Source organism: Antedon bifida, chromosome 4, assembly GCF_963402885.1.
Source record: "Antedon bifida chromosome 4, ecAntBifi1.1, whole genome shotgun sequence".
Taxonomy (NCBI): Eukaryota; Metazoa; Echinodermata; class Crinoidea; order Comatulida; family Antedonidae; genus Antedon; species Antedon bifida.
In genome coordinates this window covers 8147021-8370530 of record NC_136229.1, presented here as the reverse complement: position 1 = coordinate 8370530, position 223510 = coordinate 8147021, and the positions used below count along the sequence as shown (strand labels likewise).

At 33.3% G+C, this 223510-nt stretch overlaps 12 protein-coding genes, 1 long non-coding RNA gene and 1 pseudogene across 20 annotated transcripts; 7 read left to right on the top strand and 7 right to left on the bottom strand.

Annotated features, from left to right (window-relative positions):
- The first annotated feature begins 29744 nt into the window (after positions 1–29744).
- On the top strand, positions 29745–30401 carry LOC144839151 (uncharacterized). The gene has a single exon (XM_078694464.1). The coding sequence runs from the start codon at positions 29745–29747 to the stop codon at positions 30399–30401; it is 657 nt and encodes a 218-aa protein (XP_078550590.1).
- Positions 30402–54179: 23778 nt separating this feature from the next.
- Positions 54180–73714, bottom strand: LOC144839672 (DNA-directed RNA polymerase I subunit RPA2-like). Its single transcript, XM_078695126.1, has 27 exons — positions 73667–73714; positions 72290–72399; positions 71282–71419; positions 70450–70524; positions 69779–69898; positions 68052–68192; positions 67433–67531; positions 66822–66917; positions 66309–66385; positions 65542–65742; positions 64911–65028; positions 64360–64447; positions 64149–64255; positions 63850–63985; positions 63334–63407; positions 62724–62930; positions 62035–62232; positions 61684–61791; positions 60958–61134; positions 59236–59377; positions 59034–59130; positions 58548–58689; positions 58247–58403; positions 57596–57721; positions 57302–57429; positions 56120–56284; positions 54180–55320 (listed from the first exon to the last, which is right to left on the bottom strand). The coding sequence occupies exons 2-27, from the start codon at positions 72380–72382 to the stop codon at positions 55114–55116; spliced, it is 3417 nt and encodes a 1138-aa protein (XP_078551252.1). The 5' UTR covers positions 72383–72399; positions 73667–73714; the 3' UTR covers positions 54180–55113.
- Positions 73715–75332: 1618 nt separating this feature from the next.
- On the bottom strand, positions 75333–77987 carry LOC144841512 (cytochrome c-like). 3 transcript variants are annotated; one of them, XM_078697869.1, is made up of 3 exons: positions 77902–77987; positions 76659–76872; positions 75333–76038 (listed from the first exon to the last, which is right to left on the bottom strand). In XM_078697869.1, the coding sequence occupies exons 2-3, from the start codon at positions 76858–76860 to the stop codon at positions 75890–75892; spliced, it is 351 nt and encodes a 116-aa protein (XP_078553995.1). In that variant the 5' UTR covers positions 76861–76872; positions 77902–77987; the 3' UTR covers positions 75333–75889. The 3 variants fall into 3 exon arrangements, with proteins under 3 accessions (XP_078553995.1, XP_078553996.1, XP_078553997.1); XM_078697870.1 differs by having other exon boundaries at positions 77898–77941; XM_078697871.1 differs by lacking the exon at positions 77902–77987 and adding an exon at positions 77646–77750.
- Positions 77988–92405: 14418 nt separating this feature from the next.
- On the bottom strand, positions 92406–94250 carry LOC144841167 (uncharacterized). The gene is made up of 3 exons (XR_013611996.1): positions 94053–94250; positions 93131–93439; positions 92406–92556 (listed from the first exon to the last, which is right to left on the bottom strand). It is a non-coding gene; the product is annotated as an uncharacterized LOC144841167 (long non-coding RNA).
- A 1020-nt stretch (positions 94251–95270) lies between these two features.
- LOC144839913 (methylmalonyl-CoA mutase, mitochondrial-like) lies at positions 95271–106466 on the top strand. Of its 3 annotated transcripts, none has more exons than XM_078695492.1 (19): positions 95271–95363; positions 95852–95918; positions 96363–96494; positions 96694–96825; positions 97243–97349; positions 97735–97813; positions 98069–98173; positions 98586–98720; positions 99051–99168; positions 99601–99812; positions 100453–100629; positions 100982–101065; positions 101242–101347; positions 101636–101778; positions 101956–102030; positions 102535–102687; positions 103344–103484; positions 104908–105035; positions 105568–106466. In XM_078695492.1, exons 2-19 carry the CDS (start codon positions 95868–95870, stop codon positions 105731–105733), a joined length of 2244 nt encoding a protein of 747 aa, XP_078551618.1. In that variant the 5' UTR covers positions 95271–95363; positions 95852–95867; the 3' UTR covers positions 105734–106466. The 3 variants fall into 3 exon arrangements, with proteins under 3 accessions (XP_078551618.1, XP_078551619.1, XP_078551617.1); XM_078695493.1 differs by having other exon boundaries at positions 95285–95363; positions 95835–95918; positions 96369–96494; XM_078695491.1 differs by having other exon boundaries at positions 95285–95363; positions 95835–95918.
- A 788-nt stretch (positions 106467–107254) lies between these two features.
- Positions 107255–109448, top strand: LOC144839997 (histamine N-methyltransferase A-like). Its single transcript, XM_078695609.1, has 3 exons — positions 107255–107467; positions 108185–108499; positions 108870–109448. Exons 1-3 carry the CDS (start codon positions 107278–107280, stop codon positions 109226–109228), a joined length of 864 nt encoding a protein of 287 aa, XP_078551735.1. The 5' UTR covers positions 107255–107277; the 3' UTR covers positions 109229–109448.
- Positions 109449–114223: 4775 nt separating this feature from the next.
- Positions 114224–120897, top strand: LOC144840503 (potassium/sodium hyperpolarization-activated cyclic nucleotide-gated channel 2-like). Its single transcript, XM_078696331.1, has 12 exons — positions 114224–114348; positions 114647–114878; positions 115232–115418; positions 116107–116270; positions 116642–116717; positions 116816–116965; positions 117437–117655; positions 118094–118240; positions 119368–119608; positions 119916–120011; positions 120261–120350; positions 120737–120897. The coding sequence occupies exons 1-12, from the start codon at positions 114267–114269 to the stop codon at positions 120745–120747; spliced, it is 1695 nt and encodes a 564-aa protein (XP_078552457.1). The 5' UTR covers positions 114224–114266; the 3' UTR covers positions 120748–120897.
- Positions 120812–124727, bottom strand: LOC144840506 (mitochondrial ribosome and complex I assembly factor AltMIEF1-like). Its single transcript, XM_078696333.1, has 4 exons — positions 124595–124727; positions 124020–124197; positions 123124–123193; positions 120812–121719 (listed from the first exon to the last, which is right to left on the bottom strand). The coding sequence occupies exons 1-3, from the start codon at positions 124612–124614 to the stop codon at positions 123149–123151; spliced, it is 243 nt and encodes an 80-aa protein (XP_078552459.1). The 5' UTR covers positions 124615–124727; the 3' UTR covers positions 120812–121719; positions 123124–123148.
- Positions 124728–125072: 345 nt separating this feature from the next.
- Positions 125073–173903, top strand: LOC144840500 (ras-associated and pleckstrin homology domains-containing protein 1-like). Of its 4 annotated transcripts, none has more exons than XR_013611929.1 (16): positions 125073–125080; positions 145752–145890; positions 148972–149077; positions 150992–151030; positions 156746–157278; positions 158546–158695; positions 159500–159659; positions 160508–160632; positions 160898–161116; positions 161615–161725; positions 162359–162457; positions 162643–162790; positions 162913–163025; positions 163598–163639; positions 163886–168987; positions 169372–173903. XR_013611929.1 is itself a non-coding variant. In XM_078696328.1 (16 exons), coding segments are annotated over exons 1-16 (2145 nt in total). In that variant the 5' UTR covers positions 125073–125078; the 3' UTR covers positions 169378–173903. The 4 variants fall into 4 exon arrangements, 3 of the variants coding, with proteins under 3 accessions (XP_078552454.1, XP_078552452.1, XP_078552453.1); XM_078696328.1 differs by having other exon boundaries at positions 163886–164038; XM_078696326.1 differs by lacking the exon at positions 169372–173903 and having other exon boundaries at positions 163886–169333.
- On the bottom strand, positions 133353–135167 carry LOC144840946 (uncharacterized; annotated as a pseudogene).
- Positions 135166–145693, bottom strand: LOC144840945 (uncharacterized). Its single transcript, XM_078697044.1, is given in 4 exon segments — positions 135166–135334; positions 135408–135749; positions 135795–135968; positions 145599–145693. Coding segments are annotated over 4 exon segments (780 nt in total).
- An 826-nt stretch (positions 173904–174729) lies between the features above and the next one.
- Positions 174730–179915, bottom strand: LOC144840505 (26S proteasome regulatory subunit 8). The gene is made up of 11 exons (XM_078696332.1): positions 179832–179915; positions 179160–179228; positions 178916–178985; positions 178345–178442; positions 177957–178082; positions 177277–177438; positions 176998–177161; positions 176554–176707; positions 176004–176213; positions 175381–175467; positions 174730–174981 (listed from the first exon to the last, which is right to left on the bottom strand). Exons 1-11 carry the CDS (start codon positions 179844–179846, stop codon positions 174928–174930), a joined length of 1209 nt encoding a protein of 402 aa, XP_078552458.1. The 5' UTR covers positions 179847–179915; the 3' UTR covers positions 174730–174927.
- A 121-nt stretch (positions 179916–180036) lies between these two features.
- On the top strand, positions 180037–185255 carry LOC144840502 (chondroitin sulfate synthase 2-like). The gene is made up of 3 exons (XM_078696330.1): positions 180037–180855; positions 181553–181698; positions 182498–185255. Exons 1-3 carry the CDS (start codon positions 180141–180143, stop codon positions 183941–183943), a joined length of 2307 nt encoding a protein of 768 aa, XP_078552456.1. The 5' UTR covers positions 180037–180140; the 3' UTR covers positions 183944–185255.
- Positions 185256–185496: 241 nt separating this feature from the next.
- Positions 185497–217461, top strand: LOC144840501 (ATP-binding cassette sub-family B member 6-like). The gene is made up of 20 exons (XM_078696329.1): positions 185497–185637; positions 189817–190463; positions 196144–196330; positions 201304–201405; positions 201769–201871; positions 203387–203476; positions 204248–204369; positions 204885–204994; positions 205674–205739; positions 206220–206345; positions 206767–206843; positions 207569–207632; positions 208002–208087; positions 208593–208650; positions 208957–209061; positions 211054–211127; positions 211505–211605; positions 211761–211873; positions 213966–214129; positions 215506–217461. Exons 2-20 carry the CDS (start codon positions 189825–189827, stop codon positions 215630–215632), a joined length of 2514 nt encoding a protein of 837 aa, XP_078552455.1. The 5' UTR covers positions 185497–185637; positions 189817–189824; the 3' UTR covers positions 215633–217461.
- The last annotated feature ends 6049 nt before the right edge of the window (positions 217462–223510 follow it).

Below are 223510 nucleotides of genomic sequence, written 5' to 3'. Positions count from 1 at the left end.
CGCGTGCGAAGTGATGCAAATATCAAGATTGGACACCGACGTTAAAATAATAATAATAGGATGGATTCAAGGAAAATATAACATTATACAGTCATACGCTTTGAATGACACATTACATTTTGATATTGTAATTAAAGGTTACAAGCAGGGAAACGGTATGCTTTTTTATTGTATTTCAGAACAAAGAGTGTTTAATAGTTACTTTTTTTTAAATACCTGTTACACAAAGATCATAAAAGTTTACCCTACTATATTACTAGTGGAAATCAAGTCTATGCACAGATACGTCGCTGGTGAACATTGTTTTATATGTCAAGGTACATGTGGATCTGATATTAAGGAAAATTACTACTGGAGTTTAAATGAACAACTACACGATGGATATAATGACCATGAGAAATGCTTCAAGAATTTATCAGCTGGTGATTACGTGGTCAAGTGTCTGGTGGTGAGTACTCAAAACATGTCTAAAGAGATAGCGTTCACTGTCCATAATGTATTGCCAACTGAAACAAGTAACAGTAAAGAAGATTATTACAAATTACTAACTATAATAATGACGTCAACAACAGTCAGCCTATTGGTAGTCGTTTTGATTATCATCTATTCAAACAGTCAAAAATTGCCATGTCAATTTCAACATTTAACCTCGGGAAATCAACAAACAGAACACGACGACATCAATATTAAAGACAGCGAAGAACCTTCCAATATTAAAAAGCAATCAGAAGAGGTAGACATATTTAGTATAAAAGATGCTGACGAGAAAGCTTCAACAAGCAAACAATTGGAAGTAGTGAGACCTACGAAAGCGTGTGTAATGTTTAAATCTATGAACACCGATAGAAATGTAGAACAAGATGAAGACGAATATTATACCATTATAGATGATGACATTTCACCTCACATACCCACCCGAAAAGTCTTAACAAATGAATGTTTTGGCAATTTCACTAATGCATCTAAAAAACAAGCGATTGACCAAAACCAGAGGATGCAGTTCAAGATGGAATCTGAAAGAAGCGAATTTAACCAGAAACTAGAAGACACAGTAGATGACTACATGCAGCAGGTTGAAACAACACAGATATACAGGAATAGAATGTACAGTACCAGTGTTGACGGCTACTTAGATCTTAAGTGAGAATACAGAACAACTGAACAATAATATGCATTTTATTAATTATTCGATGAATTACTGTTTACAATGAAATTAAACGCCTGTTAAATGTTTTTAATCTATTAGTATAACTATCTAGCTTATAACTTTATTTTGTTCCCAACAGTTCAAATGAAATAAACACTATTCTTGAGTTTCTTAATAATATGTCTTACTTAATATGATTACTATTCTTAGGTATATGTGCTCTTCGTTAAATTTCTATTTAAATTGAAGATTTAGTTCAAATACCTCTCTTAGATTTATATAACCAATCTAATAAATCATTTTTTTTCATTATAAAAAACTTAATTAAAAAGTTGATGTAATGCATTTTACTCGCATTGGTATAATTTACCATATAATTTTGGCAAGCGGCCTTATAAAATGTGTTATTCTTAACTAATTTACTACTACGACTATAAAATAAGTCACCCAGTTAATCCTTTTTTTTGTATTTAATCGTATTTTAATTATTATTATTATTTTCATATCTCTTTTTCTTTATGCAATATGTGTGGGTATACGTACCTCTAGGCTGCTTTTGCAAACAATGTGTGTACTGGTTCCGTTGTTATTTTTCAATGGAAGAAATAGAAAAAGGCATTTTAAATGACCAAAAAGAAAATCACTAAAGTAAATCCAAGTAGTATATACATGGTATTTAATTTTAAAAAGAAGCAAGTAACATATATTAAGATATCTTTAATTCATTCTTTAATTATATTTCTCTTATATGTAGTAACTAATTATTACTAAATTAGTGAATATTATTGCTACTACTAAATATTCGTTTGCAGTATTATCTCAACATTTTAAATTTCTACTCTGTGGTATTCATTTTGTTATTTTGTTATTTTTTAGTTATCGTTGAAATGTAAATAATGTAACAACATATAAAGAGTGTGAAGAATTTTGACAGAAAGGGAAGCAAAGTATTTGTATATTTGGAATTCAGTTTTGATAAAAACAAATATGAATACAATATAATATCATAAAGTAATATCAGGAAATATTTTACGTTATCTCGTGATAACCACACGTACAAACAATTTAATTCCGAGATGTTACATATTATGACTTATCACGGCCGCAAATTGCCTATTTTTACATAAATTTGCAAAACAATACTATATTCGGTAATTAATACGCCTACTATAAAATGACTATTAGTTTTCAACATAATTTCGTTTTTTCAGCAACAAATTAATTTGTATTGCAGGAATATGAAACCATTACCATTATTATTGTCAAATATTTTAATTATAATATTTTCTATTATAATAAAAACCTAAATATTTCTGTAACATTAGAAAAACAATTTTTTTTTCTCTTTTTGAAACTGTATTTTATGATATAGCTACTTAATAAATGTCAAAACACTTTATTTCCAATGTACTTTTCCAATTTATTTATTGTGGGTTAACAATGATAAAAACATAAAATAATATAACACGATGATGACGATACAGTTAATCACCTGTCATTAGCGGTCTCTTCATATAACGGATACAGTACTCATCAATCTAATCAGTGAATTTAGTAAACCTTGAACACCTCCGGTCAGAGAAATCGGATTATGATGATGATGATGATAATGATTATGATTAAGTCATTAAGACTATGGCGATGACGATGACCACTATGATATATGCTTCTTCATAAGGTTATGTTTTAATTAATCAGATCATTGAATAAAAAAATTAATTGCGCATGACAACAGTTTGTCCTTATTTAAATCCAATTTTCACAGAACTTTTACAGGTTAATCGGTTTATTGTTTTTCATGAAAATTCAATTCTTACTTTTGCAACAACATATCAATTGTATTATTTCTTCGAATAACCAGTGGTTTTTGGTTGTTGTTGTTTCCGAATTGATTGATAATGATTTATTATTTATAACAAATCGTATCATTCCTGGAACTCTTTATTTAACATATTCTCTTCAATCAAACAATTTAGGCTAGGCAATCTAGCTAAACAAACAGCCCAACCCATCTGTTTTGAATTTGCATATCATCAGAGTGTGTTACAGAGGTCTGAAATGTTGATCTCGTCATAATGTGACCAGGTAAAAAGAAAAATCTCTCTTTGAAATTGTTTTCACTCGAAATGCCAGATTGCTTATACTAAGTAAATACTAACTATTACTGTTACTAAAACTCCATTTTCCATTTGCTCCCTGTGTTCATAGGTGGGTATCTTCCCTAATGATAAAACAAGACAGTAATAATAATAATAACAAGATACTGTTAATACGGTCATTTCAACAAAGGTAAAGAATGGTAATAATGAAGATAGATAATAAAAAGATGATTATGATAATTAAGACGGTGAAAATAACAAAAAGTAATGATAATGATGTTGATTGATTATGATTGATGAATATGAAACCTTACTAATTCATTTGGTAAACTGAATCAGTTCTTTTGAGTTACGAAAAAAGATTTAAATGAAATCTGACCAAATTAAATGTATACTCGTTAAATAGATTCGTCTAAAATATTGTTATGCTTCAATTATTTTATTTTCTAAAAGTAAGCCTACGTGGCTTTTGTTCAATAGAGCATACTATACATTATTAATTACAATACAATAATTTTAAATACTTCCCTGTTTGGCGAAATTTTGCAGTTAGATTTAACAATTCGGTTGGGTTATATCAGGGAATATCCACTGTTATTATTGATAAACATTATTCAACACCGAACTGATTGAATAAAATAAAAATGCTGTATCTTATGCTGGTCAGTTTGATCATTGCCAGAAGTGCTAAGGCAGACAAGAAGGTTGATTTTGATTCTCGCTATGAAACGGATAATTATGTTCAGTTTCAGGCTGTGAAAGTTATGCAAATAGATAACAACATATGTAATGTACAACACAAAGCTCATTTAACAGCTAAGTCGTCAGAAAATGCCAACTGTCACTACTTCCTATCTTACAATGGAATGGAGGACGGAATATGCGCATGCCAAAGTCACGACCATCAACAGCGTCTGATCCCGTCAGGGAATATCAAACTGAATAAGACATTTGTTTATCATAATGACTGGAGAATTTCTTGTGACAATTTAGTTGATTACATCTTTGAACACGAACAAATTGTAATTCCATGCAAGGTAAAAAAAAAAACCACAAGACTGGACAATAAAACAAGAAAACTAATAATTGGGTGGATCCAAGGAAACTATGCCATTTCACAGTCGCTTTATCTGAATGACACGGTACATTATTTTGACCAAACAATTATAGGATACAAGCAAGGAGACGGTATATTCTTTTATTGTACTTCAATAGAACAAAAGGTTGATCATAAAAATTTTGAAAATTATTGCTACACAATGAATATAAGAGTTTACGGTGTGGAAATCACGGATTTGAACATTGATGGGGAACATTGCTTTAAATGTAAGCTTAGAGGTGGATCTGGTCGCAAGAATTACTACTGGTCTTTGAATGGAAAATTGCAACCAGAGTCGGGTTACGACGGTGAGGATGGCAACGAAAAATGCTTTAAGGATTTCGTAACTGGACTGAACGTTGCTAAATGTCTGGTGAGTACTCGTGAGTATTCTGATGTGATAGAATTTCGTGTTAACAATACATTGCCAGTCGACACTAGAGAAGACCTTTACAAATTACCAACCATAATACTGGCGTCAACAACAGTCATCCTTTTGATAGTGGTGGCTATTCTCATCGGTCTACTCACAAAAAGCATGGTAATAATCCAAAACCTGTTGGAAGTAATTCAAGGTCCCACAAACGATTACCGGAGAAGACGATCAGACAATACGGAGAATGAGTATCTGATTGTCACTGACATTACTGATTAGAACGAATAATTATAAACATTCATCATATTAACTAGACCTATATTGACTTTCTGACAATATATCTATTTAAATTTAAATCATTTACATTCTTTGTATTAATCTACTTTTTGCATGAAGTGCATATAAGAATTACATATTGTCATTATTTGCATATCTGTGTTTATGTAATTTTGAACTATTGCTCACTGTAGTATTGTTTTGTTAATGTTGTAACAAGAGCAGTTAAATCTGTTCAGGCCTATGTATATTGCTTGCTCCTGGAAAGAGTGTACTTATTACGGTATGCCAAATGAATTTTATTATTGTAATTTTATTTTTAAGTATTAAGGAAAAACATAATTATAATGCTCTTGTTTAAGTACTAATCAACTCAATTCTGAGACATCACAAATCATGACTTGCATTGCTAAATACCCAATATCCACCATGCAGTTATATTATCTTAGGGAGAAATCAAACTACCTCATTCAATTTCACAATTAAATACTGGGCAGGTAGCCAGTCCTGTGTGGTTAAAAAACGGTGATTGGCTAAAACTGGCTTAAACAATTTTAAAAGTGAGTTTCACAATGATCTTTTTTCCAGAAACAGGCGATAGCTATTATAGAAAATAATAACTATGTTTCTTTTTTTTTTAGGTAGAATGTATAAAGTCGTCGTAGCGACTGATGTAAAAAAGTAAAAATAAGTTGTTCAGCTGTATGAAAATAAACCCTACAGAAAGCATTAATTACAAATATATAATGAAATTATTATATAAATTAATAAATAATAAATGAATATATAATTAGAGTAGATCTTAGAAACAAACAAACATTTTAATATTGTTAAATTATTTCCTTCTCATAATAATGCCATGTTGCGTATTAAAAACATAAAAGCCAAATTGTACATATCCTGAAAAATACACACCCTTCCTTAATTCCTTCTTTCATAATCCATGTATTGATACAATTTTTATCGTGAAAGATAATAATATAACTGATATGAAACAGATGATATGTCATCTTCTTCGTCAAGTAAATATCAATTAACAAATGTCGAAATACTTGTGTAAATACTTTACATTCTTATTTTTAAATATTTCTTTTATATAATCAAATATTTTTTTATCTAGTAACTACCGATAATTGCATAGTAAATACCAAAATGTATGTAACCGTAGCACCAAATAATATAGCAGGCCTAATATATATTCTTTATCTGTGTTTGGCCCTGTTTAAAAATGTAATTTTTCGGGTGTGACGTCACTTACAACAACGGCATCCAAATAAGGGCACGCTATGAATTATGTCATTGTTTGCCGGTACACATCGCTGGCGTATCACTAATTGAACAAAAAATAGATATAATTGTCAGAATACGCCGTGGAATTTTCAAACGTTTAATTCAGTACGAATACTTCTTTCAGTTACAAACTAATTTCTCTATCTCATAATAATGCATATCTCGCATAAAACTCAATCTACTTACCACACAACTAAGCAAAAAACATTTTTTTAGTACAAAAAATAACAGGATATCACTCAAGCACAGTCAATGCTATGGATATTAAAAAGTAATACGCCTTAACATTTTTCATGTGATCCTAAATAATAATCACGTGCCAATTCTGATTTCTGTGTAGTTTGGAAGAGATACACAAATTATATGCCATTACTATGTATTATTTGATTCACCATCATCGCTTATAGTCCTCACGAAGGCAGGCATATTATTTTGGCCAAATTCTACCTTTTTTATGAGTTTAGATTTAGATATGTGATATGCTTTATAGGCCTCACATATGGTAAAGAAACACTTACACAAACCCTCGATCCCATTTACACTACGGAACCGACTATTATATAAATCTACTGCTGACTATCCCATCTCACCCATAATCCAGTTCAGTTTACACTAAATAGAACAGTAATTGTTTCATTACATACACACTTTTACAGGAAGTTTTGTTTTGGTAAATTAATTAATAAGATCAAAGGTGGCGCTGTCTTTACCATTGAAACTCAATGTTAAATTTGTTCAACGCTCATGACTTTGAAATCCGCAAAGGAACAATATAACGTGGAACTTTTTCTTTTTTTTCTCATGTCACCGCTGCGTCGGTTTTGTTTTCATATTATTGTATACCGTATTTATACTGATTAAAAAATATATTTATATAATGTGGAATATCTTTACAATCTACATATAAATTTAAGTAAGGGCAAAATTCGCTAAATCGCTCGTTACTTCTAGAATGTTTACTCGATGGTATATAAAGTTGGTTCGTACTTTCGGTACTGATTTAACCACCTGATGTAACCCTGTTTACTAATTAAATTGAGTTAGACAATTGACAATTATAAAACGAATTTAGGTTCAACGATTTGACCCAAATAAGGGAGTTTTTCGATCGTGATATACACTGTTTAATGGATGTCCATCTTGACAAATCAGTCTTTGAGTCATCTTTGAGTCAGTGGATAAAGAATATATTTAAAAATTTGTCCTCTTGTACCCATCCTGTTCCCCATCACTGAACCCAATGTTACATAGAAAACACAAATTGGGTTCGTTTAAATGAGTCCAAATCAAGTTTCTCTTTCGGAAGTAATTCCCAGGGTGCTAATTTTAGTTGATAAATCACCGTGTCTATTTATTCTGTAAACGAAAAAGTTTTTTACCCTGAAATTACTGTGTATTCGAGAAACATCTGTGGGCACGACCTAGATGGTACACGAGCGAAGCGAGTATACCATCTAGTTAACATAATATATAATGTGCATTCCGCTGATATTCTAACAAGGATTTGTTTTAAGTAAATCACATTTTACTCCATTTAAAATTTTTAACAGATTAAACAGGGAGAATAATTTAAAAGTCAGCTCGTCACACAGAACTGATTAAACCACTGTATGTACAGAGGTTAAGATATTAAAATTGTGTAATTTTATACCGCGTATAGTACTTCCTTGTGTTGCGAAACCTGCGAAATCAGTTATATATAAATAACAAAACATAGATATTGATACACATTACTCAGCATGTACTGAATTACTCAACAAAAATGCTGCTCAGTCTGTGTCTTATGACAATCAGTTTTCTCAATGTAAGAAATGCTATTGCAGAAGAACGGTTGGTTGAGTTTGATTCCTGTTATTATACGAATGTTTGGGTACAATCGCAGCCTGTGAACGTCATATCATTAAATAAATCTTACAGTTGTAGTATAACTGAACAAGCGTTACATATAATAAAAAATGATGAGCAGCCGGTAGACAACATAGCTCATCTGTCAGGAAAGTCTGAAATAGTCAACTGTCACTACTTTCTATCTTACAATGGACAAGACGACGGAATATACACATGCCAAGATGATGAGAATCAGCAATATGTGATTTCTTCAGGTGACGTCAAAAAACATCAGCCACCTGAATATTATGATTGGAGAATTGCCTGTGAAGATTTCGTTCAATATATCACAGAAGGTGATGAAGTACTAATCACATGCAAAGTGAAAAATACATCACTGAACAACGAAAACTATAAACTAACAATAGGATGGATTCAAGGAAAACATAGCATTACACGGTCGTATGATTTGAATACTACTGAAACAGTTTTTGATCAAATATTTAAAGGTTACAAACGGGGAGACGGTATATTCTTTTATTGTATTTCAAAAGAAAACACAATCAACAAGTTAATAAATTCGTGTTACACGTTACTCATACCAGTTAATCATATTAGTCCTTTACTAGTGGAAATCAAGCCTATGAACGAACTCGCTGTTGGTGAACATTGTTTTAAATGTCAAGCTAAAGGGGGATCTGGCCAGAAGAATTACTACTGGACATTAAATGGACAATTGCTGTCACGGACAGAACACGATGGAAATGATAACCATACGCAATGCTTCAAGAATTTAAAATCTGGTGATTACGTTGTCAAGTGTCTGGTGAGTACTCGGGACAAATCTAATGCGATAGAGTTCACTGTCGATAATGTGTTGCCCACTTACACGACTGAAGCGACAAATAGCAACGGCCATCTCTATGTCAGTACTATGCCACCAGCAGGGCAATGTCACAGTAAAGATGATTGCAACAAATTACCAACAATAATACTGACATTAACAACAGTCAGTCTATTAATAGTTGTATTTATTCTTACATATCTACTAAAAAGAAAGTCTGCAGGCGACATTTCACAGCAGTCCGCTGAAAATCAGATAAACACTAATATGAGTGTATTTTATACTTCTGCAGAGACCTGCACCGAAGAAGATGTATATTATACAATTGATGATACAGTTATTACTAATATTTCAAATCAGAACAAAGGATGTAAACTTTCAAAAACCAACAACAGAGAAGGTGGGGTCCCGAATGTTGCTGAAGCACCACACTATTTTGTTTTGGAGTCATCATAATCAAAAATGTAAAATAACAATGAACAATATACTGTATCAAGACACAGAACATGGCATTCTGATTTGATGGATGACTTGGCACTATAAAACGATTTTTAGATCACTACCGTGGCATCGTTTGATAAGATAAGAGATGCCCAATATTTGCGTACGTCCGTAAACAAGATTTATTCAAATGGGAAAACATTACCACTGCTTCTTATTATCTCCGAATAGGCCTACTAGTAATACCGTGACAAATATGGGCTGAACAAAAAGTTAATTTGTTATTATAGACTTATCGAAATATGTATGTATGTATATATAGTGTACGGCATGTTAACTATACATTTCAAGAACAGAGGTTTAGATTCTATTAATCTGGGAATAACTGTCTTTCGTTCTTCTTCTTCAGCTGGAGTGATTTTGTGCCGTATTGTTTTGCGCAAGCGCAAGATCATGCTCAGAATGTGTTTTATTGACAGTCGCTTAGTCGCGTGTCGAGAAAATGAAAGTGTCTCTCATAGTACGAAACTGAATGTTACTGTTTTGAAATGATTACAGTTATACACTGAAAATGAAAATACCTAATTAAAAATGTCAACGATTGCTGTTTGTTTTCTAAAAATAACATACGAACCAGTAACAGTATCTGAAAATATAAAACTAATCTTAATGTCCCGACATTCCTGCGGTAAGAAAATATAATATATGCGTATGCATGTAGTTAGTGTTTTAAATAATTAAAATTTAATTATACAATATATGCAATATTTTATTGAAGGAATTTTCGTATTAGATTTTAGCTCAGTTCAGCCTGCATTTGCCGGCCTGTTCGATTTCAGAAGTTGTAGGCACAATAGTATTATTTCAGGTCATTTCAACTACAGTGGTGACGGAGTTCCATACTTTTCAACTAGATCTTATGTCTCAACTTTTCAACCTACGCTTATCAGGTGTGGAGACATCGAAGTCAACCCCGGACCAACGATCGGCCAACATGTTTTGAATTCCAGTCACCAAAAAATAACAACACTTCTAAGCTCTACTATCAGAACATTAGAAGCATTAAAAACTGGATGCGGAATTACTATGGACTAAAATAAGGTTGTACTTGTCTGAGTCGACTATAGAGTACTGAACAGTACTGTATTCGTGAGAGTATATTTAAAATCGTCCAATCCCCGGTATCAACTCGTATTGGTAGAAGATCTAAACCTTCCCAACATTAAGTAGACTAGTGATGGTACGGGATCAGCACCCTCAAACTCAATTGGTGAACTCTCAATTGATAGCTTGTTAAACTGTCTTTTATTTGATTCAATGTAATGCAACGGCAACATGTAATAATAATATTTTTGATTTAATTTTATCTAATTCTAAGGAACCTTTTTTTTAATTTTGGTCATAAAAGATTCTATAGAAAATCCTATCACTTTAAAGCAATGACAGCAACCTTATTGGTCAGTTTGAAAAATTGACAATGATGGCATTTAAAACTGGGAAGTTGGGAAAAACTTAATTGTAAAAACTTGTAGAAAACTTATTTAAGAGTAGCTATGTTTTCTACTAGCTGCTCATAACATTTTGTTATATACAACACTTGATATATATTTAATGATATGACGTTCACAGGCTGCGATTGTAACCAAACATTCGAATAATAACAGGAGTCAAATTCAACCAACCGTTCTTCTGCAATAGCATTTCTTACATTGAGAAAACTTATTGACATAAGACACATATGGAGCAGCAATATTTTAAATAGTACTTGTTCAGAGTTACATAATAAAATTATTATAAAAACTAATCAATAGGCCTACATACATTCGATAAACAGTTTAAAAAAAAGATTATTATGCTTCACTATAATTATATTAAACTAGATTTGAACTCGTCACTACGGACGAGTTAGGTTATCCGCAGCGCAAAAGCCACGTGCACGTCATACGTTAGAATATTGCGCGCAGAAAAACGATTATGCCATTGTAAAAATGTTAGTGCGCTCTCTATTTTGCGTCACGTCAAAGTATATACGGTATACACTATATTCTGTATACGTACTACATACAGTGCAGAATAGGTGAAAATAATGGACCCAAGTTATTGACGCTTTTGGACATGATGACGTCATCACAATTTAAAAAATGGTAGATTATGCGAAAGATAATTGATTGGCCTAGACAATATAACAAAATGGGGGGGAAATGGAATACGGATAAGTGGAGATGCGCTCTATTAAATGTGATGAGCTATGCGAAAGAGACAAAAATCCTATATTTTATATTCGAGTGGCCATACGATGACGTCACAATGTCTGGTTAGCCATATCGATGCATGATTCGATATCTACAACTCATCAACTTCCAGAATATGCAATTTTAAAAAAGTTCACCACGTAGTTTACAATCTATGACTGTTTTAAAAAAGGCAAAATTTTGACAAATTTTTTAACTTTTTCATTAAAAACGCGCGCAAATTGTTTAATTCTACGTGCTCGTATGACGTGATTTTAAGTCGAAATTGATTGAAAATTGGTAAATTTACTAGAAAAGGCTGAAAAAACAAAAATCAAGCAAAAAAAAGATGTTTTTGCGCTACGTGCGCACGTGCGCGTAAAAATATTGCGCACGCGTGGGAATTTTTGAAATGCTCAAAATGACCTGAAACGCGTAGAAAGTTGATTAGAAATTGATTTTACGCATTCTGAAATTTTAAACGCGCGTGCGCGCGTAACTTTCTGTGAAACATGCCATTTTTAATCCATAGAAAGTTTGCACTTGATATGACTTAAATGTTCACCAAGTGTCATTACAAAATGACTTTTGGTTTTTAGTCTATGTTAAATACGCAAAATTCATAAAATCGCGCGTAGCTTACGCTGCGCGACTCTAAAGTAAAAAAACGAACTGTCCTGCACTTCTACAGATAGAGGTAAATCTTCTGACAAAGTTATACGATGTAATGTTGATCAGAATTTGAGATACACGTGACACAAAATTCTGGGAAAGAAAGAAGAATAACATAGAAAACTAGATTTGAACTCGTCACTACGGACGAGTTAGGTTATCCGCAGCCCAAAAGCCACGTGCACGTCATACGTTAGAATATTGCACACAGAAAAAGATTATCATGATTACTATACTATACTAGGTCCCTGGATAAATTGTTTACCACAAGTTAGTGCGTAATTAAATTACACACACAGTAAAATAGCCAATCAGTACTTAGTCTTATTTGGCCTGCTACATTATAGCAATAGGTAGGAAATAAATGATTTGGGCTATACCAAATGCCGTTACAGTATATACAGTAAAATCTTTATACGTACTATATACAGTTCAGAATAGGTGAAAATAAGTGACCAAAGTTATTGACGCTTTTGAACATGATGACGTCATCACAAATTTAAAAATGGTAAATCATGCGAAAGATAATTGATTGGCCTAGACAATATAAAAAAAATGGGGGGAAATGGAATACGGATAAGTGGAGATGCGCTCTATTAAATGTGATGAGCTATGACGAAAGAGATAAAATCCGCTATTTTATATTCGAGTGGCCATACGATGACGTCACAATGTCCTGTTAGCCATATCGATGCTTGATTCGATATCTACAACTCATCTACTACCAGAATATGTAATTATAAAAAAGTTCACCACGTAGTTTAGAATCTATGACTGTTTAAAAAAAGGCATAATTTTGACAAATTTTTGAACTTTTTCATCAAAATTGCGCGCAAATTGTTTAATTCTACGTTCTTGATTTTAAGTCGAAATTGATAGAAAATTGGTAAATTTACTAGAAAAGGCTGAAAAAACAAAAATCAAGCAAAAAAAAAATGTTTTTGCGCTACATGCGCACGTGCGCGTAAGAAAAATGCGCACGTGTGGGAATTTTTGAAATGCTCAAAATGACATGAAACGCGTAGAAAATTGATTAGAAGGTGAATTTTCGCATTTTAAATTTTTAAACGCGCGTGCGCGCGTAACTTTCTGTGAAAAGTGCCATTTTAAATCCATAGAAAATTAGCGCATGATATAAATTACACTTTTGCCAAGTTTCAATTAAAATTGTTTTTTGGTTTTTGATCTATGTTAAATACGCGAAATTCACAAAATCGCGCGTAACTTACGCTGCGCGACTCTAAAGTCAAAAAACGAAACGTCCTGCACATATACAGCTACAGGTCAATCTTGTGACAAAGTTACACAATCTTATGTTGGCCAGAATTAGAGATACGCCGCCCACAAAAAATGAGCGAGAAGGGTGGAAGGAAAGAAATAAATACTAGATTTGAACTCGTCACTACGGACGAGTTAGGTTATCCGCAGCGCAAAAGCCACGTGCACGTCATACGTTAGAATATTGCGCGCAGAAAAACGATTATGCCATTGTAAAAATGTTAGTGCGCTCTCTATTTTGCGTCACGTCAAAGTATATACGGTATACACTATATTCTGTATACGTACTACATACAGTGCAGAATAGGTGAAAATAAGGGACCCAAGTTATTGACGCTTTTGGACATGATGACGTCATCACAATTTAAAAAATGGTAGATTATGCGAAAGATAATTGATTGGCCTAGACAATATAACAAAATGGGGGGAAATGGAATACGGATAAGTGAAGATGCGCTCTATTAAATGTGATGAGCTATGCGAAAGAGACAAAAATCCTATATTTTATATTCGAGTGGCCATACGATGACGTTACAATGTCTGGTTAGCCATATCGATGCATGATTCGATATCTACAACTCATCAACTTCCAGAATATGCAATTTTAAAAAAGTTCACCACGTAGTTTACAATCTATGACTGTTTTAAAAAAGGCAAAATTTTGACAAATTTTTTAACTTTTTCATTAAAAACGCGCGCAAATTGTTTAATTCTACGTGCTCGTATGACGTGATTTTAAGTCGAAATTGATTGAAAATTGGTAAATTTACTAGAAAAGGCTGAAAAAACAAAAATCAAGCAAAAAAAAGATGTTTTTGCGCTACGTGCGCACGTGCGCGTAAAAAAATTGCGCACGCGTGGGAATTTTTGAAATGCTCAAAATGACCTGAAACGCGTAGAAAGTTGATTAGAAATTGATTTTACGCATTCTGAAATTTTAAACGCGCGTGCGCGCGTAACTTTCTGTGAAACATGCCATTTTTAATCCATAGAAAGTTTGCACTTGATATGACTTAAATGTTCACCAAGAGTCATTACAAAATGACTTTTGGTTTTTAGTCTATGTTAAATACGCAAAATTCATAAAATCGCGCGTAGCTTACGCTGCGCGACTCTAAAGTAAAAAAACGAACTGTCCTGCACTTCTACAGATAGAGGTAAATCTTCTGACAAAGTTATACGATGTAATGCTGATCAGAATTTGAGATACACGTGACACAAAATTCTGGGAAAGAAAGAAGAATAACATAGAAAAAAAAAAAAAAAAAAAAAAAAAAAGATCCTGACAATAACAAGGGGTTATCCGCCAAGTGCGGATAACCAACTAGATTTGAACTCGTCACTACGGACGAGTTAGGTTATCCGCAGCGCAAAAGCCACGTGCACGTCATACGTTAGAATATTGCGCGCAGAAAAACGATTATGCCATTGTAAAAATGTTAGTGCGCTCTCTATTTTGCGTCACGTCAAAGTATATACGGTATACACTATATTCTGTATACGTACTACATACAGTGCAGAATAGGTGAAAATAAGGGACCCAAGTTATTGACGCTTTTGGACATGATGACGTCATCACAATTTAAAAAATGGTAGATTATGCGAAAGATAATTGATTGGCCTAGACAATATAACAAAATGGGAGGAAATGGAATACGGATAAGTGGAGATGCGCTCTATTAAATGTGATGAGCTATGCGAAAGAGACAAAAATCCTATATTTTATATTCGAGTGGCCATACGATGACGTCACAATGTCTGGTTAGCCATATCGATGCATGATTCGATATCTACAACTCATCAACTTCCAGAATATGCAATTTTAAAAAAGTTCACCACGTAGTTTACAATCTATGACTGTTTTAAAAAAGGCAAAATTTTGACAAATTTTTTAACTTTTTCATTAAAAACGCGCGCAAATTGTTTAATTCTACGTGCTCGTATGACGTGATTTTAAGTCGAAATTGATTGAAAATTGGTAAATTTACTAGAAAAGGCTGAAAAAACAAAAATCAAGCAAAAAAAAGATGTTTTTGCGCTACGTGCGCACGTGCGCGTAAAAATATTGCGCACGCGTGGGAATTTTTGAAATGCTCAAAATGACCTGAAACGCGTAGAAAGTTGATTAGAAATTGATTTTACGCATTCTGAAATTTTAAACGCGCGTGCGCGCGTAACTTTCTGTGAAACATGCCATTTTTAATCCATAGAAAGTTTGCACTTGATATGACTTAAATGTTCACCAAGTGTCATTACAAAATGACTTTTGGTTTTTAGTCTATGTTAAATACGCAAAATTCATAAAATCGCGCGTAGCTTACGCTGCGCGACTCTAAAGTAAAAAAACGAACTGTCCTGCACTTCTACAGATAGAGGTAAATCTTCTGACAAAGTTATACGATGTAATGTTGATCAGAATTTGAGATACACGTGACACAAAATTCTGGGAAAGAAAGAAGAATAACATAGAAAAAAAAAAAAAAAAAAAAAAAGATCCTGACAATAACAAGGGGTTATCCGCCAAGTGCGGATAACCAAAAAAAAAAAAAAAAAAAAAAAAAAAGATCCTGACAATAACAAGGGGTTATCCGCCAAGTGCGGATAACCAATTACAATAAAATATTGTTCACTATACAAGTTACAGATTAAATCAATATGTACAGAGGTCACGACAATAAATTCAATATTGTTAATTGTATCCCGCTTATATTACTTCCTTGTTAAACTTGTAAATTCAGTTATATTTTACCATTCGTAAAAACAAAACATAACTATTGATACACATTACTCAGCATGTACTGAATTACTCAACAAAAATGCTGCTCAGTCTGTGTCTTATGACAATCAGTTTTCTCAATGTAAGAAATGCTATTGCAGAAAAACGGTTGGTTGAGTTTGACTCTTATTATCATACGAATGTTTGGTTACAATCGCAGCCTGTGAACGTCATATCATTAAATACATCTTACAGTTGTAGTATAACTGAACAAGTGTTACATATAACAAAAAATGACGAGCAGCCCGTAGACAACATAGCTCATCTGCCAGGAAAGTCTAAAACAGTCAACTGTCACTACTTTCTATCTTACGAACAATACGACGGAATATACACATGCCAAGATGATGAGAATCAGCAATATGTGATTTCTTCAGGTGACGTCAAAAAACATCATCCACCTGAATATTATGATTGGAGAATTGCCTGTGAAGATTTCGTTCAATATATCGCAGAAGGTGATGAAGTACTAATCACATGCAAAGTGAAAAATACATCACTGAACAACGAAAACTATAAACTAACAATAGGATGGATTCAAGGAAAACATAGCATTACACGGTCGTATGATTTGAATACTGAAACAGTTTTTGATCAAATATTTAAAGGTTACAAACGGGGAGACGGTATATTCTTGTATTGTCTTTCAAAAGAAAACACAATTAACAAGTTTGTAAATTCGTGTTACACGTTATTTATAACAGTTTATCATATTAGTCCTTTACTAGTGGAAATCAAGTCTATGAAGGAACACGCTGTTGGTGAACATTGCTTTAAATGTCAAGCTAAAGGGGGATCTGGTCAGAAGAATTACTACTGGACATTAAATGGACAACTACTATCACGGACAGAACACGATGGAATTGATGACCATGCACAATGCTTCAAGAATTTAAAATCTGGTGATTACGTTGTCAAGTGCCTGGTGAGTAGTCGGGACAAATCTGATGCGATAGAGTTCACTGTCGATAATGTAGTGCCAGCCGACAAAACTGAAGCAACAAGTCACAGTAAAGAAGATTATCATACATTTATAATTATAATACTGGCATCAACAACAGTCAGTCTATCGATAGTGGTTTTTATTCTCGTCTATTTACTCAAACAGTCGAGAACTGCCATGGAAATTCAAAAGAAATGTGACATTATCAAAATCACAAGAAGTCAACAAAAAGAAAACGAAGACATCAATAATACAGACCTTCAAGAACCTTCAGAGAAGACACGAGCAACGCAACCAGAAGAAATGGCTGTCTTTAGCATAAAAGATGTTGATGAGAAACCGTCAACAAGCAAACAAGTGATATCTACGAAAGGAGAAAACGAACCCTGTAAATCTAGGAAAACAGATGGAAATGTAGAAGATGTATATTATAGCATTAGAGATGATGTTTATAATGATGATGACAATGAACATTTAACTAGTAGACAGACGGAAATAAGCCTTGTAGACGAAAAGCAAAGAGATAATAAACCGTTAAAATCTACGATGAAGATTAAAAAAGACCAACCTGAAGGGGTATATTATAGCATTGTAGATGATGACGATCAACATTTAACTAACAAAACAGACAAGAAACCTCATAAATCAACACAAAGGGTAACAAATACAAATAAACACATTGATGTATTTACAAACGAATGTTATGAAAGTGTCAATCTTGAACCTAAACAATATACGAATACAGGGAGCCAGAAGTTACAGTTCAAGATGGCATTTGAAACAAGCGAAAACAAGAAACTAGAAGACACAGTAGATGACTACATGCAGCCGATCACACAGTTATACAGCAATAAAATATACAGTAACAATGACAGTGATGACGGTTAATTAGAAATAATATTATCTTGAGTGAGTATATAGAGCAATAATACAAAGTTCTGTAATTGTGGGATGTATGTTATACAGACATTAAACGTATGTTACCTTTTAAATGTATATTTAGCCAGCTTAACAAATTAAATAATTAATAATTCCTCTCATTTTCATATCCCACTCGGAGCGTTAGTACCATTATCCAGCAGTATGACTACTTAAGTGTATTATTATTGATGTAACTGATTCCAATCTATTAAATCATTTGGTTTAAAAAAAGTTACAAGATTTTTAAAACTTGACTATATACATTTTACTCGAATTATACATTAATCATTTACTATAAGAATAGAAATATTACCCAGGCGGTCTTATAAAATGTATTATTCCTAACTGAAATTATTAAAGAAAACTATGTATTAAGTATTACCGTATTTTCTTTAATTTCATTATCTATGGTAAAACCTAGACTTGCCCCAAGTCTGTATTTATTGTCTTTTTTTTTATTTGTTTTTATTTCGACCGCGATTTTTGTCTGAAAATACAGACTTGTGAAACACGTATAGAAATCGATTTGCAGACCGCAAACATCCGATAAGAATGACGTAGGTTATCATACCGTATTTGGCTATATGGGGCGGGCGGTATGTAAATATGGATTTCGAATCAACCAATGATCATTTTGTTTCAAAATGAAAAAGATCGAGTACGTACGTACAGTGCTGAATGTACGATCGAGACTGAACAACTGTTGAAATATAAAATCGTGTTGCCAAGTTGTTTTGTTTATTAATTGTTTAGTCCTGGCCTAGGCCTCCTTCGTAGGGCTACTCAACTCGTACGTAAGACCTGCCAAATAAAACGCCAATAAGGTACATACCACTACCGACCGGCACACAACAGGGCTACACCACCACACAGAACAGGACAGGGTCTGGGTGGGAATTAAATCAAATTTTCTCCGCATAATAAATGATCCATTCAAAGTTTGATTTGGCGGAGAAGCTAGCCTATCATATCAAGACGAGTTTTCATGTTCTTGGGAAAAATCTCATCAAATGTTACTAGGCATATAAAATCATTTCTAGCCTTCAGAAACTTTTATCAATGTACCCAACCAAGTACACATTCTCTAAACGTAACATAGCGCATGCGCATCGTCTTAGATGTTGAGTCTTTGAAAGTCTGAAATATGAATATTAAAACGACGTACGAGTGAGTAGCCAATGGCATGCGGCTGAAACTAGTCAATTGGATAATTTATGCACCAAGAATTCTTGGTGTCAAACCACGTGACTTATGCGTGTTTCTCCAGACGGAGTATCCAAACTCAAGTAATACACGTATGAAACGCCATATGTGCAAAAATATTTATATTTTTACAAAACTCCGTCTGGAGCCCAGACTAGGTAAAACCGTGTATCAAAAAAATGTGTTACAGCATGAAAATTGTCATAATACTGTAACAAATTATAATATACTCGCATTAGTACAGAATTATTTATAAAAAACATTACCCGTGCTGCTTTATAAACGTTTGTAATTTATGTTTTAATATTTAAATTAATCGAGTTACTCCCTATTGTAGGCATATACTAAGTATACTTACTAATGTATTAGTTTACTTAAACTATAAAAACAGTCTTTAATTAGTTGTGCTAACTAAAATCATCATGTTATTCGACTAGATATATTTCAAAATATGGATAAAGAAACGGAATTGTAATATTAATCAAAGTTCAATTAGTTTACGTACTTTATTTTTATTTACTTTTTTTTTCTTTGAGTGTTGCAAAAAAAGAGTAAAGAATAAAATTAGTGAAACTACAAGGCCTAAGTTTTGCATTGAGTTGGCAAACAAAAGAATTACATCGATTGTGAAATAGGTCTATTTATCATTAAATCATTAGTGATCATAAAGACAATAGTATAAATAATGACAACCGTTAAACTTTCTCGTGTTTCCTCATTGCTTCAATGAGGTACGGTAAATTATATAATTGTGTGATTTTTACAGTGACCATTATCCAAAAGATGTAATGTCTCTATTTCGTTTTTGTTTCAGTTTAAATTCTGTTATCGAATAAAACAACACATTTGATAAAATGTAGAACTTATTTCTCAGAGACGACTGTTCATTGAGTTTCATTCAAACTATACGGCAACTAAACTTTACCTATTACGGTTGATATTACTCTCAAACTATTGATACACTTTGTTAAAGAGTGTTTCATAGAGAAGACACTGTATCGTTTGTCCATGATCTAACGAAGTTATTCACAGTTAAACAATTAAATATTTATAAAGTTATTCTAAAATTTATCTGATTCATGTTATGCATTATTGCACGTGACTATGTTTGCTAATTATGTTTAAAAACAATGTTATACTCAATTTAATCTCACTTGTCGTTTCGTTATTGCAGCGTAGTAGCACGTATTTTAATTCCGGGACTTATCTGTTCGAATTCAATAAAAGCACAGGACAAAATGATGTGTTTTAACCTGCGTATAATGGTGGCCAGTTTTTTGCTTGTTAGAAATGTCACTACAGGAGAACAGCTTGTTGAATTTGATTCTAATTATTATTCAAATACTTGGAATTCACAGCCCGTAAACGTCATGGCATCAAATACAACCTACATAGTTAAAATCAATGAACAAGCGTTCACTATTACGAGGGATGATGAGCAGATAGAAGATTACAGAGCACATATGACACGCAAATATAAAACTGTAAACTGTTACTACTTTCTATCATACAATAAAGAACATAATATGGGATTGTACACATGCCAAGATGAATTTAATCAGCTGTTTGTGATTCATTTTGGTGGTATCATAGAGTATCAACCGCCTGAATATTACGATTGGAGAATTGCCTGTGAAGATTTAATAGAGTACATCACAGAAGGCGAGGAAGTAACCATAGCATGCACGATAGGACAAATATCCCAAACGGACTATGAATATAAAATAACAATAGGATGGATACAAGGAAAACATAACATTACACAGTCGTATGATTTGAATGCTGACACAGGAACAGTCAGGTTTATTCAAATCTTTAAGGGTTATCAATGGGGAGACGGTATATTCTTTTATTGTCTTTCAAAAGTAAGTCAATTTAACGATAACCGTTTTAAAAATCGGTGCTGCACATCCATTTTAACAGTTTACCCTCGTCCAATAATTGTGACGATCAAGGAAATACATGAAAACATTGTTGGTGTGCATTGCTTTAAATGCTATGCTACAGGTGGATCTTATAAGAAGAATTACTACTGGACTTTAAATGGACAACTGCTGCCCCCAGAAACCCAGTACGATGGACATGATGACAACACAAAATGCCTCAAGAATTTAACAGCTGGTGAGTACGTTGTCCAATGCACGGTGAATACTGAAGACAAGTATGATGAAATAAAGTTCAATGTCGATGATGTAACACCAACCGCCAAACAATCTACAGAACATTACAAACCGGCAGTCATAACACTAGCAGCATTAACAAGCATGCTGTTGATAGTGGTTTTTGTACTCATCTATATAATCAAAAGAAAGTCTGGTAACACTCCTCAAACTACTGGAGGTAATCAAAGAATTACCAATATGAACGTCTTATACACTTTAAATGTTCCACAGACCAGTACTAGAGAAGATGTATACTATACGATTGATGATAGAGAATACTGAGAATGATTAGGGCCTATGTAATTACAGACATTACCAATAAGCAATGTAAATCTTCTAAATCTTCTAAAACAAACAAGAAAAAAGATTGCAACATAAATGATGCTGAAGCACCACATTATTTTGTTTTGGAATCATAAGCAAAATTTAACAACTCCGTCCGAAGAACACGGATCATGACCAAAAATAACTTATATTTCGTTGATGACAAATTGAAACTAGAAGACACAGTAGATGACTACCTGTACATGCAGCCGATCACACATAATTATATACAGCAATAAAATATACAGTACCAATGCCAGTGATGACGGTTAAATAGAAATAATATCTTAAGTGAGTATTTAGAGCAATAATACAAAGTGCTGTAATTGCGAGATGTACGTTATACAGACAATAAACGCATGCTACTTTTTAAATGTATATTTAGCCAGCTTAACACATAAAGTAATTAATCATTCCTCTCATTTTCTTATCCCACTCGGAGCGTTAGTACCATTATCCAGCAGTATGACTACTGAAGTGTATTATTATTGATGTTACTGATTCCAATCTATTAAATCATTTTGTTTTAAAAAAGTTACAAGATTTTAAAAACTTGACTATATACATTTTACTCGAATTATACATTAATCATTTACTATAAGAATATAAATATTACCCAGGCGGTCTTATAAAATGTATTATTCCTAACTGAAATTATTAAAGAAAACTATGTATTAACTATTACCGTATTTTCTTTAATTTCATTATCTATGGCAAAACTTGTATTAAAAAAATGTTTTACAGCATGAAAATTGTCATAATACTGTAACAAATTATAATGTACTCGCATTACAGAATTATTTATAAAAAAACATTACCCGGGCTTATTTATAAACGTCTGTAGTTTATGTTTTAATATTTAAATTCATCGAGTTACTCCCTATTGTAGGCATATACTAAGTATACTTACTAATGTATTAGTTTACTTAAACTATAAAAACAGTCTGTATTAGTTGTTCTAAATAAAACCATATTGTTATTCGACTAGATATCTTTTAAAATATAGATAAAGAAACGGAATTGTAAAATTAATCAAAGTTCAATTAGTTTACGTACTTTATTTTTATTTATTTATTTTTTATTTGATTGTTGCAAAAAAGAGTAAAGAATAAAATGAGTGAAACTACAAGGCCTAAGTTTTAAAAAGAATTACATCGATTGTTGAAATAGGTCTATTTATCATTAAATCATTAGTGATCATAAAGACAATAGTATAATTAATAATGACAACCGTTAAACTTTCAAGTATTCCCTCTTTGCTTCAATGTGGTACGGTAAATTATATAATTACTAGAGGGTGAGCTCGCTTCGCTCGCTCCCCCTCTAAGAAGTGTAGACGATGGTTCTCGGAATGATAATGTTCTCCTTGTACGTTTTCTGTCGGTTACCATTATTGAAAATGCTTGACATTCGTAAAACTAAACTACTCTGTTTCACAGTGTCTTAGATGATTAATAACATTTTAAAGTATAGTGTTTATTGTTTGGTATGGCCCTTATAGGGCGGAGGTGGGGAGGCGGAGTTCATTTGAGGGAGGTGCTTATTCGAGGGATATGTTAATTTTTTTAGTTTAATAATATGGTAACATTTATAATCAAATTAAATCCTCTAATAGATATGAAAAGTGGTAAAAAAGAATAACAAATGCTTGGTAAATTGTAGATAACAGTGCGATGAATTCTACTACAAATAGTATAATTGTGTTATTATAAATGTGGATGGACGTTTATTAGATAGTTGGGTTGGGAGGGGGGTTATTATTCAAAGTGATGTTTTATTGGAGAGGCGTTTATTCAAATACATACCATCCTAATAATTAATACATTATTTAATTTAAACATCTTTTGAAACTAACTTCCGTGACAGAGTGGGCCGTTTCGGCCCAAGAAAGAAGACGTTACGGCTTGCAACATGGGCAGACATCTCGGTCCTAACGGGACACAGATAGCCTACAGTTATTCCTGCCAGCTTACTCAATAAAACTCGGCTATCGGGATTTCACTCGATTTTAAACAAAATGTCTTATCATCAAATCTCCCTATGTAATTTTATAATACTATTCCCCACAATATATTCTGATTCTTTATGGTATATATTTAATTTGATCTTTATTATTTTGCAGTATAATTTTTATTTTTTAACTACTGTACCTTCACACGCGCGGTCCGTTCCTAAAATAAACAAAAAACTAATAGCCACTATGGCCAACTTAAGCTCCAGTCCTACTATCGGTTTTTTTCTTCCGTCTTCCAAAGGGACACTGTATTGATTGATGGAAAGTGCCTGTTTCCAGTCACCTTTAGGGTCAAATCTATTATTTTAACTGCTCCCTTGTGTATAAAAGAGGGAAAATATTTGAAACCAGGTTGTTGCAAGGTGAACTCATTGTGAACCCGGAAATTACTTGGAACGCAAACAATTGAAATTGAGTAAAAATCTACTGGTGAAATCATAAATTTTGTTAAAAAACTCTTTATAATATCTTCCTAAGATAGAAATATGGAACAATAGCGTAGTACTGAAAACTGATGTTATCAAATCTACGTTTCGCGGTACATCTGAGATAGATAAGGTAGGTATCCAAGGCGGAAATTTATACCGAAGTTTTTGCATTGTGCTCGTGTGATAGTAGAATTAGATGATACCGCCACCTAGCGGCAGAGGGAGATGATAGAATGCGGAGTAATGATAATTAGATGTATTACCCTCTCAAATAAGTCTCTTTTGTTCGAATTATAGATGTAAGTAATTAAAACGTTAGATTAGTTGTTAATTAGATAGTTATAGTATACGTTGATTGCCTTGATTTACACTTATTATTTGTTTAGTTTTGTTTAGGCTCTGTTTTAGTTTAGCCTGGACGTGGTTGACGATTCCGGCGTGGCCATGTGCGAATCACTGGCGTGATTATCGTGTTGAGCACTTTCACATTTATTTTATGTTAAACATGATTAACTAAAATGATCATTATATTAGGCTTTCGAATAATTACATGAATCAAGAATAATGAGATATAGATAAATAATGTATAATTGATTGACATACTGATAGCTAGTTATTTAATTTACGTGTAAAACCATATTGTATTAACAGTTAATGTTATTTCTGTCCGTCACGCTTGAATGAGTATGGACAAGTTCAGACAGATCTAGCGAAGTTGCTACGTCTCGCAAACCTTGGTGGCGCTAGACATCTACTAGTGATTTCGACGATATTAGTTTTAGAGTTTATAATTTCTAGATATATAAATTGGTGTTGGTTTTTCTATATTATTATATTCATTGTTTGTTTCTAAATATAGGAATTGGCTGTGTTTTAGATCACTATAGTAGTTAGTAGTGGGCTGTCAGAAACCATTACTTAATTTGTATAATTTTACCTGAATTATTTAATTTGTTGATTGATGAACCAAAGTAACGGGAAACTGAAGTTTGAAATTAAAAAGATTAGAAACGGTTATCAAAGTGTGGGTTTTATTTATGCTCTCCCAACAATCTTTGTTATTTATTACATGTGATTTTTCAGTCGGTCACATATTTGGTGCCGAAACCCACCTTCAAATTTATCTCAGTTCAGGAAATTATATAATTGTTTTAACCCACGGGGGAGTCTACTGACAGCCCATGAACTTACTGATCTATCCGCTGTTCAACGAAATTCACAATGGATACACCACAGATGCCAACTCTTACACCGCAACTACCTCGAAGAATCTTAACTCCATTACAAATGGCAGAGTTCGATCCAGTTACAAAACAGCCGGCAACTTCGACTCCTGCATGTTCACCAGTTTGGGCACCATGGACAGTTAAACAATCTATACCATCACCCGACCTAATTAATCTAGTTCCAGCCGGTTCATCATTATCTGCCACAGAACCAACGCCAGCCTTTTCACGACCAATGCCACAAATCATAGTACCTACGAAGCACCTTCAAACATTTTCAGGTAGAGATGCGAACATGAGAATAGAGGACTGGGCAAGAGATATACAACACCTCATCAGTCAGCAGCAGCTAAGTGGAGAGAAAGCTTTCTCTGAAGTGGTACGTTATACGTCTGGACGTGCAAGGGACTTGGTGCTTAACTTGACGTTAGATGGTCAAGCGGATGGCAATGTGGCGATTAATGCCTTGCGAGATGAGTTTTCACGAGACAATGTCACAAGATCACCAATGGCAAACTTTTATGCTAGGACCCAGCAACAATCCGAATCCCCAGGTGACTTTGCGATTTCATTACAAGCTCTGCTACGTAAAGCCGCTGACAAAGATTACTCTATACGGGAAATGGATAAAGATGACTTGCTGACTTCTCAATTCATGGCGGGATTGCGATCTAGTGTAGTGAGGAATAGATTGGCCCCAATGAAACCTCGAACAATGACGTTTAAGGAACTGCGGCAAGAATTACGTATCATAGCTGACGAAACAGTGAACGTTCCGCAACCTATGTCATACCAAATCCAGCGAGGCCAACCCGATGGTATTCAGGCTGTTTTGCATAAACTTTCTTCGATGGAAGCACGCTTAATTGATTTAGAATCCAAATACACCAGTCAACCTAATGATCGACAACCAAGGCTACAACTCCAACCACAGCGACAGCAGGACCAGATCCCACAGCAATCACGCTCTACATGCCCGCCACGGAGAGGTTCGTGTTATAAATGCGGCCAGATGGGACATTGGGCCAGAGAATGCAATCAACCTTTAAAAGCCTAACACCCACGGACAGCGGGCGACCCGTGGGTGGTACCTCACCATGCCCTATAGTTGGACCCTCAGTCAATGGCACGATATATGTCAATGGCGTACAGTGCACAGCAATCGTCGACACTGGCTCCCAAGTAACAACGCTGAGCAAAGAGTTTTTACAGAAGCACCACATGCAAGTTGAACTCACTTCAAGTGCTTTGCAAGTTTACGGAGCTGGAGGCCAGCCAGTAGTATATGACGGAGTAGCAGTTGTAGATTTAACAGCTTTTGGTATTTCTTTCACCAAAGTCCCTGTACTAATTGTCCCTGGTATCACTAATGTACCTTGTCTTCTAGGCACGAATGTACTACGTAATCTTCGGTCAAGACTACGTGAAGTCCATGGAAAGAAATTTATGGGATACATACAGAAAGAATTTCCGTTGGTATTTACAGCACTTTCCATCATGAATGAAGATGGCTATGACTTGGCTGATGACAATGGGGTCATCGGGTATCTACGGTACAATGGAAGGCACGGGTTGAAATTAAGGCCAGGTGAAACAAAATTAGTTGATGTTCAAGGACCCAGAGATATTGAATGCCGAACTCTGACTGGGGTGATTACTGATTTGGGGGAATCCAGTTCGAACCTTCGAATTACAGATGGCCTTGCTAACATAGTTAATGGAGATGCCCATATATTAGTGACTAACATTACTGGTCAACTACACACGCTGCAACCTAACAGGACTCTGGCTACTCTCAGATGTCACCAAGATCTTGACGACGGGCCTATGACCACAACCATACACACCATATCCGCAAACCAAAATACCAGTACTTTAGGTGAAGAGACTGACCTAAAAAAAAGACATGACTACACTGAACAAGGTTTTGGAGGAACATGCTGATGCATTCTCGAATCATGACATGGACTTGGGATTATGCCAGTCGGCAACTCATCACATTCCTCTGGTAGATGACATCCCTTTTAGGTTTCCATATAGGCGAATGTCGCCTACAGATTTTAAGGATGTTAGGAAACACATAGCCGAATTGAAAGCACAGGGAATTATTCGAAACAGTGAGAGCCCGTACGCATCCCCGACTGTAATCGTGAGGAAAAAGTCTGGTGCCCTGCGTCTGTGCATCGATTACCGTAAACTGAATTCTAAAACTGTGCGGGACGCTTTTCCGCTGCCACGAATAGATGAGAGTTTGGATTCATTGAAAGGTGCCCGTTATTTCACATGTCTTGACCTGACATCCGGCTATCTACAGATAAAAATGGCTCCGAAAGACCAGCACAAGACTGCATTTACGACACCATTTGGGCTCTTCGAGTATACTAGGATGCCTTTCGGTCTGATGAATGCAGTTAGTACATGTCAACGAACCATGACCAGTCTATTCGAAGATATGTTATTTAAGAATGTGCTAATCTATCTCGACGATATTATTCTGTTTAGTGCTACCCAGGAAGAACACATGGAGAAACTTGGAATTGTTCTTGACCGCATCAAGCAATATGGGTTAAAACTAAATAAAACAAAGTGCAGTTTTTGTAAAGAAGAAGTTCGATATCTAGGTCACATCGTGTCATCCAAGGGTATCAAGGTCGACCCCGACAAAATCGAACCTCTACAGAATTGGCCAATTCCCAAAAACAAGAAGGATGTACGCAGATTCCTCGGTTTTACTGGATACTACAGGCGTTATGTTAAAAACTATGCATCGATAGCAGCACCACTCTTTGATTTGACTGGAGGCGAAAAGAGAAAGAAAAAGGAAAAACAAGGGTTACAGGCGTTCAGTTGGTCAGAAGCAGCTCAGAATAGTTTTGACAGTCTTCGCAATATTTTAACATGTGCACCCGTTCTCATCTATCCAGATTTTTCTAAGCCATTTACAGTACAGACAGATGCATCTTTGAGTGGATTTGGAGCAGTTCTGGTGCAGAAGACGGAAGGATTGGAGAGAGTAGTGGCTTATGCCAGCAAGTCACTGACACCAGCAGAAAAGAGGTATCCGGCCCACAAACTGGAATTTAAGGCACTTCATTGGGCTCTCTGTGTGAAGTTCCGAGAGTATGTGTGTGGTAGAAAGGTTTCAGCTCAAACAGATAACAACCCACTTGTATATGTCACAGGACAAGTTAAATTGGATGCTCATGGACAGCGTTGGATTAATGACTTATCAATGTGTGACCTGGACATATTATATAAACCTGGAAAGGACAATGCAAATGCTGATGCACTATCACGGATTTCAGGACAGGAAGTCCGTTCAGTGCTGGACAGTGCTACAGCTAAGCCTAATTGTTTACATACTCAGACTGATGGCCCCGAAAAACAAGATGATGCTTCTACAGATTTTATGATAGATGACAAAGTTATAGAAACGGCCCAGAAAAGCGACATACACATAGCTAAAGTAGTACAATGCTTATCTTCCAATAGTCGTCCATCCAAGAGTGAAACGTCGAAAGAGTCCAAGTTTGTGCGGTCTCTATTGGCACGTTGGAATGATTTAACTGTACGCGAAGGTGTTTTGTTTGTGAAAGAACTTGAACTCTCTAAACCAGTTTTGCCAAAGTCATTAAAACAAAAAGTTCTCCATTGGGCACATGACCGTTTAGGTCATTTGAGTGGGGAGAAGGTCGCACCTCTCATACGTAGGCGTTATTTTTGGCCACAACTGACCCAACACGTTAAGCAATACATTAAACAATGTAAAAGATGCATTCTGCGGAAGTCACATAGCAAAAAAGCTCCGCTGCAACCTATCACATCATGCAAACCGATGGACCTAATCTGTATAGACTTTTTATCTTTGGAAGCTTCTAATGGAGGAATTGAAAACGTATTGGTGGTAACGGACCATTTTTCCAGATTTGCACAAGCGTTTCCAACATCTGACCAGACCGCACTAACAGTCGCAAAAACTCTATGGGAAAAGTTTATAACTAACCATGGGATACCACGACGAATCCACAGTGACCAGGGTCGATGTTTTTCTGCAGACGTGATCAAAGAGTTGTATAAGTTACTTGTATTGATCGGTCGAGGACAACGCCCTATCATCCGCAGGGTAATGGTATGACAGAAAGGTTTAATTCTACTTTACTTAACATGATGGGTACTCTAGATCCAGGGCAAAAACCAAAGTGGGCAGATAGAATTTCGTCGTTGACTTTCGCCTACAACACAACTGTTCATGCATCTACAGGATTTACACCGTTTTATCTCTTCAACTTACGAGAGCCTTTAATTCCATTGGACTTGGCATGTCCAGTAAACCAGAATGATGGAGAGGAAGTTATTTCGCCGTCGAGCTTTGTAGAACGTATTAAACAAGAACTAAGGGCTGCATACGATTTAGCTAATAGAGCGGCAGACTCAGCCAGAAATAAGCAAGTAAGCCACTATAATCGTACGGCAAAAGAAGAACTGTTTCACCCTGGACAGATCGTATTGGTGGCCAATAAATCGTTGCGGGGTAAACACAAGATTCAGGACAAGTGGGAAGAGGACCCCTATGAAGTCATATCTCGTGTTGCTGATAATGTATATCGTGTTCGTCAGAAAGTGGATGGTGTTGAACGTACGCTCCATCGCAATATGCTGCAACTTTGTACATTTGATGGTATATCTACTACAAGTAACGATGTTTCGTCCAATGGTTTGTCTGATGGGGACAAAGATTCCCAAGTGGAAGCCGAGACCAGATCAAAGCGTACAGTCCGACGGCCAGCTAAGTTCAATGATTATGTGCTGGAAACTTTAGTATAAGAATAACCAACTGTATTAATGTATATTACGACATTGTTTTAATATTATTGTTTGTGGTATTTTGTATGTTTTTCATGGTTGAGGACAACCATTTAAAGTAAGGGGGGTGTATGTGATAGTAGAATTAGATGATACCGCCACCTAGCGGCAGAGGGAGATGATAGAATGCGGAGTAATGATAATTAGATGTATTACCCTCTCAAATAAGTCTCTTTTGTTCGAATTATAGATGTAAGTAATTAAAACGTTAGATTAGTTGTTAATTAGATAGTTATAGTATACGTTGATTGCCTTGATTTACACTTATTATTTGTTTAGTTTTGTTTAGGCTCTGTTTTAGTTTAGCCTGGACGTGGTTGACGATTCCGGCGTGGCCATGTGCGAATCACTGGCGTGATTATCGTGTTGAGCACTTTCACATTTATTTTATGTTAAACATGATTAACTAAAATGATCATTATATTAGGCTTTCGAATAATTACATGAATCAAGAATAATGAGATATAGATAAATAATGTATAATTGATTGACATACTGATAGCTAGTTATTTAATTTACGTGTAAAACCATATTGTATTAACAGTTAATGTTATTTCTGTCCGTCACGCTTGAATGAGTATGGACAAGTTCAGACAGATCTAGCGAAGTTGCTACGTCTCGCAAACCTTGGTGGCGCTAGACATCTACTAGTGATTTCGACGATATTAGTTTTAGAGTTTATAATTTCTAGATATATAAATTGGTGTTGGTTTTTCTATATTATTATATTCATTGTTTGTTTCTAAATATAGGAATTGGCTGTGTTTTAGATCACTATAGTAGTTGGTAGTGGGCTGTCAGAAACCATTACTTAATTTGTATAATTTTACCTGAATTATTTAATTTGTTGATTGATGAACCAAAGTAACGGGAAACTGAAGTTTGAAATTAAAAAGATTAGAAACGGTTATCAAAGTGTGGGTTTTATTTATGCTCTCCCAACAATCTTTGTTATTTATTACATGTGATTTTTCAGTCGGTCACACTCGCCTATGTCAGAATTAACCATAATTTATATATAGATATATAATTAAATAATTGTGTGATTTTTACCGTGACCATTATCCAAAAGATGTAATGTCTCTATTTCGTTTTTGTTTCAGTTTAAATTCTGTTATCGAATACAACAATACATTTGATAAAATGTAGAACTTATACTTTCTCAGAGACAACTGTTCATTGCGTTTCTAATTCAAACTATACGGCAACTAAACTTTACCTATTACGGTTTTTATTTTACCCTCAAACTATTGATACACTTTGTTAAAGAATGTTTCATAGAGAAGACACTGTATCGTTTGTCCATGATCTAACGAAGTTATTCACAGTTAAACAATTGAATATTTATAAAGTTATTCCAAAATGTATCTCATTCATGTTATGCATTATTGCACGTGACTATGTTTGCTAATTATGTTTAAAAACAATGTTATACTAAATTTAGTCTCACTTGTTGTTTCGTTATTGCAGCGTAGTAGCACGTATTTTAATTCCGGGACCTGTTCGAATTCAATAAAAACATAGGACAAAATGATGTGTTTTAACCTGTGTATAATGTTGGCCAGTTCTTCGCTTGTTATAAATGTCACTACAGGAGAACAGCTTGTTGAATTTGATTCTAATTATTATTCAAATACTTGGAATTCACAGCCCGTAAACGTCATGGTATCAAATAAAACCTACAGAGTTAAAATCACTGAACAAGCGTTCACTATTACGAGGGATGATGAGCAGATAGAAGATTACAGAGCACATATGACACGCAAATATAAAACTGTAAACTGTTACTACTTTCTATCATACAATAAAGAACATAATATGGGATTGTACACATGCCAAGATGAATTTAATCAGCTGTTTGTGATTCATTTTGGTGGTATCATAGAGTATCAACCGCCTGAATATTACGATTGGAGAATTGCCTGTGAAGATTTAATAGAGTACATCACAGAAGGCGAGGAAGTAACCATAGCATGCACGATAGAACAAATATCCCAAACGGACTATGAATATAAAATAACAATAGGATGGATACAAGGAAAACATAACATTACACAGTCGTATGATTTGAATGCTGACACAGGAACAGTAAGGTTTATTCAAATCTTTAAGGGTTATCAATGGGGAGACGGTATATTCTTTTATTGTCTTTCAAAAGTAAGTCAATTTAACGATAACCGTTTTAGAAATCGGTGCTGCACATCCATTTTAAGAGTTTACCCTCGTCCAATAATTGTGACGATTAAGAAAGTTCATGAAAACATTGTTGATATGCATTGCTTTAAATGCTATGCTACAGGTGGATCTTGTGAGAAGAATTACTACTGGACTTTAAATGGACAACTGCTGCCCCCAGAAACCCAGTACGATGGACATGATGACAACACAAAATGCCTCAAGAATTTAACAGCTGGTGAGTACGTTGTCCAATGCACGGTGAATACTGAAGACAAATATGATGAAATAAAGTTCAATGTCGATGATGTAAAACCAACCGCCAAACAATCTACAGAACATTACAAACCGGCAGTCATAACACTAGCAGCATCAACAAGCATGCTGTTGATAGTGTTTTTTGTACTCATCTATATAATCAAGAGAAAGTCTGGTAACACTCCTCAGCCTACTGGAAATAATCAGAGAATTACCAATATGAACGTCTTATACACTTCAAATGTTCTACAGACCAGTACTAGAGAAGATGTATACTATACGATTGATGATACAACAGAGAATACTGAGAATGATTATGTAATTACAGACATTACCAATAAGCAATGTAAATCTTCAAAACATTCTAAAACAAACAAGAAAAAAGATTGCAACATAAATGATGCTGAAGCACCACATTATTTTGTTCTGGAATCATAAGCAAAATTCTACGGTGGCCCACAACTGTCACGCACACTATATAAATCATATTCACACAATTAAAGAAGGAATCACACAATTAAAGAAGAAATCACAAAATTAAAGGAGGAATCGCATATAAACAAAAGAAAGCATGAAAATATAAAACGAAATGCACAAATAAAGAAGAAACGCGCAATTAAAGAAGAGCTAAACACAATTAAAGAAGTCCGCAACAAATTCGAAAGCTCCTCGCACAATTAAAGAAGTTCGCAACAAAATCAAAAGCTCCTCGCACAATTAAAGAAGTCCGCAACAAATTCGAAAGTACCTCGCACAATTAAAGAAGTTCGCAACAAATTTGAAAGCTCCTCGCACAATTAAAGAAGTCCGCAATAAATTCGAAAGTACCTCGCACAATTAAAGTACAGTAGTCCGTATGGAACGCCATCGCTGCCTCCGGCAACAAACTTTATTCTATTCGGCACTTTTACCATTACGTTCGGCTCTTTCAGCATTCGGCGCATTTCTATTTGGCCCATTTACCATTACGTTCGGCTCTTTCAGCATTCGGCTCTATTTTATTCGGCCCATTTACCATTACGTTCGGCTCTTTCAGCATTCGGCTCTTTTTTATTCGGCCCATTTACCATTACGTTCGGCTCTTTCAGCATTCGGCTCTATTTTATTCGGCCCATTTACCATTACGTTCGGCTCTTTCAGCATTCGGCTCTTTTTTATTCGGCCCATTTACCATTACGTTCGGCTCTTCTTGATTCGGCCCTTTTTTATTCGGCTCTTTCTGCATTACGTTGGGCTCTTTTTAAATCGGCATTTTTTTATATGGCGCAATTAAAATCTAACCTTTGACATGGGGTCAAATGGAAGAAAATCAACGACTGGAAATGAGTCTATGAAAAGTTTACAAACATTTCATCATCATGGCGCCAACCATGAGCAGCCAACCGATTAAAGATGTGTTGAATAACCTAAAATTAATTCATCTTTTAACAAATTTTGAGAGAGAAAGGGTAAATTATTATTATTAAATGTTAGGCTGACAGTAGGCTAGGCCTAGCTAGCCTAGGCCATAAATCAAACCTTTTATCTCTCAAAATGGTCAATAAGGTGGGACAATTGCAAGTTATCTAACACATTAATCATGCCAATAAAATGATTAGTCATATTGAAATAGCCTTCAAATTCATTTAATTCAACCAACCAAACACTCTACATGCTGTATCTATATGTTTTGTAAACTTTTTATAGACTCATTTCCAGCCGTTGATTTTCTTCCATTTGACCCCATGTAAAAGGTTAGAATTTAATTGCGCCGTATAAAAAAGGGCCAAATCAAAAAGAGCCGAACGTAATGCAGAAAGAGCCGAATAAAAAAGGGCCGAATTAAAAAGAGCCGAACGTAATGGCAAATGGGCCGAATAAAAAAGAGCCGAACGTAATGGTAAATGGGCCAAAGAGAAATGCGCCGAATGGTAAAAGAGCTGAACGCAATGGTAAAAGAGCCGAATAGAATTAAAGTTTGCTGCCGGAGGCAGCGATGGCGTTCCATTCTGTGTTATAGTGTGCGCGACATTTGTGGGCCACCGTACAATTCAACAACTCCGTCCGAAGAACACGGATCATGACCAAAAATAACTTGATGACAAATTGATGATTTAACAGACATAAACAAGGCAAATATTGACTAATGACGTGCTCAGGGTAAGACGTGCATAGCGAGCGCTCCCCATTTGACTACAATTTACACTGCGTGGTATGCATCATGGCCACCAATATTGAAAGTGCTTGTTCCAACCAATTTTGTACATGCTTCCCTAAAATCATTATTAGATGGGCAGGCCAAAATTAACTCGGACAGAATTGCAGCACTCGAAGAAAACGGTATTATCAAGGCTAACAAGATTGGTCAACTCGAACAAACGGTTGATAAATAATTGTCATCTGCGGTTGCGAAGCTGGAACTAGAGGCCAACAAATCTGAACGCTTCAGCCGACGTAACAACGTTCGAATTGTGGGAAATATTTAATGTTCAACATATATTCTTGAAACTTATACAGTATGTTGATATTAATGAAACTTGAAAAAAAATATATATATATATAGGTTGTATACATGTATATTTTTTATTCATTTATTTATTACGGTAAATCTCGAATTGGTTTTCCATGAATTGCAGTTAGCATATAATATGGTATGAGTAAAGCTTGCAGTCCAATACTTTTTCACTTTGTTGCTATACATGATTTCAGTTAAAATGGATTACAAATATAAAAGTTATTTCGATAATAAAGTAAGACAATTGTGGAAATTGACATTTTGAGAAAATCGCGTTTAAAAATGACATAGTATTATTATAACTAATAACCCAAAAACTGCAACTGTTTATGTTATTATAATACATTAGTATTTAAATAGTAAATTATTTAATATCTTCGGGCTTCAAATGCTGGTTCTACCTGGTTCCTATCAGCTGTCTTCTCCGCAAAAAGATGTTATTCAACAGCGACCAGATGCATTTTCGAGTTCGAGATGCGGCTTTTTTGACACCATATTCTTACTCTATTTTTATAGACCATACAGACTATCAACTATAACTCTGGCAGCATCAACATCCATTCTTTTGATAGTTTTTTATAATTTTATTCTCATTTTTAACTGAAGAGAAACAAAACGTCTAAACCTGCTACAAGTATTCACAGAAACACCAATATAAATGTATCATTCACCTCTAATGTTCCACAGACTTCAGTTGGAGAAGATGTATACTATACAATTGATGATACAGCAGAGAATGCTGAGAATGTCTATGTTGTTAATGACATTACAGATCAGAACAAAAGATACGAGCACTCAAACACCAACAACAGAACTGAAGGCGACAGGAATGATACAGTTCAAGCACCTTATTATTTTGTGTTGGAGTCATAATCAACATGCATTATTTAAAAATTGAACATGGCAGTTAAAAATCATTTATTTGTACGAGCAGTTTAGTTAGATACATCACAACTTTCAGGCAAACTAGGGGTATGGACGTGTCGGTAGAGCCGCTAAAGATCTGCTTTTCGTCTTGGGAGACATTGCGTATGCTAATTGTTTTCATGACTCTTTTTCAGAAGTCGGATAGATACGTCATACTTGTTTCGACTAACTTTGTCAGTGTAATTAAAGTGTAATTATAAAAATAACTGTCTAATAAAAACTATATGGTATAGACATAGACACACACATCCATACACAGCAGTTTAGATAATATCTGCGAATTGTATTTAATAACTTGCGAAACATACTTTTATGATTATCGGCACGCTTTACAAATTGTCATATCTGATTAACCAATCTGTATGTTAAGTTATACTAATTTTAATCTCACTTAATAGTAAAAACAATTTCCTCTGGTTTCGATTAGTATTGAGATACATTTGTTGTTTTGTTATTTCAGCGTCTTTGAGTAGCACGTATTTTAATTCTGGGACTTACCTGTTCAAATTCAATAAAAGCATAGGACAAAATGATGTGTTTTAACCTGTGTATAATGTTGGCCAGTTGTTTGCTTGTTATAAATGTCACTACAGGAGAACAGCTTGTTGAATTTGATTCTAATTATTATTCAAATACTTGGAATTCACAGCCCGTAAACGTTATGGTATCAAATAAAACCTACAGAGTTAAAATCACTGAACAAGCGTTCACTATTACGAGGGATGATGAGCAGATAGAAGATTACAGAGCACATATGACACGCAAATATAAAACTGTAAACTGTTACTACTTTCTATCATACAATAAAGAACATAATATGGGATTATACACATGCCAAGATGAATTTAATCAGCTGTTTGTGATTCATTTTGGTGGTATCATAGAGTATCAACCGCCTGAATATTACGATTGGAGAATTGCCTGTGAAGATTTAATAGAGTACATCACAGAAGGCAAGGAAGTAACAATAGCATGTACGATAGAACAAATATCCCGACCGGACAATGGACATAAAATAACAATAGGATGGATACAAGGAAAACATAACATTACACAATCGTATGATCTGGATGCTAACACAGAGGCAGTAAGGTTAAATCAAACCTTTAAGGGTTATCAATGGGGAGACGGTATATTCTTTTATTGTCTTTCAAGTGAAAGTAAATATAACGCTAACCGTTTTATTAATCGGTGCTACACGTCCATTTTAACAGTTTACCCTCGTCCATTAATAGTGACGATCAAGAAAATACATAAAGACATTGTTGGTGAACCATTCTTTAAATGTCAAGCTACGGGTGGATCTTGTAAGAATAATTACTACTGGACCTTAAATGTACAACTGCCACAGTGTATAAAAAAAACGATGACAATGAAAAATGCTTTAAGTATATCAGCTGGTGATTACGATGATAAGTGCCTGGTGAGTACTCAGGACAAAACTGATGCGATAATGTTCAATGTCGATGTTGTATTGCCAACCAACAAAGCTGAAGCAACAAGTAGCAACAATGGTGAAGACTATTACAAATTACTAACTATAATAATGACGTCAACAACAGTCAGTCTATTGATATTTATTTCTATTTTCCTCTTTATATTACTCAAAAAGTCTAAAACTGGAATGGGATGTAAAATGAAGAGACATGGTATTATCAAAACCTCAAGAAGTCAACAATCAGAACACGACATCAATAACATCGAAGACTGTGAAGAAGCTTCAAATATTAAAAATACAAAAATAAAGAAACACGAAGAAGTGGATATTTTTAGCTTCAAAAATGCTGATGAAAAACCGTCGACACACAAACAAGTGGAAGTAGTGAGAGCTAGGAAAACAGAAAACGAAATGTGTAAATCTAAGAAAACAGATAGAAATGTAGATCAAGATAAAGATAGAGACGTATATTATATTTCAGATGATACTTATAAAAATGCTGACGATGAACACTCAACAAGTAGACAGACGAAAGTAGTAGAAGCAAAGCAAAGAAATAATGAAACGAGTAAAAATGAAAAGGAACAGCCTGAAGATGCATATTATAGCACAGATGATGATGATGATGATGATCAGCATTTAACAAGCAGACATATGGAAGCAAAACAAGCAGACAGTGAACCTCATAAATCAACACAAGAGGTAAAAAATACTAATAAACATTTTGAAATCTTCAAAAACGAATGGTATGGATGTGACACTAAATGAACTTAAACAATGAACACACAAGACAAGAAAAAAAAAAGAAACTATAAGATAGAGTGAACGAAAAAAAAAATACATACAGATATAATGTACAGCAGTACAACAATATACAGTAGAACTGACAGAAGCATGAGCATGCAGAACAATAATCATGTTATATATTTTGTCAAGTTTTGCTTGAATTTAATATGTTGATATAAAGTTTGCGGTACACCACGTATATTTAGTTCTGAAAAGAACTGTTCAGTTTCTTGGCTTTTTCTATCAATATACTTTAATGGTCCTCAGGAGAGAGAATGCAGAAACGTATAATATTGATCGAAACGTTCAGAAACTCAACAGTGCTTTCCTGTTAAAATAAATGTTTAGAGTAAATAATTCCTCACGGTGATATATAATTGTTCGGGAAAAGGGTATTCCTACTACTGTATAGTAAGAATATATTGACAAATTCTTAAAAGATTTAGAAAAATGTACATAATGCATTGTATATTTCCATTCCATGTTTTTTGCCTAGTTATCGTTTGAAATGTAAATACAGAAGCGGAATCGTAATAACAAAAGTTCAATTGGTATTCTCGTATAGTATTTTCTGATTTAAATTATATATATTATATATATATTATTATATATTATTATAGCATTCGCTCATTACTTTAATAATTATAATAATTATATAATTAATTCAATAACTGTAGCTATAAATAGTCACTTTAATAAATGTATTGTATAGTTTAGGCCTACTAATTGTAAGCAATGCTATTCTGTAACCGGTTTGGAAATAAAGTACTGTAAATTTACGAGGCTTGATGTCATATTTCACTGTTTTCATTTTTAAATTAATTTTTGTACTTTACATTCCGATCATTCTGTTGCACTACTTTATGATTGTTTCAGATTTATATAAATATACGACAAATACAGATTCAACAATACATGGAGACTTCATATAACGGTAGCCTTTTACAGCAAAAAAGAATTCAACTGTCTGTTTATAATAGGAATGAAATAAGGTGGAAGTCATAATACAATAGTTTTTGGGGTAATTTATCTATTTTTTCAATCGTGTTAATTTTCTAATCTCAATTAAGGAGACTCTTATCATACATCATATTTACTCTTTACTTTTCTCTTTACTATTTAACGTTAATGATATAGGCCTAATGTAAGTATTTATGAATTTATTTTAAAATTAAGCTGATTTATGTTATGTTATGCACGTGACTATTACTATTTATGATAAAAAGTTATACTGAATTTAATTTCACTTGTTGTGTCCTTGCTGTAGTATAGTTCAGTATCACGTATTTTAATTCCGAAGACTTACCTGTCCAAATTCAATAAAAGCATGATGTGTTTTTACCTGTGTTTAATGGTGTTCAGCAATTTGCTTGTTAGAAATGTCATTACAGAAGAACAGCTGAATTTGATTCTAATTATTATTCAAATACTTGGAATTCACAGCTCGTAAATATCATGGTATCAAATACAACTTACAGAGTTGAAATAACTGAACAAGCCTTCACTATTACAAGGGACGATGAGCAGGTAGAAGATTACAGAGCACGTATGACACGCACATCTAAAAACTGTAATTACTTTCTATCATACAATCAAGAACAGAATATGGGATTGTACACCTGCCAATGTGAATTTATTCAGCAGTTTGTGTTTACTTTTGGTGGTATCATAGAAGACCAGTCGCCCAAATATTACGATTGGAGATTTGCCTGTGAAGATTTAGTAGAGCACATCACAGAAGGCGAGGAAGTGAAAATAGCATGCACGATCGAACAAATATCCCAACCGGACTTTAAACATTAACAATAGGATGGATACAAGGAAAACATAACATTACACAGTCGTATGATTTGAATACTGACACAGACACAGTAAGGTTTAACCAAACCTTTAAGGGTCATCAATGGGGAGACGGTATATTCTTTTATTGTCTTTCAAGAAGACATCATGACAATTTTATAAATCGGTGCTACACATCCATTGTAAGAGTTTACCCTCGTCCAATAATTGTAACGATCAGGAAAATACATAAAAACATTGTCGATGGGCATTGCTTTAAATGCTATGCTACAGTTGGAACTTGTAAGAAGGATTACTACTGGACTTTAAATGGACAACTGCTGCCCCCAGAAACCCAGTACGATGGACATGATGACAACATAAAATGAATGAAGAATTTAACAGCTGGTGAGTACGTTGTCCAATGCTCGGTGAATACTGAAGACAAGTATGATGAAATAAAGTTCAATGCCTACAAAAAGGTGAGCACGACAACTATCTATCAACTATAACTCTAGCAGCAACAACAATCTTTTTGTTGATAGTGATCTTTATTCTCATCCATCTACTCAATAAGGCAAAAGCTGGTATTAAAATTTAAAAGAGGAGATATGTTGATATTATAAAAATTACAAGAAGTCAACAGACAGAAAACGAAAGCATCTTTAACATCAAAGAATGTGAAGAACCTTCAGAGAAGACACAACTAAAACAACTAAAGGAGTAGGATATCTTTAGCATAACAGATGTTGATGAGAAACCGTCAACAAGCAAACTAGTGATATCTACGAAAGAAGAAAACGAACCCTGTAAATCTAGAAAAACAGATGGAAATGTAGAAGAAGTTGAAGATGTATATTATAGCATTGCAGCTGATGCTTATAATAATGACAATGAGCAGTTAATTAGTAGACAGGTGGAAGTAGGCCTAATAGAAGCAAAGCAAGTAGATAATGATCCGCTTAAACTTATGAAGATTAAAAAAGACCAACCTGAAGAGGTATATTTTAGCATTACAGATAATGACGATCAACATTTCAGACAAGGAATCTCATAAATCAACACAAAAGGTAACAAATAGAAATAAACACGTAGAAGCCTTTATAAACGAATGTTTTGAAAGTGTCACTAATGAACCTATTAAACAATATTCGAATAAAGAGAGCCAGAAGACACAGTTCAAGATGGCAACTGAAACAAGCGAAAACAAGAAACTAGAAGACACAGTAGATGACTACATGCAGCCGGTCACACAGTTATACAGCAATAAAATATACAGTAACAATGACAGTGATGACGGGTACTTAAAAATAATATCTTAAGTGTTCATTTAGAGCAATAATACAAAGTTCTGTAATTGTAATTAAACGCATGTTACCTTTTAAATGTATAATATTTAACCAGCTTAAGTGTTACAAGTTTTTAAAAACTTGAATAGGCCTATATACATTTTACTCGAATTATACATTAATCATTTACTATAAGAAAAAAAGATATTTCTAAAAAATGTTACAAGATTTTTAAAACTTATATATATATATTATATTTGCTCACATTATACATTAGTATCATTTACCCTATAATATAACCAAGGTGTTCCTATAAATCATCCGATTCTGCTAATGTCGTTGATGTCTGCAGAAATGCTGTACTTTTACCATATATTATAGAGGGCGCTATATAGAGTAAATATCCAGTAAATATCTTGTGTAAACACTGTTTGCCAATCGAAATGTTTGGTGTAGTGGTAAGGGCTTTAACATTGCACACTGGAGCAAGGTCTATCAAGGACATGTATTTTTTTCTATATAGGGTTAGAGGGTTAGGTTTGTATATTTAGGGAGTAATTTTTTATAATAGAAAATAATTAAGGTAATAATCTCATTGTAAATTGTCCACAGACACTGCTACAGGACAGTGTACGGTGTTACAGCATTTCTGCAGACAGGAACGTGTATAACTTGCTATAGTTTTATAGATAGATACCTCTTGACAGTAGCAGAATCGGCTGTATAAATGTATTATTGCTAACTGAATTTATTAAAGAAAAAAGTATGTATTAATTGATTTTTTTCATTATCTATGTAAGGTGTTGAAGATGAAACTTGTCATAATACTGTAACAAAAATAATGAACTCGCATTAGTACAGTATTATTTATCATAAACATTATCAAGGCGGCCTTATAAATGTCTATAAAATCATGTTTTAATATAAAGATTAATCTAGTTATTGGCTATTGTATAGGCATATGAAAAATAATTACTGATGGACAATTGCTTACAGAATACAACGAGGAAGAATTTACAACTGCTGATTACGTTGTCGAGTGTTTTGTGAATACTAAAGACAAGACTGATGAGATAGAGTCCATTGTCAACAATGTATTGACAACCGACAAAACTGAAACAACAAGAAGTAACAGCGATCAGTACCTTACTGACCGGAAAAAGTCACAATAAAGATGATTATTACAAATTACTAATCACTAGAGGGTGAGCTCCTCTTCTAGGAAGTGTAGACGATGGTTCTCAGAATAAGGACTCGGGTAAAAAGGTTTTAGAAGGACGTTCTCCTTGTACGTTTTCTGTCGGTTACCATTATTGAAAATGCTTGACATTTGTGAAACTAACCCTACTTTGTTTCACAGTGTCTTAGATGATTAATACCATTTTAAAGTATAGTGTTTATTGTTTGGTAGGGCCCTTGTAAGGCGGTGTAAAACTAAACCTACTCTGTTTCACAGTGTCTTAGATGATTAATAACATTTCGAAGTATAGTGTTTGGTAGGGCCCTTATATAGGGCGGAGGTGGGGAGGCGGAGTTCATTTGATGGAGGTGCTTATTAGAGGGATATGTTTAATTTTCTAGTGTTAATAATATGGTAACATTTATAATCAAATGAAATCCTCTAATAGATTTGAAAAGTTGTTAAAAAGAATAACAAATGCTTGGTAAATTGTAGATAACAGTCCGATGAATTCTACTACAAATAATATAATTGTAAATAATTATAAATATAATACAATATTGTGCGTATAAATGTGGATGGGCGTTTATTAGATAGTTGGGTTGGGGGAGGGGGATTATTATTCATTCAAAGTGATGTTTTATTGGGGAGACGTTTATTCAAATAAATACCATCATAATAATTAATACATTATTTAATTTAAACATCTTTTGAAACTAACTTCCGCGACAGAGTGGGCCGTTTCGGCTCAAGAAAGAAGACGTTTTAGACGGCTTGCAACATGAGCAGACGCATCTCGGTCCTAACGGGACACAGATAGCCTACAGTTAATCCTGCCAGCTTACTCAATAAACTCGGCTATCGGGATTTCATTCGATTTTAAACAAAAATGTCTTATCATCAGATCTCCCTATGTAGTTTTATAATACTATTCCCCACAATATATTCCGGTGCTTTATGGCGTATATTTAATTTGATCTTTATTAATTTGCAGCATAATTTTTATTTTTTAACTACTGTACCTTCACACGCGAGGTCCGTTCCGAAAATAAACACCACTAACGGCCGACTTAGTTGAAACCAGGTTGTCGCAACAGGGAGGTATAACATTATTTTGTCAACTCCCTGGTTGCAAGGTGAACCCGTAAATTACTTCGACCCGCGTACAATTGAAATTGAGTTGAAAATCTACCGATTAACTTAGACATTTTCTTTAAAAACTCTTTATAATGTCTTCCTAAGATAGAAATATGGAACAATATCGTAATAGTGAAAACTAATGTTATCAAATTTACATTTCACGGTAAATCTGAGATAGATCAGGTCGGTATCCAAGGTAGAGATTTTTACCGAAGTTTTTCCATTGTGCTCGCCTATGTCAGAATTAACCATAATTTATATATAGATAATACTAACATCAACAGCAGTAAGCATATCGATGGCAGAATTAAAAAGTCAAAAACTGTTATGGAAATTCACCGATGTTGATGATAGCCCATCAATAAGTTATCAGATGAAAAAAATGAGAACTAAGCAAGCAAATAATACACATCACAGAGATAAACAACAGTTAAAAAGTACAAGTAAACATGCTGAGCTCTTCACAAATGAATTTTACGACAGTGGCTTCAATGTTACCAACAAATCTAAAACAATCGAATGCAGTGGACGATTATATGCAACCAATAAGACTGGAAATAATATCTTGAAACATGTAGAAATCAATAATTACATATCATTGCGATGTTAAACGTTTAAAAAATCGTTCAAATCGTAGTTAGAAAATCTTATGTCGCAGATTGTTATATAATTAGCGTTAAAGGGATGTTTAAGGCTGCAATCTATAACTCATCCGAAAAGTATTGCTTCCTTGTTTTGTGAAACTGTACATTCAGTTAGATTTAGCTATTCGTAACAACAACATCTAGATTGTTTACACATTACTCAAAAGATAAAGAAACAAAATGCTGTTTCATCTGTATCTTATCGGAATCAGTTTGCTCATTATTGCTCAAAATGCTACTGCAGAAAAACAATTTGTAGAGTTTGATTCCTACTATTATTTGAAAGGTAGTTCGAAACCTTGGCAGGCTGTGAACGTCGTACCATCGAGTGAAACTTACAAAATAACTAAACAAGTATTAACGTTTACTCAGGATGGTGAACAGACGGTAGACTACAAGGCTAATCTGAAAGACAAGTTAAAAACAGCCAACTGTCACTACTTTCTATCTTACAATAGGCAAAATGATGGAATATACACATGCCAAGATGATGAGAATCAGCAATTTGCAATTCCTGCAGGTGACGTCATACAGGAGTTGCTACCAGTATATTATGCTTGGAGAATTGCTTGTGAAGATTTAGTAAATAACATCATGGAAGGTGAGGATGTAGTAATCGCATGCACGATGAAACGTATAACACCACTGAACTACCACCATTATAAAATAACAATAGGATGGATCCAAGGAAATAACACAATTACACAGTCGCATAATCTGAATACCAACCCTGTAAGTTTTAATCTAAGGTTAAAAGCTAACCAATCGGGGTATGGTATATTATTTTATTGTATTTCAGAAGAAATTCCATTCTCTAATCAATTTATAAATTTGTGCTACACATTGCTTTTAACAGTTTATCCCCCTCAATTAATTACCGACACCGATAGAAAGCAGAATACTGTTGGTGAACATTGCTTTAAATGTCAAGCTGCAGGTGGATCTGACCAGAATATTTACAACTGGACATTAAATGGACAACTGCTGTCAGGGACAGAGTACAATGGGGAAGATGACAACGAAAAATGCTTTAGAAATGCTATAGCTGGTGATTACGTGGTCCAGTGTTTGGTGAATACTGAAGAAAATTCTGATGAAATAGAACCCATTGCAGGCGATATAACGGAAACCTACAAAAATGAAGCTGGTTGCAATCATGATCCAACAACTCTTCCCACAAGTAGGTCTACGACAACGGATCAACACCACAGTACAGATCATTACAAATCATCAGCTACAACAGTAGACCAATTCAAACAACCAGTAACACTCGCACTAGCAGCATCAACAGTCTTTCTGTTGATAGTGTTTCTTGTTCTCATCTGTCTACTCAAGAAGAAGTCTAGTAAGACTCCTCAACCTTCTGGAAGTAATCAGAGATATACCAATATGAACGTCTTCTACACTTCTAATGTTCCACAGACCAGAACTAGAGAAGATGGTAACATAAGTGATGCTGAAGTACCACCTTATTTTGTTTTGGAATCATAATCAAAATTTACTAAAAAAACTCCATCGCAAATATTGACAAAAATAAATCCTACTGATGATTTAACAGACAAAAACAATTAGGGAACACTATTGTGAATTTAAAAGTAAAGGGCAAGTCACAATTTAAATTTGCATAATTTGACGATTAACCTTTCGAGTTTTACGGCTTTCACGGTAAAGTACAATGTTTAAAGAACAACAAATCAATAAGATGGTTCCAAGGACCAAATAACATAACACAGTCATATGATTTGAATGAACGGTGACGACTATAATATCTAACTTAGTAGAACAGCACATTTGTATATAGCGACACTATAAACATCGGCAACAATGGCAAAAAATAATTATCTTCACAAAACATATTATAATAAATATAATTACATATTAATCTCATGGTAAAAGTTAAGAAGTTCGAATCTCAGTTATAGAAACTTTTATGGCAGACTGTTATATGTATATATATATATATATATATAGGTTGTATTTTATTCGCTTTTCTTCTCTGGTTAGAACTTGCGGGAGGTTACCTAGCGTTAACACAAATGTATACGAGGTGCAGTACATATTGGTTGAATACATTTAATGTCTCTTTTTTAGAATAATCATCACTAAACAAAGGCGATGATATTTTTGGGGGTTTTTGGAGTTAGATGATGTTATTTCATTTCATTTATTCATTTAGCATCCATTCAACAATACATTTAAAATTTTTAACACGACGAATTGATTACAAATACGAGGGTCAACGTTGATTTATCGGAAGTTTAAATTTATGGTAACTTAGATTATTATTTTGCTAAAATGTTATATATATCGTATATATTGTTTGTATATATATTGTAGTTAATAGCCGTTGACATTAGATGGTATAAGACAAACTTAAATTACGAATAGTTTAGTTTAACCGTCAATATCAAACCCGCTTAGAATTTCTTTATGCTAAAATGTCTAGATTATTAAGATGGATTATCACAAAATGTCATAATATATATTTTGTTAGGGATAATATTATATAATTGTGTTGTTCCTAGAACTTTAGTTTATATTCTATTACATAATCGATATTTGTGGCAAAATATATCCTTTTCCTATTATCCTCTTCCTGCTACAATTGTTAATTGTTGAATAAAGTATGCTAAACAAATTTACATTGAAGCTAAATTTGTATCGACGATTGCAATAAAGACAATGATGAAGGCGATGAAATATAATGTAAAAAAATGAATGAATTGATTAAAACATTGATAAAATAGAGATGATAATCGATAAGAATATTAACAAGACAAATATGGAATACGATGATCATATTAAACAAGAAAAAACATACGCCCTATTCATGATTCAGATTTTCAGATTATGATGATAAGAATTCATGATTGTTATGATGATGATGACAATGATAATGAGGATAATAATGACTAAGATTATGATAATAAGCTATTGATGGTGAAGACAATGATGATATCAATAATTAAAACAATATTGACGTTGATGAGCCAAAAACAAAAATGATGATTTATTTGCTTTAACTTTTTTTAACTTGAATGTTACAAAATAAATAGCATTTGAATTTAGTTATGTAAATTGAAATTAATAATTGTTTGGCGTTTTTAAACAATATGCTTAAAGATATGATGTTAAATGTGACGAATATATCAAACCGCGTAGTGGTTATCACACAAGAGGATGTTGGGTATCGAATCTAAAAGAATTACTTCCTTATATTGCTAAACTGTATCTCCATGTATTCAATTGAATTCTACCAACCGTAACAACAGCAGATTGTTTACACTCACAATAACCTAAATTAATAGTAAAATTATGCTGTTCCCTCTGCGTCCTATGGGAATAAGTTTGCTTATTGTCAGAAATACTATTGCAGAACACCAATTTGTAGAAGTTGATTCTTGTTTATTGCCACTCGAAAACTAGTCAGGCTGTGAACATTATACCATCAAAACTTACAAACTAACTGAAAAAATGTTAAAGTTTAATTTAAAGTTTACAGACGATGGTAAACAGACGGTAGACTACAAGGCTAATCTGAAAGGCAGGTCAAAAACAACTATCACTACTTTCTATTTTACAATGGGCAAGATGACGGAATAAACACATGACAGGATGATAATAATCACCACTTCTCAATTCCTGCACGTGCAGAATTTGTCATCTGTATATCATGCTTGGAGAATTAGTTAATAACATCACGGAAGATGAGGAAGTAATAATCGCATGTATGGGGAAAATAACAACGAAAAATGCTGAAAAAAAAGCTGATGATTACGTAATCAAGTGTCTGGTGAGTACGCAAGACAATTCCGATGAAATAGAGTCCATTCCTGAAGATATAACGGAAACCTGGTTACAATAATGATGCATCAACAAGTAGGCTTACAGCAGATAAATATAAAAGTACATATCATTACAAATCAATAGTGAAATCAACAGACAGGCAACCGATAGACTACAGTATTACAAACAGTCAACTATAACTCTATCAACATCCGTCCTGTTGATAGTGGCTTTTATTCTCATCTATTTACTCAAACAGGAAAAAGCTGCCATTGAAATTCAAAAGAGGAGACATAATGAAATTATCAAAATCACAAGACGTCAACAGACAGAAAACGAAATTATCTTTACCTTCAAAGAATGTGAAGAACCTTCAGAAAAGACACAACTAAGACAACCAGAAGAGTTGGATATTTTTAGCATAAAAGATGCTGATGAGAAACCGTCAACAAGCAAACTAGTGATATCTACGAAAGAAGAAAACGAATCCTGTAAATCTAGGAAAACAGATGGAAATGTAGAACAAGATGAAGAGATATATTATAGCATTAGAGATGATAACGATCAACATATAACAAACAAATCAGACAAGAAACCTCATAAATCAACACAAAAGGTAACAAATAGAAATAAACACGTTGAAGTCTTTGAAAACGAATGTTATGGAAGTTTCACTAATGAACCTAAACAATATACGAAAAAAGTGAGCCAGAAGATACAGTTCAAGATGGCATTTGAAACAAGCGAAAACAAGAAACTAGAAGACACAGTAGATGACTACATGCAGCCGATCACACAGTTATACAGCAATAAAATATACAGTAACAATGCCATAGATATAATATCTTAAGTGATCATTTTAGAGCAATAAAACGAAGTTCTGTAATTGTGGGATGATTTATTATTATGTTATACAGACATTAACGCATGCTACATTTGAAATGTATATTTAACCAGCTTAAGTGTTACAAGATTTTAAAAACTTTACTATATACATTTTACTCCAATTATACATTAATCATTTACTATAAGAATAAAAAAAAGATATTTATTAAAATGTTACAACTTTATTATATATATTTGCTCGCTTTATACATTAGTATCATTTACCATATAATATAACCAAGGTGTTCTTATAAATGTATTATTCCTAACTGAAGTTATCAGAGAAAAAAGTATGTATATATAGATATTTTTTATTATCTATGTATGGTGTTGCAAGATGAAAGTTATTCCCTATATTGTAGGCATTTACTTTTGCCATTATCTATGGCAAAACCGTGTACAGTATTAGAATTGTGATGAAACTCATAATACTGTAACAAATAATAATGAACTCGCATTAGTACAGTATTATTTATCATAAACATTATCAAGGCGGCCTTATAAATGTCTATAAAATTATGTTTTAATAGAAAGATTAATCAAGGTATTAATATTAGCTATTGTAGGCATACGAAATATAATTACCAATGTATTATTTTACTTAAACTATAAAAAACAGTCTATAATTAGTTGAGTTATTTTAGTTATAATTGATTGGCTTACATTACTTTTTTAGTGTATATCATAATAATTAATATACAACTAAAATTACTTCTACTAAAAGTAATGAATGATACTGCTACTATTAAGTATTACAGTTTTATCTCAACTGTTCAAAGTTCATTGTAAACATATTTAAGACGGCCACGTACTCTTACATAACATGTTATGTTTCCATTCTGTATTATTGTTATAGTTGTTTATCGGTTGAAATATAAATAATGCGTACTTTATATAAACAGAAAATTGTAATAATAAAAGTTTTCGTACTCAATAACTTACTTTTTGTTTTAGTTATTTTAAAAGTTTAATATATATAGCGTGTGAAGAATTATGACTGAAAGGGAAATAAAACAATTTGTAAGTTCTGAATTGTGTTTTAGAAAAATAAATTTGAATACAATATTTCTATAAAAATAATATCAGAAAAAAAAACCTTTTATTGTTTGACATTAACATCGTTTGTTATACAGTATCAATAAATCACAAAACTGATGACGTAGATGATTATACTTGTGTGTTATGTGTATATAATGGTGATAAGTTGTTTACTTGTAAAAAATGTCATTACAGGAGAACAGTTTGCTGAATTTGATTCTTATTATTATTACACTTGGAATACACAGTTCCAAGTACATCACAGAAGGCGAGGAAGTAACAATAGCATGCACGATAGAACAAATATCTCGACCGGACTATGAATATAAAATAACAATAGGATGGATCCAAGGAAAACATACCATTACACAGTCGTATGATTTGGATACTGACATAGTGACAGTAAGGTTTAAGCAAACCTTTAAGGGATATCAAAGAGGAGACGGTATATTCTTTTATTGTACTTCAAGTAAAATTAAAATAGCGTAACCAGTTTTTTAAATCGGTGCTACACGTCCATTTTAACAGTTTACCCTCGCCCATTAATAGTGAAAATCAAGAAAATACATGACAACATTGTTGGTGAAAATCGCTTTAAATGTCAACCTAAGAAGAATTGCAAGTGGACTTTAAATGAACAACTGCTGTCAGAGAAAGAGTACAATGAAGATAACAACGGAAAATGCCTCAAGAATGTAACAGTTGGTGAGTACATTGTTCAATGTTTCGTAAATACTGAAGACAACTTCGATGAGATAAAGTTCAATGTCGATAATGAAATATCAACCTACAGCAATAACGATGTGTCAACTCTTGCTACAAGTAGGCCCACTCCCATATCAGTAGATCAATATCACAGTACCGATTACAAATCTTCAATAGTGACACCAGCGCCTAGCCAATTAAAAGACCATTACAAACTATCAACTATAAATCTAGCAGCATCAACATCCATTCTGTTGATAGTGATTTTTATTATCATCTATCTACTGAAGAGAAACAAAACTCCTCAAGCTGATGGAATTAGTCACAGAAACACCAATATAAATGTATCATTCACCTCTAATTTTCCACATACCTCAGTTGGAGAAGATGTATACTATACAATTGATGATACAGCAGAGAATGCAGAGAATATCTATGTTGTTAATGACATTACAGATCAGAACAAAAGATACGAGCACTCAAACACAAAAAGAACTGAAGGCGACAGGAATGATATTGATCAAGCACCTTATTTTGTTTTAGAGTCATAATCAACATGTATTAAACTATTTAACAGTCATGGTACAGGAATTATCATTTTTAAACCGACAAAAGTGAAGCAATAGGAAGTAGCAAAAGCCATTTCCATGCTATTGCCATGCCGACAGAGAGAAGCGAATTAAAAAGTCAAAACATTTGATTGCAATTCAAAGGAACAGGCATGTTGGTAGTATTAAACCTCCAAGAAGCAAACAAATAGACAATGAAGACGCTAACATAAAAGGCAGCGAGGAACTTTCAAATACTACATTACATAATTGGAAGAAGTCGGTATATATATTCTTGCATCGACGATGTTGATGAGAACCTAAGAACAAGTTATCATATGAAAAGAGTGAGATCAAAGCAATCAGATTATACACTTCACAGAGATAAACAAAATGTAAAAGGTACAAGTAAACATGCTGAGCTTTTCACAAATGAATGTTACGGCTGTTGCTTCAATGTTACCAACAAATCTAAAACAAGTCAGGGAAAGAAACAAGCGGATCGGTGGACGATTATATTCAACAAATAAGTCACTTAGAAATAATATCTTGAAACTTAATCAATAATTACACATCATTGCAATGTTTAAAATTAATCGTTCAATTCGTAGTTAGAGAATCTTATCTTATATGAATCTATAACTCTTCCTCAATTTAAACATAGTTATTATATTATTCGAAAGTTCATCCGAAAAGCATTACTTCCTTGTTTTGCGAAACTGTACATTCAGTTATATTCAACTATTTGTAACAACACCATCTAGATTGTGTACTCGTTACTCAAAGGATAAAGAAACAAACATGCTGTTTCATCTGTATCTTATCGGAATCAGTTTGCTCATTATTGCCCAAAATGCTACTGCAGAAGAACAGTTTGTAGAGTTTGATTCTTACTATTATTTGAACGGTCAATCGAACCCTCTGCAGGCTGTGAACGTCGTACCATCGAGTGAAACTTACAAAATAACTAAACAAGTATTAACGTTTACTCAGGAAGGTGAACAGACGGTAGACTACAAGGTTAATCTGACAGACAAGTCAAAAACAGTCAACTGTAATTATTTTCTATCTTACAATGAACAACAAGATGACGGAATATACACATGCCAAGATGATGACAATCATCACTTTGCGATTCCTGCAGGTGACGTAAAACAGGAGTTGGCACCTGTATATTATGCTTGGAGAATTGCGTGTGAAGAATTAGTAAATAACATCACAGAAGGTGAGGAAGTAGTAATCGCATGCACGGTGAAACGTATATTATCACCATTGGAAAACTTAAAGGACAATTATAAAATAACAATAGGATGGACCCAAGGAAGTAATAAAATTACACAGTCGTATCATTTTAATACTGAACCAGTAAGATTCAAACAAACGTTTAAAGGTTACCAATTGGGAAACGGCATATTCTTTTATTGTATTTCAAAAGTAATCCAACTTCAAAACTATAACGAATTTATAAATCGGTGTTACACAGTGATTATAACGGTTTACCCTCGTCCATTATTTACCGACACCACCGATAAAAAGTATGAATATTGCTTTAAATGTCAAGGTACATGTGGATCTGGCCAGAAGAATTACTACTGGACTTTAAATGGACGACTACTCTCAGAGACCGAGTACAATGGGGAAGAAGACAACGAAAAATGTTTCAGAAATGTAACAGCTGATTGCCTGTTGATAGACCAATTCAAACAACCAGTAACACTAGCACTAGCAGCATCAACAGTTTTTCTGTTGATAGTGGTTTTTGTTCTCAACTGTCTACTCAAGAAGAAGTCTAGTAAGACTCCTCAACCTGGACCTGGAAGTAATCAGAGAATTACCAATATGAACGTCTTCTACACTTCTAATGTTCCACAGACCAGTACTAGAGAAGATACAACAGAGAATGCTGGGAATGAATATAAAACAAACAAGAGAGAAGATGGCAACATTAATGGCGATGAAGTGGCACCACATTACTTTGTTTTGGAGTCATGATCAACATTTAACTACTCAATCCTACATGTCTTTTAGAAAGAAGTCCAATTGCCACCATTTCTTTGATGTCCAACTGATGATTTAGCAGACAATGACAAAAAGATATAAAATTATAAGATAGCGTAGGGACTACAGTTGTGGGAACACTATCGTGTTTTTCTCGGGGATAACACAATGCAATGAGTCCGGGGTCGTTCCTGCATAAAAAATGGGACGAACTCAAATCGATGACGTTAGTTTCACAGCCTGAATAGAATCAACTAGAGCAAACAAACGAAAAACGGCACCAAACTACTTTTAAATTAAACGCCTTTTGACATTGAAAAATCTTGTTTAAACTTGACATATGACCAACGTACGCGTTAACCAGCAAGTTTATTTAACTAGGCTACTAAGATTACCACAAGAATATACAAAAAATACTCGATTGTCAGTGCGGTATCTCAAACGACAATGTGATCAGTTTACGAACATCGATAATAATGTACTTTTCTCCGCTCATGTATATCACATGTGGTGCCTGTATCATGTAAGGTTAGGTTACAGGGTTAGGTTTTAATTATATTATTATTATTAGTATGACACTGGAGACATCTAGATACAGCACAAAGAATCGGGTGAAAAAAGTTGTCTGATTATTTGCAGTGAAATATAATACAATTTCCTTGTTTTTAAAGGACTATTTTATTACCATTGTTTCCTTTTTATGATAATATAAATATTTAATTAATAAAAATAAATGTAACAACATTGGATTAGTTCCTGGAATACAAACTGTTTTCTTACTTCATTATCATTAATAAATCGTAATTTAATAATAAAATAATTTCAATTAATAACTAGTAATCAGATATTTGTGTAAAATAATAACATTCTATATCTTCTTCCTCAAGTAATACTGATGTTTACATAATAAATGCTGACTTTTTATGTACAACAATCTAAATGTAAAATGTAGAAATACACAACAATGTAAATATATTTCTTTTTAAACTCTTTTATATTCTATATCTGCTTTATCAAGTAAATATGTAATAGTGAAAATAATACATGCTGATAATAATATCAAATCTGACTTTAAATTTAAATATTTATGCATTATACTGTGTGAACCTTTACCTACAATTGTTTCGGGTAGTGTACATGCTAATCCAACTATAACATATTTCATAGTATATAATATATATTTTCATTTATATAATACACCATGAGAAATGTAACATTTTGTACATTGTACTTTTACAACAATCAATAAACAAAGGTTATGATAGAAATGTATTTAGTTTCATTTTCTGTTACATAGTCCAAGGCAATCTAACAACACGAAACTGAACTCGCCTTGCCAAGATAGGAACTTTTAAGAGTCCTTTGATCTTATGTCTGACTGTGACAAATACCAGAAGTACTATACCATGTGTATATTATCCGTGGCACAGTATTGTGTTGGGGAGTGGAACTGATTGTGTTGTAGCCACAGTTAAACCCTCCAGAGCTCAGCATCCTGTTGTTAGATTGCATTGCATAGTGTAAAAACAAAGTCAAGTATTATGTGTACATTCATCTGCAACCTAATATGTTTCGGATATCAATGGTGTTCATTATAAGTCTCTCAAGTCACTGTAAATGTAGTTTTTATGTTCATTGCTCCCAGTTCAGCAACAAGATACTGGAATACATAAGGAACTGAGATAATGTCGATATCTTTGTTTGATTGACAGCTACTACAAACCCATTTTCTATTTGATATTGAGTCTTCTCCTTTCGATCTTTCTAAGCTAACTCCCAACATTGATCCACATTTACCACAAACTCTTGCCTGTAAATTTAAAATATATAGCAATTATAAATTATATATTTTTTAATTGATAGAGATATATACATATATCTTTGGTTTAAAAAACATTATATAAAACTGACTCAAAAGAGGCAAGCCATGATTCAACGATGATGATGATAACAGATTGAAATGTTGAATCATGGCTTGCCTCTCGTTATTTGAAGTAAGTTTTCCCCAGTCAGGGGAAAAATGACTGATAGGTCATTAAATACGATATCAGATAATCTATATTGTTTTGAAAACTCTTGTAACATGACAACTATGCTGATTTTGCCATTTTTCCTGCTATGTTATTTAAACGTAATCAGTGCATCTATCTTGAGTTATCTGTATCTTTAACAATATGGGTCAAAATATTAAATAGCAGGCCTCTGCCGCAGTTCGCCAAGTACTTTACTTCACAATTTGTTGCCATATGTTTTAGCCAAAACAGATTAAATGAGCAGCCAATGTTGTAAACTAGGCTTCACACGCTTAACAAGTTCATTGAATTAGAATAATACCAGGAACTGTTGGATAATATCAATGGTAAAAATATGAAAATGCTAAAATTAATAACTGGTTTAAAATATTATGAATGTAATAAAATATATATTGAAAAAAGCATGCTAAAATGAAATGTTTGAACTGAAGTTTGTTCTTAAAACATGTGAAAGTGAAATATGTGATACCGCCAACAATGTTGAAATATTCAATGAAAACTAAATGATTGCTTGTTTTGACCTCAGATTACTTTCAAGAAAAAAAAAATTAATTTATGGGCAAATTGAAGACTTACAATGCTTTTATCTGAACAACTAAGAAGACGATCTTGAAGTAGAAAAGATGTCCCATGAGCTAATAATGAATCACGTTCCATTTCACCAAATCGAATACCGCCGCCACGTTTACGCCCTTTGACTGGTTGATGTGTGACAGTATCGATAGGTCCAGTTGAACGAACCTTGAAAAGTAGAAACAATGGCATGGTCACGCAATCATAACTAAATGAGTAAAACAAAAACTAGTGAGTTTCTGTTTGTTTTGTACTTTATGACACCTTTTTCCCAAAGTTATTTATAATCGTTTCATGTAGTGTACAGTATACGCCAATCCAACTACTGTATAACATCACGTGGCGTGGTCATTACATGCAATTATAACTAAATGAGTAAAACAACAACTTTCTGTTTTGTACTTTTTGTTTGCAAGTTCAGTTCAACAACCTGGAATGTCTGTTTTGTTTGAAGGTTTTTAGTTAATGTCTTCTACAAAAATGTTATATTTTGTGTTACAATGTCGCCCTCGTAAGCATATGGGGGACACACCAAATCATAAACAAACAAACAATTAAAATGAAATCTCAATACAATTGAGATAGATATAATGTAAGTAAATAAATGTTAAAGATGTATTGTCCCTTTGACTAATTCCAAAAAAAATATTAAAAAAAGATTTCGAAAAAAAGTGGGTTATTTTGAAGTATCATAATAGTTATTAACTTTCACCAAAAATTAGTCAAAAAAAAAATCATTTAACTGAAATACAGACATTTTTTTGTTCAAAAAATAACTGTGACTTCCAGTCAAAGTTTTCGATCAAAACATATCTCATAATGCAACGCGCTTGTTTGGATCATCTGTATGCATAATCATAAAATTTCTTCGCGATCTGTGTGAAAACACCTTCTCAACCGTGACGAGTTGTAAACAATCCTAATTAGCATCATGCATAATGCATACTCGTGGTTTGAAATCTTTGTTTACTTTTGCTCGCAATGATTTTTCAGACGAAATGTAATCAAATTAATTTACCTGTTAATTTTGTAAAGTTGTTGTTTTTGGCTCGAATTTTCGACCTAAAGTGAATAACTTTAATATTACTTTGATATGGCCAATTTAAATTTAGAATATTTTGACCTTCATTTTTTGTGTTTCAAGGGACAATACATCTTTAAAGTAAAATTGTACATATATCATACCTGAAATTTATCTGATACCATATGCCTAAGTCGTTGATAATATACAATGCCTATAAAGATATCAGCTTCAAGTTCTACCCCACTTGCTCCACTGTACATGCGTTCAGTCCCATAGTAATTGTAGCCAGCTTAGGAATACAAAGAAAATGTTGTCAAAATATATTCTTACTTTTGTTTACCAAAAATCTAGCCAGAATTGGCCTAGGCCTAACTTGCCTAATAGGCATAGCATGTACTGTAGTTGAACAATAATGAGGGCATCATGAGATACAGAATACATGTAAACCATACTACCTGCTGTGAGCATCCTGCCAAAATAATCAATGGCAGGGGTGTCCTCTGAGAAGGTGAAGGGGGTGGCATCATGGCACATGCCATGGAGACATCCAGACTTGCCTGCCATACTCTCAATCATCATACCTAGAATAGAAAAATTGATTTATTTGGTATGAAAGAAAATTCTTATGTAATCTACATTTTTATTTCCAGAAATAGATGAAAGTAAAGGGATAAAACTAGTAAGATAAAATACAGATTTCCTTCATTTTGGCAGAATTTGAATTGCTTTGTAGGTAATGATGAGCACTCAATATGATTCAATTGCATAATTACCAATCATGTGTTTATTTAAACACTGACATTTGAATACATATTTACACATTTACTGTCAAGAACGAGTATACTTGTTTGGAGTACACTTGATTTTTCTATTATAACACATTTACTGCTAAATGTTAGGCTCTTGAACTCTGAACCATGTGCACACAGTAACTGTGAGAAATATCATAAATATTTATATATATTCATATAGTAACCTCTACTGTTTAAGGGTAGTAGTAGTACCATTATATATGCCATATAAATAAAAATGTTGCACCCTCTATTTCCTTACACAAATCATCAGAGAAAGCCCATTTTCAAATCCTATAAACTAGCACTTATTACCTATTGTCATACGGGATGGAAATCCATGCGGATTGAAGATAATATCCGGCGTCATCCCACTCTCTGTAAAAGGCATATTTTCTTGAGGCCATTTCTGGCTACAAACTCCTTTCTGTCCATGTCGACTTGAAAACTTATCACCTATAATTGGGTTTCTCTGAAAAAAATTATTTTCCACATAGATCTTTTAAAAAAAATGAAATGAAAAAAAGTAATCTTTACGTTGGTTTCATATTAATGGAAATATGATATTAGTTGATATGACCTTTGACCCATCTTTATGACCCCTGACACAACTTACCTCTATTCTTAATGTAAGGAATGCCCTTTGACATTCTAAGTTTCCTAAATCGTTTCCTGACTTTTTGACCTTCTCCACCATGACTGTTTCCAACCCTTTGTATCGCTCAACACGATACATTCCAGTTTCAAGGTCTCGATAACTGTATGTAGAAATTTGTTGATGAAAAAACAATATTATACAAACAATGAATGATGAGTAGAATTTGTTCATGAGTTGAAAGATGAATTAGTCTATTCAATACATAGGCTCATAGAAAAAAGGTAGTCAAAATTTGGCCATTTCACACTACATGTTGATTTTCGAACTGTCACAGCTTCAAGTTTCACACAATTTTTACACAAATATAACCTGTGACCATGCAATTTATGACTTGATGGTGGATCAAAATAATACATTACATACAAAATCAATCAACCAAATTCGAAGGATAAATGAATAAAGTACCCCAAACTCATCAGTTTAACTAGGGTGTATTTTCCTTACCTATACAATGGCTCTCCAGATTCTATTACTGCTCCCACTGCTGGTAAGCCGTCTGGGTCAAGCTTACCAGACACACGATTATCCGTTTCATCAGTGCCTAGAAAGGCAGAAAAAAAGTTAATTTCTCTGCTAGAAAAAGAACGTAAACCATAACCAATAATAATAACAAAATAAACCTAAATGTACATGCTTGTTTTCTTACCAAATATAAGAGATATTCTATTGCTATTGTCTTGGCTCTTCTTTTTCAGATTTATTTCTTCTGTTTTATAAACCGTAGCATGTGCGAAACCACGTTCAAATGATCCTTTATTCAAGATCATAGCGTCTTCCATGTCATAACCCTGGAATGTAGAATTGACAAAGTAATCAAGATGTTATTGAATGAATTTTCTAATTTTTGTTTTTGTCCAATGAAGAAATGAAGGTAAGTCAAAAATAGCCTACTACAATAACTTTTAGTTTTACTGTAATATTGACTTTAGTTTGTTTCAATGTCAATGTCAATTCAATTCACATTTATTCAGCAATATAAATATTTACATTACAGGGATTTTACAGAGACAAGTAATTGTCTGTAGTCGAAAAACCCTTTAGAATAAAAACCAAATATTATCACAAAGAAAAAAAAACATGAAAAAGGGTTTTAAAGGTACAAGGTGAAAAAAAAAATAAATAAGCAAAAACATAAATAAACATATATAAAACGAACCAATGTATTGAAGTACTGTACTGCATTAGAATACTGTTTATATGCTGATAACAGTAACTGGAGATGATGTAATGGTTAAATTTTGTATCACACAAATGCAGAGGTCTCAACTTGGATAATTGATATATTGGCAGAAACTTGATTACACCATTTTTTTGTATATAACAAAATTGAAATTGAATTCTGTTTGTTCTTCAATTGTGAATTATTGTGTTTACTTCTACAATTGACATTCAGGAAATAAACTGCTACAATAAATAAACTGAATTTAATAATATATTTTTGGTTTTTATTGAAGATGCAGAGCTGATGTGCTGGTTACTTCCTTAAAGTGTGGTTACCAACGTATCATCAATTGCAGTAACAAGGAAATTGATAATGAATTTGAAAACCATATAACAAGGAACCTTTTAAAATACTTGGAATTTTTGCTTAATACCTAGCATTACTATTATACTAGTTACAATCTAATAATATCTAGAGTTTTATGCAAAAACAATTCATGAATGAGAGAAAAATGTATAAAAAAATGTTCTTGTACAGTTTTGCTATATTATATTCACATTACCATAGGACAGTTAAATATTCTGTGAGAACGTTTGGGGTTTTTTTTTTTTTTGTACCATATTTATTGAGGGTGATCCATCCAGCAATTGCTGATCATTAGGGACCCTCAGAGGTTCACAAGATAAACATATACACAAGATGATCTACATAAACAAAGTCTTATTACAAGTCTTTGGGAGTAATTTTGTCCTTAGAAAAAATCCTGACATGTGACGGGACTTGAACCCAGGACCCTTGGTGGTAGCCAAGCATCATAACCACCAAGCCACAACTCCACTCCAACATTATTCCACCACTAACATGTACACCCATTTATGAATCACACTATAATGTATTTTGTAATTTTTAAAAATTTCTTTCTTAATGCAATACTTTTTATATTTTGTTTATTTACTGTTAATTTGTTGAAAAAAGATTATTTGTGTTATTAATCAAATATATAGGAAGCAGTTACGTTTCATTCAACACTGGCGACATTATTATTGAGTATAGTTTTTCCACTGAGTATAAGCTTGTGTTAGAGGGCGCAATCATGAAATAAAGCAAATTACAAACCAATAATATTGGATAGAGGGGGCACTATATATAAAAAATGTTAAATAATTATATAACATAATAATACAGTGATTAACAAAGGTGACTTACAGTGTATGATATAACTGCAACGATGGCATTTGTTCCAAGAGGGTATTTATCAAACTCATAGTCTAAATAGACAGCTGGACGTACAAGGGGGCTTTGAGGTGTCTGTAACTTGTACATCTTGTGGTCACTCCTATAAGGGATTAAGTAAGATGGAAATCCCATTGTTTGTTTACCCATCTGAAAATAGAGTAAAGCATTAAAAAATCATATATATGGCCATCTGAACATAACAATAAATGTTTTTAACACTACCTGTACTGTATGTGTTGTTTTTTTTTCGTTTCAACACTTTTATTTTTTCCCTTTCCATAAACAAAAACAACCTCCTATGTTTAGGGATTACAACCCAGTTTTTATTGTTATTTTCATTCCTGTGATATATATATATATATTGTTTGCTTTTGTCCGTTTGTTTTGGCGTCCCTGACACAAGCATTTGCTTTCTTGGTGATGCCACCATTATTTGGAAATAATTATTTTTATTGATTGATAAAAAAAGTAAAGATTAACCAATACTGTATGTGTTGATAATGTAATATATTACAGGGCCATAAATACCTACCAGCTCTTGCATCCCTCAAGTGGACTCACAGGTTTTAATTTCCAAATAGCGCCCAGGCATTTAAACAAAAATATATTAGGATAACAGCAGAAACAATTGACAAGCAGGTATGTAAGGGAGTGTGAAAATTTTATTTATATAAACACTGATAATATGAACTATACCTGACATTGGTACATGTTCCTTGGACTCTGGTTGAAATCAGAAAATGGAGTTAAACTTGCTACAGCACTTAAAATGCTAGTTGCACTTTCTTCCATGTGAGTGGTTATCTACAAAAATATTATATATTTAAAACGATTAAACTTTAAAAATGTCAATATAAACACAGAAAGCAGGCTTGTTAGTTGCATCCTCTTTCATGTAAATTATTACAAATATAATACACGGCCTAGTATCATGGGTTGACCCAGTGTAGATCCAAATTTAGGCCACTCACACACACTCACTTAGACGTACCTTAATTCATTTTAGATCTTACATTTTGAAGTATCTTTCATAACATCAATACTTACACCTGGATGTGCTTCGCTGGGCGTGACAGCAATATCCATATACACTTGTTCAAAAGTTCCAATCAGTTCTTGTTTACCCCCAGCTAAATTAACAACAGGCCTCATCATCCGAGCAGGGGTAGTGAAGAGAAACAGACCAGGGTACTGGGATGCTTTGGATGTTTTCAACACAAGCGCAATTTCCATTGAAGAAGGGACCTAAAAACAGAGTATGAAATCAAATATTTCTGAATATCACTGGTTGGTTTAGAGTTTTTCTTTTTTTGCTTTGTTTCCAAAATCCAATCACTTCCTGTGAAAACCTCACAACTGATCCCTGTACCTGGATAAATTGTCTGCACAATGGGAAAACTTATTTAAACATGACGTAAAACTTTTGCAAAACAAGAAGAGAAAAAAAACATAGGAATGCTCCAACAGCTACCGACGCCTCATAGTGAGACATATGTTAGAAACAATCATTGATTTCCTCAATGATGATGATGAATTTTTAATACAGTATAACCCCTCCTTTGGGACACCCTTATTTAGGAAACACTTCTATTAAGGGACACCTTTCTGTGAAATGAACAAGGGAAAATATATGTATTAAAACTACAGCCAAACTCTATTCAGGACACACCTATTTAATGGGATACAATTGTGGGTACCGAAGGTGTCCCTTTATTAGGCGTATAAATGAGTCTTACATTTTTCAAACCATTGACTTTCATCATTCTTAATTTGTTCGCAATATTTTGAGCATCCTCCTCATAGATGATTCCAAGAACTCGTCCATCAAGCACCACAATAAGACAATTGCTAGTCTCCACCCCTGACAGGCTATCGTAAGGAATCATTCCCAAACTGCACAGTAAGCGAGGTAGAGAAGCTGTTATTGGTTGTTCATTCACAACCTAACGGATAATGTGATTGTCATTGGTTAATGCTTATAAAATCGGTTAGTGACTCAAAACAATTATTCAAAAAAACTCCAAGTTCAAAATCAATCTTTTAGAAATCAAAAATTATACCTAAACCCATTTCAAAGGACCTATGTTGCAAAATCAATCTTTTTAACAATTTACTATATTTTTTAATTGGGTTCATTCACACTGATAATAGGAAGCTTTCGATTTACGCCATGTTAACTCATTGTGCGCTTGCAGAGAGATATTGGAATGCATGTTCTCGCTCCCCACCTTGTAGGTTTCTAGGTCCAAGTGACTTCCATCAGGCCATATCAACTGATAAAATAAATGAGAACACATTTCTCTGATGGTGAGTTTCAAAAAGCAGGATGTTCTCTGTAATACTTACAACACAGTTTGCTGCCAAATGGTTCATCAGGCCACATGGCGCTCCATCAGGAGTGTGAACAGGACACAAGAACCCTTTAAAGCAATTTTTGCAGAAGAATCATGGTAAATGTTATGATAATGCATGCTGTTATCATTACTTTAGTCATACAGTATTTGCAATGTGTTGAAATAGGGAAGGTCTTTTGCTGCTAACTCTATGTGTGTATAGTTTGAACACAACAAATAAGCTATCAGCCTCTATTTTTCTGTGCCAAGTGGTCCAAATAAAGTACAGGCCAGGAATTATTATAGAGTTTCTTAAATTACCCAATGGTGAAACAAACAAATGAAAATAAATACTTGGTTAAAAAAAGCAGTACATGCTATTGTATTTTTGTACTGTACATGTGTTGTGTTATCGAGGGCACCAATGATCAGCTTTGTTGGATAGGCTACCCTCTAAAACATGATTCAATAGAATAAAAGTGATTTTTACGATGGAAAAAATACTTATAATTTTTCAATGTAATCTTACCCCAGGCCTCAGGAAGTAATTTCCTCACACTTGTAGTCCTCATTTCTGAGAAAAATGCTCCTCGATGAATGCACCGAAAATGTGAGATATACCTCATAAAGTTAAGCTTGTCCGCCACAACTGTTAAACCAGCAGCCTACAGACAAACATAAGCAATCAGTGAGATTAAATTCACAAGTTCTGTCTACACTATCAAACTAGTTTGACAAAAAAAATGTGATGTTCCCATGCAAATATGGTAGTGATATGCTTAAATATGGTAGTGATATGACATCATTTCCATAATTATAAACTCGTACCTGCATTAGTCCAAGTCCTGTCTTAGAGTTAAGATTGCCAGTGGCGATTAGAAACTCCATAGGTCGTGAGAGGTCACTCACATGACACATAGCATCGGACATTGTCTCTAAAATATCAAAAGAGAAAGAATAATACAATAAGTAATTGATGATCAAGTAGAATGGAGATATTAATGTTAGGTACTGTAGGTTTCATTAAACCAAAACTTACTCAGTTCAACCTTAAATGTCTGGCCTTTACTTTTTGCCGCTTTCTCCAAATTCATCCTAACAGCTACCAACCAATTCTCCATTTTTTCCTAATAGAAAAATAATTAATAACAAATTCCAAATTATGTTCTTTTTAAAATATTCTTACAATTATGTTACAAAAAAACTTTCCCCCACAACTGACTAAATGAATAATAATATATATAAACTGATTATATAATGAAAATATTTTTGTCTTTAACTTTCTGTACATTTTACTTTCTGTAAATTTTATCTTCATTAAAAAAACAGTAAGCGATAGTATTTGTACATTTTTTAATTTTAAACCAACTTAAAGCCCACATGAATATTCCCGAGTTCTTATTGATTGTGCATTTATTCACGTACAAGTCACAAAAAGTAGATTAAACTATCAATAGGCATCAACTCTTTTTCGATTCACCTAGTAGAAAAAAGGCTGTGATAAGGTGGCATCCATGATAGTACAGACTACATTTGGTAGATAAAACAGTTACTGACAGCTTTATGGTTGAACCTGGAATTTACAATTACCTTGAGTACCATGAGGTAGAGATGACCTGCAAGAAGTACTTCCTGGTTCATAGTGCTATCTGTACTTTCCTGACAACATTCACCTTTTGCAAAAGCGTAGAGCTTCCTTGCCATGAATCTGCAAAAGAAAAGAAAAAAGGAAAATATTTAATTTGGCAACAGGAGAGAAGAGAAGACAGAAGTAGGCCAATTGCTGAATGTCAGTAGGAATAGCTAATTATCGGTACTGTATATTCTATAATTTAGTAAATTTGGTGATCAAGTAAAACATGACTTTAACATGTGATGCCTGTATTATAGACCATAAAGTCTAACTATAACCTTAACATATCACAGGCACAACATGTGATGCATATGTGACATTGTATTAAAAATTTCGACAATGATACTGGATATAATTTGTCATTTGTGGCAATACAATATAGGAAATTGGGTGAAAGTTGGTCTGGGATGACGATAGTTCAACAAACCAAATGCATGTTCTTCCAGGCAGCGATAATATATTCATCGGAATCTGAATGATTTATTAAGAATGAATACAAAATATTAGGGCATATAATAAATATTAAAATATATTATGATTATAGAAAATAAATAATAAAAAAAACTAGTCCAATACAGTAACACTTACATGAGTGCGTTAAACTTATCTTGGTCAGTTGGCGCATGTACGCATATACAGTGATGTAGTAGAAATGTTGTCACCTCCGTGTCTGTATACCACTCAGGTATGTTTAACTTGAAGCGGAACCTCTCGCCAATGTACTTCAATATGGCTGATCTTGTTGTTAGTGACTGGTCCTGTGCTTGTCTTAACATACTGTTCACACATCTACAAATTTCAAAATATAATGTAATAAATAACATAAAGCGCATATACGAAAAATAGAAAAAGTGAGTAAAGCTATTTTAGTAATGTTTTCTATGGCAACAGAACATTTATTTTTTCATCTGCCCGTCTTTGTAATGATCTGCCACAAGTTATTAAAGAAAACAATATTTTTTTTAAAGTATTAAGCAACATCTTTTTTCTTCTTATTTTGGTAGAATGGGATAGACAGATGCCTTTTTCACTCAAGCTCCTGTGAATACTGTTCCGGCAAGCTCTCATATAGGAGCTTTAAAGTGCTGGAGAACGGAGTGGTGTAAATGTTCCTCTGCTTCTTCATTTTTGGTTATCTTAGGATATTTTATAGATCATTTTTGTGTGTAAAGAGCTTAGAAACATTCTATCAGGCACTGCTTAAGACTACCAATATTATTATTAATAAACAAATATTTAACTAGTTTCTGGAGGTCTCAAAAACCTTACAATAGACCTCTAGAGAGACTTCTTCTTGAAACAGACTAATCTAAATGAATTTGCTGAGGATGTCTCATACACAACTTGATACATACCCAATAAGAAATGTGTTCTTTTTTTGCCCCATCAGTATTTGGTTAAAAATGTTTTGATCAGTTGTATTCACCAATGCCTACAAAAACAAGAAATAAACAATAAAACCGATCAAGAAGGTGCCAGTGGCAGATCCAGGATTTGGGGCTGTGAAGTGCCAATGGTGACAAAAAACTTGTACCCATTTCACATCTGGATAAATTGTTACAACTTGCAATCAGATTTGATCTCTTTATTTATTAAAAGTTGTCATACACGCATACGTGAACCGTGAAAAATCTCGGGAGAAAGCATGGTTGCTCACTAATTGATTACTATGATTGGTTATTTTAATACCTGAGCTCACAGTAACTCGGCTGTCGCCTCGTTGATATATAACCTTTCATCATTCACCTCATGCCATTATTTGTACCATTACACTCATAAACATTCATTATTTGTATACTACTCTACAGCATCTTCTTATATGCCTACTTAAATTCTAAAAAGCCTTCAATCTTTACATATAGTTTTACCTTGAGAATCAGTAGTAGCGGCACAAAAAACTGCTCTTTGCGATATATAAAACTCAACACAGCATTTCCATTACTCAAATAATGAAGTATCAAATTCTAAGATGAAGAAGGAATAAAATCATTAAATATAATAATTAATATACAACAATGAAACTAATAAAGCAAAGTAAAGCTTAACAGTTTCCATCCATCTAAAATTGTGCATCTTTTCCCTGAGAATTAAGGCTTTTTTGCAATCTATGGAGCATTTGATATACCATTTACTTGAATAAATGCCCTGCTTTGAATAAAAGCCTCCCTCGAATAAAAATGCCCTGCCACATGCATATATACACAATATTGCATTATTTGTAGTAGAATTGACATGATCTACAATGCTACAATTTACCAAACAAATTTACACAGGCGAGCGGTAAAACCATAATCTAAAAACCGTGTGCTTGTCCCACATATAATCCGTATCTATCCTGAGCAAGTTTCCCCCTGTCCACTCCAGTGTTTTGTATTAAAATGGTCATAATAACATAGATTCTATATTTTTGTTTTCTGTTTACCACTCAAATCATTACCGCTCGTCTGTGTAAATTGCCCTTTAGATTAGAAAAACTTACTGTTGTTGTTTGATCACTTCTTACACTGCGCATGACAACACCAAATTCTGTGAAGCCTTTTCCTCTCATTTTCCATTGTGGTCGTTTAATTGTCATTGGCTACAAATTACAAACAAGTGAGTAAATAGATTAATAATAATCAGAAGACCATATGAACATCCACTATATATTTAACCATAACAAATATATATCATTCATCATTATTTTAGGTAATTCAGATTAGACCCTGTAATAGACCCACTGCAGCCAGCACTGAAGTTCCAACTATACTTAGCACACCAAGAGATGATTTCTACTCCTTCCAAATAGTGTAATGTGTATTGTATGTACAAGGGACCAACAGATTCACATCACATCTGAAGGATGAGGCAATGACAATATATTCCAAGAAAGACTTGAACCCATGCTTCTTATATGCTAGTTCGATACCATTACTCATATTGCTTTCGGAAAACAGTACCCTCCTTTATTTATTATAATTGGTTTGTATTTAGCATGTAGTTGAAAGGTGTAACTTCCGACTCCAGTGCCATGAGCAATGATCAATTCATTGGAATTTGGCGCCATAAAAGAACTTGTATATTATTATTTATGTCCTGTGGCCTGACAAAATATTTACCATATTTCTTCTTGTCATAATCAGCATTCTCATGACCTTCTCAATGCCGTTTACTATGTAGTATCCACCCATCTCATCCTCCTCTTCTTTCCTCTTAATCAGTTGGGCTGGGCTTAGACCATGTAGATTACATGCCTTGCTCTGGTAATATTGAGACATAAGAAATGCATAAATAATTAAGTGTCAAAATATACTGTATTACTGATCTGGTATTTATGGACACTTTAAAAAAAATATCAGCAGATCTAATACATTATCAAATCATGGAATTATATTTTAGTTAAAACAAAGTTAAGCCAATTTTTTTATAAGCAATTTTAACTAATCTAATCCCAGGTTTCCAGATGTAGCCAGAGCTTCGGAGGTGAGGTATTGTATTCTCATTGTAATACCTTATTCTCATTGTCATACATTATTCTCATTGTAATACCTTATTCTCACTGTAATACCTTATTCTCATTATTATCCCTTATTCTCATTGTCATACCTTATTCTCATTGTCATACCTTATTCTCATTGTAATACCTTATTCTCATTGTAATACCTTATTCTCATTGTAATACCTTATTCTCATTGTAATACCTTATTCTCATTGTCATACCTTATTCTCATTGTAATACCTTATTCTCATTGTAATACCTTATTCTCATTGTAATACCTTATTCTCATTGTAATACCTTATTCTCATTGTAATACCTTATTCTCATTGTAATACCTTATTCTCATTGTCATACCTTATTCTCATTGTCATACCTTATTCTCATTGTAATACCTTATTCTCATTGTCATACCTTATTCTCATTGTCATACCTTATTCTCATTGTCATACCTTATTCTCACTGTCATACTTTATTCTCATTGTCATACCTTATTCTCACTGTCATACCTTATTCTCACTGTAATACCTTATTCTCATTGTAATATCTTATTCTCATTGTAATACCCTATTCTCATTGTAATACCCTATTCTCATTGTAATACCTTATTCTCATTGTAATACCTTATTCTCATTGTAATACCTTATTCTCATTGTCATACCTTATTCTCATTGTCATACCTTATTCTCACTGTCATACCTTATTCTCACTGTAATACCTTATTCTCATTGTAATACCCTATTCTCATTTAATACCTTATTCTCATTGTAATACCTTATTCTCATTGTAATACCTTATTCTTATTGTAATACCTTATTCTCATTGTCATTCCTTCTCATTGTAATACCTTATTCTCATTGTCATACCTTGTTCTCATTGTCATACCTTATTCTCATTGTAATACCTTGTTCTCATTGTCATACCTTATTCTCATTGTCATACCTTATTCTCACTGTAATACCTTATTCTCATTGTCAAACCTTATTCTCATTGTCATACCTTATTCTCATTGTCATACCTTATTCTCATTGTCATACCTTATTCTCATTGTAATACCTTGTTCTCATTGTCATACCTTATTCTCATTGTAATACCTTGTTCTCACTGTCATACCTTATTCTCACTGTCATACTTTATTCTCATTGTCATACCTTATTCTCATTGTCATACCTTATTCTCACTGTCATACCTTATTCTCACTGTAATACCTTATTCTCATTGTAATATCTTATTCTCATTGTAATACCTTATTCTCATTATAATACCTTATTCTCATTGTAATACCTTATTATCATTGTAATACCTTATTGTTATTGTTAATATTTTTATGAATATGAATTTAGTACTTACTTTAACCATGATAGGAATTTCTCCCAGGTGCTGGTTGGTTGCTCCCTGCATTCCATCGCTGCAACTCCACTGGACTACACCTTGTATCTTTCCACAGTATGTTGTACCTCTTTGGCGGCACTGCAATTATAAAATATTCAAATGTATGAATATAATTGATATTAAAGTACCATGGTGTATATACAAAAGACAAAGAAACAAATGTTAAATGAACCTAATATAGTCCTGATAATGAACGTCTTCGCTAAGGATAAGCAACAACAGGGCTAAGGGTAAGTAACGACAGGGCTAAGGATAAGGAATGACAGGGCTAAGGATAAGCAACGACAGGGCAAAGGATAAGCAACGACAGGGCTAAGGATAAGCAATGACAGGGCTAAGGATAAGCAACGACAGGGCTAAGGATAAGCAATGACAGGGCTAAGGATAAGCAATGACAGGGCTAAGGATAAGCAACGACAGGGCTAAGGATAAGCAATGATAGGGCTAAGGATAAGCAACGACAGGGCTAAGGATAAGCAACGACAGGTCTAAGGATAAGCAACGACAGGGCTAATGAGAAGCAATGATAGGGCTAAGGATAAGGAACGACAGGGCTAGTGATAAGCAATGATAGGCCTAAGGGTAAGCAATGACAGGGCTAAGGATAAGGTAAAGATGGCACAACTTACTTCAGCTGGAAACACCTTCAGCGTTGAAGCAAACTTGTTGTCTTTAGCAACTGTTGGATTTCCTATTGATGCGCTCTAACGGGTGAAAAATAATAACTGTAATTTATTTAAATCATTGTACTGCCTTTAACTAATAACTTTGCAAATGCAATCTTTAAACGATCTGGTTAAGACTCTCACCTAAGTTTGTGGATAAACAATATTATAATTATATTATGGATATTAACAATAAATACATTCTCAAATAGTTTGTAAAGTTCATTTTTTTGCGACCGTAAATGTTTGTGATTTTACAATATTCAAACTATTTTGCAACCTTTTATTTTCACACTATATAGGTGTGACAGGATTACTATAAGCGGTCTATAGGCGGTCTTAGCCGGCTACAATACGTGACAAGTAGCCTTTATTATAGACCATTGCTATACCGCAGCCTAAACTGTAAGCAGTCTTTAAAATTAAAGCCAGTCGTAAACCTCTCTTTTTGTTGCTTGCTATTGATCGTGAAAGACAACTGAACGAGTTTTAAGAATTAAATCAAATAATAACGATCTTATTCTTATATAGGCCTAGAATAGATTGTCTCGCAAAGAAATGTACATACTGTTATGATTGTGAATTTAGCAAGTGTAATGAACATTACCTTATTTGGTATTCTACGCGGAAAGTACACCCTCAATTTGTTACTGTATGCAACCTTAGCTAAGATGGTCTAACAGGGGTAGCTTTAGTAAGACTGTCTATCCGATAAAGCCGGATTTAATGAGGGAGTTAAGACCATCAGTTAAAACTGTTTTAAAGCAATCCTCTGACTAGTATAGTAAACTATTACCCGAAAAGAAAGGGTCACTTGAGCTCCTGATGGCAGAGAAAACTGCACAGGCTGCATATTCTGTACTGCAAGCATTAGGCCTTCCTCCAACATGTAGTTAAAAGATTGAATATGAGGTTCTGTCAGCTTCTGCAATACCTAAAACAAACGAAACATCAACATGATTTACAGTTATACGGTATCAAAACATAAATCATTGTCGTGGCAACAAGGCATTCTGAAATCATGAGATTAGAATAAGGCCGCTGGAAATACATTACATGGTTCTCGTCACCGTCAGCTCGCGATTTTAGGCCTCGCACCAAAAAAGTTCATCTTTCATCTTTGTGTATTTGTTAAGAAAAAACAGGGGTAAATATGGGAAAAGTACAAATTTTTTTATATTTTCTTTCATGAAAATCCGACTGACCTCCCGTCGAACGCTCAAACCATTGTGTGATCGCACGATTTCGCAACATAAAGTGTGTATATGAATCGTCGCGGACCGACATCAACCCGTATTTTGAGCCTATTATTGTCTGGGCGCACGCGCGGTGAGCGTGTGTTTGTCGTATCCACACGCGATATCCATACCTTAGTATCATCAGAACGAGGTCTACCGCGTTTTTTTTGGTCTGCTGCTCTCGCACGATCGATCGTCGTGCCTAGCTACCTCTCTGCCTACAGCATTATTGCATTCAAGGTTTATTTCACTTAATTAAAATACTGTGATGAAAGATGAACGTTGACAATAATCCTGACAAAAGTGCTGACGAGAACCATGTAATGTATTTCCAGCGGCCTAAGCTAGACCTGCTCCCGAGACCTAGATAGGACTGTTAACTGCAATGTGAGATGGATTATGTGAGAGTAAAAGAAGTTATCCTCCGTCTAATGCTTCACATGTATCAATGTCTTTGCCGCAATTTTCCACACTAAAATGTCTTGCCAAAGGAAAAGGGGGTGGGGAGCAGCTTATTGAAATATTGGATTAAACTGCAAGGTGCATGATTTCTTTTTATTTCTTACTTTATTCTGATGAGCACTAGATTTTCCATAGTTAAGAACAGTAAGATGACGATTGTTACCAATACGAGATTTTGGCGGTTCTGTCTCCGCCATATTTTCAAATAATAGTTCTGAAAAAATTTTAAAAATCAAATAAGACAATTAATATCATTTCATAAAATGAAAAATAAAACACCTCAGGCCTACATACCATTAACCAATGTGGATAGATATTATCTTTGATTCTAATAAACGCTAGTAGGAATTCGTGATGGTCTAGGCCTAACTATCACAGTATTCCTTAAATTCCAGTGGCCGTATTCACCAATCTCACTTAGGCTAAGGGAAATACTTACCCTTAAAATTTAAGAATTCCCTTAACAAAGGGAAACACTTAAGGGGTATTCACAAATGAGTTAAGGGATTCACTTACCTAAGGAAAACACTTAATTTAAGGGTAAAACTTAAGGGTAAAAATAATCATAAATATTCATGAGTTGTCCCATTGTCCAATCACAGAGGATTTAATTCCCCTATGGTCCAATCACTTTCCTCTCTAAAACTAATTTGCATATTTAAAAAATGAGTAAGGGGTTGGGGGGACGGGGAGGATGAAGAGAAAAGTGTATGGACGATGATCAATAAAAAGAAAATGGCAGTCAAAACAAAAACAAGTAAATGAATATTAAACCTAGACTAATTTGTATGAGGATCAAGAAAAATAGGTCTAGCCTAGATGTTACTAACAAACCAACATTCTGTGTAGGCCTATGCATCCTAGGCTGGTTACTGGGCAGACCAACAGGGGGCCTAGCATCTCTACCTAGCCTACTAGAATGGGGCTAATTTCTATTACAACGAAATGGGAAGCCATCTTCCACGAAAATAATGGCAGTCAAAACAAAACAAATAAATGAATATATAGGCATAGACTAATTTGTATGGTGGGGATCAGCAAAAAAAGGTCTAGGCCTAGGCCTAGATGCTACTCAAACCGAATCGTCAGCACAACCAAGGTACTGAATAGTTAAAAGAAAGGATGTCCCTTAAAAGTTAAGGGGAAAATAGACCAAGTTAAGGGTTTCCCTTAACCTTAAACCCTTTGTGAATACCACTTAAGTGAAACCCTTAATATTTTCTTGATTTAAGGGAAATTCTTAGGATTTAAGGGAAATATCTCACTTAAGTGTGATTGGTGAATACGGTCACAGGTATGCTTTGCTCCGACAGGCAGAGCATGAAATTGAATGACTGTGATAACCTAGAGGCCTAGACTATATAGTTGTACCAGCAGCTGTTTTAACAATATAAACATCCCTACGACAAAAATTAAACAGTATGGTTGTTATAAGTATTATATATAACGGTATTTTAACAAATAAACGTTATTTACTGCACCTTTTTACTGTTAATTTCTTCGAATTTAACAAACATGTGCGTTCCGTGCGGTCAGCAGTTTGTTTGATTAGTTTCCGAGTACAGACGTCACGTGGTGACCTATATTTTTAATACAGTATTCGACATGACCATGTTATGTATACCATGGAGCCCATTAGAGATATATACTGGGCAAAATATGATACCTACATAATAATATGATACTGAATATTTAAAAAACTTCAACAAACAAAGGCTTCCATTATTTTTTCTCCCATTACTTGACCCATGTTGGCATCTTGTGTGTAATCAACATAAACTCCTTGCCATTTGATTGTATTACTTTCTCAAATTTCAACTAATTATGATCTATTGCATGCCCAGTAAATTAAATTGTGTAATGCTGTAGACCGGACTAGTGCATGATATGAAACCCATGTGTAGAATACACCAAAGCCATAGCCTGTAACTGCTCTCCTCTGCGACCAAAATCCGTATGTTTATGTGTTACAAATATTGGCTTGAATGTTACAAAGAATTTCATTACTTGAAAGCCTGAGAGGCTTGCTGTTTCTATCAAGATAGCTGTAGGCCTACCAAAGAAAATATTTTTTAGCTATACCCAATCCCAGTGTATAAGCATGGTATAATATTGTTTCAACTGCATTTTTACCCGGTACCTGTCAATATTTCAACACATGAAAATATTTGTTTCATTCACTAACTCAAACATTCCTTATAAAATATAATAACATATATAAGTGATTTTTTTTCCAATTAAAACAAGTTTAAATAGCAAACAAGAATGGATCCTTTGTGTGCACACTCGCGACATTGTATGGGCACACTGCCGAATCTTCACATGACACACTACAATGAATGAATTAACATCCTGTATGGGTACATACATACAATAGATACATTGTATCATTTTTCCAAGTAGAATAAGGGTGTGTAGAAAGCGACGACCTCGAATTGGACGACTCCAACGACCCGGGCGACCTCGAATTGGACGACCTAGAATTGGACGACCCATAACACGAAACCGACGACCCTTATAGCCTAGCCTAGCCTAGGCCCAAGTGTGGTATAACATCCCGAAGCCGAACATAGCCAAAGATCTTTAAACCATACCTTATATAATACTCGCAAGCAAACAATTGATTGAAAAAATACAGAAATATCGCCATTTGATACTGAATGTGTCGATACGAACAAACGAACAGATATGGAACGCCAAGAGTGCATCATTAAAACTGCATTCGACTCGATTAGCACACGAAATATCATAAACATGGCAAACCAGGTCAAAACGGCCCCTTTTTCAGCGGCGGCGTTGGCGTTCCATATCTGTTCGTTTGTTCGTGTCGACACATTCAGTATCAAATGGCGATATTTCTGTATTTTTTCAATCAATTGCTTGCTTGCGATTATTATATAAGGTATGGTTTAAAGATCTTTGGCTATGTTCGGCTTCGGGATGTTATACCACACTTAGGCCTAGGCTAGGCTAGGCTGTAGGGGTCGTCGGTTTCGTGTTATGGGTCGTCCAATTCTAGGTCGTCCAATTCGAGGTCGCCCGGGTCGTTGGGGTCGTCCAATTCGAGGTCGTCGCTTTCTACACACCCAGTAGAATAATTAAGAATATGTGTTTTCTGCTGTTTTATGTTCACAATTAAAAAATAAATTGGTACACACGAAAAACATATTTATTTAAACTTTAATGAGTCATAACAAGAATCAAATGAGGTGAAATTTGAGGAAGTTACAATTTAGATTTAAATATTCGCCACAATGGTTTACCAGTAAATTCAATCGGTGCAGCACTACCATAAATACATTTGATAACGTAATTCCTTATTACATTATATTCAAACAATAAAATTATCAATATACAATACACAGCACTCATAACACAATCAATGCCAGTCAAAACAATGGTACTAATAAAACCTAATAGTTATATTTTAATCTTATTGCATTTTATTATATCCATATCAAACAAGTTTACCATTTAAACAGCAGCAAAGAAATTAAGATACTGTAGTAGTGAACATGAAGATTTATTATATATGTGATCGCCATGGGGATCGCAGTAAACAAATTATATGAATTGTTACAATTACAATTACACTATTTATTTTTCTATCCATAAGTGTTTCTGTAAAATGATATTCAATTTTAATTACAATTGTCTATGAATTATTGTTTTTCCTTTCATTTCACCGGCAAGAAGTGTGATCATTATTTTTGAGTTTCCTCCTTCAAGAATGCTATGAGATCAGCTCTTTCAGTTTTCTTTTTTAATCCAGCAAACACCATTTTGGTTCCAGGTATATATTTCTTAGGGTTGTATAGGTATTCCCATAATGTTTCTTCACTCCATGTAATACCTAAAAAAAATAGAAAGTAAATTACAATTGAGTTATTATTTATTATGTTAAGAAAGGGCAATACAAAAGGAATAGGTTGAAAAAAGTGTGATATGCCCAAATATGGTAGTGATATACCCAAATACAGTATGGTAGTTATATGACATCATCATGTCCATATATGGGCACATTACACTTTTTTGTCAAACTAGTTTGATAGTGTAGACAGAGCTATAGGAGAGGAATAAGATTGTGTCAATATATTTGTATTGCAATAGAAAAGATGAACTGGGCATCTACAGTGTAGTACAATAACCCATTGGAAGATTAGAGAAAATTTAGTTTATTAAAAGTATGTGAAAGGGGTTGTGCCTACCCACCCACCCAATCTGTTATGAGTTTACACACCTCTAAAGCTCTGTCTACACTATCAAACTTTATGACAAAAAATGATGTGCCCATATATGGACATGATGTCATATCACTACCGTATTAGGGCATATCACTACCGTATTAGGGCATATCACTACCGTATTAGGGCATATCACTACCGTATTAGGCCATATCACTACCCTATTTGGGCACATCACAATTCAAACTTCTTTGTCAACTGGTTTGATAGTTATTGTATTAACAATTACCTTTATTTTTATTGGCATCAGTGTAACTAAATCCAGCTGCTTGCCCCGTCTTCCTTCCATACATTCCCTTCAGGTTAGGCCCTTGCTTGTGTTTACCACTATTATCAATTACATGGCACTGTGTGCACTTTTGTTTGAAAATTGCTGCACCTTTTGTTGGGTCACCTTTTGGGACGCCACCTGCTGGAACTTTTTCAGCCATTTTATTACAATTCTGTCGATGAGATAAAATACAGTATTTAGCATAGAAAAATATTCTTAATTTATAAATTTAAATATATAAACAAGTTAGTTACTGTATTTTTCAATATTTGTAACAGTTAGAATAAACTTGCTGTTATGTTACACTACAAAACTGTACAAAACACAATCCACTTTACTTTAGAATGACTGTACAACAATCACTGAGTGATTCATAAAAGGAGCTTAAATTAGAAACGTACTGTATATATATGGATATGATCAAGGTTATTAAACAGGCAATTAAATTATATAATAAATTAAAAGTTATTAAACTAGGCCTATATGTATTTTTACTAAACATTATTTATGAACTAAATATATTTGAAAACTACAGTTTAACTTAAGTAGGATTAAAGAATGTACCAATAATAACAGTTTTAATTTAATGACAGTATATATAGTATATCCACTACCAAAAAAGCCCAATACACTTTCTATTTATTATTAAGGGAAAATAAAGAGATTTCAACTATTTTTTTTAATATTGAAGGACTGAAAATAAGTCACAGTGGTATTTTCAATCTTGCAAATTAGTGATCATTAATATTCATTAACCTTATTCTTAATTTAATATAATAAATAAGAAACAAAAGTTATTATTTTATATATTATTTTATTTGCTTCATGTTGCCAAACATACAGTACTTTAAAAACTTAAAAAAGAATATTTCAACAAATTAAACAATGATCTGATAGTAGCCTACAAATAAATCATCAATTATGACTTAAACAGTCAGTGTATACCTTGATCAATGGTTAGGCCTAGGCTAACTACACTGGTGGTGGACGACGTGTGTACGTGCCGCGTCAAGCAATCAAGTGGATTATAAATTCTGACGTAACATGCAGCCTGATTACCCTTCAGTTGAACTGCCTACACATTTCTGTCTCAAAAACCGTATAAATCAACCAAATATGTATATTTTAGTACATATTATCAAAATAAACTATATAAAGATTCTAAAGAGAAGAAAAATTAAAAATAATAAAACGTACTTACATGTTTTATGAAGAATTTATTTTAAAATATCGTACAAACGGAAGCTGAACCGGCGAATAGTTCTTACAAATCGCGTGTATAAGAACAGTTATACGCATGCGTTTTCATGACGCAATAACCTTTATATTCCAAATAAGGTTCGATATTAAGTACATTTGATTGGCTACTGAACAAGAGCGCTGTCGTAAGTCTAGTCGTATATTATTAAAACATTTATGTAATCAGATATCATGAATGGAAACAGAACACAATATTATAACAAAGTATTTTACTTTCTTGTATTCCAAACTCAATGATTTTATGCCCAAATAGTCAGACGAGTTGCATCCAAAAGTTTTTATAACCTATACTAGGCCTACGGATTTTTTTTTTCCTGAATAAACTTTTATCGGTTTTCAAGACGGCAGCATGCAGTATTATTTTTATTAATTGTTTGCATATAAAAATTAATGCCTGTGATATTCAATTAAAACAATGTTACCTACTCTGCTGTTATCCCCTTTTATTTCAGTCTAATATTGTTATTGGTGGTATCAGGTGGATTTAACCAGGATGAATTAGTGGATCATACATTTCAGATTATATTAGTTAGGGCAATACGAATTAAGCCATTATTTTTAAATCATCATGGAAAAAATCTTATCTTTTATTTTAGCTGCCAAAACAAATAACATACATAACAAAAAAAAACATTTTTAAAAAGCCCGTTTATACCCCATCAACCAACTTCCGGGAAATTACACAACAAAATGAATATACCATCAAATCTATTTGCAAAATAAAAAATAAATATAAAAAAAAGCATAAATAAGTTTATATAATAGTACGTATTATTTACAGTAAAGGTATGGCAAGCCTCAGCTGTCTGAAGTATTCAAAATATTATATTATTATATCATTTGTTTATTATATTATATATTGTATTGTAATGGATTATACGTTTTGCATTATATTACTTGGTTTTAGCATTATATTATATCTATTTCTAATATATTATGTGAAAAATGTAACAAATTATTGACTTTTTGTATTATATTATTCGGTTTTGGCATTATATTATGAACATTTACTATTATATTATTAATAAAATACATTATATTATAATATAATTGTATTATATTAAACGCATTTACCTTACTTTATAACATACAACATTATTATATTATACGGATTCGTTAGTTATATTATTATTTTGTATGATGTTTATTATACGTCACGACTTATTTCAGTTCTTCTAACTCTTTCTCTCCCTCCCCCTGCTCACTAACAATCAGCGGCAGAATCTGAATTGTGTGACTGTTGAAGAATAACTAATTATCTTTACTACGTACTAGGCCTAGGCCTACTAGGGGATCTAGCCTAGACGTAGCTAGTTAGACAAGTGACCAAGGACCACCGGACAGCTACAACTAATACTACAATACAATAATACTACTACAATAACTAATACTGCTACTACCTAGGCCTAGCTAGTAGAGTACTAGGTAGCTACTACTAGGCTCTAGGGCGTATGTATGATGTTAACTACTAGGCCTAGGCCTACTAGTACTAGGCTAGGCCTAGACTTAAGTTGTAGTAGGCTAGGGCCGGGCCTGCTGCCTTAGGCTAGGCTACTACTACTACTAGGCAGTCAGTCCATGATGGGTACGAGTAAGCCAAAATTTTGGATAAGTAAACCAACATTTGGGTACGAGCGAGTTGGCATGGGTACGGGTTGACCTGTATCCTTCTAGCTAATTGTACTAGGCCTAGGCCTCAAGTAAGTCTACGCTACCCAGTCCGGCTACAATATGGTTTATTTTGTTTTATAGCTTTATTGATAGCTGGGTTCAAATCTGGGTTGGGATGGCTTTTTCTCATTCAAAAACAGATTTCCTTATCATAATAAAATAATATATGAATTTATTTGTAATATTGTAATGTATACATAATATAAGTTGCCATTGCATTTATTATTATTTATTATATATTATACGGTTACCCCTTAATTATACTATAGTATAATTTCCTTGTTATATTTTACAATATTTTCTTCATAATTCTACAATTTTGTCTTTCACAGCACAAATTTATCATACTGAATCATCACACACCAAGTCTCATAAATTTCTACTGTATTTGTCCAAGCTACTTCAGCTACATGGTATTGCCTTGAGGCTAAACTACACGGTATACTGGCACTACCATTATTCCTGGCTCGTCAATCTGGACCACATAAGCACAGTTTCAGTTTCAGTTTATTTACCATTTCAATTTCTGAACATAAGAGATGAACAACTTATATGGATGGATAACCGTAAGAGCGAAGCTCGTTTACCGGTCACCCGTTAGTGCAGTAACATTACGGACAACATAAAGACAGGACAAAGGTGCAATACATGTGAACACTTGTGTGTGCAACCCCTTGGATAAAATAATATATTTATATAAAGGAGAAAGTTAGATATTATAATATTTCTTTTCGATCATACAATGATAATTTTAAAATTAATTAAATCCTAAGAAGTCATACTACTGATTCAAAATAGTGACTGACTTACACCCTGTGGTCAAGACTTGCTCTTATGCTTATTTCCTCCAACATACAGAGTACATAGGACTATTTTTATTCATAACTGTTGAATTGCATCCCAATACACAGTACCTATTGGTATTACAGTATAACTAAAAATACAAAGGCAACTAACACAGATAGTTCCATATATACAGTACTCTCTTATAAATAGATGTATCTCTCCAATCTACTCCCAACTACCTAATCTAATAATAGTACTATTAGCATACTACTATACACTTTGTAGACAAGAAGTAAGTTGTATACACCTAGAGGACTTATGGTAGTACAGTCGAACGCCCTCTCACTGGCCCGGTCAACATAATCTATACCTAGATTATTGCAGTAATTAAAGTACATTATTACAGAGATTTTTTTTTTGTTGCAGAAATCATGTGTATAGAAAGCAGTACTCGTATTAAAAACTAAGCAGGTTGTACTCTTGAACGCAAACTGGCAGGATATTTTGAATATTTTTTATTGTTGAAATGAATGGAATCCTAACTTCATTTTCTACGAACTGGAGACGAAGACATATTATGACCCTTTTATTTAAATTTATTTGAATAGACCTCCATGTAAATTCATTAAAGGCTACATGATTGTTTTATATTTTAATATGTGATACTAATAGTAGAAAATTATTGTGTATAATGAGGACTAAGAATCTGATATTCACTTGCATTCTCATCTTTTTAAAATTTTATTTATAATGCTGGTAATGAGTTTAAAATTTAATTATATTGACTAGTTTTGATAATAATTATGTCCTTATAAATTCATTTACATTTCTTTTGTGTAATATAGTTCATATATTATGTATTAAATAAATTGGTAAGGCCCTGTACTGTTATTATTTAAGGAAAGTTTATATACACTTATTTTATGCCTACCAATATTAGTATAATTGTTTATATAAATATTTTGTCTAATTGCCTTGATTTTTTGTATAGGCCAATGGCATCAATGTTTTTCTCAAAGCAAATTAGCCTAATAATGCCACATTTAGACACATGATTCATTGATTTCTGATATTCTGTACTTGTGTATGCATTACTAAAATAACCTAGTAGTTAATATATTTCATTTGTAATGTATGTATAAACATTCATTTTTTTTTCACATTTTTAAATTTAAACATTATTACAATACCTACCTTTCTGATATTGTTACTATTGTATGATATTTTTTGAGGCAGATTGTTTTCAATAAAAAAAAATTTTAACAAACAATTATTTTGACTTATACTGTACTATGTTAGTTCAGGAGATGAAGTGTGTGTGGGCAGAATCTGGTGTGAGGTGTATATTTGTCACTTTAAGACCTAAATTAGATGTTTTCTGAAGAAAAGAAGTAAAAGGATACGCTTTCAAACAACTCCAAGAAGATTCACACAAAAATAATTACTTTCCAATAAAATAGTATAACAGTGTATATTACAGTACATTGAATAAACTCGAGCGGAAAAATAACGCACATAAAAAAACATTCATTTTCTTGTCGAAAAGTGCCCTCTCTAGTTTTCTATTAATTTATTAATAATTATTATTAATTAATGAGTAATATGAACATATTTTTAACATTCAATGCTGGAAACTGGTTCTACTCCTAACAAAGTTTAATACCTCCAAATTTCATCAACGTATTCAAAGCACTTAAATAAATATCATTTAACATTACAAATCCAGGTTTTGATAGAATTTTGCTTAAAAACATATACAAAAAACATCGATAAAAAATACTTTTCGTATTCAAAAACATTTGATACTTGGTATAAATGTTCAATATAGGTTGCTCCATCCATATTGCAAAAAAAAAAATAACTATCAAGCCATATCACTGATTTTTTAAATTTACGTTTTTACAAAATGTACACTTATGAAAGACTATTCAATTCCAACTCATTTTTTTCAAGCTAATAACTATTTTGAAAAAACAACCAACAAAAAACGTTCATGAATGCAATTTTGTTTCTGTGAATAGAGCAACCTATAGTGAACATTTATACCAAGTATCATCTGTTTTTGAATCCGAAAAGTATTTTTTATCGATGTTTTTTGTATATGTTTTTAAGCAAAATTCTATCCAAAACCCGAATTTTTTATGTTAAATGTGATATTTAATATTGAAGTGCTTTGAATACGTTGATGAAATTTGGAGGTATGAAACTTTGTTTGGAGTAGAACCAGTTTCCAGCATTGAATGTTAAAAATATGTTCATATTACTCATTAATTAATAATAATTATTAATAAATTAATAGAAAACTATAGAGGGCACTTTTCGACAAGAATATGAGTGTTTTTTTATGTGCGTTATTTTTCCGCTCGAGTTTATTCAATGTACTGTAATATACACTGTTATACTATTTTATTGGAAAGTAATTATTTTTGTGTGAATCTTCTTGGAATTGTTTGAAAGCGTATCCTCTTTCTTCTTTTCTTTAGAAAACATCTAATTTAGGTCTTAAAGTGACAAATATACACCTCACACCACCAACCTCCAACACACCAGATGCCCACACACATTTCATATCCTGAACTAACATAGTACAGTATAAGTCAAATTAATTGTTTTAATTTTTTTTTATTGCTGCCTCAAAATATATTATACAATAGTAACAATATCAGAAAGGTAGGTATTGTAATAATTTTTAAATTTAAAAATGTGAAAAAAAACTTAACATTACATTACAAATGAAATATATTAACTACTTGGTTATTTTAGTAATGCATACTCAAGTACAGAATATCAGAAATCAATGAATCATGTGTTTAAATGTGGCATTATCAGGCTAATTTTGCGTTGAGAAAAACATTGATGCCATTGGCCTATACAAAAAATCAAGGCAATTAGACAAAATATTTATATAAACAATTAATACTAAGTAGGCATAAAATAAGTGTATATAAACTTTCCTTAAATAATAACAGTATAGGGCCTTACCAATTTATTCAATACATAATATATGAACTATATTACAGAAAAGAAATAATGATTATCAAAACTAGTCAATATAATTAAATTTTAAACTCATTACCAGCATTATAAATAACATTTTTAAAAGATGAGAATGCAAGTGAATATCAGATTCTTAGTCCTCATTATACACAATGATTTTCTACTATCACATATTAAAATATAAAACAAACATATAGCCTTTAATGAATTTACATTAAGGTCTATTCAAATAAATTTAAATAAAAGGGTCATAATATGTCTTCGTCTCCAGTTGTTGCAAAGAAGTTAGGATTCCATTCATTTCAACAATAAAAAATATTCAAAATATCCTGCCAGTTTGCGTTCAAGAGTACAACCTGCTTAGTTGTTAATACGAGTACTGCTTTCTATACACATAACTTTGATTTCTGCAAAAAAAAAAAAAAAATCTCTGTAATAATGTACTTTAATTACTGTAATAATCTAGGTATAGATTATGTTGACCGGGCCAGTGAGAGGGCGTTCGACTGTACTACCATAAGTCCTCTAGGTGTATACAACTTACTTCTTGTCTACAAAGTGTAAGTAGTATGCTAATAGTACTATTATTAGATTAGGTAGATTGGAGAGATACATCTATTTATAAGAGAGTACTGTATATATGGAACTATCTGTGTTAGCCGCCTTTGTATTTTTAGATATAATACCAATAGGTACTATGTATTGTATGATAAAAAAGAAATATTATAATATCTATCTTTCTCCTTTATATAAATATATTATTTTATCCAAGGGGTTGCAAACACAAGTGTTCACATGTCTTGTTATGTATTGCACCTTTGTCCTGTCTTTATGTTGTCCGTAATGTCACTGCACTAACGGGTGACCGGTAAACGAGCTTCGCTCTTATGGTTATCCATCCATATAAGTTGTTCATCTCTTATGTTCAGAAATTGAAATGGTAAATAAACTGAAACTGTGCTTATGTGGTCCAGGTTGACGAGCCAGGAATGATGGTAGTGCCAGTATACCGTGTAGTTTAGCCTCAAGGCAATACCATGTAGCTGGAGTAGCTTGGACAAATACAGTATGATAAATTTGTGCTGTGAAAGACAAAATTGTAGAATTATAAAGAAAATATTGTAAAATATAACAAGGAAATTATACTATAGTATAATTAAGGGGTAACCGTATAATATATAATTAATAATAATAAATGCAATGGCAATTAGGGCCTAGGTACTATTACAAATAAATTCATATATTATTTTATTATGATAAGGAACTCTGTTTTAGAATGAGAAAAAGCCGTCCCAACCCAGATTTGAACCCAGCTAGCAATAAAGCTATAAAACAAAATAGACCATATTGTAGCCGGACTGGGTAGCGTAGACTTACTTGAGGCCTAGGCCTAGTACGATTAGCTAGAAAGAAGGATACAGGTCAACCCGTAGGCCTACCCATGCCAACTCGCTCGTACCCAAATTTTGGTTTACTTATATCCAAAATTTTGGCTTACTCGTAACCATCATGGGCTGGCTGCCTAGTAGTAGTAGTAGTAGTAGTAGCCTAGCCTAGCCTAAGGCAGCAGGCCCGGCCCTAGCCTACTACAACTTAAGTCTAGGCCTAGCCTAGCCTAGGCTAGTACTAGTAGGCCTAGGCCTAGTAGTTAACATCATACATACGCCCTAACCCCCCTAGAGCCTAGTAGTAGCTAACCTACCTAGTACTCTACTAGCTAGGCCTAAGTATTAGCAGTAGTAGTTATTGCATTAGTAGTATTATTGTATTGTAGTATTAGTTGTAGCTGTCCGGTGGTCCTTGGTCACTTGTCTAACTAGCTACGTCTAGGCTAGATCCCCTAGTAGGCCTAGGCTAGGCCTAGTACGTAGTATAGTTATTCTTCAACAGTCACACAATTCAGATTCTGCCGCTGATTGCTAGTGAACAGGGGGAGGGAGAGAAAGAGTTAGAAGAACTGAAATGAGCCGTGACGTATAATAAACATCATACAAAATAATAATATAACTAACGAATCCGTATAATATAATAATGTTGTATGTTATAAAGTAAGGTAAATGGGTTTAATATAATACAATTATATTATAATATAATGTATTTTATTAATAATATAATAGTAAATGTTCATAATATAATGCCAAAACCGAATAATATAATACAAAAAGTCAATAATTTGTTACATTTTTCACATAATATATTAGAAATAGATATAATATAATGCTAAAACCAAGTAATATAATGCAAAACGTATAATTCATTACAATACAATATATAATATAATAAAAAAATGATATAATAATATAATATTTTGAATACTTCAGACAGCTGAGGCTTGCCATAGTAAAGGGGCTAATTAATTTCGATATCTTGTCCAAAATACAATTAGGGCTACACTTGATATACATATATAACAACATAGGCCTATTCACAGTTTAATATGGCAAGCCTCAGCTGTCTGAAGTATTCAAAATATTATATTATTATATCATTTTTTTATTATATTATATATTGTATTGTAATGAATTATACGTTTTGCATTATATTACTTGGTTTTAGCATTATATTATATCTATTTCTAATATATTATGTGAAAAATGTAACAAATTATTGACTTTTTGTATTATATTATTCGGTTTTGGCATTATATTATGAACATTTACTATTATATTATTAATAAAATACATTATATTATAATATAATTGTATTATATTAAACGCATTTACCTTACTTTATAACATACAACATTATTATATTATACGGATTCGTTAGTTATATTATTATTTTGTATGATGTTTATTATACGTCACGACTTATTTCAGTTCTTCTAACTGTTTCTCTCCCTCCCCCTGCTCACTAACAATCAGCGGCAGAATCTGAATTATGTGACTGTTGAAGAATAACTAATTATCTTTACTACGTACTAGGCCTAGGCCTACTAGGGGATCTAGCCTAGACGTAGCTAGTTAGACAAGTGACCAAGGACCACCGGACAGCTACAACTAATACTACAATACAATAATACTACTACAATAACTACTACTGCTACTACCTAGGCCTAGCTAGTAGAGTACTAGGTAGCTACTACTACTAGGCTCTAGGGCGTATGTATGATGTTAACTACTAGGCCTAGCTAGGCCTAGACTTAAGTTGTAGTAGGCTAGGGCCGGGCCTGCCGCCTTAGGCTAGGCTACTACTACTACTACTACTACTAGGCAGTCAGCCCATGATGGGTACGAGTAAGCCAAAATTTTGGATAAGTAAACCAAAATTTGGGTACGAGCGAGTTGGCATGGGTACGGGTTGACCTGTATCCTTCTAGCTAATTGTACTAGGCCTAGGCCTCAAGTAAGTCTACGCTACCCAGTCCGGCTACAATTTGGTTTATTTTGTTTTATAGCTTTATTGATAGCTGGGTTCAAATCTGGGTTGGGATGGCTTTTTCTCATTCAAAAACAGATTTCCTTATCATAATAAAATAATATATGAATTTATTTGTAATATTGTAATGTATACATAATATAAGTAATTGCCATTGCATTTATTATTATTTATTATATATTATACGGTTACCCCTTAATTATACTATAGTATAATTTCCTTGTTATATTTTACAATATTTTCTTCATAATTCTACAATTTTGTCTTTCACAGCACAAATTTATCATACTGAATCATCACACACCAAGTCTCATAAATTTCTACTGTATTTGTCCAAGCTACTCCAGCTACATGGTATTGCCTTGAGGCTAAACTACACGGTATACTGGCACTACCATTATTCCTGGCTCGTCAACCTGGACCACATAAGCACAGTTTCAGTTTCAGTTTATTTACCATTTCAATTTCTGAACATAAGAGATGAACAACTTATATGGATGGATAACCGTAAGAGTGAAGCTCGTTTACCGGTCACCCGTTAGTGCAGTAACATTACGGACAACATAAAGACAGGACAAAGGTGCAATACATGTGAACACTTGTGTTTGCAACCCCTTGGATAAAATAATATATTTATATAAAGGAGAAAGTTAGATATTATAATATTTCTTTTCGATCATACAATGATAATTTTAAAATTAATTAAATCCTAAGAAGTCATACTACTGATTCAAAATAGTGACTGACTTACACCCTGTGGTCAAGACTTGCTCTTATGCTTATTTCCTCCAACATACAGAGTACATAGGACTATTTTTATTCATAACTGTTGAATTGCATCCCAATACACAGTATTGGTATTACAGTATAACTAAAAATACAAAGGCAACTAACACAGATAGTTCCATATATACAGTACTCTCTTATAAATAGATGTATCTCTCCAATCTACTCCCAACTACCTAATCTAATAATAGTACTATTAGCATACTACTATACACTTTGTAGACAAGAAGTAAGTTGTATACACCTAGAGGACTTATGGTACTAGCTGGGGCGGATCCAGAGGGGGGGTCCACGGGGTCCGGACCCCCCCTAAATTTTAAGGGTGCCCTTTTTTTAGAGGTTCAATATTTTATTTGTGTGACATATTTGTGTGTATATTAGTATGCACAGAGTAGGCTACACTAACCCCAAAAATAAAAACAGAAATTTATCACAATGAGCGCGATGTTAAGTTACGGCGGCCGATCAAAGAGCATCGTGAGAGGTGGTGACGCGTGATGATCTCTACTTAAACTTCTAAAAATAGATCGTTTCACATACTACAGAGGGCGCATGTAAACTTTTTACGATTCAACTCCGCGTACGTTACCATGCGCGCTATGTCATTGACTCGATTATTTGTCCATTGGTAAACACATTTTTATGTATTATTATTCTGAAAATAATTGAACTGTAAACATAATTCTTTTGAGTATTTGTTTATTTACATATCATTCCATCAGATCAACTATTTTTTATTTCCATTACATCCAACCAAACATGTAAAAAATGTAGTTAAAATATCGTACTATCTAGCGCGTACGACCATACGCGGTAGATTGTTTACTAAAAAATCATCGAAATTAGACTATTCAACCTTGTTTTTGTAGTTGAGCCTCTCATGACCTGGGATTTGTTTGTCTTCCTATGCCAAGATAATATAGTTCTACAAGTTGAAGCCATGTGCTTTTTTCTCTGAGAAATATTTATTATAAGTGCCAAAAAAAATGTTTTTTTCTCGATATGAAGCCTTTATTATTCAAATCTTTTAAAGAAAAATCACACATACCATAAAGAAGGTTCATTTATTTCATTTTTGAAACAATATTTGTGAAAATTACGTGAGGCTCAACTACAAAACCACCATTTTGTGATATGATGTCATCGTAAGCCAATCAAAGCTGAGCTTTCCCGCGATCGGCAGAGCTCACGGTTGAATGATTTTGGATTCTGGCTATTTGATTGGTGGACGCGAATCACCCACAGCGGAATGTTTTCTCTCGCGTGTACCAAGAAGTCACGTGATCTCTCTGTACTGAACGGTACTACACAAATTTAGAGCAATGAATTTGTACGAATTCCGTTAAATAAACAACTCTATATATTTTATAAACATTTAATAACATATTTTATTGATATTTCCAATGTTGATATATAAAAGAAATTACTATAAAACGTAATTATATGTAATTATTTTAGCGAAAAATGGCGCAATTTGTTTACAACGTTCGTGGCTAAAAACGATCATTTTCGGCAATGTTTTAGACCCTATATTTCGAAAACTACAAGTCAGATTTTCGTAATTCTTTCTTTATTGGAATATTGAAACAAAATACCAACAGATAATGTTTAAATTGGTTGAAAAATAACAACTTTTAATTTTGCATCGTTATACCCTGCTAATAAGTGTCATTTCCGGCGAACTAGAAAGGTGCCATTTATCATGGATTTTGCGTGCGAGAGTGCCATTTCCGGCCATCTAAGTGTGTCCTGTAACAAAATTCGCTTCGCCACAACCCCCACCATGGGGGGGCTGTGGCTCAAATACTCAATATCTGATGTGCCCTTTTTATCGGCGGACCCCCCCTCTCAAAAATGTCTGGATCCGCCCCCAGGGTAGTACAGTCGAACGCCCTCTCACTGGCCCGGTCAATATAATCTATACCTAGATTATTGCAGTAATTAAAGTACATTAATACAGAGATTTTTTTTTTTTGCAGAAATCAAAGTTATGTGTATAGAAAGCAGTACTCGTATTAAAAACTAAGCAGGTTGTACTCTTGAACGCAAACTGGCAGGATATTTTGAATATTTTTTATTGTTGAAATGAATGGAATCCTAACTTCATTTTCTACGAACTGGAGACGAAGACATATTATGACCCTTTTATTTAAATTTATTTGAATAGACCTCCATGTAAATTCATTAAAGGCTACATGATTGTTTTATATTTTAATATGTGATACTAATAGTAGAAAATTATTGTGTATAATGAGGACTAAGAATCTGATATTCACTTGCATTCTCATCTTTTTAAAATTTTATTTATAATGCTGGTAATGAGTTTAAAATTTAATTATATTGACTAGTTTTGATAATAATTATGTCCTTATAAATTCATTTACATTTCTTTTGTGTAATATAGTTCATATATTATGTATTAAATAAATTGGTAAGGCCCTATACTGTTATTATTTAAGGAAAGTTTATATACACTTATTTTATGCCTACTTAGTATTAATTGTTTATATAAATATTTTGTCTAATTGCCTTGATTTTTTGTATAGGCCAATGGCATCAATGTTTTTCTCAAAGCAAATTAGCCTAATAATGCCACATTTAGACACATGATTCATTGATTTCTGATATTCTGTACTTGTGTATGCATTACTAAAATAACCTAGTAGTTAATATATTTCATTTGTAATGTATGTATAAACATTCATTTTTTTTTCACATTTTTAAATTTAAACATTATTACAATACCTACCTTTCTGATATTGTTACTATTGTATGATATTTTTTGAGGCAGATTGTTTTCAATAAAAAAAAATTTTAACAAACCATTATTTTGACTTATACTGTACTATGTTAGTTCAGGAGATGAAGTGTGTGTGGGCAGAATCTGGTGTGAGGTGTATATTTGTCACTTTAAGACCTAAATTAGATGTTTCTGAAGAAAAGAAGTAAAAGGATACGCTTTCAAACAACTTCAAGAAGATTCACACAAAAATAATTACTTTCCAATAAAATAGTATAACAGTGTATATTACAGTACATTGAATAAACTCGAGCGGAATAATAACGCACATAAAAAAATATTCATTTTCTTTTCGAAAAGTGCCCTCTCTAGTTTTCTATTAATTTATTAATAATTATTATTAATTAATGAGTAATATGAACATATTTTTTACATTTAAGGATGGAAGCTGTATCTACTCCTAACAAAGTTTCATACCTCCAAATTTCATCAACGTATTCAAAGCACTTAAATAAATATCACATTTAACATTACAAATTCAGGTTTTGATAGAATTTTGCTTAAAAACATATACAAAAAACATCGATAAAAAATACTTTTCGTATTCAAAAACATTTGATACTTGATATAAATGTTCAATATAGGTTGCTCCATCCATATTGCAAAAAAAAAATAACTATGAAGCCATATCACTAATTTTTTTAATTTACGTTTTTACAAAATGTACACTTATGAAAGATCATACAATTCCAAATCATTTTTTTCAACCTAATAACGATTTTGAAAAAACAACTAACAAAAAACTTTCATGAATGCAATTTTGTTTCTGTGAAAAGAGCAACATATAGTGAACATTTATACCAAGTATCAAATGTTTTTGAATACGAAAAGTATTTTTTATCGATGTTTTTTGTATATGTTTTTAAGCAAAATTCTATCCAAAACCCGATTTTTTATGTTAAATGTGATATTTAATATTGAAGTGCTTTGAATACGTTGATGAAATTTGGAGGTATGAAACTTTGTTAGGAGTAGAACCAGCTTCCAGCATTGAATGTTAAAAATATGTTCATATTACTCATTAATTAATAATAATTATTAATAAATTAATAGAAAACTAGAGAGGGCACTTTTCGACAAGAAAATGAATGTTTTTTATGTGCATTATTTTTCCGCTCGAGTTTATTCAATGTACTGTAATATACACTGTTATACTATTTTATTGGAAAGTAATTATTTTTGTGTGAATCTTCTTGGAGTTGTTTGAAAGCGTATCCGCTTACTTCTTTTCTTCAGAAAACATCTAATTTAGGTCTTAAAGTGACAACTATACACCTCACACCACCAACTTCCAACACACTAGTTTCTGCCCACACACACTTTATCTCCTGAACTAACATAGTACAGTATAGGTCAAATTAAATGTTTTAATTTTTTTTTTATTGCTGCCTCAAAAAATATTATATAATAGTAACAATATCAGAAAGGTAGATAGGTATTAAAAATGTTTAAAAAAATATGAATAAATATGTTTATACATACATTATAAATAAAATATATTAACTACTATTTTAGTAATGCAAACACAAGTACAGAATATCAGAAATCAATGAATCATGTGTCTAAATGTGGCATTATTAGGCTAATTTGCGTTGAGAAAAACATTGATGCCATTGGCCTATACAAAAAATCAAGACAACTAGACAAAATATTTACATAAAAAATTAATACTAATATTGGTAGGCATTTAAATAATAGTGTATATAAACTTTTTTTAAATAATAACAGTATAGGGCCTTACCAATTTATTACATAATATATGAAATATATTACACAAAAGAAATATAAATGAATTTATAAGGACATGATGATTATCAAAAATAGTCAATATAATTAAATTTTAAACTCATTACCAGCATTATAAATAATATTTTAAAAAGATGAGAATGCAAGTAAATATAAGATTCATAGTCCTCATTATACACAATGATTTTCTACTATCACATATTAAAATATAAAACAATCATGTAGCCTTTAATGACTTTACATGGAGGTCTATTCAAATAAATTTAAATAAAAGGGTCATAATAATTATGTCTTCGTCTCCAGTTCGTAGAAAATAAGTTAGGATTCAATTCATTTCAACAATAAAAAATATCCTGCCAGTTTGCGTTCAAGACCTGCAAAATGCTTAGTTTTTAATACGAGTACTGCTTTCTATACACATAACTTTGATTTCTGCAACAAAAAAAACAAAAATCTCTGTAATAATGTACTTTAATTACTGTAATAATCTAGGCATAGATTATGTTGACCGAGCCAGTGAGAGGGCGATCGACTGTACTACCATACTGTAAGTCCTCTAGGTGTATACAACTTATTTCTTGTCTACAATAGTAGTATGCTAATAGTACTATTATTAGATTAGGTAGTTGGGAGTAGTTTGGAGAGATACATCTATTTATAAAAGAGTACTGTATATATGGAACTGTGTTAGCCGCCTTTGTATTTTTAGATATAATACCAATAGGTACTATGTATTGGGATGCAATTCAACAGTTATGAATAAAAAAAGTCCTATGTACTCTGTCTGTTGGAGGAAATAAGCATAAGAGAAAGTAAAGCCTTGACCACAGGGTGTAAGTCACTATTTTGAATCAGTAGTATGACTTCTTAGGAAGTAATTTTAAAATTATCATTGTATGATCGAAAAGAAATATTATAATATCTAACTTTTTCCTTTATATAAATACATTATTTTATCCAAGGGGTTGCAAACACTAGTGTTCACATGTCTTGTTATGTATTGCACCTTTGTCCTGTCTTTATGTTGTCTGTAATGTCACTGCACTAACGGGTGACCGGTAAACGAGCTTCGCTCTTACGGTTATCCATCCATATAAGTTGTTCATCTCTTATGTTCAGAAATTGAAATGGTAAATAAACTGAAACTGTGCTTATGTTGTCCAGGTTGACGAGCCAGGAATGATGGTAGTGCCAGTATACAGTGTGTAGTTTAGCCTCAAGGCAATACCATGTAGCTGGAGTAGCTTGGACAAATACAGTAGAGATTTATGAGACTTGGTGTGTGATGATTCAATATGATAATGATAAATTTGTGCTGTGAAAGACAAAATTGTAGAATTATGAAGAAAATATTGTAAAATATAACAAGGAAATTATACTATAGTATAATTAAGGGGTAACAGTAAAATATATAATTAATAATAATAAATGCAATGGCAATTACTTATATTATGTATACATTACAATATTACAAATAAATTCATATATTATTTTATTATGATTAAAGGAAATCTGTTTTAGAATGAGAAAAAGCCATCCCAACCCAGATTTGAACCCAGCTATCAATAAAGCTATAAAACAAAATAAACCACATTGTAGCCGGACTGGGTAGCGTAGACTTACTTGAGACCTAGGCCTAGTACGATTAGCTAGAAGGATACAGGTCAACCCGTACCCATGCCAACTCGCTCGTACCCAAGTTTTGGTTTACTTATCCAAAATCTTGGCTTACTCGTACCCATCATGGGCTGACTGTCTAGTAGTAGTAGTAGTAGCCTAGCCTAAGGCAGCAGGCCCGGCCCTAGCCTACTACAACTTAAGTCTAGGCCTAGCCTAGTACTAGTAGGCCTAGTAGTAGTTAACATCATACATACGCCCTAGAGCCTAGTAGTATCTCCCTAGTACCATGGAGTACTCCATGCTAGTACTCTACTAGCTAGGCCTAGGTAGTAGCAGTAGTAGTTATTGTAGTAGTATTATTGTATTGTAGTATTAGTTGTAGCTGTCCGGTGGTCCTTGGTCACTTGTCTAACTAGCTACGTCTAGGCTAGATCCCCTAGTAGGCCTAGGCCTAGTACGTAGTAAAGATAATTAGTTATTCTTCAACAGTCACACAATTCAGATTCTGCCGCTGATTGCTAGTGAACAGGGGGAGGGAGAGAAACAGTTAGAAGAACTGAAATAAGTCGTGACGTATAATAAACATCATACAAAATAATAATATAACTAACGAATCCGTATAATATAATAATGTTGTATGTTATAAAGTAAGGTAAATGCGTTTAATATAATACAATTATATTATAATATAATGTATTTTATTAATAATATAATAGTAAATGTTCATAATATAATGCCAAAACCGAATAATATAATACAAATAGTCAATAATTTGTTACATTTTTCACATAATATATTAGAAATAGATATAATATAATGCTAAAACTAAGTAATATAATGCAAAACGTATATTTCATTACAATACAATATATAATATAATAAAAAAATGATATAATAATATAATATTTTAAATACTTCAGACAGCTGAGGCTTGCCATAGTTTAAGCCGTTCATAGAGGTATAAAACTAGTCTAGTTTGTCTCAGTATTATTAAAACTTCAATTTATTTAAAAAATAATTTTTTTTTTTGAGTGTCCATATAGTGAGTTTTTTAGATCATTATGTTTAAGACATCGATATTCTTGAAATTCACTAATTCGTGCCTAATGGCATTTTTATATAAATTATAAGTTTGTATTCACAGTCCGTTGTTTTAGAATATAAAATATATTATTATAAAACCTATAATAGCGCTGCTAGTATTATCTTTTATTTCGTGGTGACAAATGAATGTTAAATTAAATGAACACATAAATAAAATCTTCTTGTTAAAAACCAAATTTTAAATTCTAATGCAATATATTGTTGTATTTAATCGCTATACAGGCTAATAATGATGAAATTATCAAATACCAAATAAAATGATGATGGTGGTCCGGAGATGGTTGGTGTACAAAGGCCTATATAGCGGAATAGAAACTTTCTTTGGTTGCATATAATTATAATAGAGCAGAAATTGGTGGCGTATTGTTATGTTAGCCAGTTAGCCTCGAAGTACAGGCGTTAATTCTGTCGTGTGCGATTGTTGTTTTTCTCACACGACGGAGCCAGTTTTTAGCTTAAAAACGTGCAAAACCTTAAATCAAAATCTCTGATTCCGTAGATTATACTGGAAAATAGTAAGCAGTAATTTCATTGTGCATTGTAATTACTCGTTGATATTAGCAATAAATATTAATTACTGCAATGTCTAGTTATGTTTAGGCTAGGCCGCCAGGCTAGACTGCTTATAATTTATTATTATTGGGTTGTTGTTGTTGGCCGGGACTGTTTAAATGCCTGGAAATTGAGGAATCGATGACATGTTTCAGTTTTAGGCCAAAGATGATTGAACTTTAACCAGGGCGAATAAAATAGACCTTTGGGTAGTAGGGCCTTGTAGTACAGTCTGAGTAGTACTAACTAGGCCTAGGCCTAGTACTAGCCTAGACCTAGTAGTAGTAGTAGGCCTAAAAGTCTATCACAATTCAGTATTTATTTCAATACTAATTTAATTATTAGGCTGTTTTAAATAATTATCAATTTTAAATAAATAAAATCATGATGGAGTAAAGTTTTATTTCAATTTGAATTCAATTATAAATATCTAGGTATTGTATTTCTTCAGGGTGAATGGCACCAAAATGTTGCAAGTTTCGATGAAATATAGACATATAAGAAAATTTATAAAAAATGTAAGTTCTCTTAGTTTTAAACAATCTTGTCTTTATATTTCAATTTTTTTTGTAGGCATCATGCACCTATAATATTACAGTACAGATCTGGGCGCTACTGCACTTTCACACATACAGAGGTCATCTTTATTATTAATGTAAGGTTTGGTCACGACAATCCTACCTAAGGTGTGAAAGTGCAGTATCGCTTAAATTTGATTTGAATTTTACTGAACTTGAGCTATTTTTCTCATTATAACCATTAGTATAATTAAATATGATCAGACAGCTTAGTTTTTGTATGTCTATTACAAAAAAGACAGAATAAAAGTGGTCCCAATCTTTCATTTGGAGGTCTTCAATTTGATACACATACAAAATGTACACTTATTCTATAGGCCCCTACATATACATTTTATTAACCAAGACATTCCTACTGTAGCATATGTATAAAACCTTGTTTAGTTTCAGTTGGCATCTCCACTAGGAGCTAGGAATCTGCACAGAAAGCCATTACATCCGGAATGGAATGAGCTGGCAAAGAAACAAATTCGTGGACAGGATCCAAAGGAAAAGCTGACATGGAAAACACCTGAGGTACAGTAACCAGGGAAGGGTGAATGGTATAACAAAGCATTTGAGATGACAAACTTATAATTCTGGTGTTTCATTTAGTCAAATGTTTTACTTACTACTATGCAATTGATTACTGTACATTATATATTTTGCAATATTTTTATAGATATCTCCAATTTTTGGGAAAAATGGTATTTTACTCTTTTTGTTATACTCTCAGGGAATCAGTTTAAAGCCATTATACACAAGACAAGACACTGCTGAACATAAAGATGAACTTCCTGGTAAATACCCTTACACACGAGGGCCTTACCCCACTATGTATACACAAAGACCATGGACAATCAGACAGGTAGGTACCCCTAGGCTACCAATTTTACTACTTGGACCCATTACAACAACTACACACACAAGGATTTCAACCCATGTTTTCACAGAAACTCTGAACAATCAGACAGGTACTGTAGGTCTACTGTAAGTCAGTAAGTATACTGTACTGCATTATCTGAACCAAACCATACTCAGACGGGGACACACAAGGCATGAAGACCCTCAGAGACAATCACTTGGTATGTCAGAATTTGGTCTCGCAACATAACAACTCCACTTTCACAGCCTTTAATGTAGAGCACCGTTTAAAAGATTGTCAGCTATTGAATGCTATTTCAAACCAATACAGTACTCAAAGACTACAGTATAATCACTAAATAAGAGTGTCTTAATTTTCTCTTTACCTGTTATTGTTTTATCTATTTTTTGTTCTTTTCAGTATGCTGGTTTTAGTACAGTGGAGGAAAGCAATAAATTTTACAAACAAAACATCAAAGCTGGACAGCAAGGACTGAGTGTGGCCTTTGACCTTGCTACACATCGTGGGTATGAAACACAAAACAATAAATATTGTGTATCTTAGAAAATAATTCCATCATTTTATCTTCCCACTTGCTTTGCCTAATTTACACTCTAAGGTTATGTACTTGTCATTGTGTACAGAGCAGTGTGCAACGTTTAATCAACTGCGTTTTGGAGACTGTTATCGCTGTAGAAAGTACATTATAAATCTGAATCCATTGTCCATTACATATATCAATGTTGGAAACTTATTTGCTATTGTCATTTTTAGTACCTCTTTCACATCAGATATACAAACTAGGGTGACAACACCAGTTCTTTCCATGGTGTGCACACAGGGTGTGTAAACTGTGAATTGTTCTTGGTTATGTAAAAGGGGTATTTGATAAATGGTCTTTCTCTCTTTAAGGTATGACTCTGATAATCCTCGTGTTCATGGTGATGTTGGTATGGCTGGTGTTTGTATTGATACAGTGGAAGATATGAAGGTTAGCATACAATCAGTTAACCTACAAAGTATTTGTGGTTTATGAAACATTTTCCACGGTTAAGCTCTGTCTACATTATGATAAAAAAGTGTGATGTGCCCAAATATGTTATGCCCAAATATGGTAGTGATATGACATCATCATGTCTATATATGGGACATCACATTTTTTGTCAAGTAAGTTTGATGGTGTAGACAGAGCTTTAGGAGAGGAATAAGATTGTGTCAATATATTTGTATTTATATTTATACATAGGTATTGTTTGATGGCATCCCATTGGACAAGATGTCAGTTTCCATGACGATGAATGGAGCTGTTTTACCAGTCATGGCCATGTTTATTGCTGCAGCAGAAGAACAGGTCATTTACCTTCATTATTAAAATCAATAAAAGCTAAAGCTTTGTCTACACTATCAAACTTTATGTGACAACAAATGTGATGTGCCCATATATGGACAAGATGATGTCAAATCACTACCCTATTTGGGCATATCACCACCATATTTGGAAAAAACATACTTTTGAAACTAGTTTGATAGTGTAGACAGAGCTTTAGAAAATTTGGGATCTACGTTTCTTTCTACTCTTTCTTTCTTTAAAAGTTTTATAATCAGTGTACTATGTCCCACATAACTGGTTCAATCTATATATTGTGCCAGTTCTGTGGTTCATAATCATTTTCGAAACCTGAGCTGAACAGATAAGATCTTAACACTACTTTCTGCAGATTGGATGTTTTATATATTTTATTATGAACTTGTTTTAATGACAGGGTGTAGCTCAAGAACTCCTAACAGGTACAATACAAAATGACATATTAAAAGAATTTATGGTACGAAACACGTACATCTATCCACCAGAGCCATCCATGAAAATTATTTCAGACATATTTGCATACACATCAAAGGTGAGTTTTTTTACAGTATTGACTCCTTTGAAGGGAAGATTTGGAACTATTTTAAAAGTAACCAATAATTATTTTTGATAACCTATGACCTACACATTGACATTGGTCATCTTCTAGGCCTAGAAACCACCAAAAATGAGTTGAGGAATAGTGAGAGAGAGCATATCTCAATGTTCCTGTATGTGCACAATGAATTGACATAGCATAACTAGTTTCTAGGTCTTAGATTGTCAAAAATCAAAAACTACCTATTGTTGCTCCTGTCATTTTAATCTTTGACATACGTTTTGAAAAACTGTGGATTTATTTTTCTAAATCATTTTTCTGTAGCACATGCCAAAGTTCAACTCGATCTCGATATCTGGTTACCATATGCAAGAGGCAGGTGCTGATGCCGTCTTAGAACTGGCTTTTACAATTGCTGATGGCCTACAATACTGTAGAACGGGTAACTATTCCAATAACGTCCTGTTTTTATATATCCCCATCTTTTTCTTTCCCACAAAACAAACGCCTTAAGATCGGCAGAGGTCTGTCAGTTCTCACTTAATTGACTTTCCTTCAGACTTCCTGTTCATTATTTTGAACTTTCCCTTATATTAATTTTTAGTCTAATCAGCCTTTTTTAGAGGTAATAAAATATATTTGCTTGTATTGTAAGTTACAGTATACTAAGGGGCCTTTCAACATTTATATTTCTCAACATTTTGTTTGAGATTTTTTTTTCCTAATTTGTAAACCACAGACCCTTTTTTCTTCTCCAAAAAATGTTTGATCTTCCCAAGATCCTAAAACAAACATAAGCATTATTTTGCCGATTTGAAGAATGGCCAAGACCTGTTTGAATTCACAGAAATTAACTTTGTAATTTTGTTCATAGGAATTGAAGCAGGTTTAGACATTGATGCTTTTGCTCCTCGCTTATCTTTCTTCTGGGGCATTGGTATGAACTTTTACATGGAGATTGCTAAGCTGAGAGCTGCACGTAGGCTATGGGCACATCTTATGAGAAAACATTTTGACCCCAAGAATGCAAAGTCCATGATTCTTAGATGTCACTGTCAAACATCTGGCTGGTCACTTACTGAACAAGTAAGTCAGGGCTCAATGATGTATGCCTTTATAAATTCAATCATTGTTGGGTTACTAATGTGTTAAAAATAGCTTATATGTACAGTAAATATGAGACCATGATTTGTCGACTTACATTTCTACAGTCATTCTTTGCTGAGGTACTGTAAGAGGGACTGGAGCAAATGATAATAATGCTAAAGACTACAGAAACATTTAGACTATGTAATATAATATAAATATACAGATATTGCCTTTTCTGTTGATTTGATACTGCATTTTATATAATAATAACAATAAAATCTTTATTTTAAAACGGAGACTCGTTCACAGCAAAATGTGTTCTTCCACGAGGCCGTATAAACGAAATAAAACTACAATATTACAATTATCAAAATGATGAACAAACAAGAAAATTGTACATTGAAAAAAGAAAAAAGTATATAAAATGTATTTTGATGAATTAATAGATTTTCTAGTTAGTAGATAAAATTAAAACAGAAAAGCTAACCAATTATAAAACTACTACTAATATTACACCTCTAAGCAGACAAATACCAAGATTTATGACTGCTTTCAAAATGTAATGAGACATCCAGAAAAATTTTGGATATCTGCTTATATATTGTATTCTCACTTTTTAAATATCTCTCTTGTCTAGGACCCTTATAACAATGTAATACGTACTACAGTAGAAGCAATGGCGGCAGTGTTTGGAGGTACACAGTCACTGCACACAAACTCCTTTGATGAAGCCCTTGGCTTACCTACTGTAACAAGCGCACGAATAGCAAGAAATACTCAAATTATTCTACAAGAAGAAAGCGGTATTCCAAAGGTATTTATAGATGAATTTTGAATGTTTTGAGGGCCTGCTGTTTTAGTCTTCTGCAAGCCTGTAGACATGGGGTTCAATGGTTTGAATGAGCACTGTTTCCTAGAGTGCCCTTTCCAGAGACTAGCAGCAGAAGTTATGGTAAATAGGCCTAAACCTGACAATTTTTGCCCTTTTTTTGAAAAATGATTCCCCCCGTATAAATAGTGACCACAGGCTTTACAACTGAGCTTCCATATTTTGAAGTAATAAATAACATTAGGTTTTTACTAAAATGTAATACTTAATGTAACGTCTGTTTTTGTATATTTCCGCAGTCACATATCATTTGATCTTTCATATATTTTTTTTTTAGATTGCTGATCCATGGGGTGGATCACATATGATGGAATGTCTAACTGATGAAATTTATGAAGCTGCAGAAAAGATTATAGAAGAGGTAGTTATACAGTGATGTCATGCAAGGCACTTGAACCATCATTATTATTCATGATTATTAGTTCTAATAGGAGTATTATTATTATTTTTTTTTTTCATCTTCACTGTTTTCATCATCATTACCATTTAAGTTTCCTTTGACCTTTATATATTTAAAACAATGTTCTTATAATTTAGGTTGAAGTGATGGGAGGAATGGCAAAGGCGGTTGCAAGTGGTTATCCTAAACTAAAGATAGAAGAAGTTGCTGCAAAGAGACAAGCCAGGATAGACTCTGCTCAAGGTAGGCATTAAATCATTTCATTTAGAGGAAGAAAACATACTCTGTTCAAGGTAGGCATGCCATTAAATTTAGGGGAAAGAGCATTGAAATGGTAGGCCTAAGCAACATCATTATTAATCTGGTTTTAAATAAGTTAAATTAGTTTACCGAGCAGCATACATGAACAACATTCTTGGCAATCTTACATTATTTAAACACGGAAAAAAATCATATCGCAGCATAGCTTTGATCAGTATATACAGTACTGTACATAGAAATGTGCTGAAAGGATTCACTTTTTAATTTTAGAGGTCATTGTTGGGGTCAATAAACACCAGTTGCCATCTGACCAAGAAGATAATATCGAAGTACGGTCAATCGACAACACACAAGTTAGAGAAACGCAGATAGCTAAGTTGAAGAAAGTAAAAGCTACAAGGAATCCTGAACAAGTAAGATATAGTATTAGTATTATAACATAGCTACTAGCAATCCATGTGCAGCAGTCGCACTATCCAGTAGTCTTATACTCAGCCAGAACAAGTAACAAGTAATCAGAGCCAGGCATGCTAAAGCCTAAAGTGCTACTATAATTTACAACTATTACAGTATTTATTTATCTAATTCAGGCAACAAAGGCTTTAGACGATATTACAGAATGCTGCAGGACAGGACAGGGTAATCTACTGCATCTTGCTGTGGAGGTAAGAAACAGCTCACTATTATACAAACCACTTCTGAAAAGTAGCACAGTTAAGTCATTGACAGCGACATCATTCAAGTTTGAATGTTCAATCAGGATTCCTTTTAAAAAGTTGTTCCTATTTCTACAGATTGAAAGTGAATGCTTATATTATTATATATAACTATTGATCTAAAATATGAATAAGACTGAATTAGTGATACTTTGTATAAAGAAGTAAAAGACCTCTAAAGCCTTGTCTACACTATCAAACTTTATGTGACAAAAAAATGTGAAGTGCCCATATATGGACATGATGATGTCATATCACTACCATATTTGGGCATACCACTATCATGTTTAGTACACGTTTTTTACCAAACTAGTTTGATAGTGTAGATAGAGAATATTCAATCACTCTTAATTCAATCCAATCTGCCATTTTGTACTGTGTTTGAAGAAAGTAGAAGTACAATCTCTAAACCTCTTTTCATCCCTTTACTATCTCCTATATTTACTTCATAAGGCTTCAAAGGCACGATGTACCTTAGGTGAGATTTCTATGGCAATGGAGACAGTATTCGACCGCCACGTTGCTACTGACAGGATGGTTAGTGGAGCGTACAAAACCGAGTATGGAGAAGACTCAGAATTACTAATGTGTCTGGAAAAAGTAGAGGTATGCTAAATGTTTAATGCATTCCAGTTCAACAACAGATTGAGAGGTTTTAGGATTTCTTGATTGAATTGGAGTGGTAGCTTGGTGGTTAAGATGCTTGGCTATCAAGGTATATAACCTTCGGTGAGTGAGCTGAGTGGTTATATTAAGACAGTGGAAGCGTAATCCATAACCATAACATCAGCAAGGGTTCATGGCTCACTCGTTCTGGTGGTAGGTCTTCTCAGATAAGGACTATAAACCATAGGCCCAGTGTACACACATTGATTGTGTGCACTTTAAAGAACCTAGTACAACTTTCGAGACGAGTAGGGGTTACCCCGGTGTACTAGTCCACACACAGTCACTATCGTGGGTCAAGTTAGGAGCGTTCATATTCCTACATAAATGCGATCCTGGATAAGCTACTGTAGTACATTATTTATAGCCAACTAATCCTAACACCACCGCAACTGGATATCATATTGTGTGCTGCTGTGGCTGAAACAAAATATCTAGTTCATGGATTCGATAAGGAGGCATTTAATTTACTGTCATTTTTAATATATATTCATGACATTCATTTTCAATATGATGATTCACAATTATAAATTTAAGTGTCAAGATTGTTACAACTTGTTCAGTTTGCCAATGTTATGCTTTTAATTTATTGATAGGAGTTTAAAGAAGCAGAGGGTCGACGGCCAAGGCTTCTTGTTGCAAAGATGGGTCAGGATGGCCATGACAGAGGTGCCAAGATTGTTGCCACTAGTTTTGCTGATATTGGCTTTGATGTGGACATTGGGCCACTATTTCAGGTACTTTTATGACTTCAGAAACCTTCCAACAATCTTCCCCTAACAAGATAGTGTTACAAACAAATTGTTGCAATTCCCAATGAAATTGTTTGTAATGACTTGTGAGAAGGTTCCGAAAGGTATCAATAAACCACGGAGAAACCATTAGGTCAACATTTTGCAAACTGTCACCTATTATCTAGACACTTCTTGGTAGCCTACTGTATCTATACTTTTTCCAGTATTATAGGCAACTTCTGTAATACAGTGTTACATATGTATCATATTTGACACATGGACCGTAAACCTAACCTTACATAATACAGGAGCCACATGTGATACATATGCAGCACCGTATTACTTTGATACTAGACAGATCATGACATATATGTGAAAATACAGTACAGAGAATTGAGTCCATTATCTGCAGTGATTTCAATGAAAACAAGTACAGTACAACCCACTATGTCAATAGGCAATCCATCATTCTTAAGCTCTATCTACACTATCAAACTTTATGTGACAAAAAAATGTGATGTGCCTATATATGGAGATGATGATGTCATATCACTACCATATTTGGGCATATCACCACCATATTTTGGTATGTCACAATTTTTTTTTGTCAAACTAGTTTGTAGACAGGGCTTTAGGAACTGTTGTTAAAATATGTATATAACAAGCACGAATGTGCGATACTCGGGGTACAGCAAAAGAAGCTGTAATGACGTCATAAGACCGGATGTAACGTCACATACACATCAAATACGGCTATACGGTACCATCTTCGAAAGTTAAAAAAAAAAAGGTTTCGCCCAGGCTCGAACCGGGGACCTTCTGCGTGTTAAGCAGACGTGATAACCACTACGCCAAGAAGCCGCATATAACTACATAACGCTGTGGTGTGCGTCACACATTGTGGCTTCTTAATTAAACAAATTAATTAACAAAAAAGCACGAATGTGCGATACTCTGGGTGCAGCAAAAGAAGCTGTAATGACGTCATATGACGGGATGTGACGTCACATACACATCAATAACCTCTACCACATACGGCTATACGGTACCATCTTTGAGACATGATATGGCTGCATCCGGTTTGAAATTTAAAAATATGGCTCTATAGCTTTGAGGTCATGTCCCTGTAGTATACCAATGCCCAATCCCAGCTCAATATTACAACGAATAAGGGAGGAGTAGTACTTTAAAAATCGCACTTTTTACTCAATAGTGTCCAGATGGAAGAAGAGGAGAAAATGAGTAAGTCATAGACTCGGGTACCCCGAGTAAAAAACGGCTCATATTCTTACTATTTCTGTGGTTCCTTTATGTGCATATGCATAACAAAATAGGCTTAGAAATTCAAGCAAACATCACATACAATATGAGAGTGATTACTAAAATAGTTACTTGTTTTATATTGTCTAACATACTTTTTTAATAGACACCCAAGGAAGTAGCGCAACAGGCAATTGATGCCGATGTACATGTTGTTGGTGTAAGCACATTAGCAGCAGGCCATAAAACATTAGTACCTGAACTTATTAAAGAGTTAAAAGCATTAGATAGAGGGTGAGTAGTATATGAGTCATTGTTTTGTCTTTGAAACCTCATGATAGATTAAATTGATACTTTACAAATTTATATAGATTCCTCTTGATCTGCCAGTAGTATTAAGGTCTGTCTACACTCTCAAACTTTATGTGACAATGTGATGTGCCCATATATGGACATAATGATGTCATATCACTACCATATTTTGGCACATCACATTTTTTTTTGTCAAACTAGTTTGTATTAAAGTTGAAGTACACTATTTTGTTTCTGCAATTTGATTTTAACTTCTTTTTATTTCTGTAATCAGTAAAAAATGTATTGATCTCAAAATATAGAAATTTGCTCAGACTAATACAAACATTAAAATCGTAAAAATGTATTAAAAAAAAGCAAAACATTATAAGAATAAAACATATGAAAAGGATTAGTGGTAAAACATACAATATGTACAAAATAGTAAGAATCAACATTAAAATTGAATTGATTTTATTTCTATTAAATGTTTAAAGGTAGAGTTACCGTCAGTAATCAAACAATTATCTTTCAGTGATATAATCGTTGTTGTTGGTGGCGTAATACCACCCCAGGACTACGACTTATTGTACGAGTTTGGTGTCAAGAGCATATTTGGACCTGGAACTAGGATACCTGTCGCTGCTGTTCGTGTTGTTGACGACATTTACGAAGCCATCGCAAAAAGAGCAGAAGCCTGAAAAATATAAGATTAAATTATATATTTATATTTTGAATATCAAAAATAATTTCAAATGGGTATTACTTCTTCTGTAAGGGATATTATACAAAGTAATGAATGTTTATGAATGTAATAGTACAAATGATGGAATGAGGTGAATGATGAAAGGTTATATTTCAACGATTTTTTTTTCAATAGTGTATACTATTGCACACCATGTGACCCACAATTTTCCAATCAAATGACAAGAATTTATTTAGGTTTTTTTTATAATATTTATTATGAAATACCATTATGAAGAACAGCACTGTCATAACTGCCAATGATTACCTACTGCAGTGCACATGCATAGGCCTAGAGATAATTTGTTCTAGTACAGCTAGGCATATATAGGTTCTTCACATTTTTCCGTTTTGTTAAAATAAGTTTCTCGATAAAATATACCTTTGGTAAAGACTAACTAAACGAACTATTTAAAATTCCTGAAGAATATATATAAGGCAAGCTTACTGCCTAATTTAAATGTTCAATTGTGTGCATGCATTAAGTAATAGTTGTCCAATTCAATTTAGCTAAAGCAATGCTAAGATGGTTTAATTACTAAGTTATTTGATTTCCATAAGCCAGTTCCAAATCTTGTTCGCGATTCCTTTAGGCAAACTGTGCTTAGAGTCATGAGTGGGAAGTTGTTCAAAGGTATATATATATATATGTTTTCGGTATCATTAGAAATAATAAACTTTATCACATTATTTGAGTGTTTCTGTTTCCCTCAATCGCCATTAATACTGAACAAACATCTCTGCTATTTGATACGCTAATGGTATACATTCTAAAGCAAGAATCTAACCCTAACCATAGGCTGGGGGCCGGTAAGCCGCCAAAGCCCCTCACCCCACGGTGGGACAAAGCTGTCATTCAATACATGCAAGTTGGTTAATTTCAATCGGTTTATCATGCACATACAAATTTCTTCTACGTTTGTTGGGACGTAAAAATGGTAAACAATAATAAAAAAATGAATTAAAATAAGTTATTCTTTAATGACATTCTATATGAATTTAAAACCGTAATATCTATCCACTGCCTGACACCGCCCAACTATGTTTCGGGTTTGGCACATGGTGTGAATTAACAAAGGTAAATAAACTATCCCCTGTTGTTTCTCAGGTTTCGGGGTTGTTCTTATGAAATATTATTATAATGTTCTTTTCGACCCATTGTTTACTTTTTGATAGACTGCCAGTCTGTTGGATTAGTCGACTATTTGTTATACACTAAACAAATACAGTTTGAACTCGGTGTACCCACCAACCCTCTTGAATGATCTTATAATATAATTAATAATAATGAGCAACAACACTAGAGTAGGCCTATATCATTTTTAATCAAACATTTTAGACTATAAAATGTGGACCTTTCGCAATTTGTGATGTTGACTGTATTGCAAGTCCATCCCGCTTCGTTGAATTAACCTCATAAATATTCATATTTAGTAGTTTTCACATTCACTGTTGAACTTAGCATTCAATACGTGACACGTGCAACAGCAACACAGTCGTTATGGCATCTTCGAAATCTCTTTCTAGCGATCCTGATTATTATGTGAAAGCATTCGAAGAACGGACAAAACGTCAACAACGAAAGAATGCACTAGTTGATTGGACAAACCAACTGGTAGAAAATCAACTTATTGGAGCTGTAACGATTGGTAAACGGCCATTAAAAGTACTTGGTGTTGGTAGCGGTTCGGGTAAGTTTATTCCCAGGTCAGTCAGCCTTGTTAAACACAATAAAAGGACCCTGGATGAGCTGTGAAATTTTATAACCAAAGAAAGTTGTTCATTTATCAATGGTCGGATATTAAAAGGCGGGTACAAAATAATACAGTAGGCATAATTTTTTCAATCGCAAACTTAATATGTAAAGATACAGCTTTTTCAGTGAACATGTTCTTTTTAAAATTTGGTAGGCCTACATAATAGATAGATTACAATTGCATTAGGCCTACATTCAGTACGACAGTCAAGGAAATCCGGTGCACGTAACCCCTAAATAAACTGAGCCTCCCTAGCTATATACAAACATATGGAAAATATGAATTATCTTTTGAGCGAGTATCAAATTTATTTGTGAACTTTAACTCTTTTAACTTTTAAGGATTGCAATGCACTTACTTTATCTGCTTTCAGATGTTTTAATATTTGTCAGTTATCACCTTTTCAGTTATTTTTAAATTGGTTAAATAATATTTTTTCTTATCAATTATTCATATTATAATTATTATTAATTACAACTGCCAATGGGTTGTAATAGACAGTTTTCTGAGGTTGTAATTGTATTAAACTACTGTGGAGTAGATTTGCGTCAGGGAGTTGAGTAATTGGTCAGATGTTTTGCCATACTCTGACGTAATTTTTCTGAGGTTATTATAAGAAACACCAATAATGTTGTTTTCTTATTCCACAAGGTGAGGTTGAACTTGGCAACCTCTCGAAACTGCTGGAGGTTTTTCCATCGATAGAGGTTACTGTTTTAGAACCTTCCAAACAGTACACAGACATCTACAAGGAATCCTTAGAGAAGAGTAATCTGAAAGGGCTAACATATCAGTGGCGACAGCAAACGTTGGATCAATATCGTGCTGATGTTGGAGCGAGTATCAAATATGATATAATCTTGTCTGTTAACTCGTTGTACTACGTTGATGATCTTAAAGATTCATTGAAGTATTTGTATGAAATACTAGAGCACGGTGGGAAATATGTCGTCATTGTTGTAACCGGTTAGTAATTGTAATTACCTAAAGAAATGGCGTATTAATTACTATTAAACGTATGTAAACATGTATTATTGCCAGTGTAACAAATATAGGCCTAGTAATGTTTATAAATGTAAACATCACAGACACAGAATAAATTCTAAACCGCCCGGTGATATATTGAAATTTGAAATTTAATTAATTAGTTTTAAATGATAAAGATGAGGAAATCTGTGAGAATGCGAAAAAGTCGCCCCAATCGAGATTCGAACCCGGAACCGTCTGCTTGATATGCAGATGTCCTAACCATTATACCAATGGGGCTTTCTTGGTATTGTTCAATATCGATTGGATAGCGACTCTTTAAATATAATGTTTGGTCTTTTTTTTACAGAAACAACAGGGTGCTATCGATTGTGGAAGAATTTCCCTTCTCTGTATCAAAGTGTTTCTTTTAATAAAATATCCTCACGGGAAGTAATTGATGGCTTAAAAGCTCTCAATATTGGTTATGAATTAGAGAGAACCAGGAACGACATTGATGTTACTGAATGTTTCAACCAAGGATCTACAGAAGGAAAATATATGATAGATTTCTTGAGTCACGTGGTCAATCTACGCGAAAGTGTATCCCAATCAACCTATTCGGAATTCGTTGATTTTCTTAAAAACATAAGTACTCCACAGGAAGGATATGGAAGTAAACTGTGGTTAGAAAGTGGATGGGAAGCAACATTTGTTAAAAAGCAATAAAAAAAAATGTGTATTATTTCTTACGACAAAATGGTTATTGTATCGTTTTGTGTTTTGCTTTGCGAATAAAAGTAAAGTAAAGTTTGTTTTACATGTTCCTAAAAAAGAAAGTATGTACAGTTTACAAATCGTACAATGTATTTTTTTTCATGAATGTTATGGTGTAAAGCAATCATTTACTATCCTGTATCATTGTGAAATAAATGTTTCTGCAGTGTTATTGCATTTGTTGCCATCAATTTAAATATCATATAGGCCTACTGATGCAAACTACAGGAAATTAGACGTCAAGTTATTCCCCTTGCTCATTTCCTCCAATTTCAATGCGTTTAACAATATTTCTGAAAAATGTTCTTTTTAGACCAGTAATTAAAATAATAATGTCTCTGGTAAAAACCTCATAGGACGTTCTGGTCTTTGAGAGTTTTTACCAATTTTCGGAGGTCGGCTACCATGTAATTATTGAAATGCTTGCTATTTGTAAAATTAAACCTAATCTGTGTATCATTGTCTTAGACTAAGATCAGATGAATAATAACATTTTATACCGAGTTTTATTGTTTGGTATGGTGTTTGGTAGTTCTAATTATGATAATAAAATAAATAAATTAATTAGTAATTAATATACAATAATCAAGAAGTAATTAGTAAACAAAACCATGATATAATGCTTGCTTAGTGAATTGTAGATATATCAATGGATTACTACAAATATAATTGTATTATAATACAATTGTGTATATTTTAATATATATGTGGCGTTTATTAGAGAGAAAACAACTCGGGGGCTTTCGGGGTTTAACCTGAAAATATCTGGCTATCAATCATCAGTTCTCTTGATGTAGGTCTAATGTAATTTTTACCCGATTTTATATACTGATTTTACAATTTCCCCGCAATATACTCCGATGATTTATGATTTTAAAATTTCGAGGAAAACCGAGAACTACCCTACCAATACCTCTCAGCAACGATCTACTCACCCTTTATAAGCAGAACACAAACATCATGTATCCCGGAAAATTGAAAACCAACAAAGACATCAAACAACTTAAACAACTAAAACAATGAAAGATCCGATTGGAAAAAACTGGTAAAAGTGATATACGGAGCAGCCCAAGCGGAAATGTCGGCAGACTTTTCAGCGGAGAGATTATCAATTTTTTTATTTGATCGGGGGTGAGAGGATTTTATTCCAATATATTTGTTATCAACCCCAACCAAATGTCTGTAAACACGCCTAATAACAACAAGCTTTACCTGCGGCCTAATCTCGTGAAAAAATAATGAACTCGCCTCACGCGCATATCACCATTATACAGTATTGCTGGTCATAATTATAAGTTGTAGACAAATAGACTTGTGTCACATGTAGAATTGTGTTTTATATGGTAAAATGATAATCAACGGTATTGATGAACTTGCCTCACTCATAAACATAATCGAAAGAAGAGTAAACTAGAAACCCCCGTAAGAGAAATGGACTTGTCTCACGCGTATATCTTTTTCGTGTAATAATTATTATCTTATTATAGTCCAAGAGCATTAGTTCATAAGTATAGGCAGACCCGGAAATTTCTGGTAACAAGCTAATTTTTTCAGGAAAGGTCGAGAACTATGATTGGAACATCATACTAAAAGTCCCGAAAAATCCTCCTTGTGCGCTCCGAGAAATCCAAGATGGCGTCCAAAATGGCTGCCATTTTAAATTGGTCTATAACTTTGTAACCGCTTGTCGTAGAGTATCGATTTTGGTGTCAAATAGTTCACAATGTATACATTCCTATTTGCTCTAACAGAAAATTTTGTCCAAAAATGGCCGCTACTACAGTTTCTGGCAGTTTGACCTTTGACCTGGTCTTATCATATCTCGGTAATGGCTTGTCATAGAGAATTAAGGTTAGGCCTAAATTGTTCAGAACATACATATTTTTATTTGGTGTAATGAAATATTTTATCCCAAAATGACCGGAAGTGAGGTTATTGACCTCTTATTGACCTATTCATATCTCTTTACCGTATCTCAAGAAATATTTGTCGTAGAGCATTACTTTTGGTGTCATATTGTTTGGAACATATACATTTCTATTTAGTCTAATACAACAGTTTGCCCTCAAATGCTTGGAAGTAAGTTAATTTATTGAAAACTTAAAAAATCAAAGAGCTGCATAGGCAGAGGATATGAATAATGTAGGTAAAATCAAAATCAAAGTTTTAACTCTGCCTTAAAACATGTTTTGGGCATAGCACATCATCAGGTAAAGTGAATTGTTACAAAAAGAAAATATAAAGTCAATAAATTACAAAGAATAACTGTCAGTGGCTAATCAAAGTTGGTTAAGTAAACAAAAGACAATTGGCAAATACCTATGTACACAGCACATATCCGACCATTTATATGCAACTTTGAGTTGCGTGCAAACGCGACTCTATTGCTCACTATGTCGGTCGGTAAACACTAACTCATATTCATATTTTTTCGTTATTTTGACACTGGAAGTTAATACTTGTAGGCAAATATAAAAGTTTTTAAACATTTTTCAACATTTTTTAACTTTTTCAGCAATTTCGGTCGGTTGGTCAGTCAGTAAACACTAACTCATATTCATATTTTTTCGTTATTTTGACACTGAATATTAATACTTGTAGGCAAATATAAATGTTTTTAAACATTTTTCAACATTTTTTAACTTTTTCAGCAATTTCGGTCGGTTGGTCAGTCGGTAAACACTAACTCATATTCATATTTTTTCGTTATTTTGACACTGGATATTATTTAATACTTGGAGGAAAATATAAATGTTTTTAAAAATGTGAACATTTTTAAACATTTTCAGCAATTTCGGTCAGTTGGTCGGTCGGTCGGTCAGTAAACAATAACTCAAATTTACGCACGCGTAAATGCATTTTGAAACATTCCTTGCCTTAAATGTTCGTTGTATGGCTTATTTATGATAAAAAGAGAATATACCCTAGGTATTTCACGTCAAACGCTCTTTACTCGGCATGCATAGACTTTCTTTTCCAGATTTAGATTTTATTTGGTCCTTGCTGAAATCTATGAAAAATAGATTGGAATACTTGGGCAATGATCCCGGTACCTCTCACATGCTAAGTGAGAGCTCTACCATTTGAGCTAGTCCCCCAGTTACATATTTAACTGTTTAAAGATGAAAAAAGTATCGCCATATGCCCTATATATGATTTATTAAATATTTAAAATATGCAAAATAAAGGGTCTTTAAATCACTTCAACATTGATCAGCAGCATTCTGTTACAGTCATTCATCATCTGATGTTGCATCTTTAACATCTTGGTGTTTGTTGCTTCTTTCACATCATTATCATCATGTTCATCTGTATGGGTGTTGTTGCATGTTTGCCCAAAAGTTATGACGTTATGAGGTTATAGAACATTCAAGAGTGCATTCTCTTTTAAAACAAGGAATGACCTGGTTTCATGTTTCAAAATGCATTATTTTTACAAATAAAATGGTCTTTAACATTAAGTTTTTGACAATCCGGAGTATAATATATGCCATGTACATAGTGTTCCCTGCCAATTGAGCATTTCCATGCAAAATGTATATGACCTGAACATTTCATTCTCACACTCACAGTATCATAAAGTCCATACATTTCCTAAATTACATAAAATTTCTACTTCTCTGAACAAAAATAATTATCATAATTTCTATAATAAATAATAAAAATAACGACGTGATTTCAACAAAAGCACTAATTCGCGTATGTACTGTAATGCGAGTTACAGACGAATAACGCATTTAAAATGTATTCATGACATCTACATATAGGTGACATTTTGTAGCAATAACTTTTCAACCATAACTAGTATGAGAATTTCAATTAACGTGTCCCATGATATTCTTTGTTCTATCAAAGTTAAATAAATGATTATTTTGGTTTTTTCTTGTATAGTTCATACCCTTACAGGAAAATTTACCCTCAAGGTTACCTGATGATGTGCTATGCCCAAAACATGTTTTAAGGCAGAGTTAAAATTTAGATTTTTTCTACAGTATTCATATCCTCTGCCTATGTAGCTCTTTGATTTTTAAAGTTTTCAATAAATTAACTTACTTCCGAGCATTTTAGGGCAAACTGTTGTATTAGACTAAATAGAAATGTATATGTTCCAAACAATTTGACACCAAAAGTAATGCTCTACGACAAATATTTCTTGAGATACGGTAAAGAGATATGAATAGGTCAATAAGAGGTCAATAACCTCACTTCCGGTCATTTTGGGATAAAATATTTCATTACACCAAATAAAAATATGCATGGTCTGAACAATTTGGGCCTAATCTTAATTCTCTATGACAAGCCATTACCGAGATATGATAAGACCAGGTCAAAGGTCAAACTGCCAGAAACTGTAGTAGCGGTCATTTTTTGACAAAATTTTCTGTTAGAGCAAATAGGAATGTATATATTGTGAACTATTTGACACCAAAATCGACACTCTACGACAAGCGGTTACAAAGTTATAGACCAATTTAAAATGGCAGCCATTTTGGACGCCATCTTGGATTTCTCGGAGAGCACAAGGAGGATTTTTCGGGACTTTTAGTATGATGTTCCAATCATAGTTCTCGACCTTTCCTGAAAAAATTAGCTTGTTACCAGAAATTTCCGGGTCAAACCCTAATGCTCTTGGACTATTATTATTATTACATATTATCTCATTACATTTTAATAACTTAAAAATAATTAATTTTCGCTAAACCGCATCTCAATAGTGACTTTAAAGAGACCGCATTTATTTCCTAGACCAAAAATTGTGATGTACATTTTTTTATAGCAAAAACACGCAACACTAGCCATATCAGTTTCTTCGTGGAGGACGCGCGCGTAGTTCCAGTCTTTATATTGTTTTTATGCGGCGGTTGCGCGCGTTCGATTGGATTAAAATGGGTTCGATTATTAATACGCGTATTTTATACAAACTTTTAAAACAATGAAATCATTAATGGCAAATATGATGTGACCATTGTGCAAGCATGTTTAACTTTTTATGCATGTGAAAGTAAGACCACTAGACAAAGAAAAAATCGAAATGAACTCCACAGTAGAAGAAATTCATAAAGATTTATCAGGTTAGAATAATTAGTATTTACTTAAAACAAGATAGGCCTAGGGCCTAGCCTAGGGTAGGCCCTTTAGGCCTAGGCCCTAGGCCTAGGCTAGGCCTAGGCCTAGGGCCTACTATAGAGCCTACATATTAATTGATAGGCCTAGCCTAGCTTAGGCCTATTATCAAGTTATGAAACTTATAAATATCCACCAGGTTGGCTAGGCCTGCCTAGCCTAGCCCCTACCCTAGTTTTATTTTTTCTTTCTCATATCAAAATCACAGGGAAAATTAAACAGCAAAAGTTTTTCCATATTTCAAAGGTGTAGGCGTCGCCGTTGAAATGCATGGTGGTGGTAACGATGATAAACCATCTTCCACTGCACCGCCTCAAACTCGGTCTTTCTTCCATCAACTGCACAACAAGTCATTTTTCCACGCGTCAAACAGCAAATTCGTCAAGAAAATTTTTCGCAGCGAAAACGCGCTTAAGAATGAGCAAAGAAGGCAGCGAGAAGCTCAAACATTCACAATTCATCCGTTCAGTGATTTTAGGTAATTAACATTTGAGTATTCACAGAGATAAACCAAGTCTACATTTTCTATCCATGTTTTATTGTAAGAACACTAAACTTATGACGTTCTGACCATTTGGACAAGACGATTCTCTCTCTGAATGTCATTTCTTCTGTCGTATGATCATGTAAAACTGGTAATCATATAGTTTTTAAAAATCAAGTTTCTTCAATAGCCTGTCTTGTCCTTTTCTTTTCTAAGTAAACATATTTTCCAAGAACATTACAGATATCTTTCAAAGAAACAATTTTGTTTTTTGAATTATTTGTCAAAAGTAGAAATACATCCAACATCAACAACTTAAAACTATGAATATGTGTTTACTTTTGCAGATGGTACTGGGATATTTTAATGGTATTTCTCATGTTCATGACTTTGATTCTTCTTCCTGTAAACATAGCATTTTTCAGTGATGAAATTAGGCGGGAATGGGTGACGATTAACTGTATCGCAGACAGCCTTTTCATGGTTGATATTGTACTTAACTTTTGTACCGGAATTGCCAAACAACATGGAGAAGTAAGTTATATTGGGTGGTTCTCTATAGTAATTGAAATCAGAAGCCTAATCAGAAAGCAATGGTGTGGCGTAATGGTACAAATTAAATCAGAAAATGTGAGAGGCATCGGGAGAACTGTCTGTATCATATTGGTAGTATCTTATGCAAGATCATCGGATGATACGTAAAGCCGTTGGTCGCATGTGTATGCCATTGGTACATTTGAAAAAAGAAAGAATATAATTATAATCCATGCGATTTCTCAGATGGTATACATGTCACAAACAGCACCCGTAGGTTCTTGTCTGCTGACAAAACCTCTCTCCCGGCCCACATGGTTATACATTTACTCTTGTTCAAAAGCATTATGTGAAACTAACGAGCTAGATTAACAACTTGATGGAAGATTTATGATTCCTTACAATCATCCCCATCATTTTCATAGTTTCATAATCCACTCCCACTCTTAAAAGAAATAGCAATTCACAAAATAAAAGAAACAATATTTTTGAAGCTCTGTCTACACTATAAAACTAGTTTGAAAAAAAAATGTGGTGTGCCCAAGTATGGTAGATATATGGCCAAATATATGACATGTGATATGACATCATCATTTCCATATATGAGCATATCACATTTAGTGATAGTGTAGACAGAGCTTTAATTAAATCGTCATCTTTAATCTTTCTTATTTTTATTATAAAAAAGGTCATTCTACAAAAACGTCGAATTGCTTGGTGTTATTTAAAAGGATGGTTTCCATTGGATTTTATCTCTTCCTTCCCGTTTGATTATATTTATTTTACTCAAGGAAATTTTGGAAAAGAAGGGGAAATATCGGATGACATGCTACTAAAACTTCGCGTATTAAGGTAATAGAAGGTTTGGTATTACGGTAAGTTTTGGATGTTGTCCTTCTTCCGGGAGTTGATCATAACCGAGTTAAGTGTGGTTTTGTTGAATGAATTTACTCAACTAAGTATAGCAGAATTTTTAAGGAGACTACCGGTACTGTTGACTCGATAATCACAAACTGTGGGAAGTAAGAGCTAGTTTTAAAGTCACTCCATGCAGCACTGTCAAACTTGTTTGACAAAAAAAAGAGCAACACAAGAGTTTTACACATAAAATTTGATAGTGTAGACAGATCTTTAGTGACAGCAACCTTCATCCTTACGGGGGATGCTCTAAGAAACACCATTCTCATTTGAAGTTAAACAATTATTTTAATTTTTCAAAATAGATTAATAAAAGTGTTAAGTTTACTTCGTCTTCTGCGCTTGTCACGTCTTATGAGATATGCACAACGATTGGAGGAGGCAAGTTTCACGTTGATTTATTTATAATCTATAGTTATATAACATACTCAAAATGTATCAAGAGTTTTTATGTTGTTTTATCCCTTCTTGTTTTATAGGTGCTAAATATTGACGGAGCGATCATCAGTATCGTGAACTTGGTTATCTTCGCGTTAGTTGTGACGCATTGGAACTGTTGCCTTCAATTCCTTGTTCCATTCTTCATGGACTTCCCTGTAGATTCATGGGTTTCTATTAACAACCTGCAGGTAGGTTATGACACATGATAGATGTATTTTGAGTAGTTTGCACACATATTTTGAGGCTAGTGGACACTAAGCAAACTTTTGTTTTTTTTCTCTTTTGTGGCGTTAACCATTATTTTATTCATTTCATTTTCAAATGATCAATACAATGATTTTACACTTTACAAATATATATTCCCTTGTTATTCTTATTTTTTTTCCAGTCATTTTCTTGTACTTTCTTTTATCTTTTATACGATTTTTTTTTACTTTTGTTTGTCACTGTTGGTGAAGTTTGAGTTACTGGAAGCAGCCTGTCCATCTGGTGATCACACTTACTGCAGTAGGCCCAATTCATGTGGTTCTCAGAGACAGTCTAAGCACATCCGTCTCCAAGCACCTGTTATTTCGTACCGTAGCGTCAAGCATCGCTGTTATGCTCTTTCCACATCCATTTGAACAACGATAATCTAATTGACATGTTTTCCCCTCTAGAATGCTTCAAAATGGGAACAGTATTCTTGGTCGTTTTTTAAATCTATATGTCACATGCTGGGCCTTGGTTTTGGCAGGTATCCGCCTGCCAACATTACAGAGATGTGGTTAACGGTCATAAGTGTGTGCTTTGGAGCCACATTCTACGCATTGTTCATCGGTCATATGTCTACCTTATTGTTATCTATTGACGCATCAGCAAGACTGTACAACGAAAGGGTAATGTTGGTGTTTCTTTGTTTTTACTTTACATTCCACCACTAAACATCTTATAGTTAAAGATGGACAGAAGGAAGTCTAGCAATCCAAAACACTGGCAGTGCTTCAGAAAAACTTCTAAAGCATGATTCTGCTTGAGATAATATTCGAAGCTATGGCTGATAGTTTTATCGTTATTAGGCCTACTGTGACTCGACTTACACATATTGGCCTATTGTAGGCCTAAACATTGATGAAATGGGAGCTACTGGTTGCGCAGACAACCAAACATGAAACTCTCACGGAACTCATGTGGACGTCGCATTCTCCTGCAAATGAGACTTTATAATTCTTCTAAAAACCACTCCTAGTTGTTTGGGAATGACAAATAAAGAACACCTTGCATCAAAAAGGCTACAACTACTGTATAGTTACATTATTCTATCATTTTCATTTTAGATTAACCAAGTGAAGGAATACATGAAGTTTCACAAAGTTCCATTCAATATACAGAAAAGGATTTTGGATTATTACGAGCATCGATATCAACGGAAGTACTTCAATGATCACGCAATTATGAGTGAGCAAAACAGACCTATTAGACTTGTAAGCAAATTGTTATCTGTATCTGTAGACCCTTCTCTTCACCTGATATCGGTTTCTGATACCAGATTCACTCCGTAAACAAATTTAACGTGCGTTACTTTAAAGATGTATTGTCCCTTGAAACACAAAAAATGAAAAAAAAAATATTCTAAATTTAAATTGGCCATATCAAAGTAATATTAAAGGTATTCACTTTAAGCCAAAAATTTGAGCCAAAAACAACAAGTTTACGTAATTAACAGGTAAATTAATTTGATTACATTTCGTCTGGAAATCATCACAAGCGAAAGTAAACAAAGATTTCAAACCACGAGTATGCATTATACATGATGCTAATTAGGATTGTTTACAACTCGTCGCGGTTGAGAAGGTGTTTTCACACAGATCGCGAGGAAGTTTTATGATTATGCATACAGAGTAGCCAAACAAGCGCGTTGCATTATGAGATATGTTTTGATCGAAAACTTTGACTGGAAGTCAAAGTTATTTTTTGAACAAAAAAATGTCTGTATTTCGGTTAAATAATTTTTTTTTTTACTAATTTTTGGTGAAAGTTAATAACTATTATGATACTTCAAAATGACCCACTTTTTTTGAAATTTAAAAAAAAACATTTTTTTTGAATTGGTCAAAGGGACAATACATCTTTAATTATGAACGAAACGAAAATACGACCATTCTGTCAATCTTGACAGTCCATGACAGTAAAAGTGAAGTATATCGGCGTGTTTTCTGAGCTAGAGAAAGGTCGTAAGCTCTGTCTATACTATCAAACCAGTTTGACAAAATTGTGGAAGTGATATGCCCAAATTTGGTAGTGATATGACATCATCATGTCCATATATCACATAATGTTTGATAATGTAGACTTGGCTTTAGTCTTTGAAATTAGGGAAGTTTTCATCATTTTGAAATTAAAAAAAAACGAGTTTATTTCAACTACGAACTATTAGAGGATGGTATCCTAAATGTTATATATGGATCCGAGACACCGTCCGAATCCTCTGCACTTATTCGATGGTCCTTTGGATAAATAGACCCAGTGTTTTGCATTTGAATTCCAGATGTTCTATCTGTTTATTGTCTTTTACCATCTCAATTTATAACTTCCAACTGCTCTTTGACAGGCTTTAGTCCAGCACCAGTGCAAATCGTTGATCAACAAGGTTGATTTCCTGGCAAACGCTGATCAAGACTTTGTTTCTGACTTAATCCAAAAATTGGAGTTTGAAGTCTATTTAGAACGCGACGAAATTATACAAGCAAATACTCGAGGCACGGCTATGTACTTCATAGAACACGGATCTGTAGACATCATTGTGGATGGCCAAGTTATTGGTATACTTTCCGACGGAGATCATTTTGGAGGTAGGGCCTATCCACCATTGATTATGATGGCCTATAATAAGATTACAATAGTCATCCGAAACCACGTATTCATACTTAACAATGAAATCTAGTGGTAGCAATAATGGAACATCATGTCCTTGTGCATAACATGTCCATACGAATTACCGATGGCGTCATAGAGTTATAGGCCCATTTGAAAGCCCCAGTAGTGAGTGAAAACGATGGATGGTGGTGGTAATATTGCACGTTTCATTCAATTAAAAAAATATCCTCAATTTGAAAGATCAAGATAACTGTATTTCTTATCGTTATTTATTGTTTGCAGAAATTGCTCTTCTAACCGATATCAAGAGAGTGGCAACAGTAGTAGCGTCTGCCACTTGTGATCTTTACAGTTTAAGTAGAGATAACTTTAATGAAGGTACGTTAAATACACTATTCCCGGCAAAGATGGAAAAGTATTGCTGAATCTTTTCCTACATAACAAACCGATTAAGAAACCCTACTCGGCTTACCTAGTATACCCATTTGTCTGCCTTTCTAACCTTATCTACCTTACTGTAGTACAATACAAGACATTATGATTTTCAATGAGATCTATTGAATTTAAAAGGATTTATATAAGAAAGATTGAAAAGCTTTTAATTACGTGATATTGTGCCATTTTTAGCATTGTCTGACCGTCCGGTAATCAGTTCTCTAATGACACAAGTTGCTTATGAACGTCTTTCTAAAAACAAAGATTCATCTGGACAAAATCGTATGTATTAACTTTTTAAAATGTTATCGTGAAGTATAGAGTTTAATACAGTGCAACATCTTAGTTCTCTATAGTAAATATAACTGCTGCATAATTTCCTTGAATAGGGACTATTCGATCCACGACTTTAACCTTAACTTTAACCAATGACGTCATAAGAGTTTATGAAAAATATCACGTCAGTGTCAGGGGTTAAAACAAAAAGATATCTAAAGAAGAGGATTGGCTTTTATCAATATTTGCTTAAATATTAAAAAGTGCATAAGCAAATAACTTAATGACACGATTACATCATATCACTACCATATTTGGGCACTTGTCAAACTAGTTTAATAGTGTAGACAGAACTTTAGTGTTGACCATTCCTTTCTCATTTTTCGTTTCAGAATCAATATAGAAGATATGAAACTATGATTCCATCTACTGTTATATGCACAACGAAAGAACGATTTAACCAGATATTGTTGAGTAAATTTATTCAAAGCTAAAATCATAATTAGCACCATTTAACATCAATTTAACTTGTATGCTACCATCAACAATAAACATTCATTTTATTTATATATTATTATATTATATATATTGCGTTAATTATGTGTTCAAGTGAATGGTCTACTACAGTGTTCAATAAAAGTGTTGTGGGAAAGGCTGGTTTGAAGGTACTTTTACCTCAGCCACACCATGGTTAAGAAAATAAGACCTAAGTATACCCACCCAACAACATAGATAAATACTGCAAAAATCCTGTACCATACTTTAAAAGAATTTGCAAAGCACCACCTATTTTCGTTACATACAAATACCACCAAAACTTTTTAATTGTTTAAATGAGAATTTAAATACTATTTTAACATCAATTCTTGTACAAAATGTAAACAAAGGTATAATACAAAAAGCCCTGAGTGTTCTGTATATCACAGATACCATTCTGTAAAAAAACAACTTTTAGCAGCATTTTAAGTAAAATTTGAAGCTAAAACATAGAGTTACCTAAACATATAGATAACATTTTCCACTAATATAACAGTGGCACAGTATGGAGCTATAAACCATGCTCTAGCCCACCCACTATCAAACTTTATGTGACTAAAAAATGTGATATGCCCATATATGGATGTCATATCACTACCATATTTGGGCACATCACACTTTTTAGTTTAATAGTGTAGACAGAGCTTTAGATTTCTTTAGATTGCTTGCCGAAACTAACCTCACAGAAAGTGAAATGAGTAATCACTGTAAAACTGGTGGCGCGGATTGCAATACGTTAGGCATCACAGCTTTCACAATAATACGCACAAAACAAACATAACAAGCTGCAAATTGTCTCTAAGGTTCCTTTGACTTTCATATGACCTTCAACAATTTCCTGAAATACAACACAATCTAATCATTATCGTCAATAAAACAAGGTTCTGTTTGATTTCGGTTAAAAAAGCTCCTTTCTTCATTCTCAAAATGTTTAAAAAGCTGAATGTGAAATAAAACCATTAAATAGACCTTCCACTGTGCAGTAGAACTAATACTGAATGGCATGTGATACAAAATGAACCAATCAAATGGCAAGGATACACTTGGGTGTGTTGTAATGTTTATAAGTAAAACAAAAGGGAAAATTACTTGAATGAAGCAAATTATTGTACACTTTTTTCGGAATTTTTAATACATTTAATCTATATTTTTTATTATTTATGGTAGTTATTAGTTAATACTAGATGATATTGTGAACACATTGTATGGGTTGTTTCATTCATATAGCTGGCCACAGCTTGTATACATTAGTGACGGACAAATGAGTCAAAACGAACACCGTGAAAATATTTCACACTGAATATACTATTTCTGATTATCTCACAACACAAATATTTTCTTTCTACATGCCTTGCTTTCATTTTTTCAGACTTCAGCTTAATTAATTGCCAGGTTAACAAATAAAATGTGACCAATTTTAATTAGATGTCCATAGGTGACAAGGCGTCTCCTCATATACTTACATTTTTCACGCTCTCTGACAATCAATTTATTTGAATAACAATACATCCAATTTATCATGCATTCAACATACCTTTTGTATGTGTATATCACTTTTATTTTAACACATTCTATTTATAGAAGATGACATCACTAAAAGTTTGTTCTGATTGCTACAGATCAAAGGATAGATCATCATACAGTTTTTTTGTTTTTTCCACCAGGGGTTAAATTTTTTTTTTGTGAGGTCTTTATAGGCTATGTGATGTACCAAGTCTGAAACCAAGTCTAAAAGGTGCCATTTACACACCTTGGAATACTTGAAGTTATACCACATAATTTCAATGGAAAATTGAATTATTCTTTTAATTTTTTTCATGAATATATTCATTAAAAAAAATCATACTATGCATTTAATACAAGTAAAAGGAGAAATGCGATTTGTGAAAGGGGGACATGAAACTAACAATTTGTTTTTGTATTTGGCCTTATTCATTGCACTGATGAAGAAATACCAATGTCAGCAACCTGGACAAGAATTGCATATTACAGAAGAAAATGGGAATTGCTAGAGGAGGGCTTCACCTAGGTACCTAACAATGTATGATTGAATACAGCCTGATGATGATAATGATTTCACTGAATATGTTGTTCTCCATTGTGCAAAGTAAAAACATTTAATGTGTGCAGAGTTTAGTTAGTAGACCTGGTAAATTCTACTGCAAGGGGCTATAGAAAATATTCAATATTCAATATAGGTCAGAAAATGTAATGTATTAAAATCATCAGCATCTTTTCTTACCATCATCACTGGTAATACAGTAACTTTACACAAGAACACCATGAGCCTTCTTCAAATAGTGTCTTCCCTTCTGTAAAAAAAAATAGAAGAAGTAATTTAGTATCATCAAAGAAATTATAACACAAGAATCTCCTGTTCGTCCGAAGCGCGTAACAATTTCGAAAGGCAATGTGGGATAGAATAGAGCTAATGGGTGGCGCCATTGTGAGCCATGGAGTAGGGCGCCCGCATCAAATTAGAAAGTCAAAATCATAGAGGGGATCTGCTAATACTATAGGGGGATAGAGTAATTGACTGAGCCCTCTATAGGAATTAATAGTTTTGACTTCCTAGTTTGGAGGGGGCGCTGCTCCATGCTGTGAAATGGCGTCGCCCAGTTTGACCTTTTAACCCTGTACTTCCGATACTGTGTTTTGAATGCAAATTGAAGAACAGGAGATTCTTGTGTTATAAGTTCTTTGGTATCATCCTGTAGATAGCCATTCAGACTAAAACTAAACACTGAATTATGTAATACATCTATTTGTCTGTCCATACTATGTTCTAATCAAATTGGCCGGAAGCAGGGTGAAATATAAAATGGGCAGGAGTTTCTCATTCAATGAACTTTTCTCTAAAAAATGGTTTAGAACTGAGGCAGATATACTATAGAATCTCTTAAGCTGGGAGCTCTAATAATAGCTTTGGAAGGGGTTGGGGTGGGGGTTCATATCTCATATGTAATAGTGTAGTACGTTCACTTATCCCAAGTGAATAATACACTAAGTCCTGTAGTTAATACAATGTGAAATGAAAATGTTTTTATTTATTGTCAGTGTCAGGATAGTGGGCACACACACACTTTCACCCTTTCCCTGGATTTTTCCTTGTGTATGAGAGGGTGCTGTATTATTAACCTGCAACTGTTGTAGTTTCTCTTCCTCTGATCGTAGCATCATATTCTTTTTGAACTCATTCCTGATGTACCGTCTGTAGAACTCTTGGTCCGTGTACTGGAGACTGCTACTCTGGCGCATCAACTGCCGGTAGAGGCTCAGAACGGCTTGTCGTGACCACTGCATATTTCTATCTAGGCTATATATTATCATTGATTATAGTAAGAGAAATTAGAGAGAAATTAATGAACATTTGCTACAGTAAACAAACATTATATAAAGTGCAATTCAAATTCAAAAGAGCATTGTGAAGCGTAGAGAGAATCAGAGGTTCTATTTTTATTTAATACCCAGTCATACATCCATGCAGATCAAAAGAAGAAAACTCTCATAACACTGGTGGTGTCACAATATCAGTGAGATCACACACCCAGAGACATAGGAATGAATGGATGCATGATGATGCCCAGCCCAGTGTTTGACCATTTAAAATGACTTATAATCCTTTATAATTTTGTGGTTTGCCTTGTATTACCTATAGTTCTAAATTTAGGAAATAACAAATGGAAATTCGTCATAGAAATCGGATAACTTACAATGTTTCTTTACACAGCATGTACACTCTCACTCCAGACACTTTCCTCTTCGACAGTCTCTGTAAACAAACAGATTAATGCGATATCCTACATAGGCGAGCAATAACACTCACGAATCCGAATGTATACAAACTTATCTATTTGAATTTATTTTTGGTACAAGAACATATAAAAATGTTAATATAATATTGGAAGTAAATCAATTCGTATTGCTCATATTGGAGCTGGTAATTGGGATTAAAATGCATAAATTTAACTCGTCTTATATCGCACAAGTGTACGTGCGTATAGGTGAGAAGCAGAGGAAATGACGTACTGTACGAACGATACCGGAAGACAAGCGGTTACCACAAAACGTAATGTGGGTGGGGATTTCTTGTGCGTGAAATGTTTATGAAAGCACAATATTAATTTTAGTTTCATTCCTCAGTGTTTCTGATAATAGTGTAAGGTATATACAAACAGAATAATATACAGAATAAAAATGTAAGTATGATACTTTTTTTCTTTTTAATTCGGAAATGAAAACACCTTTTGATAATAATTATTTTCAATCATAACATCAGGCCTAGCTAAGCATGGGTTTACTTTCGTGAGTGAATAAGCAAGAAGAAAGGAAGATTGCACTGGAGCGGTCAAAACAAACCATGCATGCAGTGGTTGTGGCTAGACTTACGATTTAAACAAAAACGTAGAACTGACAATACATAGAATTTTGTTTGTTAGGATGTTTGATGTAAACATTTTCTGTGATTGTCATTGTTTTTTTGAACAAAATTAAATATTGAAATGTCGAGCTGAATTCTAATACTATCTTTTGCACATCTTCAACATTTAAAAAAACAAAAACAAAAAATCATGTACAGGTAAACCTCCATGCGTATAATATATCATAAAGGATCCACCTACAGGATAAAGGTGTCCACTCTAGCCTATAGAGTGTCCCCTTCATATAATAAGGGTACGTCTCCAAAATTATGTTTTCACTTCCAAAAAGACAAAATAAACAGTTAAATTCAACCAACCAACATTGGATGACAGACAATTTCGAGCTCATGCCTCATGGGCGTCGCTTTCGATGCCCGGCATGCAAAACAAACCGGAAAAGGAATTCGTTTTTGCCAGTGGCCATCCGACTCTTAAGCCTGTTTTCCTGTCGACGTTAAGTTGTGTTGAGTTTAAAATCGTTAAAGTTGAAAATAAACTAGCGATGACGATGATCGAGCCGGACCGCTAATATTTACACATTTTTACGCGATCGTTCATAGTTTCTTGGTTCTTTCGAGTGTTACTGGAACATGCGGACGTAAAGTATTACAAAACCAAGGCCGGCCACGCGTAGCCAGGGCCCGCGTGAAAATTGAAAAAAGTTACGGGTTTTGATGCTACAACCCTCCAGCCTAGGACATGCTTTCGTTGATATCCTAATCTAGCGTTACACTAAAGACAAACATTAAATTTAATTGGTTTAATATTATAATTTAATTTGACTTACAATTGTTTTTTTTAAATATCAGACCTTAAAAGTGTACAAAAAAGGTGAAAAACATCGTCACATTGTAAACATTCAAGAATTGTCAACGCGTACCTATTTTTTCACAAACTGCAATGACGTAATTTGTGGACCATTTGATTGGTCAGTTTTAACGATCGTAACGATCGTAATCTTAAATCGTTACTGTTGAACGGAGTTCAACTTTAACGATTTAAGATTTTAACGATTTTAAACGTTAATTTTTATCCCCTTTTCACTTTGATCTTGTTATATTGTACTGTGTATTGTTATTTTTGTAAGATCAATTTAATCCAGACCATTTTGTTTGAATTGCCCCGTGTGGGATGATTAAAGAATATTGAATTTAATTCAATTGACAATTTTTTTGCTTCAAATTACTGTTTTTTCTGGGAAATAATTTTTTGTCAAAGTGAATGACTATCTATTATGGAACATCAAAATGGCATATTCAACAACAAAATTTGAAAAAAAAATGTTCAGGTGGACAATATACCTTAAACCCAATGTCTTATCTTTTGAATTATAATTTTTTAATGAATGGTTTAAAAAAGAAAATGAATTTGTATCTTTACTGACATACTAAAACACAGGCTGTATTGTATTTGATCAATCTTTCTTTTAATTAAGCCATTATACAAGTTTACTGTTTAGTATAGTAAAATGTGTGTACATTTTGAAAAACTATCTACAGTAGAACCTCCATTTTACGTACGGTACGGGACCGAAAGGCGTACGTAAAACAAGGGATTCGTAAAATCAAGGTTGACCTTAAATTGACCCCCAAATACGTAGATCGTAGCTAAAAAGGCTGCCGTGTTTGCCTACAGCATGCAGCTGGTCACTAGCTTAGCTAGGCCCTTCCTAGGCCTAGACTAATCTAGGCCAGGATAGCAGGCCTAGCAAGATGTGAGGCCTAAGTACAGTATATACAGGCTGTGCGATTTAGTTTAAATAAAGTTTTATAAATAAAATATCAATGTTCTTGTATTTTCTATCAATAAAAACAGTCGCTGCTGTAGGGAAATGCACATGAGTTCCTCACACAGCCATGGCTTTGTGCTTTGTTGTTGTTAAATTGCGCCCTCAATGTAAGAAAATGATGACGTCATCGGTCATTTAAGCGTACGTAAAATCAAGGGAACGTAAAATCAGGGTACGTAAAACGAAGGTTCTACTGTATTTAGAAAACATAAAATGTTGGTTAAAAGATGCCTGGGAGTCAACATATCAGTTTAATCCAACAAGACATTTTGCAATTGTTATATACTTTACAGCAATGGAAAAGAATAAAAAAAACATTGAAATAAAATTGTTTTTTACAGCTGTTTTAGTTCTTCCGCTTTGGCTTGGTTTAACTTCAAGGGATTTGACTTATTGAATTGCTAATCTTAGTTACAATAACCAACTAAATCGAAGACCAGTGGAAATATTAATATGACTCAAAAAAGTTACTTTCATATTCTCTGCTTCAAGACAGTTAGAATATATACTGTGTGAGCAGCCCTCTATATGCAATTACATCATACTGAAGACATTTATCATTAGTTACACTACAGTAATTGAAATTACTTTCAAGTTCACAGATTTAATACTGTCAAACCTCCCTCTGTGGATTTTTCTTCGGGTGACTTTTTTCTGAATGAGTTTCTTAGAATATGGACATGTTGCTAACAGTGTGTACAATATCTTGCTATAAACCAGCTACCTTTTAACCAGGGAGTATAAATATTTTTATACCTCCCCTTTTAAACCAAGATAATTAATGCATATGGTTGGAAGTACTGTAACTGTATGTTTCCATTTCATTGACCCAAAATGACATAATGTTTAGTAAAACTAATTGGTTAAAAAAATTTGAAAAATTTGATATATACATTTTATATAAAAAATATATAGTTTAGGCCTATACTTTTATTTATGAACCAACAATTATTATACACTACTTTTGAAAACTTTCACTATTCTATAAAATAGATACAAAGTTAATATACAGTATGAGATTAATTGGTTTGCTCGCAATATGCGACCGCTTAAAATATGAATGTATAGTAGGTCAATAATAGTGTGGAGGAAGACAGATACAGGATATAGTGTTTAGGTAATTTACTCTTAATTAAAAAGCCATTTAATCTACCTCCGTATAGCGTGCATTACATACATTTTCAGATTTCATTTGCATCCCCACCTCAAAATTACTAGACATGAGACTGTGGTGGGATGAGAACAACACCATACAGAAAACCATTAGCCCTGAAAATTTGTTGGTACAGTAAAGAAATGAGTCAGATTTTTCTTTTTTTTTTTAGATGATTATGAATTATGATATAACAAAATTTATACTGAGCCAAAATCTTAAATAAAAATAGAGTGAAAATCACCCATGCATTTAATTTCCACTAAACAAAGATGTTTCCCCAGCATTTGTAATGCCATTATACACAATTAGCTGAGTATTCATTCAACAAGCCTATGAAAAGTGTGATTCCATAATACTTTTTGGATTCCCAATCCCAGTGTCATGTTGAAAGTGTCCCAGGGTATTGTTTTGACTTAAGTTCTGTAGCCCTATGTGAAACATTGTGACCAAACCTAGGCCTACTATTAGATACTTCTTAGGTCAAACACTTTTAATAACTTTGATACTAAAAAGATGTTGGCATAATTTGGTATTACTGTACTGTACATTTACAGTTTTATTAATTGTAGCCTTTTTTTTGTTACAAATTTCAAAATCAGATTTAAAAATAACAGCATGTGGTCACACAGTCTAAGCAGTGTTTAATTTAATTTATTGAATTTTGTTAATGCTTAATTACGCCCCCTCCTCCAAACCCCCATAAAAGCTGATTTTCTCATACATGTTATTACATTATAAATTTATACATGCATTATATATACTGTAGGCTAGACTAAGAATATATTGTCATATAATTAACAATTTTGCAGTTACATACAACAATTACAATTATAGAAGATATTTCACCATTTGGTAAATACATCAATTTTGTGCTCCACATATTGCTGCAAAAATATCCTATTTATAGGAAACATACTATTATATTTTCACATTACATGCAATCTTTATTCGCAGTTTGCTGTCGTTATCAACCCATTCTACAATAATCATGAGTAACGTTATTTCTTTTTAATGACTAAAAATAGTTGTAAAAATGTAATAACTGTTAATAACATTATTTAACATATGGCGATAGACTATCATCTGGCCACCTGGAGTCATCTGGCCACCTGGAGACCTTTGCTGTATTTTCCTGTTCTCTGTTCTTTTTTCAATACAAAGTTTCTTTCGCTTTTTAGATTCTATAGTGTAATGGTAGGAAGGAAATTGCCTCTTAATTTATACACAAGAGGGGAAGTGAGATAGATAATAATTCTGTAGTTATTTCAATTGTTTCCTTTGCTCTACAGTATACCATAAAAAAAAAGTGTTTTTCTAAATACTTTTTTTTACAACTTTATTCAGTAAATTATTGTCACGTAATTATAATCATATCGATGTAATAAACAACTCTAAACAATATTATTTGAAAGAACATGCATTTACTTAATTTAACTCTAAATTACATTTTGAAAACAAGACATTTTGGCAACCCAAGTTTGTTCGTTTTTTTTAAATAACATGAAAGGTGCACAGACAATATCATTAAGTACTGTAGTTTGGCGTTTATTGAGATTAATTCAGTTCATTTAATATTCCTTTGATTGGATTGCAATATGTAGTTACGGATTTTTGAACTGGTCCATGATAGATAGAGATAGAAATTAGCACAAATTTTATTTTATCACAATCTTTAGGTAATGATAGTAATGCGATTGATAGGTACTACACTGGCAATTGTTGCTGATCTGCAGTATAAAAATATGTATGCCAGGCACGGATTTAGACCCCTCCCCACACCCGCTAAAATTTAACAGCCATGTCTTTTTTACATAAAATAATGATTATTTTTCTGCAACCCAACGGATCGTTTTTATCATGATATTTTTTACCCCCCCCCCCACCTAATCTATAATGCTAGATCCGCCCCTGACTTACGCTGTTTGAACCTACCCCTTTAGATACATAGGATACAGCACTATTATACAGTATAGTAAAACAAACCACAGTGCAGTGATGTAGCCACGAGAAATAAAGTGATCCGGTTTTCGCAGAAAAAGGGAACAATCTCTGCTCAAGCCACTGGGTTGTCAAAGGCCTTTGAGAAAAAGTGTTCACGTTGAAACTTTACCAAAATGGTCTAATGGTAGGGTGTTTGCATGTCAAGCAGATTCCAAGTTCAGATTTCATCATATTACAATTTCTCAATTATTAATATTTTATTTTGACAATAAAATCTTGACAAATATTGTGATATTGATGTCAATATTAATTTTCAAGAGTGCGCCCTCTGCAATTATTGTGCTTGGTCATACAGTCTACAGGGTTTTTTTTCACTTGTAAATTGTGGCAGTACTGTATATTGTCATATCAATACAGACCTTCACACTTAAAACGCAATTTTAGGAATACTGTACCCAGACCCAATATTTTAGGTCATCTAAAATTCTTGTTGAAAAATTTTCCTTTCTCACAGCTGATGCCGGTATCATTAACGGCATATATATATATTCACATAAGGCTATCGTGCCAGGAATATAACCAGTATACAGTATACCGACTTCCAGTGGGGTTGAAGTACAGTATATCCGGCCAATAAAAGTGTTCTGTGAGAAAGGGCATTGTGAAGTTAAGGTGCACCATCACTTTTTAGCCATTCTACTGTACATACCATAGAGACAGTTTGCATTATGTTTAATTTTCTGATTTGTACTTTGTGTTGTACTGTACACACAATAATTGTTGTTTCATTCAAATCCAATTAGTTTGAATGAACCTATTAATTCATTACCGCTGCCATACAGTAGATACAGCTTAACTCGTGTCTATTATGAGAAAACAATTAGCTTTCAGTTGCGTTTGTAGGACGACACGCTTTGAAAATTACCATGAAAATAGATAACAATATGACAATGCAGTGGAATGTTATTGTTAGTTTTATTTATTGTCGTATTAAGGACAGATTTAAAGTAGTGTAATTTAAATTATATAAAATACTGGATTAAGTTCAAGGTTTTAAATTCATTTTTATTGTTATCATTACCAAAACCTTGTGTTAAGGTTTTATTTGCTTTATTTGGGTCAGGGTGATTTTCTACTTTCAATGTTGTTTTTTTGTGTTAATATTTTTTTATATGCTTTTGGTTGTGATTGAGTGAGGTTTTAAATACAGGAGCTATATTGAGTTTCTTGGTAGAGTTTACCCATCAACAATGAACTGGATAAGGTAATGTATATACAATTAAGTATCTACTTGTTGAAGGTCCCTTCCTTCATACATTTTTAGGCATTGGTGGCGTTCACCTATCACACTAATAAACGATATTGTATTAAGGATGATTCGATGATAAGAAAATGTTTATTTGAATGGTGAATACAATAGTCATTTTTTAATTGTGTCGGTTTTTTTAATGAACACATTCAATTCAATTTTATTGGATAACTTTCTATAACTTTTAATGCGTAGTAAAAAACGGTTTAATCTTTCATTTAATTATATAAACCAATGATCTTCCTGTAATTTTGTGAATAAGTTTTCTTTATATCATATTTAGTTTGTGAATTGTGGTTTTTTTTTATTACCAATTGCCTAAGAATGTCGTAATAAAAATTGTTAACTACCAGAATATTACTCTTTAATTCCTAACAAAACCTACTTAAACTCACTTATGTGGTAATATTATTAGGAAGAAGTTGTATTGAATTTGCATGTTGTTTTTCAAGTTGGATTAGAACCCACAACCTCCAGGTCATCAGCCTAATAAAGTTTATCATTTAGTTTAGCATTATTTCATTTTCATTTTCGAAGAAAGAATACTAATACTAAGTTTTGTCATAGTAAAATTGTTAACACATAGTATGTAAAATTTTATAATGGCAAAAATTATAAAAATACATGTAGAAGTTAAATGTTTGCATTTTTGAGTTACTTAATAATTTATGTCATTGTATCATTATCGAATACATTCATTTAAGTTTTCATTTTAGTGGAGTAGGTTGGTGGTTAACATGCTTGCCTTCCAATCCCAATGTCCAGGGTTCAATCCTGACCTAGTGCCAGGGTTGTAACTCACGACTTTTACAGCTCCACTCCCTAATCAAAATAAGACTTAGTTTATAAGCATGATAAATTATTATAAAATAGTTTAATCCATTTTGTAATTGGTGAGTTACTGCTGTTAGATGCATATATAAATAAATAAAAACAAACCAGGCAAAGAACATTAATTCTAAAGCGCCTGGTGATATACTGAAATTTAATTAATTTGAAACGATAAAGATGATTATAACGATTATAAATAAATAAAAGAAATAATTATAAATAAAATAAATAAACATTTTAAAAATGTCATTCAGTGAAGACTGAAATCCATGTGATGTACAGTCATTTTTAAAATTGAAAGTTTAACATACAATAAATCATAAATAAAACTAATACATTTAATGTTGCATTCAGATTTAAATAGAACTGTATATTTATGTTTTATATGCAAAGACCATATCCTCCATAAAAATATCAACACTGGCCATCCATCATGTTGTCCTAATCATGAATATCCACTTCTCGTTTATTATCATATCATCTTGTGCAGCAGTGAAAAAAACGAGATAAGGGGAAGTGTCGATTGAAAAACTAGCACACACAGATTTATAGAGGACGTAATTCATTCATTAATGTAACTACGGAGGAAAGAATAAAATTATCCCGTTAGACGAAACTGATAAATCTGTTTTGCTTGGAGGCAAATTGATGACTCACCTTCACTGCAATAATTAGATTATTGATGTATGTCTGGGGATGTTAGGGAAAATACTAATTATTAATACTGTATGTTATGGTTTTCATGTGTTTTTTGATGAATTTAAAGGCTTCAACAGAGATCATGTAAAACAATTAGATTTTGTTAAATATGCAACCAGGCCGGCATACATTTACTTAATTGCATATCACGTTTTTTCCTTTTATTTTTTCCTGCCTTCCCTTTTATTTTACTTTATAATAATTTTGATAATATTCTGGAATTTGTAAAGCACCTAATGTTGTGAAACCTATAAGTGCTGTACATATTATTACTCTGCTCATTTTTGGATCAAGCATGTATGGAAACATACAGTACTTAATGCAGCTAGTAATAAGCGAAAAGTTGTGTCTTGACCTTACCAGATACCCATTGATACACCTGGGTTTCTTCCCTCATCTGTTCCTCTTTCCTTCTGTTCGTCTTCTCTTTTATCTGTTCCTCTTCTTTTTCCTTCTGTTCGTCTTCTCTTGTATCTGTTCCTCTTCTATCTCTTCTGTTCCTCTTCTCTTTTATCTGTTCCTTTTCTACTTCTTTCTGTTCCTCTTCTCTTTTATCCTGTTCCTCTTTTTCCTTCTGTTTCTCTTTTTTTTATCTGTTCCTTTTCTTTATGTTCCTCTTTTTATGTTCCTCTTCTCTTGTATCTGTTCCTCTTGTCTCTCTTCTGTTCCTCCTCTTTTATCTGTTCCTTTTCTACTTCTTTCTGTTCCTCTTCTCTTTTATCTGTTCCTCTTCTCTTTTATCTGTTCCTCTTCTCCTTCTTTCTGTTCCTCTTCTCTTTTATCTGTTCCTCTTCTCCTTCTTTCTGTTCCTCTTCTCTTTTATCTGTTCCTCTTCTCCTTTTTTCTGTTCCTCTTCTCTTTTATCTGTTCCTCTTCTCCTTCTTTCTGTTCTTCTTCTCTTTTATCTGTTCCTTTTCTACTTCTTTCTGTTCCTCTTCTCTTTTATCTGTTCCTCTTCTCCTTCTTTCTGTTCTTCTTCTCTTGTATCTGTTCCTCTTGTCTCTCTTCTGTTCCTCTTCTCTTTTATCTGTTCCTCTTCTACTTCTTTCTGTTCCTCTTTTTTATCTGTTCCTCTTCTCCTTCTTTCTGTTCTTCTTCTCTTTTATCTGTTCCTCTTCTCCTTCTTTATGTTCCTCTTCTCTTGTATCTGTTCCTCTTGTCTCTCTTCTGTTCCTCCTCTTTTATCTGTTCCTTTTCTACTTCTTTCTGTTCCTCTTCTCTTTTATCTGTTCCTCTTCTACTTCTTTCTGTTCCTCTTCTCTTTTATCTGTTCCTCTTTTTCCTTCTGTTTCTCTTTTTTTTATCTGTTCCTTTTCTTTATGTTCCTCTTTTTATGTTCCTCTTCTCTTGTATCTGTTCCTCTTGTCTCTCTTCTGTTCCTCCTCTTTTATCTGTTCCTTTTCTACTTCTTTCTGTTCCTCTTCTCTTTTATCTGTTCCTCTTCTCTTTTATCTGTTCCTCTTCTCCTTCTTTCTGTTCCTCTTCTCTTTTATCTGTTCCTCTTCTCCTTCTTTCTGTTCCTCTTCTCTTTTATCTGTTCCTCTTCTCCTTTTTTCTGTTCCTCTTCTCTTTTATCTGTTCCTCTTCTTCTTTCTGTTCTTCTTCTCTTTTATCTGTTCCTTTTCTACTTCTTTCTGTTCCTCTTCTCTTTTATCTGTTCCTCTTCTCCTTCTTTCTGTTCTTCTTCTCTTGTATCTGTTCCTCTTGTCTCTCTTCTGTTCCTCTTCTCTTTTATCTGTTCCTCTTCTACTTCTTTCTGTTCCTCTTCTCTTTTATCTGTTCCTCTTCTCCTTCTTTCTGTTCTTCTTCTCTTTTATCTGTTCCTCTTCTCCTTCTTTATGTTCCTCTTCTCTTGTATCTGTTCCTCTTGTCTCTCTTCTGTTCCTCCTCTTTTATCTGTTCCTTTTCTACTTCTTTCTGTTCCTCTTCTCTTTTATCTGTTCCTCTTCTACTTCTTTCTGTTCCTCTTCTCTTTTATCTGTTCCTCTTCTCCTTCTTTCTGTTCTTCTTCTCTTTTATCTGTTCCTCTTCTCCTTCTTTCTGTTCCTCTTCTCTTTTATCTGTTCCTCTTCTACTTCTTTCTGTTCCTCTTCTCTTTTATCTGTTCCTCTTCTACTTCTTTCTGTTCCTCTTCTCTTTTATCTGTTCCTCTTCTCCTTCTTTCTGTTCTTCTTCTCTTTTATCTGTTCCTCTTCTCCTTCTTTCTGTTCCTCTTCTCCTTCTTTCTGTTCCTCTTCTCTTTTATCTGTTCCTCTTCTACTTCTTTCTGTTCCTCTTCTCTTTTATCTGTTCCTCTTCTCCTTCTTTCTGTTCTTCTCTTTTATCTGTTCCTCTTCTCCTTCTTTCTGTTCTTCTTCTCTTTTATCTGTTCCTCTTCTACTTCTTTCTGTTCCTCTTCTCTTTTATCTGTTCCTTTTCTACTTCTTTCTGTTCATTTTCTACTTCTTTCTGTTCCTTTTCTCTTTTATCTGTTCCTTTTCTACTTCTTTCTGTTCCTCTTCTCTTTTATCTGTTCCTCTTCTCCTTCTTTCTGTTCTTCTTCTCTTTTATCTGTTCCTTTTCTACTTCTTTCTGTTCCTTTTCTCTTTTATCTGTTCCTCTTCTACTTCTTTCTGTTCCTCTTCTCTTTTATCTGTTCCTCTTCTACTTCTTTATGTTCTTCTTCTCTTTTATCTGTTCCTCTTCTCCTTTTTGTTCTTCTTCTCTTTTATCTGTTCCTTTTCTACTTCTTTCTGTTCCTCTTCTCTTTTATCTGTTCCTTTTCTACTTCTTTCTGTTCTTCTTCTCTTTTATCTGTTCCTCTTCTCCTTCTTTCTGTTCCTCTTCTCTTTTATCTGTTCCTCTTGTCTCTCTTCTGTTCCTCTTCTCTTTTATCTGTTCCTCTTCTCCTTCTTTCTGTTCTTCTTCTCTTTTATCTGTTCCTCTTCTCCTTCTTTCTGTTCTTCTTCTCTTTTATCTGTTTCTTTTCTACTTCTTTCTGTTCCTCTTCTCTTTTATCTGTTCCTTTTCTACTTCTTTCTGTTCATTTTCTACTTCTTTCTGTTCCTTTTCTCTTTTATCTGTTCATCTCTTTTATCTGTCCCTCTTCTCTCTCTTCTGCCCCTGTTCTCTCTCTTCTTTTCATCAGCTTTGTTTCTCCATCCTTGAAATAAAACATTTTGTAGATTTTTATAGCTGTATGATATAATCACCTCAGGCAAATGCCCCACTACAAAGTAAAAAAAAAACACTTTACGCTACTTATACTTGCTGCTTTGTTGACCAGAAAAACAAACACCAGTTTGTGTAAACCAACAGATTTCCTTATTTTTTTTCACTTAAGTAATGATAGTCTTTGCTCAATTCTCTATGTATACAGTTAATATAATAATCATTTTGTCAACAACATCCTAAAGTCAATTTGGATATTATGTAAGTATGTACAAGTACACCATTGTTTGGCATAGGATTTCCTGATACTTTAAAGCCACATATTGTTTAGCCAGATATGTGCGTTTATAGGTTATCAGTGTTTGTTATTACGCAATATTGTGTGGTCGTCGACCTTCATCTGACTCATCTTCCAATTGTTAGACCCTGTTAATGGCCATTTATAATAAATGTTGATCTTTATTGTTGTTCTCCATAACATTACTTACATTGTTTAACTTACTTATTTTGCGGTATTTTTTTACTGTAGATTATTTTTTTAATGCATTTTATAATCCGATAGCGCTGTGCAAAAAGAACTTGAGAAAAACCACACAATGAAGGAAGTAAACATTGTAAAAATTCAAAATGTTATTATTATTATTATTATTTATTTGTTTTGCCTTATTTTGCCTGGTTATTTTTCCATTTTTATGTGGTAGAAATAATTTACCTTTTATCCTTTAAAACAAGTTATTTACAGTTTGTGAGACCCTCTTTCCAGATTATGTAATGCAAAATTCAGGTGATGGTTTTTCCATTGTGTTTCAAGATTATTTATTGATGAAGCATTAACAATATGGTATGGTAATTTTATTTCCGTTATTAATATGTCATGACGATTATAAAAACTTCTTGGGTGGGCGTTAACAGGTTGGAACATTAAGAGTAGGAAGGAAGTCAACTAAACTGTTGATGGATCTCTGTACATACCAACCTCCTCAACTATGTCAGTGGCATAACGGCTATGAGTACAGTACTTACTGGCTAAACCCAGGGGTTCCCAGAGCTTAAGGGGTCTCAGAGCATGATCAGTTCCAATTCAATTATCCAGCGTTGGAAGTCCCCTTTGCCCCCTGCATTATGCCACTGAACACTGTTTCTACGTACTGTATAGTAGGCCACACTGATTTAATACAAAACATCGTTACTCATTTTAAAGTAATCTCTCATGATCCAACTACATTAAAATTCAAACGATGCACTCTCAAAGGACACACTAATTAACCTCTCATTACACTATGCTATTATAAAAGCTAGATGGCGTAATAATTATCATTGACCTGAGGTTAAACGCACTTGAAAAGGTCAGCCATTAATTGAGTGACAGAATTTAAGATTTCTAAATACTGTACTGTAGGTCGTGTACGCTGATTTGGCGTATTCAAACGATTTGTATGCTTTGGAAACTAATTTGTTAATTAGTTAATTGGCTGGAGCAGGTTGAAAATAGGTTTTAAATAAAAAACATTTTTAATTTTTTAGATTTTTTAGTTGTACAGTGTAAGTTTTGATTGAAGATAATGCAGTATATTTTTGTTATTCTTTTCTGTAGTTTGCTTTTTGATAATTAGATCCGAATCATGTTTGTTTTTCACTTCTACAAAACTTTGTTCATAATGCGTCACACATTGAGTCAGTTGCTACTGATAAAAAAACTTTTTACTACTGTACAGTGTGCGAAGTTCAATGTTTAGTAGAATATTCACACAAATGTTATGTTATGGTTCTACGTATGTTTCTTACTTTACCGTGCCTGAGGTATTAGGCCTATATGCATTATCTAACTTATTATACAATTTTAAAAGTTTTATCTTTTATTTTACAAGATTTAATAGTTTCTTGTTTAATGTTCTGCTATTTTTAATATGTAATTTTACCATTTTATATAAATATTTCCTTTTTCAACATTTAAATGGACTCATATTACTTTACAACCTATTTTAATGTGTCTATTTCGTGCCTAGCTTATCTGGATAAACCGGCATTAGCCTATTCTCTCAGAGAAAATAGCTACAACATACAATTTTATTAAACACCCCTATCAGATAATGGTACATTCCATTTTTGTCAGTCATTTTAACAGTATTTTTATTGTTCTCATTTTAATGAAATAAATAGATAAGAGCCTTTTTGGCTATGTTTACACAATTTTTAAGCATGAGTATGCTGCTAACTTGAGAAAAAAAGTACCATAATTTAAAGAATAATAGTTTGTATTCAGTATCCCGAATGAACGCGGTGTGTAGCCTGTATATTTGCCTGGTTGTTTCCATTTAGTAATACGAAAGACTACTGAAATCAATTGATACTTTCTATTTTTATTTTACACCATAATAAGTAGTCCAGAGTACAATGTCGGTTTCAAGAGTTGCTATTCTTATTAAGAGTGTGGCACTAAACATTCCATATTTCTTTGAAGTATTTCAATGATCACTTTTCAAATGACTAGTGTCACATGATGTAATGATATCTTTAGTAGAATGTCAACCACACCATGGTCAAGAACTCTTGATCATCTTTCCTTTATGAACTGGAAATTGTTCCCATAGTCAAATCTATATAACAAACTATAAACAATATTGTAACAACCATAGAAATTATATGACTATAATATTTAATATAGTTAAAGATGAGGCATGTCAAGCAAATAACCGATTAATATTCCATGTGAATAAATTACCACCAATTTCTTGGCAACAGAAATAGGACAAATTTTCAACAACCAGTTATAATTAAATGGCAGCCTGAAAATAATGCAAATTCAAAATAATAGAACGCAATTTATAAGCGAAACTTTTCGCTGCAGTGCAAAAGAACGGTTATTTCATTGTTCTCAATTAACCTTGAGTCAACTATAACTGTAGCTTGTTTTACCACCTGAGATAGGCACTCCATGGTTAATGTTTGTTAATTGTTGACCACCCATTGATTTGAACAGTTATTTGGGAGCACAAATTTAGCAAAATGCAGTCAATTATTTTTAGTAAACTGTTTATTCAGCGCTTCTATGCGCCAGAAACAGACCTATCCCTCCAGCTGCATTACCTCAGTGAAGGTCTGCAGGAGACACGGTGTTATAATACAGTATGTCATGATTAAATCAATTTCCTTTTCCATTTAATTGATTAAAATTCTCCATAAATACAGCATTTTAATTCTTTTTATTGACTCCACCTTAGCAACTGCAGGCTTACTTCTATTGTTATGCAACACATTGAATCATATAATAATGGGCGTTGCTCTTACAAAAGAAGATGTAGGCCAAGGCTGTTACAATAAAACATACCAATATAACTGTCTCTTCTAGTGTGTTCATGTATTTTCACTTAGCTTCGCCATGGGGAAAATATTTCAAGATTGCTCATTGAATGCGCCAAACTTTTCATTCGATTTGACGGCGATACATTAATGATATGAACTTTAATTTTAACTGCAGAGACGTATCCAGCATGGAAATTCAGCCAGCATGAGGCAGACTAGGATTAGGGTTAGGGTGGTGACATTAATTTTTTTTGAAAATCAATTTTTACCACCCATCCCCAATCCCCTGCTCACCATATTTTATATGAATAATTTTATTTAAAGCATTGCCTTGTCTTTTTTTTAACCTTTCGCTATGGCCTTGAACTGTAAAGTAACCATTTCACATGATGACATGATTAATGTTAAAATATGGCTGTGAATATGTATTATAATTTTATACATAAAGTTGGTAGACAGACCGAACCCTTTCGGTTTGTAGTGCTAGACAAAATTGTAATTATACAAGTTTAATTAACAGTTTCTATAGACTCTTTCCATGTAATCATCATTATTTCTATTAATAGTGGATAGATAATGTTGGCTTTATTGAAAGAATAAATTATTTTATTACCAAACAAATAATAATTAAATATGAAATATTTCCTCTGTTGCTTTCTATTTCTTTGTTTTTTTATATCAATATTTAAAAAACAAAGAATTAACCGACACAGCAGTGACAAATAAAACTGAAAAAAAACCAGCATTCTGAAATGAACAAAATAATCTCAGTCAGAACTACATCTGCTGTATGTGCTAATTAATGTGGAAAATTAATTGTTTTAGTTATTTACGTTATTTTTTGTTAATGTATTTGGACATTTTACGATTGATAGCAATAAAATCATTCAACATATTATTCTGATTTGCTTATCTAAACATTTCTGACTGCTTTCTATTTCTTACTGAGATATACAGTACTGCCCAGCCAGTTTGCCGATTTCCAATTAAAAAAAAAATTTTGTCTACGTTTGAGCAAATAATATGATTCCAAATAAATTATATTTTGGCATATTGTCACTAGAGAATGTAATCACTGTTGTCAAAGGTGACAATACATTCTAAAGACAAGACATTAATGAAGTCTTATGATTTTCCCTTGGCCAATTATTTTATGTAAAAATGTCCTCAAAATAAATGTGATAGTTCCTTCAAAAAAATTAATTATTTTCCCTTGGCCTTAATTATTTTAAGTCGACTAAGCATGAAAATTATAGAAGTAATGTCGAATATACTGTACGTCATATTGTAGTGGATCTGTAGCTTGGTGGTTAACATGATTGCCTTCCAATCCCAAAGTCCAGGGTTCAATCCTGACCTAGTGTTGGGGTTGTAACTCACGACTCTTTTAACTCCACTCCCTGAACCTCAAATGAGACTTAGTTTATAAGCATGATAAATTATAAATTACTTTATAATAATATAATATTTATTTGGAACAAGACTTTTTTAACAGTGGCACACATGCGTAGATGGTGCGTCCATAATCTATCCTGCAATTGGCGAGTTACTCGCTGTTGAATGCGTATGAAATATAAAAAAATCAATTAAAAAAAATAGTTTCATTATCAATTGTATTGTAAGTGTTCATACAACAAACAATCAGGAAGAGAAGTTGAATCATTTCATGAATGAATAATGATAACTGATAAAAATTAATTGAGATGTTTATTTCAGCTGGGATGTTTATCCAATCTTCCACAAACTATAAATTATGCAAATAAACATAAATTATATAAATTTAGTATTGGCTGACTGAAAGTGTATTTTTGGAGTCAATAATAATTATGTCTAGCTTTTTCACAAAATTTTTAAAAGAGTTAAGATTTAGAATAATAAATTGTGAATAAATAGTACTGGTATTTAAGCTTGATGCCAGCTTATGATCCCAGGGTCATGTGCTCAACTCCTGTCAGTTTTCATTTCTTAAAATTAACCAAACGGTATCTTGCTATTGGTCAAATTTCTTGTGTTGCACACTTTCTAGTTCTTAGCTTTTAATAAAAACACATAAAAAAAAACAAAAATGATTTCACTTGAAGAAGAATCTTAATCTAATAGTAAATTTAAATATCATTAAAAATTCTTGTTTATGCTCATGTTTTTATTCATTTTTGTGCAATAACATGTTTTACTGTATTTTAATTTTTTTTATATTATAAAGTCTGTGTTGGAGATTCACGTCATTCCCGGTGATAGTGGTTTTTCTGCTTTTACCCTCCTCCGCACTCTGCGTCTATTGTGTTGGTTACTTTTTTGTTTCTGTCATTTGCTGAAAGGAATATAAAATAAATATTTGAATTTTACGTATATATTATATATTGCAATTAATATTTTTATGAAGACTTTGACAATCTTATTAATTATTAATTAAAAATGACAGTATTCATGGTCATTCGCATACCCTGTTTGTAATTTAATCCTTTTTCAATTAATACAGGTACTCTATTTGTGCTCATTATATATGCAAAGTAAAATGGTTAATTAATATTAAAGAAAAAGAAAAACAGCTTATAGCTTTACTTAAATATTATTATTATTGTGTGTACTAAATCATGCATATGTCATAAAAGGTTTTGAGTGTTGTTTCACCCACATTATTTAGGAATAAAACAAATTAATTACATATTTTAAAATTACATTAATTACTTATGGCTCTGTGGTCTGGTACATACCCTGCAAGCAGGAGGTTGCAGGTGCGAATTCTACCAGATACATTTTTATTTATGAAACAATCATGAGATCGCATGTTTCAAAATGTTTCTATACTGTAAATTTGATGACGTTTCCAAAAAAATGTGTTGCTCCATGATGTTACCATGAACCTGTTAATAGTAGACAAAATCATTATACATATTATACTGTAATGGGTTCCAACTCCTTACAATAAGTTTATTAGGCGTACGTTTCCACGCATTTTTAAACCAATTCTGCTTGTGAATTCATACCTTCTTTAATTTCTTTTTATAGAACAGTAGATATTCTTTCTTCTTCTTTAGTGTTTTTCACAGCTTTAAATTATTATATATTTTGCTGTTTCCATATATACATAATGTCAACTGTTACTACTCATTAATATTGTGGTAGGAAAGCTCTTTATAAATATAAAGTTAATTTCTGTATACTGTACATTAAAAAAAATGTGTACATTTCGTTTATAACAACATCATTTATAGAATGATGTAAATCTCCTCCATGAGTCACTGTGATAAATTAAATCTTTTGTTCAAAGTTGTCCCTATCACCTGCAGTTAATTAACATAATTAGGTACAATGTTGCCATTGTTTCCAAGTGATTTCACACTGTACAGCCCTTGGCCTTAATGCTCACCAAACACCCCTATTAGTGAATGGAACGATCCTGTGACTAAAGTCCTTTTAGTACATTGTAGAAATTCTTAGCATTGTACATATTGCTCAACAGTTTCGTAAATTCAATCAGTTCTCACTATCCATAGACTGAGGTATGGTTACTATATGTTGCCTGTCACCAATGGGATTAAATTGTTTGCCTGACAGAATTGTGGATTATTAAAAAGGATTTACCTTTGGATTTAACTTGATCAATATTACTGAAGAAATCTGCTAAAATTATTCAACTGGAACTTTACCTTTATATGCTGTGATATTTATTTTTCTATTCAATACAATATGTACAAGAAGGTTGTTGTGTAACCTGGTATTTTTCTATGTAATATTATATTGTGGCTGTAATAGGTATGAAACAAAGTTTGCACATTTTACTTATTTAAAGTCTATACTAATACAGACAATAGCCTATCTATAGTCTACAGGGAGATATTGATTGTACAGTACTGTATACAGTATTGCATATTCCAGTATATAACCCTGTAATTTGTATACAATATTATCAGAGCCTCTCTGTGTGTACAGTATAGGCATACTAGATTGATGCCTCCTTTGTCAACATTAATTTTTATTATTTTCTTACAAGATTTATGAGGAGCAATGAAAGAGTATTTAGCAGGTATTTTAAAATGCCCTTTTGTTAAACTACTGTCGTTACAATACAATAATTATTATTTTTTATTTGTACAGTATATAATAGGGCCTATACTGTAGTGCAAGACAAATGTTAACATTCACAAATTGCTGTTAAACAATAATTGGACTTTCCCCTTAAAAACAGTTTAGAATTCCAAATGCCTTGGTATTCTAGATTAAGCTCTAGTTTTTAAAATTTATTTTTAGATACAGTTAGAAAAGATATATTTTGGAAATATTCCGGCTTGTTTTAGGAACAGAGTTAATGGTTACCATATCATTAAAGTATGGCGAACAAGAAAAGTTTATAACTGTGTTAGTTACTGTAGGCCTACTGTAATATATGACATTGACCTTAACCAATTATAATACAGGAGATTCATGCTGATCATTATGTATAGTACAGTTAGTTACCTATGGTGTTCTTGTTCACAAGAATGTTGGGTGCAGTAATTGTACTGTGTGCATACTGCATAAAGTGTGTACAGTATGTTTTTATAAAGCTAATTTACGTGATCTCCCAATATAAACCCATAACTCTGTACTGTTACTCTACAGTACATGTAGTGTAAAGACACTGTTATGAGTAGTTCAATATTCAAACTCAACAATTCAGTATTGTATACTTTATAGTATTTACAGAATTTAATCAGTATTGGTTTGAATAGATGAATAATAAATAGGTTAGGTAACACTAATTAAGAATGAGTCATGCAAACGAGGAAAGCCCTGGTATGGCTTGGCAGTATAACCACATTATAATAAACTATTATTAACTCTCTAGTACTGTACAGTATATACTGTACATTTTGAATTCAAATGACAAAATACTGTGAAGCCACAATGTACATTTAATTTTACTGTACATAGATTGAATAGGCAATCTTAAGCCTTGTTTGCACTGGACTAAATTATAGAAAGATTTTACCAAGAACATGGTAAAGTTTCCAATATTAAAATATTTTCTACATTACATGTGAAAACTCTCCTGCAAGTCTGCATTCCCAGATGTTTAGCCAAATATTGACAATAATATTAGGCCCTAAATACATAAGAATGGATTGGCCATGCCTCGCTGTCTGGCCCATTCTACAGTTTTCATTTTATTGTAGTGTATTGTACTACTTTCACTTTCATTGGTAGCTATAAGAATTGATGTAACATATGTTCATACCAGTAAACTCTACTAGTTCAAAGTTTGTCTGTAGTTAATAATATAATACATATCCAGTAGAGTGTAGTGTAGGTCATTTGTCAATTGTTCTTTTAAACCAGTAAGTAATTCCTAAAATCCACCCAAGAAAAAATCTGTTATGTATATTCTATCAGATGTTTTCTAATTTTATAAAAATTGTCTATTTTCCCAAAATGAAATTTTATCTTGCAAATTGTAATTTTTTTTTCTTACTGTACACCATGTTTTGTTTCAGACAAGTTTTTTTTAAAGTGGTTATTGATAAAAATACAGTTAGTAGTAAGGGTTAGCAACAAACCTTATACTGTATAATACCTACTCCCAAGAGGGAAAGGGACGCAGGCTACAAATGAAACATATCTGTTCCCTCGTGTGGCCATGGCATCAATAAGCGAGTTGACCAATGACAAGTGATAGTTCGAATAATCTGTCGCTTGTGATTGTTGCGCTTACAGTACATCCTTGCGTTTTGTGAGAACCAAGGACTATAACAAGAGACTTAATCTGAGCAAGTGTCCTTCTCACACAGGCCACATGCAGGACTTCTTCTAAATTTATTTGCCAAAACTCACTAAAGTAACCAATACTGTACATAGTACAACTTGTTCACACTGATAAAAACAAGCATTGAACACCCAGTAGGAACCTCCGTCCCTGCAGGGGTCTGGTTTGAATAAATTTTTATTTCTTCAACTGTAGACTAATAAATCTAGGTTATTATACTGTACAGTAGGTACAATGTCTATATCATTAAATCACATTTATGTCGTTACCATTTATGGCTGTAGGCAGACTTAATACAATATATTTAAACTTGCTATAAAAGTACCAAATATTTTCACATACTATACTGGAGACACATGATCTAACAGCACTTACTTTGCAATTTCTAGTTTTAAATCTATTGTTTCAATTGGCTGTTGAATCATATGTTTGACGACAAGCACACTACAGCTATTCTCTTGTACAGTCATCGTCACATGTCATGTAAATCACTTTCTGACAGATTCATGTCATTTTGTTTTTTATTAGGGCTGAGAATCAAGATTTTACGGACACGCCGTACGACTACTCAGCAGACGAGATGGACGTGGAGGTGGACAGCGACCAGGAGCAAGATTTGGACAAGATGCTCCATTCTTGGCTCGGGGAGCTTGAAAGTGTTACACAGGTAAGTGAAAAGCTCAGTGACAAATTTTAATTTCAATGTCAAATGAAGTAGTTACATGGAAATGAACTGAAACCTATACTGTACCTACTGTATACAGTTTACTGTAAGTAGTATTTTATGCAGTATGCTACAGTACTCACAGTAACTTTAGAAGAAGCAATGGTGTTCCAGTACTGTAATAGGACATTCTGTGGCAATACAACTACTGTACTGTATAAGGATATTTTTCAAAATTTCTTTTTTCATTTTCAAGATTTCACATCTACAGTATCATGAAGCTACTGTATACTTGCAGAATAAGTTGCTCTCAGCCTCGGGGAAACCAAATATTTACATAAATAAAACTCAAAATTTAAATGGTCAGTTCCGAAATTAAAAGATTGCAACAATGTTGAATATTTGAATAGTCCAGTCTCGATCAGATAATTTCAGCGATCATATGTTTTGGCCACAAAAAAATTGAGAGGGCAACCAAATCCAGGCAACAAAAACATGTTAGGCCTTTGGAGTGAAAAATGCACACTGGAAGCTAAATGTGTCTCACCAGGATCCCAACAATGCAATGTACATTCAACAGTACAGTATGATAAACTACAGTATTTGATTGACAGCAACAAAATAAACTATAAAGTAAATATGACATGGCAGGAAATGCATGACAATTGAATATTGAGCAAACGAAAGATGCTAATTATATTCTTAAATAAACTAACTTTCAAATTGTAAACAAGTGGATAGGATACTTAACTACTGTAACTAACAAGTTGATAGGATACTTAAATAAAGCGTACTTCCCACTTGGATGGCTTAGGTGCATCACTTAGTAGTATCACCTTATTTCTCCGTGATACAACGCATTTGAGTTGACCAATCACAAGCGACAGTTGGAATGGTTCATTGCATAATGATTGGTCAAATTACTTGGGGGTGCAGCTATTGTGTTTTGCATCCCAGTGGGAACCAAGCCTTAAGGTACGACAATACTGTAGGTTCTTCCTATTCTTGAGTACTGTACAGTACTGTATGCATTTTATCGGTTTGCGAATAACTGTTGAGATGCAATTTGACTTTCAACCAATTAACTATTAGTATTCTGATAAGGAACAGTATGAACTTGGACCATGATGTTCTACATTTTCTATATGGATAATGCTAACCATTAAGCACTGTCTTATACTGTAAATAACATGAACACCATTAATACACAGTACCTGTTTAAAATTTGTCTTGAAAAAGCTATTTTTAAATTAAAGTTTTCATCAAACATCCTGATATTATCAGTGTTAACTGTCCGAGCTATCAGTCGGATATGTCTGCCTATTTCATAAATCAAGCCAAATTAGTAAGCATTAACAGTTAGGAAATGGTCAGTTGGAATTTCTTTTACAGACCACAAGATTAACTGAAGTTGCTGCCAAGGAACCAAACCACCTTCCCCGACCAACTGTTAGGAAGATTTCTACTTCCTATTCTGGATATAAATAGATCATTATGAATTAGTAATCAGCGGTTTTAGGTCCTCGTGGGATCAGAAACCTGTACATTTGAATCCAACTTCCGATTAGTCAACTCCTCTTTGCACTTAAGTTTACAGTTGCTCAGTACAGACCAATTCAAAAACCTATTTTATCATCATATCACCATTTATTTCGGCAAAAATAAAACAATAACAAACATACAGAACAAATCAATGAGGCGGGATCACCTACAGTAAATGTTATATAACATTCAGTAAATAACAGTCAAGATGCTCTCCACAATTTGTTGATCATGTTGCATGCTCTAAGGAAAAAGTTTTAAGGGTGATGGATAAAAAGCATGCATGTTATACTGTAGCAGACGACGGTACAGTACAGTTCTAAACATCATCATCATATGAGTTGCTTGTATACTGTACTGTATATCTACTTTTAGAAATACTGATTGTAGAATAAGCATCAAAAAGCATAAAGCAGGGAGTTGTAAAAATTCTAGTAAACTGTACTGTACAATTCCCTGGCTAAAGCACAGAATTAAGTCCTTGTTCTAACGTATAAAAATAATATTTAAAGAAAATTCATAAAGAACCACTCTTTTGACTACTCTCCAAGCATGTCTATACACACTTTGACCATTAAATCTCTATAAAATTTGTTCTCCGTATGTTTTTTTAAAAAAAAGACATAAACACTATTTGTTTGATCATGGAGGAAATATTCATGGAGGAAATACAGGGGTTTGATGTAGGCGTCCCTTTCTTTACAACCTTGCTTCATCATTTGTTTTCAACGATGCTCAATCAAAATCATACATCACATTTTCTACCTGTGCACACAGTCAAATCTGGCGCTACTTTACAGTTGCAAATGCATTTAATTTACATTTTAAATGTGTTGCTTGATGAATACAGATACAGCATTGTGGCGTCCACAAAGCCCCTCAGGTGGCTGACTCACATTTTACTAAGTCTTGTTGACCAACTTTACAATAAGTTCAATATTATTAATAAGTAAAAGGTAAATAAAGTATTAAGCTGTACTGTAACTGAATGGTACCACCCACATTGTCCAAAAAAGTGATGAGCAAGCCACTGGAACATACAGTCTGTTAAAATTGTTAATGGTTAACTATATTATGTATGTCAGTTGAAAAGTTTTAGTGGATTTTCAGTTTACTAAAGGACTAATGTCAAAAGTATTCTACTGCAGTTACTGCAGTACTATCAGTATTTCTGGTACTGCAATAAATGTATAATTTTAGCTTGTTTCGATTAATATGTTGATGTATTTATGAGTCACTGCAATAAACAAAGTGTACAATTTTACCAAATCATTGCTTGCTAAATCATTGGAGGTTAAAGAGTAAACAAAATGTAGCTACTAAAGTGTACAGTATTACTGCAGTAAAGTAATTTGATATAAAAATATCATAGATCAAATAAATGATAACAAATAAAAAATACATCATGCACATCAGAGAACATGAATCGCTTGATATACAGTTTTTATAATATAAAATTAAGATATTTAAAATTTATCCAGTGTTATCGTTTTCCATAATAAAGTAAAATATTCACAATTAACCTATTTTTTTTCTCCACAGAGTTTAGATAGTGACCTGATACAGGTCAAAACAGAGGTCCCACAAGCTCCTGCTCCACGAAAAGACAACCTGGATCTTTTCCAATTGTCTTATTCCAATCTAGAAGGTGAGTCTTAACAACTAACACAATTTATCATTAACAAACTGTTTAAAAAATATTTGATGTGTATTTAGTATTCAGCAGGTTTGAAATGTGCTGATTTGCTGACCTGCTGCTTTAAATATAACTGTGATTTGCATGTCTCTGGACACCTGCAAAGGAACACCTGGCTTTTACATAATTGTACCTTCTCTTTAGTAGAAATTACTATTTTATAACACTCGCTATATTAATATTTCTTACTATTTATTTTAATAATACTGTACACGTAATTCATTTTTGATGTGGCAAGCATAACATTTTACCAGAAAATTAATTCAAATGATTTTGATTCTTTTTGCAATATTATTTTCCAGCTATATTTTAAATTTGAAAATTTATACCCATTTGTTTTTTTACATTTACAATTTTTCCATCAACAAAATCTTTATTACAATAATTTTTAAAATACTGTACCAGTTAATTTCTGTTTTGTAAATGAAATTACTAGATTAAAAAAATAATTCATAATTACAGTATTTTTCATTGAATTTATACCCTAAACTGTGTCAACTGAGGACCTGTTTCTATTGCGGAAAAATAACCGATAATAACTGTAAATAAACTACCTTGGCCAGTTAAATAGCACTTAAAAAATAACCATTAAACAATGCCATTAACCAGTTATCACTGTGGAACTTTTTAATTGCAACTCAAAATAATTGTTCAGCATTGACCATCTATCTATGTGCATTGTATTTTAAATACTGTATATCAACGTTTTCCGTCGACCACCCACTTATTTAAAAAAAAATGTTTTAATCTATTTTCAAATAAACGGTTGTTCGTCATGCAGCAGAAAAAGGCCATGCGACACAAGGATATATCATTTGACGCTAATTCAGCTAGTCTAATTGTTCCTGTCAATTGTTTAAATCTCAGAATATAAAATTCAGTTTAACATGACATGGCCATGATAGAATTGGGTCTCTTCTACTAGGCAATGTTGTGGCTAGTTGAGTAGCAGCCTTCATTGCTAGAATGCTTTCAGGATGAGAGAATAGGCTAAAAGGCCTTCAAATATTGATCTGCTAGCCTAGATATCAAGGCTAACATCACTCTAATTTATCAGAGGTGTGAATTGGATTATTAAAAAAAAAGTTTTTTCAATGAGAAACAAAGCAACTTTTAATGTATACTTAATTTGCTGATTATGGTATCTATGGCAATGCTAAATACACTAAGGCACTGGTAGTAGACAAGAGAGTTTTTGGGGAAAGTCCCCCATTTACTTTAAGAACTCCACTTTTGCCAACTGGCAACCTCCCACATTGAGAACATTAAAGTAATTGCAAAGGGGAAAAGGTATTTATTAATAGTGATCAAAAGTTTAGTATACTGCATATTCAAGCCTCATGTACTGTACTGTAGCCAGGGAAATTGCAGGGATGGGGATATTGTAGGGCTTCATTTTTCCAAAAGCATGAGGCTATTCAGGCCTAATTACCATCACATCTGCTGCTCACATTCCTAGTTTGGAAAGGGCACTTCAGGAAAAAGGAGGTTCGCTCAAACTTTCAAACCTCCTGGCTATGGGCTTAACTGTGTACAATAAATTTTTATAATTTAAAAAATCATCCAACATCCATATTTTCATTTACAGAGTAATAAACAGTACTGATACCAATTTTTTTTTTACATAAAGCCAATGAATTTATTTTTGCACTGATTTCAAGCTTTGATTTACTTTACCAGTACTGATTGTGGTTGCTATGGGGATGCTAAACATCTACAGTAGCACGCTGGCATGTGCTGGATAAAACACAGCGCTCTATATTATTTTTCTCATTTGCATGCTTTTTAAGTTTTTAATTTTAATGCATTTTATATTTATTGGATCACCACAACATTATTTCTTTTTGTATTTGATATGCGAAACAGCTACAGGACAGTTTTTATGCACATCGTCAAGATTAGAAGGTAACCAAGCACCGCATGACGTGCTAATTGTCTCGTTAGTTGCCTGCTTACGCATCGTCACGCATCTCTTTTGTAATATGCATGTTTGCTTATATTATATTTTCACGCTTATTTTTCTATTTTTTCCTTGTTTGTCTTTTAATTTGTATTTCTTTACTTGCTTGTTTCATTTCACTAACTTTGTTTTCTTCAAATTTATTATTTTGTAAAATTTAAAGTCTTATTTTGACGAAATTGTTTTGATTGACTGAAAAAATTAAATGTTTAGTGAAACTTAATTATTTATGTACATGTTTACAAAATACTTTCCAATAAGTTCAGATAAAAGAGGAAACATAAATTGTAGCTGGCAGTGGCCAAATGATTAACATTTTTCAGAGTTAAATCATTACAGTATACTATTTTTATATTTAAGATTAAAATGATTAGATATTATTGGCAGGTTGGCTGCCATTTTTTGAAATTTTTTAGCATGGGAAATGAAACATTTAATAAAAATAAAATCTTGTCAAAATATTGTACTGTGAATTAATTTATATTTTCAAAATTGTGACATTTGATATTTGATTGTAAACCTAAATCACTTTTACAATTTAAAATTTTTTGTTTTTTTGTTATTTAAATTATGAAAGATTTTGAGTATGTTTCTGGAAATGTTTTTCTTTTCTTTATAGCTTTGCTTACACTTGCCATCTTGCTTGCTTTATGTTTTGCTATGAATTTTATATTTGTTTGTTAATTTTTGTTTCATTTCATTTATTTTCATTATGATTTTGTGATACATTATTTGGATTGGGACAATGTACAGTATGTGTTCTAAAAAGACACTACGAAGTGTTTTCCTCTTTTTATTGTTTTTGACCTTGATACTAAATACATGGGTACGTGTTACAGAAAAAAATATTATCTGTAATGCAAAATATGCTTTTAGCCTGGTATGTTTTATAATTGCTTACAGTGTAGAAAAAGTGAGAAGTGTTGAGGCTTCAGTCCCCATATGGCACTAAATTTTGTGCCAAAAAGTAATATAAAATGACTGTAAAAACTGCCCATGCTATCATTGGTTATGGGAAAATGATTTTCATGTTACTAAAATAATTTCAAAATAAACAAGATATTGCTTTGAGAAGGCATGCATTTACCCACACTTAAGTTCCTTAGCTGGTCCTACAGTACTGTTGCATACCAAAAAGAGAAATAAAGATTTGGCCCAAAAGTTGTTTGATACCTGCCGTAAACAGACAAACAAAGGTGATTGAATCATGTACTGTAGTGCAGTATACAGTAACTCACTGTCAGTTAAAAAGAAACATTTTTTTTTGTTATCTACTTATTTTTGGGGCAAAACATTTTTTGGTTAAAAATAATTGCGCTGAATGAAAGCATTGGGCAAAAAGTAAATATAAGATACAACCCCCAGTTTTTCATATTACAGTTAATTGTATTTCTTTAGATTTGTTTTGTCATATTGAATATAATTGATATTATCCTACACAAAATGTTGAAACTCAATCTTTCATATAATTGATAAACATGTTTTTCTTTTAGTTGTCCAAGATAGTTTCTCATCCAATTTTTAATATAATATTTTCATTATGTAAAGCCAAGTGCACTTATGTGTTCTTAACATTCAGAAGATAAACGCGATTTTTCTCGTTCTCCAGAGGTTAGAGAAAGAAACTGAAAAGCGATCTTGTGTCATACTTCAAAGTAGTATACGCTGCATTTAATTAATTTTTCTTTCAAAAGACAAACACATCAGTGTACAGTATCATCTGGATTTAGCATTTTAGTGAAATAAGGGTGTTGATTGTCTTAATATATTTAAAACCTAATTAAACGTTAATCTCTAGTCTGAACAAGATAGATATCTCATGTATACTACTATACTGAATATATTTTTTGAGGTGACTTAAGCTCTGTCTACACTATCAAACTTTATTTGACAACAAAATGTGATGTGCCCACATATGGACATGATGTCATATCACTACCATATTTAGGCATATATCACTACCTTATTTGGGCATATCATTACCTTATTTGAGCATATCACACTTTTTTGTCAACTAGTTTGATAGTGTAGACAGAGCTTTATGCTTTTTGTACAATCTTTCCAATTCTACCTGAGTTAAAAATTTAGAAGTCTTTATAAACCTCTAAATTCAAACATCAGTTCCCAATAAAGGCACTGTGCACATTTTGCTGCCCACCTCTAAAGTTGTTATCCCATTCACTGACACCATGTAGGAATAATTCCTTCATGTTCACACCAACATTCTTGAGCGATCTATAAAAAGAATGAATTTATGGTTGTGTATACTTCCATAAAAGTTTCCAGTGATTTATTTAAATATTTAAACATTACAAGATGTTTTAGTGTTTTCACAATAAAACTTGCTATTTCAACTGCTGTCAAAAGTATGCTTGGAATGAATTAGAATTTAAATGTTAATGCCTTTAGCCTGTGTAAAAGGATGAAGAGGAAGTCTGGATTCCTGGGTTGATGGATCATACCTGTTTTGCCATTTCCTGCTACTTCAGAGCCCATAACCTTTACTTTCTGGTTGTCTTGAGAATGTTTGATCAGTTAACTCCTCGCTGGTTTGATTAACTTACAGTAGCTAACATAATCGGCACATCTTGGAAAATACAGTCAGCAATCATAGAGATGGATCCATTAGAAGCCCAGTCGTTCCCCACTCACAATCCCCCTAATTAAAAAAATGCAATAGGCATTAAAGTTTTCCACCATTTTTAGGCCTAAGCTTGGTCACTCTTAATTCAAAATCATAGTGATGCACAATGTAATGTAGTAAAGTGTACATTAAAGTTTAATTTTAGGTCTTCAGCTGAATTTCCATCCATAACTCAATTTATAGGCCTTTAAAACAACCAGTATTAATAAATAGCTTGTCAAGCACCTTTAATTTTCACCCTTCCTCGGTTTTGTAACTTTTGTCCCATCCCCTTTATCCTAAACGTCTGTACCACTGATGCATACCTATACACTACTTAACAGCAGGTAGTCAATTCAGTTTGAAGGTTTTTAATTTATAAATAATTAATGCATTCGGAATCGTTGTGCATCAACAACCTACTACAATCGCCTAATGCAATTAAAACCTAATAAACATCTGCCAAAATAGGATATTGTTGTTACTTTAGCAGGAAGATTAAAATTGTTCTGATATTTTTGATAACAAATAATATCTTAATTAGAAGGCTTGTCAACCTGTCTGTAATCAAGTTTCACATTTCTTGGTATGCTGGGATTATGGGGGCTTACAGGCCTAGTGCTATGCGAAGCGAAACCCACTGTGTAGGCTCACATCTGTCAATTGCACGATCAATCATTTGCAATTGCAAGATTAAAACGTAAACTCTGGCACTAATTGAATTTAAATTAGTCTAAAATGTCTTCCTATCCAGGCCTACGGTAATATTGAAAGCGAAAGTTTGTAACAATAATGATAGAAATTTGGTGAAGTACAAGAAGAAACGTTAGGGTGTATGCCAACAAATACCAGTGGATGGAAAGATAAATACTGTAGTGTCATAGTACTTGAAGGAAATCTTTGGGCGTGGAAATTTAGCTGCATAAACTTTTTGCCGGACTCATAGAAATTGTGACGGGATATACCTTAATAATACAATAATCTAAAGTTTGTTTTCTATGATAAGCAAATGAATATCCTTAAATAAACATTTATAGTGCTCAGTGAAAGGGGCTTTGACAAATTTTAAAATTATGTATTTTCGGCAATTTCCGATTGAATGATACAAAATATGTGTTCAGCACAAAGAGTAATTCTAAAATCAACAACTCATATAGGTGTATCTCTGATATTCTTTACTTGAATGAATTTTCTATCTGGAAAGCAATCTACATCATCCTCCTGACATATCTTGTATGTTCAAGTATTGTCCATACTAATCTATTATAATTCTCTTTCGCAATACATTATAATACATAATTGAATGAAAAATGTCCATAGTAATGTGTAACTAGATCTGTATTTGTCAGTGGTGAATGCTAGGTGATCCGACGACCGTGTGTGTGATCAATGTATCTTACAGTTACTTGATATTAGTTGAGGATTTATTAAAATGCTTCCAAATGCCAAGTAATAATGTCTGACAGTGGTTTTCCATCAAAGTTTATTCCTACAAACTTTTTAAATTGGTATCATTTTGTATCATAGCTCTCCTTCTTGAGAGCATGGGCTACTTTCAGTTTATCCAGGTAAGCAGCAATCATAGACTACCAACACCACTGTTTGTGTGTTTTGCTATCAAATAATAGTCAAATAAAAAATAATAATTTTTAATGATTTATACTTGTTAGTTTTTAGTGCATATCTGTATGAATGTTGGAGTTGGAGAGGCACGTCCTTTGGCGCTAAAAGTCTTTGACAGCTTTTGTCTCTTCTCAGTGCTCCACTTTCACGTTTTATGTTATGTTTGTATTGTCTTTACTGAAAGGAATAAAATAAATAAAATAATTCCATATTTGTGAATTTTATTTTTGTCCATTGTATTGTACATTTAAACCGAATCATATTTCTCACAGTTTATATTTTTCCATTGTATCAGTTTCTATTTCTGTATGCGTAATTAGATGATTATATAGTATTGAGAGCCCTTATAAACAATGGTTAATGACCATTACCCCTAGCAAATGAGAGAGCATGGCTCTCCCTAAATAAGTTAGCTTTTGATTGGCTCATTCTTATAAACAATGGTTAATGACAATTACTCATTTAGCAAATGAGAGAGCATGGCTTTCCCTAAATAAGTTTGCTTTTGATTGGCTCATTCTGCCTTTTTCTAGTTCAAATAATAAAATCTTGGAATCAATTAAGAATAATAATGTCATTGTTTTCCTGGTTTACAATAATGTATATTGTTTTTCTTGTTATAATTATTATAGTTTCAGTTTGTATTTTTAAAGTATTTCCTTATTAATTTTAAATAAATTGTAAACAAATAGTATTAATACTAGCCTACTATTATAAACTATGGGTTCTGAAGAATTACTCCAAATAAAATGTATTTACTGTGTCCAGTGATGTAGCCACAAGAAATAAAATGGTCTGGTTTTCACAAGGAAAGGGAACAATCTTTGTTCAAGCCACTGGGTTGTCGAAGGCCTTTGGGAAAAAATGGTCAGGTTGAAACTTTACCAACCGTACTGGTGGCAACGGCCCTGGTGTAAAGTGGCTAAATGGTACAAAATCCGTTGTAAAATCAGCACAGGTTCAAGTCTCTTATCGACCAAAGTTCTGGTGAAAGAACCTGTGCAAGAGACATGTTATTCCCTACGTTTGGTGTTTCATTTTGATAACTCCATTGAACATTTTTCCAATTATTTGTTCACAGCATACATTTGTGTAATTTCTTTTAGTTTTAGATTTCTTGGGCCAAACTTGTTTTTCTCTATCAACTAGTTTTGTACAATGTTTAATTGTTACATGTTTGTTATTTTGACATATGTATTACTGTATAAACTTCATTTCTATTTCACACCATGGTATTAGGATACAGTATTAACCATTCCAACACAGACATAACTAGCATAGAGGTATTATGCTATGTTTGAGTGGCTAATGTTCTAATACTATTGTTATAAAACACTATTATTCTATTAAACAGTGTGCACTAATTATTTTGATCAATCAAGCACCATTAAATGTTTCTTTTGTTCTTTTGTAGAAACACAAGATATTGACCTTGATGCACTTCTTGGTGACCTTTGCGAAATGGAACAGTCCTTACAAATGGACATGGATAAACAAATGAATGAGTCCCCAGGCAACACAAACACTGACAATTTGATGATGTCATCATTAAATTTTGATACACCACCATTTCCACCGCACAGTATAAACACTGGTTCAATTACAGACATTGGTACTGACATTCCCACTCCTCCCCCTCCTCCTCCACCACCGGAAAATTCAGATGGCTTTATTGAAGATCTTCCACCACCACCCTCAGACATGCTACCTGAGGAATTACAACCAGCTAATGTTCCACATCATACACCGGTGGAAATCATAACAGAACCAGCTTCGCCAAGACTTTTTGAGGTTCCTTCACCTCCTACGCATGGAGTTACGAATAATACGCGGTTGAACGGTTCAGTACCCCCGAATCATCTGAACCTAAATCTTGATGTTAGTAATTCGCAGCAATCGTTGTCTTCCATTTCTACCTCGCCAAATTTCTCACCACCGCCAGCTAATGTAAGTGATCTTTGTATAATTAAGTCACAAATAAATAAATAACTGGCAAACTGGATGAAACTTTATTTCACAAAGCTTCACATGTGCCTCATCATCCACGTGAGTGCTATGAAAGGCCAAAGGTGCCAAATATATTATAGTATAATGTTATGTTACAATAATGATACAATCTTAATATTTGTATACAATTATACAAAGTTTTTTATGATATTGAAAAAATCTTGAGCAAACTGTGGGTCATGACCCAGATGTTATTTGGTAGGTTGTACATGATTTGGCAAAATTAAAAATAAGAACATGTGGGGGAAGTGGGACTTTATTGCCATCGAGAAAAACAAGCCACTATGCATGAATTGCATGTTAAGGGGCAAGGCCTAAAATATTGGGTCATTCTACATCTTAAAAAATTGGATCATCAAGCTGGATGGATTGAACTTGTACAGCAGTTCAAGTTGGGATTAGTGGATGTGAGAGGATAATACTCGCCTTCCTATGAACCATACACATATATAAGGTGCATATGAATTTGACTCACAGTTCTAAATCTGCCACTCAGCATTTCAATGGATTTTTATTTTATTTATTTTATTTTCATTAGAAGTGCATACAAACATTATAGATATCTATATACAATTACAAATAAAAACATTTCACATAAATATCAAAAACAATTAAAATCTAAAAGACCAAAAAAACAAAACAAATAGATACCCCCAAAAAAGAGAACAAAATGTGAAAGCTATTTCCAATTGTGCTATTTACAATTAAAATATAATAGATAAGAAAAAAAGACAAATTGATAACCCAAAAAAGTATTATGTGAAAGCTATTTCCAATGAGGTCCTATATTTATGGGAAAATACAATAAGAAAAATCAATCAAAATATAACACTTGCCATATTTAATCGAAACACTTGCCATATCTAATCGAAACATTGACTTTTACAGTGGAATGGATCATAATAGCCCTTAAAATTTAAGATTATGGTTGTTGATGATTTTGTTTACAAACAAATCATGTGACAAATATTGTTGACAACATTTTATTTATTATTTCTCTAAGCCCCTCTTTATTGTACTTAGACTTGTTGCATTCTTAAATTATATACCAAAATATGTGTAAGATTATTTGATTTAATAGATTAAATGCATGAATTGAGTGAGACAACTTCTAAGAATATGTATTCAAGGTTTTGGCGTCATTTATATTGTTGTTTGGAGTAGGCATGCTTTTGTATGTAATATTGAACACAATTTTCCACAACAGATTTCAAAAAGTGTTCGTGTGAAACTTAAAGATCTCGAACTTGACCTTCACAACGATGAAACATTGAGCGAAGAAGAAAAAGTAGCCCGTATCAAAGCTGAAAAAGTGCGCATCGCTCTTGAGAAACTCAAGGCTGCTAGAGTTAAGAAGGTTTGTATATGCCAAGGAGAATCAAGAGTTTTGTGGCATTAAATTATTTAATTGTATCGTCCTTCAGTAGATTTGAAATCGTGATAAATGTTTTATCTTTTTAGTTTTGTTTGTGTTGTTTATCACACAATATCTTTTATAAAATATAACAAGAACACGTAATCTTCTGCTCTTTTAAAATGTTGTTTCTGCTGATTGTTCAGCGCTTAGAGGCACCCTGCATTTTGCGCTATTTTAATTCAAACTTTATTAGTATTATTATTATGTAGTTGATACAATTTAATTATAAAATAAATTAGAAAATAGAATACGGTATTGATTGTGTTTGAGTTCTTAGAATCTTGAATGCTTGAGATTGACCGAAAGTCGAAACATTGTTTTAATTTATCAAGAATTATTTTAATTATTAAAAGTAAACATATAATTCTTTAAATTATTTTATAACATGGGTTCAAGGATGTAGCCAATCAGATGCGCTGAAATGAGTCATGTGTGCGCTCTTTATTTATTCACTATCATGCACTGGAGTTCAAACTGTGTGTCAATTGTATGGCAGAATACCGATCACGCTAGATGCTGCACGATATACGAGTAAAAAAAATAAACACACACTACTTGTATATATTGTCATTTCTGGTACACAACTGTTTTGCTAGGCCTAGACTAGGTGGTCATTTCGTCGCCAAAGAGAGTGATATTCACAATATCATCGTGAAGAATAAATTTTCAAAATGTCCGTTAAGTACAGTAAATACATCATCTCATGATATTTATTTTCATTATTTCTATGCTTTGTTATTCTAGTTGATAATCAAAGTACACACGGAGGATGGGAGCTCAAAAACTGTTTTTGTTGATGAGACTATGAACACGCGGAACATTGTCCAGATGATGATTGAGAAGAACCATTTTGAGAGTGGACCTAATTGGGCCCTTATTGAGCAAATGCCAGATTTATATATGGGTAAGTAACATCATATTTAAATTAATTACATATAGTACAAAAAGGAATAACTGAAGCTGTGTCCACACCCCACCCCTATGCTTAATTATATATAAATTACTTTAATATATCTTGTTTGTTTAAAAATAAAAATTACTGTTATTTTCAGAATTCATCAACACAACATATTCATAATAAAGAAAATAGATTTATCGATTTCGATAGAAAAATTAAATAATTTATAGCAATTTCGTTTTTTCACATCCCCAAACTTTCTTTCTCTTCCATTCCAAAAAAACCCAAAAAATCCACCTTTATAGCAATTTCCTCATTTAGTTATGCAGACAGGATTACATCTTACAGTTACTAAATACAGTAGTAGACCTACTCATTTCTACAATATCTCTGTTAAAAATTAATTTGTATACTTTCAATTTGAGTAAATTGATATACAGTTTAAAATACACTCTTTGCTATTAAGAAACACGGGTCATAGATAGTTCATCTTCGGTTGGAAAATAATTAATCATTCATGTGATGATCAAAATAGCATATAGTTACTTAATTTAGATGATTTTCAAACTTTATCTATGCAAATGTGATAATTTGTATATACTGTATCATATCATATACATAATCACATGTGACATTCTCTTTACATTAACCATAATATAATTTCTATCATACAGCAAGGAGTGAAAAATTGTCCTTTATAGATTTGTGATACTGTATCACACAAAATTGTCCTAAAGATACTAACAAAATTGATATACTGTATATGTAGAATAGGTTGTTTATGTTTTATTATTGCAGTAGTCAAATAATTATTTATTTATTGCTATAATAATTCTATTTTATTCCAATTTCAGAAAGGGTATTAGAGGATGATGAAAATGTAGTGACAGATGTATTGTTAACCTGGTCCAGAGAAACAAACAATAGGATATTGTTTTCAGAAAGAAGAGAAAAATATGCTTTGTTTAAAAATCCACAGGTAATTTAACTGGAATGCAAATCTTGAACATCAAAATGGAAAAGCAAAATGGAATAAACTCATTTGTATCAGATAATTAGGAAGTAAAAAAATAACCCTATTCATTATGAATATTTATCTCTAGTTTATAAATGCTCTGTACATTGAGAACATTTGGTGAAAAAACAAATTCTGGGGAGAACTCGAACACATGAATTTCAGATTACTGGCCTAGCACTCATATCGCTAGACCATAATTGTTTTATTTCTATCTTTTTTTCCTCAGCATTATCTTTTATCTCTAAACACGTCACAATTTGCGACAGAGTTTGCTGAAAAATCTAAAAAGACGTTAATAGACGAGTTCTTCGTTGGATCAGGAAACCGAGTTCCGGAACTAGAAGGTCCTTTATTCCTTAAATCCGAGGGAAAGAAATCTTGGAAGAAACACTACTTTGTTTTACGTGCTTCTGGTTTGTACTACTCGCCGAAAGGAAAATCTAAAGTAAGAATTATTTTATGATCATAATAATGATATTTATATAAAGAACATTTTTATTTTAGGCCAGAGGAAATGTATTATATGGTTCATGTTGGTACCTCTCAAACCGCATCAACGTAAGGTTGAAATTTCATAAGTATGTTTCTGTCTAAACTACAATAAGCCTAGACCCTCTTAGGTCTACACTTTTAAAAAATAAGGGAATGAAAATATAGCCAAATCTAATGAAAGGTGAAATGTTTTAATCTGTGGCTGAATTTTTTACACAGACAGCTGGCGAAACCATAAAAACAATTGCTTTCTTTATATTTAAAACACAACAAACCTGTGTGATCAAACATTATATATAAGATATAACTCTGAAACACAGAAGAATAAGAGAGTTAACTGATCACACATATTATTCATATCAGTTTAAATCTATTAAATGGTTAATTCTAGTTTTGTTTGGATTGATAATTTTAAATATTTAAATTAACAATTTGTGTTTGTTTTCATCAGGTATCAAAGGATCTTATGTGTCTTGTCCAATTTGAACATATTGAAGTCTACAATGGTGTAGGATGGAAAAAGAAGTATAAATCACCAACAGATTTTTGTTTTGCTTTAAAGGTGTGTATTGGTTTTAGCTTGTGTATCTTGTGTTAACGTCATTAAACCGCTTATTTATTTACTACTGTAAAGGATAGCAGTGCATTTGTGAATAGTTCTATATGTGGGAAGGGCACAAGTGAGTATTCATATCTCCCAAAATAATGAAGTATTGTATTTTTTATTTTGAAAGAATCTTCCAGTGTTTATAGAATAGGAAAGATGTGTGGGTGATACTATACTATAAGCATGTTTTGAGAGAGCACTTAGAATATGTTTTATTAGTTTTGTAGGCGTGCGTTTGCTTTCAAACAACATGACTTGTTATTGCCATAAAGTATTTACTTGTTCCAATTTGACTGTACTAAATTTGAACTACTTTTATTTATACAGTAGTAGCTTTGTGTTGCATAAAGTTAGTTTACTTTACAGTATTGTTTTGTATGTATTTTTTTTCTATAGACTGTTAGTCAAACAGAATATTACAATACCCTTTTCTTAGTTTTTTTACAATAAACTTCACACAAATCGGAACTTTTGTCCCGGCCCCGCAGGAGTCTGGTATAATTTTATTTTTTATTTGCTTTTATTGTCAATAGATTCATTTAAATATAACATTGATTTTTTTAATGTTTGTTATATGTTATTTTGCAGCATCCACAAATACAACAAAAATCTAAGTACATAAAGTACATTTGTGCAGAGGACTATAGGACATGCCAGAGGTGGATAACAGGAGTTCGAATTGCAAAGGTAATTATTAATATTATCTGTTTTAATTTCTACTTTCATATACATTCCAATACAAACAAAGGTCCTAGTAAATCTTAAACAAGATGAAATACAAATGACTGAGACTATAGAAAAGTTTTCTGTAAAACAAAACTATTTAAATCAATTACTTGGTTCAATATTATGTCTCTTTGTATTGTATTTAGTATGGAAAAGGTTTATTAAAGAATTTTGAAGAAAGCCAGAGAGATGCGTTGAAATTCATAAAGAATCAAGACACTGCGTCAGAGGCAAGTCTCGGAGATACGTCAAGTTTATCTAGTGACCAATCAGTGGCCACCGTTAGCTCACAAGGTAAAATATATTATTTTAGCTGCTACTGTATATTAGCAGTTTGGCATAATGCAACAGGTTAATAAAATCTTAAATATAACTTTTAATTATTTGCATATGTTTTATATTTTAATTTAAATTAGGTTCTGCATCATCCGGTGGATCTGGAATTCAGTCAAGGAATGCTAACAGACGATCTCACATGGGAGATATTTTCTCACAAGCTTGGAAAAAAGGCAAAGAAGTTGAAGTTGAGGTTGGAAGATTTCTAATATTAAAAAAAAAAAAAAAAAAATAGATTTAAATAATAGGATAAAGACACACAGAGTTGAAAAATCCTTACTATAGTTCACCCTTACTTACAATGGTAAAGGAAAAATATTATGTGAGTACAAAAAAGTTAAGAAAGGGGGATAATATCTGTAAGAACAGGGCCGTAACTACCAGTACGGTGTTGGTGAGGTTTCAACCTGACCACTTTTTCACAGAGGCCTTTGACAACCTTGTGGTTTGAACAGAGATTGTTTCCTTTTCTTGTAAATACCGCACCACTTTATTTCTTGTGGCTACATCACTGAGGAATATTGGGATTTACCATAATGCTTCTTACATGATAACTATTATTAATTTTGACTGGATGACTGCTCATATCTTTACAGCACATTATCACACTCATTTCATTAGATAAACAGTAGAACCCTTTGTTTGAGACATCCCTATTCAGGGACAACCTCCAATGTCTTGTGAAACAAATGAGACGCCAGCTCCTAATTTTGCCTATGTTATCTTCCAATTTGAATAATGATCGAAGAATTGATTTGTTTACAGACCAAAAGACTATCAAGAAGCTCAATGTCAATGTCTATGGAGGTAAGGAACATATTAATTTTAACATGTTTTTTTAATTATTTTTGTTTGGAGGACGTAGTTATTTTTTCCACTATCACGACATGGTGACAATCCATTCACAATACACACAAAAGTGGAATCGTTCTGTCATGAAAAATAATATCCTGACAGAATTTAAAGTCCCATAATGACAATTAAATTTGATAATTATAATTAAAATTAAACATATTTTAATTAAAAATTTCAAATTTGATGTTATTTCAACAGGATGATACGGGTACAAGCCGGCCACCTCTTGTGACGCCAACAATGACAAAATCAGATAAAACATTTGATTACGATGTTCAGCAGCAGCTACAGCAACTAGAACGAGAAATGGAACTAGATCTGAATCTGGAGGACCTGCCCCCAACTTCCAATGTAAGTGGCTCCCAGGCAAATAACACTCATGCTGTATCAAACATCCAGCCTGGTAAAAACAAAACCAGTGCTCCTGCCGCTCCTAGACGCATGGACAGCACTCGTCTTAGCACATACTCAAATCGGAGTTCATCTTTTAGTGATAGTCGTAGTTCAAATGAAACAAAACGGGTGCAGTTTAAAGAGGCTACCGAGGAGATAACAACTCCCCCTGCTGTTCGTGCAGCGCTTCAGAAATCAGCTAGCGGTGTAGTTTTACCTAACTCGCCTAATCGTCACATAACTGCAAACTCACAGCGTAGCTCCATGAAAATATCTCGTTCATCCACTAACCAAAGTCCACTTCATAGACGACCTAGTCTTCCATTGGCTAACACAGTGTACACACCGCCTTGGTTACAGCAGTCTGTAGCGGGTGAGGCTAGTAGTATTAGTACTAACACTTCATATCATGCTGTAGCTCATACAAATAATGTTTCTCAACAAATACCTGTAGCAGTACCGAAACCTACTGTCTCAACTCCTATACAAACAAACAAACTAAATCAAGCAAATATCTATGATTCAAACATTGTACATGCAGAGTCTCCTTCAAGAGCACCCTCTTCAGTTTCTGTGCAACATGCTCCACCTTCAACTCAATCCACCCCTCCTCTTCCACCTAAAAAAGAAAAGGCTGTCATTTCACAGCAAAAACCACTTGTACACTCAAGGCATCAACTTCCACCACCTCCACAAAAATCTCATATACCTACTTCCCCGGTCGTATCCAGGTCACATCTTCCACCACCTTCACGTATAATATCATATCAACCTAACCATGCTGTACAATCAACACCACCTACTCCTCCTCTCCCACAGAAGCCTCCGACAGTACGGCCAACACCAAAAATTCCTTCACTTCCACCCAAACCACCAGTCGACCCACTCCCCCCAATCCCACCCCCTCCACCACCACTGGAGTTACCAGATTCAGTAAGTTTACCCCATCCATCATCGATAAATGTACCTCCTCGACCCGCAACTCCCCCATTTCCGGTTGATGATCTACCCCCACCCCCAGCATCACTTCTTCATAGTAAATCGCAAGAAAATCTGTTTGATTCTACATACGTTCTTCCACCACCACCCCCTGAAACTGATGCTGATGATTTTCCTTTTCAAAATACAACTCCAGTAGTTGTAAGTCCAACAAATAAACAACCTCCATTTGTCAGTCCAAAACCAAACAAAAGTACTAATCACCAGTTGCATAATGGACCTATACCAAACAGTAAAAATATATTACCAGTACCATCGAAACCACAGAAATCCAAACCTGTTGTACCACCACCACCACAAACATCCCAATCCAAAAAGCAAGGCCCGCCGTCACCACCAAAACCATCACCATCTAAGCCATCACTACCACAATCACCATCAACAAAGACACCTCCACCAGTCACATCACCCAAGCCTTCAAAGGTGGGCTCTCTTCGCATCACAAACGCGTCTTTTCTAGATCAATTAAACAACTCATTACAAGGTACTAACAACGAGAATAAAATTATACCACTTAATCCCACGACCAATCTTCCACCGTCAACATCAAACAAACCAACAGTAGTCACCAGACAACATAAACCGTTACCCCCAAGGCGGAGTGATTCAACACGGCTATCCACAGTTGGTACCCCAAAGATACCCCCTTCTCCACCTCAAAGATTAAAGTAGAGTGGCATACATTGTAGTTACAATATGGAAACTTTTGTTGAGAGTCAACTAGTCAGATTCAAGTGATCTAAAAAACGTAAGACCAAACTTAAACTTTCAATTGACCCACTTACTAACTTTTTTCTCATCTATACCATTTCACATTGAGCGTTGCAATATCATTTCATCATACATATGAGCTTCTCAATTATGCTTTTGCATTAATTAAATCATATGCTTATTGATAATGAATAATAATATTTAAAGATTTAAGGTAGTATTTAAGTTTCTAAATATAGTGGAATATAACTGAGTGGTTAGGACTAGTTACAACCATTTCAGTAACTTTACCAAAGTAAAGTGGATTACAAGTTAGGTACTACTAGTGTACTAGTCACTTTTAGTGTACTAGTCACTATAAGTGCACTAGTCACTATTAATGTACTAGTCAATATTAGTGCACTAATCACTATTAGTGCACTAGTCACTATTAGTGGACTAATCTCTATTAGTGCACTAGTCACTATTACTGCGTTAGTCACTATTAGTGCACTAGTCACTATTAGTGCACTAGTCACTATTAGTGGACTAGTCACTATTAGTGGACTAATCACTATTAGTGCACTATACACTATTAGTTTCCTCGTTTCTTTAGTTTATTAGTCACTTTGGTGTATTAATCTCCATTAGTGCACTAATCTCTATTAGTGTACTAGTCTTTATTAGGGCACTTAGCATTCTAGTTTACTATTTATTTTTAAACATAGTATGATGACATTGACAATCAGCTTCTAAATTATTTATTTACAAAAACATTTTTGATAGAAATCAAGTAGTTGATTTCATAGTAAAACAGTAAATTTGATTAATATTATATTGAAATTGATATTGTTAAGAGCTGCTTTGGGATAAACAAAAAAGCTGCATACTATGGCAATAAGAAATGAATAGATTTATTCAAAAGACAGTAGAATATTGAAGAAAATAAGAGAAAAATATATAGCTTTTAATATTGAAGGGAGCCAATAGGAAACCATTTTATTTGTATCATATTATGATATCTACTTAAAAATGTAAATACTGTAAATAAAACATTTCCAAAACCGCATTTTTTATTTTTTTTTTCTGAAAAAATGAGAAGATTTAAGTGATGTTAAAAAATGTATAGGCCCCTATATATATGTTGGTTTCTGTCGCATCTAGAACCAAAAGTGAGCGCTGTGTCACTAGACACACTAGGAACTATCTTTCGCGCATGATTGAGTTAACAATATTATAGATCTTATCCAGGAGTCAAACTCGGACAATCAAAAATAGGCCTAGTTACAAAAATGTACAAAACAAATGTACCAAAAAAACCACTTTCTGCAAGATAATAAATTTGCATTCCGCAGTCTTATGCAATTCATGGAGTTTCATCCATCTACAACCCTACTTGTACACTGAAAATAATATCAAAATTTGTGCCAAATTCCCAGGTCTTGCAAAGTCCTCTATCTATTTTGATATGGTTTAGATAGTATAATAGTGTAATTAAAAATATGTATTAAACTTTTGTAAAGATATTTTATATATGAATATATAACCAAATTATATACTGTAGCATCTTGATGGCCGTTAGATATAGTTGTCAGAGAGAATGCATGCAACTTGTGAAATTGCATGTTACATACTTTTGTGGGTCCATATTTAAAATATATGTTTTACTTTTGCAATTAGTAAAATACTTTAAGCAGGAACTTGTATTTTTATTAAGATCAGTCAATATTTATGTGTACTTCAATATTTGTTTTAATACCTAAAATATATTATTTAAACTATTTTTATTATTTTTTTCATTTTATTTCATAAAACCAAATAACTTTTTTTAAATTTTTTTACAATTTTTATTGTATTTATTTAAAATTATGTTCGATTAATATAAGGCCCAACAAATGATATTTTTAAATAATTATTTTAATTGTAATTATCACCAAAATAATGTATAAATAGAAATATATGATATTTACCAAAACATGATTGAAGATTAGTAAAATTATGTTAAGCTGACAATTTGGATTAGTAACATGTTGATTATGATAATCCGGATTTAATATAATAATATATGTTATTTAGATTATGCTAAGCCTGAATTATTATCTGGAGTAGTAAATTCAGATTCAGATAATGCTATTACAACGAAAAACATGTGAAATAAATAAATATGCTATATTGTTGATCAATACACCAATTGTTGTTTTGGCTTTATTTTAAATTTAAAACCTGAAGAAATTGTTTCGTTTATCTTAAGGATGAAGGTATTTTATATACATAATATATCGTTGATAAAACATTCATAAAATATTTAAAATAGCGTATACATTTTATTAGAAAAAGCATAACATTTTAGTTTAACTATAAAATTATATGTTATCATGTTCTTATATTTTTTATTACATTCAGCAACTGAAAAACTAACGCTAATGCTTGCCATGCTTTCTCTACTAATTAATATTCATCTATCTCGATTGTAATTCATTTTAAAACATTCATTTTGACTTTCTTTTGTGAATGTTTCAATTTTTATAAACAATATTTTGAGAAAGTTACTGATTGTTGTTGATAACCATTCTTAATGAGAGATTCAGAAAATCTTTACTTTAATTTCCTAAAATCTGAAATATACATCACAATGGGTTTCCTTAGAAGTGGTTTTGATGACTAATAAAATAGTTTTATTTTGGTTTTTATTGCAATCATTACAATACATACTATAAAACTGCTTTCTTAAAAATAGTTGTTGGTATAGAAACTGTGAATGTACTACAAAAGTAACAAAACTAGTTTTACTAAACGCATTAATGAATATATTTACTTATGTAATTATGGAATTCTTATAACTTTAGTTTAAGTTAGTTTTCTTTTCTTGTAACTTGATAATCTTTTCTTTTACTTTACTAATGATTTGTTCAGCTTAGCATGTGTGTGTGTGTGTGTGCTCATGTCACTCATTGAAAATTAAACTAAAACAATTTTCAAAAATAGCTATTGTTATTTGTTGTCATGGTAATGTCTATTAACAAAACTGATACTTTGTTCTACTGACCTTTGACATACTGACCTTTAACCAACAACAGCATGTTTTGCAACTTTTTTGGAGCTACCATTTTCGATGTTAAATGTCTTGCCTGCTGCCAGTAAGATTTATACGCGATTCAGTGTTGCTACGCCATCTGTAAAAGAGTTCCCAAAATTCCAGGAATGGCTTGTTTTATGTTGTAGGTATTTTACTTTTTCATCTTTAATCCTGTGTGTATACTAACTTTCATTTTTGAAACGGCATTCTCTGTCGATAAAATTGTAAAAACAACATGCACCATTCTAGTTTGCACTGTAGCAGATAGTAGACAAATAATAGACTTTTGTATTTTTAAACCATAAAAAGATTTTACACCTTGTAACTAATCGCATTAACTTCAACTAGTTAAAAATAGTGTTTTTCTAGATTTTCTAAATGATATTATTGTGTTTGCCAGATTTTCATTCTTATTGTAATTAGAAAATTACTTAATTTATTACTAATTTGCATAATGTTTCAAATTTTAAGCTGTAGATTTATGTTTTTGTTCACGCTTAGTTTTTTCTTTCTTGTTTCGATACAGATATGAATTCAGATGATATGAGAAATGCATGATCTTTAGCAAGTGCATGCGAGGTTGCGATGGAAATGCGCTACAGTTTACTCTGAGTTGGAATTTGTTTTAATGAAGACGTTTGCTGTGTAGTCCAGCCTGACTAACAAAAATATCACTAATTTATATTGGCCTAAACTTTTATAGCTGTTTGTCTATTTTACATTAAACTAGTGCTTGTTACATGATCTTGATTTATCACCTATTCCTTCATACCCTTCAATAGTGTACCATAGTGGTTGGAACGGTTGATGGGTGAAGTTGACCCCAAATTAAATAAAATCTTCTGGCTTAAATTGCACACAACAAGGTCCTGAAAATGGTTTGGTTGCCCTTTTAATATTTAGGGTAAGTCAAATAGAAATTGTTTTTTAGCATAAAACCTGAGACATTGTCAACTTTACTTTATTCCGTTTGGAAAGACATGGTGTACCACAAACTTATCTTAATGCTGGTTTTTACTTACCATGCAAATCCTTAAAACAATATTATATTTAGATTATTATTTATTAGATTTTTCTAAAAGAATAGTTTGTAATCCCAATCCATCTGTATAACATGTTTACATTTTTAAACATCATTAAGAAGTTTACAGTTAGGTTTAATCGTCATCATGAATTAATGTTTATGTTTATTTCCAACAACAGTTTATACAACAACATAATAAAGTACATATTTTCTTGTCAACAAATAGCAGATCATCTTATTCTTTTTATATCATATTGTGTACAATTAAGTTATGACGTAAGGCAATAGATATAATAAAGTTCAGAAGAGAAAAAAAAGACTTTACTTTATACAACATTTCAAACAATGTATTACATTTTTTACATCCATTGTGTCAACAACAACACAAGCCTAGTCTTGACTAGAAAACTGCATTTAAAAGTTTTAACAAGCTTGCTATTGTATAACAGTTTAAAAACTTCAGCAAACAGCAGAAAATAAGTTTGCAGAAGTCTACACCAGAAAAACTTTAGTAAAGTTTGCTAGTATTCTCCCGTCTCTTATTTGTTGCAATCCTCAATTTGATTATTCTTATTAAATATAACATTTTAGGGTCATTATGTTTACCAGCATTATCACTGTTATTAATAATATATGAAGTTTATATTTGTATGATATTTTAAAGCAGTTAGGCCTATTGCTTTTTGTTTCTATGAACCAAAGACCAAAACTGTTAGTGTAGTCATTTTTAATGTACTGTAATATTGATAATAATTAAATGTTATAATGTTATTCTTTTAAAGAGTAATAAGGCAAAATATGAAATCATTGAAAGATGTATATTGATATCGATTTTACATAATTTATATCATTTATTAGTGACATTTGATACTTTTAGTCAGTAATTAAGAGAAGTAGATAGAACTTGTTTATTGTTTTTATAGTTAATTATACTCAAACTCACGCGATGTAAGCCGTGTATTGTAAAGTTTGTTAGTGAATGCATGGTGCATATACATTGCATTTGTGTGGTATTGTATAATGTACTATGGTGCATATATACGGTATAATGTACTATGGTGCATATATACGGTATAATGTATGGTGCATATATACGGTATAATGATGGTGCATATCTATACAGTATAATGTATGGTGCATATACGGTATAACTATGGTGCATATATATACAGTATAATGTATGGTGCATATATACGGTATAATATATGGTGCATATATACGGTATAATGTATGGTGCATATGTACGGTATAATGTATGGTGCATATATATACAGTATAATATATGGTGCATATATATGGTACATATCTGTGGACGTGGCATATATTCATGAATTTTATGGTGCATACGGTACACATGTTTGGGTGTGGGTGCTGCATATGTGGTGATGGGATTGGTTGAATTTCCAAATCCAAGTCAGCCAAACATGGTATGGTGCTTTAAGTTGGAGTGATTCTCATTTGCGGGAAGCGGCAATTAAGAAATACAAGAAAACGATAAGAAGTTAATTATGGTACTATGCAATGTAATATCTATAACATGTCTTAGACGATTTAGGCCTACAATAAATATACTGTACTTATACAGGATGTTCGGGTAGTTATTTAGAAAGGGTGCCAACATTGCGATTGACGTAAAAATTGGTTGAGGCTGAATTGATGTAAAGTAAAGTTGTAGGCTATGTTTGTGTAAAATAGTACAAGAATATGTAAGCAAGATTAAAACCATTTTTTAGTGAGTGATTGAATACAGCTACGGTATGGCCCCTTTTTTTGTATTTGTGCTGAATTTAGAACAATTTACTGGCCATATTTGGCATTGCTTTTGGTGCTATGACTTTTAACTCCACACTGTAGATTGAGAAATTACAAGCAAAAGCTCATCCACACATCATGATTGTTGAAATACTTGTAGTGCATTTACTTCCTTGCGTTGTGTCCAAGTGGGAACCAAGCTTTGTATGCCAAATTTAAAACAAAATAAACGAAAAATTATGTCAAATATTGAATTAAAATACATGTTTTGGCCACTCTCTCTTCTATCATTATTATTGCTATTAAGGAAAGAAAACATCAGTATTACGGTATTAAATTAGATTTTTTTTTATAAAATCTGTATTTATAAATGTAGGGTATGCGAATATTAACCTAGGGTACATAAAACAAGTATTATAGTATGTGATGTTGTAAAAAAAATATTTAATTATTATATGTACAATTTTTATAAATATCCTACACTTGTGCACTTTGCTATTAATCATATTTTCAGTTTTAAAAATTGGTATTTTACATTTTTTACATATGGAAACATTTAAAAGGATAATAGTACTCTAACTGTGAGGAATTATGTATTTGATTTATATTTGGCTGTTTTTTATTTTTTTATGTTCAGTTTATACATTTATTCTATTGGTATTTTGAAGTCATGAAATATTATTTATGTTATGTTTGTATGTATTTTATATTGTACCAGGATTCCCCATTAAATTAAAACTATTAAATTTTAGAATATATTCTATATAAGGTTAATAATAGTTTATGAAATGTAGCTAAGGTTTGCCATTTTATTATAACCTGTGGTTAATTCAGAAGGGATAGTATGCATAAAACATATTATGACAACTCATCCTATTTTTAAATATCTAATACATGCATTTATAGGAACATATTTCTGTATAGTGAATTAAAATGTTATTTTAAATACATTCTCACTTCACTGATTTTAGGCAGCCATTTGTACAGTTTGTTCAGTATGCTCTGTCTACACTATCTAGTAACTAGTTTGACCAAAAAAAAAGTGTGATATGCCCTCATGACATCATTATGTCACTTTTTTGATAGTGTAGACAGCTTATAGACACATTCTGTGATACACTGTTGCATGTACAGCACATTAACTCTGTATTGTGAATTTTGTCTCAAATACAGTGGCGAATCACCTGTGATAAAGGCAAATTGTAGGTGCAGTACAGTACTGAAAATAAGCTACTCTTTTGAAGCATGTATATGTAAAAGAAAAGATGTATCCAAAAAGTTCAGTTTTTTTGTTGACAGGATCAACAAAACAAAGTTTATTTACAATCTCAATTACAATCTCCTCAATTATTTTCACTGCCTTTTATGTGTAAAATTGAAAATATGTGCAGCTATTTTTAATTTGAATGTCTAATTTCTAACAACATAATTTACAGTGTACAGAATAATATTTTGGTGTTGATGTTTTGTTGTGAAAATCGCAAAAATTGCCAAAATTATTTATTATGTTTGCTGTAGTTTTCAGGATATCTGTTTGCTGTAGTTTTCATTTATATAATGCTTTTATTAATGTATTTTGATTGGTTTAATTTACTTTGAGAGATGTTAATAAAAATGGACTGGTTGCAAGATTAAGGTGCCTATAAAAATGATTTAATATAAACTACAGTATACTTGCCTACAAAATTGAAACAAAACAAACAAAATGAATATGAATAATGTTTATGTATGTCATAGAAAAAAGTGCAATTCAAAATTATTTTAGTACACTTCACTCACTTATTTTGGTTATCAGGCATCGTACATGACACAAAAGGGGTGGTTTGGCATGTAAAAGACTATTTGTAAAGCGATATTAGTTTTTTACATTTTTTCTACTATTTATATTAATTGGTATAATCCCAAGTATTAATTCATTTTTTACATTTTTTATTAGACAAAACACAATATTTATATTGTTTTGCACTACGTGATTAATGGCTGATAAATATTCAGTATTTCTCTAGTCACATGGCACTGTAAGTCACATGGCACTGCAAGTCCACATGTCTTGGTGGCAAATTACTATATTGTAGTACTAGTATTTATTTGGCTATTTGTATCATTATGCAATGATGTGATGGTAATTGATAATAGGGGCAAGCATAAAGAAGTTTGCACTCAACAAGGATCAACTAAGTGTATTTTAATTACACTGATATCAATTGTGTTTGGTCACAGATAATGGTATGTGTACATTTTGCTAGTTGAAACTTTACATGACAACATTAAAAGAAGCTACTGTAACATTTTTCTTTGTCTCTATTTAACCAAGGAGTTATGCTTTCGTATTGCAAGCAATGTCATTTTATAATTAGCGTCGTAACAGCAAAGTGTTCAGACTCGTTTAACTAACGCTTTCCTTAGAAACTGAAGTGTCACCGATTTGGGCGAACATCTGGTATGCAGGAGTAAATTTAATTGGTTGGAGGTCAAAATCGATCGTAAGTGTCGTTCACTAATCTTTACCTTGAGCTGTCGTAACAAATCAAAGATCAATGTCGTAAGAGGTGGTTTCCACTAATCTTTTCCTGGTTCAGACCTATGGAGTTGTACGATAAGCATAAATCTGTAGGTCTGAACAGGCCCCAAGTCTGAATGGGATATAATAAAAAGACAGATTGCATGAGTAGGTGCACATACTTTAGGGTGGTGGATCTAAAATGGTGAGAACTATTACAGGTACAGTACTACATCACAAGCAAGCTGCGCTACACCAGGTCTTGTCCTTGGTTTTTAAACTGAAAGCAGAAACCATATATATCATATCAGCAGAAGTTCTAATAGTCTAGGTTCTAGACAGTGTTTCAACATTATTAAAAGATATATATTTTGGCACATATGAAGACAAAAATTGAAACGCTGACTGGCAGAATAACATGATAAAGACAAATTATTTTGGGTGTCTTTTAACCCAAGACTTATATCTTTTTTAGAATTCTATGATGGGTGTCTAGAAAACATAAGGCATAAGATACTGGAGTTTTCTATATGTAGAAATTGATCTTAGGTTTGGCTTCCTAGACACCCTCTTATTTCTTATTTAAAAATAAACAATGACACAAAATAAATATTTCATAAGCCTGCATTTATTCTCACTAACAAATCTTGTTTCGGAATAATATTTGTAGATACCAAGACAATATTTTTCAATTATAATTAGCTGATTTGTGAAAAAAAAAGACTTCTAGAAACTGAAATGTATCGCATATGACATATAAACTTGATATTTAACTAGTGGTCTCCAGTGTGTTTCAATAATACAAATTATTTCCAGAATTTCTTGATGGACATATTCTTCTCGGAGTCCTTCAACATAACCTGTGAGTAAAAAGATAAAATGTAAATCAATATTTGTACCGAGATTTGCATACTGTACTTTGAATTTGAAAAGACTATACTCATAGGTATGGGGAGGTTTGTGGAGAAGGGAGGTTTAACCCTGATTTAAGCATTTTATGAGGTACTTGGTACTTAGAGACCAGCCAACAGGTTCCATGACAGACTTTATAGAATAAAGGTTTGAAAGTGGTTTTGGAATCTTTGGTCAATTCTGAACAAATTTAGCTTGTGCTCACCTCCCAAAACTTTGTGTAAACTCCAGGAAGGTTACATAGGGGTCCAATTATTATTGAACATTATGACTGTGAGGCTATATTTATTTAGGACGAAGATTAGAAGTAATACCCAAGTAATTGCTGTTGCAAATTGATACAGTACCTTAGCTACAGCGAGTTCAAAGTCTTCCTGAGTCACGTGTACCCTTCTTTCTCGCAGTGCATACATTCCTGCTTCGGTACATACACCCTGTTTTAAACAAAGGAATAGGATTATGTATACCATTCTAATGTGCAGAAAACCGTTTTGCATTTTATTAAAACAGGAATGATTATTCTTTTACAGTAGTTTTTTTGTGTGCACAATTTAAAGGCCGCAATCTAAAAAGCCACATGGACAGAAGTAAAGCCATGTAATGGCTTTGACAAGTCACACACATGCCTGCAGATTAGTATTAGTAACACTGATTTTGAACTTTGTACAGCTTGCCATCTCATTTCATCTGTCTCTCTCTGCACATATTTTTAGGCCTAGCTAGCTGTAAGTAAAGTAGGGAAACACTTTCAGCTAGGATCTGTGTTAGGGTCAATTTAAGGTCAACCTAGATTTTACGGATCTAATGCGTAAAATGTAGATTCTACTGTGTTAAAAAAACACTTTGTCTTGTCTCGGGAAATAGTCTTGCGCGATGTATAACATAATTGAAAGATATAATCATTATAAAACGACTTTCTGAAAAATATATGATCTATGAATATAGTAATTATCATATCATCATCATTTACCTTTACTTCTGCCCCAGATGCTCCTGGCATTGTTTCGGCAATCTTGCGAAGGTTGATTCCACGTGTAAGGTTCATCTTGCGAGAGTGAATCTTCAAGATATCGGAACGTGCTTCTTCATTTGGTGGAGGGAATTCTATTTTTCTGTCAATTCGTCCTGGTCGTAACAAAGCTGAATCCAGAATGTCAATCCTATTTGTGGCCATAATGACCTGTGGAAAGAAAATAATTGAATGATTATTTAAATTATTTCCAACCGTCCATCCTATTAAAAGGTGAAGCATTAGATAAAAAAGAAAACCTCATGCCCCCCGTTTGGCCTCCAATCCAAACGCCCTATTCTAATCCAATAATAATATTACCTGAGGGTGTGTGGCACAGTGTGTTGGACGTCGGATTACTGATCGTGAGATCAACTCTCGGATCCAACTCTCACCACACTGCTTGTATTCTTAAGCAAGGCACTTTGTTTGATCCAAAAAATGGTAATAATGTGCAGCGCATTCAAAGCTTGCTTATATGCGCTATATTAGAATGAACTATTACTATTACCTTAATATTAACTGTGGCTTCGAAACCATCAAGTTGGTTCAACAACTCTAACATTGTACGCTGAACTTCACTATCACCACCAGAACTTCCTTCAATACGTGATGAACCAATCGAGTCAATCTCATCCATGAAGATTATAGAGGGTGCATGCTCCCTATGTAAAACAAACACAAATTATCTATTACTATTTTAGTCATTAATAGTAAATTTAAAATGTTCTTGTCTTTGTAATTAAAATAAGTACAGGTATTAACAGAAAATCACTATATTTAACTTGAAACTCAAAATGGCAACGGATAAAAGCAATTGCACAGAATAAAAAGAAATGGAGAAATCTTGTGAGGTGTATTTCCAAGGCAGCCCAGACGGAGAAGTACATGGACCTTCGGCGACGAGGCTGTAAAGTAAATATATTTAAAACATATTTGTGGAAATATTTCTTACCTTGCCATTACAAACAATTCCCTCACCATTCTTGAACCTTCACCTATGAACTTTTGCACAAGTTCTGAGCCGGATACACGGATAAATGTGCACTCTGTGTGATGGGCAACAGCTCGAGCAAGAAGGGTTTTCCCCGTGCCCGGTGGACCATATAAAAGAACACCCTATGTAGAAATAAAAATGATATGCTGATCAATAGGAAAACCAATATAAATATACATTCATTTTTATTTTATTTATAATAAATGCATGTAATAATATATTTTATTGTTAGAATACCTTAGGTTGTGCAATTCCAAGCGCATCAAACAGCTCAGGATGCTTCACTGGAAGTTCAATGACCTCTTTAATTTCTTTGATTTGTTTGTCTAAGCCACCAACCATCTCATAAGTCGAATCGGGAACTTTTTCAACCATCATAAGACTAACAAGTGGGTCAACCTGTTATTAAAATACATTTTTATTATTTATTATTACAATGTAATAAGTAGAAAAATATCTTGCTGAATTTGTATATACATTAAAAAGAGGCTCTTATTGGTACCAGGTACAATTTACATGATGTTGTAATATCACAGACAGTATATGCACTTGTCAATTGTATACTATACCACTATATGACCCCCCGAGAGGTGCATTTGTCCGATGACTATGTCGCACCCATTTTGAAGAAGAATTGCCATGTTCCTCATTATATAGTGCGTGGTAAAGTGACGGACATTGACACACAAGGTTTTTTTGACCCACCCTGCATCAGTAAGTATTTGTAAATGATGCACCCATGATGCATGTCTCCCGGGGTCATATAGTGGGTCATACAATTGACATGTGCATAAAGCTCTGTCTGCACCCATGACATACCTCTCCCAGGGGTCATATGGCGGGTCATGCAATTGACACACATTTTTTTTTGTCATATAAAGTTTGATAGTGTAGGCAATGCTTTAGTTGTTGTTTACCTTATTTGGTAGTATCTTGTGAAGTGTGTAGCTATCATTACGGAGTGCTACTCTTGAGTTGGGCGTAACATCTCCTATGTCAATAGATTTGTCAATATCTACAACAAACTTTCCTTCTGGATGTACCTGTAAAAGTTGTATTTGTTATCACTTAACAGTGTTTTGATTTTAAATTATAATTTTCTTTATAATCCAGTGGCCGTATTCACCATTCACACTTAGGCTAAGGGAAACACTTACCATTCAAATTTAAAAAAATACAATTTAAAATAAGTGAAATACTTAATATTTAAGAGAAATATCTTACTTAAGTGTGATTGGTAAATACAGCCACTGACAATTGTTTATAGGAAAATAAGACAAGACTTTAAAACTTAATTTCTCTAACCTTAACAAGTACTTTTTTCTTGTCCATTGGTTTAACAACTTCCCCTACATACGACCCTTGTTCCTGCAGTAACTGCAGTTCTTCTCTTAACATACGTACTGTAAAAATAAGATATAAGAGATATAAAACAATATTAATTTCTATTAAAAATATTTCTAATAACTGCACAAAATATAAAGTAAATGTTGAAATGTCTACATTAAATGATAATTGTTAAATATAACTATGTAAATATGAGAATTTGATTGGTTGAGATTACACCATGTGATTATATTTTCCCTTAGGAAATTCTGAAAATAATAATACCACTTATGCTCTGTCAAACTTTATGTGACAAAAAAATGTACCCATATATGGACATGATGATGTCATACCACTACCATATATTTGGGTACCACTACCATATTTGTGTACCACTACCATATTTGGGTATCACTACCATATTTGGGCACATCACACTTTTTTTGTCAAACTAGTTTGATAGTGTAGATAGAGCTTAAGAGAAATTTTACGTTACACCTCTAAAAGCAGATGGATGAGGAATGATGGTGAAAGTCAGAGTGAACATTACCTTTTGCGTTTAGTTCATTTCTTTGAGCTTCAAGTCTTCTTAGATTTTGTGTTTTATCATTTACTACAAGCTAAGATTAAGAAAATGAAAATGTATTTATTATTATAAAAATGTGAATTTGCTTAACATATTATAAGACAACAAATTTTTTAAAAAACAGCAAAAGCACACACTAAAAATACAGTAATTAATAAGCTTTCTGCAAAACAAACATGGAACGTTTTGAAAAATTATTATTATTTACCTGTAATTCTTCTATTTTGGTCATGTAATACTGGCGTATACCAACGCCTTTGTTTGAGTCAACTTCCATCTAAAAAACACAATTACAAAATGATCTTTAATTTTTTTTTTATAAAAATTGGCTAGAATGGTCACAAATGAAGTGGGCCTAATCGTCCCGGATTCAGAGAAAGACTTAATACTCACTACCGCGGATCGGTTCAGATGTCATTATTTTTAAACATTTTTTAAAATTGAGTTTAAAGAAGTTTTTATTATTGATTGAGGTGCAAAAATCCTGGACCTAGATTAGCCTATTTAATTAAGTAATGAAATGGCATATTTAATAATTAAGTAATGGCCTATCTCGTTAAAATCAACCGATCATTACGTAGACAAGGCCTGATCTTTCTAGTCTAACATTGACTAGGCCTAGGCCTAGTCGACCAAGGAGGCTACACAGGCCCTCTATACGAGCCTAGTTAGTGAGTTTCACTCGGCTCGGGCTCGGTGCTGGCCTACTAAATTACGAATTTAAATTACTTTAGCCTGGTTGCTAATTTAAACTATAATCAGCACCCAGTTGAAAGATATGACTTATATTATCACATAGATATAAAATTATAGCAATCATACGCAGCAATCATAGAAAAAATATCATATTTATCTTTAACAATGACGAAAAAGTGCTTACCTCAGTGGTCGCCATCTTTAAACTTTCCAAGCATGATGGGATACCCGTAGTCTTATTCACATACGTCTTTTGTAGTTGATTGTACTTTATAAAAAGACAGATGGAAGTTATAAGTCACGAAACGTCTTATTTAAAGGCTATAGTTATTACTAGACTTAAAAACAAGATAGAGGGATTGGTACAGTTGGCAGAAAGAAGTACGACGAATAGGATGTCATCTTTCAACAAATTTGTCGAAGAAAAACAGGAATAATGTAGAGAATCACGCAAAAGTACTGCTAAAATACATATAATAGATAAATAATTATAATGTCTTCAACAATAAACCGTACAATGAGGCGATGGCGACCACTCATTTCAATATTGATAGGAGCAAGTGTTGGAGTGACACTTAGTTTTCTGTGCTCGCCTTTAGTGAACTCAACCTGTGGTGTCGAGAGGTTAGGCTTAGCACACATAGGCCTAGGATCGAGCAGGAAGACATACTCACTGTATGGTCTTGATGGCAATGGTAATCCAATGGATGATGAAGAATTTCAACCGGTATTAATGACAGCTCACAATCCACCAGAAAAGAAAACGGTTGAACGCAACAATCTCCTCCGATTCCGATATGTTGCCCCGGAACTTCAGATAAAAGATAAGATATTTGTCGCTGTGGCTGCAACACACGGTATGGATTTAGAATCTATGAGTGTCGCGATCAATAAAACAATTGGACACTTGGTGCCAAAAATAGTATTTTTTACAAATAAACCAGTGGATTCAGCCCTACCACCTGGAATGCAGATTGTTCAATTTTCAGCTGAACAACCAATCATGTACACTTTTGAAACGTGGAACTATATATTTGAACATTTTGCAAAAGATTATGATTGGTTTATGTTGATACAAGATGATATATATTTAAATGGCGATAAATTGATGAATTTTGTTAATCACATCAGCATCGGACGTGACACGTACATTGGACTGCCAACTAGAGAAATTGATATGGGATTTACCTACTGCAGAAAGGAGGCTGGTATGGATGTTACATTGGATATTTCTCCCAACACCATAATAATACAGAAACAGTTGCAATTACACACATCTACACATGTTATGCCTAATAACATTCGGTGCTAAAAAAAAATTATACATATTTTCATTGGTTACTTATATAGATTTCATTTTGCTATGTCTCAATCAATCTAAAAATGTTTAACAGTAAGGTTATGAAGTTTAAAGCTCTGTCTACACTATCAAACTAGTTTTACAAAAAAGGTTTGATGTGCCCAAATATGGTAGTGATATGCTTAAATATGGTAGTGATACAGTATGACATCATCATGTCCATATATTGATACATCACATTTTTTTGTCACATAAAGTTTGGTAATGTAGACTGTTAGACAGAGCTTTAATCTAAAATAATACCGATCAAAATTAATTTGATTGCCCAGAAAATCAGTAGGCCTAATATGAAAAAAAAACCTCCTATGTAATGTGTGGAATTGTAACATCATACAGTATTCATTTGTGTTTTCATACAAACATTTTGCTTTGTCTTTATAATGCCAAATCTGACCGTTCTGATCCAAGCGTACACTATTTTCTTTGTGACCAGCCAAGGGCATCCTAACTTATGAAGATCACTGTAGTATTGTTGTAGTATTTTCACCATGAAGCCACAGTATAAAAATATACATCATTGTATTCTCTATTCATTTCTATTTCAGGTTACATCATTTCTCGGAATTTGCTAAAGAAATTCGGGCCAGACATCGGTGATTGTATTAAGACATCAACCAGTAGTCTATCTGATCTTGAAGTTGGTAGATGTGTTTATCAGCATGCCAATCAACAGTGTACCAGTCTTTATGAGGTAAAGACTACAATGCTATGGCCTGCATCTTAATTAGGCCAAGAATACTGTACCTTGTAGCTAAATGCTTATTCAATGCAAATTAATCCACTGTCCACTATATGGATTAGTACATGATGCTTTAAGGCTCGTCTACACTATCAAACTTTATGTGTCAAAAAAATGTGATGTGCCCATGGATATGATGATGTTATATCACTACCATATTTAGGCATATCACTACCATATTTTGGCACATCACACTTTTTTTTTATCAAACAAGTTTGATAGTGTAGCTTTACACTGACGCATAGATATAAAAATATAAACTAAAGGTTAAAAATTGCTTAGAAATAACAGTATAAAAATAACCAAAGGAATAGTAAAATTAAAAAATGGATAATTTTATTAATTAAAACTTTACAAAATGAACATTAGCATCATCATTCGACCAATTAAAAGCAGATTTTAACCCATTACCGCATGGCAACAACCATTTGAAATAATATACCACAAAGTTTGTTGATTCCTGTCAATAAAAAAAATGTTTTATTAATATTTTTTAGTAGTTTATTATAATAGTTTAATGCTATTTATTAAAATAAATATAAATTAGTATAGGCCTATGTTCATTGTATTTGGCTCCCTTTCTGTATTGCATGTTAACCCTCCTGTAATTGCGAATTAATTTTGCTGTTGGTTTGAGTTTTGAAATAAAATAAATAAATTAATATACTGTATATAACACAAATTGTACAATAATTATATACTGTAATTTATATAATAATATACTGTATTTTTTAAATTTTATATTTTGTAGGGTTCAATTTATAACAGTTACAACTTTGATGGAAAATCACTTGGCGAGTTAGAAATGAATGATGCACACATGCGACAAGCCATCACAGTCTTTCACGTGACAGAGAGACGCTCTATCTACCAACTTCACAAATTCTTCTCAGAGGTAGCCATTAATGAAACGGAACTGGAAATAGAGAAAATAAAAAACGAGATTGAAAAGGTTGTTCCTTACACACCAGCTGGTGAGGATGGATGGACGTGGCCAACCGGTACTAACGAACCATTTAAGCCGACTACACGATTCGACGTGATTGGATGGCAGTATTTTACGACAACTCACATATATGGTCATTCTGAGATAAACCCGAAAACCCAATTAGTTGGTCCGGACAAGCAAGATATTGATGAAATCCTAGGCACCGCGATGAGTAAGCTAAACTCGGATTACAGTGATACCTTCTCCTCTGGAGGGAGACTCGTAAACGGCTATCGAAGATTTGATCCAACCAGAGGTATGGAATACACATTAGATCTACAGTTACAGACTATAGATAAGCAGACAGTCCAGAAAAGAGTCCAACTACTGCGGCCGCTTGGGCCTGCGGAGATCATCAACATGCCCTACGTGACGGAGTACAACCAGGTAACAATCATTGTTCCCGTCACGATAAATGACCGTGAACAACTGAAAGTTTTTCTGGAGTCTTATGCATCCGTTTGCTTAGAAACGCACGACAATTCTGCTTTGATGCTAATTTTTATCTATACGCCTGCAGAAGCTCGTGTTATGGCTCAAGATGATATTTACAGTAACATAAAACAACTCGTGTCACATTACGTAAGAAAGTATGCTGGTTCTCGCATATCATGGATCAGCGTGAAAACCACGATCCCATCTCCAATTGCCATTATGGACGTTATATCTGCGAAACATCCACCCGAAACTTTATTTTTCCTCAGCACTGTAAATGCTGAATTATCCCAGGAATATCTAAATCGTGTTCGAATGAATTCTATTCTCGGTTACCAAGTCTTCTTTCCAATTCCGTTCTCACAATACGACACCACCATTATCTACAAGGATACTCCAAATCCAGAAAAAATTGAGGTCTCGAAAAATGTTGGACGTTTTGAAAATCTTTTATATGAGCATGCAAGCTTTTATAACTCCGATTTTGTAAATGCTCGTCAAATCTGGGATGAGAAACACCCAGGAAGCAGCACGGATCACATCCAGTCCGACACGGATCTCTTTGAGATGTTTCTTGCAACGAAGCTGCATGTCTTCCGGGCTGTCGACCCAGCTCTTAAGGAACGTTATCACGAAAGAGTCTGCCAGCCAACCCTCCGAGAAGATCACTACCAACGATGTTTAGAAAGTCGTGCAGACGGCTTAGCCTCACGACAACAACTTGCCATGCTAGTTTTTGCACAGGGTGAAAAGGAAAAGGTTGAACAACTCTAGATTTGAATTGAAAAAAAAGTAAATCAATTTTATATTTTATTAAAATATTTTTATAGCAAATGTTTTCTACAAAATATATTTAAGCAGTTAAAAAAGAGATGAAATGAATATTGTAACTACTGTACTAAATAATTCTATAAACTTTTTATTAATAAGAGATTTGTTAATCAATATTTTATAATCTGTAAACTCTAGTTTAATATGGATAGTTGAATTCATAAAGATAGGCAACCAGTGAGCGGGGAAGTGGGTGTTTGTTTTTTCTTTTCAAACAAATTTACATACTTTTTCATTCCAAAATTAAATACTAAACATATAATATATTTGTTATACATAGCAATGTTATATGAATTCTTTTGAGTTTTTCCAACTCAATTTTGATTGTAATTTTGACCTTGGAACAGTTTGGTAATGCCCATGGAAATATATCTCTGTACAAATACAGTTCTCTCAAACTTATTCCATATACTATTATCTTGTTATCATAACTAGCTTGTATTATTTTTTGTGAGCATTTAAAGGCTGACCTTCTGACCTGACTGGTTCAACGTCTAATAGAATACTCATTGTTAATCTTGCCAGCTCAGTGAATTCCAATCTTGCAAATCTCTTGTAGTATTGTTTGTCATTTCAGTGTTGAAAGCCTCATTTTCTCTGATCAAGTTTTTACTTGAATGCAGATAGCTTTTATTAAGAGGCATGTACAGGGGTTTGTTTGTGGTTGTAAGAGAGAGGGTTGTAGGGATGGAACGGGGTTGTAGGGATATAAGGAGGGAAGGGGTTGTAGGAGGGAAGGGGTTGTAGGAGAGAAGGGGTTGTAGGAGAGAAGGGGTGGTAGCATATAAATCTTTGTTAATAAATTACATTGTTACAATTCATTGTAAAAATTCAAAATGTACATAAACCTCCCTATTTTTACATATTATCGCATGGTTTTCTTATATTTCACCATTTTTATATATCTTCATGTTTAGTGGTGAACTAAAAAGCACAAAGTATTGTTTTAAGTTTTAATTTATACAGTTTTTTTACAAACATTTGTTTTTATATTTATAATTATTACAATAAATTTAGCTATAGTACTATGTTTTTTTTAGAGGAAACAATAACAGGTATTTATAAATTACACTAATATATAGATATGTAGGCTTATCTGGACAATTTTAAAATGTTTGAGTTACTTTATTGTTACATAATTATGATATCACATGTAGATATGATTTATTGAAGGTGCTTCACGGCAGTATATGTACTTACGGCCGTTTCAATCATTCAACAAATAAAACATTTAATGTCAGATTTTATTATTTAATTTGTTCATGCGTATCTTTTTATTGAGAACAAGAAACTGTTTAAATAATCAGCAACAATTCCAAATGATTTGAATATATGCAAATCATTTTGCTTAAAAAGAAATAGGGTCTATTCCTATTCATTTTTCCAGTGGCGGGATTTCGAATATATATAAAGACAGTTTTTTAATCGCGAACTTTTCTAGGGGGCGCTGCATTACTGAAAATAAAAATAATATAACCGTCTCGATTGTTCCCCAATACGCTAGGCCTAGGCTGATTTCTTTCTTTCTTTATCGGTGGTGGTAAAAATAAATTCACAATAAATTTGTCACCGTGCGTGAGTAAATAAATAAGAAAGGTCATTGTGTGTCATTATTCATTTCGTTGACAAACGTAGAGGTAAGTACGTCTGTGCATTTTACCACAAGAAGCATCGCCGGCTTTATCGGGTCCAGCCAGGTAGGGACCCACCCGGCCTAACCTATAGTGCCTAGGCCTAGGCTAGGTAGGGCCGCCTAGCCTAGGTCTTTAGTTGCTTACTGGCTAGCTAGGTCTAGCTTATTAGTCATACTGTACATTTACATTTAACTCAGCATTGCCGCTTGCGCCACCTAAATTACAATTGATTTAATGAAGTGGCGTAAAAAAGAGGCTGGCGGGTCGTATCAGACGGCATATGACCGTTTCGGCCACAGACAGTTTCGGCCACAACAGATTTCTATGGCGTGCCATTCACGCATAATTAGACCGTGCTATTGTTTTTGCTATTAGTTATCGCATCTCATGCTTTGTTGTATAGTATTTTTTATGACTATTACTACACATTACAGTGTTATCATTCTTAACGTTATTCCACTACAATTTGCATTTATTAGATTTGTTGTTTCCATTCCAGTTTAGTTGTATCATGGAGTCTTGGCGAAAAACAAATTCAACTGTCAGTGACACAGTTAAATACTCTCTTAGTACAGACGTATTAATAGTTTGGCTATGAAAAAAGAAATGCTAAGAAAAAAAAATAAGTTGAATTAAAACGTTTTTCCTTCCATTGCTTAGGTGACCTAAGGAACAAAGAGGAATATCAGGAACTTACACATCAATACAAGCAGAATCAAGAAGAAAATTAGTGATAAAAAAAAATAAATTTAATAAAACTTTGTCGTCTTCATTTGATTGGTTTTTAATACAACACAGGAGTAATTCAATGTTTTATCATGGAGCTCAGGTCATGTCTTAAGAACACAGGTGCATAAATAAAACGAACATATCAGACCCAACATAAAAATAATATTGAGTAATTTGCGGCGATATGCATTTAACATATTTTAAGCACATAATAAATGAACATATCATATCATGTCAATATACAAACAAAATGAGTAATAATTCGGATAAAAATGCGACTAAGGATAACATTTGTTGCGTTCAATGCGAACGTCAGAGGAAGTCCTCAAACTAATTACTAGGCCTATTATCAATTAATAATTGCTGCTATAAATATATTGAGCAAAACGTTGAATTGTATTATTTTTCAATAAATGCTAAGTAAGTCAGTAAAACAACAATTGAAAAAATTCATTTTCATTTATCCACTAAACTGTACAACAGTGTTGCTTAAACCACACTCCAGAAAAGAAAATATGAAAGAAATTTGCAGAAAGAAGCAATCAAACACTGTTATTTCAAAGTTCGGAACGTCCGTAATTACTACGGAAATTCGGCCCAATATTACGGACGTAGGGAAATGAAGATAAATAGGGTACTACGGAAATACTTAAATGATGGGGAATCCCCGGCAAAATGCAATGACTACGGACAAATCAACGACCCATATGACGGGGTTTTCCACGTACCTTCTCATGACGCAAACAGTCAGAAATTCATTCCGAGCCTGTTCAGAAACATATCTAAAAAAAAAATTCTTCAATGCCTTCGCATAATTCCTCTTGGGTAGTGGTGTTTTACTAATATTTCAAGTTCATTTTATTAGGTAAAATTTTACACGCAAAAACAAACGCACGCATTTCTATTAACATTTATTTACCAGTGTTTCATTTACATCTTACAACATATTAATTCTTAATAATTATATACTTTCTTCAATTGTTTCTTCCGATAAAATAAATCGTATTCTTAACCACTTTATTCTTCCGTTTCTTATTCCTTCAAAGTTGTGTATTGTATGTACCTCGACACATTAAAATTAGTATATATCCCTACGTACTTCATGATTCATTTTATATTTATAGAAAAATGTACATGACGTTAATAATTCTTTACCGAAACATTTACAGTAATTATCACTTTAGTAAATCTTTGTTTCTTATATTATAAATCATTTCTATTGTACCCTGACACAAACAAATTAGTATCACTTAGGCCTCATTCATTTCTTTTATTTGTAAAAACTATACATTTTAATTTTCACCGTATTGTATTTTTTGTACTCTGAAATATCGGTATCTACGTAATTCTTCGTTTCTTATCTCATCATGCCACCTAGCTACAAAATACGTGTTCGTATTTTATTTTCATTATTAATTAATTAATTAATTGCCAAGTTTGTCTGTGTCCGTGTTTTCCTGTGTAAAAACAAAAAACAAAAGTAAAACACAATGAAATCGATAATCCTGTATTACATTGTCGTGTCTCATTGTTCCCCTATCAATGGCACTATGGGCGTTCCATAGATATGGTAGTATTATTGTCTGTGGCCGAAATTGTCTGTGGCCGAAGTTGGCCTAATCCTATCAGACGCGGTAACGGGACGATTCGGCCCTGAGACGATTCGGCCCGGGACGATTCGGCCCTGGGACGATTCGGCCCGGGACTATTCGGCCCGGGACGATTCGGCCCTGAGACGATAAAATAAGCTTTTTTCCCCAAACTTTATTTTCAGAGTGACTATGGGGTAGCACTACTAGTGATAAAGATGTAATAAAGCAAACATTTTGAAAACATTGTCAAAAATAATCATTTTTTAGTCACGCGAACGTAAACAAGTTACGCCCTCTGTTGGCCGCTTGGCGAATGCACGAAATAAACAAGGTTTTCGAAGTAATAAATTGAATATAAAATTACGTTTTTTTAGTAATTTATTATATATATTATATCAACTTTATCAATATCAATAAAATACGGATTGTTAAACACCTTTAAAAACTTGATAAATAAAAAAAAAATGAATATGAATTTGGTCTAAAGTGAGACGTTTCGGCCCACAAAGTGGGATGTTTCGGCCCAAAAGTGGGCCGAATCGTCCCACCAAAAGTGGGCCGAATAGTCCCGGGCCGAATCGTCTCAGGGCCGAATCGTCCCTGAACCTCAGACGCGGACCCTTTTATTTATTTAGTAGTAGTAGTAGCCTCTCTCGTCTTCTTGAAACATTTCTTGAATTCAAGATTACTGTTAGCTTCTACAATGTTATTGTTGTCGCAGGAAGTGTGTTCCAAACATTTGCTACACTTTCGGCTTTACCACACTTCAAATTTGGACGACAAGAATCTTTGGACCCTACTCTGACTTGCATTTTTTAAATAGTAGTACTTATTCCTATTATTGTCCTTGATTGAGTCAATAATACCAATAAATAGGTACCCGGTTCAATTCAGTTCAATTTTACATTTTGCAACATTACTTACATAATAGCCTAGTATCACAATTTCATAAAAATAATTTTTTTAGTTTATATTTTAGATTTATAATATATTATTTATATTTTACCCCTGTTTTATTGACCTTTGACTGTAATGTATAAAATAGAGGTTCTCAACAGGCAATGCCAGTGCATTTTTTTAGGCCTACCTATGGCCTGTGAAAAGCTGAGACTGCTAAAAAATAAAATAAATACAAAAAGACGGTTAGTGTCCTTAAAGCCCATGAAATTCCAGGCTTTTCCCCGTGTAACTATGGTCAGCTCTATATCTGACATGCAACATTATTTACCAGTTTTCCCAAGTTAGAAAACTGTTGTGAACCCCTGGTATGATACAGTACAGTATAACCAAATAATGTTTCTATTTTATATTATTTTCTATATCATTTAAAAAACATGATTATTTGCTGTTTGGTGACCTGACCTGTTTCTCAGGATGTATAATAATCTTGATTTCCAGGATCTAGGAATTTTTTTTTTTTTTAATGTTATTGTTAAATAACTTTTTTGCCAATTTTGGTGACTGCATTTTCGGAGTTAATCTCTGATAGTTTCTGATAGATAAATCACAGTTTTTGTATCTCAGTAGTGTACAGGTGATGATTCACAGACTCTAAAGCTCTGACTCTCAGTGACTACAGAGTGTGTGCCCAAATATAGTTAGTGTTTGCCCAAACATGGTAGTGATATGACATCATCATGTCCATAAAAACAATAACAATAAAGGATTGGCTTTATTCTACTTCAAATAACTCTCCTACTACTACAGTATGTTTCAGTGTTGAAGATGTGTTAGATTCATAGCACTACACTCTAATTCATTTTGTAGCATCGAGACAAAATGTATAATTAAAATCTGTATTAATTGGTTGATATCTTGAAACTGTACTGACTCATAATATTCCTATTTTTGTTTATTATAGATTTTAAAATGCTTTCATACTGTGCATACAACTCGTCTGTTCTTCCAGCATGGACACAAAATGGCTTCTCAATCTGTTTTCTTGACACGGTGACATCATCGATTCTACTGGCCGGCATGGTTCTTGGTGGAGGTGCTCAATTGCTTGTCTACTGGATGTGGGCTATCAGACTTGAACAACAATTTCAACCTCAACCAAAAGGATTTAGAATCCAAATTATTCTTTCTTCACTGATCATTATCCAGTATATTATGCGTATAGGTTTTGCAACACATTACGCAGGCCATCTTCATGGGTACAATGAACTAAGTACGATATTTTATATACTTTCGTGGATGATATCTCTTGCGTTGTTATGGACGGAACGTTCAAAAACTTTGATGAGTTACAGCGGTAGAGGTCACGGAATTGTTTTATTAATATTTTGGACATGTGCGTTGGTTAACGAAACGTTGGCGTTTGTTTCGTGGCATAGTCCTCAATGGTGGTGGAAACTCAGCAACAAGGATCAGAAGACCGCGTTTGGTCTTTGGGTGTGTCGTTACGTTCTTATATTTCTTCTCTTTGTGATTGGTTTCCGAGCACCAGCGTTACCGAGAAGGAATTACAATTTGATGGTGAATGAGGATAGGAATGAAGAATTAACTGTAAGTTCATTCAAGGTCAAGTTTGTCCTTTATATTAAAAAAAAAAAAATTACGGAAAATATACAAAATGTCCAGGGTTATTATGTCGGACGGTCGGTAAACACTAACTCAAATTTGAGCACGCGACTGCAGCCATATGGTCTTGTTTATATATAAAAATGTTAATAAAAAAAAAGCTTATTAAAATTACTGTAAAATAAGAAACAAAAACACAATTAAGCAAAAAAACAGTAGAATATAGAGAATATATTGTAAAGAAGAATTTAGAAAATATTGTATATAATTGTAAATATAAAGCTAACAACTTTTACTAATGCCTACTTCATGCACCTATACTTATAGAAGGCCGGCCTGCCCTCCTTAGTTACTTAAATAGTAATCTAGCGCCCTCGGACCACATACTGTGTATGTTTCACCTACTACACTATCTTTGGTTTCATCATAGTCAATTGACTATGATGCGAGCGACCACGGGCTGGCCGAATGTCTAGCGCCCTCGGACCACATGCTAGCCTAAAAAAAAGTGTCACGGCCGTGCAACTTAAAACAAATATCACGGCAATTTACAACAAAAAACCACGGCAACTAAAACAAAACCCCACTGCAATTTTGAAATAAAAAATCACGGCAAATTAAAAATAAAATACCACAATTTAACAAAAACACCACAGCAACTTAAAATGAAACACGCGCACGGCAAATTGAAAATAAAACACCACGGATAATTACAGAATGTGATGTACCACGTGATTTTCTAAAATCCTTTAACTCTTTCAATATATATGACTCTGCACGGGCTGACCGACTGTCCAAATAATTTATTTGGAAAGCTACGCTTTTAAAACAGCGACACACTTCTTGAATGAAGGTGCGTTTCAGAATAGGTAAAATAAAAGATAAAGAAAAAAAAATATTTACAAGGAAACCTAAACTAAATTATGTGCAAAATATAAAAAAAATATATTAACAAAAGCAATCAATGACACTAAGCGTCTTAGTGAAATTGCGAATCTCTCAAATACCGATTTTTTTAGTTAACCGTTACAAAATGACACAAACTGTTGATATTACGACATAGCTATTCACGTAATGTGCATAAAAATGGTGGCAGACTTTTCGTCGCAGAATATAATATACAGTTAAAAAAAACCATTTGATTTGGGGTCACTTCAGTGCCTTGAGACTTATTATTGTTTATACCTATTTTACTTATTATAGCGATCTAGTCTGGCGGTGTCCCTTTGTACGAATCGTTTAAGATGGGCCCAACTAATTGCAGTGTAAGCGTGCACGATATATTATGTTCTATCATTCATGAGAGAGTCCAAAATGCGCAATTACTTTCCAGGCGAAATTTACCGACGCGTACGTCATTTACAGTAGGCCTACTATGTATCGACGTACGCTACAGAAAAATGTTACGAATTATGTTCACGATAATTGTTTTTCTTCAAATTTACGATTAACCCTCTGTACCATGGGTACGTAGATTAGATGTTTCATTGCATGCCTATTGTATAGGCATTACTAAACAAAACACATGCACCTTTCGTTTAGCAAACATCTTATAGCTACGTTAATAATGAACATCGTGCTTGAGAAAGTTCTGAAAATGGTACGCTTAATAAATAGACCTGGTAGGTAATAAACTGATTTTTTTCCGATGGAAAATGGTTTGTCTACGCTTGTTTTTGTTGCGTTTTCCGCCAGTCATCGGACCTCGCCGGTGACGTGCAGTGTGTTTAGAACATGTAATTCACTTGGCTGTGTCAAAGTTACAGGGACCAAAATGTGAATCAAGTTACTTGATAGTGATAGGACGCACTTGTCTGGCACACTGTGTCCTTTTGTACGAACAATTTACAGTAACTGACATATTTAGAAGTTGGCCCAGCTCAGACGTCGACATCTGTGTCGCGGTTCGTGTATAGGTCACTTTATTTTTAAAATGTAAAGAATGTATTTAAACACAGTAACGCATACCACCATCGGACCCCGTGCAATGTGTTTTGCACACATTATTTTATTTACAACTACAGTACCATAAAAAACAAGGCCAACAGCCATTAAGTCGCGTGCTACAATGCATCGTGATACCGGACCGACAGACAGACCGACAGACCGACCGACATAGTGAACTATAGAGTCGTGTCCACGCGACTAAAAAGGACAAGGTTTTTCCTCCCATAAATCTGAATAAAACGGCCTCAAATTAGTTACGATATCGCGTGTTTTGTTTCTTTCTTATTTGTTAGTATAGCATGATTACTCAAAACAGTTATTTAGAAAGAATTAAATATTATTTAGGTGCCCTTCTAGGGTACCTTTCATACATTATCATGTTCTTCCCTAAATTTTTTTAAAAATATTATATTGATGTTACATAGTGATTTAAGGTAAGAGGTTTTAATAATATTTAGTTTATTGAATATTGATTAGTTTATGCCTACAAGGTAGACTTGTATAGTCGGTCGACTACTGTAGTCGTACCTGCTAAACTCAGCGGTGCAGAGACACCCTAACCACTGTCGTTCTTTTGATTTCGATTTTCCTCTTGGTGAATTTATTGTTATGCAAATTACGGAATTGACGGAAACGATTTTACAGAAAAATGGGGTAAAAATCAACGTTAAAAATCGTTAAAATCTGTAATCGCTGACGTTGGACGAACTTCAACGTTAGTTACGATCATAAAAACTGACCAATCAAATGATTCACAGATTACATTGCAATTTGTGAAAAATAGGTAGGCACTGACATTCTTGAATATTTACAACGCGACGCGATGTTTTTCACCTTTTTTGTACACTCTTAAGGTCGAATATTTCAAAATAACAAGTAGCAGCAGTCAAACTAAATTATAATTTTTAAAAAAAAGGAATGTTTTAAATATTAAAATATTTGTCTTTAGTGTATGCATAGGTTAAGATATCAGCGAAAACATGTCCTAGGCTGGTTTGAAACATCAAAACCCTAACTTTTCCACAGGTTTTGCAACATTAACACTTCACGTCCGAGTGTCCCAACAACGCTCGAAAGACCCAAGAAACAATGAAAGATTGCGTAAAAATATGTAAACATTAGCGGTCCGGGTCGATCATTGTTAAATAATACCATTAAACTTCGGAAATTTCGCTGAGTCAACGAGGGGATTAAGGTCATTGTTGATGACTCTGCAAATTTACATAGCAAAGAGATACATAACGTGAAAACTGTCGGCAAGTGTGCACAAAGGGAAATGTAATCATAATAATTTTAATTGTTTCCAACAATCTCTGGTAAATTGTTTTATCAGGATTGTGTAACTGCTGACTAAACCTCAGTATTTGTAAGCTTTATAAGTTCATCAAAAGCTCTACTTTATTGATAAATGTTACTATGATAGAATATTCTATTTCTCTGTGTTGAAATGTAAAATTACTTTTAAAATGTTATTCTTTATAATTTATTATTAGCCTGGGTGCAGAACAATTAATATACACATTTGCGGGAAAAAAGTATAGCGAAATATTTTTGGGTTTTTCTGATAGAGGATACCATATAGAATGTCAGAAAAAAAATCCCCATCCCAGGGTCTTGGGGAAATTTTTTTATGGCACTTTTAAATTTTGGCCTATATAACACACACAAATTCCTATTAACACACACAAATACCTATATATAGGGGATAGGGAAAATCAATTAACGGTTTTTGTTACTTTCAGTTGTGTTTTAATGATTAAAATTAGTAGAGGCTTACTTTAACAACTACTTCTCATAGTAGTTGATGAATCAAGTCGATACGATGACATCATTATGCCATGAATCCAATATGACGTCCAATTTGGCGGGAAAAACAGGGTATTGCTAAACCCCCGCAAACCCTTGCAAACCTCCAAAAAACATAGCAAACCCCACCGAACCAACATAAAAGTGATTGAATCATGGAGTGTACGACCCACTGGGTATGTCCATGTAAAAAAAATTATATTTCTACTGTTAACTACTTATTTTGGGGATAAAACATCATTTTTTTGTTAAAAATTAGCAATCATTTTTTACCAAAAAATGATGTTTTACCCCAAAAATAAGTAGTTAACAGTAGAAATTTAATTTTTTTTACATGGATATACCCAGTGGGTTTTTTGACCAAAAAATTATGTTTTACCCAAAAATAAGTAGTTAAACAGTAGAAATTAATTTTTAAAAGCCAACGGTCATTGCAAAATGTCAGTATAACCAGTGTAATGCAATTTCACGTACCATCATCTGCAAAACCACAGGAATCCCAGTAAGTCGGACGGCACTAAGGCAGAAAGTAACGAGAACCCACTGTCTTAAATACGCCCGGGAATACCATAGGATACGTGTTAAACAGATGAGTGCTTGGACCCTTAGTGTACGCATTAGATGTTACTGAGGAAGAGGTTTCTGAGAATGAGAGGAGTGTCCCAAATGACAGTGGTACCCCAAACTCCGTGGAAAGGAAACCGCTTGACGTCAGTCCGTATCATGTCAACATAATGGGGAAGAAGGGAAAAGCTTTCCGAATTGGAATTCGGAATGTAAGAACTCTGAATCAAGATGGATAACTTGAGTTGCTACTGCATAGGAAAACAAAATCTAAATGCTAAACAAACATCACATGGAAATAGAAAATAACAAACAGAAACATACAAGGAAGGAACTTGGCGTGAAAAGAAAACTACTGGCGGAGATCATGAAAAGAAAATTACCTACTTTGGCCGCATCATAAGAGGAGAAGCGGCAGTGAAAGTCGTAACTTAGATATATCTGTTAGTTCTTTTAAGCTTCTTGCTCAAAACAGACCTGCTTGATAGAAAGAGATAGAGAGATGTGAACGAATGGTAGCCAATCGTCAGTAGCAACTTGATCCTTAAATATATTATATTATTTTTATTTAAATGTGTAAATTTTATTGAAAATGTATTTATTTTTTATTTTAAAAAGAAATAGGCCTACACTATATTTATTACTAAATACATTTACCATAGAGTAGGCATAATGTCGTCATCATCATATATATTTAGCCTGGGGAAGTCACACGGTTGCATGCCGTATTGCGATTTCGCAAGATTCTCTCTCAAAATGTCTTCATGCATCACTGATTTTGACTAGACAATAGAACTGCGCAAGCGCAAATTTACAGAGTCACCACCGATGACCAATACGCTTTAAGCTCAGTATTGATGACTCGTCAAATTTACATAGAAAAGCAAGTGCGACACAGGAGCCGTTGCTAATCTGTGATATTGCTGTCTGAGATATACACGGTCAATTGAACGGGTCTAAGTCACTTGTGGTGGTTTGGGAAGAAATTGTCAATGTCGCACGTCTATTACGAAATATTGGTATTTTTGTTTAAACATTTTCAACATAAAGTTCTTTTCTACTGTAATATAGGGAGAATGTGTGTTATTTTTACTTCTGAATTTACCATCTTATAAAGACGTGCATTAGTCATTGACTTGCTGGCATAACAATTAAAATAAGGCCATATACATGGCTGCAGTCACGTGCTCAAGTTAGTGTTTACCGACCAACCGACCGACATAGTGAGCTGTTTTATTTATTTTTTATTTTATTTTGATCTAACATTGTTCGAGCGGCGTTTTTCGTAAGAAATATTTCTTGTTTTATCACCTTCATTTTATATTAATATCAATATTATTTTCCACAGCCACATCCTAAAGACAATGTCCAAAGGTCAGCATGGGCAGGTTTCTGGCACAAGACAAAGCTGATATGGCCATACATTTGGCCAAAGGGTCACTCTATTCTACAAGTTAAGGTCATCATCTGTCTGTTAATACTAATTACTGGACGTGTTGCTAATGTTTATGTTCCTGTGCTTTACAAAAATATTGGTAACTTTATTATTTTATTGAATTTTATTAACAATCCCACATAAAGTAACTCACTAATTGCATGATGGATAAACCATTGTGCTTATAAACTAAGTCTTAGTTGAGGCATAGGAAGTAGAGTGTCTTATTTACAGTTGTAAGTTAACGTTTGACCTCACGATTGGAGGCAGTTTGTTAATATTGTTTGATGCCTGTCTGTGCTAAAAGAAACTATATCTGTAAATGCAAACTCAAATTTATCGTAAATAAGTACTAACAAGCGACCCATCTCTCCACCCCCCCCCCCCCCAACACCCCCCCCCCCCCCCCCCAACGAAATTAACTCACCCATCCCTACCTACGACACCGTTTAAATAATTTTTAGGAACCTGTGTATCCGGACATTTCGTAATCGTAATATTATTGGAATTACCATATTGTGGCTTTCGCAAATAATCGAGATTTTAATGACATGGTGATTTAGTGTTTCTTTATTAATATTAGGGCGATCTGATAGGCGAGCCAGAGTGAGTCGCTTATCGGCACCTTTTATGCAGAATCTGTCGTGTAATGAAAAGCTCAAGGTGACTCATAATAAACAACACTTTGTTTGATATCTTTGGTGCTACGTACGCAAGCCCGTAGCCAGGGGGGTTTTTATGGTTGGGCGAACCCCCTTTACAGCGAACCCCCCACAAATAATTACTTACCTCAGAAAAAATCGAAGATTCCAAAGGTTTCACTTCCGCCGTGGTAACTCACTTCCGCCGTGGCATTCTGTAATTTGCCGTGGTGTTTCATTATTAATTTGCCGTGGTGTTTCAATACTAATTTGCCGTAGTGTTTCATTTTTAAGTTGTCCTGGTATTTTTGCCGCGATGTTTTATTTTTAATTTGCCGTGATGTTTTATTTTTAATTTGCCGTGGCTTTTTTCAAATTGCCGTGGCTTTTTTCAAATTGCCGTGGCTTTTTTCAAATTGCCGTGGCTTTTTTCAAATTGCCGTGGCTTTTTTTGAAAAAATTGCCGTGATATTTTTTGAAAGTTGCCGTGACACTTATAGGCCACCGTATACAAAGGACACCGCTAGACAACCGCGTACCTATTGTTTCGATCACTGGCAGTCAGCATGCATAAAGTATATAGCCTTCCGACGTACATCAAAAAATGGAACGCTGCGGTTACCTACAATATTTATGTGTGGCTATGAAGTATACTATAGTGTATCATCATCATAGAGGATTATAGTGAATTTAATATATTACACTATAATATCTATGGTATTATGTACTGTAGTTTACATTAGGCCTATAGCATTCGATTATTTTTTTCTAGACCACCAGCCGATACGTAGGACTACTCAACTGTATCAATACCACCTATTTACATTGATATATTTAGTTTCCTCAACAAATTGCTGTAAATAAATATAGATAGAGCTATCAGGGGCGGTCGCAGGACCATTTTAAGAGGGTTGCCCAAAGACTCCGGGGCTGTAGACACTGAGTATTTGAGCAAGCAAATTGTTAAATGACACCCCTAGATGGCCGCAAATGGTACTCTAGCACGTAAAATTCATGATAATTTTTTTTTCGTTCAATGCGAACGTCACGGGGAAGTCCCCGATGAAGGTACTTTTGGTACGGTAATACATTCTAATAACTGTACTCAATTAATGTAAATTAATTATCAATTAATAATTTTTAAAAGTTATACAAAAAATATGAAGCTGTTGCTATAAATATATTGAGCAAAAGGTTAAATTGTATAATTTGCAATTTTAATTCATTTAAAAATGCTAAATAAAGTCAAATGTTAAAACCACAATTTCCAAAAATTCATTTTTATTTATCCACTATAAACTTTCCAAAAGTGTTGTTTTAAACCACACTCCAAATAAAACAAAGAAAATAATGATAGGACATTTGCAGAAAGAAGCAAACTTTGCTCTGCTACCGGTATAACACGGTTCAAATTTCGGAACGTCTATAAATTACTACGGAAATTCAGCCTAATAGAGAGGTTTCGCAATCTTACGAATACGATAACGAAAACGGATACGTCACGCACACGTATTCGTTTTCGTAAGCCATAAAAAAATCAGTTTCGCATGGCAACGAAATATTGAGGCGCGTCCAAAATATGACTGCGGTAAATTTGAGCGAAGCGCAGGTACGTGTTGCTTGGTGCTTGGCTGCCTAGGCCTAGCGTAACATCAAAGCGAGTGAGGACTTTAAAAACTATGGAACGCCTCCTCTGCCTTCAGTTCACATTTATCATGCAGTACACACCAATGGTCATGTAGTACACACCAATCGTCATGCAGTACCCACCAATGGTCATGCAGTACACACCAAACATCGTTCAGTACACACCAATCGTCATGCAGTACACACCAAAAATCATGCAGTACACACCAAACGTCATGCAGTACACACCAATCGTCATGCAGTACACACCAATGGTCATGCAGTACACACCAAACATCATGCAGTACACACCAAACATCATGCAGTACACACCAATCGTCATGCAGTACACACCAATCGTCATGCATTACACACCAATCGTCATGCAGTCAAATATTGCGTAATTTATACCGCCACCTATCGACAAAATCCAATATCACGTGACGTTTATTAGACGACTGTAAAACTAAGGCTATTCAAACTGTATACTACAGCAACTCACGATGTCTACTACTACATCGCACGTGCTTTATGACTAAAATGGCTCGCAAAACTATTAAAGAAATCTTGGAATCTATAGGACGTAGGCGCGGCTAGGAGGCCATTGTAATCATTGAATTCCATAAAAGAAATAATAAATAGTCTTAGTTTTACAGCCGTCTAATAAACGTCACGTGATATTCGATTTTGTCGATAGGTGGCGGTATAAATTACGCAATATTTGACTGCATGACGATTGGTGTGTACTGCATGACGATTGGTGTGTACTGCATGATGTTTGGTGTGTACTGCATGACCATTGGTGTGTACTGCATGGCGATTGGTGTGTACTGCATAACGATTGGTGTGTACTGCATCATGTTTGGTGTGTACTGCATGACGATTGGTGTGTACTGCATGATGTTTGGTGTGTACTGCATGACGATTGGTGTGTACTGCATGACGATTGGTGTGTACTGCATGACGATTGGTGTGTACTGCATGACGATTGGTGTGTACTGCATGATAAATGTGAACTGAAGGCAGAGGAGGCGTTCCATAAAAAACTGCTATTTATCTAAATTGACCTGGCATTTTAGTAAATTACTTTAGTAAATTACTTTCAATAAATCTATAATTATATTATAATCATGAATCATTCCTAATTCAAATGCAAAATGTGCAAAATAGATCAAAAACTATACTCGTTTTGTAGTTACGAATATGACTGGTGATATTCGTCAACACGAATACGCTTTACGAATATGAAATGGGGATCAGCTCAAAAATTTCACAAATGTATGACGTATCCGTTTTCGTTATCGTATTCGTAAGGTTGCGAAACCTCCCTAATATTTACGAACGTACGGAAATGAAGATAAATAGGGTACTACACGCATACAAAACTATACGCACAATTATGATTTGGCCTAAAAAATGGCCTTAGATTATGGAAAACCCCCGGCAACGTATGTGGGGAAAGTCTATACGGAAGAAGCAGCGTCATTTGGAACCGTACTTTTGACACGACGAACGATTTCAGTGAGATGTGTGTAGGGTCTGTTGATTTTTATTAAAAGGCTTCGCGTGTTAATTCGCTTGCTCTGCTATAATATTATATACCATCAAGAAAAGATGTACCATATCCACGCAGGTTTTTCCGCAGACGAAATTTGGACAAAACGCGGTTAAAAAAGCCCTGTGTAATATACGTGGTTTCAGCAACGCACAGTCTTCGCCCTGAGCGGCATGCAAAAGACATTTTTGACATTCCATTCCCTGGAAAATCAGATGCACTTTGTTTTTTTGCATCTACGGCGAATAAATGATTAGTTTTACGAACATTATAAAACTTCACCTACTTAATATTTTCAAAATATTTTGGTATGGGTCGATGACCCTTGACCTACTCTACCATTTGTCACCTTAGTTCTGCGAACTTTTTGCGTTTACAAACGGCGAATAAATAATTAGTTTTACGAACGTTATAAAACTTGACCTACCTAATTTTTTCAAAATATCTTGGTTTGGATCGATGACCCTTGACCTACTTTACAATTTTCCACCCTAGTTCTGCAAACGTTGTTGTATCTATTCCCTCTACAGTGAATAAGTAACCAGGGAGTAACCAGCTTTCACGAACGTTATCATTTTCAAATTTTTGGGTATGGATCGATGACCCTTGACCTACTCTACCATTTGCCACCTTAGTTCTGCGAACTTTATGCATTTACGCTCTCTACGGCGAATACATAATTAGTTTTCCGAACGTTATAAAACTTGACCTACTTATTATTTAAAAAAATATTTTTGACCTACTTTACCATTTTCCGCGAACTTTTTTGTATCTACGGCGAATAAGTAACAAAATATTTTGGTATGGATTGATGACTCTTTACCTACTCTACCATTTGCCACCCTAGTTCTGCAAACTTGTAAGCATTTACACCCCTGGCGAATAAGTAACCAGCTTTACGAATGTTATAACACCTTGCCTGCTTCATTTTTTAAGAAATATTTTGGTATGACCTTAAGAAGTGTGATATCTTCCTACTAGTAGTACACTATCTTTGTTGTCATTAAAAAAAATCAACTACACTAGGCTAAATATGCATAAATACAAATATAGACCACCAAACCTTTTGTGGCTTTTCACATGAAAACCGCCCGGTCTACAGGGTAAATGACAGGGTGCAACCGACCTTACCAGCGGCTTTACAGACACAATGCTATAGGCATGAGGAACCCTAATTCCTCTCTACTTTACCCCCTTGTCTTTTCTCTGTTTAATAACAATGACATTTCTTTCTTATTCTGTTGTACATAGTTGATAAATTGACAGAGGATTCTGAGGAAGGTGCAACCATAAATCCATGGAAGTTAATCGTCACTTACGTCGCTATAAAATTCCTGCAAGGTGGTGGTTTTGGTAAGTCTATATATTTCAAAAGTTAATCTATTTATTTATGAAATAATGAATACATTTACTACAGTAGAGGAGACACCTTGAAGACATTTCCGTCGATTATTTCACAAGAAACAGTGTCATAAGGTTTCCACTCCCTGAAAAAGAAGGAAGTTTACTGTACCTGGAACATTTGAAATATCAAAAATAATAATAATCACCTTCCTATCAAAGTTTTTATTCTTTTTAATAACCCTGAAGACATTTCTGGTCACACTAATGTGAAATGTATTTCTCTCTTGCATGAATATATTCAGATACATACACATTTCTTCTAATTGACTTTTCAAAGTTGTTTTGTAAAATTCTTATTTTAAATGTTTTCAGGTGGACTTGGGTTACTAAACAACTTGCGATCGTTTCTTTGGATCAATGTTCAACAGTATACAGCAAAAAGCATCATGGTCCGGCTCTTTGCTCATCTACATGGGTAAACTAATAATCTATTACTGATTACTGAAAAATAATTCATCCACGATTGTAATTATTCCAGGCCGCATTATTTATTTATAACTATAAGGTTAAGGCAGAAATCATGAATAATTCATTACCTTAATTATTTTCTATTATAAAGAATTGCCAGATAGCTGATCTACTTCCTAAATATACTAAACCTAACCCTCTAAATAATCTCTCTCAACTATTAAAAAATAGTGTAATAGGTTAAAGCCTTTACCACTAGACCAAACATTTCGGTTGCCAAACGCCGTTTACACAAATTATTTAATCTCTCTATAATGTCCCATATTATGTCAAAATTATTTTAATTAATTATTAATGATTTCTGCCTTAACCGCATAGGAAGAAAAATAATGCTTCCAGGCATTGTTTTTTAGGTGTGATCACTTGCATAGAAAACTTAAAAATACCTTGAGGTGTGTGATTTACAGCACACTGAAACTTATATTTAGTAACTTCTACACACCAAGATACAAACAGCAAGCACACCTGCTGAATGTGTTGAGGAGTGCAATTTGTAGGGCACCTGTAATTTCCAAAAGGCAATTAGGCCTGCCATTTTCAAAATAAAAAGCCTGGTATTCTGCTTAAGTTGGGCAGAGTTTACCTAGTTTAAATATTATTACAGTTTGCCATTTAATAACTACATTGCACAACATTCTGTTTTTTACCTACTGTACATGAGTAATATACCAATAAAATGTGCACGATTTGAATAAACCAGCCATTCAGACCTCCCACCTAGGAAAACTGAAATATTGGGAGGTATAAAACTTTATAAATCTATAGAGGGTGCTATAATAATAATTAATAATAATACATAAACCCATAGAGGACGCTATGACAAGATATTGGCATCTTTAGTTGTAAACATGTGTTAGGCAATATTTGACTTATTAAACAACCATGAATTAATTATAATCATCTTATGGAACGAACGAATTGTAGTATTAGGTTTTTATTCCCTTATCAATCTAGAATAGTTAAAAATTATAAATGTATACATATCTGGAGAATTTGTTGGTTTATTCAAAATATCAGGAGAAACTGCATTATAGCGGGAGAGCCACGGGAAATGACTTGTAATATGGAGAGACTTCTGCCATTATCAGAAGAGTAGGGAGATTTAAGCTATCAGTCCTATTGATATAAAGTGCTGGGCAGATGATGATGGGAAGAATTTACACAGAAATTAAATGATTTCACCCACTCTAGGCACTGTTAACCTCTGTCTACACTATCAAACTAATTTCACCAAAATAACTTGTGGTGTACCCAAATATGGTAGTGGTATCCCCAAATATGGTAGTGATACGACATCATCATGTCCATATATGGGCAGATCACATTTTGTTGTCACATAAAGTTTGATAGTGTGGAAAGAGCTTTTAAGAAGGCACCCATTGTTATGGATTGTGTATACAGTATCTTATCCGTCACCCCATGCTAAATTCCCAAGTAAGTCAACTTGTTTTCCTGCTTGTAGGTTGTCCCTTCATTGGCATCTAAACCGCAAAACTGGAGAGGTTCTTCGAATTATGGACAGAGGGACAACCAGTATCAATAGCATTCTAAGGTTTGTTGGAAGGAAGAATAGAACATTTCATCTTTATTTTGTACAAATGAAAAAATTTGCTATTTGTTATATAACAATATATATATAGTGTAAAGGCCAATTTACACAGGCGAGCGGTAACGGGTGTCCAACATAGAATCTGTATCTATCCTGAGCGGAAACCGCCCATCCGCTCCGCATTGTGTGTAAATGGTCATAAGAAATTACATAGATTCCATATTTTATTACCGTTACTGCTCGTCTATGTACATCGGCCTTAACCCTACTTTTGCAAAATCACGACACAAAGGAACACATTTGTATGACCAATGAGGGTAATAGGTTCTATAAGGGAACAATCGATTGGGCCCCAAAGATGTCCCCTTAATAGAAGTTCTACTGTATTTGTCATTTGGGGCTACGAGTGCAATTTTTTTATATCCAGAAATGCACAGAAAATATATTCAATTTATAATGTGGTGTGCATTCTCCCAATCAAATTATATGGATCTACTTAGATGTTATATAACTGTATTATGTTTTATTTTTTTCGTGGGTAACATTTTGAATCAAATGTTAAATTCCTGTCTATTTCTCATACAATACTATAACACATAATACTCATAACAAGACTTTAATTCAGAATGGGATAGTTAGTTAAACTAAGATTTCATTTCATTTATTTTTTGGACAAATATTCTTTTGTATTTATACCTTATGTCACAGTCTTTAGTTGAGAGTTTGAAAGAATAGTACATTACTGTATAAATGATTGTGTTTTTTTTTCCACAGTTATATAATATTCAATATTGCTCCAACTATTGCAGACATTTTGATTGCCATTGTGTTTTTCGTCACAAGCTTTAATGCTTGGTTCGGTCTTATTGTGTTCGTTGCCATGACAGCATATGTTGGTAAGTTCTTGAAAAAATGTTATATCAGTATTTTTTGTGTAATTTGTCAAAGTTCACAAATCTAAACATTTTATAGTTTCATTGGCCTAAATTTATGTCGAGTTGAGTGTACGAGTAGTTAAATATATATTGTCCTCCTGAAAAAATAATTGTTGTTGAATATGCCATGAATTATTCACTTTCGGACAAAAAATTGAATCGAAAAACAAGTTATTTACCTGTATCAATAACACGGTAGTTCAAAAGACAGTTGTCTTGATGTTAGAGGATGGGGCTGAATGAAATGATCATTAATCATCATTATACTCAATATGAAATATTCAGTTTTATTATTAGATAAAAACTGTGTCCTTTATTTAGGTGAAGTGATCCATAAGGTTGTAGAAAGTTTATAAGAAGATGGTTTCTTTTAAACACATACAGATTGAAGTTAATTACTCAATATTAAATGTTCAGTTTTATTATTGGATAAAACCAATGTTCCTTATTTATGCAATTCATTTTTTATTCTGAAGCTGCTACAATTGTGATAACTGAATGGAGGACTAAATTCAGGCGTGAAATGAACCTGAAGGACAACCAGACCAAACAGAAAGCTGTTGATTCTCTACTGAACTTTGAAACGGTAAGTTTAAAAAGTTTGTCAAGGTACTGTAGATAATACGGTAAAGTCAAGACACAACTTTGCACTGATTTCTTGCTGTATTATAGGAGTATGTTTCTGTGCGTGCTTGATCAAAAAATGGCCGGCGTAATAATATGTATAGTGCTTGGAGCTTTCACAACATTATGAGCTTTATAAATCTATGATAGTAGTACTATATTTTATCTACAGTAGTCAACATTATCTTACAGTTGTTAATATGGTCTTCGGCTGCACATGTGTACCATTAGTGCTTTTCCTTCATACTGAGGGTTTTGCTGTTCAATCAGGGTTCAATATACCATGAATGCTTTGGTGGTTTAATAAGGCTATTCTTTTTTCCCCTTTTCATATCAGATGATGAAATGAATGTGCTGACAAGTTTTCAGTAGTTAAATATAAGCCATCCATCATTGTAGCTACTGTATTTATTACACCATCGCTGTAAATACAATTGATATTTATTCATCTATAAGTAAGGTGAAAATACATTGACCGTGCAGAAGGCCATGTTAAAGGTGTTTTGTTTTTCTTTTTGCAATTGCAGTACTGCATTAAAAATTAATGTATACTATTTTCGAAGAATTCAATTTAGCTTTTAAGTTTATAAATAAGATAAAATGTATACATTATATATATGTTATATAACTTTTCTTATTAGGTGAAATATTATGGTAACGAAGACTTTGAAGTGGATCGATACAACACAGCTATTACAGAATACCAAGTAAGTGTATAGCATTACATATTATATACAAATAAGGAATGTTTATGAGTTGGATGGTGAGAATATTTTATAAGTTGAAAAATGTCATTAAACTATTATCGCCATTCATCAAATACAAAAAATTTACTTTTATTCAATTGTAAATCATTGACGAATGCTAGGACGGGAGCGTGTTATTTATTACCATTAGATATCACCTTTCCATTTGGTAGAGCTAATTCCGAATGACATGTGATACATAATTATCCAATCAAATTGCAAGTGTTATAATAAAGGTATAACTGACGTTTTTTAAGCATCATGAGATTTTTTATAGCATCAAAAAGTAATAGTAATGATGATTACATATCAATCAAGGTTGTGATAACTACCTCTATTGCAGCATTCACCATAATCAATACAGCTATCCCAGCAATGATTGTTTTCCAGGCATGTCCAGATTTGATGGTCACAAACTGACTATTTTAAAAATTATTTCAGAGTAGTGAATGGAAGTCCTTATCATCTCTGTGTGTTCTAAACATGTCTCAAAATATTATTATCATCATCGGATTGTTAGTCGGATCACTTTTGTGTGCCTACCTTGTCAGCAAACATGAATTAAAGGTTAGTTGTTGTTAGAAATTGAATAGCACATACTTCCTTTTTATTGGCATTTATATTGAGCTATTATGGCGGATGGCTAACTGCACACATACTATCAGCTAAAAGTCATGTCTCGGGTCCATTCTGTTGCTGTACAAATAGACTACTACATCAGTACTATGAATGGATGGCTAGTTGGTGACAAAAACGTTAGTTGATCATACCCAGTACCATTTTGATTTTGCGATCATTCGGAAAACCACCTCACAAGTTGTTGTTTATTGATTTTTCACAAATAATAAATATATTTCTTTATAAATCATTGTAAGTATATATAAATGTATACATACATGACACAGTTATTTGCTGGCATGGCAAATCATTTTATCTTTATAAATACTGTACTTTTAAATGAGGAAAAATCAATTTCTCTATTTTGTAGGTTGGAGATTATGTATTGTTTTCAACATATATAATGCAGTTGTATGCACCGTTGAATTTCTTTGGTACTTACTACAGGTAATAACTATTTTTGATATGGTATTGTGAGTTTGTGATTTAGGTGGTGATGAAAGCAGTGGTAAGAGGATGATATTTATAATAATATAAAAGCAATGTATGGCCTTAACATGTTGAAACACCAGTTCTCGTCTGGTCACCAAAGTTGAGCAAGGTTAGGACCGGTTAGAGCTTGGATGGGAGACCATCTGGCAATATCGGGTACTTTATAAACAAACGGAGCTGAGGTCCCATCATGCATTTGAAATCGGCCCTGCTGACTCCTGCATCAAGTGTCTTCCTCAGACGTATTGACTCTGCCTTTCCTCTGATTAAGGTGGGCACACTGGACGAGAGAAGCCCTTTATAAATGATGGGGACAACCAAGGTGCTTTAAACAGTCCTGCACAGATGCATGTAGGACTAATTGTCATTGTCATTTGAGACAGATGTCAGCCATAAATAAGATGTTGGCAATTATGTGCTTGATTTTGGTAATGAGAGTTCAGATGATTTTGGTATGGCACTATTGGGGCGAGGGCAGTATAAGTGGTGGTGTAGTGATGGTGATGATGTTAACATGTATTATATTGTTTAGTGGTTCTGATACATCAAATGCTATTCACAGTTTTGATATTTGTTTGTTTATTTCTTGTTTTTTATAAAATAATCATCTTTATTATTACTAATATTTAATAATGTTCTGTTTTAGTGATAGATACTATTTAATTTCTTGATTTGTTTAGGATGATTCAACAGGCTTTTATTGACATGGAGAACATGATTGATTTGATGGAAGCTAAGCAAGATGTAAGTTATTTATTCTTATGTTACAAATAACATTTATTCTTTTTATAAGAACGTATACTTGGAAGTCACCTTATGATATTCTTATATAATAATAATGGTTGTTTAATATAATGCATAATACAAATATTCCTAAGCATTTTACATAAAAAAATATAGAAAAATCCATGAAATATCCTAAATATACCAAAATCAAATTGAATACGGCGCAAAGGAACCATTTTCACAGCTCCATTTATGTAACAACAACATTAATGTCTAATGTCCGTGTCCATTCTCTTATTGATATTGAATATGAACCAGTTAAATTTCTTAATTCATCAACAAATACAATTTATAATTTGTATATATATAATTTTGTTTTTTGTTCAGGTTTGTGATGATCCCAATGCTAAGACATTAATACTAACTAAAGGAAAGGTTGAATTTAGGGATGTTTCATTTCATTACAATTCAAAGTAAGTACATCAATATTTTAATTTGTACATAGATTTATTAAATTTTATCATTATTTCTTTTATTTTGGCAAAATGTAACACATCTCGAGCACATTGGGTTTCTTTCCAAGATTGTCTGGAATTCTTTTTAAGATAGACTGTATTTGAATAAAAATGTGTAATCGTGTTTAATATCGTATTGATATTAATGATCATACAACCCAATTATCTCAACAATTAAGCCTCATATATTTATTGTTTTCCAAATGGTTCTTTGATTGCATCTTGTATCTTCTGCTTTCTTGGAAAATATGTGCAATTGGCAGAGAATGTCTCAAAAATCATATTATTGTATTAGCAATTCACAAAATTTACAGCATTCATTTCGAAAAAAAAGCCCCGTCTTCAGTTTGCAGAGTAATCTCGAAAAGAAGCCCACCTAAGAGTCCTAAAACGGGCTTCTTTTTGAGGTTTTACAGTATAATTTTACTTTGTCAAGCTAAAAACCATTTTGTAATTTCAACAGGCGAAAAATTTTGAAGAACATATCATTTACCGTCAATGCAGGAGAAACAGTTGCTTTGGTGAGTATTTGCTAACGTAATTTAAGTTCTGTCTACACTATCAAACTAGGGTTGACAAAAAAGTGATGTACCCAAATATGGTAGTGATATGCCCAAATATGGTAGTGATATGCCTAAATATGGTAGTGATATGCCTAAATATGGTAGTGATATGCCTAAATATGGTAGTGATATGACATCATGTCAGTTTGATAATGTAGACAGAGTAAAACATAACTATAAAAAGACTATTTCAGTATATTATTCATTTGTTGGTTTTTGTATAGAGATATTATATTGAATAATATCGGTTTTTGCCAATTGCAGGTTGGTCCATCTGGAGCAGGTAAAAGTACCATCATCCGTTTACTGTTCCGTTTTTATGATTTAAATGGAGGAGATATTCTTATTGATGGCCAAGATATTAAAAAAGTAAGTTGATTCAATTTTGAAATTATATATTGATATTGCTTTGCATCATAGAGCTAATGTAAGTCTTTACTCAACACAATTGCTACTTTGTAGTATGGTTGAAACCTGCTTTTGAACGCTCATACTAGGGGAGCGAACTACTTTTCTGTAAAAAAAAAATTCTTGCCAACCCCTACACAGGGGAAACCTCTATTAATTGGACACTTTGTTGAATCCTGAAGGATGTCCTCGTAAAAAATGTTGTACTGTAATTAGATGATCATGTTGGTTCAGTACTGATTCTTGGGTTCAAATCTATTCCTGGCCAACAAAAAAAAAACTCTGTGATCTAGAGGACGCTAGACTAGAGTCCCATTCGAGAATAATGTCTGTAATGTACTGTATTTTACGCATTTTATTTACATTCCTTAAGCGTGATTCCCACTAGAACGCAACGTAACGCAGCGACGCAAAGTGCTGTATTGCGTAATCCCATCAAAAGTGGGAACCGACGAGGTAACAGTGCTTCAAACATCACTACAGGAAATCAAATCAGTTTGATTTCACGCAACAACGCAAGGCAAAAGAACACCGGAAAACATAGTACAGCGCATACTCAAAAGTATGCAGGGTGAACCAGGTCAAAGTCTATGGCATGCTAACGTTGACGCGCAACAAGCAGGTTATTATTATTATTAGAAGGGCATTTTGTTACGTTGCATGGGTTGCGTTACGTTGCGTCGCTAGTGAGAACCACGCTTTAGTACTGAAATGCAATGCCTTTCTGGTAAAATTCAATTCACTTTATTTCGTCCTCAAAAAAAGGAAATTTTTTGTGTGTATTTCATAGAATATAATTTTCAATTCATCGACATTTTTATTCCATAATCAAAATAAAAACATATACAAATACAATACAATAATATGATAATGGAATGGGATACAAAATAAGCACAAGTGCTTTAAGCATGTAACCCTAACAAAAAAATCAAACATTAGTACAAACAAAAAAGAACAAGCCAAAATAACATAATGTGATTTACTTAACTTAAAGGCCAGGTGCGGGCAAAAAATTTCTATTGATCATACATTCCAATAATTATCGATCTATAGTTTCCCCTATGTTTCATAATTTTTGGGATTTTATTTGTGTTACACAAGCTTGTTGAAAATAAGCACTTTCTTATCAGTGGGGGGATAGTTCAAATTACACAGTAAAATCTCTATTCGTTTGTACACACATTTTGTAAATAGAGAGGCATTTTAAAAAGCTATGAAATATAAACGGTGAGGTAAAACATTTTATCAGATGACTAAATATAGGTAATATAACTTAAATATTACATTTCTGATATTTTTATTCAACTTCAGATTTTTATTTTCATGCTATAGCAAAAATTATCCACCGTATATCCACCATCTTTTTTCACCGTCTAGGGAGTCACCAGACATGTTATTACATTAGGTTAACTACCTAACTACTGAAAAAAAAGTCTTTCTGGTTTTTATGGAAGAGTTTTGCCAAATTTTGTATTTGACCATATTAAGGGAAATTCATGTTTTTTCGTCTTGATTTCTGTGACAAATATTTGGTTTATGTACAATTAACAAAATATTATATTTAAAATTCATGCCTGTTTCTATTGTTATAATATTGCTTTAATCTCTGTTTAAACAAACTTAAACAAAAAAAATATATAAAATATTAGATTAAAAGTATAAAAACATTTGGGAACACTTATAAAACACATTTCACAAGATATAAATACATCATAATAGTATACAGATAAAAAAGATAAAGTCAAAAATTCTACGTCATTTTAAAGTCTGATGGAATACGATAAAAATTAAAATATCTCTTCATCCGACTATACTATACTATAATAATCACAGATTAAATGCTCATCTTGTTTTATATATTATTTCTAGAACAGGGGTAAGCCCCTTTTTGTCAATGTTGCCGAATCTAAAAACCTTGTACTGTTATCACGTAATGTATCTTTTATCACTTAGATTACACAGAGTTCGTTACGTAAAGTCATTGGAGTAGTTCCTCAGGACACAGTCCTTTTTAATAATGATATACAGTAAGTACAGTTACAAAGTTCAGTTATAGGCCAATTAGAATACAATTGATATGTAATATGTGTACATTTATGTATATAAACGTTTTTATATAATGTTTTCGGAAAGCTCAAAGTAAATTTTGGACATCCAAAGTAACCTAGGGTCAACCTTCACCTCCACAGTAATCTAGGATCAACATTTACATCCACTAACCTACCCATCCAGGGTAGTTATATTTAACCTGCTTTGACATCCAGGTAAAAGTCACATCCAGGGTAGTATATCTTTCATCCAGGGTAGTCTATGTTATTATTCACTTGGGAAATTTGAAGCATGTTCTGCTGGATTTTAGATACTTGTGCAAATATATGTACTCTACTTTCTTCTTCTTTAATAGTTACAACATTCGATACGGGTCTGTAAAAAGCAGCGATCAAGATGTTGAAGACGCGGCTGTCGCTGCTGATATCCACCATAAGATTCAACATTTTCCGGAAGGTACAATTGTAACTTTGATATTATTATTTTATTATTATTACAAGCAAATAAGCTTTTACAGTATTTGTCCCCTAACTCATCTGTATCCACTTTTCAACAGTTAAATAAAGGTCAACGGATAAAGGTTTGTGAATGTTCTTAATCATCTTTTGTAGGTTATGCAACAGTTGTCGGAGAACGAGGCTTGAAATTAAGTGGTGGAGAAAAGCAGCGTGTAGCTATTGCAAGAACAGTGCTAAAATCACCAGAGATAGTACTACTAGATGAGGCAAGTGAAAATTCTAAAATATTTACTATGTAGCAACATATGCGAACCACTAGTAGCAATATGGGTCTGTGTAAAATGTAATACTAATGTGTGTATGATACTATAGCAGTATGTGAGTTCCACTATAGCATGTGTGCAGTAGGAGTCTGCATGTGTTACTTACTCTTGTACCAAGATAATGTATTCCACTGTAGCAACTTTTCAGTGTACACCTAGTTGCAATGTGCAACTGTGTATGACTAGGAAATGCAAGTGTTAACACTATGTTTCTGTCACTAGTAGCAACATTATGTATGCCACTGTAGCAACTTTTATGTCCACCTAGTTGCAATGTGCAACTGTGTATGACTAGGAAATGCAAGTGTTAACACTATGTTTCTGACACTAGTAGCAGCATTATGTATGCCACTGTAGCAATGTGTGTGTGTCCACCTAGTAGCAACGTCTATGTGTCAACAGTGTGCATATGTTACTAGTAGCAACTTGCGTGCCACTAGAAGCAACATGTTTCTGACACTAGTAGCAGCATTATGTATGCCACTGTAGCAATGTGTGTGTGTGTCCACCTAGTAGCAACGTCTATGTGTCAACAGTGTGCATGTGTTACTAGTAGCAACTTGCGTGCCACTAGAAGCAATATGTCTCTGACACTAGTATCAGCATTATGTATGCCACTGTAGCAGTGTGTGTCTGTGTCCACCTAGTAGCAACATCTATGTGTCAACAGTGTGCATGTGTTACTAGTAGCAACTTGTGTGCCGCTAGAAGCAACATGTTTCTGACACTAGTAGCAACATTATGTATGCCACTTTAGTGTCTGTGTCCACCTAGTAGCAATGTATGTTGTACGTATGTATGTGTCACTAGTAACAGAAACTGGATTGCAAAATGTAGCATGTCATGCCACTATTATAGCCAAATGCCGCTATGCAACAACATGCTTAATACTGTTATATGTAACATGATTTATATATACAAACCTCTTCTGCTTTTAAACCACCTTTATACAGTAGTGTGTTTTACAGTCATCATTTTGCTTATTCTGCTACTTGTTATAAACACTTATTAATCACATTAATTGCCAATAAATACTATAATGGCAATTAACCTATCTCTTTCTACTTCAACCATATTTACTAACTCCTTATATGGGTAATTTACAGCAATTACACTGTCTGGCTTTTCAACATATTAATACTGTATATATACATAAGGTCTGTGCATTGTGTGTATGGATTGTCTGTAATATATTTATAACATGTCTAAATTAATGTTTACATTTAATTTAAATGCAATTCAGTCATAACATCATATAATAAATAATCTTGAGAAGAAACTCCTATCTGGAGAGATGCCAACCTTTGTTGAAATTGCAAAAATTGTAACATCAAGCAATATATTTGCTATGAGCTAATACAGTAGAACTCATTCTTTAGGACACCCCTATTATGGAGACAGGTTGTTGGGTCCCATAGGAGAAGTATTGCCTATAGAGGGGCAAATATTTGGAACCGTTTGCCTGATCACATAACATGTCAAACTAAAATTGGAAATTTTAAAAAAGAAATGCAAAAACTATTAATAAATAAATACTCACTCATGTAGAGTTCACTTTTGATATTTAACCAATCAGATTGCAAGAATACAATCAGGTGTGTTATAAATTATACTTTAAAGATGTATTATTATTATTATTGTCCCCCAAAAACATGAAAAAATTAAGATTAATAAAATCAGATTTTGAATAGGCAAGTTCACAGTTTTAATAAAGTTATTCACTTCTGTAGAAAAAAAATCATCAAATATTATTATTTCACTTATAAAAAGATAAAATAAATGGTTAATTTCAACCAAAAACCATTGTCTTCCAGACAATTTAGGTATATTTTGCTTTAAATTACATTTTTTGGGTGTAAAATGGTTTTTTTTTGGATCAAGTTTTTGGTCAAAGTGAATAACTATTATGTGATATTAAAATGGCATATTCAACAAAAAAAATTAAAAAAATTATTTTTTAGGGGGACAATATATCTTTAATTATAATTATGCAAAATTAATGAAATGAGTAATTTGACAAACATCTGTTTTATAGGCAACATCTGCTCTGGATACAAAGACAGAACGAAACATTCAAGCGTCGTTAAATAACGTCTGCAACAACCGGACAACAATTGTTGTCGCGCATCGTTTGTCGACAATCATCAACGCAGATACGATCCTAGTTCTTCAGGACGGCATGATCGTAGAGCGAGGGCGGTAAGTCACAAAGGGCAAATTTAGAAATTTTTTCTAATCTGATTGATTATGTGTTTATTTTGTAAAAGGTTTTGCCTTAGGTGTTGTGAATAATTTCCGTTGCGGATTGAATGTATGTTAAGCCATGATTTTGCGGTTGTTTGATCGTATGATTAAACTCTTTGACCTGTTGAGAAGGTGCTAATCTTTTTATACATTATATCCTCGGGTTGTATCATAATATGTATTTTATTCAGCAGTATGTAATTGCATGAGATAACTGGTTTGTTTAAATGTAAAGCCTATTGCTAATGAAATTGAGTCATTTTATTTTACTTATTCCATTTTCTCACTTTCAGTTTGAATGTAATGTATTTATATATATATTACTAGAATTAGTGTTTCATGGTTTTATTTTTGCAGATATAGAAACTAGTTTTGTTTCGTTTAGTATCTCTTTAATCAGTATAATATCAATACAATACATAACAGCATATCAAAACCAACAATTCTGTGCAGGCACAGCTTAAATGTAACTCAGACCTTTATTTAAAGAAATAATAGTTAGGGTTAAAAACATCATTTTAAACAAAAATTATTTAAAATGCAATTTTGCGGGAAACCATTCATATGAATTTGAAATGCCACCCAAACAAATTCTAGGGATTTGGCCCATAGGAAACTTTTCACATTTTCAAAATGCCGCTTACAACTTCATATGCTTATACCTTGATATGCTTATACCTTCAATTAATGGTAACCATCAATCATGAGACTTGGTTTAGAAGATACATATTCCTATTTTTCAAAAATTTTTAAAAACAATTTAAATCTTTAAAAGTGCTTATGGTGGTCAACTCTTTGAACTATGAAAAGTGGTATTATCAAGTTTTTCTAATGTTGGTATGTTTGTGAGTCAGTGTACACAAAATTAAGGGTGGATAGATATAATTTAACAGTACTTTTAGATATCCAGACATTTCATGAGCGCTGTGTTGAATTAGTCTTTACTTCCTGGGTGAAATGGATGGATGTCCCCGGCAACATTCACCCAGCACAAATACATTCATTAGCTATGTTTTGTGTATAAAATTGTTCTGCCTGTTTTACTCTATCGTTTTCAATTAGATTTTTTTATATTGTATCTCCATTCAGATTCAGCCACTGATACCCACAGCATTGTCATTATTTTAGTATTTTGCCTTTGGATTTTGTATATATAGATTATATTTCCTCATCTTTATTGTTTCAAATGAATTAATTAAATTTCAGCATATTACCAGGCGGTTTAGAATTTATTCTGTGTTTGTGATCTTTATATAGAAATATAGTATATTGATTCTGTTTATTTAATGGATATTTCCACTATTAGTATTAATTTCTAATTTATTTTACAGACATGACGAATTGCTTGAGATGGGTGGAATTTATGAAAGTATGTGGCAATCACAACTTAGTGCCGATGATGAAATGGGGGATCAGTTGAACCCAGATGTCAATGGCTCAAATAAGAAAGACAAATAAGTAGCAACATAGGCAAGAATAAAGTTAAAAGTAAGAAACGATTGTCACTTTGATAAGGTATGATACCATATCAATGGAAAGAGACAATCGACACTTATAACATGCTCTAACCTCATTTTCCAGAGCATTGTCCTCTTAGAAGTTTCAGGAAAAAAAAGACCACTTCTCTGGTGTCCAACATCTTAAACTAAAAATCTGTCTACACATTAAACTTTATGTGACAAAAAATATGATGTGCCCATATATGGATATGATGATGTCATATCACTACCATATTTGGGTACATCACACTTTGTCAAACTAGTTTGATAGTGTAGACAGAGCTTAAGAAACTGAAATAATGAAGGCTGGGTGTAATTTCAAATATGAGGTATTTAGTGCTTGTCTTGCTAACTATACAAGACTGTAGCATATCCTTTATTTTGGAAAAAAAAACCAGAGATAGATTTTGGGATGTAAGAAACTGAAATATGAAAAGCTAAGTGTAATTTAAGGCGTTAATGCTTGTCTGTATATACAAGACTAACATATCGTTATCTTGGGAGATTTTGTGATGTAAGAAACTAAAATAGGGAAAGCTGAGTGTCATTTCCCAATAATGAGGGGCTACTGGTCTAACTAAATATCCACGACTAGTAGCATGTCATTATCTTAGGGGAAAAAACTTGAAATAGATTTTGTGCTCTAAAGCTCTGTCTACACTATCAAACTAGTTTGACAAAAAAAGTGTGATGTGCCCAAATATGGTAGTGATATCCCTAAATATGGTAGTGATATCCCTAAATATGGTAGTGATATCCCTAAATATGGTAGTGGTATGTCCATATATGAGCACATTTTGTTGTCGCATAAAGTTTGATAGTGTAGACAGAGCTTAAGAAACAGAAATATATATATATTCGTATGAAATACTGTAAATATATATGTAAAAACTGCTACAAATATTTTAATTTAATGACTACAGATTTTCTATTCTATTTTTGTTTATCATAATATCGGTGGTTTTAAAAGCTCCAGCAACAATTGGTGATTTTGAGCCTACAAAATGCATTAGTACAGTAGGATATACTGTATTTATAATTATATTAATTTGGGTATAAGCCTGTAGTCAATTTTTCTAGTAACTTTTACTTTGAACTATTACTAGGACCAATATTGTGTTCAGGTTAGGGTTGTATATAGATTTGAAAAAAATGTGTAAACCTAGACTACACTGACAAACTTTAGTTTGAAAACTGGAAGCTTGTCAAGAAAAGTTTTCTAAAGTTTGCTATTGTAGACCATCAAAAATCTTCAGCAAACAGTCTACAGTCGTAGACTTTAGTTTGCAAACTCGAGCAAACTGCAAGCTTGTCAAGTAAAGGTTTCCCAAAGTTTGCTTGTGTAGACTACAGTAGTTGACAAAGTTCAGCAAACTGCAGAAAACAAGTTTGCAGTTACAATTCTACACTAGCAAACTTTGGTTTACAAACTCGAGCAAACTGCGAGCTTGTCAAGAAAAGTTTCCCAAAGTTTGCTTGTGTAGACTACAGTAGTTGACAAAGTTTAGCAAACTGCATAAAACAAGTTTGTGGAATTCTACATTATCAAACTTTAGTTTGCAAACTCGAGCAAACTGCGAGCTTGTCAAGAAAAGTTTCCCAAAGTTTGCTAGTGTAGACTACAGTAGTTGACAAAGTTCAGCAAACTGCTGAAAACAAGTTTGTGGAATTCTACACTAGCAAGCTCGAGCAAACTGCGAGCTTGTCAAGAAAGGTTTTTCCCAAAGTTTGCTAGTGTAGACTACAGTAGTTGACAAAGTTTAGCAAACTGCAGAAAACAATTTTGCGGATTCTACACTATCAAACTCGAGCAAACTGCGAGCTTGTCAAGAAAGGTTTTTCCCAAATTTGCTAGTGTAGACTACAGTAGTTGACAATGTTCATCAAACTGCAGAAAACAAACTTTCGTTTCCAGACTCGAGCAAACCCGTAATTCGCACAAAACAAAAATTGTTTCATCTGTTTCAATGCACTACAAACTTGTTGACTGGTTGAAAACAACACAATAATATTATTATATTGTTATTATCATAGTGTAAACATTAACGAAACATTAGCAATAACCTGCATCGTAATAGAAAGTATAGTAGTACTACTTGAATAGAAATATTTACCCAGCCAATATATTTATTACGTTGACCATTGATAGAATTTACCCAGCTGATCTCCGGGTCAATTGTTAATACATATCATAAAGCTGTAAGTACAATATAAAGTGTTTATGTACAAATAGGTTCATTAGCCCTGGGAATGTTGACAGTCGTAAATGTTACAAATAAAGCTGGGGATTTTTGTAAGTTATTTGTAAAATAAAATAAGTATGATAAATATATGATAATTTATATTTAAATGACCGTCCAGGTCAATTGTTAAGTTATATATCATGTAACTACTATATTTTAGTGTGTAAAAACTAGGTTCGTTAGAAATAAAGCTATGTTTTTTGTAGGTTGTTTATAAAAAAAAAATTGTTAGAAAATATATCTTAACTTTGTCAAGAATTTAAAATGATGATCGCCCTCTAAACCGCGTGATGTTTATTTCTGAACTGTATTTGTTATATCCCTGTATGATTAAGAAATCGCAGAAATCAAGAGGCAGTTTCCATGAAACAGACAAAGATATGAAAATATAGGTTCAGTAATTTACTACTAAAAAGGTCTTGCTAGTTAAGGGCCCCATTCACACTAGGAAAATAACGATTGATAAATAGATCAAATGTGCTTTTTTTTCTACCAAAAAAAAAAAGAAATCAAAAAAGTTTGCATCATAAAACAATAGGATAACTATTTATGATGCCTTTGATAAAAATATATATATATTTTTAAAATCCAATCAAATGACGTCAAATAGTAAGAGCAATACTATCGTGACGATACAACGATTTTATTGTTCTTATTGATCGTGACGTCATTTGATTTTAGTGCATAAAGCTACGTTTGTATATATATTTCTAATATAATTCTAATATAACTACGATTAGTTTGAAACGAATATGTCGGATTTTAGTGATGGCCTGTATCGACGGGCGACTTCAATTTGCACTAAGTGGAATTTGAATTAAAATTGATTTACTAGTATAAGGTCTTCCCCACTCCGAGTAAATTTTTGTTCTACTTTTCTGTTTGTTCTCTTTATTTGTCAACATAAATAACAAACAATTGTTTACAGATCTGGTATATAAGGTGTATGGCTATTATATAATAAGATATTGTGTGTATATAAGTTTAAAATATCTTTATTTTCTGCTGAACTATTCGGCCTGTATTTACGACACATTTGTATATCATTAAATCAAAGTCAAAAAATACATTCGTATGCCACTGATTCGCAGATTATTTTGTGACCAGACACTGACAGTATATTGATAAATCTACACGTGGAATGCCTATACTAATGTTAGTAGGCGTATAACTGTGTTATCGGGTATGCCAACCTATACAGTACGTATTTAGCCATATCTGCACGTTATATGCCTAGGTATGTTGGTAAGCATTCGCGCCTGCACATACATACAGTATACCCGAATAAAAAGACACCGTACGTGAATTCTGGCAGGAGGGGGATCTACTCTTTTTTTCCAACGCAAAGAAAAAACTCTATCTGGACAAGATGACATTCGAGAAGCACTTACCCCAACCATGATCATATTTTGAGTGTATGAAAAAATAAACAGACTCGGTAAACTACAATTGAAGTTTATACCCTTGACCGTATGTGGTAATAATAGGCCTATGATAAATTGAACAAATTGGCTTTAGATCTACATTAAGAGTTTTAAATCAATACGTATTGCAATAGCATTACAATAGCGGTAATTGTGTTAATCCTGTCTTGTTTGGATTAGTCGGGTTCAACGACCCCTGCTAAATGATTTATCATACACAGCGCGGTTTCAGGGACTTATTCGACCGCGCGGCGTTATTTATTTCAGCGGTGGCACTTGAGATGTAATGCGTTTGTGTCACATGAGGCGCTTGAAAACAATTACTGTTTTAACGTGCGGCGCGGCGTCTTGCGTCGGTTTTAAAACCGCGGAGTCTTTTTTGTTATAATTGTATTTCATTGTTTGATTTTTTTTAATCATGGTGTTTGCTAATCAAATGTTTACTTCTCAATCGAATAAAACGTGAAGCCAATCTTGTAAACGTCAACGTACGTAAATTGACAGACCGGTGCTTTTAAAAGATATAAATAAATATTGGACTTCCGCTGCTCTCCATATCTTTCGAAGAATTACACCTCGTCGAAGTATATATAAGCGTTATCCCGACACAAATTTGAATCTCTGTGACCTTTAATTATAGTTTTGTTCACAACAGAATGTGGTCGATTGTTCGAACGAAACCTACCCGCTTTTCCCTACATTTTTGTTGACGGAAGTAAAAAGAGAGAATACATATATAGATGTTCATTGCCTGATGAGTTTATAGATATATATATATATATATATATATAACATTGAAAGTTAAAAATAACCTGCCAACTAATGGCTACGGGAAGTCATGACGCTTACATCGGTCTATTTATTTTATTAATAAATTAATATTTATCGCTCAATATGAACCACTCTTATAATAAAACAGAAAAATAACTGGGTGTGATCAATTCAATCGAACAACAGGATACTGAGCTCCGCAGATCAAAGGATTAACCCGTGGCTGCGACATGATCAGTTCCACGGCCCTTATCAGGCACTGCGCGCCGCGGAGAATATGTAGGACAACATTATACAGTATTGTTGGTATTTGTCGCAGCCAGACATCAAATGACTGTTAAGAGTTCCTATTTCGGCAAGGCGAGCTCAGTGTCCTGTTAGATTGCCTTGGTGTGATTTTGATATAAAACAAACATACAGTAGAATCTTTGTGGGAATGAACGTGTGGAAACAAAAGTCCCTTGCACCATCGTCGTTCTACGAGTTGGTGTAACGTCATCAATATCTGACTTAATAATAGCCATACGTTACCAACTTTGCTAAAGAGTTTGATAGTTTTCGATTGAAGCCTGCTGCGAGAAGTTTAAATGGCGGTAAAGTTTAAAGACACCCCAGCGCGACCTGGCGTGCCAGTGTGGATCTGGTGTCGTACAGTCTAATTGATAAATGTGATTTATTGTGTATGACATGGGAAATTATCACCAACTGCCTGCCTTAATTTCTATAGGTATGTTCACACAACAAATCATGCAGCAATATAGTACGTGGGTTAGTCTAGGTTCTAGACGGACGGAGTTTTGACTTAGTAAAAAGATAAATATTTTGGCACATATGGCGCTTCATACGTATATTACTTTAGCTTGTAAACTGTAGTTTTCAGACAAATATCGAAATGTCGACTGGTGGACTAACATAAAGAGGAACAAAAACAACAGACTTGGAGCAAGTCTATTACGCGGGTCTATAAATTACTCAACCGGAATTCTGTTTGAACAGGTATAACGATATTGCAAATCACGTCCTAGTAGTGAAAATTTAATAACAAGACAAATATAAACACTTTTTAATGTTTCGTTATTGGCTTGATATGAGGCTCATGCTATTTTAATTGTCCTACATGATTATATTCATGTGAGACAATATAAAACATCCCCCACCTCAAAGTTGACGAGTCTCACCCGTTCTTTCCATCCTATTTATTTGTTGCCACAATTGGTTAGATCATGTGCTTAGGTTGTCAAATTATTATTATAATGTAATAATAAACCCATTTCTCAAAGTATTTGAGTCCCAGCCGTTTCCTTCTCTACCGCGCTTCAAATGAGTGGATTAATATTCATACGGGGTTAAAGAACGTCATTTAAGGACCCTACACCTATCGTCTCCCAGCGATCACGCCTTTTATAAAAAATACCAAATGCTATATATTGATAACTTTTTCTCCGCATCAATGTTTTCTGAAAAGCATATACTGTACATATTGTTAGTATATTGCGGTATTATTGTATCAAAATATTGTTTTGACAGCTATATATTTTAAAACGTATTTGATATGAAATAAATACGAAGTTTATAAATAGCGGAAAGATCAAAGAATATACTTTCAACATGCTAAGGTAAGTTGATTCAATTGCGCAAAAGTCAATGATCCGCGGCTACGATGTAAAATCTATGATCAACGGTTTACGCGCAATCAGAAATCTTTATTAATTAGTGAATAGTAATTTGAGATCGAAGGGCATTTTCTCTTATCCGATAAATCGCTGTAGTAATTAGGTAAAACATTCCGATAGATCTGCATGTTAACCGACGCTGTTTGCCGTGTATGTGTTTAAATCCAGAACGGCAATTGTTGAAAGGGAGCTGTTTTAATTAAACGGTAGAAACTGCATTGGAAATTAATGCTACGGCTTTTGGTTGGTCCGACGAGTTACTGTAACATTATACCGGGTATCTTAGAAGTATAACGTCTTAATTTCTCATGTCTTTCTGAAGGTTGGTAAATCCGTAAGAGATTGTAACGACAGTATGGCGAGCTCTGTCATCACATGAACAAAATATTTAAACTTTTTAAACACTTAAACCTCTTAATTAAAGCGGACACTTTGAACGTGGTATTAGCCGAGATTAACGCATACACGCGAATGTAACATTCTCTTTTCGCGAGGAGGTCGGTGTTTTCCGCCGTGGTTTATTTGGTATTTACCACATTAACGGCTTACGCCAGGTCTAGTTTTGGTTTTTTTAAAGCAGGGACTGATCGTAAGAAGGACTGTCGTATAACTACGTTTGTTTGACGTGTGTTGCATTCTCGGGCCTAATTCTTTTTAACCATTATAATCCCACTCAACATACTTAAATGGCTTGACCTTGATTGACCTATCTGAATTATGATTGTTGTTTACTATATTATTAGCACGGTATTATTGCAAACATTACAGCGGTACTATTTACCATACTGTATTTAACGTAAGATTAATATGATCCATATAAAATACAGATTATCTTGACTGAGATTGGGTTCGGGTCTATCTGCAACATACTAATTGTATCCGTCCTTCGGATGAGACGTAAAGCCGCTGGTCCCGTGTACATTTTGTGCACGCTAAAGAACTTAGTACATAATTCGAAAAGAGTAGGAGATCGTCTCCCGGTGTGCTGATCTAGTAGGCGCTTCACTACTGGCTTCCGTGGGTCCGTGGAGGGCCTAATCCGAATTTCCTCTGTTTCCAGTTAAGCTTGAGGACCAGTATAAATACCTTTACTTATTTTTTTTTCTTCAGATAACGACTTAAAACTGGAGGTGTACACATCTCTGGCTCGTGTGCACTTTAAAGAACCCAGTACATCTTTCGGAAGAGTAGGGGGTAACCCCGGTTTACTGGTCCATTCAGCCCCTGTCGGACAGACGAACTGGTCCATTCAGCCCCTGTCGGACAGACGAACGGGCGCCGTTTGGTGGCAACACTCGACAAAAAGGGACCCTTAGGCGAGTAGTGAAAGTTGTGGTATTATGTGTCCTCCACACCTGTGTGCAATTCAGCCCAGCGGCTGCAAGTCACAAGTTATTCCCCCATTTACATTTACATCTATGCTTAAAAAAACCCCATCAAACTGTTTTAATAAATTATTTGAAAAAATAATTGTTCGAGGAAATGAAACAAACATTTATTACATTACGTGTGTATGTTATGTAAGTTTCGTTTTGACAAATACTTGTGAGTAGGACCTAATCAGGGAAACTGCAAGTAGTTCAAAGTTTCGTTATGAAACTTAATTTCCGCGTTCGTGCACGCGTTTAGTTTATGACAATATGTTTTGCTTGTAATTGTGTAGGCCTACACTAAATTACATTTCCTTGTTGTGATCGATATTTTTACATGACCTAACGATATTACT

Coding starts and splice junctions, on each gene's coding strand:
- LOC144840503 (XM_078696331.1), top strand. CDS start 114,267: ATGCATGTGAAAGTAAGACCACTAGACAAAGAAAAAATCGAAATGAAC. Junction 116,271..116,641: donor CTAAAACTTCGCGTATTAAG/GTAATAGAAGGT, acceptor TTTTCAAAATAG/ATTAATAAAAGTGTTAAGTT. Junction 117,656..118,093: donor CAAGACTGTACAACGAAAGG/GTAATGTTGGTG, acceptor TTTTCATTTTAG/ATTAACCAAGTGAAGGAATA.
- LOC144839151 (XM_078694464.1), top strand. CDS start 29,745: ATGGGTACTCTAGATCCAGGGCAAAAACCAAAGTGGGCAGATAGAATT.
- LOC144840506 (XM_078696333.1), bottom strand. CDS start 124,614: ATGCTGTGTAAAGAAACATT. Junction 124,198..124,594: donor ATGCTGTGTAAAGAAACATT/GTAAGTTATCCG, acceptor GATAATATATAG/CCTAGATAGAAATATGCAGT. Junction 123,194..124,019: donor AGAAACTACAACAGTTGCAG/GTTAATAATACA, acceptor TTTTTTTTACAG/AAGGGAAGACACTATTTGAA.
- LOC144839913 (XM_078695492.1), top strand. CDS start 95,868: ATGTTGCAAGTTTCGATGAAATATAGACATATAAGAAAATTTATAAAA. Junction 100,630..100,981: donor AAGAAAGCGGTATTCCAAAG/GTATTTATAGAT, acceptor TTTTTTTTTTAG/ATTGCTGATCCATGGGGTGG. Junction 102,688..103,343: donor TGTGTCTGGAAAAAGTAGAG/GTATGCTAAATG, acceptor ATTTATTGATAG/GAGTTTAAAGAAGCAGAGGG.
- LOC144839672 (XM_078695126.1), bottom strand. CDS start 72,382: ATGGCGGAGACAGAACCGCCAAAATCTCGTATTGGTAACAATCGTCAT. Junction 66,918..67,432: donor GAAGTGATCAAACAACAACA/GTAAGTTTTTCT, acceptor TCTTCATCTTAG/AATTTGATACTTCATTATTT. Junction 58,690..59,033: donor TCTGGAGAGCCATTGTATAG/GTAAGGAAAATA, acceptor TTCTACATACAG/TTATCGAGACCTTGAAACTG.
- LOC144840502 (XM_078696330.1), top strand. CDS start 180,141: ATGTCTTCAACAATAAACCGTACAATGAGGCGATGGCGACCACTCATT. Junction 180,856..181,552: donor CTACTGCAGAAAGGAGGCTG/GTATGGATGTTA, acceptor TTTCTATTTCAG/GTTACATCATTTCTCGGAAT. Junction 181,699..182,497: donor AGTGTACCAGTCTTTATGAG/GTAAAGACTACA, acceptor TATATTTTGTAG/GGTTCAATTTATAACAGTTA.
- LOC144840500 (XM_078696326.1), top strand. Junction 149,078..150,991: donor GTCTTATTCCAATCTAGAAG/GTGAGTCTTAAC, acceptor TATGCGAAACAG/CTACAGGACAGTTTTTATGC. Junction 151,031..156,745: donor CACATCGTCAAGATTAGAAG/GTAACCAAGCAC, acceptor GTTCTTTTGTAG/AAACACAAGATATTGACCTT.
- LOC144841512 (XM_078697869.1), bottom strand. CDS start 76,860: ATGGCTGAAAAAGTTCCAGCAGGTGGCGTCCCAAAAGGTGACCCAACA. Junction 76,039..76,658: donor TGATGCCAATAAAAATAAAG/GTAATTGTTAAT, acceptor TATTTTTTTTAG/GTATTACATGGAGTGAAGAA.
- LOC144839997 (XM_078695609.1), top strand. CDS start 107,278: ATGGCATCTTCGAAATCTCTTTCTAGCGATCCTGATTATTATGTGAAA. Junction 107,468..108,184: donor TGGTGTTGGTAGCGGTTCGG/GTAAGTTTATTC, acceptor TTATTCCACAAG/GTGAGGTTGAACTTGGCAAC. Junction 108,500..108,869: donor TGTCGTCATTGTTGTAACCG/GTTAGTAATTGT, acceptor TTTTTTTTACAG/AAACAACAGGGTGCTATCGA.
- LOC144840505 (XM_078696332.1), bottom strand. Junction 178,083..178,344: donor AGAAAAAAGTACTTGTTAAG/GTTAGAGAAATT, acceptor CAACTTTTACAG/GTACATCCAGAAGGAAAGTT. Junction 176,214..176,553: donor AAGCCACAGTTAATATTAAG/GTAATAGTAATA, acceptor TTCTTTCCACAG/GTCATTATGGCCACAAATAG.
- LOC144840501 (XM_078696329.1), top strand. CDS start 189,825: ATGCTTTCATACTGTGCATACAACTCGTCTGTTCTTCCAGCATGGACA. Junction 201,872..203,386: donor CTCTTTGCTCATCTACATGG/GTAAACTAATAA, acceptor TCCTGCTTGTAG/GTTGTCCCTTCATTGGCATC. Junction 214,130..215,505: donor ATGATCGTAGAGCGAGGGCG/GTAAGTCACAAA, acceptor TTTATTTTACAG/ACATGACGAATTGCTTGAGA.